The sequence below is a fragment of the Eulemur rufifrons genome, chromosome 10 (assembly GCF_041146395.1).
Source record: "Eulemur rufifrons isolate Redbay chromosome 10, OSU_ERuf_1, whole genome shotgun sequence".
Classification (NCBI taxonomy): Eukaryota; Metazoa; Chordata; class Mammalia; order Primates; family Lemuridae; genus Eulemur; species Eulemur rufifrons.
The window spans coordinates 31,897,006-32,161,542 of record NC_090992.1 but is presented as its reverse complement, the minus strand read 5'-3'; the positions used below and the strand labels follow the sequence as shown (position 1 = coordinate 32,161,542).

Sequence of the window (264,537 nt, the reverse complement as noted above, 5' to 3'; positions counted from 1 at the left end):
TGTGGGGGCGGCCAGGGCAGGGAAGGAGGGCAGAGAGCACCCAGGAATCCACACTGCTGGGCTCGCCCCCTCCCTCACTGGCTTGGTCCACGCTGCCTGGCCTGCCACCCCTTGGAAAGTGGTCCCCACCCAGCCTCTCCCTGCAAACGCCTGCTTGGCCATCTGATTAAGCTGGAGCTGTGGGTGCAGCATCTCTTCTCAACCCGGGCAGCGTCAGCCAGCCGACTCCTTGCTGGAGAGCCTGCAAACCCCAGCTGCTGCTGGGAAGGGATCCAGGAAACCGTCTGATGTAGCCCAGGATTTACAAGTGAGGGGACAGGGGGACAAATGCATCAGGGGTTGGGGAGAGGCTGGTCAACAGCCACAAAACTGCAGTGAGACAGGAATAAGTTCTGCTGCGTGGTAGGGTGACTGTAGCTAACAGTAATTTGCTGTATATTTCAAATATGATAAATGTTTGAGGTGATGAGTATTCTAATCACCCTAATTTGATCATTATTCAATGTATAAATGCATTGAAACAGCATATCGTCCTCCACAAATACGTACAGTTGTCATGTGTTAATTAAAAATAAAATAAAACTAAAAAAAATATGTTAAGACTACAGGTATGCATGAAAAACTGGTCCCACCAGACTTACCACTCTCCTGTTTCAGACAGTCAGGGGAACAGGGGAATGCAGTTGCCACAGTGTGGCTAAATTTCAGAAAACCTCCTGAGAGACCTTGCAAAGGAGACAGAGAAAATATGGCTGCCTGCCGGTGAGGTTGGACGAGGCGTGGCTGCTGTAACAAGCTCAAGGGTCACCGACCCCTCAAGGTTCCCATCATGCCTAGAGCAAAGGTCCACGGTGAGGGGTCCAAAAACGAGGAGGCGTGGGCCGGGAGGAGGCCGGGTCCTGACGGGCCGGTGTCGCAGGCCACTTGCAGGCTGAACTCAAGGTCAGTCTCATAAGCAGGTCAGGGAGGACGGTGGCCTGATCAAGTTCATATTCGGGGAGGAGCCCTGGGGTGACCATGTAAAGAGTGGCATAGGCTCAGTCTCCTGGAAAAGGTCAGGGGTGTCCACTGCACACACCAGCCCCCCTGCAGGTGACAGGGTCTCGAGCCTGTCTCTGACGTGTGGCTTCAGCTTCCGCACTAACTCATTGTAAGCCAAGTTTACTGCAGGCCGGGCACGCATACATCACTTTATTTAAATCCCACAACAGCCCCATAACGTAGGCATTATCATTTCTATTTCATAAGTGAAGAGGGGTGTATAAGTCATCCAAACCCCCTCCCTGTTTATGAGTGTCAGATTCAGGACTCGAGCCAGGACTCGTTGATTCCCCAGCCCAGAAGCATCACCTTTCTGATGCACAGGCTCCTGCCGTGACTGCAAGGACACGCAATGAGGAAGGACCGGGTGATCCGACACCGGAGCCTCTGGAGCCACTAGACACTGGCCAGCTGACCATTTAAGGAAGGCCGAGGAGAGGAGGGCTGGGGCAGAGGGGCACAGAGTGCAGGGGGACAGGAACTCTCTGACAACATGGCCACCAGGGAGGGTGTTTTCTCTGTGCACGTCTATTTAAAGTATCCACTTCCCATAACGTGTCCCATGCCCTTCCCTCACCAAAGCACGGTGTTTTGAGTATGAATTAGCATGTTTTCTTGGGCCCAAGATGAAAGGACAAGGATTCCTTTAGAGAGCAGCTCCGCCCAACGGGGAGGTTCGTGAGAATGAGACAGTGAACGGAAGCCATGCTCTAACCCGCACACGCCAACAGACGCAAGGAGAGGAGAGGAGAAGCTTTGTGGATTGAAACGAAGAGTTTGGTTTTGCGCATGCGAAGTTCAAGAGTCCTTTAACCATCCAAGCAGAAATGAGTGAAGGACTCTGGAGTTCGGGGGGGTTCCTAGTAGCTGAAGGTAAACATTTGGGAGTTGTCAGTGTGCAGAGGGTATTTAAAGTCACAAGATTGGATGAGATCTCCTACGGGAGGAGGTGGAGGATAGAATGTAGAGTATGTATCAGAAATGAGCCCTGCAAGCACACTGATTTTATTTATTTATTTATTTATTTTATTTTTTACTTTTTACAGGTGAGGTCTTGCTCTGTCACCCAGGCTGAAGTGCAGTGGCGCAACCATAGCTCACTGCAGCCTCGAATTTCTGGGCTCAAGCGATCCTCCTGCCTAAGCCTCCTGAGTAGCTGGGCTCCTATAACAATTTTTGTAGGAATAAGAAAGGAGGAGAAACCAGCAAAAGAGACTGAGGAGTGGCCAGTGGGAAGACATACATCAAGAGAGCATAGTGGTACAGAATTCAAGTGAAAAAAGAACAGGAGGTCAGGGGGTGGGAAAAAAAAAAAAAGGAAAAGAACAGGAGGTGACCAACTATGTCCAATGCTGCTAATAAGTGAGATGCGGACAGAGAGCTTACACTGCACATCTTGGTGGAGCAGTGGGGATAAAAGCTTGACTGGGGAATGTTCAAGAGTACATGGTAAAAGGAAAAGTGGAGGTGCAACCTATGTATCAATTCACAACCATCACCATCATCACTGTCACCAGCGAATATCTGTCGTTCCCTTGAAAAGTGCTTGGTGCTCAGGGATTGCAAACTCACATGTCTACAAGAGCCGGGCAGCTGATGGAGGTGGATGAAGCTGGCCAGGTGACAAGTGACAACTGAACCCAGCATCAGGGCTGGACCAACAGCAGGGAGAGGTGTAAGTGTGGGGCACAGAGGGCTCTTCCCCATCTAAGAAGCCGTGCTAGGCTCTGGGCAGTGAGGGACATTGCAAGACAGGCCCGGGTGACCAGACAGTCTGATTTGTCATGGAAACCAGAAATCCAGATTTGTAGGTGAAGTTTCCTAACTTTTAAATGTTTACAAACTAATTCAAAAAATCCTTCAAAGCACTGTGTGGGCCAGTACTACGGGGCAGACGAGCATGCCTGTGAACGCAATGCAGCCCGGGAGCCACTGGTTCGTCAGTTCAGGGGTAACATTGAATGTTTTTTCTCGAAAACCTTACAATCTGCTTGGAGTAATAATAACTTGAGTACTAGAATTCTAGGGAAAAACTTCAAGTATCCTCTTAGGGGTTGAATTATGTCCCCCCAAAAAAGAAATGTTGAAGTCCTGATCCCCAGAACCTCAGAAGGTGACTAGAGTTGCTGTACATGTAATTATTTAAGTCAAGATGAAGTCATGGTAGAGTATTGTAGGCCCCTAATCCAATATGACTGGTGTCCTTATTAAAATATACATATAATTATATATGCCACATGAAGAGGCAGACACACAAGAAGCACTCCATGTGACAATGAAGGCAGAGATAGAGACATGCAGCCAAAGAATACCAAGGATGGCCAGCAAACACCCAGAAGCTAGCAAGAGGCAAGGAAAGATTTGGCACCTTGATTTAGGACTTCTAGCCTCCAGAAATATAAGACAATAAACTTCTGTTGTTTTAAGCCACCCAGGTGGCGGTATTTTGTTAGGGCAGTCCTAGGAAATCGATACGGATCTCATGAGAGATGAGAGCATGTCATGGATTCAACACATTATTCAGTGAGCAGATGTTTATTGAGCACCTGCTATATCCAGGCCTGGATCTAAGTCGTGAGGACACAGCAGTGAACAAAAAAGACAAAGGTCTCTCCCTCATACAGCTTACCTTCTAGTGAGGGGAGAAAGATAAGAAACATAATAAATATGTAAATTATACAGTGTGTTAGATGGTGGAAAGTGTTATGAAAAAAAGAATGGGCCTGCCAGAGTACAGGGGCTGCAGTGTTCGAAAGGGCAGAGGAGAAGTTGTCAATGAGAACATGACAACTGAGCAAATCTGAAAGGACACAAGGGAGGGACCCAGAGACTAGCATGCCAGGAAAAGGGAAGAGCCAGTGCAAAGGCCCTGAGGCCAAGTGTGCCTGGCATGTTAGAGGAAGAGCAGAGAGAGCATGACTGGAGCAGAGTGAGAAGAAAGGGCAGGAAGAAGAGGACAGGCTCATGGGAGTAATTAAAGAGACAATAAAGAAGGGGCTATCTACAGACCTGTAGGCAGGGTTAAAGTAAACCAGCAGGTATGATGAGGCACCCCCGGGCTAGGAATTACAAGAAGCCACAACATCTCCAGGCCTGAAGCCACAAGAGGAGGGAATGGCGAGGGGAACCCAGCAAGACTGGGGGCAGCAAGGGCTGAGGGGCAGGAGCTGCGTCTTTGATAGAAGAGCATAGCCGTGGCCCAGCCAAGGCCATGACTGGAAAGGGAGCAGAGGAATAAATACCCCGTCTTCTCTCCTCCTATCTTCCCATCAACGGCTACAACTGGAAGCCAAAGAGGAAGAAAGAAGGCTTTGTTGGGGAAGCCTCCTGGGGCCACAGAGCAGGGTAGGGGAGAGTGGACAGTGGATTTCAAAGGACAACCGAAGACTACCGGGCACAGAGAGAGTGGCAGGCAATGAAGGCAGAGAGCTAACAGGGGCCTGGGCACGTGGCACTCACTAGACCATTTTAAGGATGGTGGCTTTCACTCCGAGTGAGATGGCAACCCTGGGAGAGTGTTGAGCAGGACAGCGATATGACTTATAATTCACAAGAGTCCCTCCAGCTGCTGTGTTGAAAGCAGACCAGGGGAGAGGACAGGAGCGTAGCGGGGAAACCAGCAAAGGCTGTCGCAGTGATGCAAGTGTGGGGGCTCAGAAACAGCTTTCTCTCTCAAAAGGACACTTCTCTCTCGGAAGCAAGTTTTTCTCTGACCTTCTCCTGTCCTCCTGCCTTTCAATCTCATTCTTCCCTGGGGCTACCCACAGAAACTAGAATCACTCTTCCCCAAGGCAGGTCATAAAAGCCAGAACCCCTTTTCCTAAAAGCGAGCCATTATGCCTAAAATTATTCTGTATAAAAACTGCCCATAGGGAAATTACCCGACCTACCTTGTTTGCTGTAGCTCATAAGACCCCCATTCCAGTGAGGGTCCTGCCCCACGCCCAGAAGCAAGGAATGCATGCTCAGAGAGGCCAGGAAGAATCCAGACAGACAAGCCCTGCTGGGTTTCCCCACTCGGTCCTTTTAATTAGATCACACCCTTTTTGTCCAATCACATTTCTACACGGCTGTTCATAGTTGGTTGAACCTAAGCATAAAAATGGAAAATTTCCCCTATATCTTTGGGTTTTCACCCTGAAGACTCCGTGTATACACATTAAATAAATTTGTACGCCTTTTCTCCTATTAGTCAATCTGCTTCTTGTCAGTGATTTTTCCAGCAAACTTTAGGGGTCCAAGGGCCTTGGTCCCCACACAAGCAAGAGAAGAGTATGGCTGGACCAGGGTGTCAACCTGCAGGAAAACAAAACTGAGGCAAACTGAATGTAAATAGAGAGCTTATTTGGGCCAAATTTGAGGACTGCGACCCATGAGCATAGATTCAAATTGCCCAGAAAATGAACAGCACTTAGAAATGAGTTTTTAAAGGAAAAGAAGAGGCAGTTCCTAAGTTGTTTACCAAGAATTTATATTAAAAATAATAGAAGCTACTGATTGGCTATCCACTGTTCTTTGCATCACAGATTTCAGGAACACGAAGATAGTGAATGAGGCAGCCAGTCAGGGACAAAATGCCTTTAAGCAATTGCGTCCCCCCGACCCCCAACGTGGGTGCTGGTGGAGGGCTGCGACTGGAATCCCTTATTCACGTCTCTGGGCCGGACTGCTCTGAGCTATTTTTCTTTTCTCAAGGGCAGTGTTCAATGAAATGAAATTCGGCCTGAGGATGCCTCCTCCTTGAGCCCTTATGTAACAAACTGTAACCTAACTCAGTAGCTGAACTAACTAAAAGCCCAACTTAGGAGTGTACTTTGGTGATAGGCGGCTGAGTCTCAGCCAATCACAGCAGCCAAGCTTCAGTCAGTCGCAGGGGCCGCCTGATCAGACCGTGCCCCGTGCCCCGGTGAGGCACCCGCCGAACCGTAACCAGTCACGCTGTCTCCTTACTCTCGGCTTCTGTCCCTAAATGCTGCCTGACCACACTACAGCCCCCAAGCTCCCCAAACCTGTTCGGGTCCTGGGGGCCCGCCTGATGTGTGAATAGCTCCTGGCTCAATTAAACGCCGTGAAGTTCAATTTGTCTGAAGTTTTTCTTTTAACAGTAGTGGCCGTGGAGGTGAGGAGAAGTAGTGAGCTTCCAGTTTATTTGGAAGACAGAGGCAGAATTGCCTGGTGCTTGAGATGTGGGGTACGAGAGAAGGCCTGAGCACTTGGAAGAAAGATTTTATATACAATACATATATATTAAAAATATATTCCTATATAAGATCATATTATACATTATAGTTTGTATTGTATATAATTATATATATTATAGTTACCTATATTATATATAGTTCCATATCTTTATATACAAACTTGCTCACTGCTTCACTCCTGACACTGGAACTACCTAGCACACGTTGTGAAAATGGCAACCCTGACTTTGCCTATTTAACTTGACTCGTCACTGGGCCTTTCCAGTAAGAAAGATGGGAGCTCTCCGTGCAGAAGAGAACCTTACCGAGGGGAGCCCAGGTGGCAGCCTGTGCAGGGTGAGGCAACCGCCGTGGGTGAAGCTGGCCCAGAAAGCTTTCCTCTTTCCCCTTGATAAAGGCAAAAAAGTTGTGTCCCAATGGTTTTAGCACGTGGTTTTCCAACACCTAGGAATATTTTCCTTTTTCCAGGTGGGAGTTGTCTCCTTCCTGGAATCTGAACAAGTTCAAAACAAACTGCTAAACAAAGTTCCTCTGCTCCATGGTTCTCAACTTGAATTCCTTGCGAGGTGTGAGCCAAGATTCTACTCCCCTGATGACTTCGCCAGCTGAGCCCCACAGAGAATCCCACCCAGGCTTCCTCTCGCACCTTCCCAGTGGCCACCGATTGTTGTGGACGTCCTCATGGGTGTGGCATTTTAAATCTATAGACCCCTTTATTCATGTCCTCATAATTATACAGGGAAAAGAAGACTGTTTTCCTGATAGAAGTTATTTGGGGCTTTTCAATGACCCAAGGTTGAATGGTCTCTCCTAAGAGCTGCATTGATCACCATCCAGCCGGACCAGTGAAAAGAATCCTAGACAAAGAATGGGGAGAGGGCCACGTGCAACCCCATTCCCAGTTACAGAGCCTATTGGTCTTGAGGGGCTTGGGCCTTCAGAAGATATTGGGAACATGCAGTCAGCTGGCAGACAGATGCTACATGAGTATACGAGCATCACGCAGTGTAGATGGCACACTGATTCCTGTCACTTCCTTGAACCAAAGAAAGCATCTTGCCCTGTCATTGAAAATGGTAGAGTTCCTGCAGCTGAATTAAGGCCAAGGGGGGAAAAGGTTCAGTGCAAAGCCGGAGACCTGCCATCATCTGCACTTCACACTGTGACGAGGTGAAATCACAGGAGACCATCAACCCGCACGGCTCACCACCAGACCCTGACTCATTCATAATGCAGTCACGCTCCTAAGAGCCAGCACCAGCTCATCAGTGGGGAATTGGGCTGAACAACTGCTGAGTAGGTTGAAGTGAGAATGAAATGCCTCTCCCAATAGCAAAAAGCAAAGCCTTTCCTGAAACTTCTGTCCTTTCCGTGAGACTCCATGGTCCCCACTTTCATAGAAAATATAGAAGGGGTTGCCATAAACGTAAAGGTTAGAGAGTGACCATTAAATAAAACTACTTTACAGTTAGGTGATTTCAGCGAATAAATCTAAAGACAGGGGACACAACGTTGAGGATCCAGGAAGCAAGGTTGACTTTGGTCAGAAAGAAACTTGCACAACCATTAAAACCTGATTCCATGACTTACAACAAGTACGCTGTGAATCATTAAGAAAAAAATATAATCGCTAAAGGATGGGAAGTGGGGTTGAAGGAATGTCAGGGGACTGGAAGGAAATGATTATAAACAATAGAGATCTTTATACCCACCCTGTTAGGTTTCAAGCTTGGCTAAAACTAACTTTCCAAGTAAAGAATTTTCAAACTAGAAGATCTTTTAGAAAGTATCCAGTCTAGAAACTAGAGAGTATTTAAAGCTATTCCTAGATCTAAAAAGACATTGCTTTTTAGTTCAGAATCAGTTTTAAAAGAAATATAACTTGGAGCTCAATAATTCACCACAATGATCACCTACTGCTTGTTGGTTTATTTATTTATGTTTTGGGTGCTCATGTGTGACAGCGTACTGCTTACTTTGAACCAGACACTAATCTGAGTGCTTTGCATATATTATCTCACTTTACCCTCACTTCTGTGAGGCAGGAACTACCATTGCCCCCTTTTTACAGGTAGAGAAACAGAGGCGCAGAGAGACGAAGTACTTGCCCCGCTGTGCGAGGCCGTCTGAGCAGGACACAGGAAGGGCTACCCTGTTGCAAGCAGAGGAGAGGACAGAGGTCTGCGGTCCTGCCACCGATCCTTCTCCCCGACGCACAGATGACCCTGCTTGAAAACCACTGATGAGAAACACAGAAAACAAACCGAATTGCTCAAGGTCACCATAGGGTAAAACGTGACGAAGATAAATATTTTAATACATACTGAGCTTTAAAGAAAGAAAGGAAAAACCCTGGGAGCCAGGGGAAAACGCAGGCAGCAAAGCCCTGCGGGCAGGTAGGGGCAGATGCCGTGTGGGCCCTGGGGCCCCTCAGAGCTGGGGGCTGATCTTTTGATGCCCCCAGATACTGGTGATGACCTTGGGCCTGTGTGAAGCCGGGCAGCTGGAAATTTGCTCCCTGTATAAAACCTGAAGCCTGGAAAGTTTGCTGTTGCATCAAAACTGAATTAAGACTTCTTCCACCGTCCAAGGATACCCTGAAGAAACTTCGCATCTGCCGAGGTCTTATGTGGAAAAATCAAACACTCAGGCCTGCACCTTGAGAAAGGCTAGAGTCTGAACTTATGCTGTGTCATGCAGAAATCCTACTCAGGGGAGACAGTGACAAAAACTGGTCCCTAGATATTGATTCCCTAAGGATACAACAGAAACAATGGCGAAACCACTCTCTAAGGATACTTTCACGGTGCAGAGCTCATGAGAAGCCCGTGTTTTTAAAACATTGACGAGCACGGTCATGTGCCACATAATGACATTTTGGCCAACGATGGACCACACATATGACAGTGGTCCCATCAGATTACAGTGGAGCTGAAAAATGCCTATCGCCTAGTAACATCCTGATGATCCTCACCCTGTGTACGCCTAGGCTAATGTGTGTGTTTGTGTCTTAGTTTTTAACAAAGAAAGTTTAAAAAGTAAATAAATAAAGCTTATAGAATAAGGATCTAAAGAAGGAAAAATATACATATATATTTAGAGATGGGGTCTTAGGGTCTCACTCTGTCTCCCAGGCAGGAGTGCAGTGGCATGATCATAGCTCACTGCAGCCTCGAACTCTTCTTGGGCTCAAGCGATCTTCCAGCCTCAGCCTCCCAAGTAGCTGGGATTATAGGCACACACCACCACCCCCAGCTAATTTTTTTCATTTTTTTTAGAGTTGAGATCTTGTTATGTTGCCCAGGCTGGTCTCAAACTCCTGGCCTTAAGCGATCTTCCCACCTCAGCCTCCCAAGTCACTGGAATTTACAGGCACAAGCCACCACACCCCACTAAGAAAGAAAATATTTTGTATATCCATACAACATGTTTATGTGTTCAGTGTCATTACAAAAGATTCAAAAAGTTAAAAAAAATTATAAGTTTATAAAGTAAAAAAGTTACAGTGAGCTAAGGTTAACTTATTATTGAAGAAAGAAAAATATTTTTTAATTTAGCATAGCCTAAGTATACAGGTGTACAGTGTTTATAATGTCTGCAATAGTATACAATAATGTTCTAAACCTTCACATTCACTCTCTCACTGACTTGCCCAGAGCAACTTCCAGTCTTGCAAGCTCCATTCATGCCAGATATGTTTAAATACACAAATACTTATCATTGTGTTACAGTTGCCTACAGTATTCAGTACAGTAACATTCTGTCTAGGTTTGTAGCCTGGAAGCAACAGGCTACACCATATAGCCTATGTCTGTAGTAGGCTATACCTTCTAGGTTTGTGTAAGTACACTCTGTGATGTTTGCACAATTACAAGATCTCCTAACAGTGCATTTCTCAGAAAGTACCCTCATCCTTAAGTAATGCATGACTATAGTTCAAAGTAGTTAATAGTTAAACAGATACAAATCTAACTAGGAACTTCAATACCAAGAGAAAAACCCAGAAGATACAACTAACTGGTGAATCAGCACTGCAAGAGTGTGAAATAAAAGAACTGGAAATGAAAGAGTTAGCATAAGCATGTTAAAGCATTAAAGGCGTAGATCTTATTAATATTAAGTGTTCTTATCACAACTTTAAAAAAAAAACAGAAAGAAAAGACAGACTAAATGTGAAGAAATGACTATTATACAGACAGCAAAATTCCAATCAGCAAAAATAGAAACAAAAAAAATGGAATTATAAAGAGAGCACAAGAAAACAGTATTAGATAACCATTTTTGTAAACATTTTTAAATGCACAAAACCATACTATTAACTATTTAGGAACATGTACATAATAAGATTATCAAAATGTGGACTGAGGCATACCCACAAATGTCAGAAGAGAGAGGCCTCTAAGGTGGCAGTAGGGAAATGGGATGAAGGAGGCAGGAAGGGACCTCGACTGTATCTGAAACCTGCTATTTCCTTTAAAAAAGTGTACACACCCACACACGCATACACAGAGCCACACAAACACATATGCATATCTAATATTTTTAAATGTCATTATGTAAAAACAAGTTTTGTCCCCTTCAAATGATCTAAGCTCTCCATAGCCACCTTGGCCAAACTCAATACCTTATCTACTTGATCAGAATGTCTGCTGGATGCTTTGAAGAGCTGGTTTTCCAGCTGCTGTTGCTGTAGAATTAGTTACTGGTACTGGAATCTCCTTACTTCCATGACAAGCTGGCTAGCTTTCCAAGTATGGATCAGAAGTCAGTTTTCTGGGGTGAGTTCACTCTCAATATACTGCCTATGTGGTCAGTAAAAGCTTCCGGGGTAACATATTTAATACCACACGGGGAGGGAACCAATGTGGAAGAGGACAGAGACCTCAGCAAATGCTGAGATCTTGTTCAGAAACCTGACACCAAATGAACATAGAAACAGTGACATCTAGTGGCCAAAAACCACCAGCATGGTGCAGAGGGATGATACCCAGGAGACTTCAGCACCCCTAGCGGCTGCTGGTGTCCAGGTTGTTTGGCTGTCATTCATCTGAGCTCAAAATCCACCCTGACTGTTGTGGTTCGAGGATGTCTGTAACCTGGACAGTGCTTTGGAGGCGCATAAGGAGCCAGTTCTCCTCTTCTCCCTCTTCCACCCCTCCCTGTTTCCTGGCTCACCTTCCCCTTCCGTTCCAGATGTGCCATCCCTGGTGCATTGGGTCCCACAGCCGATGAGGTGCAGGCCAGCAGATGACACTGTGGAAACAAGGAGAAAGTCATACTGCCACCTCACATGACACAAGGGATGCTGTTCTTCAGTGTGACAGTGTACCCCTAACCACTAAGCCAGCTAAAATGTGATAATTAAATTAACTTAGTGGTACCGAGTTATTGAAATTCAGGGCAGGGAGTAAGACACCGGAGCGCCAGTGTAAGCAACTGTTCTTTGGCAGCAGGTACATGCAAATCTACCCCTAAAGGCCAGGAGCCGAGAGGCCAAAGAGAGGCTGATGAATCCAGTTTCTCAGAAAGAAACTATGAACGGAACCTATGACCACGGTGGCCTTGAGACAGTGGGTCCCCACCTCTGCCCTCCAGAAAGTATTCTTTATGTAGCAAGCTTTTGTTGTAAAACATGCAGTTTGTCATGTCTGAGACCCGCTTGTGAAATTCGTGACCACTGGGGAGGTTAGATAAACACCTTTGTAAGGCGTTATCTGCACTGCGGGAACACATTGGTCATCACGGCGGTGAGGCTTCAAGATGGAGCCGCTCTTGCCATGCAACAGGCTGCTTTCCTGCACCAACCCATCCCACCGCAGAAAGGCCCCCGTGAAACCAGACCTGGCTCCATCAGCCACACTTCTGCAAACAGGGCTGCAGGTATGTTTCTAAGCACTCTAGCAACGGCCAACTTGGCAACTTGGAGATTATTCTAAGGAAATGCCGGCTAAGATGCAGAGGCGCATAAGAAAATTATAAAATCTGATACCCCTTCTACCGTCCAATGAAAATTGTCTCTCAAAGGTCACCACCAATAACAACAACAATAATAAGAGCTAATACATATTGACCACACACACACACACACACACACACACACACACGCACTGTGCCAGGCAGCAGTCTAAGGCCTTTACTTGTATTATTAGCTCATTTAAACTCATGACAATCCTATTAGGCAGGTGTTAATATTACACACATTTTACAGATGAGAAAACTGAGGCATAGAGATATAAATTAATGTGTCCAAAGTCACAAAACTGGTAAGCTAATGGAAGCACAAAATGCACTCACATGGTCGCAAACACCCTCTGGCCAGTCTGACTCCAGAACACTGCGAGCCACTTAGCTACGCTGCCTCCCAAAGGCCGTTCCTCAGTCGGCCCTGCTTCTCCTCCGTGAGGTCAACCTCCCCTTGGCTGGTTTCTTCCTCTCCGTGGGCTCCTCTGTCTCCTTTGCTATTAATACACTCTCTCTTCCTCTGCTCTATAAATGGAGGCATCTGTAGTGCTCTTCCCCTCCGACCCTATTTTTCATTCTTTCTACTCTTTCTCCCTTTCTTTGGGACCTCTTACCATTGGGACTCATTGGATTTAACGTCAGGATTCTGAGGTTCCAGACCCAAGGCCTTGTGTTCGGCCCCTTCCCTCCTGGGGTCCTCACTTTCCCCTGTGGTAACTCAAGGGGTGGTTTAGAGCTCTGCTGCTCACTTTGGCTGCCCACGAGCCCCACCTGGGGGGCTTTTACAATCATGGCTGCCCAGGCCCCACCCAGACCAGTCAGACAAGAGCCTCCGGGGCAGAGCACAGGGACCCACACTTGCCAGGCTCCCGGAATCTTTGACTCCCTGTGGATGGGTCCTCAGCTGTGGCCTCTCCTCTCCATACCCATCCCCTCCTTCAGTGCCACTTTGGCCTTCTCGCTGGCCTCCTGCCTCCAGGTGCCCCTGGTAAGGAATACCTCCCTCTAAGCCAGGTCTAGCCTCCTGGAAGAAAGTTCCAGTCCTACCACCTGCCACCCTTGCTCACAGGCAGTGTCTCCCCATTCTCCTCATTCTCTGTTAAGGACAGACCCCTGGCAGAGGCATTCCTGGGCGTCCACATCATGGCCCACCGAGCCTACTGCTAAACCTGTGCCCACCTGGTAACTTCCCTCCCAGTGACATGCATCATTCCTCAGGCATCACCTCACTCTCCTACCCGTGACCTCTTTCCTCCCTTTGCATCTGTTGGCATATTGTACATCATGCAAAGCTTAACTGAAATGTCACTCTGGACAGTAATCGTGAGCCCTGAGCTTCCCACGGCAAGTTGGGTGGAGTAGGCTGGCCAAATGTGGCTGATTTCCAGGTAGATAGGTCTGCTCCCCAGAACCAGCCCTTCCGGATTCAAGGCAGAGAAGAATCAAAAGTCCCTCTTTGGTTTCCTGGCCCTCGCTGACTTCACCCATTAAGCTTTCCACAGATGGGCCAGCATCGGCGAGTGATCTCCCCTCACCAAGCTGATAATCTGGCAGTCTCTGCGTGTGCACTTCCCCCAGTGGGGGCCCTTCCTGGGAAAAGGGGTGTCAGGATGCCAGCAACACAGCAGAACCCTGAGTGCCTAACAGCAGGGTCTCTCCCAAGGGGCAGCTGTAGTCACTCACTAGCGGAGGGGAACCACAGGGGCTCCGGCACTGGCGCTAGTGCCAGGACCTGTCCCCCTCCCAGACCTCTATCCCAGCCTGACCCCCCTTAACTGGGCTTGGAAGAGCATGAGAAAGTTGGGGGTTGGAGGCCAGCTAGAAAATTTCTAGAATGAATATGCTTTTGAAAGCATCAGTATGGCCATATAAGTTGTTTTAAAATTATCTTTACATTTATCAACATATTGTGGGTCTGCTTAACTGAATAATGCTATGTCCAAAACAAATTCACTCTGTTCTAAAGCATCCATGATGGAAATTCTCCAAACTTAGAAAGTTGAGTGTGGTTTCCTGGTTCCTTTCTTAAGTCCTCCTGCCTTGGGCTCGAAGTCCCATACCCTGGACAACACGCAGCCCATAAAGGAGCCGGGATCTACTTTGACACCCTGCACCTACCCTCTTTCTCACTCTGTGTCAGTAAGCTCTTTATTGGAAAAAGTGGGCTGAAAACTATGAAATCCTAATAATTTATAGTTTTTAAGCATACTTATAAACACAATTTATCTATATTGACATTTGCCCCTGTCTAGGCTTACTCTCTAAGCGCAAACACCTGTCTCTTTCTGTTATGATGTTTGTTGTCCTGACTTGGCACGTGGGTGCACATTATATTAGTGCTTCTTGCATACTTTCGTGTGCAAATGAATTGTCTGAAACCTTGTTAAATGCAAGTTCCATTTTGGTAGGTCTGGGATGGAGCTTTAAATTCTGTATTTCTAGCAATCTCCCAGGTGATGCTGAGGTTTCTGATATATGAACCCACTTTAAACAGAGAGTTTATAACATCTGTGCAAGGAGAGGTTTAGTGTAGAGACCAGAAGATCACTTAAACTACAAATAGAAAAATCACTCACTTATTCTTTCCACTCATGAAGCATCTACCCCTGCACAACATCACTCCCTGTGTACATCTGCATGGAGCCCAGCATTTTCTGGGAGATGTAAAATGTGTGTCAATTTCAATGGCATTTCTTGGCTTGGCTTGGCTTGGCTTTGTAACTGTAACTTCCTTGTCTTGAATTAATCTCCCTAGAGAAGAGAGGGGACCATCTCCCACCACAGTGGTGCTGATGCTGTGCCTCAACTTCCTTCTTTGCCTTATGGAAAACCCTGCAGCCTGAGGCTGCTATAAGCAGATAATTCCCAAAGCTTCTTCCCAAAGCTATGGTATAGAACATCAATGAGACGAAAGAGTTGCTTCTTTGAAAAGATCAGTAAAACTCATCCCAGCCCCAGGAGAGACTCTGCTTCCCAAGATGCAGAAGCAGCCACCTATGTTAGCGCCATCCTTCCCGGGCTGAGAGACCAAAGAACGTGGGCCAGCATAGCGTTGGGCGGGGACACTTTTCCAACAGTGTCCCTCCTCTCCTCCTACCAGATCCACGGGGGACCAAGGCCCTCTCAATGCACAATGCAGCCTTTGATATCCCGGCTGCAGCAGGAGGCCCAGGCAGGGTGGGAGGGGCGGCCCAGCCCTCAGGCCCACAGCTCCTGCACTGTCAGGCCCCTGCTGGGGAGCAGGGCTCTGCCCTGCCTCTCTGCAGATCACTCCATGCCTACCAGGCTGCAGCACATTCCTCGCATTCTAGGACTCAGATGCACAGTGGTTCTTGTGGGGGCGGCCAGGGCAGGGAAGGAGGGCAGAGAGCACCCAGGAATCCACACTGCTGGGCTCGCCTCCGCCCTCACTGGCTTGGTCCATGCTGCCTGGCCTGCCACCCCTTGGAAAGTGGTCCCCACCCAGCCTCTCCCTGCAAACGCCTGCTTGGCCATCTGATTAAGCTGGAGCTGTGGGTGCAGCATCTCATCTCAACCCGGGCAGCGTCAGGCAGCCGACTCCTCGCTGGAGAGCCTGCAAACCCCAGCTGCTGCTGGGAAGGGATCCAGGAAACCGTCTGATGTAGCCCAGCATTTGCAAGTGAGGGGACGGGGGACAAAATACGTTGAGGCTACAGACATGCACGAAATTTAGTCACACAAGACTGACCTCATTTGCTTTAAGATAAGCAGCAGAGCAGGGGAACGCAGCTGACGTAGGTGAGCTGAACTTTAGAAAGCCGCCCACGAGATCCCACAAATGCGATGCGAGGAGATGTGGGCTGAATACAAACAAGGTAAGACAGACTGATGACTGATCTAAAGCCCACTAATAAATTACTGAACACTTTCTTGGATGCTATTTTCTGAGAAATTTCTTAGTCTCAGCTCTCAGCCCATTCCAGGCCAAAATGTAATAAAATCTTGGATGAAGGCCCAAATTCACTCTTTTAAATCATATTGAATAAGCATCTACTCTGGACTGGGCACTAGTGATTCTGTTGAGTGTAAACAGAGCCCCTGGCCTCACGGAACCTACAATCCACCAGGGACTTACAGGTCAAATCATAGAGTCACAAATAGTTGTGCAGTGCGGGCTCCGACAGAGGGAAGTTGGTGCTATTGGAGCACGTACAATGGGAATTTCGCCTAGGTGGGGAAATCAAGGAAAGCCTCCTACAGAAGTGACTCTTAAGCTAATATCTGAAAGACGAGTAGGAGTTACATAGGCAAAGATGGGAGGGAAAAGAATTCCAGAGAGAGGACCCAGTGTGTCCCTCGGAGGCCTCGGGTCAGGAGAGAATGCGGCTAGTGTGAGGGACACCCGGCCAGGGAGGGCAGGGTGCAGGCCCGCATCTGCTAAAACGCAAGCTCCATGAGGGCAGGGAATTGTTATTGTTTTCCTCACTGCTGTATCCTCAGTGCCTGGAGCTGTGCCTGGCACATAGTAGGCACTCAGAAATATTGAATGAATGATCGACGAATGTATGAAGCTGGTAGAGAACACAGGAAAGAATGTGTGAGCAATAGATATTTTGCAGGTTTTTAGGCAATGGGATGCTGTGAACAGATTCCTCTGTTTTGTAAAGATTACGGTAGCAAAAAGACACGAGGGGCAGGAATCAATAAACAACGTAGCTAAGAAGAGAATTCCGTTTCTGGACAAAGGTAGCTCAATCTAAGCTGTGGTGCTGTAGACAGAGCGAGGTGGAGAGTACTGGGAGATGTTTGTGGGACGCGGTGAGGGATTCCTGGACATGAGCTGATCAAAGTCATCGGCGAGGAGGGGACAGAGGGATATAGGAAAACAGAATCAGAACTCGCCATTATCTCAAAAGGCTTGCAGGAAATGCCCCAGTAAGATAGAAAAACAAATGAAATAAATGTTATCTCACTTATTTACTCAAAATACACTCAGAAATGCAATGACACGAGTACAGGTGGGGAAAATGGCTGAAACACGAGTACAGGTGGGGAAAATGGCTGAAAACAACAGGTATAAGAAACACTTCAGGCTTTGAGACACCCTCAAGCTCCAAGCATGAATTCTGTGTAAATGAGGCTACTAAACATTAACGCAATTCAGGCCACATGAGGACACTTTCTGTGTTGAGAAAACAAGGGGACCAATCGTGCTGTACAGGTACTTTGGGCTGCTGATGGGACCCTGCCTTCAGCTCTAGGTGCTAGATAGTGAAATAAACATTTGCCAGCTGAAACTCACTGAGAAAAGGGCAGCTAGTAGCATAGCAAAGGACGTCGGTACATCAAGGAATACCCAAGTTGTAAGAGGACATGGTAGACACGAGAAAAATCTCAGAGGAAGTAACGGCATTTAAGTGCTTAAAGCCTCTCAAGAAACTGGGTGACTGTTCTTCTGTGGTCTCTGGGCACCCAGCTGAGGTGGCCATGGCAGGAACAAAGATTGCCACTTAGTCATAGAGTTTTCTAAAATGAATCTGTCCCCAAATGAAAGCCTTCAGCAAGTGTGAAGCCTCCCCTGGGGAAAGTAAACATGAAGGCAGGGATGGGAGAAGACAGGGTCAGGTCATGACTGGCCTGTGTTTCTCACGAGCATTTTAAGGAGGGCATCGGCCTGATTCTGTTTAAATTCTGGGAGGACCACTCCAGTGTTGAGGACAGCCTGGGGGACTGGGCTCACCGAGTGGTCAGGATTATCCACAGTACACACCAGTTCACACCCAGTTCACACCAGTTCACACCCAGGTGCTGGTACTTTGATTGGGGATTGCATTGAATCTACAGATCGATTTGGGGAGAACTGACATCTTGACAATAGCTAGTCTCCCAATTCATGCGCCCACTATGTCTCTCCATTTCATTAGGTCTCGCTGGATTTCTCTCATCAATGTTTTGTGTCTCATCAACATACAAATCTTGCATATATTTTCTTAGACTTATTTCTATGTATTTCATGTTTTGGGTGCTGTTGTCAATGGTATTGTTTGTCAATCCTTTAGGATTTCCTAAACAGATAATCATGTCATCTGCAAATAAAGACAATTTTTATTCCTTCCTTTCCAATCTGTATGCCATTTATTTCTTGTTCTTTTCTTCCACAAATTCTGAATAGGAATAATGAGAGTGGCTATCCTTGTCTTGTTCCTGATCTTAGGGACAAAGCGTTCAGGCTTTCAATATTCAGTATGATGTTAGCTATACATTTTCATCACTGACCTTTATGGGGTTAGAGAAGCTCCCTCTTACTCCTAGTTTCTTAAGAGATTCTAGTATGAATGGATATTGACTTTTGCTTAAATCCCTTTTCTGCATTTAAGGAGATAATTGTGAGGGTTTTTTTCCTTTCTTATCTGTTGATGTGGTGAGTTACAATAATTGATTTTCAAACGTTGAACCAACTTTGCATTTCTAGGATAAACCTGTTTGGTCTTTATGTGTTATCCTTTGAATATATTTCTGGATCTGATTTGCAACATTTTACCAAGGACTTTTGCATCTATGTCTTCCTCAAACGGGAGGATCCCTTGAGCCCAGGAGTTTGAGGTTGCTGTGAGCTAGGCTGACGCCACAGCACTCTAGCCCAGGCAACAGAGCGAGACTCTGTCTCCAAAAAAAAAAAGGACAAATTACTATATATTCAAACTTGTACTTATTCAGCAAACATGCATTGATCACCTGCCATATGCCAAGGATTATTCTAGGTAATAGGGATTCATCAGTAAACCAACAGATAAAATCCCTGCCTTCAGGGATCTTATAGCTTAATGAGAGGATAAAGACAGTGAAAATCACAAATAAATAAATAATGCAGTGAATTACAAGGTGCCACATACTATTAAAAAAAAATTAAAACTGCCAGAATAGAAGGGCTACAATTTTTATTAGTTCAGAGAGAGATGTGGTCACTGAGAAGGTGACAATTAAGCAAAGACTTAAGGACACAAGAGAGGGATCCACAAAGATCAGGAGACGAGCATGCCAGGAAAAAGAAAGAGCCAGTGCAAAGGCCCTGAAGCAGGAGTGTGACCTGCATACAGAGGAGGGCCAGAGTGGACAGTGTTGCTTGGAAAGAGTGAGCCAGGGTGAGTGGATTGATCAGAGTTGGACAGGAAACAGAGGGTACCTTTAAAAAGGAGTAATTGGAGAGTGTTTAAATAAAGACTATTTACAAAGCTATGGGCAAAGTTAAGGTAAAGCAGCAAGATCAGGCTCCTGCAAGCTGGCAATAGCTAGATGCTTTAGCACGGGCTGGCCGGAAGGGGCCAAAAGAGAGCGAGATTACGGGAACCTGGAGAGAGGTATTGCCGGAGAGGGCTGCTCCCTGGGGCTGTGGCCCTGGTAGAGGAACACAGCCGAGGCCACCACCAGGGTTGGCAGGGAAGGGACTAGGTGAGCAAATACCCTGACCTCTCTCAGCAGCCATCTCCCCATCCCACACCAGTGCCGCCATCGGCTGACCCTGACACCAAGGGCAGCGGGGCATGTTTGAAGACCCCTGTGCCCAGTGTCCTGGGGAGACAGCGGAATGAAGAAGGCTGGAGGGCAGATCTGGAGGGACAAATGGAGACTGTCCAGGACAGGAAGAGAAGTGGAAGCTGAGGCAGAGAGGTATGTGGGTTGTGAAGCCTGGTCAGCCATGTCCAGAACATTGGGTTTTACTCATGGTGACATGTGCGCCACTGCAGGGTCTCGGGCAGAAGGTTGGGCACAAAGAACATTCTGGCTGCTCTGTGGAAAGAGACTGCAGGTGGAGGAAGGGCAGGGTGGAGGCTACTGGCCCTGACTTGGACCATGGGGTAGCAGCAGAGGTCATAAGAAAAGCGTTCCAGTTCTAGATATATCCAGGTAGATTCAACAGGATTTCTGGACGGAATAGATACAGTCTCTCACCATGGAGCCTATGTCACGTGTCCTACCTTTTCTTGGAATTTTCGTAACAAATCCTACACTAGAACACAAATCTCAGGACTCCTAGTTCAGTGTGTTCCCACAAAACATGCCAACACAAATCAGTTCATGTTTTTAAGTTAGTTCCCTAGTGAGCAGGCTGGAATAGGAGTGTGTGTGTGTGTGTGTGTGTGTGTGTCTGCCAAGTTCATGATACAAGCCCAGGACTAACACTCCCTACCACTCCCAGGGAAAGGAATTTCTCCTGAGTTCAGCTTATTTTTCAGGGGAATTCAGATTTTAGGCATCTGACCCAGTAAACAAGACAGCTAGGGGAAGCCCTGCCATCCAGTGAGTCCTGCTCAGGTGTTCCTGGAGAAACACCTGCACCTGGGCACCAAGCGGCCTGTGTAAGGAGGCCTCCAGCAGCATCACTAGAAATAATGAGAAATGGAAGGAACGTCAATGTCCATCAATACAGAAGGGGACGGTTCAACAGTTAAAAAGAATGAAGTAGATCGTCACAGAGTCAAGGAAAGACCCCCAAGACATATGATTATGCAAAGAAGAAGGAGGAGGAGGAGGAGAATAAGAAGAAGAAACTGGCAGTACAATGCATACGGCATGATCCCATTTATGTAAAAAAAAAAAAAAATCCCAACCCTATGCGCGTGGGTGTGTAGAAAAAGCATCACCTCAGCCGGACGATGTCAATGCATTTATTCCCGCCACGAATGTGCACCAAGTGCCCTCTCCAGGCCGGCCCTGTGCTGTGGGGGCCAGCAGTGAGCAGAGCAGGCATCGTCCTGCCCTGTCCCGGCTGGGTAAGAGAGCAGACGTGGTACAGGGGGCAGAGGTAGCATAGGGGGTAAGGGGAAAAGGGCTACTATCTCTTTTTTAAAAACAACTCTGTGTTATCCAAAGTTTTTACAACAATAATTTATTCTTGAATGTGTCATTGCAAATATGTAAATAAACAAAAGAAGAAGGTGGAGGAAGAAGAGAAGAGGGAGGGGAAATTCATGGCTAAGGGGCAGAGTGTCAGAGGTGCTCGCGGACTGGGGTGGCTCCTAGGCTGGTGCTCCACTGGTTCCCCATCCCAAGCACATGTCCACAGGATCCTGGAAGGAAGAGGAAGAAAATCAAGTAATATCATATTTTCTGCAATAAGCATATTCCAGTAACTGAAGAGTCCATGTCTCCCATTGTCTCCGATGACCTGCACAGCGCACTGCTGGTAGCCGGTTATGGCTCCTGCGGGGAGCTGTCTGCATCATCCTCTGTGAATGTCATTGCCCCCAGACATGGTCTCTGCACTGTCTCCTCCCTGATCTTGTGTCTCCACCCGGCCCGTGTCCTCTGCAGAGAGCCCCTCTCCACTCTTATGTCTTGAAGATGCACTAGGCTCCCACACAGACTAACCAAGAGCACATGACAGGCAGCAACACGGATTACATAGAGGCACACACCTTCCAAGCTGATCCTTACCCTGCCCTTGGACTCGTCTTCTGCTCTGCACAGAAAAAGTGACAAGATAAACTATTGGCCAACTGGGTTCCAGTCTTTTTTTTTTTTTTTTTTTTTTTTTTGAGACAGAGTCTCGCTTTGTTGCCCGGGCTAGAGTGAGTGCCGTGGCATCAGCTTAGCTCACAGCAACCTCAGACTCCTGGGCTTCAGCGATCCTACTGCCTCAGCCTCCCGGGTAGCTGGGACTACAGGCATGCGCCACCATGCCCGGCTAATTTTTTCTATATATATTTTAGTTGGCCAGATAATTTCTTTCTATTTTTAGTAGAGACGGGGTCTCGCTCTTGCTCAGGCTGGTCTCGAACTCCTGACCTTGAGCGATCCACCCGCCTCGGCCTCCCAGAGTGCTAGGATTACAGGCGTGAGCCACCGCGCCCGGCCTGGGTTCCAGTCTTGTCCGCAATTCAATGTGCTCTTTCCCCTTAACAATAAATTGGTTCATTAGATTTGGAGTCAGAGTCCTCTGTTCAAATCCCGGCTCTGTCAGTTTCAAGCTATATACCCTTAGGCACACTTACTCTTATGTAAAAAAAAAACATTATTATTATTATTAAATGGGGATAATAAAAAGGCCTACCTAGCAGAATATCTGTGAGGATTAAAAGAGGATTTACCAGTGCTTGGGTGTTGCTATTTGTTGTGTGTACGGGAATGTGTCCCATCCTGCCAGTGTCGGGCACTGTCCGTGCGTCTGGAACGTGCTGGGCGGCGAGGAGGAAGAGGTGCCCAGGTGAGCAGGACAGAGATAAAATCTCAGTTCCGACCAGAAAGTCTACACGGAAATACATCCAGATAAAACCAGATCTGCCTGTCCTCCAAGATAATCAGAAAGATTCCTTTCAGTTGCCTTCAACCAAGAACAAACTGGCTGCATTTGTCTCCTCTTGTTCCTCAACTGACTGGCATTTTCCATAAATAAGTTTTGAAAGCTATTTACTTAGGAACAAAAAATGAAGTTATATACTCAATTATTTTCATCGTTATGATATTTGGCTTCAGAGTCTAACGGATCTATTTTAATGATAAGGCAAATATAGGTGTCTGTCTCATTCCTTTCCTGGATATATTTCTTGATAAATTCCAGTGGGTGACCTTGAGCAAACCAAACATTTCCCCCTCAGTCCCTCCCCCTCTTCCTTACCTGACACAGCTTTGAGTCTCTCTGGTATTCTGGGCTTGCTTCTTTGAAGACATTAGCCAAGGCCCTCGGGAAGAGCCATGGCCAGGTCTGCATGCAGGAGTCCAGGTGTTCGTGTCTCATCCGCAGCTGGAAGGCGCTGGCCCTTCCTCCTCTCACTCCCTGTCCCCTTGTAGTCCACGTTTACATGAGCCAGCGATTCAGGAGATGGTCCTAGGGCCACCCTTTGAAATCACACATGGGCCAGCGCCTCTGAAACATGACTACACTTCATCTCACTTGGACAGATTTCTCAAAATGCAGATTCCCAGACCTTGCCCTACCCAGTGAATCAGAATCTCTGGAGGTAGGAGCCCTGGAAATTTTATTCTATACTTCCTAGGTGATTCTTATTAGCCAAAATATTGGCAAACATTACCAGGGGGATGAGGGACAGGGTATAGGATTTGGGGTCTTCAATGCTGGAGTTTCCTTTCTTAATCTTCTGGTCCACACCAAAGTGCATTAAAAGCCTTGACCACCAGGGGGCAGCATGTGCAGGGCATTTGGGCAGCGGAGAAATAATCTGCAGTGACCTTTTTGATTTCTCACGCATGCAATGATGACAAATAACAACCTGTACAGAAGGCCCCTGTACAGAAGTCACCGCTTCAGTACAGCCTTGAATCACGCCTGCCAAGGAGCTGTCGGTCCACTTTTGTGCGAGCACCGTGTTGTCTAAGAGAAGCCCGGTGACGTCTCTAAAGCCTTAGTTCTAACCGTTGGCAACTACGGAGTTGCCCACGCATTCCAGGAGGGGGCAGACAGAAGCGGGATCACGCACAGCGGGTTTATCACTTAAAACTTGTAAGAGAACATGAACCAGGAGCCCACATCACACAGCACAGCCTTCACTCCCAAGCTTCACCTCCACCTTCAGCAACTCTGCCTACTAATAAAGTCCCAGATGCTTCCCACCTCTGCAGAGCCACATTCCTATAGAGGTTATACAAACAAGTGAAACAAACTCCTCACCCACACCCTCGCATGCACAGTCAGCGGACACGAGGCTGAGTGAGTAAGAACCGTGTAAATGCCACGGGCTAGTTCTCAATTCTTAAAGTGCACTTGAATACCAGACTACTACATCTCAAACCTTAAAGTGCAAACAAGCCAACTGGGAACTCTTGCTAAACTGCAGATTCTGATTCTGTAGGTCTGAGGCAGGGCCTGGGTTTCTGCACTTCCTAGCAAGCTCCAGGTGCCGTGGATGGTTGCTGGTCCGTGGACCACACTTTGGGTAGTAAGGCTGTAGTCTGCATCACCCTCTAGCTCCTGCCATTCCTCTCCAGGGATGGAAGCCCCAAGACGGCATGAGATGGGAGCAGTGGAACTGCCCAGCCCTCAGCTCCTTGCCTTTTATTGTGTGAGCGTCTCTCCCCAGTGAAAGTAACTCTAGAGTTTAAAGACATTGTTCATGCTTGGGCCCTAAAACAAGCCCATTGCTTAACCTCAACCCCACCTGAAGAAACAGTGATCATTCCATAGCTCCAGACTTCTAAATCATTCCAAGGATTTTTTTAACCAAATGAGATTTTTTTGAGACCCCAGCCCCTCAATGTGATGTGGGCCCCATGTATACAATACAATACTATTATTGTCTTGGAGCAGAGGAGGGTTTTTTGTGTTGTTGTTGTTTTTTTTTTTTTTTTTTTCTTCATTCCATTCCAGTAGTTTCCAGCCAGGGAAGATTTTGCCTCCTTAGGGACATGTGGCAATATCTGGAGACACTTTTGGTTGTCACAACTGGCTACTAGCTTCTTGTAGGTAGAGGCCAGAGATGCTACTAGTCAACCCACAATGCACAGGACAGAGCCCTACAACAGTGGATTATCCTGCCCAAAATGTCAGTGGCATCACTGTCGAGAAATCCTGCTATCTTCTCTCCAACTCATACTCATCAATATCCTTGGCAATTTGCTGAGTGACTTTTTTAAAAATATTTTCATAAATCAGGGTAAGAAAAAGATTTTAGGCAGCCACTCAAAACAGAAACCACCAACGTCTCGTGTTCCAATGGGCAGGAAAGTTTAGTGGCTGAGGGGACCCGTGACTGGGATTGAGTCTCAGTTCTGCCAGCAACAAGCTGACATGTTACTCAGAATCTCTCAGCTTTATTTCCCCAAACATCAAATGACTGTAAGCCCACAAGGGCAGGGACTGTCTCTCTTTGGGGCAGCAAAGTACATACATCCTCCTGGCGCATAGTAAGTGCTTGTGTATTTATCGAAGAAATGAATGGGGCGTGACTTACATGCAACATTTTTTTTTAATCTGATGGTGAATACTACTTCGTAAATCTTGATTAGAGGCTTGAATGTTAGGGATGATTGTTACTAGCTGTGGCTTATCTCGGCAGAGTCAGACTCGCACTCCGGGGTGTGTGGAGGACCCTGTACTACGTACGTCCCAATGCATCGTAGCGGGAAAGACCATGGCCTCTCACATCCGATGGCCTGGTTTCAAATCTTCACCCCACCGCTACATTTGACCTACTCTCTCTATGCCTCAGTTTCCTCATTTGAAAATGGGGGTAATAACAATTCCTATTTCACAGGGCTCATGAAAGAATTAAAATTAAATGAGCTAATATATTCAAAGCCCTTTGCACAGTGCCTGGCACAAAGCACACACTCAGTAAAAGAAGGCTTTATTATGCTTTTGGCCTCCCAATCAAAGGCACCTGATCACTTACCTCTCAGAAAAGAAGTAGAGACACTGGACTGAAATCAGAACCCGGCCCCAGAGACCAAACTCACCTGGCTCCTTTCTGCTGGGTGGAAAGTCAGGAGCTCACCCTTCTCACTCTCCACTCCACATGCACAAACAAGGGGTTTGGGAATAAATATTCCATGCTCTTCTGCATGCCCACTTAGTCATATTCAGAATATAGCCCCGACAACTAGATACCCTGCAATAAAGCCAAAGGACACTAATAAAGGTAGCAAAGATGAAATTGCTTGGAGAGCAAAGACACAAGTGAGGAGGGAAAACTACAGCCTTTGATTCAGTGATGAATTTTGCATAAAGGGCTGTATCTTACAGCGCCCCAGAGACCATACTGCCACACACTCTGCTTCCATTTTTTATGAGAAAATGGAAAATGGGGGAGGGGGGATCCAAACTGATATTAGGGGAGTATTCAGGGAAATAAGTTCAAGCATAGATCTTGATTTGAGCACATGAGCCCAAGCCATTTATATTTGATAGCACTGTAAAAGCTTGGAGCTGAAAAGAAGCATCTAGTCCAATCCCTTCATCTTCCGGATGAGCAAATGGAAGTGTCTGGGGTTCAAGGAGCAGGTCCCATACCATCAGCCCTGTAGTGGCCAACTTGGGAAGAGGTGCCGCAGGGCTTAGCCCTTCATCTGACTCTAGAAGGAAACTTGGAGTTCTTCTTTTCCAAGGACACGCTTCTCTCTGGGCTTGTGAAGTTCATTCATTCATTAAAGTGCCAGTTACTGAGCACTTACTATGTGCCAGGCGCCATTCTCGGTACTTGGGCTACAGAGAAGAACAGGACAGGTGCCTGTCCCTTGTACACTTACATTCGAGTAGGCAACACAGTCAATAAAGAAGTGCACAAATACATTATGCAACATAGCTTCGTACAGTGTTCTGACGGAAATCAAACAGCACATGGTGACAGAGAGCGACTGAAGGGGGAAGGACAACTAGGAAGGCCTCTCTGGGAAGCAACATTCGCCATAAGGGGCCAATCACATGAAATTCAGAGGGAAGAGGGTTCCGGTCAACAGGAAGAGCAACCGCAAACACCCTAGGCAGGCGTGGGCTACAGCGTGAACAGGAGGGACACCCGTGGCTGGAACAGAGGAGGCGACAGGGACATGCTGGGAGGGGGGTCAGTGGTGGGCAGAGGCAGATTGCTGCGGCCGCAGGGACCTTCCCCAGGTCCCCCTGGAAGGTAGAAATCGGACTGAGATCAGGAGGAGCCTCTAGGCATATAAGTCTTTGTGGTTCTGTGTCAGCCTTTCATCGTGGAGACCTTGTGTTGAGTCAGCAGATCGGCTACAGGAGGTGCCACGCAGGCCCCCAGACAGGCTGTACTCACACTCAGGACCTGGCAGGGGACAAGCTTCCAAAGGCCAAGGGAGTCCGCAGAGGCAGAGCCACCTGACGGCACTGAGATGGAGAGCGGTCCCTGCCTTCCCCTTAGAAGGGACTTTAACGAGCTTACTCAGTCATGGATCAGCCCTGCCAGCCCAGAGGAGGGGCCCGATAGAGTCTAAGGCTAATTTTGTAATCGTTATTATTAATATTTAATTAAACAAGAACTTATGAATACATTTTCCTTGTTTAAAAAAGAGAAATAAAAGAAAACATGATCCCTACAGCTAATGTCCCCTTAGACTCCTCTCCACTGATCCTATCATCCTGTCAGCCCCCACCTCTATCCTGCTGTTATTATCAGTTGGGTGACTATCCTTCCAGACCACTCCTTATGCCTTTACACACATAGCTCACCAAGCAGTAAGTCTGGAGTAGCTATCCAGTTTACTACATAAACACCCACCCCATTTGGCTAATTGCTGTGTTGCATTCCTTAGTATGACATGCCACCGTTCAGCTTTCTATGAATTGTAATGTAGACCATTTCCAATTCTTTTTGTCTCATGAGAAATGCCGAAATGAAGTCTCCTCCGTGTCCCCTTTGGTGAGTGTTCCTCTATGGTAGACAGAGGACTTTACTCTCAGATACAATTCACAAGTGGAAACTGAATTGACTGTAGGAACGTCTAAGCACCACCCTCATGATTTCAGCCAGTTCCCGACTTCTTTGGAACTCTGTGCAAGGAGGAACTTAGTTTCTGATGAACCCTAAGAACTCTTTCTTGCATCCTACCACTCTGTGATTTCAGGTATTAAATCCATGGGTTTCAATCACAGGTAGAGGGTCGATGGCTATAAGGTGTTGGCAGGAGGGCATCGCTGTGGGTTGCAACATGTCGAGGTCGCAGTGTGCCAGCCCCGGCCGTGGCACTCACCGTAAGGGTGTTCCTGGGGAAATGACTAGCACACACACAGCCATTGGCTTCTGCCTGCCCTTTCCCAGGCCTTTCCTGGATATCAGGGGAAATGATGTCACCTTCTGCAAATTCTGTGTGAATGCCTGAGGCTGAATCACTAATTTATAATGAGGTGAAGGAAAAGTAACTACAACTGCTTTACATATTCTTTAGTTTACAAAGCCCACAGTTCCTTGTGTCATTTCTGGAACAGCCCTGAGATATACTCCAAAAAGGGATAATTACAATACATAACAATGTGCAGTGAATACTGTTATTCATTACAGCTGAATAGATTGAGACAAAGATAATTAACTGATTGCCCAAGGTCGACAGCTAGGAAGTGAAGGCAAACATGGAACCCAGATGTTCTGATTCCTAATTCTTTTCTCTTGCACAGGACAACACCAGGCCTCCCCATTGCATGGCTGTGGAGACCCATTCGTAACCCTGACTGGGAGAGCCATGCGTCCTCAGCAGATGCTAAAGGACTGACTGCAAGACCATACTCAGAGACAGAATTTAGGTCTTAAAGAGGCAAGGGAATAAAGAGAGAAGAGAACCAACCTTGGGGGAAGAGGACATGGGAATTAATTAACTGAACACTGAGATAAGATGAATAAGTCCATGTTGTCTGAAAGGCTTTTACTTCACTGGTTAATTGAAGATACTATTCAGGACACTTTAGCCAGACTGATCATGGAAAGCCTTTCTAGAAAGTGGCAATTAAGCTAAGACCTAGAGGATGAGGCGGTTCCAGCTTTGCAAACAGAAGAGCAAAGCAGCTGTAGGGAAGAGTGACTATATGAAGTTCCTAAGGTGGACAAAGTCACTGGAAGGCCAGAGACGTTCCTCTGCTCGGGGAGCCGAGGGCTAGGGGCGAGTGGAGACGTGAGGTAAGTGAGCCCCTTGATGGCTGACCTGGGTCGTCAGTGTGAGAGGAGCTCCGAGCACTGACTCAGGAAGATGAGACTGGAGGAAGCTGGAGGGAACCACCAGCTTTACGCAAGGGAACAGCAGACAGGGACACTACAAGCAGGAGAACGGAAGGCAGAAAAGAAAATGCTGGTGAATAACGAGTAACACCCAGTCCCCTAACCTGTGGAATGGGGGAGCAGGATGGAGGGCTCCCTAATGCTCCTTTTAGACAGGTTCTACCAACAAGGAACTGAGCCCACAGAAGGTCAGCCCAGGAAATGGCAGGGCTGAGCCCAGCTCTCGGATCTCCCAGTTCCTACCCACGCTGGCTGCAGCCCAGCTCCTTCCTTCTGCTGGAAGAGAGACCATCAGGAAGGAGGCTCGGGCCGTGGCCGGATGTGAGGCGAGGCCTGGGAGAAACCCCACGGTGGGGCCATCTGCCTGGTGCTCCCCTGCAGCTTGTACTGCGGCCCCCAGCGCTCTGATCCCAAAGCCAGTCCCTTTGTTCCCCCAAGAATCTTCCCAGAGATGTTGGGAACCACTTTGATTTTTGTTTTGTTTTGTTTTGTTTTAACATTGCACCACAAAACAGTGTGAGGAACAAGAGAAAATTCATGGCCCCGTCGCAAAGCTGTTTCAGCCAGAAAACCAGGTCTGTGTCCTGCCAATTCCAGCTGGGTTTCAGAGCTCCCCCCCCCCCCCCCCGGGAGGAAAGGGAGGACAGACATGGAGATAGGGAGCACCGTGCAAAGCAACATCTCCCGGAGGGATGTTCTTTGTTCAAGGCCTGGGTCTCAGCACAAACCAGTGGTGCTCCTGGGGGAACAGGGTCCCCATACCAATCGAGAACACAGTCAGATCTTCTGCCCAACTCCAAACACAGGACACTCAGTAGATACTTAGAACCAAGAGGATTAGAGTGAAAAGAACCCTCAGCAACCATCTTGTCCAATGATCCATTTCTAAATATGGAGACTCAGTCCCAGAGAGGGTGACCTAACAAGTCAGTTATTTTACATGATACTTATTTTACATGATACATTATGTGTATTCTATATGTTCTATATAGTTTGAGTATTACATGTTACATATCACACATAAGCCCACATATATACATTACCCTAAAGAACGTATTGTATATATTTTTGTGCAATTTTCTTTTTTTATTTAATCACATACCATGAAAATCCTCCCCCACTACCATATGTAGATTGATCCCATGTTGTTAACAACTACCTATTATTTTTCAAAAATAAAAATAAAAGAAGTCACTCTTGTCAAGATATTCAAATAGCTAGGGATGGCAGGGAGAAACAAGAGTAGGATGAGGAGAGGGGCAGAGAGGAACGTAGGCTGGGGATGGGAGAAAGGCAACCGGAGAGGAAAAGTCAGGGGCCGGGGGATGCGTCGGTCAATAATGGCAATGAGGGGACAGAAAGTGAGGAGGGCTAGAGATGACCCCAGTTAGGGACAGGAAGTGGGAGCTCTTTGTGGAGGGGAAGCACAGGAAAGGCAACCCAGCAGCAGCCCGTGAGGGTGAGGCCACGGCCATGGGTGAAGTTGGCCCCCAAATCTTTCCTCTTTCCCCTCTAAGAAGTTGGAAAATGTGTCTCCCAATGGTTTTACCACATGGTTTTCCAACACCCAGGAGCATTTGCCAGTTTCCGAGTGGGACTTGTTTATCTCCATTCTGGAGTCTCAAAGTTCAAAACAAACTTCCAAACAAAGGGATCCTCTGCTCCGTGGCGCTCAGCTCCATTCTCCTGCAAGGACGGAGCCAACAACGCCGCTGTCCTGATGACTTTCCCAGCCGAGTCCACGGAGAATCCCACCCCCAGCTTCCTCCTGCGTCTTTCCCACTGCCTCCGATTGTTGTGGACATCCTCACGGGTATAACTTTTTTAGCTTCTTTTAACCCTTTTCTCCCTATCCTTATAAATCTGCAGGGAAAATAAGATTGTTTCCCCCACATAAGCTTTCTAAGCCTTTTAGAGTGGTCCAAGTTCCAGTGGTCTCTCCTAAGAGCTGATTTCATCAGCGTCCATCTGGATGCATTATTAAAAAGAACCCTAGGCAAGAAGAACTGGTCAATTAAGCTCTCCGAAGTTGGAAAATTCTGAGGCATATTTTCATGGCCACCACTCTATGGAAAAGCCCAATTAGTCTCCATAAGTAGAAAATGGCAGAATTTTCACTGACGGCGGTGCACTGAATGAGGGATGATGCTAATAATTAGCATACATCAGGTCTTTATTTGCCTTGCATTACACTAAGTATTTTAATACATACACCAATCCAAAAGGTAATACTGTCATTGTACCCATTTTACAGATGAAGAATTTGAGGCTTATGGAGGCTGAGTATCTTGCCCACGGCCATGCAGCTAGTAAGCCATGGGGCTGGGATTAAAAGTCAGCTAGGCTGGAAACAGCACTGGCTTTTTAGGGAAACTATTGAGTTTCCCTAATTCATGTTTTGCTTAGTTAATTGTCTCCCTGGTGCCCCCAAATTGGATGTGTGCTGCATGGGGGTATTGTCCTTGTCTGTCCTGCTCACCACTGTCCCCAGCAGCCAGCACAGGGCCAAGCACAAAGTAGACACTTGGTAAATAATTGCCGAGTGAAGGGATCAATGAATCAATATCATGCTTTTATTTGACTATGTCCTATAATCTGAAATTTTCTGAACATTGAGGCTTTGGGTGATAACTAAATATGTTCATGGGATAGTCCTATTAATTTTACATATCTAATTTACCTGAACTTTCTCCCAGAAAAATGCCTTTTTCTGGGCATTAGAATCTAGCAAGTTGCCTGCAACTTGGGGGTTGAATAAGGAATCTCAATCTAAAAACGTAGGGGTCTATAAAGTGATCTTTTGAAATAATTTAAATATTTAATCATTTAGTATGTTTTCAAAGCTGTTCTAGGTCTCTGCCCTTTTCAACAGCAAAGAGCTATCTGCGAATTACCTGGAATACTTGTTTAAAATGCTGAGTGAGGGAACCCAGAGCCCAGGAATCTGCATTTTTGCAGGTCCCTCAATTGCTTGTTACATATACAAAGCTTTGAGAACCGCTGTGAGGAGGTTAGGGCTATTTTTAATCCCATTCCATTGGACAAAAATCCTAGTAAGCTATCAAAATGTGTTTCAAGTCCATTGATCCTTCTATTTATCTAAAGATTCTTTAATCACTATCACAACTTGGGGTCATGAGCCATATCAATTCTTTCCACCGTATGTAAAATAGAAACATCATATTTATCTAAAAGGGGTAGCTCCCCAGTTTTAATAAGAGGGTGGCTACCTAACCTCACCCTGACATCTCAGGCTCCAGTGCACTAAGTCAGTCTCACACATGACCACGCTAAAGCGGGAAGATCTGGTCCCGTTCTGCCACAAGACGCTGGCCTGGACACTGTTTCCTTGTCTATAAGTTGAGGGTGTGAGTGTTCACAGCTTTTTGATTCTACACACGCTCTAGCTGGAGTCATTCTATAGGCAGGGCTCATGTGTCCTCCCAGTCTTGTTTTTCAGCACTCAAAAGCAATGCTTCTGTGACCATGAATTAGGTTCAGAAAGTCACAGGATAAGCAGTGACAAGAATGTAAAGAGCCCCACCCTACTAGATCAGTTGTGACCACAAATATCCAAAGTATCAATTTCTACAATACACTCCTATAAGAATTCATTACAAAAAAAAAAAAAATACTCTTGGGCAAGAATGAGTTGAACACGCAAACACCAGGGTGGACCTGTGAGGCTGGGTCTTGAGGCCACACACCTGCTGTTCCCAGCTGGAGCGTTTCAGGCGGGGGTGCCTAGGCGGTCTATTCTTAGGCCTGCGTAATATTAGATCCAGAACAGAGCTGGGTCATTCTGTCAGCAGGTATTTATTGATACCTCCTATGTGCCGGGCACTGTTCTAGGTACTAGGGGCCAGGAAGTGAACCCTGCTAACCGTCAAGACCCATTATTTCAGGGCGCTGACATCCTAGCAGGGAAGAGAGGCGATAAACAACTCTAACGGATGAGTCAGTGATGGGAGACATGAAAGTTAGGAGGCTGGAGGAATCCCCAGTGTCTAATCCACTTGTCCAGCCGCCACGTCCTGCAGCGAGGAAGACGAGGCAGAGACCGCAGTGACCCACCTGCTCAAGGCTAGATTGCACCGAGCTTGTCAGCAGCAGGGCTGGGGTGGAAACTGTCTTCCTGCAAAGCCAGTCTTGCCTTCACAGCCCCTCCCAGTGATGTTTCTTTCCCCATCATCGAGCCCTTAGACCCCAGTATCGAGGGAGGAAAAACAAGCGCTCAAGCACCCCCTTGCTGGTCCCAGGACATGGGGTCCGTGCAGACCCCACCACACCCCGGGACCAGGCAGAAGCCCAGCGGGGCGGGGCCTCGGACACGCGCCGGCGCGTCCAGCAGGTGGCAGCAGCGAGCAGCCGCGCCCCCCGCGCTGCCAACCCGCGAGCCCGCATCATGGATGTCGAGCTCTCCTATTTCGCTTTGCTCGCCTTGGAATTCGAGACCCCAGACGAGGACCAGGATTCATGAACCGGTCGCAGGGGCCGGGGCAGGGGCCTCTGGCTCCCGACGCTGGCCGAGAGGTGGGTCCCGGGGCGGGTCGCTGCTCCCGAGGCCGGGCGGGGACGCGCTGCCCCCGCCCTGCCTCCCTGTGGTCCACACCCCCTTTGGGCTCCGGAGCCGCTGGGCTGGAATAGTCCGGGGTGCGCGCGAGCAGGCGCTGCCAGCCCCGATCCGGCCCGGGATTCGGGGCTGAGGAGCAGGAGGACCGCGGAGCCGGTGTCCTCTCCCTCCTCCTCTTCCTCCTCCTCCTCCTCCTCCTTGCTCACACCTGCGCCTATTAGTCCAGTCGCCTTCAAGGCCAGTGGTGGCTACAGCCCAGACAGAGAGGGGACAGCAGCAGGAGAGAGCACCTGAGGATACAGAACTGGCACTGGACTGCCTTTTCACCCCCAGGTGATGAGTGCGGTTCTAAGAACGCAAGATTTAAAAAGCAACCCGGGCCTCCGTATTGAATGAAAGACCCAGTGCGAAGACATCACCATGAACACTAGCAGTAAGTGGATCCTCCTCTCCTTTGCCATGGGAACAGGGGTGGGGGCGGGAGGTGCAGGAGCCTGCGCTGCTGGGGCTGCCTGCAAGGAGGAAGGAAGCCTGGCATCTCTGGCCGGACAGATGACCCCCGGACTCCTCTTTTGTGCTTTTGGTGCTCCCTGGCAGAGGGACAGCTTTGGGATCTGGCTTTTCATGATCATGTTGCCAATATTTTATCCGCGGCGCCAGTTGCCTCTGCTGGGAAAGCTGCCTGTCTCCTTCTAGCAATGCCTGGGAAGGCCTAGGAAGCAGTCGTGTGGCCATTGTCTGGCTGTGGGGGCTCTGAGGAGACCTCCCTGCACACATCTGGAGCACCATGGAGGGCCCTGCTTGTCCCGGAGCAGGGGAGAGCAGGGCGGCTGGCCTGCAGGCGGGCAGGCAGGCCGGCTGGTGGGTGTGGGCAGGCAGTGGGATGGGAGACAGCAGTTTAATAAACAAATCATCATGAAGCCACCTTTGGATCTAGAGATTGTGAAAGATCCAGCTCCTGTGCCCGGCAGCCCCGTGGGCCCAGGGCTGATTCCTCCACATACCTACGGGGTGCTTAGCCATCCTTGAGAACAAGAGAAAAGGAGCAGCCCTTTGGCCAAGGGCTCTAACATGCCAGAGGCAACAACTGCTTGCAGAGCCAGGACCAGACATTTTGCTGCCAGGTTGGGCCTCAGCAAAATGCAGAGAATGCAGTCAGAAGTACAAGGAAGCACAGTCTGTTTCTCTTCTATCCAGTCCTTTTGACCACGGGCACCAGCAGGGGTGCCGCGGCCTGGGCAGTGCCCTGGGAGGCAGGTCAGGGTTCAAGTCTCACTCCCCCGCTCTCTTGCTAGCTTAGCTTGTCTAGGTCACTCCAGCATCAGGTGGGGCTGTGGAACCCGAGGGACCCCACAAACATACACTTCCTTGGGTCTGTGACTTGCTTATCACTCCCCTCTTTACATCTCAGACTGCTCATCTGTAAAATGATAGGGCTTGAACTAGAAACCCTTCTAATCTAAGAATCTACAAATTTTTTTCCAAAAAAGCTAGAGCTGAGCAGCAAGACCAGAAATATCAGGACCTTACTGAGGCTGTGTCCAGCCAAAACCCACTGTGTCCTCACCACTCCCCTCCCCTGCCCCCACACACACCGTTTCAAGGCCATTGGCATAGAGAAGAGAAAAAACAAAGCCAAAGCCACTGAGATGGAAATGAAATATATTTATTTACTATGTATTTGTATGACTCATCTCTCTGCTGTCTTCCTTTGTGTATTACATATCTATGCTAAGCAAGCGACCACGGCTGGACTCCCTCTGCCTCTTCCAGCCAAAGAATTTTGCCTCTTGGTTTGACAGGCTGGAATGGTGTTTTGGCTTCATTACCCAGCTGAGGAAAAGAGCAAAATCCTGTAGACCCTGTCACCTCGCAGGCCACATGTTTGCATTTGCATGTTTTCAGGAAAATAAAGATGTGAATTGCCTGTCACTTCTCACTATCTCTAGGAAAAAAAATGTATTTCTGGGAGTCCTTTCCCACTAAGTGACAGAAGAGGAAGACGGCTCATCTATTTTTCAAGGAACTAAGAAAGGAAACAAGCAACTGAATCTGTCCTTTTCTATCTCTGGAATCTGAAGGAAATCTTGTCCTGTTAGCAACACTGAGCATTCCTGAAAGAAGGAAACAGAGATTGTCTTTTTGTTTCTTTTAATAATGACCAATAGAGTTGGATACTGCAGAAGATTAGGTGAGAGTTGGCAAGTTGCCATTCCAGCCTCAGGGACTGCTTCTAAGTAGGGAGAGTGTGTACTTTGCAGGAGAGGTGGCAAATGGACACCGCAGAATGGCGCGGTGGCCTGGGGAGCCCGAGTCCCTCCTGAGAGGAGGTGCTTCTCTAAACGGGTGCCTGGGGACACTGGAGGAGACTGGAGCTTAGGGTTGGAGGCTGGACTCGGGCATCATTGAGGTTCCCCCCAACCCTGGGTCTGCCAGTGGAATAGACATCAGGCCTCACAAGGAGAAGAGGGACAGGTCATAGGGTCATAGGGACTGGGCACTGGTAGGGGGCAAAAATGCTCCCTTTGAGATGTGAAATTCTTAACTCGATTCTCATGCCTGAAATTGTCCCTCACAGGAACTCTCCCTTAGTTTTTCTTTCACTGCCATTTATTTGGTCCTTACTCTCCACCAGCCACCATGCTACACGCTTCCCTTCCTGATCCCACCAGACTCTCCCACCCAACCTGAGAGATGAGTATCATTGCTCCAATTTTATAGGGGAAAATTTGATAGATGATGTTCAGTGACTTCTTCAAGTCATGCAGTTAGTTGTCAGATTAGGAAAGGTACTTGGACATATAGCATATTTGACCGGGAGAGCAATTCCTAATCAGTGGTTCAGATGTCAACACTGAAGTGGCCAAAGCATGAGGTCACAGTCTGCCTCGGTGTACGCTGGGCATTGGTTCTCGGACCCCCATCTATACCAAAATCTGCACATGCTCAAGTCCGGCAGCCAGCCCTGCAGAACCCATCTCTATATGCAAATTCAGCCCTCCATATTTGAATTCCCTGAATACGGTAATTTCCATCCATGTTTAGTTGAAAAACAAATCCACATATGAATGGACCCACGCAGTTCAAACCCACGTTGTTTAAGGGTCAGCGGTATAAGAAACTCCCCAGCACTTCATCCGGAGAAGAGGGGCATGAGGCTGTGGTCTTTGGGCAGCATTGAGGGTTGATAGAGCTCGGGCCCTGGAATCAGATGGCTCCAGGTTCCAGTTGTGTTTTTGCACTTATTAGATGTGTGATCTCCAGCATGATTGTCTCATCTACAAAAATGGGAATGATGATATAGATGTACATGAGCTTAGAATGGAGGCCAAATGTGGAGTGTGGACCTTAGCTGTGGCCGTGGCTGGGATCATGTCAGTGATGGGATGGTCACGCTGTCTTGCTCACTGTGGTGGTCAGTGTGGCTGTTGTCATTGTTGGCTTTGGGACAGCAGCAAGCAGGTTATTCAACCTCTCAGACGTTACACCTTCGTCATGAATTGAGAAGCATACTGGAAGTGTGATTTTTGAGGATTAAGTGGGATTATGAGGAAATACTTTGTAAACATGTAAATTATTTTTATTAATAAAATCCCATTTCTCAGATGATAAAAACAGCAGAATGCTCAGTCAGTGACACCTCAGTGTGAATTTTAGTTTCATCAGAATTTTGTCTTCTGAAATCTAGTTGGGCTTTGGCACACCAAAAGCAGGAACCTGAGAGAAAGCGGTGATGTGGGAGATGACGGAGCGGGGCGGTAGGCAGACCTGGGTAGAGCACAGCATGTGGGGTCCGGGCCTCGGAGTCAATGAGGGAGGGGACAGAGGGCTCCTCGAGGAGGGGACAGACACCCAAGGCATGAGCAGCACACCCAAAGCTCAGGAAGGCCTGGCCTCATGTCGCTGCCTTCCCTTGGGTGAAGGACTTCGGAGGAAAGGAAGCAAACAGGCCAGTCCCTGCCTCTTTGCCTGCCATGGGGTGGCTCCACCATCCAGCCTTTCTTTACTCTGCGAGCTCCCAGCCTGATCCTGCCATTTCCCTCCTGGCCTACTGAGGCATCCCCTGACTGACCTCCCTTCACCCACCCCAGCCCCCTCCAGTCCTTCTCCATATCCACCCTCTGCATCACGCTCTGCTTTGTGGATCCCGTCCTCCTGGGATGAGAGAGGACACACCTCAGCCACCTGGCCCTGGCCTCACTCACCAGCCCCATCTCATCTACTCTGCACCATTCTCCCAGTCCTGGTCCCACTCCCCTCCTCCCACTTCCTCTGAGGATTCGCCCCCACCAACATGGCAAGCGTTGTTCCTTGCTCCTCCAATGCCCTTTCCCCACGAGCACGCTTCACCTGGGCCAACCTCCTCACCCTCCAGAGCTGCATCTCGAGTGCCCCTGAGGCATGCTCCCAGTGCACCCTGGGCCTGTCCCCTCAGAGCCTGGCCTCTGTCATTGCTCACCTCCACGCGATCACTGCACTGAAGCTCACCTCCCACCAGACAGCAAACTCTGTAAGAGCTGTGGCATATGGCCCCTGGCAGTGACATATTCTGGGGGGTTTCTTCATTCTGGATTGTCCTTGGGCTATTTTCCTAAGCCCACAGAGTGAGGAAGGAGTTGAACTGAGACCTCTTGCTCTCCCCCAGTCCCCAAGCCATGGGGTACCACCCATCTCTTAGGCAACGATAAGTCTTGGATTATTCCCTATCAGTGTCTCCCATTCCTGTGTTGGCCCCAGGAGTTCCAAAGCCAGGGGAGACTGGGTTTACCCCAGTGTGCTGGAGGTCCTGATCACCAGAGTTAGTTCTATTTCCCATAAAATGCCATGTTCATCGCTTGGATCCAAACTCCCAGAGCTCCCAAAAGCTATGGCTTGGTGAGCATCACATCCAGCATGAACAATGGTACTGGGTACCATTTTCCCTCATTTCAGAGGCCTCCTCCTGCCTTTCTGCCCCTTCGTTGGTCTTTATCATGGATGGCATGCTAACAAATCACTTTTTGGGGGTAGACTTTGTTCTGTGGAAGAGAGTATTGAGGGGTCATATAATCTGCACAAAGGTGTCATGGGATAAGCAGATCCCATCTGGGGTGCTGAGAACCTGAGCTTCGGGGTGTGGATTCCCGAGTTCAGACTCCAGATCTGTCATGTAGTCTTTCTTGGACAGATAGATCACGTCCCTGAGCCTGAATGTTACCATGTATGAAATGCCAGTGTGCAGGGTTCTCGTGAGGATTGAGTGAAATACCGTGAGAAACTCACCGGCACTGCGTCTGGGTGAATGGAGCTGAGTCTGAAGTTGAATTGGCCGTTGAGTAAAGCAAAGTTCTGGAATGATGGTATCATAAATAACAACCCTCGGATTGAAAATTAGCCTGTTCTGCTGGTATTGCCGCCTGGGCTGGGTTTGCTACATAGGAAAGCCACAGCCTTCAGGAAGATTATTAACCTGGCGTGGTGTATGCTTAGGTAGACAAGGGCAAGGCAGGGAGTTAGGATCCTAAGCGAGAGACAATTGCTCTCGTTCAGAAAAGGTCTGAAGGCCAGGATTTGTGTGGTCCTAAGAATAGAAATAAGGGAAAAGATCTTTGAGAAAATAAAGACTGCACGGCCTAGCCCCTGACTGTATTATAGGGTGAAGGAGAAAGGGAGGATTCTATCAGTCGGGGTCCTGGTGGGGAGCAGATGTGCAGTTTGGGGGGAACTAAATAAAGGACTCTTCACAGGTGTGTGAGAAGGGTACAGAGACCTAGAGACTCAGCCAGCTGAGGGGTAAGGGCTGCATGACAGGACCTGTGGCCCCTGGCTCCAGGGAGGCAGCCAGCCCAGTTGCCAGGAAGGAACCAGGGGCATAAATATCCTGACCCCGGCCTCCTCCCTCCCTGGGGTCTCCTACAGGTACTCCCCATTGGCCAAATCCAACCAGGAGCCAGAGGGCAAGAAAGGCAGTGGATAGGCCCATGACGTCAGCCTCCCAGGGCCCAGTGCAGGGTGGGGAGGGGACAGAATGGATCTAGAGCCATAGGGAGTTCAGAAGAGAAGACACCCAGCACAAGGGGCAGGCTGACTTTCCTCTGCTGATGCCACTGCCCATGTCAGGAACTCCAAGGATTCCTTAAGAACAGGATCCATTATGCACAAGAACACACTAGGATGCCCTCTGGAGAAATTCCAAATTTGCAAAACAAATTTGCAAACAAAGTGGTTAGTTACTTACCATGATAGAGATTGTTTTAAAACAGTGTTTCCCAAATGAATGAAGCAGTTGTTGACAAATGATAACTTGAGGCTACGGGGTGGAGTGGGAGGTGGAAGTTAGAGGAATAATGCAAGGAACAATTTTTAAATCATGCAAAATGAATATAACACATCTCTGAAAATCACAATGTGATTTCAAGAGCACTTGGATTACATAACGGAAGTGATATCAATTCTGAACTCCAACTTCCCTTTCTGGCAAAAGCTTTATCTTGCTGAGATAGCATCTGTTGTGAATGGTCAACAACTGGCTAGTACCCAACATTAGCCAGATACCATTGTAAAAGAACAGAAAACAACCAGAAGTATGTAAGCACCTTCAACTTTTTGGGTATTTTGCCAGTAAATTCTTCTCTTGTAGTTCTTAAGGGCACAGACTGCAGCTGGATTGCTGAGTTCAAATTCAATTCTAGTTCTGCCCTTTACTTGCTGTGTGTCCTTGGGTAAGTCATTTACCTTCTCTGTGCCTTAGCTCCTGATCTCTATGATAATGATGACAGGGAGGGCTAATAACAATGCCTCCCTCATAGAGTTATTATCAAGAATAAATAAGTTAGTTGTGATTTGCTTAAAACAGTGCATGGCACATAGCAAGGGTTTATAAACTATATAAAAATAAATAGTGTATATTATACTACTTTGCTAAGTCTACCATAACAAAGTGCTATAAACTGGGCAGCTTAAACAACAGGAATGTGTTGTCTCATAGCCCTGGAGGTTAAAAGTCCAAAATGAAGGTGTCAGCAGGATTCCTTCTGAAGGCTGAGGAAAGCATCTGCTCCACCTCTCTCCTTGGCCCAGAGACTTCTGTCTTTGACCTGCGTCTTTTAGCATGGTCCTTATCTGTGTACCTTTGTGTCCAAATTTCCCCGTTTGATAAGGACATCATTCGCTCCGGGGGAAGGCCCACCCTAATGACCTCATTTTAAATCGATTACCTCTGTAAATACTTTATCTCCAAATATGGTCACATTCTGAGGTGCTGAGGGTTAGGACTTCAACATATGAATTTGGAGGGGACACAATTCAATTCATAATATAGTGTTTGTCGAGGAAATGACTCCTCAGGGAGAAGAATTCCTTGTGGCTTGGTTTCCCCTGAATATCAGCCACTCCCCATGGGTGGCGCAGGAGGCTGACAACTGATTACTAAATACAAGTGTCACAGAGATTGTCTATCTGGTCTTGATGTTTAGACCCTAAGTTTACCCTTCCTGGACAGCAGGGGTAGGACCCTCTTCCTGAGCACCTAAAGATATGTGTTCACACATAGGAGGTCCCCATATGGGAGGACCCCAGGTAACTTAACGTGTCCACAGCCAGTCTGTTTGCCCAAAAAAAAAAAAAAAAAACCAACCCCACCCCACACTTATTCAAGCCATTAAGCGCAACTTGTAGTATTTCAATCGTGTAAGGAAATTTACAGTCATGGTATTGGTTTTCAATCTGCCTGGTTCCTGGGAATGTCCAACGTGGGAATAAGAATTGGATTGTTCATTTGTTCACTCAAAAAACATTTATTGAACACCAGCTCTGCACCAGGCATGATGCTGGAGAGAGACATGGCGTGGTCTTCACCGTCATGGCTCACACAGGTGGGCACAGTGTGCCTCCCGGTGGCCAGTGGAATGGGATATCTTTTATCTGCTCTGCACCAGATTTTTAATGAATTTGAATTATTTACCATCAGTGGAAAATTGGGACATCGAAATTGGGATTTCTAGCTTCTCTTAAAAACAAAACAAAACTGGAATATCTTGCAACCCTGGTGCCATTTTTCTCCGTGATGGCAGTCAATAGGGTTGCCTGCTTTGGGTGGGGCATGCACTCGTCTCTGGTTTGCCGCAGTCACCACCACTTCCTATTTAATTCCTCGAGGATTGTGTAACATTTTGATGTTACCTTGCCACTGTAGTCTCATAGAGGATCCATACAGCACGTAATATGGAGAAGTGTATCTTCACACAGAGATGTGGAAACTGCCACACCTCTGTTAATAATTACGGTAGAAAGTCTATCTAGGGTTAGCCATTGATTAACAGTGCCACGCTACTAAAGTCCTCTTCAAGGGAACAAAGCCCTGCTGCATGTCCTAGTTCCCCAGCAAGCCCATTCCCAGGAGGGTGATATCATATCCTGTTGGATCTAGTTGGGCAAATAATGGGGCAAACAACGCCCTCCCCCCTCCATCTCCTGGAGGTCATTTTTGTTTCCAGGGACCAGAGTAGTAGAGGGTGGGGCACAGAGCAAAGGAGAGCAATTCTGGATAAGTGATCCAGCTCTGGGTACCTTTTCTGGCGCAAAAGAAAGCATCCTGGGAGGCTTAACTGTCCCAGAGCTTGTTCTGACTTATAGGATACGTCTGGTCCAGTCGAGGACACCTCGTCAACAACGTGAGCTCTGTATCAATAAGGTCGGTTTAGAGAGCCACCCAGCTAAGAAGGGGTTGCTGAAAGGCCCCAGCAGTGATCCTATATGGCTACTCAAGACCTTCCCTCTGTCATTGTGGGGTGCTCCTGCTTGGAGTAAGTGGGTAACGCCAACATAATTTCTTCTGTTAGGGGGCAGATTCTTCCTCATTGCTCTGGAAGAAACCAGGGTAGCAAATAATTCATGGAGAGCAAAGCACAGAGCCTGGCACCTAGTAGGTACTCCAAAGATGTTTGATGAATTACTTCATTAATGAAAAGCCTGCTCTCCCGGGTCATCTTTCTGACCAGCTGCTAAAATGCTCACCTGCGTATTCCCAAGGCACTTCTAAGGCAACCTAAAATCTAACAAACTAACTCTCTTAGAAAAGCACCTGCTTTAACATTTATGGTCCCAGTTGATTGACAGACGCCCCATCTACCCAGTCACTGAGCCAGTGATTACAAAGTTGTCCTCTGGGAAATTTCCCTTTCCTCCACTCTCCTGTCTTCAGTCTGTCACCATATCTGGTCCTTCCTGCCTCCCAAGTCTGACTTGAAGTCTTCCCCTCTTCAACCACTGTCACTTCCCAATGTCCAGGACATCGGGCATGGCAGCCTTTGGAGGAAGAGGTTGGGGGAGAGGGGTTGATCTCAAGTTCAGAAAGAGGCAGCTGAGCAATGTGGGCTGCTGGAAAATGTGATTTCAGCTGCGTGCACAGGAGGAGGTCAGCACACTGCCCTGCAGAACCACAGTCAGGCTCTGTCTGAAGCTTTCTGTTCAGGGGGGACAGTGATCACCTGCAGCATGCCCGGGAAAGAGTGACCAGAATGGCAGAAGGACTTGAAACATGCTAGGGACAGGGCTTTGGAGGAGCAGCAGGAAGACACCGGAGTTGGCTCCACACATTGGTTTTGTGTCTGCCTGGGAGTGTGGATGGTCCCTCAGTGATTTCAGAGGATGCTGCTGGGCTTTGCCGGCTCCCTAGATGTCCAGGCCCTTTATCTAAGGATGTCAGCAGCCAGACAAGGGGGACTTACAGGCTCCACGATGCCACCTGTTGCTCCTGGGCTGTGGAGGCTGCTCGTGTGCTGGTGCTACAGCCCCACCCCCTCTCCTGGCAGAATCCCACTCTCCACCGCCTGTATCATTTCCAAAGCTGCTTTCTCACATGTGCTTAATTTTGTGCAAAGCACCGGTCTTTCTCCATGGGCTGTTATCTCTTGCCCTCACTGGCACCGGCAGGGCTAGTGAAACAACTGCCTCGCAACAGTCTAATGACACAGCTGGTCTATTTTAAGCACCTAAAGCTCACTCCACCAAGTGCCAATCTTCCCACTGCGAGCCTCGCTCAGCATGCAGGAGCAGGGGTGGCCCGAGGTCTATTCCTGCGTCTTGAGATACGGGAAACAGCCCAGGGATCCCGGCCCTGCCCGTCTGATGACGGTCTAAGGCAACCGTAAAATTAGATATTTTCACAGTCAGCATGAGTTGCTCTGGAAGGAGAATTGCCTGCGATGTCAGGATCATGTGGCTCAGGAACCTCAGGTGACCATAAATCCCCTTTCAAAGGACAGACACAGAGCCTGGGCCTGTTACACATCGAGAGAAGGGACCTGGGAGGCAGCATTTTAGAAGCAAAGAGACTCCTTAGCCTCAGACTAATGTTTTCTCCTCCTGTTCCTAATCAAGAGACATTCTCCTCAAACTATAACCTATCTGAGTGCGAATGTTTCACATATTTTATTTAATGCTTACAACAGTCCTACATGGGTCTTCCCTGAATTCTGTATCTAAGGACTAGCACCCGTGTTATACGTGCTCTCGCCGTTCTGCATAGAACTTACCACAGTCAGTAATCATTTTGTTCATTAGCTCATTGATTTTGTTTCCTTCTGTCTCTTATCCCCTTTTGACTATAAGCCACACGACAGCCCTGCGACAGATCCCGTCTTTTTTGTTCCCTGCTGGGCCGCCCAGAACAGCCCAGCGTGTGACGCAGAGTGATGCTCGCTTGCAACAGCGTTTCTTGAGCGCAAGCTGAGTGCCCCGCGTGCATTCCTGCTTACCCCTCACGAAAGTCCTGTGCGGGGGACACTAATGTTACCCGCGTTTTACAGAGGAGCAAACTGAGGCCCAGAGCAGAGACAGTTGGCTCCAAATCTGAAATTTAAGACGAGTGACAGAGCCTTGGGTGACTATGTGGAGTGAATATGTGAATGGATGAATTTAATGAGGAATATTCCAATATCCCCATTTTACATACAAGGAAAATGAGGTTCAAAGGTAAATCGCCTGGTGAGGTCACAGGAGCTGGGAAGCAGGGGAGCAGGTGTGTGAGCCACGTGGATCTGACCTTGGGACCTCCTTTTCCTCCTCCCTCCTGCTCCTTTTCACCATCTTCCCCTATTTTTACTATGCTGGGGTCACGGGGGAAAGCGTGGATTGGGGAGGCTGGCCTTGCAGTCGACGTCCGGCACTGTTCGCTCGGGCGATGAGGCGAGTCCCCACTCTGCATGGCAAAGACGTTCCAGACACCGCGGGATCGGGAATGCGCGCACACAGAGAGCCTGACCCCAGACTGCTTCCTTCCGGGGTCTCCGAGGGGCAGACGGGAGCACACACAACTGTGACGTGAGGGAAACCGAGACGGGAGCTGAGAGGGAAGGGAAGGCAGGTCAGGTTCCTTTGGAAGTCTGGAATGTTTTGTGGGGAAGGTTCCGTTCCACCTAGCCCTTCAGGGGGAGCAAAGTTTTGTTAGCTAGAGTAGACAGAAAAGAAGGGCATTCCAGGTGGGCTTACTCACTCCTTCTCTCAGGCAAGCATTCCTCCAACCCTTAAGCATGACTCCTGAGCCCCGAGCCTTTGGCTAGGAACTTGGGGGTCGGCGGCGGGGGGGAGGCTGAACTAAAAAGACACAAAGCATTTCAGACTGCAGGGAGGTCCAGCGTGTCTCACTGCACAGAGGAAGAGGAGGGGGACAGTGAGAAAAGGCTGGCAGTTGGTGAGAGCAGATCTTTAAGAGTTTCAGATGCCAGGTGAAGAGTGTGTGTTACAGTCTGGAGCCAATGAGGAGTCAGGAGTGGTGACCCAACCAGAGCTGTGCATTATTCAGGAAGATCTCCCCAGCAACACAGGCCTGGCGCATCAGAGAACCCAGAGGCAGTGGGAGGCAGGCCAGACGCAGTGGTGCAAGGGTGAGTGGCTGGGAGGGGTGTGAGGAGGATGAGCTGCGGTGATTCTGCAGCCCCACTGTGCACTATTGGCAGCATTTGTGCCACTGTGCCCACAGGTGAGCCTGGTATCTGACTCTGATTTCTGGGGCTGTGTGAACTGATACTTTGAAAACTAGGTTACCGACCAAGTCAAGAAGCCTAGATGGTGTATTTGATAATAGCTTGAGCTGTAGAGTCAGACTGTTGGGGTTCACATTCCAGCCTGACCCTTACCAGCTGTGCAGCCCTCAGTGAGTTGCTTATACCCACCCCCAAGCTGCAGTTGCCTCTCGACATTGGAATGACAGGTGAGCACAGAGTAAAAGAATGTGTGAAACATGCTTAGCACGGTGTCTGCCACATGGAAAACACTCAGTAATGATTAATAATGATAAAGTAATGAAATACATTTGAATGCACTATAATGGGAAAAACTCTTAAATATACAAATTAATCAACACATGCCATTGTTAGGATATAATCATCTTTTGATCCTTCCATTGGGAAAGAGGAACAGAGTTGTGTATTGATAACCCAGGCCTTTTTTAGCTAACATTGAAGGAGTACTTTATAACATGTCATATCCTATCCAAACACTTTCTGTATATTATCTCTTTTGATTCTAGACATGAGACAGGCACAAAATTACTGTTGGAGAAGACAGTCCTGATCGAGCAGGGAGCATGTCATACTAGACCAGGGATTGGCAAATTCTTCCCGTAAAGGGCCGGTTAGTAAATACTCTGGCCTTTCCAAGCCACAGTCTCTGTAGCGTGAAAGCAGCCATAGACAATGTACAAACAAATCGATGAGGCTATGTACCAATCAAACTTGATTTATAAATATAAAAGTGGAGGGTGATTTGGCCCATGGGACAGTTTGCTGACCCATATAATAGACAAGCTCTAAGGTCTCTTCCAACTTTGAGATTCCAATCAGAAACGATGACAAAGAAATGCCTAATTCTTCTAATTTAGGTTCACCTTTGTAATCACAAGGGGGTTTACTTCGAATATGATAGTGAAGATTACTGGAAAGATAGACACAGAAAGGACCAGAAAGCTTTCCATTCTTTGTGTTGGTTTCATGCTCGGCACACCCCATAATTCACACTCTGGTATTTTATGACTCTTCTCAAGTGGCCACTAAATGCCAGCCTGCACAGGCTGCCTTGGGATCTGTCAGGTAGACAGTTCTTGGGCTGCAGAGAATGATACTCAGACCTGAGACTTTCCCATTTGAGAGCGGAATATTGTTATATTTCATGCCAATGCTTCAATATCCAGAGCGAAGTCTCATTTCCCTTTGCTCCCCGTTCACATTTCCTACTCAAAGCCTACATTCCCTTGTAATTTAATATGATAACCAAGTGTCTGCCCAGCATGTTTTATCATCCCTCCTTCTGATTCTTTGCGAGAACTGCCCCCATCTCCTTGCAGTACTAATGAGCTGTCAATGTGGCGGTCTGCCCCTCCCCCAAAGGATGCACATGACCGAGGCTAGCCAACCAGAATATACTCTGAAATTTGATATGGAGATATTGGGAAGAAGTATTGATTCCATTGAGGTTGCTCAGCTAAGGAGAAGAGGGTCTGGGAATGCCAGTGGCCATTATTGTCCAACACTCAGGAAGAAGCTGTCTGAAAAATAGAGAAAGTCATGGCTCTGACCATATAGGAAAGCCCCTAATCCAGCCATAACTGAAGCTAGAGCTACCCCTAACCCCAGACCTCCTAGTTGTAAGAACCAACAAATTCCCTTTCTGCTGAAGCTAGTTTCTGTTGGCTTTCTGTAAAGTACAACTGAAAGGTTGCCAAGAAAGGCACTGTTTTAAAACCGTTCCTTTCACTTGGCAATTACCCCGTTTATCAAAATCCTAGCTGACTTTAGGCTAAAATACTCTTCCATCCAGCTACCTATCATCCACTCCTGAGGTTATTTTATTCCCTCTTCTGAAGTCCCTAGCCCTTGGTTTAAAACATTCTTATGGTTACAGATCATTTGCTATAAATCAACATAGTTCATCCATGTGCATTTCTTAGTGTACCTCTTAGATTATAAACTCCTCGTGGATAACAATCATGTGTCAATCAGTTATGGTGTATTTGTTCCCCACTTGCAAGCCACAGACCACTGAGGAGCCACAGGATTATTGCTAGAGCTTACAAATCCATGTGTGCACCTAACTTTAAGTGCATCACACCTGTCAAATACATGTGTTTGAGAAAATTCAATATGGCCAAAAGCTACCCAAAGTATTACTTAAATGCAATACTAATATAGACAGCCTAACAAATAGTTTTGATGTTAAAAAGGAATCCTCAAATGATTTGAATGTGATTACGTGGATGTATATAAGTGTAAAAAATGTTGAGCTGTATACCTAAGATTTGTGCACCTGACTCTATACAAGTTATGCCACAATAAAAAGTAAAAAATAAAATAAAAATAAGGAGTCCATATATTTGACAAGTCTCTCCTTCTCCAGTATAAGAGCCCTCTTACCTGAATACACTGATGATATATTATAGACCTTGAATAAACTAAAAGCTAAAATTATGCAGCTCCTAGGGGAAAAAAATAGAATATCTTGTGACCTTAAGGGACAGCAATGACTTCCTAGAACACTAAACTTGGTAAAAATGGGCAAGAATTCTAGCAGATACATCACATATACAAATGGCCAATAAACACATAAAAAGGAGCTCAACATCGTTAGTCATCGGGGAAATGCAAATTAAAACCACCTCTTTACGCCCACCCGAATGGCTAAAATTTCTCATACGTTTCTGGTGAGTATGCAGAATGGCACCACTTTGGAAAGCTGTTTGATAGTTTCATAAAAATTCAACAAACACCGACATATGATCTAGAAACACCTCTCCTAGATATTCACCCGTGAGAGATAAAACATATATCTGCAAAAAGATTTATGTGAGAATGTTCCTGGCAGCTTAATTTGTAATAGCCCAAAGCTGGAAGCAACCCAAATGCTCATCTATAGACAAATGGATAAACAAATCGTGTTACATTTACACAATGGGGTACAACTCAGCGATAAAAAGGAACAAATTATTGCTACGTGCCACAACACGATTGAATCTCAGATACATGCTTAGTAAAAGAAGCCAGACATAAAAGAGTGCATACTGTATGATTCCATTTATATGAAGTTCAAGAACAGGCAAAATTAATCTATGAGGATGGAAATCATAACAGAGTTTACCTTTGGGGGAGGAGTGAGTGATTGCAAAAGGTTGCAGCAAATTATCTAGAGTAATGGAAAAGCACCCCATCTTGATTAAGGTGTTGTTTATATGGGTTTATGTATTTGTCAAACTCATTGTATTTAAGATCTATATATTTAATTATTTGTAAATTGAACCCAATTTAAGTATATATGTGTGTGTATATCCTGTTTAATAGAGTACCCTTAACTAGGTTTGGAAACAGAAGAACTGACTTCAAATCTCAGCTCTCCTACTAACTCTGAAACTGTCATCAGTTCTGTGCTCCATCCTATCAGCCTTGCTTACCTTAAAGGGCTGTTTCAATGATAATAATACCTGAAAAAGTGTTTGGTAAACCACTAAGCATTGCGTATTCCAAGGGCATCCTCTCCAACTTGTTTTGTCCGAGTTTCTCCTTGGCTCTAATGTTGCAGTTACACTGGCCTCCCTGACCTCGCCATGTGCTTTCCAGCCTCACCTTTGCATATGCTGTTCGTCCACCTGGCTTGTTCTTGTCCCTGGTCTTCCATGGCTGGCTCCCTCCCATCCTCGCAGTCTCAGCTGAAATGCTTTACCTTTAGATTACCTATCCTGACCCCTTATTCATTTCCTTCATCCTATTTGTGTATTTACTTCTTGCGGATCTTTCCCATGCCATCATAAACTCCCAAAGGCTAGAAAACCTGACTAGTGCATCCCTAATCCTTAGCACATGGAAATATTACCTAGTAAATATTGACAAATAAATATTTGCACCAACAAACATGAGCTTTGATGCATGGACTTTGTAATCTATTCGTGCTGATTTGGCACTTTGTTCTTGGAGCCTGTTCTTCCCTGGGGCTTGGTGGGTGCCAAAAAGTGACCCCAGGATAAAGCTGGTGTCACTGTACTGTGCTCACTCAGGAAAAGCTTTTTTGTGTCAAGGATCTCAGGGAAGCCTTAGGACATCTTGTTCTTCGGAAGACTGGGACACTTTCTGTTGTTTATGGCAATGCTTTATGGCCCCTCTGTTGGGCTGGAACCTGGGGGTTCTGCATGTCTCTCCAGGCTGAGGGGAACCCGAGGCACAAACAGGCCGAGGTCCAGAGGCCGCCCTTGAGCCCAGAACAACTGGGCATCACCCACAGCTCATCTGCCCACAGAAGCTCTCTGAAGCCTTCTGTTTACAGCTGGAATGTGTCTGCTGACCCAGATTACTTTGGGTCTGCGACATCAGTTGTGGGAAATGCTCCTTAGCCAGTAGCAAAGTCCACTTGGGGGTAGGACTTAGAGAATGCTCTGGGGAAACCTGAGGGGCTTTGCGGTAGGTGAGAAGTCCACCCCTCCCCCATCTACTTCCTCCATAGCCAAAATTCTGCTTTCCCTCTGCTTGGCTGTCTCCATTGAAATCTGTGTTCTTTGCAACAGATAATGTCAATACGCCCTTTATGTGAGTGGGATTTGGGGCTTCTCTGTTTCTCATCTGAAAATCTGTCCTGTGCCAATGAGTTTGGGCCTCTGGCCCACATGTTAATTATTGTACCAGGGTTCCTGGAGTCGACTGGGGACAGAATGCCTCTTTGGCTAGAAGAGAGATATTCTGGTAGGATTTTTTTTTTTTTTTTGGAGTCATTAATGTAGCTTAGGCTGAGCAAGTGAAAACGCTTGTGTGCTTCTTTGATATTTGCTCCTTTCTTGTCTGAACGCCACACTTAGCTGGGGTTTGGAAACCAAATGTTAATGAATCTCTTGGGCTTTCTTGAATTTATATTGCAATAATCATTTTTGCTACTATTAGTGGCAGGAAAAAAAAACCAATATTTTAGGGTAAAGAATGGTAGAAAGGGATCTACTTGTGTGTGTGTGTGTGTGTGTGTGCATGTATTTAATATATGTGTGTGTGTGTGTGTGTGTGTGTATGGAAAAGAAATCTCGCTAAACTAGGAGTCAGAAGACTTGTGTTAGAGTCTGGGCACAGCTTTTCAATTCCCTAAGCCTCGGTTTGTTAATCAATGAAATAGGTGAAATGATCCTTACCTTACCTGATTCACATGGTTGGTGGCCACCAAAGGAGGCAATGAATGAGAAAGCCTTTAAGTTAGCCTCCGTTTTGCTAGTTATTAAGTAGATGCCTTCCTCCCTTGGCCAGACAGTGAAGCCAAAAAAGACTTGAATTGCCTTTTTTATTACTTTTGGTTGCTGGCTGTGTTTCTTTCAATCATTAAAATTTAATACAACTCTGCATAGAAATTGAGCACAAGGCAAACCCAGCGTTATTTGGGTTGTGGGTAAATGGGGCAAAGTGAAAAGAGTCCATTCATTGTGCGTCTAGTGTCTTCATGGACAACTGTCCTAATTTCAAATATTTCACCCCACTGTTGGGACATGCATCCGATCATGTGTTTCAGTATCTCACTCCAAAAGCATGGGCTCTATAATTAAATGATGACAAAAAGAAACATAGGACAGTGACCATAAGATAGAGGCTTTGCTTCTTCTCTTTGTGTCTGGAAAGGCGTGAGCAATCCAGACGAAAAAGAAAGAGCCTTTTCATCGTGCCCATCAGAGCAGGTGATTCATTTTGGCCGGCAGGACCAGAATTTCACCTTTCAGCTCCTTTTTAAACTCCCCGATGAATGGTGCCGTCACCAGGATTCGTCAGTGTCTAGATTGGGAAGAACATCCTGCACACCTCTCGTAGGCCTCACTTTTTACTAATGCCCTCGCTCAATACTCTGGACACTCTTCAGCTGCTCCTGCGACAGTTTCTACCGATGGCTAACCTGATCAGGGCCAGGGGGCGTGAGCCATGAGGACTTCTCCTTGCTGGAAGCTGTCTGCCTGGGAATGCGTTTTCCAGGACGTGTGACCAGCTGTGCTACAAGTACCTCTGGCGTGTCTGTTTTGGAGTGAGAATCTCCCTGTCTAGAGAGGGAACAGGATGCTTTGGAGGGAACAGGGATAAGGCCGGTGAGGCTGCTGGCAGGAGCCAGATCACACAGGGCCTTGCAGACCATGGCAAGGAGTCTGGCCTTCTCCCAAGAACAAAGTGAAGCCACTGAATGGTGCTAAGTGCCCCTGGAGGTGGTGGGAGTCAGGGTTAAGCATTATTGGATTTGCATTTTGAACGCATCACTGTGGCTACTGTGTATAGAATGAGCGGGAAGAGGAGGCCAGTTAGGGCCTGTTGGGATCCTGCGGCAGGAGACGAGGGGACAGGGACTGGGATGCATGGGGCAGGGCACTTTCTACTCCAGGGCCACTGCATGGTCCTGATACCCTGGTGGCTTTATACTACTTAAAATAATGATTTGGAGTCTCTATTAGTCAGCTAAAGCTGCCATATCAAAATACCACGTGCTAGGTGGATTAAACAACAGAAATTTGTTTTCTCACTATTCTGGAGGCTGGAAGTCCAAGATCAAGGCGTGGGCAGGACTGGTTTTCTGAGGACTCTCTCCTCGGCTCATGGATGGCCATCTTCTTGGGAGTTCACGTGGTCTTCCCTTTGTGTGTTCCTGTGTTCTAATCTCTTCTTATAAGGACACCAATCATATTGGACTGGAACCTACTCTATGACCTCATTTTAACTTAATTACCTCTCTAAAAACTCTAACTCCAAATATAGTCACATTCTGAGGTACTCGAGGTTAGGACTTCAACATATGAATTTGGGAGGTAGGGGGCAGGGGGCGGGGGTGGGAAGACAGGGTTCAGCCCATAACAGCGTCCTGCCTCAAATTTTCTCTTCCCCTAATTCCAAGACTGTCTTACCTGTCACTGGAGGTGTCTCTGCTTCCTTTATTGCTGCTTTGGGGGAAATGAGTCTTTCCCCAGGTGAGCCCTTCTAATTCGATCACACAAGTTGATCATTTTGATTCCCAACATACCTTTTTTAAATTCCCTATAAAGAATATTTAGATAACCTTTAGCATTTCTGTTATTTTAATTGCCCCCCATACACACACACACACACACACACATATGTGCGCACTCACACACACAGTAACTACATTGCATATACTAGAAGTTGCATAACCATGTGATAGATTTCATTTGGGTTTTGGGCTTCCACCAGAAAGGTGAACGTAACTATGTTGTGATTTCTATTACAGTGTGGTTTAGCCACAGAAATTTCCTGTACTGGTTACTTCTTAGGAACAAGTCTATTGCATTTACCTTCCTTGTGGGCTCAAGAAATACCTATTGTAGGAAACAGCCGTCAAGTTCATCCTGACCGAATATGTAACTCCTCAGCTCACCCCATGGGTGTACTCAAATGTTTGTTGTGTGTCCCCAAGAATACCCCAGGGTATAGGGACGGGAGCAGCATCCCTCCTCCAGTAATTTACAATCTGATAGAGAAATAAAACAAGTGCAAATATAACTATAAAACATATAGTTAAACTATGCTGTAGGTCAGTGGTTCTCAAAATGTGGTCCCCAGACCCACAGTGTTAACTTTATCCAGGAACTTGTTGGGTATGCAAATTCACAATCCTGACCCCGACCCACTGAATCAGAACCCCTGGGGGTGTGGCCCAGCGACCTGTGCTTGACAAGACATCCAGGGATTCCGGTGCATGCTCAAGTTTAAGAACTACTGTTTAGTCATAAGCAGTATATGCCATGAGATTTGAAAGAGAGCCCATATTTGGAGGAGGGTGAGGGGAGACATAGGAAATATTTCTAGAAGTATGTGGCATACGAGATAGGCCTTGAGGAGTGGGTAGGCTTTTGATATTTATATGTAGATGATCATATTTACTACAGTTGCCATCTGTATGTTTATATATTTCTTTCACAAAAGTAATTAACAGCCTGGACTCTTAACTCAAAAGATCTGCTAGCTGTCCCTTCCTTGCATTTTAACTGGCTCACTATGAATTGAAGCTTCCATCAACATATGCTCAGTTGTAGAACTGGTAATTATGGTTGGAGGACACGTTTCATTCCAAACATAGCTTCTGAACATAGCCTGAATTGGAGGTAGAGATTCTACCTCTATGTCCTTGAAACAAAATCAGCTTAAAGCATCCTTCAATCTCACAGTGGGAAGAGACCTTCAAGGTCATGTAGTCTAATAACCCAGGCAAATAACCTCTGAGCAGGCCTTGAAAGATGGATGGCGTTGGGACACCCAGCATAGACACACACCTCTTCTTTTAGCCCATGTAATGATTCTACAGCAAGAGTGGGCAAACCATGGCTCAAAGGTCAATTCTGACCCACTGCCTATCTTTGTAAATAAAGCTTTATTAGAACACAACCATGCCCATTCTAAATAAAGCTTTATTGGAACATAGCCATGTCTATGGCTGCTTTTGTACCACAATAGTGCAAATTTTTAAGCTCTTCCTTAAGACTTTGTATTAGTAAGAACTCTTAGAGTGCAAGTAACCAAAACCCAGTTTAAACTAGCTCGAGTTAAACTGGAATCCATTGGCTTCTGTCAAGAAGGAGGGACCACTGTAAGAACCGGTTTCCCTCAGTCCCAGGAACAGATAGGCAGAGTCACCAAGGCTGCAACAGACAAAGGAGTTTATTTTCTAGCCCAGGCTAGGGTCCAAGGCTCAGAGCACCAGCGCAGTGGTCTCTCCACGAGCCCGGACCTCGCCCTGGGGTGGAAACAAAGCTTTTATACTTATCAATGTTACATGTATCGGGCACACCCCCCCCCACCCCCCTTTTAGTTCATTTGTTCCCTCAAAAGTGGCCGATAGCTTTGGCTCCTGATTGGCCAGTTTCCAAGCCGGGGCTTTGGCTCCTAATTGGCCAGTTTCCAAGTCAGGGCTCTGGCTCCTGATTGGCCAGTTTCCAAGCCAGGGCCCTCAGGTGTTACCAGCGGCATTCCGGGGAGGGGGAGGGCCTGCGTTGGGGAAACCAAAACTTAGGCCTTTCCTAAGAGGTCCAGTCTGTCATGGAGTTACTCCTGTTTTCCTTCCTGCTCTACACCACATGTCAAGAAGGAGGACGGGAGCCAATAGATCGCAGTCAAGGGAAGGTCTGGCTGGAGTAACTGTTCACTTGAGATCCCACGTGTGGTTCCAAGTGGACTGTCTTCCGCATGTGTGCTGCCCCAGCTGTGTCTGCTGCACCTCCTGCCAAGAGCTTTCTCCCTGCTCACTCAGTCTGATTAACTCTCCTGCCTTCATCTTTATTTCATCCTACCCTGTCTGTTCTGCTAAGTGCAGACCTTCCTTCTGGTGTGGTGGCCTCTGCAGCCATCGCAGGAACACTACACTGGGAGTCAGAAATACTGAGCGCTGACGGAGTTACTGAATAGCAAAACTATGAGATGTGATGACAAGACACAGTGAAAACCAAAAAGCTCTCAACAAATACAAGGAGTTGCTTTTATTGTCTTAGAATCAAAGAATATTTAAGCTAGCAATGGCACTAAAGTTTATCTTATCTTAGCCTGGGTGACATAATGATCCATTAATGTGTTTCAGTTGGCTCACATAGGATTCTTTTTTATTTTTGTTTTTTAAATATTTGAGCCAAGATATAAAAACCGAGAGTTTTACTTTGAAATACAGATTTTCTGGTTTCACTGAGCACATGTCTCTACATGACAGGAATCAGTTGCTATTCTGACTGTACTTTTCTTATACTACCAGAAACTTCTCATCTGGTAGTGTGGATTTTTAAGATGGTCTGGACAAAAATGTCATTTTCTTATAGACAAGAGCTGTGCTGATCATTGTGTTTCATGATTCTGTTATGAATTTGTATGAAGTTCATTATTTTAAAAATGTTTTTTGCAAACCACCATGTGCTAGGTATTATGCTTGGCATTAGGACTAAAGAGATAAGGAAGCTCCATAGATATCATCCCTGCCCTCCCTGAGCTTAGAGCCTGGTGGAGGAGACAGACATTAAGCAAATAATCGCAACTAATTATATCAATGCATCGTGAAAAATGCAGTCAAGACAGAGGACCCAGGACTATGAGGACCAGTGACAAGAGGGTTTCCACTGTTGAAGGAAGTCAGTGAAGGGCCTTTGACCTGTGGGGCAGAGGGGATCCATCAAAAGATTTCTCAACTTAGCACTATTGACATCTTAGACTAGATAATTCTATGTTGAAGGGAGGAGGAACTGTCCTGTGCATTGAAGGATGTTTGGCAGCATCCCTGGCCTCTACCCACTAGATACCAACAGCACACACATACACACACGCCAGTTGTGACAACCAAAAACATCTCCAGGCATTGTCAGATGACCCCCAGCAAAGAGATGGGAGTTGGAGAGTTGTCCCTAGTTGAGAACTGGTAACCGCGAAAGAGGCCTGGTAGGAAGGCTGCTGCGGTCCAGGTGAGAGATAACGTGTGGCTGGGCTAGGGCTGGTGGAGACGGAGGGGGCAGGCTGAACCTTTACCTGTCTCCCTGCCAGTATAGCCGCCTGTGTTATTCATCTCCGCCTGATGGCAAATGGCTCTAGTAACAGACCAACAACAGCTCTGCCTGAAAGAAACGACAACTTTAAAAAAGAAAAACCATCTGTCAGGGCTGAGCGAATTAAGCATGTGTTTAATCTAGCTGTATTAGGACATTATTTCAATGCCAGTTGACTTTTTTAAACAGTTATGAAGGTTGGCAAACACATCAGAGAAAATATACTTTGTAATACTCAGAGAGATATTGGCACATTTTCTGATGACAGTACTTTTAGTACACATTGGTATCACATACCAAGATTTCTAACATTCTCATCTCAGTGCCAAAGAGTGTGTGGATCTTCTTCCTAGTCGTTAATCTGATGGTTCACGACCTTAGTGAGAAAAAGAATGTCTAGAAGAGCTTGTTTACGGACTCAGTCAGTCTGGGGTGAGACCCAGGAATGTGTATTTTAATAATCTTTGTCCCCTCTGGCGCCCACCTCAGGCGACTCTGAAGCAGGGGATGAGCTGACCACTTTGAGAAACACTCATGCCATGAAAAGCACCTTGAAGGAATTGGTTCCAATTCCTTTGCACCACTGACTCTGCTCCGTGACCTTTCCATCTCACCCCAACTCTGCTGGGCTCATTTGCTCATGTCCAGAGCTGCTCCAGCAAGCTTTCCCCAGCGGCTTGGATGCTCCCACAGGGCAGCATCCTTGGTTCTGCAGAGTACCCGCAGCAACAGGTGACAGGCACAACTAACACTGGCCTGAACAAGCTACCCGTGTTTATTTTACATAGCAGGAAGCCCAGAGAGGGCCAATTCCCAGGTGGGTTCGTTCAGAGGCCCAGTAGCATCATCAGGCACCCAGATTCCTTCCCTCTTAAGGGGCCTCCCTCGGAATCTGCTGTGAGCTCCACGGCTGCAGCTGCCACGTCACAGGTGGACAAGAACCTCCATCCAAGAGAACCTTCCCAGGACCCCTCCCCTTCCACAAGCCCTCCCTCCTGTCTCCTCCCCCGGGAGCATCTCACACGCCTTTGGCAAAGGAATGGGATTATTAGGATCAGTCTTCACTAGTCAAGATTCCTCCCGTAAGTCTAAGAAAAGTCACAAGCTTTCCGAAAAGACATGACGACTCAAGGGAAAGTAAACAAAAATTGGCTCCCCCTAGGGGAGAGGGGTTCTGTTCTCAGCAGAAGGGAGGAATGGCAGCTGGGAAGGCAACAGCTCTGTCTGCTGCAGGACTCTTCTTCCTCGCTCGTAGCACTCTTGCAACCACCCCCATTGGAGTGTGAGTCAAGTGAGGCAGAGATCGTGTCGCCCTGGGTCATCATGGTATCTTCAGTGAGATGCTAGGGATCGTGTTAGATACATGAAGTCCAGCATGAGGCGGCCCTGAAATATTTAATTTAAATTAATGGAAGATTATGATTTAGATGGAAAACTTAAGTAATCGGGAAATAAATTAGTTAGTTGCAAATGACAAAACCCCAACTCAAACAAGCTTGTATCTTTTTTTAAAAAAGGAAATGTTGTCTGGGCGCGGTGGCTCACACCTATAATCCTAGCACTCTGGGAGGCCCAGGCAGGAGGATTGCTTGAGCTCAGGAGTTCAAGACCAGCCTGAGCAAGAGTGAGACCCCCATCTGTACTAAAAATATAACAATAGCCAGGTGTCAGTCATGGCTCACACCTGTAGTTCCAGCTATTTGGGAGGCTGAGGCAGGACGATGGCTAGAGCCCAGGAGTTTGAGGTTGCTATGAGCTAGGCTGACACCATGGGAACCCTTGCTGGGGCAACGGAGCGAGACTCTGTCTCAAAAATAAACAAATAAATAAATAAATAAATCAAAAAGGAAATGTACTGTATTGGTTTGTATAATTAGGAAGTTCAGAAACTCCAGGCCCAGGAGTATCCACAGACTCAAGTGATGATTTAGAGATCTGTTCATTCTCGCTCTCCATGTCTAATGTGAGGAACAAGATGGCACCAAGAGCCTCGGGCTACCCCCTCCTGGCTTAGGAAGCCAGGTGGCTTCTCCAGGAGTTCCTGTAGAAAAACCCCGGGGGGGATTAGGCCTTGTGCCCACCAATCACACGGAAGGGTGTTTGGGGTTCTCTGCGTGGCCAGGCCTGGGCTACTTGCCCACCCTGTGCTGGGACAGGGTCAGCCCCACCCAAACCCCATGGAATGACTTCCCTACAGGAAAGAGAGGTTCTATTGTCAGAAGAAGCAGAGAGCAGATGCTGACCAGACAAAACAACAGATGTCCACTACATTTGTGGGTGAAAAAAAAAAAAAGCTGTTTGCAGGGCATTATACATAAACCAAACCGTAATTGAGAACTGCTTGCTGAGACTCATGGAGATTAAACATTTCTCCGCTGGCCCGCTGTACTATATGAATTCAGTTTGAAAGTTTGAATGATGCTTTGTTTCCTAAAGGAATTTTTGTCTGTTGATTTTTGGGGAGGATCTTTAAATTCTTTCATCTCAAAGCATGTCTCAAAATATTCTTTCTCTTTCCTCCTATTACCTGTTGGTCTTTTTCTTCTCTATTTTTCTTGGTTCCTTACCATGTCTTGACTTCTTAGTCCCACATATTATGTACTAACAACCTACAAAAAAATATAAAAATGCCATCTCTCCATGGTTCTTTTCCTCTCTCTCATCCCCTTCCCAATCAGGAATAATACATCGAAATCTTATCACCCCATGTATGGACCTCTCTGCTTCCTTTACCAAGTTCTATGTTAGATTGTAGCTACTTCGGGATATATTTTCTTCAGTCATTCATTGGACAAGTATGAATTGAGTGCCTACTTGTACCAGGTACTGGGACTAGCATTAGAGTTACAGTAAAAACAATCTCCCCTATCCCAGCCTGGAACTTCCTTTGAGGTACAAAGTGCATTTACTTTATCTTTACATCTTCACAATGTTTAGCTTCATCTTATTAGTAGCAGTAGTATTACCATTTTTATCATTATAATTATAGCAAGCTTTCATTTACCGCTCACCATATACCGGACAATGTACTAGGTGCTTTATGTATACTGTTTCTCATCCTTTCAAAAATCCCGAAAGGTAAATACTGTTGTCCATTGTACAGATGGAGCAACTAAGGCTCCGTGCCGTGAAGCACCTTGCTCCAGCTTACACAGCCTGTGAGAGGCAGAGCCTGAATTTGAACGGAGATCTGACAGATTCCATAGCCTGTTTTTCTCCGTATCTCACAGAAAATGCTCCGCACATGCCCAGGAGAACGTGGAAATTGGCGTCTGCTTTTCCGTAACGGTTGAAGTTCAGATCTGCCATCTTGCGTGCAGAATGTAGGGAGTGACTCTGAGTTGTGTTTTCTGTTGTGCGGATAAGCCCACAAGGCCCACGACTCATCCTGACTCCTTCTGTCATCACTGACAGACCCCCTTGAGGCTTCATCAGTCTGGCTCCATCTCACGCCCCCCTAATCTCAGATGCGTCTCTTGTGCCTCAGTTTCTTCACCAACAAAACTGGGAAGCTTGGTGTAGACCAGATGTCCAATAGAACAGTGTGATGAGGAAAACACTGTATTTCTGCTCTAATACAGCAGCCACTAGCTACCTGGGGCTGCTGAGTCCTGGAAATTGGCTAGTGTGACTGAGGAACTGAATTTTTATTTTAATTAATTTACGTAGTCACATGTGACTAGTGGCTGCCATATGGGACAGGACAAAGCTAGACAAATCTTTATCATTCTTTTGACCTCGAATCTTATCCATACCCTAGAGCTGTATTTTTTTAACTGTGTGGTACAGCCTATTACCAGACCCTGAAATCAATGTATGGGGGTACAAACAACATTTCTTAATGAAATGGCAAAAAGTAATGAAATGGGATGGGACGGAAAAAGAAAAGAACCTATCAGTACCTATCACAGCACTCAGGTTTTGATTGTGAAACTTTAGTTTCACGTATTTGTGCACTGAGTCATTATAAAAAAGTTAACCTCTTCCAGTGGCTTATGGTCAAAAAAAGTTTGAAAACTGTCTGCCTCTGAGTAATGTCACTGGGACCTAGAGAATGCCGTGCCTCTGTGTCACTCCCTTGTCCATCCTGGGGCTCTGCAGGACCTCGTTTCAGGAGTGTTCTTTTCTTCCAGATCCTACAGGCGTGTGGTGAGCATGTGATTTCACTCAGATGGTAATTGAAAGTGACTTCGTGATCATCTATCTGTCTGCATGCAGAGACCCCACACTGGTGACCCAGGGGCAGAATCCGGCCCTCACAGAGAGACCTTGACCTATTTGTGCATGAGGATAATCCCCTGGGGCCCACTAGCTTCTTCCCCTCCAGGAGAGTCAGTCGCTACAATTTGTCCCTCTAGCTCTATTTGCCATTTACGTTACCTGCCTGGCCCCGAAAGCATTTTGTGTTGCCCTGTATTTAATATGCATAGGCTATTCTATCTCAAAGGAGTCTGAGAGGGCACAAAGTGCAACCCTTTTACTCTATAAATGGGAAAATAAGAGCCCAGAGGTGGGGTGTGACCTGCCTGGAGCCTCACAAAAAGTGAATGGCAGAGAAGGAACCGGTCACTCACAAGGAAGAACCAGAGACTGGCAGAAACTGCAGGAAGAGAGAGGAGGGAGGAAGAAAAGCAGGGAGTGAAAGGGGGAAGGAGAAATGAAAAGCAGGGAGGGTGAGGAGGAAGGGGGAGAGGTGGAGTTGGAATGACAGTCCGGCCATCCTCACAGCCCTGGGGAGGGGCCTTGGCCGGCAGGTCGGATTTTCGTGGGACAGGCCCCTCAGGCAGTGATCACGTGGATGACCTCGGAGACCAGCAAGGGGAGCCCTGTAGACCTTTGAGCAGAAGCCTCCGGGAGGTCTCTGCCCTCTAAGAACTGAGGATGCTTAAAATGGTTTTGGGAACTCCCTGACTTGTGAGGCTGAGACCTCATTTTGGGCTGCCCTCAGGCAAAGTGTGCCCGATCTGAAACTGTGGCATCTTCCCGATGCTTCCTGCTGGTCCAGCAGTGGCCAGAATGGTGGAGACCCTGAGCAAGTTCCTGCCTTCTGGGACCCTCGGGGCTGCATCTGTAGAGATTGGAACGTAGGTGAGATGGGGTAGAAGGTGCCCTGGGGGCTGCCTAGGGGTGAAAGGGGATCGTGAGTGGTGGCACTTGAGGTCCTACCCCACTTTAGTCACAGTGGCTGAGTTCATCTGCCCGGATTATAGGCGGGATCCCAACTCCAATGCCCTCAAGCGCCTAGCAGTGCAGGAGAGAAGCCGACCAGGGGTAAGGCAAAAGGAAGAAATAGGAACCATGGATTTAAAACAAACTCCAAGCCACCCAAATAAAGCATGTCTGAGAGCCACATCCAACGCAAGCCTCCTCTGGTCTAGGGACTTTCCCTGAATGACTACAGTTGCCTCGTAGGTTTGCATTCCACGCATGGTTTGCAACAGAATCAGGATAACCTAGAGGCCATTTCATCATTTCATTTCAAGAAAGGGTTCATAGCTTTAAAAAAAAAATGTTAGGAAACCTCTAGACTAGATATTTTCTATATCCCCTCCGCTCTGATACTGAAAACCTGTAAGTCAAGGGACCCGGGTTGACAGCTGATATTCCTTGGATTTCCCCGCAATGTATCAGGGCTTGATGGCCTGCCAGAGCCTCAGGAAGCAAACATTGTATAAGTATTAAGACCTCTGGCTCTGAGGCCAACAGACTGAGTCACTCATAGCACAAAGACAATTGCTGGCTTCCTGAAGTTCCTCTATTTCCAACATGGTTTCCAGGGACCCAGACAAAACCCAAATAGTATTTTTCAGATAAGCTGTAGAGATGTTGGAAAGAGTGTTGCAAGACTCTGGTACAAGTCAACCCCATTCTCCCTGCTGCAATGCTTGTGCAGGTCCCCAAGGCCAGGTAGCTCCTAAGCAGGGCACAGACCAGGATGCATTGGGCAGAAGGAGGCCCAGGAATGCCCCACAGGGGAGGGAAAAAGGAGAGACACTTGAGCCTCTCTGAGACCTACTGAGGCCTGTCTGAACCCTGGCTCTAAAATCCACATGTGATGTAACTTTAGGCTAATTAACTATCCTGTGTCTCAAATTCCCATCAAAAATAGTGATCATGCGGTAGCTATCTCATGGAGGTGTGAGAATTAAATGAGACGCTATATAGTAAGCATGCACCTCCATGCCTGGCATATAGTAATTGCTCAATTAATGTTAGTTGTTTTGAGTTATTTTTACAGTCCCTTCGAGTCCCTGACTGCGGACTTTGTAAAGGTAGCAAGGGACCCAGTCAGCAGTGACAAGTGAGTTGGTGTTGGCTGACAGGAGCCCACTCCAAAGTGGAAAAATACCCAGGCTGGCAGACACCCTAGGGATTTTCCCTCTCTCCATCTGACCTTGTCTCTTCCTCAGCCATTCTCACACAGTGCTGCTATCTTATTCTTAAAACCCCCTGACCAAGCGTAGCCAGATGATATTCTTAAAATATTCACTGGCATTTCTTTCACCCAGTGCCTTTTGCCTTCCCTCTGTTCAATGAGCAGAGCCTCAGGGCCGGGATGGGCAGCAAAAAGCAGGCACAAAAGAGGTGGCTTCCTAGCTTTCCAATTTCAAAAGCCTGTGCCTTTAGAGGAACTGGAAGGATTGACTACCAAGCTAAATATTCCGGAGAAAGCGTTAGTTAGGGAGGGTAGAAAGGGCTCCTTTGCCCCCATCTAACAAGAATGATTGTTGTTATCAATCCCTTCTGCCCAGGGGCAGGGAGGGGAAAGGAACGAGAACACAGATATATTTGAGTCCTTAGGAAGAGGCTGCGTGCTGGCTCTCTGGGCTGAGTTCATGGACATAGGCACAGTCAATTGTGGAGGCGCGGGGGCGGGGAGAGACTGGCTGAAACTTCATTTTCGCTCATGGTGAGGTAGGATCCAAGTTGAATGATAAGAAATAAAGAGCTCCCCGTGTTGGGGACTGCCACTCAGGCCGCCTGGCTTGCGCGGCTCGCTGCAGAGAAGGCTCCCATAGATCTCACCCAAAGCCCGTCTGCCGCAGCCGGCGCGTGGCAGCTGGCCGTCAGACAAGAGCCGTCTGCCTGGCCAAGAGCGTGCGGTTCTGACACATGTCCTGACAGCACATTGCTGAAGAAGGCAGCAGGAGCCGTGTTGCCAGCAACATGCCATGACCACGGAACACGCTGATGAGGCCGGCGGAGAGAGGCTGCGGAGGAGGTTCTGCTGCGGCAAAGGGTTTCTGACATCCGCTCGGGGTGACGGACCGTGTTACTGACCCGCTGACCCGGGAAACTGTGGCCGGGCGGGGCCATGTGTGCAGGGACCCGGCGTTCCCAGAGGACTCGTACCTCTGCCCTGCTGCAGCTGCCGACACCTGCAGCGCCTGCCTCTCTCGGGGACCGGCACACACACCTGTCAGGCTGTACCTGCTCAGGCCAGAGACGCTGCTCCGCGCTGACAGCCCTGGCCTGGGAGCGGCACTCACGGCTTCTTCGTCCTCTGCCAGGGACGCTGACCTGCTCTCTCTCCTTCCTGGTCTGTTCTCTCGTCGCCTCTGATGGTTATTTTTAAATCTTTTCAAAATTATTTCTTCAGCCAGCTGGGTGATGGGTGATTACTGTTGGGGGAAGTTACATACCCCTCTTACCCCCTCGACCCCACTTCCTCCCCAAAGGTGGCCATTCTCTTGGCACTTTTGCACTGTAGGCAGTGAAGCTCAGTGGCGAGAGCTCAGCCTGCCTGGGTTCAGATTCTGCCTCTGCCATTTACCAACTGTGACCTGGGACAAGTGGCCCTAGGTCATTGAGTCTCAGTATCCTCCTCTGTAAACTAAGGGTGATAGTATCTCTCCTCTTGAGTTATGAAGACTCAGTGAGATGGCGTATGTAAATTGCTGACACAGAGGAGCCATTGTCTAAATATTGTCTATTGTCCTTCCAGACCTTGACTTGTGCACTTATGCCTCCTGTTTCTTCACACATGGCTTCAAATCCAAACCCTCTGTGTGCTTCTGCGTCTTGGTACACTCACCCCCTGCCCACCTACCTAAGACGAAACCTCAGCGTGACCTCCAGACTTTTGTGAACTCTCTCCCCACCTTTCTGTGATGCTCTGTCCCAGCCCAGCCTCTTGATTTGCCCTCTTTCATCCTGTCGTCCAAGAAGAGCTGCCCCCATGCACGGAGGGAAGCACAGTTGCTGTGTGAGCCTGGGTGAAGAGCTTCTGTCCTCTGAGCCTCTGTTTCTCCTCTGTTAAGGGAAACCACTGGACCAGTTGGCCATTCTTTTATTCATTCAGCAAGCAGGAAAGAATCAATGACACAAGGAGATGGCCACTTATTGTATTCCTGGCACTGAGGTGTAACGGTAAACAAGAAGGACATGCTCCCTGCCCTCGTGGAGCTCACAGTCTAGTGTGTGTTGACAGCCTCCCAGGCCCTTCTGCTCTAAAAGTCTGATTCCCGGTGTTCCCTCAGTGAACGCAGATGTAATGACACGATGAGATGACACACGCATGGCCTCCAGGGGTTACTAGAGGCAGCTCTTACAATCTCTCTATCAGAGTTTTCAGAAAACAAATCACTCGCTTATCTAAGTAAGCACACAACAAACACACATGACAGGTCCCCCTGGAAACAGCAGATGTGCCCAAAATACACCGCCCCAGGATAGCATAGATCACAGCCTTTCATCCCCACAACAGGAAACACCCAATTCACACATTCCTCTGCAGGATATATCAAAAGCATGCCAGCCACCCACCTCTGCAGCCCACACAAGCCATAAACAAAGAGCGCTCTGGAGACAGGGGGAGAAAGAAGAGGTTGCTTACGCTGGTGAGGAGTCTGCAGCCAAGGGGGTTTTTCTTGGCCGTCAGCAGGAACGGAAAACCAGGAAACCTTTGCTGAACTTATTCAAAATGGATTTGAGAAATGTTTGAGCAAAGCTCTGTGGCTAGCTGGTAGGAGTTATTTAGAAAGAATTCCTGCATTGCACTGGAGATGAGGATACACGGCTTCAGATCCTTTAATATCAATTGTTGCTGAGTGAGCCCAAGCAACGCACTGAGCACTTTTATATAATGCAGGTAATTTAATATTCACAAATGACTTAAGTTATTCTCACTCTACAGATAGGAAACTGAAGCTTGGAGGTCATGTGACTTGCTCAAGGTCACACAGCCAGTGAGTGGCAGGGCCTGCCTCCCGCATCCCTCCCTTACCCTTTCCAATGCGGGCATCCGGGGAGACACAGAGTCACGGGAACACGATGGGTGCCTCGCCCTGACTCAACTCTGAAATCAGACCCAGGGCCCCTGCTGTGACTTACAAGTTCCTCTCATATACAAGCCCACCTTAACCTTTCAGGCAGCTGCTTTCTACCTGTGAAATGCCTACTTGAGGCTCCCTTGGTATTTAGTGTGTCCCTGTGAACACACTCAGAGTATTCTGGGCTCTAATTGAGAAGCCGCAGTGGGAAGGCGGCTGCACCCTGCACCCTGGGCCCCCTGGCTGCTGCAGCTGGTTGCTGAACCGGTTGCTTCTCTGCTTGATGTTTCACCTTTCAGCCAGGAGCTCCACTGTTTTTATTACACTCCCAGACAATTACTCACAGTTGTTATGCTGTCTTCAAGTCAGCTTTGTCACTCTTTTAATTATACTGTAGCATAGCAGGGGTGGTCCTACCTCTTAAAGACTATTTTAAAGACACCCTATTAAAATGTGGGAAGATTTTTATCTGCAAGGTCAAGTGACTTTCAGGGGAGCGAAAAAAATCTGTGCAGGCAAACACATCAATAAAAAGAATGTAACTTAGGTCATATTGCTTGTAAGAGAGAAATCATGCCATTATCTGCTTTTAAAAGAGACTAATAAATCTGATAACATAAAACACAGCCCAGTTTAAAAGTAGGACCCGTTCATGGAGAGGGAGAGAGTTTGGAGGGAGAAAAAGAATCACAAAAGAGGACACATGAAGGCAGAATCATTTTTTAAGTGGAGGGACCCTTTGGAGTCATTTTGTCCAATCTCCTCAGTGACTAAGGAGGGACTTAGGGCCAGAGAAGTGGGATGATGTGCCCAACATTAGAAAACAAGCTAACAGCAGAGAGGGGATTGGAACCCAGATTACCTGCAGTGACACAGAGACAAAGAACAAGACCCAGAGAGAGAGGAAAAGTCAGGGGAGGAACTGGGTGCTGAATTAGTTTGCCAGTAGGTTCAACTTACCACGAGATCAATCAAGCCTCCCCTTCCAATGTGTCATTTTGCTCCAACAATTTTAAATTATCTCTGTAGCATTTGGGAAGAACTTTACTTACAAATTTAGTTGTGGAATTGAGACGTATTTTCTCTTAGAACTCTAAAGATTTGATATGCGTGTAAAAGAGGGCTTAATGTTTCAGACCCTTCATTTTTAATCTCAAAGGTATCGACCAGCTGGTTTTTTATCTTAAGGAATTATACTGATAGCCACTGCCAACTGATTTTCTTGCCTTTATTCTTGGAAAGATTAGGATTGTTCTGTCTTTCAGTGCCTGAAAAATTGTGATTTCCTTTAAGAAAAAAAGTCAGTATTTATTTCACTGCTCAGAATCCTGTGTATCCAGATCAAATTCAGGATGGGTGAGTGTGTGTATAATTGGCTCCGATGGCAAATTGTTTTTTTAAGTACAACTTTAAAACTCTTCCGGGATAACAATGAATCATTTTGGTCTGAGGTGGTATTCCTGAATTAATTTGTACATGTTATTTTTATAGGACTAGGATTTAACCAGGTTTAATTCCTTTCCCCCCCAGCCTGGTGTTCCATTTTTTAAATTAGCAGGCTGCACTGTTAAGTATGGTAGTCACTGGCCATGTGGAACTATTTACATGTAAATTTACATTAACTAAAATTAAATCAAATTAAAAATTCAATTCCTCAGTCACACTAGCCATATCTCAAGGGCCCGATACCCACCCATGGCTAGTGACCATTATGTCGGGCAGTGTAGATCTCAAACATGTCCATCATCTCAGAAAGTTCTAGTGGATGGCACTGCTTAAGGCTAGTAACTGGGAATGTCTCTCTGGGCACCCTTCATTGGCCAGATAACACCAAAAGAAGCTGGAGGTTTCCTGCATACGTTTTAGAAACCTGTCACATGATCCACAGGTCTACACATGGCCACTTCATGGATGATCTCACAAGTGAGCAAAGTGAAAGTCCGTTGAGGCTTAGGGCTGGTCTCCAACGTTGTTCTCAAGGCTAAAGTAGTTTCTAACATAAGAGGTCGTTCAAAAATTCACGTGGAAGTCAACTTGGAATTCAAAAGACGTGTGCACATAAGATAAATGTTATAAATCACGTGACTGAACCTTAGTATTTTCTGAGATAAAAATTAGTGGAAATTATGACCAGCAGAGAATGAACAGTCAAATTTGAGTTTTTCAGGGGAATTATAGATATACATCTACGCACACACAGAACAAGGTTAGATTAAGTTCCTGATTTAATTAGCCAAGGATATAAAACCTTACTGGAAATGAGGTGGCTTCCGGGGCAAGGGCAGGTGTGGCATATCTCAGCCTGGTTCCTCTCGGCCCCCGGAGTTCCTGCTGGCACTGTCTGGATAAGGGAAGGTCTTGCCACACCTCCAAGCTCAAATCTTGCTACACCGTTGCCCTTTTATAATCACATCTTACATCCACAATCTGGGAGAACTCACACCAGCGATACGTGAATTTCTGCTTATGGGACTGTTTATAAACATCAGGTATTCCCGGAGCTCAGGCCACACTCAGCATCGCCAATGCAGCACCCTCATCCTGAAGGGACACAGGAGGGTGTGGGCTGGGGGCCCCATTAGTATTTCTGCCCCATTTTCCTAATCCATACCTCTCACTCTGATTTTATGCTTTTTTTGCCTGGGTGGTTCAAAGACTAAGTTCAACTGAGGACCATGCTCACAAATTCATTTCCTCAGAAAATCAACTCAAATCAGAAAAAAAACTCAAATTGATCTTGAAAGTTGGTTATTGAACAAATAAGACAGGTTGAATTAGACGAGGTTGATGAAAACTCGTGCAGTGATTCTGGAAGGACTTTTGGATACTTCAGACGGTTCTCATCATTGATGGGGATGATTGTACGATTCGTTCTTACTTTATTTTCAGACTCACAGCTTTGTTTCTCTTGGCAATGATAGATCACCACACTGCTCACATGAACAAGATCTATATTTTTCTCACAAATTAGGGGAAGAGGGGAGAGTGAAATATTTTCCAGGGGACATTGAGCAAAAATCAGAAAAAGAAGGAAAGGGGATAGGACTAAAGAGAGTGTTTATGGACATTCTGGGGGGTGTGGAGGGATTGCTCCGAGCCGTGGAGAGGATGTGGTGGTCATGATACCAGCAAACATTTGTGGAGCACTTAATGCACTTTTTGAAATGTTTTACATGTATTAACCCATTTAATGAGTTAATCAATGATTTAGTTAACTAGCTAATTCATTTCATTTTTGTCTTGAATTTAAGACAGGAAAAAAAGAGTTGGATAATGGACATGAACTCCACGAAAGAAAGACTGTGAGAAGGATATTATTCTCCCACCCCAGGTGGCAAAGTTATCAGAAGCCACAGTTTCAGGGCTACGCAGCCAGCTCTCCGCCCTACAGCACACTTGTGAGCCAGGACACCTTCAGTGGGAGATAATCAGAAGTTCTGATTCCCTGTTTCTTGTCTTTAAAAGGAGGAAGGCAGATGAGATCAGCTATGGGGATCATAGACCTCCTTGAGAATATGAACAGAGCTGTAGGATAATATACGTAACACCAAATTTAATTAGAGAATTTAATTAGGTGGATCAGGTGGAATAGTCCAGGCTATGCAACAGTAAAAAAAAAAGTTTTAGAGACTATGGCAATAAAAATTTGTTCTTGCTCATGATAGACGTTCACCGTGGCTTAGCGTGGAATGCTGTTCCACGGCTCCTCCATCAGGGATCCAAGCTGACGCATCCTGCACACCATCTGGGGTGTCACTCACTGCTGGGTTACAGAAAAGACAGTATGGCAGATCACATGCTGCCTCCCACAGCTTCCAATTGGAAGAGCAGCACACAATTCCCATTCACATTTCACTGCCATCAAGGCACCATGTGCAATCCTCCATGTCCCTAGAAGAAAAGAATCAGATTTCAGTGAACAGACAAAACAACTACCACATTGGAGGAAGAACCCCTGAAGTAGGTGATCTCTAAATTCCTTTGTAGTTCAAGGTTGCTGTGAGCCCAGCTTAATTTAGAATATACTTATTCAGAGTTTAGCCAGGAAATCTACGTGTATAAATGATAGGAACCAATTCCCCTTCAACCAGGTGGTTATCTTTATAACCAGGACAAGAGTGAGCTTTCTCCTAGTAAAGTATGAGCAGACGTTTTTAGACTACAGCTTCAACTTTGAGTGAGAATTGAGGAAATGAGTAATTCTCTCCCCAGTGCCACTAGGGGCTGCCTATAAGAGAGAGGAGTAGGTTCCTCACTGGCAAAGTTGTATCGACAGCTTATCCGTAATGCAGTTGGACCAGACAGCTGTTAATATCCCTTTGAACCCTGAGATTTCCTGTCCTAGGCAGGTGCCTGCTATTATTAAATATCAGATGACCAGATTTTAGAATGGCCAAGCCAGGCATATGTCAGGGAAAGGATATCTAGAAAAGTAGCCATGAGGTAGTCTTAGCAAGAGAATGACAGGCACAGCAGGCTAGCAGAGCTCTCAAGCATGGTCAAATGCTGACTACCGAACTGCAGCTCCTGGGAATACCAGCCCCTCCATAAGCTCCACCCACCCATTCTTCTTAACTGTATACATGTGATATTTTCTCCATCTTATGGAAAGTGCTGTTGAAAGGAGCTCTAGGATGAGTCCCCATGTCAGCCTCCTTCCAGCCACAGTGTGTCCCTTCGTGCCTCCTTTATAGAAAGTCCACGCTGCCACTGACCACTCTCGCTGGATAGATGTGAAAGCTGAGGCCCAGAGAGGGGCTGTCACTTGCTTAACACAAAGGCCTGTGGGAGGCAGGAGCAGCCACCCTTTTCTTTGAGACCTATGACTCCAAGGCCCAAATGCCCTTTGACAAGTTTAGGGCCTGATTTTGATCCAAAGATCATCCAAGAAATGTTATTTCTGGATGGTTTACCTTGAAATACTCTACTTCCTCTTCACTCTGGAATTTGGCCTCTATTATTGCAAGGAAAGGCTATGCTCACTCAAAATCCTCTGCCTGACCGGGCACAGTGGCTCATGCTGTAATCCTAGCACTTTGGGAGGCTAAGGCAGGAGGCTCTCTTGCAGCCAGGAGTTTGAGACCAGCCTGAGCAACATTGCGAGACCCCCATCTCTACAAAAATGAAAAGACCTAGCCGGGCATGGTGGCACACACCTGTAGTCCCAGCTACTCAGGAGACTGAGGTGGGAGGACCGATCACTTGAGCCAACAAGTTCGGGGCTGCAGTGAGCTATGATCACACCACTGCACTCCAGTCTGGGCAACAAACACAGCAAGACCCTGTCTCTGGAAAAAAATAAAATAAAAACCTCTGCCTGCTTAAGGAGATTTATGGACTCACATCCTAATGCCTCTCACTAATGCTGCCTTAGCATGGCTCACTCAGCCTGATGATGAATTGAAGTTACTTTGCTAATCATTTCAACCCTTTATGCTTTTTTTAATGATATGTCTTACAGCAGACTTTTTAAAGAATTAGGGCCTGCTGGCTAATGATCTCTTTGTCCTTTTACAGTTCCCTATCAGCAGAATCCTTACAACCCCCGGGGCAGCTCCAACGTGATCCAGTGCTACCGCTGCGGAGACACCTGCAAGGGGGAAGTGGTTCGCGTGCACAACAACCACTTCCACATCCAGTGCTTCACCTGCCAAGGTAGGAAGCCCAGTTTCCCCACTCTCTTCTCAGATGCCTGACCACCCTCTCACCTCCAGGACACGCCACAGGGGTAGGGAGAACAAACACAGGCAGCTGAGATAGCTACAAAGGCCTAAGGAGACTTTCCTCGAGCCTCTTCTTAGCAGATTCTCCCTAAAGCAGTGTGGAGTGAAGGGGGAGCTTACAGTGAAGGTAGTGTTGGGACGTAGGGGACAGAGGGAGCCCGGTGACCTCAGAGGGGTAGGTGCTGACCCAGAAGGAAAAAGGCCATCCTGCAAGCTTGACTTAAACATCTGAAAAGACTCCTGGCTTGTGCCTATAAATTCATTTGAGAGCAAATGAAAGTGCAAGCCACTTTGGCTACAATTCGGCATGGTTCTGACATGAGCCCCCATTCTATGACAGTGTGACAATCCTCAAAAGTGACATTTAACAAGGAAGACAGAAGAGATATTTTGACTTTGGTAAGGTTTGTAATTTGGGAGCTACAACTTCCTAAAGAAGGCGGCTAACTGGCAGCAGGAAGGAAGGGGCACCCAGCCGAAAGGGCCGGGAGAGCCCCCGGGCCCAGGGCAGCACCCCCTTCCCCAGTGTCCCTGACACATACTTCTCCAGGCTCCACCTCTTGACCTCTTTTTGCAGGCTTCCCTGTTCCACCGAGCAGACATTCTGACATTGGATTGTCCTGTGGGTTTACAAAATATGTGACCCCAAATCCCTGATGATCTTACATTTGCCCTCATCAAGTTTGAAGGATACTTTGTGTTCGCTTTTCCCTGCGACTGCCTGTCAGATACTTATAGCCAGGTCTTCCCCGTGTCAAACTATTAATATATCTCAGGTCCTTAAATTGGGCCTCATCTGAAATGACTCCAACTGTGTTATCATCTGGAGTGTTCTCTTTGATCTATTCTAGTGTATCACTATCGTTCTTAAAGCGTGATGCCCAGAACAGAGCTCAGTTCTCAAGGTCTGGCAGATACAAAAGGTCTGCATTTCTGTTAACGTAACTGATATTGAATTGACTTCCTGAGGAGCCACTTCACACTGCTGACTTATACTGAATTTAAGGTCAATTGAAACCCCCAGATCTTTTCATATCGGTAACTGCCTCAGCCTCACGTATCTGAGATTGACTTCCCAGCCATCAAGACACTCCTGCACTTCCTTCCTCATGATCTAACTAGACTCTGCACAGAGCAAACAAATTACATATTCATATTCCCTAATTTGTTTATAGAAGCATATAAGAGATATGTTTTAATTTAGGTGATTTACATTTTATATTGAGATTTGGCAAACCCCTTTGGTACAAGTTGAAGTGCAAGAGTATCTTGGTGAGTGGCTATTTTTACATTCGCAGAAATTGAGACAGGACAAAGGGTAAAGACAATAAAATTGTTAGAAAGTGGTTTGGGATACAACTTTGCTTTTATATTCCTAAGAGAGTGTATCAGTTACCTTTTGCTTAAGCTAAAACTTAATAGGTTAAACCAGTCTTTTATTAAGCTCATGATTCTCCGGGGATGGGAGCGATGTTTCCAGTCTGAGCTGACTCTGCTTAGCTCTTCTGGCCTCATTACGATGCTATGCAGCCAGCTGGTGGGTCCACCGGCAGTGATTGGCAAGCTGCTGACCTGGGTGCCTCCACATGGCTCCTCAGCCCCCGGCAGGCTGGCTCGGGCTTGTTCATATGGTGGTGTCAGAGCTCCAAGTGCAAGGAGAGAGTAAGCTCCAGTAAGTAAGATCTTCTCCAGCCACCGCTTGCGTCACACTAAATAGTGGCCTGCTGTTGGCCAAAACAAGTCAAATGGCCAACCCAGACTCAAATCAGGGTCATGGAGAAGTAGACTTTGCCTTTTGTGGAGGGATCTGCAGCATCAGATTTCAAGGGCAGAGAAGAGAGTAATTTGGCCATTTGACAATCTACCATGGGGAGGTTATAGAATCTCTTTCAATGGAAATTTTAAGGGGGGGGGAAAAGGCCATTATTTTTCTGAATATGTTCAATGTCAGCTTGCTTAAAGGTAAAACAAATGAGAAGATTTTCATTTCCAGCAGTAACCAGGATAGAGATTAGTTACCCTAGATGGCCTTCTCATTTAAGGACTCTAAAATTTTTGTGAATTTCTTTTACAACTCTTTTAACATGCACCACTGTGCTGACATGAAAGGAAGTAATCTGCAGAGGTCAAAAACAAAAGAAAAGCAGAAATCCTGCTGTGACGACCAATGCCAGATTCCATCCTGATAGTTTTTGCTAAACCTTGGAGACCTTGAGCATTTTACCCCGATGTCTAAATAGATCATGGATATAAATTTTTTAAAAAATATAGTCAAGTAGAAAATTTAAAATGGTCCTCCATTTGGCAAATGGCAGAAGTAAATGATAATCCTCTTTGGAGGAACTTCACTTTACTCCAGACCTCAAAGGATTCCCTCAGATAATGTTATTAGGAAAATAAGTAACTCACACTCAAAACCACACAAATCATAATCGTATGAGAGCCAGCAGAAACAATGGAGAGTAGAATCAGAATCTCAAATACTTTGTATATTAGAATTTTCTGTCATGATATAATAACTATTAATACATTTGAACAAGTAAAAGAAGCTAGAAAATATGAGCAAAAAATAAACAACACATTATAAGGAGTAGCACAGAAGATTTGAAAAAGAAACAAATAAAATGTTTAGAAACAAAAATATATAATCTTTGAAATTAAAAACTCAATATATAAAGTAAATAGCAGATTAGATGTTGCTGAAGAGAGAATTAATAAACTGGAAAATTTAACCAAAAAAAGTTATACAGATATAGCCCAGAAATATAAGAATATAAGAATTCAACATTATATTGCAGATTAGTGCCATGTTATTTAGGCAAGAAAAGGAGATAAAAAGTATCCAAATTGAAAAGGAAGAAGTAAAACTACCTCTGTTCTCACATGACATGATCTTGTACAGCAAATTCTAAAGAGTTGCAATAAAAACTGTTAGAACCAACAAACAAGTTCATCAGGATTTCAGGATACAAGATCAATATACAAAAATTGATTGTATGTCTACATACTAGCAATAAACAATCTGAAAATGAACTTGAGAAAACAATTCCTTTTACAATACCATCAAAAATTACATAAGAATAAATTTAACAAAGGATGTGCAACACTTATACCCTGAAAACTGCAAAATACTAAAGAAGAACTAAATAAAAGGAAAGATCTTTTGTGTTCATAGGTCAGAAGATTTACTGTTGTTAAGATGGTAACTCTTCAGCTTGATGGACAGATTTAATGCTATCTTAGCTCAGGCTGCCATAACGAAATACCCATAGACTGGGTAGCTTAAACAACAGAAATTTATTTTCTCACAGTTCTGGAGACTGGAAAGTCCAAAATCAGGGTGCCAGCCTGGTTGGATATTGGTGAGGACTTTCATCCTGGCTGGCAGATGGCTGCCATTTTGCTGTCTCTTCACATGGCAGAGAGAGAGAAAGAAAGAGGGAAAGAGAGGAAAGAAGTTGGACTCTTTTTTTCACACATACATAAAAATTAACTGAAAAAGGATCAAAGACCTAAATGTAGAAGCTAAAACTGTAAAATTCTTAGGAAAAAATACAAGAATAAATCTTTGTGACCTTGAGTTGGGCAAAGCTTTCTTAGATGTGACACCAAAAGCACAAGCAACAAAGGGAACATATATAAATTAGACATCATCAAAATTTAACACTTTTGTGCTTCAAAATACACCATCAAGAATGTGAAATGACAGCCCACAGAATGGGAGAAAATATTGGCAAACCATATATCTGATAAAACACTGTGTCTAGGCTATGTAAAGAATTTTTACAACTTAGTAAAAAAAACAAATAATTTCAAAATGAGCTAAGGATCTGAATAGATATTTCTTCAGAGAACTTATACAAATGTCCAATAAGCACAAGGAAAAAATGCTCAATGTCATTTGTCATCAAAGAAATGCAAATCAAATCACAATGAGATACCATTTCATATCTGGTACAATAGCTATAATCAGAAAGACAGATAATACACATGTTGACAAGGATATGGAGACATTGGAACCCTTACACATTGCTAGTGGAAATGTAAAATGGTATAACAACTTTGGAGGACAGTCTGGCAGTTCCTGAAAAGGTTAAACATAGAATTATCATATAATCCAACAATTCCAATTTCCATTCCTAGTTATATGCTCAAGAGAAATTAGAACATATATTCACACAGAAATGTATACATGAATGTTCATAGTAGTAGTATTCATAATAGCCAGAAAGTGGAAAAAACTCAATTATCCATCAACCAATGAATGAATAAATAAAATGTGGTATATTCCTGTAGTGGGATAATATTCAGCAATAAAAAGGAATGAAATACTAATAAATGCTCTAACATGAATGAACCTTGAAAACATGTAGGAAAAAACAGTCACAAAAGGCTACATATTATGTGACTCCACATATATGAAATGTTCAGAATAGGCAAATACAGACAGACAAAAAGCAGATTAGTGGTAACCTAGGGCTAGGGGGGCTGGAGGAAGATGAGGAATGATTTCTAATGGATTTGTGGTTTGTTTTGGAAGTGATGAAAATGTTCAAGAATTAGATAGTGGTAATAGTTGCATATGTCAATATCATTCTTGGATGTAAATTTAAAAATCCTAGACAAAATATTAGCAAACCAAGTCCGAAAAGTATGAAATATGAAAAAGATAACATAACTGACCAAGGTGAGTTTATTCCAGGAGTGCAAAATTGGCTTAGTATTAGAAAACTGGCTAATATATTTCATTATAAAAATGTCAAAGAATAAAAATTGATTATTTTAATAGGGCAGAAAAAGTGCTAGATGAAATTTAAAATTTAACACCTATTTATACTTATTTATTTTTAAAGCTAGGAGGAATTGAAGAAAGCTGTAATAACTGATAAATGATGTCTACCAAAAAATATGAAGCAAACATTTTTAATGGTAAAATGTTAAAAGAATTCACGTTAAGATCAGAAACAAGATAAGGATGCTCACTGTCACAACTTCTATTCAACATTGGCCTGGAGGTCCTCGCCAATGCAGTAAGGTATGAAATAAAACTTATATGGTCTGGAAAGGAAAAAATAAATTTGCAATCATTTTGAGATGACATAATTGTATGCATAGAAAACCCAAAAGAATCTACAAATAATCTAGTCATGTTAATAAGAAAATTAGTTTATAATAATAAGGAAAGGAAAATAACTCATTGGTCACTTTTAGATAATGCTAGTGAAATAATTATTCTGAAACAAGTAATATAGGTAAAGAATCAAACCTTTAACCTGTCTCTGGTACAAACTGTACCGTACTTAAATGTAAGCAAAGGGGTGAGGAGGGAAAGTTTCTGTCTAAGGAAGAGACTTAAGAGGCATATCAACCAAATGCAATGCGTGGACCTTGAGAGATTCTGATTCAAACAACCAATCACTAAAAAGGAAATTAAAAAAAAAAGGATGGGATAATTGGGAAAATTTGGACACACTGATTAGATTATACCTTAGTAGGCATTACTTTCAACCGTTTTAGGTTATTGTGGTTAATTTTTCCAAATAGTTCTAATATTTTAGAGATCCATTCTGAAATACTAGTACCAAAAAGAAAATCAATAAGAGAGTTTCTCAAGGTTACTATATACAAAATAAATATAGAAAAATACATTTCTATTCACCATTAACAAGAGACCATTTACGTTAGCAAGAAAAAAATATTTAATTTAGAAATAAATCTCAATAAGTTGTATAAGCCCTTATGATAAAAATTATAAAATGTTTACATTTATAAAATATCACAAGAAAAACATATAAGACCTAAATAAATGAAAAAATAGACTAAGTTCTCTGATAGAAAAGCAGAAATATCGAAATGGTGACCGTTATACCCTAGTTGAACTATAGATTCCAGGCAAGCAATTCTAATAAATTCCATAAGGTTTTCCACTGAAATTAACAAATCAATTAAAACTGAATTGTTGGCAAAAGGCCAGGAATAATCAAAGCATTCCTAAAGAACTATAACAAAGCAAGGTGTCCTGTCCTACCAGATATCATCACTTCTTATTACAAGGTATTAAGACAATATGGTTGTATTAAGGATCAATAAATAGACCACTGGAACTGAAGATAGAACCAAAAACAAACCTTCATATGTATGGAAACAGTTTTTTGCAGATCAGTGGGGAAAGATTAGATTGCATGATAAGTCACTGACATGATTAATTATCCATGTGGGAGAAAATTGGATCCCTACTGTGTACCATTCCCTAAAGTTAATTCTAGGTGAATTAACAGCTTTGCTATGAAAGTCAACACATACAATTTTATAAGACAACACAGGAGGTACCTTTTTAGGATTTCAGGGCAGGGAAGAATTTCTGAAACATGACGCAGAAAGTGCAAGTCGCAGAGGAGCATATTGATAAATTCAACAACATAAAAACTGAGAAATTCAGTTCATCAGAAAACACCACAAGGGGAGTAAAAAGCAAGCCCCAAATTGCAGAAAATATTTATAATAAATAATAAAAAAGGATTAATTTCCAAAATATATAAAGCATTTCTAGAAGTCTAAAAGAAAAACAGCAAAATGGGCAAAAAGCATCAGCAAGCATTTTACAATAGAGAAAATACAAATGTCCTATATATTTGGAAAGCTTCTCAATTTCATTGAAAATCAGGGAAATGAAGTTTAAAACCACAAAAAGATATTTCACATCCATCATGTTGGCTAAACATGTCAGGTGTTACAAGTATTGCTGGTGATATGCGTCAGCAGGGACCACTGGTGGGAATGTGAACAGGAACAACTCTTTGGAAAACAGTGAGGCATTACTGCAGAAATACAACAGTGTTCATAGCAGCATTTTCATAAAAGAAAAAAACTACAAACCGCTCAAATGTCCTTCAACAGTGGAATAGATCAGCTGTGACGTATTCAGGCAACAGAATACAACACAGCGGGAAAATGAACTAACCTCAGTTACAGGCATTGAAATGGGTGAATCTCAAAAACATACTAGCAAAAGAATGAAGCCAAGTGCAGCATAAATGCAATATGATTCCGTCAATGCAAAGTACAAACCAGGCCAAACTGAACAATATATTGTTTATGGATGCATCATAGATAGTAAAACCATAAAGAAAAGCAAGCGAATGATAAACACAAAATCAGGGGCAGTGTTCTTAAGGAGAGGCAAACAGACTTCTAAGGAGCTGGTATCATTCTGTTTCACAAACCTGGTCGTGGACACACGGGAGTGTATTTTATTATTATTCTTTAAGCTGTACATATGTATTTTTTATATTTCTCTATGTATAATATATTTCACTATTAAAGGGTTTTAAATAATGAATTAGATCACCCTAGGGGGCCCTTCTGACTCTTTGACTTTGAAAGTTCATAAACTCCAGTCTCATTTGAAAAGTTGAAAATCCACAGAATTATATGACAGAATCCAGGACTCCCGGGATGTGTCCTCAACGAACCACCTAACCCCCTCGTTTTACAAATGAGCTCCAGAGAGGTGAGGTAACTTTTGCAAAGTCACCTGGCACCTGAGTGGTGGAATAGGACCGTGCACAGAGGTTCAGCAACCTGCAAAACAGCACATTTTCCACTGACACGTGCCAGAGCTGTGTGCGAGGCCTCCCTCCAGGCATTCTATTTACAGCGCGCATTCATGCCAGATTTGCTCAAAACAGATCTAACTTTGCATATTCTGTCCCATTGTCAAACCACATGATCTGCTTTTTTTTAATTGATAGATTTTGTTTGATTCGCAGAATAATGACTGGTCCGGGTGTGTTAATGCCACGCCAATTCCATACTGCAAACCCTCTCCGTGGCCTTTCCTGTTGTTTGAACATCTGGCTCGGCTCAGCCTTGGACACATCTGCCGCGCTGGCCCAGCCTGCCCTCCGTCCCCGTGCTCGCCAGTGTATTTCCAGGAACCCCCGAGTGTCTTGTCAACATTTACGTCCTTTCTACCAAAAACTTCCTCCTGTAACTCCTTGGGGGAAAAGGGAGGAACTGGTTGTTCCAAGTGTTCGTATGGCCTCCTAGATTTCTCCACTGGGTGAGGTGACTCTGGGGGTGGAGTTGGCAGGGGAGACAAAGCGGAGAGAAGAAGGGAAAAAACAGGAGCTGTTTCCAATGAGGTCGTAGGCCGTGACCAAACCGATTCCACAGCCATGAAGTCAATTGCTCCACCACCTGCACACCCCAGAATAGCCCGTGCTCTAGCTGTGCCTGCTCGCGAGACCAGGCATTGTTGGATGTGAATTTTCATGATGCTGATGGAAGATGATCCCTTCCTCCCTCCCACCCGCTCCTCCACCATCTTTTCTGCGGTGGCTTCAGGGGCCACAAGCAATACCTCACACTGAGTTTAAAATGTTTAGGCATAAAGCAAACCCTAAAGGAAGCTCTTCTAGACTCACAGCATGTCAGTTCTAGAAGCTCAGCCTCTTCATTTTGCATATAAGTGAACAGAGGCCCCAGAGAAGAGGGAGCCAAGGTTACCATCATCCAGAGACTTAGTGGCAGCGATGAGACCAGAGCCCAGGTGGTCCAATTCCCAGACCATTATGTCTCCCACTGTTTCGTGCAGTGACCTCTGGAACTGCCTCCTCCTTGCTCAGTCTGGCCCTTTAAGCCTCTGGCCCGCCCGCAAAGGTGAACAAACACACTTGCAAAATATCTCTGGCATTCACCTGGAAGTCTCTCCTATTTTTAACCTGGCTGCTTTGGCAGAACAACTTTCCCTGTTAAAGATGGGGCGTTGTCACCCAGTTCCAGGCTGTGGCTCCTCAGACTTAACAGGCTTAGAACTATCTTGTTGGTTTCCCCACCCTTGATCACTCTTGGGAAAGCTGACTCATCCTAACCAAGTCCTCAGGAAAGCAATATATAAAGCCAGAGTACCTGTTTATTAATGTAGACAAGAGCTGCAACTCTCAATTAGACTACTTCATGGTGGCCTGGCCAGCTCCTTGTCTCATAAAGGTGATCTAGGTGGAAAGTCAAACCATCAGACAGCAGCCTCAGCACAGGGGGAGGTGGTCACAGGATTTGAGTGGGCTCTGCAGTTGCCTTCCTTTGATGCTAACCAGCTTTCCTGGCTCACTCACCCTTGCTCCAGCTGACCAATGCACTCCCTGGTGACTGCAGCTCTGGTGGCCTTGAGAGCCAGTCATTCCCTCAGAAGACTCTGCCTCTTTCTGCTCTGCCCATTATGTGTTGATTTTCATAACTTAACTCCTTACAGGAAAATCTTATTTCCCATATTTCTTAGTCCTTCCGTGAGGGTGGATTCCACATGATTCAGTCATTCAGATTCCTATAAATCCACCCGTTCTTCTGTTATCTGTCCTACATTCAATTCCTCCCTATTATCTACGAGGATATTCCAAGGGACCTTATGAAATCATGTCACATCTCTATTCAAAAGCCATCAAGGCAGTTGATCATTTTTGCAGCCATGTAATAACGAATTATTATAATCTTCTCCACACTTTTGCATATGTTTGAGATTTTTTTTTTTAAAGTTTTTTAAACTAGGGAAAAAACTATCCATGGCTTCTCAATATCCTGCAAAGCCTAAACTTCTTCAGCTAGATTCAAGCCTTCCTCTAAATGATCCGAACACTCTTTTCCTGTATTACTTCCCTCCCTTCCCTACAAACACCACCCCTGCCCCAGCCTTCACACAAATATCACTTGCAACTTCCTACCTCTGTGCCGTGGTTCATTCTGTTCCTTCAGTGTTCAGCTCAGATGCCACCCCCTCCAGAAAGCCTCTCGTGATCCTTTCTGACTGGCAGGGCTTCCTTCTGTCCCCGCCCCTCAACTTACAGCCCTCTCTGCCTGCACCCCCCCATGGGCCCCCCACCACCTAGGGCATTTTCTCTGTATGCTCTTCTCTCTGCATGCAATTGTAACCCTTCAAAGTTCAGGGGGTGGATTTTATCGTTCCTGCCTGGGAACAGACTTACCCTTTACGGCCATGGCAAGCACAGATTCTAGACTTCACATCATCCATCCCGTTGCCATCCTAAGCTGTTCCAGGTTGGGATTTGGAGCATATGGTTCCCCACACCATTCTTCACCTGGCACAGAGTCACGCACACAGGAAGAACCCAGGAAACGTTTAACTGAATGATTCTATTATTACATTCATGATTCCACCAGCTGTGCAGCGTTGTGTGAACCACATGGCATTAAACGTTTCACTCACGTATTGAGAGGATTGCACGGCGTCCTGGTTCTCAGTCGGTGTGCATCAGAGTCAGCCTGGGAAGTGTGTTCAAATGCAGGTGCCTGAGCCCAGCCCCAGGGAGTCTGATTCAGGCCCAGGCATCTGCCTCTTAAGGGGCTCCCCGGGTGATTCTGATGCAAATGGACCACAGGCCATCCCTTAGGGAGTACTAGCCCCACAGGCCTGCGAGGTCTGATATGCCACCTGGCCACTCTGACAAGCCAGACACCAGCCTGTCCCCCGGCGAGAACCTTGTGCTTACAGACCCTCCCTGGACTCAACTTGCCCTTGTTTCCCTCCTTGTTGCCCCAAGTGTGTGGCTGTGGCCTGGCCCAGTCAGGCTTCTTCTTCAAGAACCAGGAGTACATCTGCACCCAGGACTACCAGCAACTCTACGGCACCCGCTGCGACAGCTGCCGGGACTTCATCACCGGCGAGGTCATCTCCGCCCTGGGCCGCACCTACCACCCCAAATGTTTCGTGTGCAGCTTGTGCAGGTGAGCGGGGGGCCAGCAGGGGCCAGGACCCTCTGCATGAGCCCCTAGAGAAGGGGAAGACATGGACTTTCCCAGGCAGTTCTGGGGTTACCAGGGCTCACTGGACACTTAGATTTCTAGAATCTCAGAGAGGTAGAAGGATCTGACAGGCCAGTGGTTTTCAAACCTTTTAGCAGCTGGATCTTTTTTGTAAAATGCAATCTGTTGTACAACACTAGTTGGTCCTGTGATAAAGACAGGATGAGGATCTGAACCCCCAAACTCAGCCTCCCAATTCCCCTGAAAAGCCCTCCAAAGGAACCACTGAGTACCCTGGTCTCTCAGAACTCTGCAAACCACAGATCTGGCCTGGCCTCCCACATCCTCATGTACAGGTGGTACAGGGACGTCTGTTCATAGCCTCCCTCCATCCACCCGGTATCACCTCGTGCTGGCAGAGTGACCCTGGCAAGGGCCCATCTCTGTAAGCTTCATTTTCTCCAGCAGTAAAATGGGAGTCAAAACCATTCCAACCTTGTTGGGTTTTCTTGAAGATCAATGAGATGATGCATGCAAAGATCTTAGCTCAGTGACCAGTACCTAAGTGTGTCTGTTTTTATTATTCTTTTCATCATCATAATGATAATCATCTAACCTCTCTCAGGACATCTCCAGGGATGGAGAGGTCCTCACTACCTCCTTCCTCCTGCCTCTGGCATCTCAATCACTTGTTAATTTAGCAAATGTACATTAAGACTCCACTGTATATATGCCAAGCACCACATTAAGGAGATGAAAAAAATGAAGAAAACCTCAGCCCTGCCCACAAATACGTTAAAATTTAATGGACAGCTCAGATTAAATCATAAGTAAAGCATGATTAGAGTGCATGTATATTTTTAATTGGGAAAGGAATTTATCGATTAATTATTCTCCCCATAAAGCAACCACTGGTTAGTTACCAGTTGGAGTAACTAATTAGAGTTTCTGATTGAGACTAATGACAGAGTGTGCAAGAAAATAGAATCTCCCCGCGGAATTCATTCATCCACCCATCTCTGAAAACCTAAGCCCTGGGTCCTGGGATCCCAGACCCATCGGAGATTAGCACAGAGGGTCCGTATGGCACAAGGTGAGTTTGTTGTCAAGCCCCATAGAGATGAGGTGACTCCCCAAGGTCATGACTTTTTACCACGAGTTAGTGGCTGGGCCATGAGGACATAGCTCCCTTGTCCCACATCGCTCACACAAGGGCAGTGGAGCCACAGGAAGCCGCTGTTAGGGCCATGCTCAGAGTCCATACAGCAGGTGTCCCACTGCAGGAGCAAGAGCAGCTCAACAGTGGGATCAGCGGTGCTGGGATTCTGTGTACGGTTTATGGTTTAGCCGGGGAGACAGAGCATCGCGAGCTCGAGAGCCCTGGGCTGTGGAAACCCAACAAATCCAGAGGGGCAGAGGAGGAGGTTCTTTATGGACTGACAAACTTCCCATTAGGACGGGGGATTCTCAGAAATGTCTGAATAGTAAACAGAAGAAATTTTGTAAGTTTGGGAGCTGAATGAGGTGGGATTTTTTTGTTTGTTTTTGGTTTTTTTGAGACAGAGTCTCACTCTGTCTCCCAAGGTAGAGTGCCATGTCATCAGCCTAGCTCACAGCAACCTCAAACTCCTGGGCCCAAGCGATCCTCCTGCCTCAGCCTCCCGAGTAGCTGAGACTACAGGAATACACCACCACGCCTGGCTAATTTTTTATTTTTAGTAGAGACAGGATCTTGCCCTTGTTCAGGCTGGTCTCGAACTCCTGACCTCAAGCAATCTTCCCGCCTCAGCTTCCCAGAGTGCTAGGATTACAGGCATGAGCCACCACACCCAGCCTGAATGAGTTCTTGACATATGGGGATAGGTTAAATTGGGATGTAAAAATCCTTCCAGGAATAGAGAACAAGTCTATGAGACGTTAGTAACCTCTTCCTCATAACAGCTGAGAAATTAAGCTCAGATAAGCATCATGATTTGCCCGTGTCTATATCATACAAATGGCCAACCGGGCTCAAGCTCTGGCCTCTGGGCCCCTGCTTGAGTGGTTTAGTCTGCCTGGAGCCGTGAACAGTGTTTGAATTTCCCTGGTGCTCTGGAAGTCAAGCTGCATGTGCCACCCACGTGCTTTGAGCGCATGTGTCATCAGGTCACCCATAGCCACAGAATCCCTCAGAAGAGGAGGGGTAGAATTTCTCCCTCGAACCCCTTGCAGGAAGCCTTTCCCCATCGGAGACAAGGTGACCTTCAGCGGTAAAGAATGCGTGTGCCAGACGTGCTCCCAGTCCATGGCCAGCAGTAAGCCCATCAAGATCCGCGGACCCAGCCGTAAGTTCTCCCCACGGGCCTCCCTGTTCGTGGGCACTGTCTACCCGGGCACCCCTGTCCCTGCACTGTCAACCACTCCCACAGGCCTGGAGGGGAGCGGGGGTGGGAGGTCCCGCCCTGGAAGACCCCTGAATCACGGACCAGTTGGCATTTGGCCCAGACTCATAAGCTTCACGAGCACAATGCGGGGAAGACAGGCTGCCGGCCATAAACAGTGCTGGCTGGTGCCACACATCGGCCTCCCGAGCGGGTCTCTTCTGGGATGAGCTGGGTCCTGATCTTATGTCTCAAGGACACCCCAGCAGAGCTGATCATGTGTTTTGTCACCAGTGGTTCTCAGTTTTTACAAACTCCACTAAGAAAGAATTTGCAGACATGTCTCACAAAAGAGGAAGTGTGGGGTACCCTGGGGGCAAACCACAGGAGCTGTGCTAGCGGTTCTTAGAGTGTCCATGGCCCGCTGCATCAGCGTCACTGTGGGACTTGTAAAAATGCAAATTTCTGGGCTCACCTTGGGCCTCTAGGGATGGAAGCTGGGAACCGACATTCTTAGTATGCCTCTGGGTGATTCATTTGCTGTTCCTAAGATTGAGAGCCACTGTCTAGGGATGTGCCCAGGGCTGGGGGGAGGGCATCTGCCATGCCACGGTGAACGTTATGTCCTATCACCAAACCCCAAATTTGGGGGAAAACCGAGGATGGAGAGTGTACCTTAGCACAGTCATTCTAATTTGTGGAATGTCCGTTCCACTCAAGCGTGCCTGGTAACAAGATGTCTAAATCACTGTTCCCAGACGCCCTTGTCAGCCTGCCGACTGTGTGCACCCTTCACACACACACATACACACACACACACACACACACACACAGAGCCGCAAGCCACGCCGGGCTCCAGTGTTCTTTCATGTTATACGACACTCTCACTGGCCTCGTGGAGAGAATCAATGAACACCCATTAGCCCCCTGCACTGCATCACTGGGCGGGTGTGGGGGGCTGTGGGCCACGGCACCCGCAGAGTCAGCATGCTGGGGCCGCATCCGCCCGAGGGGGAAGTGGAGAACACCCCGAGTCAGCAGGGCTCGGCTCCCAGGGGCTCCATTAGAGTCCGCCCAGCCGTGGAGAGCTGAGGAGAGAGACAGTGGAAAGCCTCCCTCGCCTGCCCGCCCTTCCTTTCAGCCGAGGGACCTGTTCCTGGAATGTGAGAGCCCCTCCTTCCCCGTCCTTGCTCATGCTCAAGAGCAGTTTGCTGCTCTGACCACGTTTCCATCTGAGCGTGGCTCAAAGCACACGCTGTTATCCTTCATAACTCCTTGAAAGCATCATCCGGAATGACAGAAAGACCAGGATGCTGGGATGCGGGACCACGACCCTGCCGCGGTGCTGCCAAGGGGCCCAGAGACCAGAGGGGCCGACACCACCGAGGCAGGAGAGAGGCAAGCCCGAGACAGGAGGCTGCTGATTTTCTGCATGCTGCAGAGCAGTCACGTAGCCGCCCCGAGACTCAGTTTACCCAGCTATGGAAGAGGGACTGAATTCTTACCTTCCCCGCAGGAGTGTTGTGGAAAGCAAATGTATTAGTACAGGAATCAAACTAACATAGAGTGTAGTGTGTAAAATGTTCTATAAATACAGAGAGAGTGAGGGATGATGTTAGCATGGAGGGTGAACATAGAAAGCACACCAAAAAAAGGACTGAGAATAAGATTCCTGAGTCTTGTTCTCTCGGTTGGGTTGTGTGTTACTTTGTGTGCTGGCGTCTCTGACAGGTAGGAGATTTCCGCTGCTGAATGTGGGAATCTCTCAGGTGAGCATGTTTTCGGGGAGAGGGTCCTAAATGTCTCCACCGTGATTTGGATGATTAGGAGGTAGAGGAAGGTGAGGAAAGTGGGAAAGTGAGTGGAGAAGAGCAAATGAGCACCAGAGCAGTTTCCAGGGGGCGCACCCAGGATTCTGGCTTATCTTGTCACTCACGAATTAAAGACATCAGTCCGTGGATCTGCAGTTCATATGTTTGATAGAGATATTTTTCTAAAGGTGGTCACTATTCATGCTGAAAATGCAAAGTGGCCTCCTGACTAGAGGGGTGTTGGAAGAGCTTCTGAGTTCCCAAGGGACAGAAGGAATCAAAGCCAGATTCAAGAGATTTCTAAGAAAAAGAAACAACATATTGTGGAAAAGGAAAAGAAGGATGAAATAGTTGGTCTTTTTTTTAAAGCTACAAGTGTGACATTTCATCCCTGGAGGGTAAAGATGTTCTGGAAAATCAGGAGCAATGTCTACTCAAAATTTGAGACCAAGAAGAAGACTCAGAAACTCTTGAGAGAAAATAATCCTGTTACTTACCACAGGAAGAGGAAATGTCCCCTCAAGACCTCTCGGAGAAGAATTAGCAACGGTAGCAGCATCAGCACCACTATCCCATCACCAGCAGCACCTCAACAGCCACCATCGTCATCACCGACACCAACTGACTGTTACTATTGCCAGGCCCTGCTCAGACCTCACTGAGAACAAACATCAGCAGTAGCAGCAGCACCACCACCATTATTGTCACCACCGTCGCCACCATCATGATGACCAACACCATTGCCATCACCACTGTCACCACCAACACGATCACCAACACCACTGCTGTCACCAGCATCAGCATCACCACTGCCACCACCACCAACACCACCATCACCACCACCGCCATCAACACTACCACCATTACCACCATCAACGCTACCACCATCACCACCACCGCCACCACCATTGCCACCATCAACACTACCACCATCACCATGACCACCATCGGCACCAATACCACCATTACTATCACTACCACCACCACCACCATCACCATCACCACCAATACCACCATCACCATTACCACCACCAACACCACCATCCCCATCACCACCACTGCTAACATTGAGTATTACTATTTTCAGGCACTGCACTAAGTATTCTATACATAATATCTCATCTAATCATTACAACAACTCTATGAGGGAGATAAGAGTCACTCTTTCATAAATGAGAAAACTGAGACTCAAAGAGCATAAACGACTTGCCCAAAGACACATGATGATAAGTAATGGAACTAGAGTGTGAGACCAGGCAGTCTGGCTCTGGAGCCTACTCCCTTAATGCCCTATACCAGAGACATGACTTGCTAATTGGGAAGGGCCCTGTCTTCCTGGATTAGTTGGCTAAAACGAGGTGGAGAGCTTGCTATGACAAAACCCACTCATTTTTGCTGATCTAAGTGGAACGAATGACACAGTCAAGAAAGACTAAAAATGACTGAGGTCTTTAGAGAGCTCAGTAATAAACTAGAGGATTTGGGAGGAACAGGTGGTGTCATCATACTTTCTGCCAGCTGAAGACTGTAATTTTGGAATAGAGAGGAACATAAGAGGAGTGGACAGCTGGCTCTGCAGAGACCAACTCAGGACAGGGTGTGGCTTTCCTGACCCTGATTATTACACTAGACCCACGGGCTCCCACATGGGCCACCTAAGGCTCCACCCGTAGTCAAGAGTGAAAGGAAGAACAATAGAGAGAAGAGGGTCCTGATAAATACAAAGCCAGTGCAATGGAGGAACAGCAGTATAACATGACAAGAAAAACCACGTGGAGAAGACATCTTAGAATTCTCAGGAAGAATCAGCAGGGCTCCCCCACAACAGGAATATGGCTTCTGCCTTCAGATCAGAGATGGGCAATACACAGCGTATGGGTTACAAACACGAGAATGTGAAATAACAATGACGACAGTCACTTATTGGGTACATACGTGCCAAGCATTGTGCTGAGGCCTTACAGGCCTGATTTTCATTAATCTTCACACCAGTGTTGTAAGGAAGAGGAAGCTCAGCTTAGGGGTCTCAACGCACAAGCAGAGAAGCTGGGGTTCTCCCCTTGGCCAGCTTCTCACCACTCATTCCAACCTCTCAGTCCAGCCTCTAACCACCACATTGTACTATCTCCTAAATATTAACTCAGGACTCTAAATTCATCTCAGATGTATCACTAGAACTTAGAAAGATAGGACTCATTACCAGAATGTGGCCACGAAAAGGTACAGCTATTAAATAAGTTTTATTGAAGAGGTGGAGAATTGTTGTCTACCTCTGTGGGATCCAGGAGCGAATTGGTCAGTGCATGACCATATCAAGCAAGGAAAAGTCAAATGTAAGGCATGAAGGAGAAGAAAGAAACTGTAGTTGTCTTTTATTATTTGAAGGAAGTGTTATACGGGAAAAGAGGTGGGTTATTCTCGGTGCATAAGAGTAGGGGCAGTCACAGGAGTCAGGTCCCAGCTCCATGCAAAGAAGACAGTCATGACAATCACACCTGTCCAAAGGCAGAGTGGACTTCCTCAAGAGGAAGTGAGCCACCCACCCCTGCAGGCCTTTAAACAGGAGATGGGTGCCCATCTGTCAAGAATGCTGTAAATTCCTGTACTGGGTGGGACATTTGGCCAAATGCTGTGAACTCTGAACCCCTACGGAATTATTAAGCCCTGTCCCGGAGGCCCACAGGGACACAGGTTCTGTATTTGTGTCCTATAAAGCTTGGCGAGACACCTGCATCCCCCAGGTTCCTCTACACTGAGCCTGAGCGAGATGCTTCAGAAGGCTGTCTGGCTGTAAAAGAGAAGTGGTACCTGACCTCTCTAAACTATTGCAGTCTGAAGCCTGTAATGACTGGGGAGGGGCTGCAGGGACATTTGTAGACTTCTCTGAGAAAAGAAAGGCAAAGAGTTAAATGCCAAAGCCCTTTATTCTCCCAGCCCCCATATGAAGGCCTGAGTCTTGAAACATTTTGCAGTTGGAGACCTTCCTGCCCCCAGCTTGTACTGAGGGATGTTAGAATCGAGCTCAACGGCCAGAAGGCGGGGTGGTGTGGGAACTGACTTGTCCAGACACTTCATCAGGGACCCAGGCCCTCCCCGCAGCCTGGACACACCACCCTTCCTAGATACGCAGACACATCATCTTCTCTGCCGGGGCTGGCTCCCAGATGGATGCGGGGGCTGTGCAGCCAGGACCCCCCAACTTGTGTGCCGTTTCTTTTCCCCTCATTACTCTGAAGTGTGCATTTGCCTTGCGGTGCCAACAGGGAGGTTCGCCCTCTGGTAAACTTTGCCCCATGACCCTTTCCTCCTCCAAAGTGGGCCATCCGGTCTGCTAGGCCTGAATTCCCAGCATCTCGCAAGTACCTTGGACGCTGCTCCACTTCCTGCCCCCACCCCCCCAGGCAGTATTGAGCAACAGGCAGAATGCTGGCTCGGCCACGCTCAGTCGGCCCCAGCACGCGTTCCAGGGTGATGATGACTGGGAGTGAGGGCACCTTCCTGGTTTGAGACAGTCTCATCAGACTCTTTAATCCCTGCTACCTGGGAGGGCAGATGTTTAGCACACTGGGGAGAGGGAAGGCTTGGTAAATCCATACTCATTCAGCAGATATGTTTGACTTCCTGCCATGTGCCGAGCACTGTGCTAGACAAGGGTATAGATTTGACCACAGAATATGGACACAACCCTTGCCATTGAGTATACAGCCTGAGGGTGAAAAAAAAATGTATACTTAGCCTGGCCGCAGGAGGAGTGCTTCTTATACTTTACTGTGCACAGAGATCTTGTTAAATTCGGTAGTTCTGGCGGGGGTCTCGATGCTGCACGCTGCAAGCTCCCAGGAGATGCTGACGCTGCAGATGCCAAGGTCACAGAGAGTGGCAGAGCTGAGGTAGCAACTTGAGGAGGACCAGAAGAAGTGCAGGGTCCCCTCTGGATGAACAGCGCGGTCTCGATGACAAGCAGGGAAGTCTTTCCTTCTCCCCCACACCAAGACCCCTTGTCAAGAGGCCAGGGCTCCAGCGGCCTTTTCTCTGGCCTGGTAGAGTCCCTGGGCAGCTGCTGGTGCCAGGGTGGGGGCAGCTGTGGGAACACTGGCCTTCAGCAAGGGGTTTCCTCGACTTCAGCCTGAAATGGCCGGGGTCAGAGCGGCGTCCTCTTGTCTCTGCAGACTGTGCTGGGTGCAAGGAGGAGATCAAGCATGGCCAGTCACTCCTGGCGCTGGACAAGCAGTGGCATGTCAGCTGCTTCAAATGCCAGACCTGCAGCGTCATCCTCACCGGGGAGTACATCAGCAAGTGAGTCTCCCCGCCTCTCTCCCACTGCCTGGGCCTCTGCATTCTGCAAGCCTGCCCCTTCCGGCCCTTGCCTGAATCTCCGCGTCATCTCCCTCCTTTCCATCCGCTACTCTGGCCACAGCGGCATCGCTCCCTGCAGCCTCTTTCCCCGCTGCGCCCCCCGGCGTTTCCTCCTTGCTCCTCATGCACCATCCTTCCCTGCCTTCTGCTCTCGGTGCCACTAGCAATCCCAAGCTTTCGCTCCTTCAGCTTAGCCAGCCCAGCAGGGAGAGAGGCCTCTTTCCAAAGAACTCCAGAAAAAGTCCCCAGGCTGCCTCTGATCTGGCCATTCTTGGGTCACATGCTCTTTCCTCACCAGTCACTGGCCACCCTAGAGCCAGAGAGCAGCCCACGGCAAGCTCGCGTGGAAAGGGGTGGCTTCCAAAGGCAAATCCAGGGACGGCACTGCCTCCCGCAGAAGGGGACGTGGGTGCTGGCTAAACAGCACTTGCCTTTGTCTGAGGTACAGGTGAAGGGCTGTGGATATTCAGAGAAAGGGAGGATCACTCCTAACTGGCAGGAGGTGGAGCCTGGAATCTGTGAGAGCTTCATGGAAGGTGGTGATATTTGGGTGGACCTTGAAGAAGAGGGTAAGATGTGAAAAGGCAGAGAAGGAGAGCTTGGCAGAGGGCCCGGCCTGGCAAGGGCAAGTAGGTGGGCAAATGCTAGACTCCTCCATCCTGTTTGGGAGCTCACGTGTGCGCACAGGTGAAGCAGGGTCCCAGGCTGCAGAGGTGAGCTGAGGTCAGATCACCGAGAGCTCTGAATGCCATGTTAGTAGGAGCTGGGCATTCCCCGCTGTACCTGCCAAGTAAGGAGTGCCCTTAGCAAGTCACCAGCCAGGAGTCCTTGAGTCTGGGAGCCTAAGTAAGAATTCTCTGGGCAACTTGGGGCTTGCTTAGAGCTCCTTTCAAGGAGGCCCAGCCCAGGTTGCCCACCACACCTGGCACCTCTACGATCTGGCTCTGGGCCCCTCACCTGGCTGCCAGCAGAGTGGCAGGGGCTCAGAGGCACTGGCTCTGGCATCAGATGCCCGGGGTAGAGGCCCAGCCCATGTGACCTTGGCAAGGGACTGAACTGCTCCAAACTTCAGTTTCCTTATTTATGAGAGTGAGACTTAGAAGACAACCTACTTTGTAGGGTTGTGTAAAGGCTCAGAGATCTATGCTTCTCACCTAATAAGTGCCCAGTAAATATTCATTTTACCATCTGCCTCTTTTTAGAATTGTGTGTATTTCAAATTCCCCAAGGCCTCACCAACCATGAATCCAAATGAGGTTATGTTGGCATTTATACCCAAATCCAGTTGGCTTGCTGTACTCACCTCCTGACAAATGACTTTCCCCCCTGCGGAGTTATCCTGGTTGAAAGGGTTGGGGAGAGGTGTCTCATGGGCTCACAAACAAGCCCCTGCCTTGTGGGCTCAGTCTGACCTCCAGAGCTTTGTCGGGCATCAGTCCTCACTGTGCTCTCCTTCAGAGCACACTGACTGCCCTGCGCCCAGGGCGGGCCCCAGCAGTCCAAGCGTGCCCGCAGCTGAGATGGAAGCATGGCATGCCTCTCCTTTAGGCCTCTCAGTGTCTGACCCAAGTTCTCTTCTACCCAAAAGTGGGGGAAACGTCTCTCTCTGTCCTCAGAGTTCAGACCTAATCCTCAGAGCCGGGTGGGGCCCAGAGGCTGTGCTGAGCTCTCCGATGCCACCAAATGTCTCTTCAGCGCTAGAGAACTGAGCACCAAATGTCCTCCTCCAAGACCCCTCTCAGCGATCATGGTGATTCCTCCAGCTGCCGTTTGCTGAGTATTCACGCTGGCCAGACAGAGTCCTGAGCCCTAGGATACACTGGACACATCTCCTTTAACCCTCATGACACTCTGGGTGACAAACCAGACCACCTGGGTTTGAATCCTGGCTCTGGGTCACCCTGGGTGACCTGGGGCAAGTGGCTTAACTGCTCTGTGCTTGGGTTTTCTCATCCACACAATGGGGATACTGATAGTTCTGCCCTCCTAGGGCTGCCGTAGGATTAAATGAAATAATCTGGGTAAAACATCATCAGAGGGGCTGGCACACACCAAGCAATAAGTGTCAGTGGCTACTGGTAGTAGCATAAGAATAATTAACAACAATCTCATCACTGTCTGATAAGTTATAAGCATTGGGTAAAAACAGAGCACACAGGAGGTGTTGGGGGGGATGTAGTCGGGGGAGGCTTCCTGTTATCTACCGAGCTGGGAGCACAGTCAGATGGTTCTTTCACTACAGGTGAAATGTGTGATTAAAGGAAGAGCCTCTAATCTTGGCCCAGTCCCCGTAGGGTACAGGTCCTGGAACTAATTGCCCTACAACACCCGCACTGATCCCCTCTAACCTCCTTGTCCTGTGTGAATATCCTCTTACAGGGATGGCGTTCCGTACTGCGAGTCCGACTACCACTCCCAGTTTGGCATTAAATGTGAGACTTGTGACCGATACATCAGCGGCAGGGTCTTGGAGGTGAGTGGGTACAAGTAACTGTGAAGATGTTTGAGCAGAGGGGCCTGTGACTCCAAAAAGTCATCACTGAGGAAGGAAAAAGTCACCCCACACCCTTTCGTCCATAGCCTCAACCTTCCATAGCCTTGACCAGCTTTGCTTGCTACCATGACCTTGAGCAGATAACCTTGCTGAGGTCTCTGGGCATCCCCAAAATGAGAAAGTGGACAAAATTATTCCCAGTTCATAAAATGCTGTGCTGGGAAAATCAGTTGCACCTTTGGATTCGGACCCAGACAGATTTCTGGAGAGTGACAATTATTTTCCTCCCAGCCCTGCCGGAGGATGGAAGCCTTTTTTTTATTTTTTTATTTTTTAAGTATTTGGTAATGTGCTGATTTAAGAACCAGCTTGTCTAGCAGCTTGCTCCCCAAGCCCTCCTTTGGCTGGTCCGTCACCATGGCAACAACTCTCCCCAGCCTGCGATGCACAGCTCGCTCTGCCAGTGACAGACAACCTGCAGCACCTTGCTGGGCGCCCGCCTGAGCCCCCTGTCCTCTGGCCTCCCTGGCCTTCCTTCCCATACTCCGTGGGCCTGGAGCTGTCTTCCCATATTTTGAGACCACCCCCCTTGAGGAATTAGAAACAGGAAAGCATTTGGTGAAAAGGAAACAATAACAGCCTAACAGTAGGAATAACTGGGTTCTAAAATTGACTCTATTTGCTAACTCTGCTCCCTTTGGGGTATCATTGCCCCTCTAGGCCTCGGTTTTTGCGTCAGGCAATAGCTGGAGGATGGCAGAGTGGATCGGCTATTGCAAACAGAATAGTGAAATCTGCCAAATCTGGCCAGTTGATTGTGGTTACCATGAGTGCTGTGTCGGGAAGGATTCTGCGGCCACATGTGGGCTCCGCAGGCGAGAATGTAGCAACCAGGAAGGACTCTCTCAGGAGACAGGTGAAGCAGATCCCTGAGAATAAGGAGGCCATCCCTGAGGAGCCCTGAGGTGGGAAGAGCTAGAGGAAGAATGAGGAAGAATTCAGCGAACAGAGGAAAAGGCCAATGAGGCTGAATTCTGTAAACTGAGGGTGCAGGAGGATGGAGTATATCACATAGGGCATTCATATAGGACTTGTAGACCATGCTTAGGAGTCTGGGTTTTATACTAAGTGCAGTGGAAAGCCGTCAGAGAGTTTTAAACCAGGGAGCAACATAATAAGATTTGTTTTAAAAAGATTTCTCTGGTTGCTATATGGAGAATCGTCTGCCAGGAGTCAGAGGGGATGGACAAATGCACGGAGCTGGGGAACTATGGAGCCTGCACAGGAACAGCGAGGAGCACAGTGCAGGGGGCAAGGCCTGAGCACCGGAAGGGCTGTTGGCCCAGGTTTCTGAGGTCCGGGCATAGCAGGGTGAGGAGCTTGCGTGTGGTTCGCTGGACAGTGGGCATGTGGAGAGCCTGGGCAGGAGTGCCCTGATTAGAGCTGCACCCCCGGGAGGAGAACGCAATGGTGAGCACAGGCTAATGCCGAAGGAAGGAAGCTGGAAGAGGAGACAGGAGAGGAGGCCACCGCACGGCCCAGGCGGGAAGGACTCACAGGGTCCAGTAGCAGGGGCAGGGCGGCCACCCTTGCAGAATTCCAGCTGCTCTGCAGCTGTGAGACAACTCGTAGACATGGGATTGAAGGAGAAGCAGCCAGAAATCATGCCAAAGTATCAAGCCTAGGTGACGGGAAGCTTGGTGTTGTCATCTGCAGAACTGGGGGTGGCGGGGAAAGAAGCTGAGCTGGCAGAAACATGACAAGTGATATCTGGGACGAGTTGTGGTTGAAATCCCAAGAAGGTTTCAAGAAGGCAGTCGTAGATATGGATCAGAGCTTAGGAACAAAGCTCAGGCCTGGAGGGCCAATCTCAGAAACACTAGGATTTGAATTGAAGTACCTTGGGATTTCCAAGGCAGAGAGAAGGGGGGGGGGGGCTGAACCAACCTTGGGCAGCAGCTGCTGGCAGGCAAAAGAGACTCAGAAAGAGACCCAGGACTTATCAGAGGAAGGTGTGGGAGGACAAGGTGGGGGGTGGTCATCGCCAGGGCAAAGCTTCAGAAAGATGGCGAGGTCAGCTGGAGTGTGGGTCACACTCTGCAGAGCAGGCGAGGACTTCGCGGGCGGAGAGCTAGCTGCCGGGTGTGGGAAGGGTTACCTTCAGAAGACTCGTTCGCCGGGCCTGCGGAACCGTGGGGAGGAGGCGTCCAGCATGCAGCGGTGAAGGGTCAGTGGGCCAGGAGATCACAACAGTAGACTTTTCTTTCAAGAAGGAAAGAACTTCGATTACACACAGGGCCGCAGATGGGAATTTGTTCGAGCATTTCCAAGCTGCTTTGAAATCCCGCCGGTGGTGGCTGCCTTCTCCCCGAGTGTGACTGCTGTTTGGCACTGTGATGGTCTCTTCCTCCTGGGCAGCTGTTGTGACTGGGTTTCAATTGATTCCATCTGTGTGAGGCTCCATTAGCATCTTGGACTTATTGATTTTTTTTTTTTCCTTAGAGCTAGAAGAGACTTTTAGCAACCAACTAATTCAACCTCCTCATTTTACAGATGAGAAAAGTGAGACCCAAGACATGCGGTGTTTTTCCAAAGTCACAGGCAGGATTCCTGGTAGAGACAGAGCTCCTATATCCCACACTGAGGTCCACAGCTCTCAGCCACTCAGGGGTCTCTGAGGTAGCATGATGTCAGGAAAAAGACATGGTTGCCACGAAACAGACTCGGATTCAGATTTTACCACGTCTAGCCGTGACACCTTAAGCAAGTTACTTCCTGAGTCTTAGTCTATACCTCCCAATAGAGAATGCCACTGCCCTGTTTTCCTGATGGAAATGTCAGTCAAGACTTTTTTGGTCGCAGGTACAGAAGTTACACTCAGATGATTCAGACTGAAAAGGAAATTTATCAGCACCTGTAATAAAAACCCAGGAGTCATTCTGGCGTCAGACACAGCTGGATCCAGTGCTTAAACAAACTCGTTTGGAATCTCTGGCCATCTTGGCTCCACTGTCTTCTGTGCTGGCTTTATTCTCAGGAAGGCTGTTTTTGTGATGGGGAGGCTGGACGCCAGTCGCTCCAGGCTTAGATCCTATCAGCCGGAGTCCCCAGTGGAAAGGGGGTGTCCCTTTTCTAATAGCTCAGCGAACATCCTGGGACTGACACTCACTGGACGATCTCAGGCCCTTCCCTGGACTGAGAGCTGTGCCACAGAGTTGGAACCTGCTTAGCGGTGGGGTCAGCACTATTGAACCCTCCCCATGGCCCCTTCCTCAGTGACAGAGCTCAACAAGCTGTCAGTCACACTCCTTCCTGTCTTGTCGCTGACCTCACCAAAGAGGACCACAAACCTGGGTTCCTGGGGGCTGCATTCCCCACCCTCGCCTGCCATTCCCAGTCCTCTCCAACAGGGGTACAACTCTGCCATTTTCCTTCACTATTTTCTTGACTTTGGTTTGTTAACAGACGAAATGGTTCATCTCATCTCGCTGACTTGCTTGTCCCTTACGCTGGGTGCGGGCTGCCCTAGCAGCCTCCCTTTTCTCCAGCTGTTTTCAACACCATCTAGGGCTGCGGGTGCCACAGTGGGCACGAAGCCTCTTCCAGCTGGGGCAGAGTGGTGGGACGTGACATTTAGGAAGATGCTAAGCTTCAGTCTTGCCAAGGAGCTATTGCCAGCCTGGAAAACAGGTCTATAATTGAAATGATAAAGAGACACAGAGTAGGAACAGGCTACTAATTAAACCTATTGTCCTTGTCATGGTGCGAGAGAATCAGTCCCACCACATTGCAGCTTGGGAAAATAGCAGGCTCCTTCCAAAGTTTGAACATATTTGCTTTGATGACAACAAGGACATTTTCTCATTGGTGGGAGCCCTATAAACAACCAAGGATGGGGGAAAAAAAGAGATATTGGAGATGTTTTTTCTTTTGTAAAAACTTATCTTTTCCACATTCTTGCTAAGTTTTTAGAATAGAGAGAGATTATCTCCAGAAGAGGCAAGCCTTCCTATTGTACAATTATAACTTTTGAATTGGAAGGAACCTGTGAGCATCAGACCAAGTGGTGGCTTGGAGAGGGGGCCTTTAACAGCCCCCCAATATCTATCAACTCCCCCCAGGTATTATCCTCCCTGCAGAAAACCCTGCCCTGACATGCAAAATGTTTCTTCAAAACAAGCCTCACCTTCCAGCCCAATTGCTGCGCTAAGCTCCTCCTATAGAGAAATTCTGGAACTGCCACGAAGGGCCCTTCTACGTCAAGTCCTCTTGGCGGGGATTTTCATGTCGGAATTGTCAGCATGGAGGCAAGTGCTGTGCTGGTGACTGGCCCTCATGGTCTCGCCCCAACACCGCTATTGGCTTCCAGTGACACCTTGAGGCACAACCTTCTCCAAGGCTGTGTCTTCCCCCTGTAGAAGGATTTGCAGCTGCAAGTCATTTCCATTTTTAGTTTATATAACGGTGGGGAAGGAAAGTGGGAACAGGGAAGGGGACTCACCAGAGCCACACTGCGGTGAGCTGGGGATGGGGCGGAGGCAACGCTCGTGGGGCTGGCCTGGGGGTCGGGGCTCTGCAATAGGTCCTGTTGTTGTCCACTGAGCCCTAAAACTCTGTCCTTCATGTGCCAGTCTCGCAGTGTTTGCCACGTACATGAACCTTGTATGATCGTCCTTCCCTAACACTTTAATTGTCTTCAGGTTGGCTCACTCACATAGAAGAAAACTTATACAACGTAATAGGAAAACCAGCACATACTTGCTGTGTTGCAGGGAACCCGAAAATATATAGAGTTCTAGTTAGCTTCTGTTGCTTGTGGAGGTTCTAGCCTCAGACCTGTTCTCGTTCTTAGAAAGGTAGATCAGTACATTTTGGATAGATATTAAAGGCACACGGGCACCAAACTGGTACTTTCTCCTTGATAAAATCAGAAGAATTGATAGAGGATTGAAAAGTTTGTATTTTTTGTTGTTGATTCCATGTTATTAAATCTCACGTTCATGTACCACTTAAAATTATTTCATGGACCACCAGTGGTGAGGGGTCCTCACTTGGGGAAATTCTGGGATGTCCTCAAAGCAAAACTGTTCCCTCATCTGGAAATGAGAAGGTGGGATTGGCCTCTGCAGGGCCCTTGCCACTGCCAGAATAGAAGAGCAGGGGTCCAGGGAAGTCCCCTGAACTGAACTGCCATCACAGACCCACGATGAGAATCACCAAGCTTCCTGGGTGGAATTTTAGGTGACTCTGACTCCCGTGGGTGGCCTCCAACCAACCTTGGGGCCATGAACATGCCAGCAGCACTGATATACCCAGGAAATGTTCAAACCCAACCTGTCCCACTGGACAGCAGCCCCAGCTCTGACCTCCTGTTTCATCTCTTGATTCCCATAGGCAGGAGGGAAGCATTACCACCCAACTTGTGCCAGATGTGTACGCTGCCACCAGATGTTCACTGAGGGAGAGGAGATGTATCTCACAGGTAAGCGAATCTAACCTTCTGTAAGGTGTTACCACCCACTCACGACTGGGAAGGAGATACATTCTCCTTCTGTTTCAGTGTTATCTTGGCTTTTGGCTTGTCCTCAAAATTGCAATTAGTCTGCCCCTCTCTGGGTGGATCAGGAAAGTTGCCGGTGTGGCTAATATGAAGTGACATGTAATCTGCCTTCTGTCCCTGTACGCCTCCACCCATTGCTCGGCTGGCGTCCTTCCCTGGCAGTGCTCTGAGCAGACTCCCCTGGCTCTGCCTGGGGCTGAGAGGCCGAGCTACATGGGGCCAAAGGGTCAGAGAAGCTCAGAGGAGGCCTGGGTTGCAGAGTGTCTACACCACCGCAGCCTCTATGCCATCTCCTTCTCCCCACTTCTCAGAGCATCACAGCAGGCTGCTTCTCAGTCTTCCCAGGGACTCACAGAATGCACAGAGGAATAAACGGGGCACCAATAGTTCCCAAAAAGCAAGCCAGTGCTTCTTTCCCCAGGGTTCAGCCCTCTTGCCCCAGAATTCTTGCTACAGTCTCCTAATGCATCTCCAGATCCCACTCAGTCATCTGTCCTCCTCCCAGTCCATCACCCCCGGGCATCATGGCACTCTTGGCACTGCCCCACTGAGAGGTTTTGAAGCCAACCCCCCCACCCCGGCCCACTGGTTTAGGTGCAAACACCAGCCTAGCATTTGAGATCTTCTCCCAGAGGTCTCAGACTTCCTTTCCAGCCTTGAACGTAGCCAACACTTAAGCTGCCAAAGCCAACTTTCAACCATTCATACATCCAGTCACCAACTACTTCCTGAGCCCCAGCACGTGCAGGCTCTGTGCCAGGGTCATGGTGAGGGCCAGCCGCAGCCCTGCAGTCCAGTGGGGGAGATGGGCATTCATCAGTAATCACACAAATGTGTGTCAGCCATGGTGAGTTTTAAGCAGGGGAGAAATACAGGGCTGTGAGAGCCCTTAGCAGGGTGGGAGAGGTGTCAGGGCAGGCTCTTGAGGAGAGGCCAGAGCTGAGATCTGAGGATGAGTGGTGTTAACTGGTGGTGTAGTCCATTCAGGCTGCTATAACCCAGACAGACTAAGATACTGTGGATGGGGCAGCTTATAAACAACAGAAATCTGTTTCTCACAGTTCTAAGGACGGGGAAGTTCAAGATCAAGGCGCCAGCAGATTTGGTGCCTGGTGAGGGCCCACTCACTCATAGGTGGCACCTTCTCACTGTGCTCTGCATGTTGGGATGGGTGAGGCAGCTCTCTGGGGCCTTTTTTATAAGGGCACTAATTCCATGGCCTAATCACCTCCCAAAAGGCCCCACCTCCTAACACCATCACCTTGGGAGTTAGGGTTTCATCATATGATTTTGGGGGCACATAAACATTCAGACTATAGCAACTGGACAAAGAGAGGGGCTGGGATGTGGCAGCCTGAGGGGACAGAGCCTGCAAGACTCCGAGGTATGTGAGGCTGAGAGGAGCCTGCGTGGCTGGGGTGCAGACAGAGGGGAGAGACGAGGCCGGGAAGTGGGCGGATGGGCCGGGCCTTGGGTTGAGTCTGTGTTTGGCCCTGAAATGAGCTCACTGCCCTTCTTGTCGTACAGCGCCCTCCTTTAGAAATCCTACCGTCTAAGCCCCAGTTCAGTCACTGCATGCTTCCTGGACACGAAGGTTTCCCAATCCGACCCCACCTACAATTTAACACACACCCTCCTTCCAGGATTCCCACAGCCCCGTTTGCCCCGGGACCCCTCCAGCTTGCTCAGGAGTTGCTGGCCTCCTCCCCGAGCCCCCTTGCTCCTGGCGTCGGCTCCTCAGCCCTGACACTGGCGCCGTGTGCACTCCACAGGTGATCGCTGTTGGCCGAGTCACTATGACTAGCTGTCCCTGGATGTTTGAACATCCTAGATGTTGTCGTGGGGACAAGTGAGGGCTCTTTCTCCAGCTTTCCCCAGAAGGTAGATCTAAGGCCAGGACAGTGGTTTCTTTACACCCCAAATGTGGTTCGTGAGATAGATTTTGCTCTTGTTTTAAATGTGCCTGCACCCAGGAAAAGGGAGAAGGTAAACTCTTTTTCTCCCCTTTTCTCCCCTCCTGTCTACACTAAATATCCCCCTGTTCTGAAGATCTGAGACAATAACACTGGAAACACAGGAGTTCAGTGGTACCGTTTTGAACAGTTCTCTGTTATCATTTGTATATTGAAAACCCACATGGCAGGAAATGTTTTGTAAAATCCTGGGCAAACCCTGCTCTGTCAAGGAAAGTATTGAAACAAATTATAAGTCCCACCAATAACAATGATATAATAAAAATAGTAATACTAGTAAAATGCCATAAGCTGGTATTTGTGGAGCATTTACTACGTGTGCCAAGTACCATACTAAGAGTTTTAAATGCAGTATCTCATTTTATCCTCACAACGACCCTGTGTGCTAAGAAGCATTAATATCCTCATTTTAGAGAAGAAGATTGACAGTTTAGAGAGGATATGTTAGCCAAGGTTAGCTAGCCTGTCTCGTCAGCATTTCTTTAAAGCAGGTTTCTTATATATCTGTTACCAGAATTCTTAAACTGTGGTTCATACTCAGCCTTCTGAATCCTATAAATCTCCTGCAATTGCTTGCCAAATTTTGCATGTAGTTGTGTTTCCCTAGGGAGAGGGTCTGTAGCTTTCATCAGATTTTCAGAGGTAACCGTGGTCCGAAATAAAGCGAAGAGCCTTACTTAGCTCGGTGATAATGCAAATCCTGCCTGGAGCCTTGAAGGCTTGTTTTGATAATTACACCAAACTCTTCTCTTGTGTAACTGAGTCTATTTTAGATCACTTTTTTTTTTTTTTTTTTTTTAGTTCAGAGGATACAAGGTCCTGGTATCAGGAGATGTGTGTTTCTGGCACAGCTGGGGAGGCCGTTGGTATTTAGCAAAGGCCACATTTTCCTCTGACAAGGAACTCAGAAAAGGCGCCCTCAGCTAAGAGATGCTCGAGTGAAGCATCTCCCATCATTACGGGCTGCGGCATGTCAGCCCTCAGTCATAATCCACACATCTGATCAAACCACCCTTCAAAAGGCACCATTGTAGTATTGGTTGCTGCAATTTCGTAGTTTAGCGTTATTACTTTAAATTGGATCTCTCTACTGACAGCTTAGGTTGTAGGAGTTATGCTTAAAAACTTTAAATCTTATGTTTCCCCATTCCTGCAACCTAATTTTAGGTTCTTCAAACATATCCTGTTACTGTACTAAATTGATATTTCCTAAAGTCTAACTCTACTAAGCATATTTCATTTTAAATAGAGTACATTTTAATTTTTGATGAGCTGCCTTTTTTTTTTTTTTTTTTTTTTAGATTTTAAGGGTTACCAAGCATCTTGAGTCATATAGAAAGTATTACAGTGTAGTAGCTTAAGGTTTGTGTTTCTAAAGTCTGTTTCCAGCTTCTCTTCTAAGGTCACCACAACCTCAAGCCGATGTGGCTATTTTCTCACCTGTCACATGTCATAGCTCCTTCAGCAGCCAATTTGTCCACATTGGTCAGAATTAGGTCCAGGGCAGCACATTCTCTGGTTGCTTCCTCTTATTTTCTGAGAAACAAAATTGCCTGCTGGGCAAGGCGAGAACTTGTCAGATACTCGGGTTTCGGCTCGATGAGATGTTTTATTAGTCTGGACTTTTTAGGTGATAGAAACCCAGCTCAAGCCACGTCAGGCAAAAGGGGATTGATGGGTTCACGGGACTGAGGGGCACCGAGGAGACACACAGCTCCGTGGGGGCTGCGACTCCAGGTGGGTCTTCTCTCTGCCTCTTTCTGTGTCTGCCTCGCACTCTCTTGCCCCGGACTGGCTGCCTCCACGTGGTGGGAAGGAGGGCCTGGCCATCCCCAGGCCCCGTCAGTCCAGAGAGGTGGCATGGCCCACTAGGCTCAGCAGAGACGTCCTGGGGAGACTCCAAGGACCTGTTGTCCATGCCCAGGCCAGGGTGGGGAGACAGACATGGACAAGCAGGCAAGATATCCAAGCTCCCTCAACCCCAATTTCCCATGTATAAGAGAGGGATGAGCTAGGCCCCACCTCACAAGGCTGCTGTGAGGATTAAATGAGCTAATCCATGGTAAAGGCGTAGCCCAGAGCCTGGCACTGCTGGCTCTGCCAGTCTGAGCTCGCGATGAACAGCCAGTAGTGTAGAAATGGCCATTCCCCATGCTGCAGTGCACTAATCAATGCTGGCTATTGTTAATATTAATAAATGTCAGTGATCATTATTATTTTTTATTTAAGTACTATTGTTATAAAGTATGTAGCATAAGGCGTGGCACAGACACTCTTTAAATGTTAGTTATAATAATAGCAATAACAATACTCAGTGCCTGACACATACTAAGTGCTTGTCCCGACTGTTATTATCGGCACTTAGTATTTCCCATGAATTACTAGGAACCTCGGCATTGCCATTGCCCTCCCTCATCCTGCCTGATATCCTCCATGGTAACCAGCCTCCTGGTAACTAAGCACTTCCCTCCCTCGACCTCTTTATTAAGCTTCAAGCCCACTTCATCATGTCAGCTCCAGGCAAACCGGTCTTTACCACTTCTCCTGAGGTGCCCTCGTCTCTGGGCACAAGCCCAAGCTCCCAGGAGGGCGTGCTGACAACCAAGCCAGGCTTCTGCTCAGTGACTCCACCGGCGCAGTCAGCCTGTCACTTGCTGCATTCCCCCGCCACCTGACCCTGGCCCCCACTCCCCTTCCCCTCAAGTCTCCTCTTTACCTAAATTAGGTCCTGGCACACAGGTGGTTTTCTTAGGTGGGGAGGAGATAATATTAATAAGAACAATAATAACTAACACACAGTGTTCCTAACATAGGCGGACGCTGTGCTAAGTGTTATACGTGGATTATATTAACTCATTAATCTGCCAACAAAACCTATGCAGAAGACACTCTTACCATCCCCATTTTACAGGTAGGGAAACCAAGGCACAGAGAGGTAACTGACTTACTCTAGGCGATGCGGCTAGTAAGTGATGTAACCAGGACTTGAACCTCTTAAGAATATTACATTAGGCCGGGCGCGGTGGCTCATGCCTGTAATCCTAGCACTCTGGGAGGCCGAGGCGGGTGGATCGCTCGAGGTCAGGAGTTTGAGACCAGCCTGAGCAAGAGCGAGACCCTGTCTCTACTAAAAATAGAAAGAAATTATCTGGCCAACTAAAAATATATATAGAAAAAATTAGCTGGGCATGGTGGCACATGCCTGTAGTCCCAGCTACTCAGGAGGCTGAGGCAGGAGGATCGTTTAAGCCCAGGAGTTTGAGGTTGCTGTGAGCTAGGCTGATGCCACGGCACTCTAGCCTGGGCAACAAAGTGAGACTCTGTCAAAAAAAAAAAAAAAAAATTACATTAAATGGTGCAGACGGTGCCCGATACGTGGTGAAGATTTCCTAAACCCCAAGATTATAATAATGATTACGTTGTTTTTATGTGGCAGATTCAAGAGAAATGCTCACTCTTCTCTCTCCTGATGAGCTTGGTATCCTTAGTGACAAAAAAGAACAGAGTGTCCTTGGTCTACAGAAACAGCTCGCCTGCTGGAGGGAGTGGAGTAGGGATTTGTTTTTTATTGAGGTCAAATTCATATAACATAAAATTAACCATTTTAAAGTGTACAGTTCAGTAGCTTGTGATGCATTCACAATGCTACGCAACCACCACTTCTCTCTAGTTCTAGAACGTTTTCATCACCCCGAAAGGAAACCCCACACCCATTAAGCAGTCACTCCCCGTTCTCCTCTACCCCTAACCCCTGGCAGCCACCAATCTGCTTTCTGTCTTATAGATTTACCAATGTTTTATATTTCATATGGCTGGAACCGTACAATACGTGTTCTTTTGCCACTGGCTTCTTGCCCTGAGCATAATGTTTTCTAGGTTCCTCCATGTCTTAGCATGTGTCCCTGGGTCATTCCTTTTTATGGCTGAATAATATTTCATTTATGAGTATTTCACATTTGTTTGTCTGGGTGAGGATTTTAAAGAAGTTCCAGCCAATCTATGCCACAAAGGCAGTGCTGTTGTCATAAAGGCAGAATTCGGAGAAGCCTCACCCTGCTTTGATCAAGAGAAATCCGAAGAAGAAACCTGCTGTAAGAGAACACCCTAGCTAGGACCAGGGGCCAGAAACTCAAATGCCACATTAATGAGTGAGAAAGTCCTGGAGTCAGACAGCAGGGTGAGTCCCCGGTGACCTGCGGTGTCTAAACACATTCAGATTCAGAATTGTTTAAAATCAACAGCTCTGACCAAACAGAACCCTCGGGTGGGCTACTTTCAGTCACCGCTGTGTGGTAACCCCTGGCTTGGCATTCCGAAAGACCATGGCCCTAGCTCTGGCTTTGGCATTAAAAAACAGAAAAGCATTAGCAAATTGAATTTCAAGGTCCAGCAGAGAGGTGGGTGGGTTCCCAAACATTAAATCAGCGCCAAATACCATAGGTGTGGCATGTGCTATAACCGGTCAGAGAGATAAGCCGGACTGCTGACTCAGCTAAGGATTAAACTTGGCCTTAATACCTGGCTGAGGGATTGTTTTGGAGATTCACATCTCTGTCTCTGAGTCTGCTGAAACAGAAATAGCTAATCCTTCACTTCCATAACCTTCCAGTAGGTTTTAACTGCAGAACCTGGAATTGTAGATGACAATCTCCGGGGGACAAGAGAGTGTGGCTCGTAGAACCAGGAATGAACAAGCAAAATAAATGTTGCATTCTTACAAAAAGAGTTCTGTCTTGTAAAATAGGTTTCTTTATCCGATGACATTCCAAGGAAACAAATTTGGAGTATTATTTGCTATTTAGCCCTGTGGTTCTTAAATTAAGTGGTAAAATCACCTGGGAAGCTAATTAAATCAATTACAGATTCCCAGGTCCCTCCTCCTTCAGAAAGCTGGCTTCCGTGGCTCTGCAGGGAGGACTGGGAATCTGCGTTTTACCAGGCTGCAAGACAGGTGGTCCATAGGTCACACTTTGACAAACCCCAATCTAGTGACTATTCTTACAGACTCCATCTGGAACTATAGCTGCCTGATCAGAGTCTAGATTGTATTACATGTCCAAATAGCTGAGCCCAGCTTAAAGAATCCAACTGGCCTAAGACAGAGTATCAGGTTTCTTTTGTTTATTTGTTCACTCAATGAGTATTTATTGAGAATCTGTAGTCTCTACAGATACATCTGTAAGTATGACATAGATGAATCCCTCTCCTCACAGGACTCTCATCACAGTTATTCTCATCATGATTATTGGTTTAGGGCAAATAATTATTTTCTCTGTGCAGAAAAGCCTATTAAGATGGAAACAAAATTTGTAAGAATTAGGAGGGATGGTAAATATCCTTTAGTGTAACTACCATGTGGTAAGTCTCCTCCATGATATCCCTGCTGAACATTTATCTACCCAATATATACTTGAATACTTCTAGAGACGGGGAGCTCACTATTAGATGAATGAGGACATTCAATTCTCAGATGTTAAATTTACCTTCCCTGGAAGTTCTGCCCCTTAGTCCTAGTTCTTCTGTATAGGACTTGCAAAATTAATTAACGCCTCTTCCCACAGACAGTCATTAAAATATTCAAAGCTGGTTTTCACCGTTTTGTTCAGTCTTCTCTCCTTCAGAGTGAAGACCCTGCCTTAGCACCTACTTTTGAATCCCCTTCCTATTCTGGTTACCATCCTCCTCTGGGTGAATTTCACCTTGGATCTTTAAAAAAAAACAAAAGAACTGCAGAGGTGGGATCCAACCCATCATGCATGCATTTCTGTATTAAACACACAGGGGCCAGGCACCGTTTCCAGCTCTGGGAATAAAGTCCACAGAAAGGAATAACCACCTTCTTCATTCTGATGTTATCTTTCCTTTAATGTCACAACGTTGAGCCATTGGCCAAGGGCATAAGCTCAGCAGACCATAATTTCATAGGGGCCTTCATGAACAAATCACCTTTTCTTACCTTCTTTTAAGTAAGTCTATTGCTAGCTACCAACTCACTCCTTTTTGACCCTCTTTTATTTAGGTGTACACTGCCAACTCCAAAACTTTGGATTTTTTTTCATTTCTAATTATATTTTCTTTTTCTGTTATGATTCTTTCTCTCCCCTTATTTCTTATATAAACATGCTTTTCTGTATGCAGAGTGCTGAAATAATGGCCATTTTGGGCCCAGTTTTATTTCAGAGCAGATACGTCAATGTCATAGAGCCAAAGCAAGAGAGACCACTTAGTCTGATGCCCTTTACACATTATCCCCCCATGAGAACTGCCCCCTCTACCTTTCCTAAGCCTCTTTCTCCTAAGCACATGACCTTCTCAGACCTCTGTGTCCACCTCATCCATTTCCTACAGTGACCTGTAACATGTGTTTCCTGCCAGAGCCACAGTCACAAACAACTCCTGGTAGATTCAGGAGCAACTCAGAGAGGAACCGGAAACGCTCTGTCTAATAACTCCCGGAAGCAAGGATCCCGCCCCAAAGCTCCGTAGTGGACACACCCTGTGATTGCTGGATCCAGCCACGGACCCAGAATCCCTCTACTGGGCTCTGGGAGTCATTGCATTTTAAACTCATGTTGAATAATTAAGATCACCCAAGAACGTCAGCAGACAAGAATGAAAGATTCCTACTCTGCAAGAGACAGAACTGGCCCTAGAATTAGAATCTTGGAGACGAAAATAATCAAGACCATCCAAATCCCATCTCGTTGATATTCAGAAGAAGAAACAGGGACCCAGAGAGAAGATGTTAAAGGAACAGGAACAAGAACCCAGGGCTACTTATTCCTAGTCTTTCTCCTGTCTTCCGGGGCTAATTACTTGATTTACACCACCCCCTGTCCCTTTGCTAGTATTCCAGTCCTAGGGGTTCCAGGCAACAAACCATAATGGAAAGTATATCCTAGAAACAAAGTCAGACAAACAAATGCCATCTGGGTGCTCAGGAATCTAGCCATTTGCTGGCTCCTTTCCTTTTAGGGCTGGTTACGAGAGGAATGGCTCCAGAGGGATAATATGTCCCTATTTTTCCTTCTAATCCAGGACACCTGTCCCTTCTTTGGGGAATGTGTAATATTTGGGGCTTCTTCTCAACATGTGACCAGCCACCTGTTGTTCATGCCTTTCCAAATTGGCCTTTTGTGTTTGGGGCTGGCCAACTGGACCCCCACCCACAGCGAAGTGCGGGCATTAGCCATATCCTAAATTTGAAGAGTCTGGAGTCTCTGAGGAATTAGCAGGTCAAAGCAGTGCTCTCAAGCAGAATATACACCATGACACCTCCTCCCCTTAATGGGATAGCTCTGATCAACTGTCATGAGTCTTTGAAGAGAAAGGAGGGCTGGAGTTCGCCACATGCTGTCATTTCCCTTCACCCCCCAACTCCATTCATTCATTTAACAAATATGTATTGACCACCTGCTATGTGTCACTCACTGCCACTCGTCCACTCGTCTATTCACCCCACAAACATGTATGGACCTCCGCTGGGAGCAAAGTCCCATGCTGGATGCTGTGGGAGACATAGCAATGAATAAAGCTCGGTCCCTGCCCAGAAGGAGCTCTTAATTTAGTTGGGATGATAATTCCATGAGCTACTGTGATTTAAGACCATATGTGTGGAGAGAGATACACAGAACCATGGATGACAGAGGAGAAAGAAGTCACCCCCAGCTGGCAGGTGAGAAAGTTTGCAAGAGGATGTCGTGTGAGACCTGGACCTTGAGGAATGGTAGGATTTGGAAATGCAGAAAAGGGTGTGGATAGTCAAGCTGGTGCACCAGCCGGTGCCAACTGGGAGCTGGGAAGGCCAAGGGGGTCCATCTGGCCAATGTGGAGGGTACATGTGCTGACCAGGGAGTAAATCAGGGTGGGGGATGGGGAGAGACTGTGAAAGCTGGTAGATTTCAAAGGTCTGAGCCTTTGTTATTTTCCTGGCCCCTTAGGTTCTGAGGTTTGGCACCCCATCTGCAAGCAGGCAGCCCGGGCAGAGAAGAAATTAAAGGTAAGCAAGCTGGTAGTGATCCCAGACCAGCACTCCTACATTGCTACCTTTTGCCATAGGTTGGGGGAGCCGTGCTTTAGTGCTGAGTCAGCATTCCTTGGTGTGCACACTCCCAAATGTGTGCCTGTGTCCTTGGATTTCATTCGTGGTAACACCTGCCTCATGGGGTTTTTGAGATTGTGACACTGGATGTGAAAGCACTTTGAAAACTGTAAAGCACTGTATTTGCATGAATTTTTTTAAGTGTTTCTGGGGCGAGGCTGTAACTGTACCATTGCTGATCAAGATGGCGGCCTCTCTGAGGCACTCACGCCATGGTCTTTCCCCAGCCTAAGGTCATTTATTAACAATAATAGTTAATATTGTCATAGTAATTGACAGTTTATGAAGCATCTTCGCAGCCACTGTCTGATTTGATTCCTTTAACCCTGTGAGGCAGATATGCGAGGAATTTTACCTTTGCCTTTGCCTGTGAGCAAACCAAGTCTCAAGAGGGGAGTGGTTTGGCTCAGTAACCCCGCCAGGCAGAAGCACGGCCGGGTCCCCAGGCACACACTGGCCCAGCTGAGGTCCTTGCATCCCTCTGAATTACTGTCCCCTGACAAATGGCAGGAAGCCCGTGAATCAAGATTCCTGATACTGCAGAGGGGATGGAACTGCCCAGGCTGCAGGGAGGGGCCCTTGATGCTGCCGGGGGACACCTGGGTTGTGTGTCAGGGGGTGGAGGGGGCAAGGAGAGGCACTTGATGTCTCCAAGTTGCCTTTACACTCTGCCCCTCGGAACTTCCAAGTTGGTCCCTTGCAACCGCCGCCTGAAAACACAAGTGCACAACTTGTGACAAGCTAATTACACAGGTCTCCTTCACTGCCTCATCCACTTACTATAAGTTTTGTGAAAGAGCTGGTCTGTTGATGTGTCATTATTTTTGAGCCCTGAATTTTTTTTCCCTGTTTTTTCCGAGTCCTCACCTATGTAAGTTATAAGAAGAACTAATTGTCCTTTTCTTCAATTTCCCTTCTTTTGGTGGCAACTTCAGTCCTCCTTCTGCAACCCCCGTGCTTGTTGCCATAGCCGTGTACACTTAGTGCCTTTCTTTAAATCAACTCACTACTTTTTACTTAACTAAGATTTTAAAATAAAACTTTATATCACCAAGTGGAAACCAGTAATACTTTCTATAAACAAAAGGAAACCATAAAATAAATTCAATGATAATGAAATACTCTTATGTAATAATTCTCACAAATAAATCTTAAAAATTCTAGCTAGACAACGTTGCCTGCACTCTCTTTGTTTAAAAAGGGAAATTAGCAATTGTTTAGAGAGTTGTTGGGATGAATTGGCGTCAAATTGAGACTGGCTCCTCCATCTAATCAAAATGATTGAACTAAAATGTTATCTTTTACGCTCTCACTCTGTCACTCAGTACTATCGAATGTTCCACCTGAATTCATCTTCGCAGACCCACCACTAGTTTGGGCAACACGGCTCCCTAGCCCCACATTGTAGGGGGAGAAACTGAGAGGGAATTCGGCAGTCCTGACGCTCCGCTTCTGCGTTTTACAGAGGAGGAATCCGAAATCCCTAAAACCACATATTTCAACCATGGTCCCTGATTCCCAGTCCCTTACTTTGTGACCACAGCATGGTGCCACTCTCGTAGATGCAGTAAGAGTGACATGACGCTGCTCTGCTACGGGGCTGTTAATCCATCATTGCCATTGTTCAGAGATAGGTTTTTTAAGTTTATCACTTCAGTGTGTGTCAGTTTGCAATGAATACACTATAAAGAATCAGCATAGTGTGCAACGACGTGAACCTACTTTTACATTTTGAATAAACAACCTAGCAAGGAATGAATACTAACCAATTTTGTTTATTTAAAGTCAATACATTATTGACTGTGATAACCCAAGATGAAAATTTTTCCGAGTAACTTCCTATTTAAAATGTTAGCTGCAAATATATAGAAAATAAATTCATATTCTGCCCAACAGCCTGAAGTCCTATGCAGTTTGGGTCTCATTCACACTCTGACATTGATTTAAAATGCAGAAAATAAAGAGAAAGTGCAGAAGTAGCCAGAGAATGCTTTAACAGTATTGCTAATGAAGAGCTGCATTCTGACACCCCTGTCTCTCCCTCCCCACCAACCCCAGGGTGCAGCTACTCACCCCTCCTGTCTCTGTCTCTCCCACAGCACAGACGAACATCTGAAACTTCCATCTCACCCCCTGGATCTAGCATTGGGTCACCCAACCGAGTCATCTGCGTATGTATCACTTTTCAGCCATGGAAGGGTGTCCCCAAACTGGTATCTGAAGAGTTTCTAAGGATGAAGGAGCTGTCAGGTTTTTGTCCAGCTGATATTTGATGTGCGCCTGTCATGTGCTAGGCTCTGTTGCAGGTCCTGAGGATACAGTGGGAGTGGGGTACAGAGAGCACATAGACCCTGCCTTCATGGAGCACACACTCTAGCAAACCCGGAGTCTCAGCGATGATACAGAGTTCCATAGAGCAAGAGACAGAAAGTGCAATGACAGCAAGAGCTCTCACTGAGTCTGTAAACAGCACAAGGTGACTCCTTTCCCGTTACTTAACTGAGACAAGGGCAAGATAAAAACCAGGGTCAGAGTGGTATTTGGAATAGGTGTTGGGTGGAATATCCATGTGGAGGTAGTGGTGTGTGATAAAAGAGGCAGAAAGGAGAAGGAAGTCACATGATATGGAAACATGGCTGTAAAGGATTTGCAAAGATAAAGAAGAGCTTTCTAATCATGTGCGAAGTCCAGGGATGGAAGAGACCACCTGCTTGTATCTGAGCTCCCATCTCCAAAGTTGTTCAAACACAGGGGGTTCATCATCTTCCTGGGATGGGGCAGAAGGGACAAGAGTTGAGTTACATGACCTCAGAGGTCCCTTGTGTATGTAATTTATTCTTCCGTTCAACAAACGTCTGCCGAGCATCTACTCTGTGCTTAGCACTGTGCTCTGCTCTGGGGAAATGGTGGTGAACTGCACAGACCCGATGCCTACCCTCATGACATCGCACACATACGCCATGAATAGTCAGCTGCAGTTATAAGTGCCAGGAAGAAAAAGCTCAGCATTCTCTGAGGATGCTGCACACGCACAGAGGGACCTGACAGTCTAGGACCGGTTGGGGAAGGCATCTCTGGGGAAGAAACATTTAAGCTCAAGCCTGGCGGATAAACAGAAGTAAGCTCCAGGAGACAGGGGAGGCAGAGCCAAGGAGGACCGAAATGAGCAGCAAACCCCCATCTGACTGATTCTGGACTGTCCAGCCTTCCACAAGTCGAAGGTGCCAAGAAGCCCAGCAATTGGAGGCAATGGTCTAGAGCAGGAAACCCACTCCTAACAAGGAGCTCTAGATACAGTCCCCAAACCAGCCAGTCCTGGGTGGGCCCTGACCACCATCGCTAGACAAATCCACATCCAGTTTCCTCTTTGATCCCTGCATAATGCCCATCGATGGGACTATTTCCTTTCCTTTCTTCCTCCGGTCAAATTAAAAAAGACTTAAGCAATATCATTGACTGCAACTTCAATATGGGTCAATACTACCACATGGCTGTCACAAAAGACAAGCTGCTCTGATCACAGGCCGTCCTCATAGAAGAACCCTGTCCGAGACCAGAGAGAGGACAGTGCCCCTGTACTGTGAATGGGGCCAGACCGCAGCAGGATCAGTGGGCTTAGTCTCCGGGCCTGCGCTGTGAGGGGGCTATTGACAAATGCGAGCAGGTCTCCAGAAGAGAGTTAGCGGGGACATGTGGGCTCAGGAAGTGGCTGCACTACGATGCCGTCACTCACTAGCTGGTGGCCTGGGCTCCTGAGGAGCCTCATTAGCCTTTGTGCAGGAAGTTAGGCCCTGATGTTGTTCACCTCGCAGTCCCCTGTGAGAGGCAGCTCCCCTGCAGAAGAGAGTGCTCAGTGGCACCTGGGGACCCCGTGCCCGTGCCTGCCCTTGGGGGCTCATGGGCTGAGATCAGCTGTTCCTCCATCCTGGCATAGCCACGCGCCTCCCCTCCCACCTTCTCTTCTTCTCACCCTTGAGGGGGCTTCACGCTCAGCTGCACCAGCGAATGATTGCACGTGTCACACGAGCCATGTTTTAAATCAGACCATCCCAAACGCAGCTTCCAAATTCAGCAAAAAAAACCATCCATCCACTTTGGGGACATGCAAAAACAAGATACTTTTCATAGATACTTGAGATTTTGTATTAAAACTAAAATTAAGATTATCAGTGAACCTGGAGCTGGCAGAGTCTTTCAAACTTTCAAACTTTGCTCCATCCCCCACTGATTTCCAGAATCATCTTCACGTGGTTTGACTTCAACCTGCCCCACGTTGTTCTTCTCCTTCCTTCCTGGCTAATTACTTTAGGACGGCCGTGATCAATCACTGTGCCTCCAGACCTGAGGCTCATTTAGAGCCCGTCAACAAAGTGGCCATGGGAAGAAATATAAATTTAGTATTTTTGCTGCCAAGATGAATAATTTTGGGTGGAGTTGAGTTTGTAAGACGCCAAGGTCAAGATCTAACATCCCAGGACACAAGGCAGCAGTTCCTGCAGCAAGTGGACTCTCCCGTAAGGTCCCTTTACCCGCACACCGCAGAATTGGTCCAGTCTGTAGCAGGCGGGCTCTGGCAGAAATCAGGCGGCACCCCTCAAAGAGTTCAACTGAGGAGGGTGTCATGGGGTGACCGTGTACAGAGGTGTGGGCAGGGTTAAGGGGACCCACAGGACACAGCGAGGGATCCGGGGACTACAACAGCACATTGTTACCACCCTGGGCCTAAAGAGACAAAGGAAGGGAACAACATTACGGAATCTGGTGAGAGCAGGAGGTGTGGGTGCACAGCCACCAGGTGGGAGTCAGGCCCACCCACAACCAGACAGGAAGGCTGCCAGGGGAGTAAGCGTGCCAGCCTTCTCTCCACTCATCCTCTAGGCTCTGCTGCTGCCTCCCATTGGCCAAACCCAATAGAAAGCCAGAGAGCAGGAGAGCCTGAGAGGCAGCCCGGGGGCACTCAGGGCACAGATCCGGGCAAGGCAGGGCGGACAGTGGGTCTAGGGGCAATGGAGGATGGGCAGCACAGTGTCCAGACAGCAGTAGGACGGGGCAGGGATGGAGTAATTAAAGGTCCCTGGGAAGTTTTTAAAGTAGCAAAGCTTATGAGGATTTTATGAATGCTGCTCTCTCTAAAGTAGTCTTGGCCCCGAGACGTCACCTGGCCCCTATGGCACTGGGAGACCATTATGAGGCCAACACATTCTTCTCGGATGCTCTATCCCGTGGCCTCTGTCGTAATTTACAGCACCCAGGGACCTTGCAAGACAGATCCTGGTCGATCATAAAAGAAACAAGGTCACAGAGGGAACAGCTGATAGACATGGCTATGGAAAGGACGTGGCTTCAGAAGCCATGAGATGTGGGCTGTCACATGCAAGGGGAAGCTGTCTTTTAATCCCTGCAGCTCTGGGGGGCTGAACTCAGGCAAAGTCAAGTCAAGTGGAAGTTGGAGGCTCCTTGCAGTTCAATGTGAGGAGCATTCTGGGTGCAGCCTCTGACAGCGTCAGACAGTGAACTCCTCTCGAGAAGCTGGAGGAGACCACTGGACAGGGCAGGCTCTCTGGGTTCAAATTCGGGTTTTTGCTACTTATCGGCTATGTGGCCTTGGGCAAGTCAATTGATTTCTCTGTGCCTCTGTTTCCTTATTCAAAACGAGGATGATGTTAATGCTTATACCAACTGTCCTATTACTGGTTGTGAGTTACGTGGATTAATGGAGTTAATCCCTGTAAGGGAGCCGGGACAGAGCCTGGCGTATAATAAGTGCTCACCAAATGTCCTACCATCACGATGACTTCTGTCTTCAGCATTTCATCTCCTTCTCCAAGGATGCTGTGCACTGGGGTGTCCTCACTGTGTGGGGTGGGAAGGCAGTCAGCACCCAGGCTGCGTAGTTCAGGCTGGATTCACACCTGCTAGCTAAGTGGTGCATGTTGCCGAGCCTTTTGAACCTCAGTTTCCTCATCTGGAAATATTATAGAAATGATATTGACACCTCTTCACAGAAGCGTGATGACATTTAGAGGAGATAATTCCTGTAAAGTGCAGGCCCTTGCAAATGATAACTGCTCAGTAAATGTCAGCCCTGTTGGAATGGGCGGCCTCTGAAACCATTCTTACTCTAAACTTCTACGATGTTTTGATTCGATCCTAATACATTGTTTTTAGTGGAAGCTGGAGAAGCTCGCTCCTTCTGTACCTTGTTTGTGTTTCCTCTCTCCTTTCCCTTTTCCCTCTCATCTTTCTACTCCTTTCCTGTCCATTTCCCTCTTCCCCAGGCTAAAGTGGATAATGAGATCCTTAATTACAAAGACCTGGCAGCTCTCCCCAAGGTTAAGTCCATCTACGAGGTACAACGCCCCGACCTCATTTCCTACGAGCCTCATTCCAGATACACGTCCGACGAGATGCTGGAGAGATGTGGCTATGGAGAGGTATCGCGTCTTGCCCTTCTCTCTGGGGCTGCTGTAGGAGAAGAGTCCTGCCGGGGTCCCCAGCCCTGTCCATCGCAGACGGCGTGGCCTCCACAGTGCTGGCCCCCAGTCTCTTCTAAACTGGGATTTATAGCCAACATTTTAAACTCAAGAGATTTCATCCAAAAATCTGGCTTTCCGGATTTTCTTGAAAAATCAGAGCTAGCAACATTCCGCCTGTATTTCCACCACCTGCAGATGGGTAGCAGTGCCCCCTGCAGACAGGACATGGGCCCCCCACTCTCCTCAGCCCCTACCGCTCCCCGTTAACCCCAGCAGTGAGGCTAAGAGCCTCTGACCACTTATTACTTCCTCCTTTAGTGCAGAAATTTTTCTCCTACTCAGCCCATGGTTGTCATCTGCTGCCGCCGGGCTCAATGGCCGTTTAGGTTTATAATCCCTGGTCAGGCACGTTCTCTGGTGCGTGCACCTGGCCTTGAGCCCCAGCGTGCAGGGGAAAAGACACTTTTATAAAGACTCAGTAGAGATGGCTTTCAAAATCATTAAGTGGTTGCTGAACAAGAGAAAGTGTTCTCTGGAGAAGGCGGAGCGGCCACCACGCTGGCGGTCCTGGCTGTCCTGGTGGTCCTGGCGGTCTGTAACCCAGGACATTTCTAACCCCATACCAGCCCCTGAGCTGAGATGATTTAGAGCAGAGGAGCTCTGGCCTGGTGGGCAGGGACCCAGGGTCTTGTCCCAGCTCCCCCCGAGGCAGCCCCGTGACCTCAGGCAAGTCCCTGCCTCTCTACGGGGTTGGGGTGCTGTTCGGGTGAAGGGCCAATGCTGAGATTATCTGGGTTCTGCCCCCAAAATGGGAGCAGGAACAAGGGATCGCGTGTTTGGTAGAAGTTGGCTCTCCTGAAGTTAGAAATGGCAAACCAGGGCCCACAGGCCACAGCCAGCCCCCTGATTTGATTTGATTCACTCACAAAGTATCTTTTTAAAATACCAACTAGTTGTCAACATGCAAACACTGGGAGACTTCACATAAGAATCCGCATTTCTGACTTGTGCTGTTAAACCCAGAGGCTGTGTTAAGGCAGGGCAGGCACTCCGGCACGGCGTGGTCTCTGAGCAGCCGCTGCCCCCTTCCACCGCGACATTGTGTCTCCAGCTGGCTGTGCCACCCACAGGTCAACTCCTCGTTGACAGCCACCCGGCCCTTGCCTGGCCCTACATTTGGGTTTCTGTCCTCGGCATTGTCCCCATGAACCACAGAGGAGTCATGAGCCAGTAGAGAGTCGGGGAAGGGTGGTGGAAATAGCTCTCAGCGAGCCGTGGAGAGGCCTGGGTCTGAGTCAAGACCTGCCACCTCCTCCCCGAGCGGCCCTGAGGGGCCCTGAGTGGCCCTGAGCCTTCACATTTCCCTCCTGGGCCTTGGTTTTTCCATCTGTAAAAGGAGGCGTATTCTCACGGCTTCCTACCTGCTGTCAGCAGACCGTGCCCGGGGAGGCTGCGGGCCCTCGCTCTACCGAACCATCTGACAATACTCTGCCTGTTCCTCTCACCCTCTCTCTCCTTTTGCTCCTTCCACGACTGCCTTCAAACTTCGCTTTTAAGTCGCTGGGAACGTTATCTCCCTACTCCCAGGTAACTATGCTGAGATAGAATTAAGTTGATATATAATTGTGTCCCTTTGTGCTGACCAAGAAGACCCCAGACTTCACCCCTCCCCAGCCCCGCGGGGTCTGAGCCCTTGGCTGCGGTGCGCTTCCCAACCAGGCAGTCACGGAGGGGCTTGGGGCATGCCCTGCAGGGAGCAGCACTGGCATAAAGGATGGGCGAACCCGATGTCCCCTTTCTACCCGGAGATGGGCTCCCCCGAGGCTCCTGGGGCTGCCAGTCAGGATTCCAGGGACTGGCCCCTGGGTTCCGTTCAAGGCCCTGCTGGTGATGGTGAAGCGCGGGAGACTCTCTGCCTCCTCTTGGGCTGTGCGTGTAGCTCAGGGAGGGAGTCTCTCTGTTCATGCCTCAGCCCCTAGAATCCCAGATTCCATGTCACGCCCCCACCTGCCCGCTAGACCTGTGGGCCACAGGCCCACCTAACTCACCTTGCTCACAGCGCACTTCCTCCCCCAGGACATCTACGAGAACCTGGACCTCCGGCAGAGACGGGCCTCCAGCCCGGGGTACATCGACTCCCCCACCTACAGCCAGCAGGGCATGTCCCCCACCTTCTCCCGCTCACCTCACCACTACTACCGCTCTGGTAAGGAAGGGGAAGCCCCAGAGGGAGAGGAAGAGCCAGGGGACAGTACGGTGACATGGTGTCCCTGGGCTGCAGAGCCTGCACAAGGCTTCCCCAGGACCCCCACCACTTCGTGGCCCTCCTGGGGCCTGTCACCACCTAGGTGAAGGGCTGGGCCTCTCTGAGTCCCCGCGGTGTCCCTGGCAGGGGTAGAGAAGGGGTATGTGGCACTGAGAAGCCGCAGGAAGGTGGGTGAGGAGCTGTCAGGAGAGGGGGTGGCGGGGAGCCCCGCGGCCCTGGCTGGGAGATGCCTCCATCCGCTTCCTGGGGCCTGGCCTTCCCCAAGGGCCCTGCCCAGCCCAGGCAGCCGGGCCCTGCACGGTTGCCCTGAGGGGAGGGGGAAGCAGGCTGGGATAGAGGAAACGAGCCGGCAAGGGCGGGGCCGGCCGAGGGACAAAGACACCTTCCCAGAGCTTGGTAGGGTGGATTCTTACCCCTGCGAAATCTGACTTTGGGGTCCAGCCAGGAGGCAAGGTCAAGCTTGTTTCTGCAGAGCAGTGCATGAGAGCACACGCTGCTTCCGGCCGGAGCCTGAGCACGCTGGAGCGCCCAGCCCACCCCCACCCCTGCTGTCATCACCTCACCGCTTCCTTAACTGCCACCGCGTTAATGCCTGTTTTCTCTGTGCCTCTGTTCTCTCTGGGGACCACTGCCTGCGTGCTCCAGGGCCCGAGAGTGGCCGGAGCTCTCCATACCATAGCCAGTTAGACGTGAGGTCCTCCACTCCGACCTCTTACCAGGCTCCCAAGCACTTTCACATCCCAGGTAGGCACTGCCAGCCCAGAATGCCTGGCGTGGGTGCATGCTCCATGGGGTCTCCAGTGCCTGAGCAGCCCACTCGATGCTGCACAGGCACCAAGGAGAAGCCAGCTCCTGGGGGACCCTCCCTAACCAGTCACCCACACTAATTCCACCCACCAGCCCCAACACCCCCAGGGGTGTTAGTCTACCCATTTGACAGGACCAGCCTTGATCAAGACGTTAAGGTAGCAGCCCAGGCAAGAAAAGGTGCAGGGAGCTAGTGTGAAATTCCTCGAATGCTCAAGCTGGTGAGAGTACAGCAGTGACACACAGTGGTGACGGTCACCAGCTGAGCATCAGAGCTCTTGGGGCGAATCCCAGTGCCGCTGCTCATAAGTGTATGACCTTGAGCCGGTTGTCTGGCTTCTCCAAGCCTCTGCTGTCCCAGCTGTACAGCCAGGCACTGTCATGGGCCCAGAGCTTATACCTGTGCTCAGCCCAGCGCGGACCCTGCCTTCATAGTACCTGGTATTTATGTTCTAACGTGGGCAGAGAGATAATAAACAAATAAGTAAAGGATCATTTCAGGTAATGATAGATTCTCTAAACACATAAAAGAGGGCACCATGAGAGATGACGAGGGTCGTGTGGTCAGGAAGGGCTTCTTGGAGGGGACATTAAACTGAAAGGTGAGAAGGAGCCAGCCTGGGAAGACCCCAGGCAAAGGCATCCGGGGCAGAGGGAGCAGCAGGTGCACTGTCGGCGTGACTGGAGGCGGTGCCAGGAGACGAGAGGAAGGCAGGCGCTGCGTGACTTGCAGGTGTGGTTCAGACAAGGGCTGAGTCAGGCAGAGCCAGGCCGGGACCGGTCTCCCAACCCTGCGCTCAGGTTTTCACTCCCCACTCACTTTCCCCCCAAGAGCTCATCCTGCTGTGTCATCTACACCTTTCTCAACTGCCCCAGAGGGGTCCCCTGCTGTCTGTTTTTGAGGGAGGGGGAGGGAGATGATGCTGAAATTTGGCTGCAGTCCTGGGGACTTTCACCTGGAGGTAGGACCCGGGGTGGAGGCAGTGGACGCCTTCCCGCATGGGTTCTGCTGAGCATGTGCCACCTGTGCCTGCACGCCCACCATCCAAGCCCCAGGCCCCTCCTCGGCACCATCTGAATCCATCTATTCCTCTCCCCTACCTTACTTGGAACCCGTTGGGCTGAGGTTGGAAGTTCAACTTTGGAAGAGGAAGTCCACCAGGGGAAAGATGGTGGCCCCTTGGAAAAAGTTGCTGACCATCTCTTTCTCCTGAAATCAACTGACCAAGTACTGTCTCCTTTTCTCCTCTCTCTCTCTCTGCCCAACCTCCCCCCACTCTGTCCCTTCTTGGTCTGTCTGGCAGCTGGAGACAGTAACATCTACCGGAAACCCCCGATCTACAAACGGCATGGTACGGTCAGAGGCAGATAGGGCTTGGCCACACAAGGAGAGGGGGGATGTTAACCATCTATGCCGATGGCTCTGCCCAGGCCACCAGGAGCCACTAACACAAGGCCACATCTTGGTCCTTCTTGTTGGCTGCCACCCGTCTCTCAGGGTGACACTGGGGAGGAGTTTGGTGTCATGTAAAGGTGTCAGTAAAGGCCTCATGTCCCCTAAATCCTTTCCCACCACCTTCCTAATCCCTCCTTACCTGCTGTCTGGTGTCCTAAATTCCACGATCAGAGAAACCCTTGTAAAATGTATGTACCCCTGGGAGCATCACACTTCACGGCATTAATAGTTAAAAATGCCCATTAGAATCACATCATATGCACACGGGTTCCTGGGCCCCACCCCAGACTTGCTGCATTAGAATTTTGTATTTGTAAGTTTCTCCAGGTGAGTCTGATCCTCAGCCCAGCTTGGGACCCACTGCTCCAAGCTGGTCTCAGTCACTGACTCCTGAGAGTGGATGGGTTCTTGGAGAGCAGATACAGATGAGAAAGGAGCAGAGAGTCACTTCATTCTTTCATTCCTTCCTTCATTTGGTGTTTCTCAAAGAATGGTCTACGGGCCACACGCACCTGAGAGACTTATTAAAAAGGCAGAGTCCCTAGCCCTGGCCCTGCCCCAGACTCACTTAATCAGAAATACTGGGTGTGAAGAATCTGCATTCTAACTGGCTTTGTCCCTGATTTCAGCCTGCACTCGGTATGAGACACACCAAATCCTCATCACCGACACCTCCCGTCCATTTTTGCAAAAAGCACTTATTAAGCCTTGGTTGAATAAGCACATCCCTTCCTTAGGGTGCAGAGGAGCAGCTGCCTCCCTGTGCGCCTCGCTTGCCCAGGGCTCTAGTGGATAACAGAGGGAGGCACAGAGCGGGCAGAGCTTGGAGAGGGGCAAAGCAGCCCTGAACCAGGATCTGAACTAACTAGCCAGTGGAGGGGGCTGTAAGAGTATAAATAGTGGCTCTGAGTGCTTAAGACCCTACAGTTTAGACAGACATGCTCAGTTTCAGAGGAGGCTGAGCAGGGAGCCAAGGTGAGCCTGTGAGCACGTGCACATGTACACGTAGCTGTGGAGGACACGCTACACACAGGCCCCCGAGTGGCCATAGAGAGGCACCAACCCCAACAAAGGTAGTTCAGCTCTATATCCAGGAGAAGCCCCCAGGGCCCAAGCTTCCCAGAACTTCATGGGATTTCCCAGGTGGGCTCTGCGGGGTAGCACCAAAGCAGATTCCAGAGGAGTGTGGGGTGGAGGTGGATTGCATGTGTAGGAGGGCAGATGGAAAGGCTGCATGCGATTGGCCAGGAGGGGCTGCTCAGAACCCAAGTCAAAGGGGAGAATTCGGCCGAGCATGGTGGCTCACGCCCGTAATCCTAGCACTCTGGGAGGCCGAGGCAGGAGGATCGCTTGAGGTCAGGAGTTCCAGACCAGCCTGGGCAAGAGTGAGACCCCATCTCTACTAAAAATAGAAAAATTAGCTGGGCATGGTGGTGCGTGCCTGTAGTCTCAGCTACTCGGGAGGCTGAGGCAGGAGGATCGCTTGAGCCCAGGAGTTTGAGGTTGCTGTGAGCTAGGCTGATGCCACTGCACTCTATCCAGGCAACACAGCAAGACCCTGTCCCAAAAAAAAAAAAAAAAAAAAGAGGAGAGAATTCGAAAGCTTTAAAAGCGATAAGCGAGTGCTGCCGGGGGAAAGTGCATAGCCTGGGGCTGGCTAAAGGTTGCTCCCATGACTCTCTGCTGCTCTGGCTCCACAGAGCATAGAGCTTGTCCCTAGAGCTTCCCTATAGCTGATCCTGAGACATAGTCGTGGAGCCACACTCATTTCCCCAGCCCCTCTCTGCCGTACCAGCCTGTCACCTGTCTTTGGGCCACTATAAGTCATTCATAAAGCATTTGTGTTTGCAATGAGTCTTTTGGTCACCCTTGTCATGGGCTTACTTCAGGTGGAAACTTGAAGCTGGGTGGCACCTGAGCCAGCAGCCCAATTCTGACACCTACAGATGAGGAAACTGAGGCAGAGATGGGCAGGATCTGCCCTGTGTTACACCTGAGCTAAGTGGCAGAACTAGGACCAGAACTCAGCATTGCTGACTTCCTGTCCAGTACACCTTCCTTCGGGCCATGCAGCCTCCCCAAACCAAATGTGGCATCTCAGGATATGAGGAGGTTGAGCTGACTCAGCACGCATCATGGCCCTGCCTGGCCATTCCCACCTAGATGTGGTTCAAATCCATAACAAGGCAGGCTTCTAAAGGGTTAGGAAGATGAGGGCTGGGGCTCACCTGAGACCTGTCAAGTCTTTCTCCAAGGAGCCACAGCCTTAGAGTTCACTCTGGAGCAGACCTAGGAATCCATGGAATGTGCTGGAAAGAGCCTTGGGCTGGAGTCTGGCCTAGTTCTGACGCTAACTTGCTGTGTGGTCTTGAGCAAGCCCTTCCCCTCTCTCGAGTTTAGATACCCAAATGTAAAATGAGGGGTTGGCCCCAGCGCTCCATGTCCCAGACCGTCCTACCAGAGACCCCTGACTTGGGCTGGAGCCTGGCAGAGACAGGGAAAGGGTGCACAGTCCCGGCCACGGCATCCTGCCCTCCTGAAGCATTCTCCTTGGGTCCTTTGCAGGTGATTTGTCTACGGCAACCAAGAGCAAAACAAGTGAAGACATCAGCCAGGCCTCCAAGTACAGTCCAGCCTACTCGCCAGACCCCTACTATGCTGCAGAGTCTGAGTACTGGACCTACCATGGGTCCCCCAAAGGTAGCATCCCCATGGGAGCCTGGGACCAGAGCCCTATCACCTGTGCCAGGGACGCAGCAGGTCAGGACAGACAGCACCCACTCCTTCACGTGACCATTCTGAATGAGAGTGTTTAGTGGGTACATAACTGAGGATGTTTAGTCATGCAACTGACGTGTACTGAGGGCCACCCATGGCCCTGGCGATACACTGGGGAGCAAAACAGATCAGGTCCTGGCCCTTGTGGAGGAGACAGAGGACCCAGCTGTGAGAGGGAGATGATACATAAGAGGTGGAAGGGATGAGGACAGCTGGCAAATGACAGAAGCGCCTCGGGTGCAGGGACTCAGCCGCCATAGGAAGGGAGACAGGAGGTAATTCAGCGGAGAGTGCAGAAACACGTGCAAAGACCCAAGGTGCGCGTGCGGGTTCCACGGGAGGAAAGGAGAGGCTGTCAGCTTAGCCTTGAGCTCAGAGAGGGGGAGAAGCAAGTGGGGGGCGCAGATCCCACAGGGCTTTGTGGGTTGAGGTGAGGGTTTTGGTTATTATCCTGCACAGTGGGATGCCACTGAAGGTAGTGACGTGATCACATTTGTGCTTTTGAGAGAGCACTTTGGCTGTGGGGTGAAAAATGGTTTGGAAGATGGAAAAAGAGAGGCTGTGGGGAGATGGAAGGTTCTTGTAGGCTCCCTGGCAAGGGATCCTAGTGATCCTCGGGGCCCCAGCCCACCCTATCAGACAACTCAAGCTGTTCCTTTCAAGTAGGGGGAGGGATTTTCATCAAAACACTTTGATTGAACACTCGTTGTTACGAATTGAATGTCCATTCTGAGTAAAGCTTCATGGAAGCTCAGAGGTGGCTCTTTCGTTACCCTCAAAGAATTCCCCATTTGGACAAGAAAGTAATTCACAAATATAACTACATCTATAGTCGCCCGTGATTAGCACCCACGGGAGACGGTAAGTGTCCAGAGGCTGCACAGGCATGAGAGACCACTCCCAGCGGGTGTGGGAGGTATCTTAGATGAGACTATTTCAACCGCAAAAAAAAAGGAAAAGGAAAAACTACCTCCAAATGCCTCAGGCCAGGGCAGCTGAGTGGGGAGCACAAGGGGAAGCTGAACCCGTCTGTCCCTTGGCAGTGCCCCGAGCCAGAAGGTTCTCGTCTGGAGAGGAGGACGACTTTGACCGCAGCATGCACAAGGTGAGCAGGTCACACCACTGACCAAGATGCCTACAGGGTAACCACTGAGGGTTTTCTCATTTGCAAGTGACAGAAACCAAATTTGAACTCACCTATGACAGAAAAACAAATGCATAGCTTTGCATAACTGAAAAGTTAAACGGTAGGATTAGTTTCGGGTTGACTAGGTCTAACTGTTCAAAAAAAAGAAAATGCCACCAGGAAGGTGTCTCTCTCTTCTCTTGTGGAGCTTCTCTCTGCTTTGGCTTCATGCTCTCTCTCTGTCATGGTGAGTGGGTGCCAGCAACCCTCTCCGATGTTGCTGGTGGCAATGTGAAATGGTCCAGCCACCATGGAAAACTGTTGGGCAGTTCCACAAAAAGTTAAACATAAGATTACCCCATGACCCAGCAATTCTTCTAGATAGATCCCAAAAGAATTGAAAACAAAGACCCAAATACATGCACGCCCACGTTCAGAGCAGCACTACTCACGATAGCCAAAAGGTGGACGCAACCCAAATGCCCATCAGCTCATGAACAGATAATCAAACTGCTGTGTATCCGTACACTGGAACGTTACTGAGCCGTAGAACGAAATGAAGTGATGACACGGGCCGCACCATGGATGAACATCGGAAACATGCTGAGTGAGAGAAGCTGGACACAAATCCCACATGCTGCATGATCCTACTTACATGAAATATCCAGAACAGGCAAATCCATACACAACAGAGATTGGTGGTTACCGGGGGTTGGGGGAGAGGGGGGTGGGGAGGGACTGATTAATAGCTTTAGGGTCTCCTTTATTACCCATCGTTATGGGGTGATAACGATGTTTTGGAGCAAGACAGAGGTGGTAACTGCACAACATTGTGAATGTACTAAATGCCTCTGAATTGTTTCCTTTCAAATGGTTAATTTGCAGTTACATGATTTTCCCCTCAATTAAAAAAAGATGGCAGTCTGCCCATCATTGAACCAATCACCGTGGCTGGGACAGTGGATCCTGTCACTGGCCAGGCCTGCTTTTTGGTGCCCACCACCGAGCCCCACTCAGACCACAGGACGACTTGTGGAAGGCAGATGCAGTCCCAAAGGGAAATGTGGGTGCCACGAGGCGGGAGGGGTGCTGGAAAGGCAGAAATGGCAGAGGTTTGCCACAGAGGGTCCAGTCGCTCTGCCTTTCCCAAGCCTGTTCCATCTCCTTGTCCTTTCTTGTCCCTCTAACTTTATCTTGCTCTTCCCCCGCCCCCAGCTCCAGAGCGGAATTGGCCGGCTGATTCTGAAGGAGGAGATGAAGGCCCGGTCGAGCTCCTACGCGGACCCCTGGACCCCTCCCCGGAGTTCCACCAGCAGCCGGGAGGCCCTGCACACAGCTGGCTACGAGATGACCCTCAATGGCTGTAAGCACTGCTCCCGAAGCCCAGCGGGCCGGGCCTTTCCTGGCGACTGCCTGACATTCGTTGGCTGTTCGCTCTGAGCCAGGCCTCCTTGAAGCACAGTCCACAGCAGCCCTTATCACTCTCACATGTGACAGATGGGGAACTAAGGCATGGCAGCCTTTGGTAACCTGCCCAAGATCACTCCGTTTCTTAGTGATGGAGCTCGCTTAATCAGATCCCCTGCCTGTCTGTATAAACAAAGTTCTGTTGGAACACAGCCAGCCCAAACTCAATCCCGCGGGCTAACAAAGGAATCGAGAATCGGGAAAGTCTGGCCCTGGTGGTTAACCCCAGAGCCTCCCACTTCCCTCCATTTCCGGTGCCCCCCTCTGGGTCTAGAATACAGATTTGGCAAGGGGCTGTGTGGGCCACCTCAGAAGACCATGCTGTGCCCTGAGCAGTCACTCCTACTCCTTTGGGCCATCTGAAGCTGTGACTTCCCATCAGATTCGGCGTAAAGAAAAATGTCTTCTAATAGTCTGCATGGCTCAAAGATATAGGGGACAGCCTCCTGAGGTAGTGAGCCTGCCACCACTTGGAGGTATACAAGCAGAGGCTTTGTTCAAACACTTTGCCTTGAAAGTCTCTCATTGCAAACTCCTCTCTGTTCCTGAACACACACATGCTCTCTCTGCCTCTTCCTTTTCTTACCTCTGTGGGATTCAGTCCTGCCAGGAAATCCCATCTCAGATTAATACTTGATGGATAATAGAAGGTATCATTTATTGTACTTCTGTGTACCAGACATTTGTGGATGCGTTATCACTGCTGGTCCTCACAAAGACCCCAGTGGGTCTTATTATTATAGAGGGATTATTATCGCCCACTTTATAGATGAGAGAACTGAGGTTAAGCCACTTGCCCAAAGTCAGAAAGCCACTAGGTGACTTAGCCAGGATCAGACCTGAGTCAGAGCGACCACAAGGCCATGACCTTTTCCCTCTTCACCATACTGCACCTTGGCACTTGTTGAGAGTGAAGATGATGGTGGTAGTGGTGGCGGTAAAGCCAGTTCTATGGCATATTCTATATGTGTCAGTCACTATGCTGAGTATCTTACTGTAGGATGTCACACAATCTTCACAATAACCCTATAAAGGAAACACTATCACTCCCCATTTTACAGGTGAGAAAACCAAAGCGCGATTAGGTAAACTGTCTGAAGTTAGATATTCACTAGCGGCAGAGCCAGGATGAACTGATCAGCCTGGTTCCCTGCCTGACAGCTGGGGGCGTTGTTTTCAGCCCCTGGCTCTGGGCTCTGTGCAGAGCACCCGTGCTGCTCAAAATTCAACTCCTTCAACTGCATCTGTCCGACGAATATCACAGAGCACCTGTTCTGCCTCAGGTGCGGGGCTAGGAGCCAGGTGGGGGAGGGAGATGAGGTGCGGATGCGACAATGGGAAACGAGGTGCCAAAGGAGCCCCCTTCTTCCCACCAGCCAGGGTGGCTGGGAGTGGAAGCCACGTCTCTTTGTCCTTGTGAACTGTCTCCACCATGTCTGTCTGTCCCCCTGAGCGCTGGTCTCGGCTTTTCTCTCTTGCAGCCCCCCGGTCGCACTACCTGGCTGACAGCGGTACGTTCTGCCTGGCCTGCCTTCGCCCATCGAGTCCTGGGAGGGCCGGAGCTGAGTCGGCTGCAGCTCACCATGGCTCTGATGACCATGTTGTGACATGGATGTCCCTGCACAGTCCCAATCTCAAATAATCCACCCCATTGTATTTCTCAGGCTGTGGGCTTCTGTGTGGGGTTCTAGAACCGGGATTGCCATGCCCAGCAGGTCCCAGAGAGAAAGAAAGAGCACACACCTCCTCCACCCACCTGGGCGCCTTCCTGTCTGGGTGCTGAGCTTGACGCCAATTCCAGGGCCTTTGTCCAGAGCCACCCTGTGGCCAGGACACAGAGGTCTGTCACAGGAAGATAGATGTGTGCAGACCAGGGCCAGAGAGCATGTGAGTGGGTGTCTTGGGTGGGCCTAGAATTCTGCCAGGGTGAGGTGCTGCTCAGACAGTCAAGCTGAAAATCTGGAGAGCATCAGGAAGAGGGGGTGGCCTCTGGCTCCCACCCCTTCCCACTGGGTTGGGCCATTTGTAGCCATTTGGTGACCTTGAGTAGAGGGACGCGTGGCTTGAGGCTCCTGGTAACAGCCCTGGCTCCTTCTTTTCAGATCCCCTCATCTCCAAATCTGCCTCGCTCCCTGCCTACAGAAGAAATGGGCTGCACCGGGTAAGAGAGGCCGTGCTGGGGGACATCACCCCCCAGGATGCTAACGCGTCCACCGTTAGCTCATTGTTGGGGGGAAGCCGGGCAAAGGCCTTGGCTAGAGGTGGGTTAGCTGAAATAAACAACGACAGTGACTTGCTCCTCTCTCTTGAGATGCCTGCCTGAAAAGAGGCCCCATGGCAGGGGCTGGGGAACAACTAATACTTATCGGGCAATGACTCTGTGCCAGGGACTGAGCTAAGCACGTTACATGCGCTACCTCATTTAGCCTTCACAACCTGGGCAGGTAGTTACTATTATTAGCCCTACTTTGTGCATAAAGAAATGGAAGCACAGGGAGGCTTGGTGACTTGCCGGAGCTCTCCCAGCCAGCAAGTGGTGGCGTCAGGATTCGAGCCCAGGCCAGCTGACCCCAGAGCCCACGCCTGACTGCCGTGCTCCACCAGCCTCTAACATGGCTCATCTCTGAGCTCTCTGATGCCCAGGACGTAAAACCCGCATGGAGGCAGTGAGTTGGTCTGAAGGCTGAAAGGAAATAAAAACATGTCTTGCTCACAGTAGGACAGCTGTGCAGCAGGATAGTGATGGGGCCAAGGGGAGGGACATTTAGATAGATGTTGATTTACTGAGCATCTACTAAGTGCCAGGCACTGTCCCAGATGCTGGGGATCCTGCAGTGAATGAAGTCACTGCTCCTGTGGAGATCACATTCTAGCTGAGAGATAGACATAAACAAGATAACGTGTGATAGGAAGTCAGGTGGTGAGAAGTGCTGGGCTGGAAAATAGTGGGGGAGAGAGAGAAGAAAGGCCTGCAAGAGCCACTCAGATAGAGGGAAGCACAGTGCCCAAGTCCTTGGGTGAAGAGGGCACAATGGGCCTGAACCAGCGAGGCCAGGGCGGAGTGAGTAAAGATGTGGAGCCAGACGGGAGTGACACTAGGGCCTTGCACACTGGTTAAGGACTTGAAGGTGTGCTGCCTGATCCAACTCAGACTGACAGTGGGATCCCTCTGGCTGTCATGCGGAACAGAGACTACATGGGGACCAAGTGGAAGCCATTGGCCCAAAAATAGGGAGCTGTTTTAGTGTAGAGCACCCAAAAGGGATCGGAGGACCCCTGGAGAGCCATGGCTGGTGTTAATAGTCCCCATCTGCTGAGAAACACACAGACCCTGTCCTTAACACACTCAAGGTCTAGACGTCCATTCATTCAACAGATATTTATCAAAAGCCTTTTCCGGGCCGGGCGTGGTGGCTCACGCCTGTAATCCTAGCACTCTGGGAGGCCGAGGTGGGCGGATCGTTTGAGCTCAGGAGTTCGAGACCAGCCTGAGCAAGAGCGAGACCCCATCTCTACTAAAAATAGAAAGAAATTATATGGACAGCTAAAATATATATATAGAAAAAATTAGCCGGGCATGGTGGTGCATGCCTGTAGTCCCAGCTACTCGGGAGGCTGAAACAGGAGGATCACTTAAGCCCAGGAGTTTGAGGTTGCTGTGAGCTAGGCTGACGCCACGGCACTCACTCTAGCCTGGGCAACAGAGTGAGACTCTGTCTCAAAAAAAAAAAAAAAAAAAAAAGCCTTTTCTGTATGCGAGGTACCACTCTGGGTGCTTGCAATACACCAGTGACTAGAGCAGCCCAGAGACCCCCACACCTCAGAGCTTATATTCTTATACAGAGAGACAGAAAGTAAGTAATAAATGGCAAACAAGTCAAATGACATGGAACTTTAGAAGGCAGAGCTAAGGGAAAGGAAAATAGACGAGCAGGATAAGGAGGGCGGAGAGTTTGTGGAAGGGACTACCTGCAATTTCCAATAGAGTTGTCAGGGAAGATTTCATAGGAAAAGGGGTATTTGAGCAATGAAAGCAAGCATGGGGTGAAATTCACCAAATTAATAGACGTATCTTGAGTGCCTACTACGTGCCGGGAATCGGCACAAGCATACAGCCGTGAGTTAAGCTTCCCTAACTTAAGGAGGCTGCTGAGAGGGCCTGGGTCCAAGCAGCCCTGGCCATTTTCTGGAGATGGTGGGTGCTTCAGGGTGGCAGAGACGAGCTCCTCTCAGGCCAGATCTGGCTCTGTTTCCCCTGCAGACGCCCAGCGCGGACCTCTTCCACTACGACAGCATGAACGCAGTCAACTGGGGCATGCGAGGTGAGTGCTGGCCCTGCAGCGCTCTGCAGGGAGAGGGCTTTTCCCAGGACTTCCCAGGATGTAGCACTTAGAACTGCTTGACCTTCAGCTAACGTTGCTGCAGATTCTGTCCCCACACTGGGCTACGCCCAAACCCCAAGTTCCAGCTCCCCTGTACTTCCCACTCCCTCCCTTTTCCCCTGCTTGTCCCTCTTCCTCTCAAGTCCCAGCCTGGGGTGATCTCCAGGCCACCTGTCCCATCTGCGTTCCCAGAGCCATCGTAGAACACCATTCTCCCTGGACTGCAGAGCTAGTTTCCTGCCAGCCCCAGTGAGGGGAAACACTCAGAGCCAAATGCACACTGTTCCCAGGAAAACTTCCATGAGCTTCATGTTCTCTCCAGCGACGCTCTCACACCAGCCTCCACCGGCTCCTACGAGCAGGCTCCGGCAGGAGGGGTCCCACATCAAAACCTCGGAGGGTTCCCCCAGAAGATGTGGGCTCTCAGCCATGTGCTTCACAATCTCAGATTCTTCTTATTTCTACTCTAAATATCTCAAAAGCCATTTTTCCCCAAAACCATCTCAAGATCAGCCCAACTCCTACCTCCAGTCATCCACTGTGCTCATACCAGCCTAGACTATGCTCCAGAGTGAATCCAGCAAGGACGGGGCCTCTGCATGGTCAGGGGGAGGAGGTGGTGGAGGCCAGACCCCCTGGGAAACTGCGACAGGCCAGGGAGTGATGCAACACAAAGACTGATGGGTTCCGTTCTGCGTGTCTCTTTTGTCTCTGCAGAGTACAAGGTAAAGGACATGCATAGACCCCTGGGGTCTACAGGATTCAGGGAGCCACAACACTGTGGACCAGCAGGAGGATGACAGCACTGTCTATACAGGGAAGGGAACATAAATAACCACAAGGGTCCCAAGACTAACATTTCCTGCCCCTCCCTGGCCCACTTTCCCTGAATCCTGCCCCAGGTCTCTTGCCTACTGAAATCAGACCATTTCCCTGGGCCTCAAAGACTCTCTGGCCACTCATCAGTCACCAAATATTAGATACTTACATTCAGAAGGTTTTGTGCCCATATTAATGCCAAATGCCACCACCCTTATTCCTAGCAGTATTAGGGGACTTTCTGGGCCTTGCCTTTTGGGAGAAGGTGCCTTAAGGATGCTGGGCAACCCCAAGGCGGGCAGTCTCAGCCCTTTCCCCAGATTCAATGTCTGGCCCAGACAGGAAATAGAGCTGAAAGGAACAAGCCCACCCCCTTGCCCATGCTAGAAACATCCCCTTCCTTTCTCCTTAGATCTACCCTTATGAGCTGCTGCTAGTGACCACAAGGGGAAGAAACCGACTGCCCAAGGATGTGGATCGGACCCGTTTGGAGGTAAGTCTAGAAAACTGAGCAGGAGCCTTGGGTTTGGAGAGATTTCAGAGGCTGACTTGTCTAGCCCAGCTCGGGAGGGGCGGGCAGAGTGAATGGCGCTAAGGTCATGCAGCTTGTTGCAAAAGCAGAGCTTGAACCCAGACTGCTCTGTGCTATTGTGTGCTGCCACCTCTTCAATCAGTCAGCATCTGTGTGTGTGACAGCGACAGCGTGTCCTCACCTGGGGCTGACGCCCCTGCAGACCTAGGAGAAGTGCTGGATTCGGTTCACAGTCTCAGGACTGTCCGTAAAACGAGTGCTGGTGGTGGGGGAGGCGAGGGGAGCAGCGCTGTGCAGAAGGTGAAAGCATAAATCAGTGCAGGTTCAAACTCTGCTTCTGCCACCCCCAGGTGGGCAGCTTTAACCAAGCGACAGCCTCACTGAGCCTTGGTTTCCTCCTCTGTAAAATCGGGGTGATTGGAGTGCTCCCCTCAAGTCGCTAGGAGAAGCGAGTGAGCCAACACACGTGGGGCCCCTAGCGTGGAGTCTGGCAGTGCGCTCAGGATGAAGTACCCGGTGACTGTTAGATCACTGTTACTCAGGGAAGGCCACTAAGGCCTGGGGCAGGTGACACAGGCTTGCAGGAAGAGGAAGGATGTGGATGGACTTTGAAGGCGGGTGGGGTCTGGATGGGTGAGGACAAAGAAAGGTGCATCATGGGTGGTGGGAACAGTATGAATAAAGGCACAGAGGTGGGCCTGAGGATGGCATTGGGCATTCAAGCTGTCCCATCCACGTGGCATGGAGTTCCAGTCCCTGATCCCCTCTGATCCAGGGCCCATTCTACCCTTTACAGCCCAGTGCCTCTCCCTAGAATGCCCTTCCCATCTCGCCAGCCTGCTTGCTCCTCAGGGGCCCGCACTAGTGATCCCTGCACCCCAGAGCCCCCCCCCCTCCTTTAGCCTGTGTCCAGAGTGTGGCCAGGCACCCCCATATTCCTCTGTGTCAGATCACTGACATATCCATTTCCTCTGCCAGAGCCTGAGCTCCTTAGGGGCAAAGATTATCTGTCCTCTTCCACGGGGCCTGGGCTGGGAGAGGTGTCAGAGGTGTTTGTGGCATCGAATGCAGGCTTCTAAAAGGGGAGGCTCAGTGCCCCTCGGGAAGAGTACATGAGCCACCCTTGATGTGATGGTGAAGAACTTGTCCCAGGATAGAGGGTTGGGGCAGAAGGCGAGGAATGCAAGTGGGCCGGGAAGCTCTGTGCGTCCTTCCAGCTCTCACGCGCTGGGGTAGCAGGCTCCAAAACAGGATGGTTCTCGCCACATTCATAACGAGGGCCTCCTCCTTTCCCTTCCTCAAAGTGAGAGTGTCTGCCGGTGCTGAAGGGGACAGCTCCCAGCACAGCTCAGCAGAGCTGGCTTTAAGGGATGGAAACACTCTGGTAGCATCAGAATCACCCAGGGAGCTTTTAAAAACCTCACACAGGAGCCCCGCCCTCAACCAATTAAATCACCATCTGAGGAAGGAGCTCTGGCATCAGTATTTTTTTAAAGCTCCCAGGAATGTCTAAAATGTAGCCTGAGCAGAGACCACTGGGCTAGAAGACACTGTCCTAGGCCCCTGCACCAGTTCGGGGAAGGAACTAAAGAAGGAAGACTTTGACCCTGAGCTCAGGGAGTTCAGAGTATAGACAGCCATTCATCCAACAAATATTGATTGAAAGTTTATTCTGTGTGTCAGGTACTGTTCTGGGTGCTTGCAGTATAGCAGTGAACAAAACAGAGACCCCTGCCCTCTTGCAACTTGCATCTTGTATGAGGAGCCAGATGCTAAATGACACAAATAAAAGTAAATGATGCTGTGCGTTAGAAGGTAATAAGGGCTAAGGAAAACAGCAAAAGGAGAGCCGAGTAAGAGGGGTTGGGAGCCAGAGGGCGGGGTGAGGTGCAGTTTTAAATGGGGGATCAAAGTCGGTCTCGTTGAGTATGTGACATTTGAGCAAAGGCTCGAAGTAGGTGAGGGAGTTATTTTATGAGAAAGAAGAATATTCTGGGCAGAGGAAAGAGCCAGTGCCGGGGCCCTAACACGGGAGTGGGCCTGGTGTGTTTGGGGACAGCAGGAGGTGAGTGTGGCTAGGGTCACATGAAGGCAGCAAAGATGAAGAGGAGGTGATGAAGGCAGAGGAGATGGGGCCAGATGCTAGGTGACGGGCACGTGCACAGATCCCTGGACAGTGCGAGCACCAGGCGAGCGAGCACTTCTGCGTGCCGGCCCCACGCTGAGCACGTGACCCGAGTCCTCTCATCCGCCTCGCTGTATCTGTGATGCAGGGGTTAGGATGCCCCCGTTTTCCAGAAGAGGCAGTTGAGGCTCAGGAGAGACTAAGTAACTTGTCCCACATCACACAGTCATGTCTCCCTGGCTCTAAAACCTTCCTGCTTAAACACCTTTCTGTGACAAATGACCAAGGGACAGGGCTGGCATAGGGGCCCTGAGAACCCCAGAAAGAAAGGAGGCTCCAGCCGGCCCTCGGGGGAGGAGGGGAGAGAGGCCTGGTCTCCTTTGTGTCCTACTTGTGGACACTTGACTTGAGGTTGAGGCTACGACTCCTGTGTATCGAGCCTCATAACAGATGTTTTTGAACACAGCAGAGAAACCCAACTAGAGAATCGGTAGTAACCGCCACCTCCAACACGGAAAGGACAAGTGATTCTACAGCACAGCTTCCCTGGGTCGTTACTACGGAAGGAGCGGAGAGCTCCCTCCTATCCAGGTTATCTCCAGCACCCACTTGGGTAAAACCAATATGACCAAGTTAACCGCCTAAAAAGAGGAGAGGGCACTCGGGGGGCCTAACAACCAAATGTGATGTGTGGGTGCTGCTTGGATCCTTTTTCAGACAAACCGACTGCAAAAGGACATCTTTAAGACAGAGGAATTTTACAATGCAGAGGTATTAGGGAATTCTGAGGAGTTGCTGTTAATTTTTCTTAGGTTTTCTCGGGCCTTGTGGTCAATGAGAAAATACTCGGTATGTTTTGAGATACACACTGAAGTAAATAGGAAAGAATTGACACAATGTGTAGGCTTTGCTGTAAAATATTTCAGCAAAGAAAATAAATGAAGCAAATGTGGCAAACTCCTGATAAGTATTGAATCTGAATAATGGACATGTGCACCGTACTATTTTCTCTCTTTTGTGTATTTTTTCAATATTTCATAATAGACTCATTGATGAATTTTTTCAATGGGGTTGACCAAGAGGGGCGGTGAGAATACAGGTATTGGGATCAGAAGGCCAACTTTGGCCTCCCTCTTCCCTCTCTCCCTCCCACTCTCCCTCTTGGGCAAGTATGTCATTTTAATTCTCTGAGTTTGGGTTTCCTTCTCTCTCAATTGGATAAAAAATAATTCCTGGTTTTCAGAGTGGTTAGAAAGATGAAATAAGAAAAATGAGGGTGAAACGGCAGTTTTGAACTATTGAGCATAGTACACAACACAAGGAATTTTTAGTGTTATCCAATACCGTTAAGTATGGAAAAATCAACTCAAAGTCACCAGCGGCCAATGATATCTAACAAAAAATTATCAAAGTTACCTTTGCTTGAAATTCTGAATGTGTAGCTAAAATATGAGTTCAGAGTGGCAAGAGGCCAGAGAACTGGCTAATTATCATGCGACTGTGTACATAATCCTCGTCGAATCTCCTTCAACACTCAATTAGCTGATATAATTGCTACCAACAGGTCAGCCCCGTGAATCCAGCAGTCTGCAGGTTGGCTATCTGCCATACAGTTCTCCTTTTAAACTTAATTTTCAATTTCGTTTTGAAAAACTTCAGCCCTGGAGAAAAGTTGCAAGAACCATAGAATGAACATCCGTCCACCCTTCACTACATGCAACTAATTGTTAACATCTTGCCACAATTTAAGTGCCATATATTTCCAACTCTAAAGCCTTTTGACAATGTATCACACTTTTAAGGCTGCTTAGAAGGGAGGAAAGGAAGGAGGGCAGAAAGGGGGCGAGCCCTGCCATGGAATGCAGAGCAGTGTTGGAACGCATGGCACGCTTGTTTTCGTGGAGGAAGGAGATGAAAGGATATTTCAGTAGTCGAGCAATAATGCCCGGTAATTTTTTGTCACTGACTGGCCTGATGAACAGCCTTCCTGATCATTTGTAAAACTATTAATAAGAGGAAATAAACCTTAAAATTTTGGATATGCCTCCCTTTTCTCCCAAAGTGGACTGAAATAGCATTAGTCCATGCACACTGGGCGCAAATGCATGGAGTAAGGCGTGCAGAAAAGTAAGGTCAGCCAGAGTGCACCAAGGGCTGTTTAGGTGGAGCGCAAGTCGCACCCAAGTCATGGGCAGGGGAGGCCTCTCCAGCCAGATCAGCTCCAGAGGCCCCGCCAGGGAAACATTCAGCCATTCAACAAACATTCATCGCACGCTGCCTGGGTCGGACACTGTGCCAGGCACAGGGCGCCCAGAGGGAACATGCAATGCCTGTTCCCACCCACAGTCTACCCCTCACACCCTCATGCTGTTCTCTCTCTGTCCCCCCCATCTCCTCAGCGCCACCTGTCCCAGGAAGAGTTCTACCAAGTCTTCGGCATGACCATCTCCGAGTTCGACCGGCTGGCCCTCTGGAAGAGGAATGAACTGAAGAAGCAAGCCCGCCTGTTCTAGGCAGAGGCTCTATAAATATATATGCATTTATATAAAGCTATATGTAAAGTCTCTATACTGAAGCTCGGTATAACCCTCTCTGTGTAACGGACACACTGCCTGCCGGGAGACGCGCTTTTCTGCACCGTCAGGCGAGCCCACGTCATCCAGATATTTTTATGCTCCTTACTTTCTCTTTTCTAAGTGCTGTGGGATCTGGGAAGGGATTTGAGGGGACTCCATCCTTTTACGGGGGACCCTTTTTATACTGAAACACCTGTCCTAACTTGAGTCCCCCAAGGTCCAACTCTCTTTCCTAAAGAAGGTGCCTGAAGAAGTCTCTCTTCTCTCTGCTTCTGGGCCCTTTTCCCAAGTCTCTAGGGCTGACGCTGGCCATGTGCTTGTCACACTTTATTGGCCCCAGAGGGGCCCTCCCATGGGAAGATCCGTGGTGATCTTCCAAAATCACTGAGCGCCTTTGAGAGCCCGAAAAGAACTTTCTCAACACCCCCAATTAGGAGCCCAGTGCTCCCTGGGGGGCGATGCAGTTAGAAGTATGAGCCTCAGACTTACTCACGACACCAGTAAACAGACGTGGATAGGGCCTAGGCCTCTCCTCAGCTCTTCCGCCCTCCTCTGCCCTGCACCATAACCTCTCCCTTGTCCAAATCTAGGACTCACCATTAGGAAAAGAAAAAAGGCACTTCTCTTCCCTCCACCACTTCCAATCGGCCCCTTTGCCTGCCTGCACCGGAAGAACCAGACGAAGGGAGCGGGAGACAGAGCAGGGCCCTGTTAGGGTCGGAGCTGCAGGACCTCTGGGACGCTCCTCTCTCCCTCACTGCTCCCAGCACCTCCTGACCCTGCCCCCTTGCAAGGAGAGGCCCGTCAGTGCAGCCTGTATTCTTCAGCCTTATTACAATCTATGTGCCTGACAACTCAACACTCCACAGGGCTCCCCCACCGTAGCTCCAACCGAACAACCAGACAGACGGCTCTAACCACCCCTTTAGAGGTAAACTAGGCCATGTCCCAAAGAAAGGTTCTTGGGCTACATCTCTGGTCCCTGGGCTGGCAGAGCACCCATTCTGGACCCCCACCAATCCTCGGCTCCTGCTGCAAACTGGCCAGGTTTCATGGGGGAAAGTTCTGGAAGAGTGGCTGAGATTCTGAGATTCCAAAAGGAAATGCTGGCCAACACCGCTCAAGGTCATCTTGGATTTCCCAGTGGCTGCCTTTCCTGCCTCCTTGCCTTCTGGAACAGGGGTGAAACCTTAACTTTCTCTCTTCTGCTCTCCAAACTTCCAACTCTGAGTTAGTGTTTTGTGGGGGCTGGTTCCTTCTTGGAGATGCCTTGAGTCCAATCACTTTGAGGCCATGGAGGAAGGATGAAGAAGTGGAAATGACAATTATGATTCTCAAGAGGCTGGTGACGTGACGTGGCAAATGTAGAACTGACTTAAATCCCGCAAACCCTCACTGAGCACCTGCTGAATACTGAGCACTGGATGGGGGAGGGGGAGGGGAGCACTGGGATGAATCCACGGGGGCTCTGGTCTCGGGGACATGCCCACTGATAGTGGGTATCATGAGGCATGTACCCAAGCATAGTGGATGTAAGGCAGAAAGTGACCGGAGAAGGCACGAGAAAGTGTGGTGACGTTAATGAAAAGGCGTGTGCAGTCGGAGCAGATGAAGGAAAGCTTTCTGGAAGAGATTGCATCTGAGCAAAATTCAGGAAGGAGCTTTGTAAACTGGGAGGAGACTCAAAGTTGAAAGGGTGAGAGGTGAGGGGCCAGAAGGGAAGTCTGACGTGTTCTCATTTACAATGTCAGCTCTCCCTGCACTTTCTCCTTTTGGCCAATGTCTTCCGACTTTCCCTGATCCTTTAGAAATGTCCCCAGCCAGACGCAATCCTTGAAACTGCCTCATTATCACTAGTTGAGAACTTGGCGAGATTGGAGGGCTTTTGTTATTGTTGTTGGATATTTTTGTTTCCCATAAAAGCACATCATTTCAACCCAAACCTGTGTCCTTCTGTTGTTTCTAGCGTGAGTGGCAATGACTGACATGGGAAGAGGCTGAACCTTGCACGTTTTTCAAAATGAAAGCACTAAGTGAGCAGCCACTCCTTTGGCCTCAGCTTCTCCTGGGGTCAAATGAGAAAGTTCGACACAGTAAGCATCACTCAGATTGTTTTCTGCGTGATGCAGGGTCCCTCATGGTGGTAGAGGATGTTCCAACAAAAAATAAGTTTCTGAGATCAAAAATAATAGTAACAATAATAGTTCCTCATTATTAAGCACCAACAATGTGCCAAGTTCTGTGTGAGGACTTGACACGCACCATGTCAGTTAAGCCTCTGTAACAACCCAGGAGGGAGCCATTATTAATATCTGCATCTCACAGATGAGCAAACAGCCTTCAAGAGGACATATAATTATCCCTGGTAGAGCCAGGAGTCAATCCCAGCCTGTCTGACTCGGAGAGACCAGTTCATCACTCTTAGCAGGCAGGCTCCTTTCAGCTGTAGGTGCACAGCACCTGATTACAAGTGGCTAAGCAATGAGAATGCTTGCTGTCTTGCACAACCAGAAGTCCAAGGTGCAGAGTTGGTACACTCAGCATCTCAGGTTCTTGGCATCTCTGCATTCCACCATCCTGGGCATGTTGGCTTTTGTCCTCAGCCAACATGTCCCCTCATGTTTACAAGAGGCTGCTGCAGCTCCAGCCATCATGTCCTCACACAAGCACATCAGAAAACAGGAAAAAAATTTCCCTTTGCATGTCTATTGCAGTCAGGACAACTTTTGCAGAAGTCCTCTGCAGACTTCTACTCAGATCCCACGGGCCAGGACTAGGGAATGTGTCCACATCCCTGCTGCAATGCAAGCTGGGAAATTGAGGATTTGGCGTGTTCAGCCTGGACAGTAGGAGGCAGGCCCCCTGCCAACAAGGAAGAAGAGAGCCGGGCAGAAGGGCAATGGCATCTAGGTGAGTGAGTCAGTGCCTCCGCCACAACCACTGTGCCATGAATGAACACATTGCGTCCCTTCCCTTGTAGACTCATCATGCACATTGCCAAAAGTCCTGGGAAGTCCTGCCATACCTTTGTTTAATGCAATATTTCATAAATGATTATAATTTGACATAAACTCTGTTTAAGAAATGCTGGACTTACTATATTTCAGCTATTCTAGGATGTACACTTTTTTCACGTTTGACGTCTCTGAAGATGAGATGTGGCTTAAAATTAAAAGGAGCTCCTTCCCTGACCTCTCATTCTATAAGTCTGCAACAAGAACCAATTCTGTCATCCCCCGTAGCAGCCCCTCCAGACAGGAGGCTCCAATGTACAAAAGGATACTCAAGACTGTGCCTTGGTTCCCTGCCTGCACATGCACCTGACACATACTTACTTATTGCATCGGCTGCCAGTCAGGGGCACTGAGGATACGAGAGTGTGGAAGGCAAGCACGAGGTCTCCTCGTGTACTCTGGTCTAGAGGAGAAGCAAATTATAAATAAGTCAACAGAAAAAGACAATGCACACAAAGGTAACAAATACTGAGAAAGGAACTTACTTCCTATGCCTCCTGAAGCACGAAAACCAAGTGCCCAGGCAAAGGTGGGGCTGGGAGCATTATAGGCACAAGGGACAGTGTATGCAAAGGCCCTGGGGTGGACAAGAGCTTGGCTTACTTGAGGAACAAAGAATATCAGTGAGGAAGGAGGGGAGCGAGGGAAGAATGAGACTAGAAGACATGGAGGACAAGCAAGGGCTGGAACACGCAGAGGGTCTAGAAGGACGGCTCTCATCCACGCAGGCTGTGTGGAGACTGCCTGGCTTGTTCTGTGGTTGCTGACATGCTGGGTGTAGGGAGAATTGCTCTAAGCCTTGTCGCTTGCAGTGTTGTTCCCAGCCAGGAGCATCAGCATCACCCAGGAACTTGTGCGAAATGCAGATCAGAACAAGAAGCCAGCTCTTCTGTGCCTGGAGCCCCTGTCCTCGCCAGGCACCCGGCGCAGAAACACGGACACCGGCTGTGGAAGGTGTCAGCAGCTGCAGCTGGCCTCTGAACACAGCCAAATGTGGAGGAGAAGGGTTGATACTTGCACCATTAGCAAAATTCAACGGGGAAAAGCCCTGCTAAAATTAATAGCAATTACTATCACAGAATTACGGCAACTTCAGTAATGCCCCGTGTGAAATTAAGTTTTAAATGTATCATTGCACATCAGACTTGGAGTTGCTAAAAGTCTTCACCCTGGAGTGAGACCCGAGATCAGTGAAACAGAGGCTGTGCGGCTGAGGTGTGCCCTGGCCTGCTCCAGCGTGACTGTCACAGAGACGCAGACGAGGGAAACCAAAGCCAGGACTAACCACCCGTGAATAGTCCTCAGGGCAAATTAGGGCCGAGTGTGTGGATAAACCAGGTTAAAAAACAACGCGACATTTATGCCCAGGACCAGAAGCGTTTCCTTCTCAGCGGAGAACTCTCCCAGTGTGCCTCCGAGTGCAGCCGCTCAAACACCACCTGCACCAGGTGTGTCAAATGATTTATTTGCTGAATGCTATTTGCATCGTGTTTTTCTTTCAACTGACTCATATCTGATGCTTCTATCTTAATATCCGTGAAAGTATGGCTTATATGTTTTTAATCCAAATTCACATAAATTCATAAGTCTTCAAAGATGTTGGTCTGTGCAACATCTAAACTTAACTTGTCTCACAGTTTCACCAATTGTCTGAATGTCACACTTTGGGAACATTGTTCTGTTTGATGGAAGTGGGAGGAGAGAGGGTGACTCCTATTCCCTCAGTGTTCCCATGAAGACTGGTTTGGGGGAAGCCAAAGGGAAGCAACACGAAGATGCTGCAGACAGAAGAAAACACGCGATTCTCTGACAATCAGGCTGGGTTTGGTCAGCGCCGCTGCAGCACCTCGACCTTGGGCTTCCAAGCCTCCAGAACTGTGAGAAAATAAATTTCTGTTGTTTCAGCCACGTGGTCCGTGGCATTCTTTAGTTTAGAAAACTAACACGCCAGGTGAAACTAGACTTGCAAAATAGAACTAGCATCACTTAGTTGATAGCATGATGTACTTCAGGTGCAGCAGGGGCCGCAGGGCAGGTGTGCGTTTGCTCAGAAGCGCCCTCGTTCTCAGATATGCTGTTTAGCTGGACTATGAGCGCCCTCTTCCGTCCATTTCTGGAACTGCAGAAGACAGGCACATCTTTCTCACCTGGAGTCTCCAGGTGTAAGGGCTTCAGGCCAGGAGCTATGTGGTCTTCTTTGCCACAGATTGAGAGAGACCAAAGTAGCAACAGCTGTGTTTGCATTCCTGGATACACGCTTGGTTTAACGCCAGCTGAACCCCTTCAACTGCCCAGTTACCCTTTGAGCTTCTGGGTTAAAGCTGGCTGGTGTTGTGATTCTGTCGCTTGCCACCAAAGGAGTCATGAAAAATACCCTGGCTCCCAGAGTGAATTAATATTGATGGAGGGGTTGCAAATGTGTTCCTTTGCTGTCCGAGTGAGGTTGAGTGACCAGAGTTTAAACTGTGCAGGTATCTGCCCCCGTCAGAGCCTGCAATGGGACATGGAAATCACTAGGGAACAGGTGTGAAGGGGTAAACGCCTGCCCCAGTCGGTCATTGAAAAGCACTTGTAGGGCCCAGACCAAGAGCCTTCTGGTTTTCCAAAGCCCACGTGGATAAAGAATTCCTTGTCATACACCAACTGTGACTGCCTTCCTAACACACAGCGTCTTTCCCACCTGGGTCAGGACAAATTGTCCATCTGGCCCAAGCAGTTTGTCCTTCTTACAAAATAACAGCACTGCTTAAGTTTTTCAAATATGCATACGACATGCCGCTCCTTAGCAGACTGTGGAAATCAGGAGCTGGAAGCCCGGCGTCCTCCCACACAGGAGCATCGGGCGTTCCTGCAGGGAAGGAGGAACCTGGCAGAATCTGTCCCATTTCCTGTGGTTGGATTTGTATCAAACTCCCTGCAGGGGGCAGCCTGGGTATGTGGCCGCGATCTCAGGATTCCTTAATATTTTTCCGTAAGCATCTGACAAGTCCTTCAGAGGAAACCCACACTAATTACATAATTACTAACCCTTCTGATGATGGGTCAGGCACTGTGCTGAGCACTTTTAATCTCATTTAATCCTCTGGATACTACCTTTATCCTCATTTTACAGATAAGTAAATTGAATGAACCCTTGATAAATAATTCATCCCAGTTTTCACAGCCGTATGTGGCAAAGCCCGAACCTGAACTCTGAGATGTCTCACCCGAAGCCCATGCACTTGGTCACTGTACAACAGCTACCTCCCTGACTGAAGTGCCAGCTGGCACTTGGAGAATGCTTACTATTAATACGTGCAGGCATGGCGCCTGTCACCACACACACAGTCGCACTGAAGCCTCACAGCCACCACGAGGGGGAGGTGTTTGTAGCCCTGATTTTTAGATGAGGAATTGGAGGTTCAGAGAGGTTGGAGAGCATGCCCTTGGCTGTGCAGAGGCACGACTGGGTATCAAACTTGGGTCTACCTCATTGATCGAGTCTTGTTCTTCACCAACGTGTCCCACAAATTGAACAAAGCAGCTCAGGTGACGTCGAGTCTCGAGCCCTGGATGCCAGTGCTCCTGGTTCTGCCTCTAAGGCTGGCATTGTGTGATTTCAGACAAGATTTCTTCCTCTTTCTTGGCCTCAGTTTCCCCATCTGACAAATGAGGGGACTGGACTGGCTAATGTGTCAGGCTCCTTTCAGCTCTAAAGTTTTTCTAGTTCCAGGTTATAAAGCCAACTTTGGGCCTCTGCACCCTGGCGTCAGCCTGCGGTACAGATGTGAAGTTGGGGCATGCGGCCAGCCCTTCAGCAGAGCTAGTCCATATGCAGCGTTAGGGGTTGGGTGTCCACCTCGGCCCTCCGCGCAGGGGCTCCCAGCAGGACAGACCCTCCAGAAGTCTTCACGGGTTCATAATTTCCCGCAAGGTCCCACATGTGCAGCCTGTCCGGCCAGATCAAGCCCACAGGGGTATTTAGTTGGTTCTTGCAATGTTTTAAAACAATTGCAATTGATTTTTAAATAGAGGTTTTACACTAAAATCTGGATTTCTGGGTTCTGCTGGAAGATCTGGCCATTCGAGACCCAAGTTCACTGGTTACTGGCCCTTCAGGGGGGCAAGAGAGCTCTGCTTTGCCACAACCTCCATGGCCCCATTCCCTGCCTGGCCCTGCAGGTGCTTCCACTTGTGAGCCTTGCTTAAGGAGCCTAGGTGCTCTTTTCCCGGGGAAGGACCCAAAGGGAGGAGGCAGGATGCATGCAACATTTGGGCATAAAAACAAAAGCTCCTTCTCCTGCAGACACAACCAGTGGGTTTGGCTCAGGGAAGCTGAGCCCTGTGGGCTGGGTGCAGGTAGGAGCCCCGGAACCTGGAGCAGAAACCTGAAGGTGCTCAGGGAGGAGGAGTTTTCATCCATCCATGAAACTCTGTCTCTTTCTGCCAGAAACTACCACTCAGATCTCTATCTGCTTTCCGGGGGCCCCGGGTGCACTAGCAGGCTTGTGTCATTTCCCTGGATAGAGGCTATAATGGTGACATTGTGCTGGGTGGAACAAGAGAGGTTTTCTTCTGGCAGCCAGCTTTGGGCAGACACCCGAGCAGGGGGCTCTGGGGCTTCGCCTGCACAAAGGAGCATGGGCGAGGGGCCCTGAGCCAAGGAGAAGCTGCACGTCCACGGCAGCACACACGGGGCTGGGAAGCACAAAAGCATTTCTCGCAGAATGCCTCGTTGCAATTTCCTTTCCCTCTGTCAATAAATAAGCAAATAAAACAATCCCAGAGAAGAAATGGAACCCCCAGGACACATGCATTAATAGAAGCCAATAATGGCAGGACTTCCTGGTCCTTGAGCATTTATTCACTGACTCACTCCACAAATATGTATTACAACTTACTAGGTATTGGGCCCTGTGCTAGGCTGTAGGGATCTAGCAGTGGGTAAGACACAGCAGCCATCTGCACAGCATTTGCAATGGGGCGGGAGGTGGCAGGGATGGGTAAGGAGAGAAGCAAATAGGAAATTATACGCTGATGACCCGGTGGCAGAACTGAGATTCACACAGTGACAATTCAATTCAAGAACCCAGATCTGAGCACCCATCTGTTGTCTTTCTTGCTCTTCCCAGAGTGCCCCGAGATCACTGTAGTCTCAGTAGAAACCACCCAGACCACCACAATAAGGAATCTGGACTCTCCACTGAGGGCGAAGAGAATCGTGAAATATTTTTAAGGGGGAAGTGACATGGTCTGACAGGGATCATGGAACGGTCACTCTGGGGGCCATGGTGGAAGCAGACCCTGGAGGCAAGGTGACGGGTCAGAAGGCTAGAGTCTGTTTCTCTCCCCAGGACGAAGAGCTCTGAGCCTCCCGATTTTTCTTTCCCAGGGTTTCCCAGTTCCACCTGATAAGCTAAGAAGGAGACGGGGGAGTATCTTTTGTTTTCACAAGATCAGGAGCAAAAGGGAGTTGAAAGCTTTCTTCCTGGTATTGTTCACAGGACCGAACTTGCTATCTTTTTACAGAGCCGGAGCTCTCCACACAGAATTCTTTAGGAAAGCACCAGGCAAACCTGGAAAACTTGGTATTGAGGAAGAAGGAAAGAACAGATATGGGCAGCACCTACAAATCTTTGCCAGAGAGTTGTACTCAAAGAGAATGGGAAGAAGAAAAGAAACGCAGACATCAACAGCCTCCCTTCCCATCCACCTGATAGCTCACACTCCAGCCAACACAAACTGCTTTGTAGACACATCCTGCCGTTTTCTATCTCTCTGTCTTTGCTCTCACTGTTTTCTTTGCCCATAATGTTATCTCCTCATTGCCTGTTCAAACCTTATGCAGCCCAGTTGCCACCTCGTCCAAATGTCTATTTTCCAGTACTGTCTCCATGATCAGTGAGAAACTCTTGCTTTGTCTTCATGGACGCCAGGAGAACTTTATTTCTCCTCCAGTACTTCTCATATAATAATTTGTATTAAAATTATTTTATACATATCTATACCCTCTACTGGAGTGTAGATTCCTTGAGGATGGGAATCATTCCTACTTAGCATTTGTTCTCCCAGTAGGAACTTGTACAGAGTGCAATTAATGTTGCCTAAGTGAACTGATGGACAGTAGGGATAGTTTTTATGATGAATATAGGCCTCACTAAAGGAAAAGTGCAGAAAAAATATACAGTTATCTCTTGTCCAAAACCCACAAATAACTTTCTCATCGAGGTTATTTAGTTATTCTGACAGCAACCAAGCTGTAGTCAATTAGCCAACATTGCCACCTAGTGGACATTATGGGTAGTTATCACACCTTCTTCACAACTTCTTTTTGTTAATTCTCAGAACTGCACAAGGCCAGGCACCAGAGGCTCAGGCCTACAATCCTAGCCCTTCGGGAGACCAAGGTGGAAGGATCACTTGAGGTCAGGAGTTTGAGACCAGCTTGAGAAAGAGAAAGACCTACTCCCTACAAAAAATCAGCTAGGTGTAGTGGCATGCACCTGTAATCCCAGTTACTTGGGAGACTGAAGCAGGAGGATCCCTTGAGCACAGGAGTTTAAGGTTGCAATGCGCTATAAAGGCTCCACTGCACTCTAGCCTGGGGGACAGAGTGGCACTCCATGTAAAAAAAAACAAAACAAAACAAAGAAAACTATACAGACTATGTTCTTCCATTTTTATATTTTTCCCAGACCACAGTTCAGTTAATTCCACTCCATAAATTATTCCATGGGCACATATAAATTCTCCTTACCCTTTTTTACTTATTTGTCCCAATTCTCTGAATATACTTCCAAAGTCCTTGAAATTTTCTGAAAGTTCTCTAAAAGAATTTCTAAGAAATCCTCCATCTGTTTTTGCAATAATAATGTTTCATAATTTTTTTCAATTATTTCAAATGAAATATGATTTTGAAAGAATTGGTGAGCCAGCCTGGGAACTTAGCTACAATTTAGAGCCTTGTTTCCAAGTGTTGCAGAGTTCAAACAGTGAACTTTTGGAATTTAATCCACTTGTAAATCGTTGGTTGGCTGCTTTAGAATTTAAACTGAACTTTTCCAATTGGAAAAGGGGGGAGGAACAAAGGACCAGGAAAATAATAATGGCTCACATGTCCATAGCTGTTTATCGTTTATAAGGTGGGTTTGTATCATCATTTCATTTGCCCTACCAACAGCCCTGTGAGGTCAGTATGAGGTTTCCCACAGCACAGATGAGTAAGCAAGCCTCACAGACAGAAAGTTAGATACTTAGTAAGCAGGAGAGCAGAAGCTCATATACGAGTTTTCCGACTCAAATCCCATGGTTTTTCACTACACCTTGTTTCATCTAAGGGCACAAAGACACACACACACACACACACACACACTAAACAAATCACCAATGCAATGTTTTGAAGACAGTGTTAATTTCAACCTTCCCATAAAAACAATGGAAAAAAATATTCCCAGCCCAGAAAAGCACAAGATGCTTTGTCCCAGGCCCTTTCTTGCACAAGGTGTTCTCAATGCCAGAATGTTCTAAGTCAAGGAGTGGCCCACTCAAAACTGAAAACCATGGCCTCACCCATGTTGGGGAGGAAGGGTGTCCAGGAGGACAATTTAGCCTGGACTTCATGAAGGGTGTTAAATTCAGACATTTGATATTGTCTATAAATGAGTGAGACCTATTTTCACAGCAATACACTCACAGTAGGAAGAAGTTGTTCAAACAACTTTAAACTTAAATCCCATTACTGGACCACACCGGTCATAGCAATGTTTTTCTACATCCTGTAATTATCTTGGGAAGAGCGCACTTACACTGCACTGTATTTTATATACTAAAAGTGTTCATTTCCCCAATTTTTATCACCCCGTTTTGGCATGTTTTCACGTTTTAACATACGGGGAACCTCAAAAGTTGGAAGTGTCCCAAGCTACTGCCCACTTTCAGGAATTCTCTCTTTCTCCTTTTCCCAAGTGGTTTTCTTTTTGAATATCTTTGTTGATGATTATTATTTCACTCCACTTGCACGGTATTATTGACATGGCACCAGCACAGCCCCGGTCCAGCGTCTGGCGCTGGAAGGAGCTCAGGGAAAGCCCGGCGAATGGAGACGATAAACCCAAAGCCAGGAAACGGGTGGCAGCTGCGGGGAGAGAGGGTCTAATGGCTTTGGGGGAAATCCTAGCAGTCCGAGCTGGAGTGGGCCAAGCGGCGCGACAGTGAGCCCACCGATCGCCAGCCGCGGGCAAAGCTGAACACGGCCTCGGCCCGGCGTGGGTGGGCGGCGCGGGCCCGGGAACGAAAGTGCGGACGGGGAAGTGGGTGCTCCAGGAGGGCCGCGGAGGGCGTGCGGAAGGCAGGGCGTGGCGCGGGCGTGTGCGGGACACTGGACGCCGGCCGGCGGCCCAGGGGGCGAGGCGCGCTCGGGTCTATTCCGGGCGCGGCGCGGAGGGGCGGGGGCGGGCGCGCCGGGCGAGCATCCTGTCGGGGGGAGGGGACGCGCCGGCGGCGCTGGCCGTGGGGCCGGCCTGAGAGCGCAGCGCCCGCCGCCGCCAGCCGCGCCGGAGCCCCGCGCCCCGCGGCCCTGCGCCCCGGGATCCGAGCGGCGCCATGGACCGAGGCCGGGGTAAGAGGGGCCGCCGCGCCCGCACTTGCTGCTGCGGGGCCGGGAGGGAGACCCGGGAGATCTAAGGCCGGAGAGGAGGAGGAGGCACAGAGGTGGGCGGTGGGAAGGGGCGCCGGGTGCGGGGACTAGAAGACGCGATGCTGTGTGCACAGGTGTCTCCTGCTGCCGGACAGCCCGGCGCGTGCCCGTCCCTCGTGTCCTGGGGCTGAGTCGCCTCCTGTGTGTGGAACTGGAGTTTTCATACACTCCGATTCGTAACTTCATAAAAGATCCCCCTCCGCATAACGGAGGACAGCGAGCTCCTCGCACCCCGTTCCGCGCAGTGGGGGCAAAATAAGGTTTCCAGGTTACTGTCCCCAGACATGCGACCTGTGAAGCCCCTGCGGCGCGCGCCTGGCCCGGAGACCGAAGCTGGCAGCTGCCTCGGGCATTGGAGGAGCGCTGGGAGCAGGCGCGGCGGGAGGGGCGGGCTGGCTCTGTTAGTGATCAGCTGTGACCTTGGCCCAGTCCCTTCTTCTCTCTGGGCTAGTGACAAAGTTGCACTAGTCGCTAGATGGTCTCCCAGGACCTTGCTGCTCGGCTCTTTTTGAGGGATGAGTGTTTTGGTAGAAGTTTCACAGAAGCGGAAGGGACTTTCGGACACTGGGATTGATGTGAGCAGAGAGAAGGGCGCTCCTAGGGGGCAGCGCGCATCTTAAGTAAAGGCTTAGATGTTACAATGGGCATGTCCATGTCTGTAAAGAAATGGCCTGCTCGACATGCCGGCGATGTCAAGGGCCGAAATCCGAATGCCGGGGTCCTAATCTCCAAAGAGATCACGGGTGTGAAGGCACTTGGTAAACTGCTGAGTGGTGTGCCAACATGAGAAGCGTTGTTGTTAATACTGGAAATTCCTCCCCCTCACCGTAATAATCTTAGCCGTTTTCCCCATCTGCCCATTTGCTGTGCTTGGCCGCCCCCCAGGGGCGACGGAGAAGGAGTGAGCAGGGACATGGAAGAATTGGGAGGCAGGGATGAGCTCAGTGAGCAGGTGGGGGTAGACCCCTCTCACTCCTATCACAGGTAGAGCCAGGCTCAACAAGCTCAGAGGGCCAGAGGGGACCCCAGGCTTCCAGTTCAACCTCCCCACCTGCCCCTCCCAACACAAAATACTGCATCCACCTTCTCCTTTAGGGGCCCAGGAGGGCAGGCAGGAAATGGAGGAGGCTTCTGTTTGGTCCTGTGGGAACTGATGCTGTAGTAAAGCGATTCTCACCTGTTAACTGACTTACGGGCATGTGTGCAAAGAGTGTACACACCCCTCAGAGAGGAAAAACAGAAAAAGAGAAGAGGCACCTCTCATGTCCCTCAGTCCTGCTGTCCCCACCTCACACATCTAAAGCAAAGAGGACCATCCCCTACCCTCTCACCCCCTGGCAGTTGTCAAATACCACCCTGGCTGGTCCCCAGTACACAAATCCATACCTAGGCCTATCCAGACTTTTGGGAAGTAGACTGTCCTCTTAAGACAGAGGGTGACAATAATTCACTTAAATGCTTGATAACCACTGCCTCCACTTCTGAAGGCCACCTCCAGAGCACTCCTCCTAGGAAGCTGGACTTCCCAGGAAATCTCTGAATGCTCAGAACATTCGAGGGCTCTGGCCCTCTCCCCTGCGGCATGCTTTTCTAGCCTGCTTTCTTCCTTCACGGTTCTCGTCACAATTCTGGAGAGTTAGTTACCTGCCTACCTGTTTAGTGTCCACCTCCCCTGGCTGGAAAGAAGCTTCAGGAAGGCAGGGAGTGGATCTAGTGTGATCAGTCTTCTGGCACAGTGCCTGGGACATAGTAGGAGCTCACTAGCAGTGCTTTAATTAGCAATATATAGCACATGTTATAGTGCACTGCGAGCTGATTAATTGTGCTGTTGTTTTTTTAAAAAGAGAAAACTACTAAATCCTCACGTCAGAACAGTTCTTTGTGACTTGCAAAGGCCATCTCAAAATGCAAGTACAGTGTTCATGTGGCTGAGGCACGTAAGACCAGTTTATCTGTCTAGACCCTCAGTTTTCTATCCTGATAAATAATTGCAAACACGCCTGTTTTATGAATTAGAGTACAAAATCTGTATGTGTGTTTAAGATAAAACATGAGACTTCAAAAATTATTCCAACAGACCTTTCTTGTTGTGCCCTGTGCCCAGGTAGGTTTGCATCCTCTTCTGTTGTCAGGGAAGGTTTAAGAAGCACAGGTCTCATTTCAACCTCATACCTGCCACGTGAGGGGTGGGATTGTCACGCCCAGTGGACTGGCGAGGAAACCGCGCTTCAGTATTAATAATAATAATTGAAATCAAGTCCTTCCCATGTGCCAGTCTCCATCCTCAGTGTTTTACAGAACAGCCCATGAGAAGGGGGCTATGAGTTCCATCAGGGTTCTGTCGTTAATGTCACCTCACAGGAAAGCAGGCTCAACAGGTGTATTAGTCAGCGAGGGCTGCCATAACAGAACACCACAGACTGGGTGGCTTAAAAACAGAAATTTATTTTCTCACAGTTCTGGATGGCTCAAAGTCCAAGATCAAAATGCTGTCAGGGTTAGTTTCTGGTGAGGCCTCTCTTCCTGGCTTGTCAGGTCGTCTTCTCTCTGTGTCCTCACATGGCCTCTTCTCTGTGCACACACAGAGCAAGATCTCTAGTGTCCCTTCCTCTTCTTATAAGGATACCAGCCCTATCGGATTAGGGCCACACCCTTTCGACCTCATTGAACCTTCATTACCTCCCTAAAGGCTCTATCTCCAAACACAGTCACTTGGGTCAGGGCTTCAACAGATGGATTCGGCGGGGGACACAAGTCAGGGTTAGGTCACTGACATTAATTCTCGCAGTCATTCCCCATGTGAGACACAGAGGTGGGGTTTGAACCCGGCTCTGTCTACATCAAAGTCCTGATCTTAAGCTTGTTGTAGACTGCCTTTTTGGTGGCAGGTGACCCGCCCAAGCCCCAGAGCAGAGCCTAGATGCCAAATCTGCCTGCGCCAGGCCCTGGGCACCTCCGTCGCACCTAAGTGTCACTGTTCAGATGCTCCATGGCAATGGCAGCATAAAAGTTTGGCATCAAAGTCAAATGACTCGAGAATGGAAACAAAGTTGGGAGGTAGGATTTCTCGCCCAACAGGATATGCATCTTCCCACGAGGCAAAAAGGATTCATGTGACACAGAAACCATTTCTATTATAATGGAATTCCTTCCAGCAGGATTTCCCGATTCGTGAATCCCATGCAAAGAGAATCAGTCTTTGGTGATGGTAACACACAGGTAAACCCCATGACTGTAGACACCACCTTCTACAGGACAATTAACTTTCTATCCTCAGATGAAGGTAAATTATAGATACTGATAGTACCTATTCTTGGGGCTGTTGTAAATATTAAATGCATTTTAAGTGCCTCAAATATACCTAGCATATGGGATCCACCCAGTAAATCTGGCTATTGTAATAATGACAATCTTTTTGTTAACAGACTCATCATAATAAAACTGCTTCATAGAATGTCACTTGTTCCCTCCACAAGCTGGTCCAACTCTGATGATACTTTCTGAGTCCCTGCTCTGTTTTAAGTACTGAGTCAGACAGCTTTGCGTACCACCGGGACAGAGAACGTGTCATAATCTTGTCTGTCTCCTGGAGTTTCTTTATGTTGCTTGTCCTGGCAAATCCCTCTCTGACCTTCAGTAACTGGACCATTGTCCAAATGACTTGTCTGAGTGACCGATACATGTACTAATACATAAGATGATGTGTCCATTTTCTCTTATACGTTCTATCTGTGCAAGCCTACTGGCTGTAGTAATGTCATCTTGATTTTGCTTTTGTGAACTATCCATTCTTCTTGAATCATTTTTTCTTTAAAGTCTTTGGGCTAAATTTCCTCTGATTTTTAAAATTTGCCTTCTTAATGTCCAAGATTACGTCTGCTTTCCCTGGTTTGTGTGAAGTGATTGATTTCCCCAAGGTTCCTTTCCTTTCTACTTCACAGCTAGTGCTTTTCCAACTACTGCAGTTGAATCCAGCCCAAGATGGGAGTTTCTTTTGCTGCATTCCCTGCTCATGGGGTGATCATATGGTCTACTGGGCAACTCGAGAAACAATCTGATGCTCTGTTTTTCATTGAATGAGATGTTTATTGCTCACGAGATGATGGACGAGCTCATGCTGAGTGTGTCTTGCCTCCGTTGGACCAGCTTTGAGATCCGGATGGGGAAGGCCACATGTTCCCTCCAGCTTCCACGGGCCAAACAAACTCTTCCTCTGGTGACACCACCCACTTTCTGTCCCCAAGGCTGTGAGTTCTTATGCAGACATACCTCCTCCCTGACATCCAAGTTCATTCCCTGCTCCTTCTACTAGTAATGGTCTTTTGAAAAGAACACTTGTCCGTATTCTAATCATCTTTTCCATCCAGACCTGTTCCAGGAGGTCATCTTTGTCAGCCTGGGGACTCAGTGGAGCTGAGTGGTTCAGAGAATGGACAGAGTTTGAGTTTTGACTGCAATTTTCTAGCTGTATGACCTTGGGCAGGTTACTTAATTTCTCTGAACTTGAATGTTTTCATTTAGAACGTCATGGGAAAAGGCAATGGATATTGTCTAGTATGTGTATTTCAGCCACATTCTGCAGTGGGTATAACAGTCATGTGGGGCCATAGGACCTAACCTTTCTCTGTCCCTGCAGAGGCTTCTGCCGGTCACCGGGCACTGCCTCCTTGCTGTCTGGCCTCTCCATTCTCATCAGGGCTTTGTCTCTCCCTCAAATATCAGTTTCAACCCCCCCTTTTCACATGGGTGACACCCTGCCAAGTAAGTTCCTCCCTCCCCACCCTCTGCCAAGAACCTATCATTACTCCATTCTCGTCTTTGGTCCAGAAAAACAATCCTGTTTTTGGATACCATCAGCTTCTCATACCCTTCTTACTCTTCAAAAAAAAGGAAAAAAACAAAAAACTTGCCACTGAACAAAAAAGTGAACCCATCTGTGTGCCCACCCCTTGAACATTTTCCCCCTTCCTTTCCTGGGAAAACTTCTCAAATAAATCCTCGGCACTCATAGCCTCCTGCTTCTTCCCACATGCTCCTTCCACTTCCTGCAGCCTCCGACCACACCCTCTGCTGAGAGCCCCTCTGAAGGCTCTCCAAGTGGCTTCCACTTCCATTGGACCAAAGTCCAATCTTTCACCTCTTCCAAGTCTCAGCTCCTGGACTTCTCTGTAGCTCTGTTGACCCCCTACTTTTTTCTAATGTAGTCTCTCCTATTTTGCACAGATGGTTATATAACCACCCCATCCCTCCAGAAGCCTTTTCTGCTCTCTCTCTCTGCTTCCATCCCACTGTTGTAGGTGCTCAAAGCCTCTGGGCCTCTCTGGCCCCAAGACAAGTTACCCAGCTAAGTAGTGCCCTCAGTCTGTAAAGCAGGAATAATGACACCCAGAGTTGGGAGACTGAATTGTGAGAATATTTGCCCAGCTCCTAGTGCCTGGCCCATAGCAGGTGCTTACTGATGATTTCCCATCTTTTCCCACTTGCTGTATCTTCTCACTTGCTCTGTCTCTGTCTTCTTGCTCTACCTTCTTTAATGTCTCTTGCCCCTCTCCCCTGAGCTCCCCACCACCTCAGCCCTCTGTCTACATTCATTCCTCCAGAGAGCCAAATCCCTCTGTGAGGGTGACTCTCAGATGTCCATCATCAGCGACGAGCTGGGCTCCGTTCCTACATTACCTCCCACCTGTAGTACATTTCCATTCAGAGGTCAGCTCAAGCTCAAAGCGACCCAGTCTTGAACTCATCTTATTCACCACCAAATCAGATGGCCCTTCCTGTTTCTCTTTTTATGGTAACAACTCAACCACGTGAGGAGTTAGTGAAGGAAATGGGGGTGTTTGTGAAGAAGACTAAATTTGAAGGGGGGACAGGGGATCAGTTCTCAAACTAGCTGTCCTGTTTAAGAAGTAATAGAAAGTCTCCCTGGACGGCTGTGCAATAGGTGAAACAGAGCCCAGTTGGGGCTTGATCAAAGAGAAGCATACAAATTAAAAGAATGTTGGCCAGATGCAGTGGCTTATGCCTATAATCCTAGCACTCTGGGAGGCTCAGGCAGGAGGATTGCTTGAGCTCAGAAGTTCAAGACCAGCCTGAGCAAGAGTGAGACCCCATCTCTACTAAAAATAGAAAAATTAGCCAGGCAACATGGTGCACACCTGTAGTCCCAGCTACTCGAGAGGCTGAGGCAAGAGGATCACTTAAGCCCAGAAGTTTGAGGTTGCGGTGAACTATGATGATGCCACTGGACTCTACCCACGGTGACAGAGTAAGACTGTGTCTCCAAAAAAAAATGAAAAGAATGTTAAATGATAGAATAGGAGTTGCCCATGGACATGATGAAGCAGAGGTTGAGTGTCCACAGGTCAGGGAAGCTAATGAATGGCTCCTATGGGGACCACATTAATATGCAGGTTAGGGGTTATTGTCATCTAACATTCAAGAGGTTTCCATAGGCATGACATTTTTGCACCAGGACTTCTCAGAGTGTATACTTCAACCTAAAGCATCCTCTTTTATTTAGATGTACACTATACGATGGAATTTGGGGAGAAGAGGCCTCTGCGGTTAAGGATAGTTATCTAAACCTGTTGATCTGATCCTGCTTAAACCCTTCAGTGGTTTTGCATTGTTTGTAAGATATCAACTACTGTCCTCATGGTGGCCTCCAGGCCTACCCTCTCTGCGCTCTGCCCACTTCACCGGCTCACTTTGGTCCCCTGCCTACCTCTTGTCCTGGGCACTCCTCATGTTGGCCTTGCTCCTTCCAAACTTGAATATTTTGTGCCTTCACCTGGTTCGCCCCTACCCATCCTTGGCTCTCTGTTCAAATATTCCTTCCTCCAGGCACCATTTCCCAACCTCCCGAGCTACACTCCCCACTGTAGATGCTCACAGCACCCAGTACTTCGCATTGGTTGCCATTTTCACTATCACAATGAACTGTGGGGTTGAATTAGCTGTTGATGTGAGCTCTGTGAGAGCAGGGCCCTTCTTTCCTCGCTCACTGCACCTAGTGTAATGCTTGGCACATAGTAGGTGCTCAATAAATGTCTGTTGAGATGAGTAAGTGAAAGCGAGAGTACACAGTTCACAGAATGGACGCTGGATATGGCCACTCGTAGCTCCAGGATTCTCAACTTCAGTGATTCTCATTTTAGGAATAGAAACATAGTCTTCATAATTATCTGTTATGTCCATTGCCTTCATCCTCTATGCAATCAAATCCCAAGTCCTGTTGACCGTTACTGGGAAATGGCCCCTAGATAGCTGCTGCTTCTATATCCTGTCGCCTCCGATAGGAGCTTCCTGTTTCTACTCTTGCCTTCTGCAGCCTGCCTTGAGGACCACTCCCTGTGTGTCTAAAACAGTGGGTCTCAAATCCAGCCAGGCTCACAGTGGAGCCTTCTGAAATTACAACCCCGAAGATCTGATCAGTGAGTCTGGAAGGAGGTTGGGAAATCTTGCACTTTTTGCAAAGCCCCCAGGTGATTCTCATGTTCTCACAGGGGTGACAACCACCCTTCTCACCCACTGCTTTTGTCCTGACCCTTCACCCTGCTCGAGCCCCTTCCAGGATTCCCTGATGCTTATTCTAGTTCTGCCTTTTACACTTTTCAACTAAGTGAGATTTTAGAGTCAGAGCCTATTACCCGAATTAGCTTTCTGAAAGCATGAAATGTCTCATTTTATCTTTTAAATGCCATGCACATTTTTATTATAGTCCCTAATATACTTCATCTCCTTACCCCCAAATATCTTTGTGAAAAGTGGACCTCCAGAGATGTGTTATGTATGTCTCAGCCTCTCCTTCCCCACCTCTACCCTGCCCTCCACCACGGACTCCCAGATTTTGTGAACTCCAACCTCCAATAAATGTCCCAGCACACAGTGCCAGAGTGAAAATGTATCCGGACATGGGAGCAGAATTCCCACGTCCTGGCCCCGGCTCAGACACTTGCTGCTGTGATGTGAGAACATATATTTTCAAACAGTTTTTAACTTTTAGGAGCATCTTGACGTTCACCAGTTGTATTCATTTCAGCTTAGCACCGGGGACATTGAGCATCCACAGAGTGCTCCGTGCAGACACCAGGCACCCTCTCTCCATGGTGACCCTACAGGGTCTCACTTAGCCGTCGTGCCCTGGGGGGTTGCTGTGGACAAGAAGGAACCTGTGTAATAGGGAAATTCATCAGACAGAATTGACCACTAAAGCCTTTTCTCTGGGGACCCTTCTAGCCCTGAGTTTCTCTTCTGTGGCTTCTCCTAACCCTGTGAGCAGTGGAAACATTTTCCCTACTGGGCAGATGCAAAAACCGAGGTTCCAAAAGATGACTCTGCTATTCCCGCTTCCTGAAAGAGACCAGCTCAGCATCATCTCCCTGTGGAAACTTCCTGCCACATCCCCTCTTCCAGCTCCCCTCTGACTTTGGGTTACCACCGCCCTACTCAGTCTGAGCTTGTAGAAGATTTTACTGCACTTACTGAAATGTCTCTCCTACATATCTATGAATCCTGAGGTCTGGGACTGTCTTCTGCATGGCAGTCCCAGTGTCTAACACACAGCAAAGGCTTAATAGTTATAGTCAAATGCTACTCAATACTCACCACTCACCAGGACTCAGCAGATACTGTCGTTATCCCCATTTTACGGATGAAGAAACTGAGGCTTAGAAAAATCTATTTATTTCCCCAGCCTGACTTGCCTTCCAACCTAAGTTCTTTACCATTGCTCTCCGCTGCTTCTCTGTGAGTGTTGGTGGGTTATCCCCAAGTTAGTTACACGAGGGGCTTGCTAGGTAAGCCACGGATACTAGGTAAAGATTTCAAGGTGGGGACAAGCAGAGTTCTGAGAGGAAGGGGAGGAAAAGGAGAGCTGAGCAATTCCAGGGGACAGCCAGACAGCCCGCATGTGGTTTTATTTGTTACCCTTCACGCTTCCCGCAGTGGCCCTCGGAGTTCTGGTATTAAGAATGCAAGAAGCTCTCGTCCTCCTGGGATTAACCAAGCAAGAGGCTGGCCCCAGAGGGCCCAGGCAGGGTTTGTCCTCCATCTGAAATTTCATTCGGGGAATCCCAGCCACACCCCGAGTGGGGGTGGAGGTGCAGAGCTGGCCTGGTGTGATTGTTCTCCCTGGCACAGCTGTCGGGCCGCAGCAGGGGCAGAATGTGGCACCGCATTGCAGTCATACCAGGTCTGGGGAATTTACGGACAGCCCGCCTCACAGCAGGCGTGCTGAGGGCTTTTTATAGCCCTCTAAGAACCCAGAGGAAAACTGATCTCCTGAGAGAGAGCAGTGGAGCCCGTGTCTTTCTCAGGCAGCCTTCCATCAGCCGTGCAGTCCCCAAGTGCCCACGGTTCAATTTAGGGCGAGAGTCACAGCTAAGCGAGCAGCGACGCACACTCGCTGTAGGGAGATGGGGATCCCAGCCCAGGTCCCGGAATCCCCACCTTGGGCTTCAGCTACTTCACCATTAAGATCAAACTATTATGGCGCAGAGACTTCAGCCAGTGGGCCGAATCTGGCCCGCCACTGTTTTTGTAAATAAAGTTTTGTTGGAACACAGCCACACCCCCCATGTATTGTTTGTGGCCACTTTCTCACTATAAGGGCAGATTGGAGACAGAGGCCATATGTGGCCTGCAAAACCCAAACTATGAACTGTCTGGTCCCTTACAGAGAAAGTGTGCCAACCCCTGGGTCAGGCTCGGAGCCCTGTGGTAAGAAGGATTCTGAGGGTGTGTCCAGACTGAGCGATGAAGCACTGCCTTTAAGCCGTACAAGAGCGTGTATTCAAGAGTAATATTCGGAGGACCCCAGAATGCCATTTACCAGTGTTTTTCCAAACTGCTTTTGGCATCAGAAACCTTTTGCAACCAAAACCTTAAGCAATAGAGCTGCTCTGGTGAAGCAGGAATGAGAACACCGAGCGCGGCCCCCTCCATCCCTCCGGCTCCCAAGGCAGCACCTGGGGAGGCTGCCCAGATCCCACGGGCGTCATCAGAAGGGCATTTGAAAACCACCTGTCTAATCCTATGCCCTTCATTTTGCAACTGGGGAAACTGAAGCTCGGGGGCAACATCTTGCCTAAGGTGACATGATGGCCTCCCAACAGGACCACTCACGTGATTACGAGGCATCGGCAGAGCACAGACATAGCTCTGCTGGGGAGGCAGCCTGTCCCTTGGCTTGCGGGGCCTCAGGGCCACCACTGGTGCGTGGGCAGCTGTGAAGTGCCCCTGCCGGCCCTGCAGCCCGCGGCGTGCAGGGCTGGGACTTGGCCAGGGCACATTGCTGACACCTGCCCACGCCTCCCCATGGCTTAGTTCCAATGTTTGGGAGCCTTTTTGTCTGAGAGCACCACAGCCAAAAGAAGAAAATAAAAATTAAATTGAAGCATATTTTTTTTAAAATTTCATTGATACAAAGACACTTTTTTTAAAACTCAGAATATATCTTACAACTGGCATATTAATTTATTCATTTCATTCTTTTTAAAAAAAAAAAAAGAGCTGTTATTCAATAGATAAAAACATCTCCAAATCAGTGGCATCTTAGAATAGAGAAATTATGATAATTTATACTAAAGCTTTCTTTTGAAGATGGAATCAGATTTATTCATTTGTAGAATAAATATTTATTCTTCCTGCCCGTTCTTGTTGAAGGGTTTACTGAAAGCAGATCCCGCTGATATGAAACCAAGGGGGATTTTTTTTAGCTCCACTTGCACCAAGAAGAAAACTGCTCTCCTGGGCATGTGCCAGGAAGCCGGAGAGCCTGATGGCTTTTCCTCACCTCCAGCCAGCAACCAGGTGTAGCCCTGAGAGGTTTCAGAGGGGAAGCTCGGGGTCCCTGTGCCCCTGAATCTCCTAACGTGGCAGAGAAAGCGAAACTTGGTCACTGATGCCTGGAACATGAGGTCATAGCTAGTCAGTGTCCATCAAAGAGAATATATAAAAGACCACAGGGTCCAAGGGCCACTTCCAAGGAACCCTGCGGGGATGGCCCTGCGGGTGGAGAAAGTGGTGAAGAGGAAAGAGGAAGGCCCCGAGTGTGCTCCGCAAGCAAAGGAGGGCAGTGTGCCTAGAGCGCAGAAGAGCAGGTAGAAGTTAAACGGAGCTTCACCATTCTTCCAGAGCGTCGGGCCTTGTTCTCCAGGTCCACAGCTGGGTGTGTCCCAGGCTCTTAGAGGCCGTGTGGCGTGTAATCTGTAACTAATAATAGAGGCGGACAGGCAGGAGCTGAGGGTGCTGGCTGTGGTGTCGAATTGCCTGGGTTTGAATTCTGGCTCTCTTCCTTTCACTTAACCTCCTGAGTTTCAGTTTCTTCAACCAAAAATGGAGATAACCATCTCCTACCTACCTAGGAGTGATCAGTGCTTTCACGCAGGGAAAGCACTCGGCACATGGGAAGCATTCGATTTTTTAAAAAAGAAAGCGAATGCCTAAAATTCAGGTTTGTAAACGATCGCCTTTCTTAATAAAATAGAGAGGAATCCGAGTTCTCTCTCCAATGCTTTCACTCTCGCTCCTTGCCTGCCCACCCTGGGAAGGGCTGGGATTACAGAGAAATTGGGACCAAGCCACAGGGAGTGCACGGGGCACGTGGCGATCTTTCATCATCTGTGTCGCAAAGGGAAACTGGTGTTGTGGGCCCCGGGGAGCGGTTGATGAGTTGTGAGCAGGAAGAGGTTGTGTGTTGCAATTTGGGAAAATTATTAAAGCCAGCAGCGAGCTCACCCTGGATTGCAGAAGGAGAGATTGGAAAGAGGTGGCCAGTTAGGAGCTGCAGCAAATACCTCGGGTGAGCAGCAGGCTGTGAGATTAACTCACCTTGATGGTTAAGAGCAGACATATAAAACTCTCCATTCTCAAATAGGGTTAATTGTACAGCATTGTCAGTCTAATGGGGAAGCAAAGGAGGTATTTGGGCACTTCACAACTCAAAACATCCACTTCCACAACCTTCAATCAACATTTTCTTGGATCCCCAACTTTAACTCTGGAGGCAGGAATCACCCCAAGGGTCTCCCAAAGCCTGCCCAACACAGCCTCCTAGGGGTGGATTCCTGGCGGCCAGCCCAGAACCAAATCCAGGGTTAGCTCAGGGAGGCTTTGGCAGGTGAGGAGGAAGGAAGGGAGGGAAGACTTTCTACCTGGACGGACAGTCGGGGTGGTCATTCTGAGATCCCACCCGGAATATTTAGTCTAGGCCCTGGCTGATGCCCCTGTGATCACTAACAGCAGCAACATCAGCAATAACAAACCCTTATGGCATGATTCATGTGTGCCCGGTGCAATGCGTAGCGTTCTTCGTATACATCTCCCTTGCTCCTTGCCACAACTCTCTGAGGTGAGTGCTCTAATTGTCTCTGTCCTACAGAAAACCGAGGCTTGGTGAGGTGCTGTCACCTGCTGGGGTCCCTGGGCAAGGCAAGACAAGGCACATCCCAGGTTTGATTCTGGGTGTTTCTCACCCCAGTTCAGAGTGTCACAACTACCCGCTGTCTTGACTCATCCCCAGCCTTCCTGCCCAGAGGCCATCCCACCTGGATTCCATCCCTCTTGGATGGGACGTCTCTGTCTGCCTCTCTTTGTTCAGATTGCTGGAGAGTTCTTTTATACAGCGAACCTAATATTGTGGTCTTAGAACTGCCACCCAGGTCCAGGCCTGCTCCCCAAACCCCCAGGTCCCCCGAGAGCATGTCTGCTCCACCTGCCTCTCCCCCACCCGCCCAGGAGCCCTTCTGTTATTGGAGACAGTTGTCATAGGCAGGATTCATGGGGCCCCTCTAGACTGGCTCTGTCCTGGGAATCCCAGGCTGCCAGTTAGTCCCTCCCTGGTGCGCCTGCTGGGCACTGGGCGGCTGGGCGAAAGCTAAGTCAGGCACCATCGCCACCCTCACGGACCCGCAGTTTGGTGGAGAGGGACATCGATCAAGTCGTCTGCTCTGCAGCATAGAACAAGGTAACGTCACCTGTCCAGCAAGGCAGGACCAGCCTCCTGGAGAAAGTGGCATCTAAACCAACTCTCAAAGGATAAGTGAGCCCTGTCTGCGGAGGGAGGAGATTTTAGATAATAATCATAGTCGATTTGTCACGTGTCAAGAACTGTTCTAAGCACTTTATGTAATACCTCACTGGATCCTCAGGACAGCCCTGTAAGGCATAGATATTATTATTATCCCAATTTTGCAGATGAGGAAACAGACACAGAGAAGGTAAGTAACTTGCCTGAGGTCACACAGCTACTAGGAGGCAGGAGTTGGAGGAGAACAGGTCATGCAGAGGAAACACCATGAACAAACAGTACTGGGATGGGGGCTCAGATATTGAAAATAGGTCAGAAATAGTAAAAAATAATTTTTAAAAAGCTCTATTGAGCAAAGCCAAGCCCAATACACCGTAGCTTCCTATTAGTATAGCCTGTGGTACCTGTTGACGATTTTCTGGTTCCCTGATCACACGGAGGTTTCTGTGAGCTGATCGCCCACCTAATCCTTTGCCTGTCTGAAGGAGGTGCTGCTCAGTCGCATCTCCTGAATTCTGGATGAGCTCTGTCGTTTGATTGGGGTGGGGGGTGGGAGGATAGCACGTTTACTGTTAATCACAATTTACCAGTTTACAAAACTTCAGCTGACAGAGCGCTCTCACTTCCCGCCAGCACAGTCAGACTTGAGTCTCACAACAGGCCCGCGAGGTAGGCAGGGAAGTTATGGTCACCCCACTTTGATGTAGAGGAAATTGAGGCTCAGAGACATGCAGCAACTTGCCCAAGGCCACACAGCCAGTAAGTATGGAGCTGGGCCTTGAGCCCCAGTATTCTGGCTGCAGTGCCTGTGTTTTCTCCATTGCTCCAAAACACTATGCACAGTGGGACGCCAGAAAGCTTCCAAGCCTGGCACTTGTGGCCTCTGGCAAGTTTAAGCTCTCTAGGCCTCTGTTTCCTATCAATAAAACTGGGATAAGAGGAGTTCCTACCATATAGAGTTGCTACACAGATTAACTGAGGTAATAGGCACAAAGTATACAGAGAATATTCCCACAATGGAATAGCATATAACAGTCAAAATGAATGAACATGGTGACTGGCAGCAATATGGATAAATCTTTGCAGCATAATATTAAAGAAAAAGTCACAAAAGGTTACTTATAGCATCACACCCTTTTAATAAAATTTAAAACAACCAACAATTTAAAATACGTCTTTTCAGAAGTACATCTAGTCACAATAAAACTACATACAGGGGAAAGCAAAGGCGTGATGAACACAGTATTTAGGAAGATAGTTAGCTTGGGCAGGAGGGTGGATCATACAGTTAAATGTAAGCTGTTGTCAGAATCCTTTTGTTCAGAATGGTAGGTTTGTGGGTGCTTACTACATTATCAAAAATAACTCATTATGTAAATAAATAACAAAAAGTGAGACACACATGTGCCAGTGATGAAAGTATCTTATGAACCAAGGATTAGGATTAATCCAATCTTTGTCCACCTATTCTTCCAAAAAGAAATAAAAGTGTTAGGCACAGTACGCAGCATATAGGAAGTGTTCAATAAATGGTGGCTGTCATTCTTGGACACCATTACTATCTACATAATCCAGATACCCCTAGTTGAAAGCTTTGATGTTTGCCAAAGGAGGGTGTGAGATGGGTCTTGAAACTCAGACTTCTCAGAAGCAGAAAGCCCAGCTCTGTGCAGACCTCGGGCTGGACGCCGTCCTGGTGAATGAACACTAGTGGGGAATGGTCATGAGGCACTCACTGCTGGGTCCAGCACACTTTGGGGGTGTGGGACCCCAGTGCAAAGGAGAAGTCCAAAGGTATTACAGTGCAGCAGTTGAAAGCTCAGGCTCTAGAGTCAGGTCCAGGTTTGAATCACAGCCCGCTAGCTGTGGACCTTTAGACAAATGGCTGTGCCTCTCTGCACCCAACCTGGTTCATGAGTAAAATGGCGGGTAAAACAGAACCTGCCTCACGGGGCCATTATGATTGCACATCACTTAAGAGCCGGAATATCCTACCTGCTTTTACCATCGCGCACTCCAGACCACTCCCGCTCCTCCTCCCGCGAGCCTTTGGTGAAGGAGATGGTGCAGGCTGCCCAACGTGGAAACAGCTGCCATCTTGGGAGCCGGAGGTGGTGGGGGGATGAGTGTGTGTGTCACAGTTTTCCACTTCCTCCTGGAACCATTTCCTTTGTGAGCTAAACAGGGAGGAATCCGCAGACAAAGGAACAATTCTGGGAGAGCCCCAGCCCACAGCCCACCAAGTTAATTTGCTCGGAAGCCTGTGGCTCACCCCCACCCCTCCTCCCCTCCTGTGTGGTCTGGAAATGGCTGGATGAGAGGAAGCTACAGCTTCCCTTGAGGCCCAGAGCTGAGCAACAAGGTGTCCCAAGCAAGCATTCTCCTGGTGGAGGACAGGGGACGGGAACCCGGGTAGAGCTGCTGCAACGATGCCCATTGAAGGTGCGGGGCTTCCCTGAGCCTGTCACCCTGGCCTGACTCCTGAGTAGCGTGTCACCCAGAACACCCCCATGACCTGCTTTCCTGTGACCTACGACCTGCCTGACCTCTTGCCTCCCTGTAGGAGCAGGTCAGAGGACCGTGCTAGTCCACCATCTCTAATGACAATCCCACGGCTCACAAACCCTTGCCCAGCCATCGCCCGTTTCCCCCTCAGGCAAAGCTGTGGGTGGGTTTCTAAACCCTTCCTTACAGAAAAGGAACATGAGGCCTGGAGGGGTTAAATAGCTCACCCTAAGCCACACACCAGCAAGTGGGAGGAGTCAGAGCCCCAACCAAGTCCCAATTCTTCCCGCCACCCCTGCCACCTCCCGTCTTCATGAATGTCTCTGTGTTCCTCGCCCGTGGAGTCCAACTTGTGCTATTCTCTCCAGCATAAAAGGATATTCAGTTTCCTGCAACCGCTGTAATTAACACACACAAAAGTCTTCCAAGGTGACCTCACTGCCCCTTGCCGTCCCGCACTATATTTAGCTCCTGGAAAGCATGAAGACCGAGGCATTGGCCTTGCAGCTGGGTTTTCTTTTCTGCTCCTTTGTCATTCTTTCCCAGCCCGCCTGCACCACGGGCTTCCCTACATATGCTGGGACAACAGGAAGTGTTTGTTTTAGTCATAAACAATGCGAGTCCAACCAGCGCTGTCCCCTCCGACGTTCTGCCCACTGTTTGGCCTTCACTTGGACTCAGAGAGAAGCGCTTGTAAATTCAAAGGAAGGAAGGGGGACGTCCCGGTGGCCCCAGGTGGCCCCAGAGTTGCAGCAACTTGGAAGAGACCGTGGGCGAGAGAAGGAGAGATTTCTGAACCCATGAGGGGAAGGGGCCATTCTGCCAGCCTCACCTGTGGAGCCGGTGGCCTCTCTGCAGAGTTAACCCCGAGCTGGACGCAGACAGATGCAGCATCCTGAAGGAAAACTGTGGGAGGCATAACAACGAGCTCCTCCGGGATCCTCACCATCCTGCAATCCTCAGTTTCCACACCTGTAAAATGGGGCTCACCCACCTTATTGCAAGAATTAATTTATGTAAATAACAGATGCAAGTCTCTCAAAGCAGGGCGTGCCTTCTAGCAGTAATGGGAGAGTAATGTAGGTGGCTGACATTTGCCAAGTGCTTGCTGTGTGCCGGACACTGTGCCAGGCACATTTGCACGTACCAGCTCCCATTCCCACTGACGAGGTAGATACGCTCGCATGTCACCCATGAGGCACGGGGCAGTCCTGTCAGTGTCCCAGTGGTGCACAGCTGGGAAATGGGAGAACAGGACTTAAAACTCAGGTGGTTTAGGTTGCTCAGAATCTGTTAGTTATCATTATTTCCCAATTTATATGTTAGAATTAAAATCCACCAACTGGGCCAGGTGCGGTGGTTCACACCTGTAATCCTAGCACGATGGGAGGCCGAGGTGGGAGGACTGCTTGAGGTCAGGAGTTCGAGACCAGCCTGAGTGAGACCCCCCCATCTCTACTAAAAATAGAAAAAAATTAGCCGGGCAACTAAAAATAGAAACAAACAAATTAGCCAGGCATGGTGTCATGCACCTGTAGTCCTAGCTACTCGGGAGGCTGAGGCAGGAGGATTGCTTGAGCCCAGGAGTTTGAGGTTGCTGTGAGCTAGGCTGACGCCACGGCACTCTAGCCCGGGCAACAGAGCGAGACTGAGTCTCAAAAAAAAAAAAAAAAAAAAAAATCCACCAACTGCAAAATGTACATCACTAGGTCAATTGGCAGCTGTGTCCATGTGAGGGATACAAGTCCAACAAAATAGAGTATCTGGGAGCTTGGCCAAGTGAGAAATCAGGCTTCTGCTTCCTTTTGTAGTCAGGACTTTTTGTGGCCTGTTTTTTTGTTTTTTGGGTTGTTTTTTTTTTTTTCTTTTTTTTCAAGCATCACTTTACTATGTTGAGCCACTATAAGGACAGACCTGGTTTTAAAATCACATTAATTAGCTGTTAGACTTTATAAGCTCTTCAGAAAAAAACAATGTGCTCCAAGAATTGATTTGTTCCACAAATACTTAAGCACTTAGTCTGTGTCAGGCTCTTAGCAAAAGCTGGCACTGTTCTTGCCCTCAAGGAGCACAGGCTCAAGTCAGGAAAACTGACATTAATCAAAAAATGTACGTGTAAATATAAAACCTTACTGTGTGAGGTGCCACAGGGAGAGATACGTGGTGTACAATGGCATAAGTTAGGGGGAGTGAGCGTGGCCGAGAGGACAAGGAAGGTAGCCCTGAGGAAGTCGTGACTGGGTTGAGAGCTGAAAAGGGCATGACTGCTTGGCACAGGAAAGGAGTTTGGACAGGCAGAGGGAACAGCCTATGCAAAGTTCCTGGGTTAAGAGGCTAAGGAACAGAGCGTGAGGGCAGCCTGGAGGGAGGTCCCTCTGGAAGAGCCTTCAGGGTTTGAAGATCACAGGAAAGGCTCCTCCTCCTTTCCTTCCCCCCACCCAAACATTGAGCTCACATCTAATAAGCAGACTGTTTTCCTTTCCAAGATGACTTGCCTCCGCTCCATTATAATGGCTCATATCCCATTAATATGCTAGCTCGTTAAAATGTAGCGTAGAAAGTCATCTCTAAAATCATGATCAAAAAATTTTTAAGTAATGCACTGGTTCTTTCTCCAGAACAGAAGCCTTTATGAGATAGAAATTGGGTCATTTTACTGTTTGCAAATAAGAAAGGAAATTTGAGTAAACCAAAAGAAAAATTGTAGGCCCTTCTTAAAACCACACTCTGAGAATTCTTCTTATTTTCCATTTTTAAATAGTGCTAGTTGCATTTTCTCTGACTTGGAAAATGGAGAATGGAGAAGGATGAGTTATCTCTGTGATCTCTGTAAAGAGACTTGTCAAAGGGTGAGGTAGGGAAAAGAGAAACTTCTTATTGCTTTGCATTTAATGAAATTGTAACTTACAAGCTGTTTCCAAGCATTTTTGTAAATTCCGGAATCTGAAAGGTGCACAGGAATGAGATCATGCGTCAAAATGCCCAGCACCAGACCCAGCCTGATAGGAGCCAATACAGCATTTATTATCCCTGCAGGTTTGCTGAAATTTAATTATTCACTTTTCTTTTGTCATGGAAATTACACTCATCACCTTTGAGATCTCTAAATAAATCCGACCTCCTGTGAGCTAGTGTCCTTACTGGCTGTGATAAGTACCTTTGCCTTGAAGATTTCACTCAGCCTACATCAGGGATATCACATCCTGGGAGCAAGTGACAGTGCCTTTTGCTGACAGCTTAATTTCTGCCATATAACATCTTATTTTTATTTCAGTTAGGTGAGGAGGGTGGAGGAGCAGAGAGAAAATTGATCTTAGTCTTAGTTGGGTACTCACCAGGAACAATAAGCACTTAGTGGTCTAATCTTAGATATATTTTTAAATAAGTTTCCAAATTTATTTGAAAAACTTCTTTTGCAACCCAGAGAATAAATATCCCCCATCTTGGGTTTCTGTGCTTGTCAGTCACACTTAAAAGATTGTAGACTTATAAACAATGGTTAGTCCATTTCTCCCTGTTGTGTTTTTGGTTTTTGTTGTGGTTTTGGTTTTTTTTTTTTTTTTTTGTCGTTTGAATTCACCATACCTCCGTAAGACTCAACTAAACCAAACAAGATCAATGAAATTTATTCGTGGTTCTAAATAAACTTTAGACATAAATACAGTCCTGTCCTGAGGCCCTAGTGTGCCCTCAGAAAGCACAGATGCCCTGGACCAGGAACAAAGACAAGAGGAGGGCTGGTTAGGAATTGGGGAATGAGATCTTTCCTAACTGGGGATGACAGGGACGGGATTCCTGCATTACCGCCCCTCCATCTACAAGATGTTGTCTCCTCACCTGGTGTGGAGAGATCCTTGGGATGTGAACATTCCCAGGGAAGGGGCTCCACCAGCTCCTAATGCCACAACCATCCCAAGTTCAGTGTCAGGGCCAGAGCCATGGACAGTCCACATGGCGAGGCTTGCAGAGTTCCATGATGTCCCCTTGTCTCCATGGCCCCCTCCCTTCTGCCTACGCTGCTGCTGGAACTCAGAAGGGCAGTCACGCATGAGTGAAGGGAGCAGCCATCGAGTGCCTGAGCACCGTGCACATCAGTTCATTTCGTCTTCATCATCCATGACCTTGTGAAGCAACTGCCTTCATCACCCCCACTGTTTGCGGATGAAGAATTGGAAGCTTAGGAAAGTTAAGAAATTTCCCCAGGGGCCGATAGCTCTAAAAATAACAAAGATGGAAGGAGAGCCCCGATTGTCCACAGCCTGTGCTCTTAGCCACTCTTCCATAATTCCTCTTAAGCATCAAGCTTTGTGTAAATTTTGTGTGAATTTAACACTAGACACTTTTTTTCCCCAACCGATTGTGTGACCATAGCTAAGTCAAATAATCTCTTTGACCCTCACTTTCCACATCTTTAATATGAGAAAATTAGACTAAGTCATCTAAGTATTGTATTCATTGAATAAGTGTTCAGTGGGCATCTACTATGTACTGAGATATAGCCCTCATTCTCACAGAGATGGCTACAACAACTATGGCAAACCTGTCCCTAATGCTATCTGATCGATACTTTGCAGTCTGCATCATTCTGGGGAGTATTAGGACATAGCAACATTGACAGCAGCAATATGCACTGTGGTTATCATTTAGTGAGTGTTGTTCCAGGCACAGTGCCACGCCAAGTGCTTCATAAACATGACCATACCTGGTCCTCCTGGCCCATGAGGTTGGGATACTATTATTCTCATTTTGCATATGACAAAGCCAGGGCTCAGCGTTTTCTAACCTGCCCATCATTGCACAGTTCAGAAGTGGTAGCACAAGAATCCCAACACTCGTGGGTCTGACCCCAAAGCCCTAACCACTGTGCATGCTATTCTAAGCAAGAATTCATGGTTCTAGCTATTTATTATATAACCTTCTGAAGCAGCTTTTATTCCCACCTTGACTCTAAGTTATTTCAGAAGATGTCAATTGATAATTTTTTAAGGAATATGAGAGGTTTTCCCACATTTTTTATGTTCATAGATGTTCCCTGTAGTATGTTCTCTTTGGTGCAGTATTTTGTAAAAATTGAAACTTGGACTCCTTGGGATCACCTGGAGTACTCGTTAAAATGCAGATTCCTGGATTCTAGTTCAGGCCTACATGCTGAGTCAGACCCTCTAGAAAGGTCGAGCAGTGTGTACTTGCAACAAACTCACTGGGAGAGTCTTTTCTTGCTAAAGTTTGAGGCTGCTGTCCTGGGAGGTAGGTGTGAGCCTTGGCAGAATCATTTGTCATATGCGTTATGCCCACATGACTTCTCCCCAGTTTAAATTCTCTGATGTTTTAAATACCTGTGGTTTGAATTCTCTAGCATTAAAGACGAAACTGCCATGGGAAGGTACTTCTGTATTCATTGTGATTGAAAGCTAGCTTCTCGGGGTGAGCTCTGTATTGTTCTGGAAGAGCTGAACACTGGCTGGAAGGTTTCCTGGATCCATGACGTATATCGGGTTCTCTCTGGGATGAGATCCCTGCTGTTAAGTCAGGTATTTGCCTGCAATGGCTTGGTTTTCCTCTATGAGGACTTCACAGTTAGGTCTCTGAAGTTCAAGTAAGCCCAGTGAGGAGAGGGCCATGGAGCAGGAACTTCAGCCCCACAGTCAGGGTCTCCCACCCATGGGGGAAGGGATCCCCAGTGAAGTCCTGGCCCAGAGCCCTCAGCCGGAGGGCCTTGAGAGGAAGCCCAGCATCCACGCCTGCCCACCTTCTCCCAGCCACGGCCTGGCCTCCCAGCCTCTGCTGTGCAGAGCAGAGCTGCGGTCTTCTGATGGCAGATTCAGGTGAAGGGTTGGACAGCCTGGGTTCCAGGCCTGACTCTGCTGCTTACTAGCTGAGTAACTTCACTGAGACCCCATTTTCCCCTTTGCAGGGCACCCGAGGATCAAATGAGATAATGCGCGTTAACTGCCCAGCACGGGGGAACTGCGCCACAGCTCCGGGGAAAGGGTCTTGCAAGGTCACGGCCAGCTGGGCTTTGCCCGTGGCTCCAGCTCCCTCTGCCCCTGCTGCCCGCCAGTTCCTTTCAGGTTGCAAAACCCCCACACCTGGCAGCCCCTCACTCTCCATCTGCTTCTCCCAGATTCACTCAGCCCTTTCCTTCTCCTTTGGTCTGTTTGGACTTTGGTGATCACATCTCAGTCAAATGAAAAGCACTTAGAAGTCAAGATTCCATGTTAAGAAGCCCATCAAAGATAGGAAAGAAGCAAAAAAAGATATTACAAAGCTTGAGTACTAAAGCAATGGTCCCCAACCTTTTTGGCATCAGGGACCGGTTTCATGGAAGACAATTTTTCCACGGATTAGGGGTGGGGGAATGGTTTCGGGACAATTGAAGCTCATTACAGTTACTGTGCAGTCAAACCTCTCTGCTAATGATAATCTGTATTTGCACCTGCTCCCCAGCGCTAGCATCACCACCTCAGCTCCACCTCGGATCATCAGGCATTAGATTATCATAAGAAGCGGGCAGCCTAGATCCCTGGCATGCACAGTTTACAGTAGGGCTCGTGCTCTATGATAATCTAATGCCACCGCTGATCTGACAGGAGGCGGAGCTCAGGTGGTGATGCCAGTGATGGGGAGCAGCTGTAAATACAGGTGAAGCTTCCTAGCCCGCTGCTCACCTCCTACTCAGCTCCGGTCTGTGGCTGGGATTGGGGACCACAGTACTAAAGCTCAGGTTTTTTTTGAACACACCGGTAAGAAAAAAAAAAAAAATTAAGCTCAGGTTTTTAAATGCAGAGCATTCACTCAGAACCTAGTTGTTCTTACTTTAGAAACAACTGTAACAAACCTTAACTTAGAAGCAGTATAGCATTTAGAAGCCAGAATGCTACCACACATAGGCGCTTACTGATAGCAACAAGAAATTATTGGAACCTCACAGCAAAAAGAAAGAGAACAGAGGAAAGAAAGAAACGAAGGGAGGGGAAAGAAGGGAGGGAGGGAAGAAAAAAGAAAGGAAAGAGGGGACAGAGGACAGGAAAGGGAGGGAAGAGAAACAGATTTAAAAAACCCAAAAAGCTTAGCAATCTGGACTCATTCATTGCAGGGCAGCAGATCTCAAGGTGTCCCTGGGGATGGAGGGGCGACTGGGGGGGTCCCGAAGATGCTTTCAGGGTTATAAGGTCAAAACTACTTTTATACAGTACTAATACATTATACCTTTTTTGCTCCCCTCTCCACGCGTGTACAGTGGGGTTTTCCAGGCACACCCTGTGATGCAGTGGGAGCTCTGAAGGCTAGGGGGATGCGTATCTGTGTGTTCTTGTGTTGTAAGGATTTCTCAGTTTTAGTTGTTAATACAGCAAGTATTGATCGATACGACCCACATAAGACAAAAGTTCTTTGGGGTCCTCAATAATTTTTAAAAGTAGAGACCAAAACCTTTCAGAACGACTGGGGTAGGGATCAACAGCCCCGTGCACCCCAGAGCCCTGACATCCCCGTTTCAGGTATGAATGATCAGGGCCGCAGTCCCAAGGGAGCTCGCACGCTGCCCGGCAGGGCCTGCCTTGTTGCGTTTGCCACGGCCTCCCTCATGAGTAATTGCCCGTGAGCGTGTCCCCCTGGGAGAGAGAGAACGCCCGCTGGGACCGTCTCATCCATTTCTTCTAATTCCCCCAAGTGGCCAGCCTGGCACATAGTTAGTGCTCGGGAAATGTTTTGGAATGAGTTAACTGATGTTTGGTGTGTGAATGGAGGATGCCAGAGAGGTTGGTGATTCTATTTGAAAAGATTTCCTTGGAAACAGCTGAAGTTTAGCTAAAATGATTTTAAATGATTTACTGCTTTCATGAGAGAAACCTGCCCATCCAGCACCCTCGCTTATGAGGCACGGCGGGGGCTCAGGCCGGGGGCAACAGGGTCTCCAGGCACCTTTCACCTGGGCTGTCGAGGTGAGCAGCGCCCCCTGGAGTTGTGCGACTCAGCAGCTCTGGGCATCACACAGACTTGGCATCCGCCTGGCTCCACCTCTTTCGTGCTGTGCAGCCATCTGGTAGCTTCCCTCAGCCTCGGTGCCGTCTTCTGGAACATGGGCGTCTCAGCAGGGCTGCTCACAGGTGTGTGGGGGGATTAGATGGGCAACTGCGCGGAGAGCCCCTCCTTTGGTGCCCGGCACAGAGAGTGCTCGAGATGGTGGCTGTCCTTATCAGCCTTCCGCTCGCTCGTTCTCAATGAGTTTGGGGCGACAAAGGAACGCCCCAGAGAGACCGCATCATCACGTCTTCCCAAGGGCCACCGTCCACATGTAAGATTTCTATTTAAAAGAAAGTCCTAGTGTGGTCAGCTGCCCCAGACTAGATGAGAAGGAAGCAGAGATTCTCAGCCCCGAGCCCCGAGCCTCGCAGCCTGCTGAGGGAGGCAGACACGCAGACGCCCGCACAGAGCCGTGGGGTGGATTCTACAGTGACAGCAAGAACGGCTGGCTTGCGGTGAGCACGTTCTCTGTGCCCGGCGAGGCACTTTACATGCGTGGCATAATTAATCCTCACGGCAGCCCCACGAGGCAGGTGCTACTATCCCTCCTTTACACAGGAGGAAGCTGAGTCACTGACAGGTAAAGGAGCTTGCGGGAGGTCCCTCGGCAAATGTATGACGGAGCCTGAATCTGAACGCAGATGCTCCGGCTCCGTGGCAGGTTCCCTTGCCACAGCCCGACGCTGTGGCCCCTCTGACACAGTCAGATCCTGCAGCTACAGGCCAGAGGCTCCCCATTTCCTCAGGGGGGCCCAGGGTGGGGAGAAGCACATGGAGTTAGGGGTCATGGCCAGAGCTAAAGTCCTGGCTCTTCTGCTTGCCTCTGTGTAACGTCAGGTAAGTTACCCACCTTCTCTGAGCCTTAGTTTCTTCATCTAAAACATAGGGGTGATCATTGGACCTGCCTCAAAACTCACTGGTTGGATCAAGTAAAATACCTCGTGACAACATAGTTCTGTGCTGAACAGGGTGAAGGAAGCAGATTCAGTCTGGGCTCTGCCAGCCGAGCCACCCTGAAGTTATTTAAGCTCCCTGAGCCTTACTTTCATCCTCCATAAAATGGAGATAATAAAATGCTTGATGTGAGATTTAAATGAGACAATAAAATGTAAAAGGGCTTAGCACAGCCTATAATAGTAGTTCGACACAGGTTAGCTTTTATTGTCGTGCACAAGTGCCGGTGGGTTGCGGAGCAGGATGATGCTACTACGTGGTGAGGCTGGTCTTCCATCCTGAGGCAGACCGAGTCCCCAGTCACTTCACAGGGCAGGGAGACATCGATGACATCATGGTCTTGGCATGCTCTTGTCCTTGAAGGACTCTGTGCTCTAGGATCTTGCAGCTCAGTGTGGTCCCAGACCAGCCTCTGGGAGCTTGTCAGAAATGCAGGCTCGCAGGTCCCACCCCGCACCTTGTGAATCAGAATTTGCATTTTGACAAGATCCCCAGGTAATTCCCGTATACACTCAGGTTTGAGAAGCGCCGGTATAACACAGAGAGAGAGAATGGCAGTGACAGCCTTAGGCGTGGGGTGGGAAGGGTTAATGCTTAGTTTGGCTCTGGCCAAGGCACCGGAAACAGAAGGTTCCAGAGATTGAAGCACATGAACTGATGGGACAGGAAGGCTCCCTTTCCTGCCTGTGTCCTGGTGGCCAGGGGCTTTGGCCTGAGACTGCGCTGAGCCTCGAGCTGCAGCGAGGAAAGACCTCAAAGCAGAGGGAGGCCTGGGACAAAGGGAGGCCTAAGAACCCCTGCTCAGGGCTGCCTGTGCTCAGAGCTACCAGCGTGAGCCCAAGGAGGTCCAGTTCTCCGGCTGAGGCCACCTGGGTCTGAGGCAGAGTGGGGAGACCCAGAGGAGCCCCACAGAGTCCACTGAGCAGGGCCCTCCCAAGGGAGCTGGGTGGCCGGCGCTGGGCCAGCTGAGAGCCCGTGTCTGCCCTCTGGCCCCTGCTGCCCTCTCCCCTGGGTGGGGGAGGCCAGGCTCCCGGACGCAGAGCTGTGACTGTGCTCTGTCCTCCTCCCTCCCCAGTGCTGGAGCAGCTGCTCCCAGAGCTCACTGGGCTGCTCAGCCTTCTGGACCACGAGTACCTCAGTGACACCACGCTGGAGAAGAAGATGGCTGTGGCCTCCATCCTGCAGAGCCTGCAGCCCCTCCCAGGTCAGCCGCCAGCAGCCTGCCCGCAGGAGCTCCACTTGCACGGGACGGCCAAGCCTCCCTTCACCTCCCCAGGAACATTCAGGAATCCAGAGTCCACTCGGGCCCCACTTCTCCACGGCCCTGGCTGTGTGCTTCATGTCCCTCCGTCCGCAGCCCTCCACACGCTCGCACACACACCACGCAGGATGTACAGCACACACCACACTCGCACACACAACCTGCTCACGCACACCCACCACACCTGGCACGTGACACACAGCACATCACACACACTGACATGCGCCTCCCACGCACATAGCACACAGCACACATAAACACTCACACGCACTCCGACATACGCCAGGCAGACATGCATCGCACACACCGCCTCTGGTGCGCACTCACACACACGTTCGTCTTTGAGCCTTGCCCTCCCCACCCGCATCCCCTTCAGGCCCCTCTCCCAGCCCCCACCCCGCCGTCACTGTCACTGTGTGCGGGGCAGCAGGCCCTCCTCCCCTGCCCAGCCCGGGGTCTGCAGCCCGAGGCTGTGGACGGGATGGTGAGTGCTGGGTAAACTTTACTGAGCTGTGCCCTCTCCAGCAGCGCTCAGGGAAGTCCCCACAGGGAACTCTCTGAGCCTCACTTCCCAGTGAGAGAACAGAGCTGGTGTCACCTGCTGCCCTCACAGGGGACAGCAGTGTTCCAGCTGTGCTCGTTGGAGTCCCTGTTGCTTGGAAGCCCTAGCATCTGTTTTCTATTCTGGGCTTCTGGGCACCCTTTTGCTTGGAGAAGGGCATCCTCGGTAGCAATGTAGAAACAAAAACGAAGTTTGAAAACCAGTGAAACAATTTAGGATGTGCACATGCTTCTCAGACCACGTGCTGTGTCCTGTGTGGGCTGGAAGTCCGAGTGGGATGCGGGGAGACCTGGTCCCTCCCCTCCTCACTGCTGCTGTGTCCTCCTCCTCCCCCACAGCAAAGGAGGTCTCCTACCTGTATGTGAACACAGCGGACCTCCACTCTGGGCCCAGCTTCGTGGAGTCCCTCTTTGAAGAATTTGGTAAGCGATCCTCCCCCGACCTCAGCTACAAAGCCATCTCTCTCTCTGTGTTTGTGGAAGTGTCCCCAGCCTGGGCTAGGCCTGGCTCTAACATCACGTCACTGAGTCACATTGGGCATGTCCTTTGGCCTCTCTGGCCCTGCCAGCTCTGAAATTCTAATCAAAAACTGCGTAGTTACAGGAAAGCATCCCAGAGAGCTGGGGAATGGCAGGGTTGAACATGCAGGCCAAAGGAGGCAAGGCGTATAGAGTGTTGTCGCACCTGCCATGCCCAGGTGAGTGGCCACCTGGGACACTGGGCTGAGCAGTGTAGCAGCTCAGCAGAAAACGAGAGCTGCCTTGAGCACCAGGGGCTGCCGTGGGCACAGGAGCGGCTGAGCAGATGCATGCAGGGTGGCTGTCATCCTCGCCCTGTGCTGAGGAAGACAGTCCTGTTCAACACAGGGAGAAAGCTGGGGCCTAGGGGAGGGAGTCTCAGGATCACTGTGCCTTTACAACATAGCTCTCAAAGATTTCCAAAGCACCGTAACAAATATATCTTATTTGATCCTCTCAGTAACCCTGCAAGACAGAGTCGGCAGGGATGACTGTGGCCTGTTTACAGATGAGAAGTTCCAGGGGGATAAGCCCCCTAACGGAGGAGGCGGTAGAGCCAGGCCTCACATGCAGCCGTCTTCCCCCTTGCTGTGCTCATCGTTGGCTATCTCTGCCCCATGGTCTGACTCTCTGCAGACTGTGACCTGAGTGACCTTCGGGACATGCCGGAGGACGATGGGGAGCCCCGCAAAGGAGCCAGCCCTGAGCCAGCCAAGAGCCCATCTCCGAGAAGTGTGAGTCGTGGCCTGGGTCCTCCCACCCTCAGGCCCTCTGTTCCTTTAGGGGACAAGAGACGCTCTCTCCTTGACACTGGGGTTCCTCGTGGCTGTGCAGGACCCTGTTTTCTCTCTTGGGTGGGGGTTAAGGGCAGAAACAGCACCGTGTGGACATTTCAATGGCCTATGATGTGCTCACTGTGTTTGTGCTGAGCAGGGAGAATGTGGGGACCTGATCTGTCCCCTCTGGCCCAAAGGATATCATCAGCCCAACCTCTGATTGCATAATACAGGCCGGGTGATGGGAAAAGCTCTGGACCTAGAATCGGGTGGCCTATGCCCTCCATACAACCGTGCTGTGTGGCCTTGGGCAAATCACTTCCCTTCTCTGAGCCTGAGTTTTTCACCTACAAAATGAAAGATTGGACCAGATCTAGGGTGTTCGACCTTGGGGCCATGGGTTTAGAGAAAGGGGCCCATAATCACAAGAAGCTTTGTCTGTCATCTGCATGATTCATTATCATCACCACCATCAACAGTAACAACTATGTCCTTTACACGCTGATAGCATGAAATGAAGTTGGCACAATTATTGTCCCCATTTTACAGATACGGAAGCTGAGGCTTAGAGAGAGTAAGTGAGATGCTCAATGTCCTACAACTAGTAAGTGACAGAACTTAGCTATGAAGCTGGGGTTCCCCTGGCCCAGCGCCTAAGCTCTTAGCTTCGGACGATACTGTTTCACTACATAATCGGTCTTACCCTTAACTTGTCGGACTGCGCCTCATCTGTATGTAGTGTGGTTGCAGAGTATTGCAGAAGCCCCTGTAGTTTTTGATAATTCTGCACGTGTTCAATCAAAGTATCGAACCGTTTGGCCGTCCACAAAACTTTTAGACATTGCAGAGGAACCCTGATGCTTGCAAAATTGGGTAAGAAGCACAGCACAAATAAATATGCTCCCAAGTTTTGCCAGCTTTGTGGCTGTTAAAAGTTACAGCTTCACATTCAGACTGCCTCCGGCCTTCTGGGAGCTCTTGCCTCCTCTCCCCCAGCCCCCTCCCTCCCGCTCACTGCTCCCCTCTGTCTGCCTCCCTCGCAGTCCCGGGCTCCCATGCCTCCTTTGTCCCCCTCACAGGCAGCTGACCTGCCTCCGCCACTCCCCAACAAGCCTCCGCCAGAGGACTACTATGAGGAGGCTCTTCCTCTGGGACCAGGCAAGTCCCCTGAGTACATCAGCTCCCACAGTAAGTTCTGGTCCCCGTGGAGGGCGGGGACTTCTTCTTCTCCCTGAGAAGCCAATTCGAAGCTCCTCTGTGTCCTGGGAGAGCTGGAGCTCCAAGCTGGGCACCCCCCAGCCATGTCACCCCTTGCTAAGAAGGAGCTGCCCTGGGCACCTGGCCTCTTCGGTGACAGCCTGGGTGGACCAATGGGTGTGGCCGTTATAGTCTCAGTTCTATGTAGCCTTGAATGACCCCCTTCCCCTCTCTGGATCCATTTAAGCGTCCATTTCTGCACCCTTAAGACAAGAAAGAGAAGCTAGATACACCCGTATACATGTGCTAGGATGCAGGCGCACAGATGACCGGCGCTACACCGCTCCCAGCACTGCTCCTAAGCCACGTCTCCTCCCTAGCAGGTGGTGACATAGTGTGTTTGCGCAGGATCACATCTTACAGGCGGATTTGGTTATCCAGTCAACACACAGGATAAAAAAGCACATGGTCTAAACCAGAGGCCTCCAGAGTAGAGTGTGGGCACCCCCGGGGTTCAAAAGATGTAGGCAGAAATATTAGAAGCTTGCTTTATACTTAGTTCAACACATCTTTTTAAAATTTCTATGTGAATGTTTTGTAGCATTTATAATCTGATAATAGCATATTTGCAAATAGTTTATATATATAATTTATGCCCAAATAAATATATGTATATATTTTTACTAACAGGTGGGCATAATAAAATAATTTAGTGGGCACTGGTACAAATTACCATTGAAAATCTCTTAAATAGGCCATAAAGGAGAGTCCTTGATCGTTTAATCAGCTTCCTCTAGGGTTGCAACGCATGGATGTTCCTTTGACGATCAGATGAAGTCACCTGCTTGGAAACAGGGACTTAGCATTACGTACAAGAAACAATGTTACAGTTTTTGGATGATCCAGCATCACTGGTTGAATTTGTATAAGATAATGCTTGTGTGATGCTACCCTGTCGTTCAGTGCACAGTGGAATATTCTCCGACCAGCAAAAAATTTAAAAAATAGGGGGCAGGAGAAAGAAAATAAATAAATAAGTAAAATTTAAAAGTAGATCTGTCAGTGCTTGCTGATCAGAAATGAATCCAAGATACAGTAGTCATTTTTAAAAATGAAACACAGAATACTGTATATAACATGATTCCATTTTGTTTTTTTATAAACAAGGGAAACATACACACACTCACACACATATGCATTCGGTTTAACAATTTTTCTAGGATGTATAAGAAACTGTTGGCCGGGCGCGGTGGCTCACGCCTGTAATCCTAGCACTCTGGGAGGCCGAGGCGGGTGGATTGCTCAAGGTCAGGAGTTCGAGACCAGCCTGAGCGAGACCCCGTCTCTACTAAAAAAAATAGAAAGACATTATATGGACAACTAAAAATCTATATAGAAAAAATTAGCCGGGCATGGTGGCGCATGCCTGTAGTCCCAGCTACTCGGGAGGCTGAGGCAGTAGGATCGCTTAAGCCGAGGAGTCTGAGGTTGCTGTGAGCTAAGCTGACGCCACGGCACTCACTCCAGCCTGGGCAACAAAGTGAGACTCTGTCTCAAAAAAAAAAAAAAAAGAAACTGTTAACAGGATTTTCCTGTGGGAAATGAGTAGAAATACGGGTGAAGGGGACATATTTTTTCCTTCATACTCTTTAGTACTACCACTGCTTGTGCTTTTTGTTATGGGTGCATATTTTTTTATTGTGGTAAAATACACATAAGATTGACCATTTCCACCATTTCAAAGTATCCAACCAGTGGCATTTAGTACATTCGCAGTATCCGACTACCATCACTACTGCCTAGTTCCTACACGTTTTCATCACCCGAAAAGGAAACCCCATACCTATTAAACAGTCACTCCCCGTTTCTCACCACCCCTGCACCCCCAGCCCCTGCCAGCCACCAATCTGCTTTGTGTCAATACGGATTTGCCAATTCTGGATATTTCGTATAAATGGAATCATTCAATATGTGGCCTTTTGTGACTGGCTTCTTTCACTTAGCGTAATGTTTTTAAGCTTTATCCGTGTTATAGCATGTATCAGAACTTCTTTCCTTTTTATGGCTGCGTAATATTCCATTGTTTGGATATACCGCCTCATGTCTACGCGTTCATCAGCCGATGGACGCTGGGCTTGTTTCCACCGTCTGGCTAAGGTGGGGCGGGACCTCTGCAGCATCGACAGTCTCGGGCTCTGTGTCGTTGCAAGCGTGTGTGGGTGTGGAGCAGGCAGCTTTATTTTATCCACCCAAGGACAGGGAGTGAAGTACTGCGGGCTTCAAATCGCAGGTCGAGCCTGTTGGCTAGATGCGGCTCTTCTGCCTCCCAGAGAGCTCACTTCCCTCTCAGACAGGGCAGAGAAGCAGCCGGAGTCCTGGGGCAGGAGGGAAGGGAGGGTCTCAGGAAGGGCCGTGGACCGTATCCAGGGAGAGCGCCAAGTCCAACAGGGAGTATCCTTCCTCTTGCACACAGCGTCTAGCCCTGCCAGGTGTCTGACGCTTCGCCCTGTGTCCCCCACCCCTCACCCCCATACCTCTGGCCCTGACACCCCCGGGCCCACCTTACAGGGGATGTCCAGCATCTGAGGCATCAGGGCGCTTGCTGGAAAGGAGGGCTCTGAGCCTCGTTGGGAGCGAGGACCGGGTGTCCCAGTCACCGGGAATTTCGGTGCTGCCGTCCTCAGGAAACAGATGGACAGGAGGGCCTGGGAGCCCAGGGCAGCACTCTGAAGAGCAGTGCAGTGTGAGAGTGAGCTGGACTGGGGGAAGGAAGGCTTCCTGGAGGAGGGGACGTGCATCCATGCCCTGAGCTGAAGCCCTCCGTTCTGATCCGGGCCCTGTCTCCAGCAAACCACACCGGGCTTGTTGCCCCATCTGTAGAATGGGGCTGACTCCTACCTCCCTGCCTCGTGGGAATCAAAGGAGATGTCATAATAAGAACTGGCCTTTGTCTAGCACATTGTTTGTGCCAAGCACTGAGCTGAGAGTTGAAATGCATTGTGTCACTTAGCCAAGGTGGGAATTGTCCCTGTCACTTCACAGGTCAGAATCTGAAATTCAGAGACTCTTCTCTGCATGGTCACTCAGTAAATGGTAAAGATAGGACTTGAACTCAACTCTGATTGACCCCAAATCACATGCCCTTAACTCCAGGGACTGTCTGCATCAAAATAACCTTCTTTATTTTTAAAAATAAATTTGTTGACTAAATTTGTTCTAATTCATTGGAGTTCACTATATTTTCTATTTTTATGCCTGTTTAGAATTTTCCTATTAAATAGCTGTGGTTTTTTGAATGCAGACTCCTCATCCCAGCCCACTCCAGTGAATCAGAATCTCCGGGGTACAGCCAGGGGTCTGCCTTTTAAAACAACTGTGGGTGATTCTGATGCAGAATACAGTTTGAGATACCCCCCAACCGCCAGCCTATGCTGTCCTGCCCCAGCCCCGAACAGGAATGTGCTGGGAGAACTCTGCATGGGTAGCTGTCATTGTCACTGTTATGTGCACTATTACTGCCTCCTCCAGTCCAGCTCTTGCTTTGTAGTCCCAGATGTTTAGAAGGAGAGTCGTCTGACCAGGAGAAGGAGTGGATGCATTAGGAAGTGAGAGGAAGGGCTGGGGTGGAAGGAGATGAGGCGAAGGCAGAGCAGGCAGGGAGGTCTGAGCCCAGGCAGCTGCGCCACTCCCTGCATGCAGGAATCCGAGCTGTGACCAACACACACACACACACACACACACACACACACTTTGGGCTGACCACTGGCTGCCCAAGAAACTCAGAGGAATGATCTTTGAGCTGGGTGTTGATGGATGAACAGGAGTTTTCTGATAGAAGATAAGAGGGCAGAAGGAATAGCATGAATGCAAGCCTGGAGGTATGGGAGGGCCCAGCAGGGCAGCTGTTGGAGACAGGGGCACGGAGGGCTTGCAGGGAGGTAGAGCAGATGAGATGCAGTGGGGAGGCCTCACGCCCTGGCCAGGAGCTACCCAGAGCCCCCTCGCTCTTCCCTGAGGAGGGGCATCTCCAGCCCTGGCTTCTGCAGTCTGCCCGCATCTCTCCAAAGTGCAGCTCTTTCCAACAACCCCACAGATGGCTGCAGCCCAGCCCACTCGATTGTGGATGGCTACTATGAGGACGCAGACAGCAGCTACCCCGCGACCAGGATGAATGGCGAGCTGAAGAGCTCCTGTAAGTACCGGGCAGGCATCGGGCAAGTTGGGTCCTCATGAAGAACAGGCCTGGCCCTGGGGAGGCACGTGCCCACCAGCCCCTCACCCAGACCATGGTCCCCACAGAGGCCCCAAAGCCCTTGTTTTGGGTGACCCCAGCCTTCAGTGGGAGCCCCAGATCTAGCCCTTGCCTTGGCTCTTGGTGACTGATCTTAGGTGAGTCACTTCTCTTTGAGCCTCAGGTTTCCTTATCTATAAAATAGGGACCTGCCGGGTTGCTGTGAGGATCACCTGAGCCTATAGAAGTGAAGACAACAGTGTAATGACAATAATGGAAGTTTAGTGAGCACATATTGGGTGCTAGACACTTAGCTAAACACTCTCCGTGCACTGGTCTTCAAATAGCCAAATGAAGTAGGTGCTATTATTTATTACGACCACTTCACCGATGAGGACACTGAAGCTCCAAGAAATGAAATAACCAAGATCGCAAAGCAAGTGCTGTGTGTGTAAAACACAGTGCAAATGTGGGCCTTTGGTCATTACCAGTGTCATCCCGGTCCCAGGCCCCAGAGCAGGAATGCCTGCAGAGGGGTGAGAAGGTGCTTTCCTGGGGATGGCACGGTGACGGGCCCTTTCCCGTGGCAGACAATGACTCTGACGCCATGAGCAGCTCCTACGAGTCCTACGATGAGGAGGAGGAGGAAGGGAAGAGCCCTCGGCCCCGGCACCAGTGGCCCTCGGAGGAGGCCTCCATGCACCTGGTGAGGGAATGCAGGATATGTGCCTTCCTGCTGCGGAAGAAGCGCTTCGGGCAGTGGGCCAAGCAGCTGACCGTCATCAAGGAGGACCAGCTCCTGGTGAGTGGCGGGCAGCCAAGCCTCTTGGCCTCACATGGGCTTGCGTGCGCATGTGCCTGTGTGTGCCTGCGGATGTGTCTGCCTCGGGCACACCTAGCCTGGCTTCGTGCACAGAAGCTCAGAGCTTCCCAGATCAGGGCTCTGCTGACTCGAGGAGAATTTAAACACACACGCACGCTCACACAGTTTATTGAGCACATATTGGGTGCCAGACACTTAGCTAAACACTCTTCGTGTCTTGGTCTTCAAATAGCCAAATGAAGACCTGACAGCCATAAAGACCTAATAGAGGCTTTACCAAGTTTTTGCTTTGCCAAAGAAGAATTTTTTATCAATTTAAAACAATGTCTGTTGTTTTTTTATTATGCAAGGAGATGTGCTTATTTATAAAACTAGAGAAAAACAAAATGAAAAGTGATTTTAAAAAGAAGACTACCCATAATCCCATTGACCAAGGGATGACCATAGCTACATTTCAGTGAACACATTTTCACCCTCATTTTCATACATTTGTCTTTTATAAAACTGATCCTCTATGGCACTTGTTATTATATAACTTGCTTTTTTTAAAGAAGTTTTTTTTAATTCATCATCTTTCATCACTATCATTTCATAAAAGAAAATGTATCTTTAACTCCAAATTAGGAGGATGAACATAATTGCAGAAAATATAATAGCTCTTCCCCCACAAAAAATCTGTTGGCAAGCCTTTCCCAACACAGATGCATTTGAAACTGACCTTTTCTCACCCTGGGGCAGTGAAAAGCCCATCCCAGGCCAACACGAGTCCAGGGGAACCTCTTTCCACTCCTTATGCCTTCTGTACTTTTCTTGACATATTGCAGTGGCTAGCACCTCCAGCACAACATAAACGGAAGTGGTGAGAGCAGCCATCCTTGTCCCAGTCCAGATCTCAAAAGGAAAGTTCTTAAAATCCACCATTAAGGCTGATGTTCCCTGTGGGTTGTTTGTAGGTATTCCTTATTGTCACTTTAAGGAAGTCCCCTCTATTTCTTGGTTTACTAAGAGTTTATATCACAAGTGGGTGCTGAATGTTATCAAATACTTTTTCTGCCTCTATTGAGATATGTGATTTTTCTCCTTTTTTCTGCTACAATTATGAATTATATGGTTGATTTTTGAATGTTAAATTACCCTTGGCCCAGAGCGGTGGCTCACACCTGTAATCCTAGCACTCTGGGAGGCCGAGGCAGGTCGATCATTTGAGCTCAGGAGTTCGAGACCAGCCTGAGCAAAAGCAAGACCCCATCTCTACTAAAAATACAAAGAAATTATAGGGACAGCTAAAAATATATATAGAAAAATTAGCCGGGCATTGTGGCACATGCCTGTAGTCCCAGCTACTTGGGAGGCTGAGACAGGAGGATTGCTTGAGCCCAGGAGTTTGAGATTGCTGTGAGGTAGGCTGATGCCACGGCACTCTAGCCCAGGCAACAGAGTGACACTCTGTCTCAAAAATAAATAAATAAATAAATAAATACATAAAAATTACCCTTGTATTCCCAGAATAAACCCCACTTGGTCTTGATGTGGTTTGCTTAAAATACTTGCTAGATTTTAAGATTTTTGCAAATATATTATGAGAGGAATTAGCCTACAAGTTTCCTTTTTTGCAATGTCATTGTCAGGTTCTGGTATCAAGGTAATGCTGGCCTCATAATAAGAATCAGAGTGAGAATCATTATTGATAAACTATTGACTTCCCAAGGCCAACCCTCCATGTCAGCTAGAATTCTCTCTCCCACATTCCTGCCAGGTAGCCTTTTAACTGGCTTCCTCCCAAGCCAGCTCATTTCTTCTCTGGTTCTCTAGGTTACAATGGTCTTCCTAATATTGTACTGCAGTCTGCCTCTTCCCAAATAGGTAACTGTGCCTGAAGATTGCCCAAAGATGCCCCATCTCAGGTTTCTCTTCCAGGGTGAACCACCCAGGCCCTTCAGCTGTCCTCACCCAGTGCCAGGGCTGGGCTGGGTGCAGGAGGCCTCCATGGAGGTGGTCGTGCTTCCCCTGAGCCTTTGTGCTGGGTGTCTCCCTCCTCCACCCTCCACTCCAGAAACCCTGACCTCTTCTCTCGCTGTCCAGTGTTACAAAAGCTCCAAAGACCAGCAGCCACATCTGAGGTTGGCGCTAGACAACTGCAATGTCATCTATGTGCCCAAGGACAGCCGGCACAAGAGGCATGAGCTGCGCTTCTCCCAGGGGGCTACCGAGGTCTTGGTGCTGGCGCTGCAGAGCCAGGAGCAGGCTGAGGAGTGGCTGAAGGTGCGTGGGCCTCCCCCTTCCTGCCTCCCTTCCCTCCCTTCCCTCCGCTCTTCCTCAGTGGGGCTGGCTCCTGTCCCTGGAAGAACCAGACCTTGCTCAGTGCCTGAGCCCAAGTGCCCTACACATGGCTGGGGCCTACGTGTGAAAATGGGCTGAGACACCTCCAAGAGACAGGCCTCATGCTGAGGCCTCTGTTCCTCCCAGCTACTCGAAGCCCCTTGCTAACTTCCCTACCGTGGGCTTGCTCAGCCTGCACTCGTGTACCTCCTGGCACGGGAGCTTAATGTCTACAAAGGAGGCTGATTTTATCATTACACAAGCTAATTCTTAAAAAAAGAAGAAAAGAAAAGGAAAGGAAAAACCCTTCCTTGCCTGGAAACACCACCTGTGGCCCAGCTTCTGTGTCTGTACAGCTACACAGCATAATGACAGTTTCCATGTATTGAGCGCTTACTTTGGGTTGCACAATGTGCTAAGAGTTTTACATACATGACCTTATTTATTCTTCAAAATGGGACGATTATTGTTCCCATTTTATAGATGAGGAAACTGAGGCACGGTTTTGAGAACTTATGTAACTTGCAGAAGGTCATACAACCAAGTAGTCAGGGCCAGGATTTGAAGCTAAGAAGTAAATCTACTCCAAAGGCCATACACAGGATGGCATAGTAATGACAAGGGAGGACTTTGTGGCCCCCAGACTTAGGTGCATGTGTCAGGCCTAAGCAGCTGTGTGATCTTCTGCAAGTGACTCCACCTGTCTGTGCCTCAGTTTTCTCACCTGTAACATGATCCTTGTAACAACTGTAGAGAGCACTGGCGTAGAGCCCGCCAGGTAGTAGGTGTTTAGTAAGTGACAGTGACTACCGTGGTGATGACGGTGATTCCAGCCCCCAGTCCCTTGCAGTACACCCTCCATCCCTGCAGCCACCTCTGCTTCCGTTCTCTCTCCTCCTCCGGCTTCCTGCTGGGACAATGAAACAAACAGCTCCCTCCCCCCTTCCTTCCCGTGATAACCAGCTATCCCGCTGGAACGTGTGGTGTTTCCCATTACCGCCTTTGTCTCCAGGGGGAAGGAGGGGACAGAACCCGCCTGCTGGGGGAACCTCTACCCTCCAGGCCCTGATGGGTCAGAAGGAGGAGCTGGAAGTAAAGATGGGAGTTTAGAGACCCGCCTTGACACCCGATCCTGGGGGGCTGTTGGCCCAGAGGTGTGGAGCTGGCAGGCACACTGGTGGCATTTGGGTTTTGGCTCTGCTGCCACCTAACAGGTGGCTTCCCCTCCCTGAGCCTCGTCATTCTAATCTGTAACTTGGGGATCACAAGGCTGCCATGGACACAGAATGGGATAATCCTCATAAAGCCACCCAACAGGTGAGCGACAAACAGTACCTGCTCTTATTTCATGATCCGCATGCTTCCTGCGGTGTGGCCCTGGGTGAGCGAGTGAACGCTCGCCTGTGAGTCTCAGCTGCCACACACTGACGTGGAGCTGCTACCCCACTGCCCTGCAGGTTGCTGTAAGGGGCCTCGCTGTCACAGAAGCAGGTCCCTCACCCCTGTGAGGCGTTATGGTTCACACCACCCAAGGAGGTAAGCAGAGGACCAGTATTAGTCCCAGGCTGCAGATGTGGAAACTGAGGCCCAGAGCAAGGAGGTGGCTTTCCAAAGACCCAACAACTGATTAGCAAAGGAGCCAGCTCTAGAAGCGAAGCCTCTTGGTTCCCAGCCCTGCACGTTTGCAATCCAAGGGACAGATGCAGGAGAAAGTTTTTTCCAACCCTGACGTGCCCCACACATGTGCAGGTGGCTATGTCAGCCCCTCTCTTCCCCCCAGTGTCCCCGACCCCTCTGTTCAATGGCCTGACCATACAGACCCCATTCTTCCTCTGCTGCCACAGCCCGCCCCCCTGCCCATCCACTCACAACCTGCGTCCTCTCCACAGGTCATCCGAGAGGTGAGCAAGCCAGTCGGGGGAGCCGAGGGGGTGGAGGCTCCCAGATCCCCAATCCTCCTGTGCAAGCTGGACCTGGACAAGGTACATCTGTTTCCGCTGGGTCTCCTCTGGGTCAGGCAGTGGGCGCTTGACACAAGCTCGACCCCACGGGCATTCCCAGGCTGGGATGAAGCCAGGCACCTGCCAATAGTGCTGTATAAACTGTGGGTGCCCAGCACAGAGCTGGTACAACAGTAGGCGCTCAACAAATGTCTCCTGAATTTGAGTACATGGATAAATGAGTGCCCACGTCCGGGGTGCAGTACAAGCCAGAGGAGGAAGTGACTCTCCCTGCCGGGACAGGAGGAGGTCACACTTGAACTGTGCCATGAAACATAGGTCGAAATGTGTCCATTGGAAAAGGAGGGAAGCAGGCATCAGTCGGCTGGTCAGGCCGTGGGCAAATGCGTACTAGTGGTTACCCTTTGCCAGGTGCTGTGGGTAACAAAGAGCCTCAGACCAAATCCTTGGGGACACCGCAGTCTGGGGGGACGTTTATGACCCACATACCTGAGTCTTGCATGGTACAATAAAGGCAGCATTTATAGACTGTGACCGTGTGCCCGGCATTGTTCTAAATGCTTTACCTCGATTAACTGAGGTCATTTCTGCAGCAACTCTTTGAGCAGGCACATTTTCAGAGGAGAAAGCTGAGGCACAGAGAGATTGACCCAAAGTCACATAGCAGATGAGAAACACGGGCGGGGTGTGTGGACGCCTGCTCCACAAGCCCCTGGTGAGCGCCCGCTGCACGCCAGGCACGGGCTAGACACCGGAGTGCAGCTCATGCACAAACAGCTGCAGCCCCTGCCCGCACAGCACCTCCAGCCCGGTGGGGAAGCGGACGTGAGTCCAGTAATCACACGGACCTATAAATGCTGAGCTGCGTGAGTGCAAGGAGTTGTACCAGGTGGCCTGGGAGTGTGTGTCAGCGGCCTGCTCCTGTCTCAGAGTCCGGGAAGACTTCCCTGAGGAAGTGACATTTCGGATGAGGATGAAAACATTAGCAAGGAAGTGGGGGGCAAAGGCACTGCAAGCAGAGAGAACAGACACCGGAGCAGGAGGGAGCGCGGAGTTGACAGCGGCCAGCGTGGCTAAGCTCAGAGAGAACAGGGAGCGCGGCAGCCTGTTGGGTCCTGGAGCGCTAGCGAGGGAGACAGGGAGCTCATGCTGGCTGGAGGGCCAGACTTAGGGGACTTAGGGAACACGGGCACCCGTGTTGAGCCTTAAAGCATGGGCAAAATTTCACTGGGGCAGAAGTGGCCTGAGGGAAGGGGACTCAGAAGCAAAGGGATAGGCAGAGTCACTAGGAGTGGAGGGGGACACTCTCGTGCCAGGTGGATACTGGAGAAGTTCAACGCTATCATCCAGCATTTGCCGTGAGTGGGGCCAGAGGAAAGCAATGCTGACGGTGTCAGGGTGTGTGTGAGTGTGAGTGTGTACACACAGTTGTAGGTGCATGCCGTGGAGCAGTCTGAAGGACATGGCAAGCTTGTAGGGTCGAGCTTTCCTGTGGCTGAGTGTCCGGGGGGAGGGCAACTAAAATGTTCAGGGTGGTCTTTTTGGTGCGGAGTGGGGCTGGGGCTGCTTCTCCATGGGATCCTGTGACTGCAGTGTTGTCATCGTCGTTGAGTTTATTCCAAAGTGCTCACAGTATTTCTTTGTATTTGCTGTCTGTCTTGATGAAAACTTGCCACCCGTACACCGTTGCAGAGCAAATAGAACCGTAACTTCTGTTTCACACTTTACAGAGGCGATCATTTACACTTTTGACAGTTCTAGCCAATCTCTGACAGGTGCCATTTTTCCAGCCCTTTGGAAGTTGAGGGGCGCACACGGCCTCTCCTGTTCTCCCTGACGCTAGCACTGTGCTTGTGGAGAAGCGTCCCTGAGCCTGGCTTGGGGGGACCTTAGCAGGAAGGGTTTAGGGGCCTCAGAGCTCTGTAACTTCTCCTTCTTAAGTGGGTGGGTGCCATTTTAATCCTGTCCCAAGTCTAACTGGCACACTTAGCTTCCTGAAGCAAGGTGGCAGCACAAGACACAGGTGTTAGAAATGACACAGTCTGTTGGCCTCGTTGTTTCTCCTGGGCTGGCTGGCTGGTGCATCACGGCAGCCCCCTGGAGTGGGTGTCATTCAGGTGAGAAAACCAAGCTTTGGGAAGATGGAAGGATTTTCCCACATTGCCACAGCTAATAAGTGGTAGGAAAGTCATAATTTCTTCGAGGATTGGTCTGACTACTCCGCTCCACCTCCCATGGTACCTAGTAGGCACTTAACTGGCCTTGTAGGAATGAATGTTCCAGAGTTGGTGTAATGAATAAAACTAATTTGGGCTGGCAGTGCCACTGTTAACACTGGGTGTGCGTGTTTGTGTGTGTGAGGCTCACGCATGCGTCCTCACCATCGTCTCCTCCGAGCTAGGATCATAGGGGACCCCTGTTGGCCACCAGCTCCTGTTGTGACTGCTTTGAAAATGTCTGCCAGCGCATCCCTTTTTCTCCGTCCTCACTGTCATCTTGGTTCATGCCCTTACTGAGTCTCATTGTGACCAGGATGACACTCTGTTAGTGGCTCTTTTGCTTCCAGTTTTGTCCATCCCCACTATGCCGCTGGAGGGAACTTCCTACACAAGGCTAGATTATATAATACCAGTCCAGCTCCCTGTCACCTGCCAAATACAGTGCAAACTCCTAAGACATTTATCTCAATGTAGCACGGTATCAGGCACACAATAGTTGCTGACAAATACTCGGTAGCTAATTATCATGTACATGGGCAGTTGGGAGGGGGGACTAAACCAATAAAGGGGTACTCCTGAGCGTGTCCTCTGATGTGGGGCTGTCTGTGTCCCCTTCCAGAGGCTGTCCCAAGAGAAGCAGACCTCAGATTCCGACAGCCTGGGCATGGGCGACAACTGTTCTACCCTTGGCCGCCGGGAGGATGGTAGGAGCCTCGGTGGGGGCTGGGGGGAGGTTCAGGCTAGAGAACGCTGGAGCTGGGAGGGGCCCTGCCCACAGGTACAGGGTGGCAGAGCAGGTCCTCACCACTCTGGAGACCTGGCTAAGGCGACCCTGCCTGTCATACCTGGAGCTGCAGGCCAAAAGGGCCTCCAGGAAGGCCTAGGGATGGGTGGGACTGGGGCCAGGGGTTCCCTCCCACCCCTGACTCATCTCTCCGGCCACAGGCAAGGGGAAGAAGAGCAGCCTGGCAGAGCTGAAGGGCTCCATGAGCAGGGCTGCGGGCCGCAAGATCACCCGCATCATCAGCTTCTCCAAGAGGAAGGCGCTGGCCGATGACCTGCAGACATCCTCCACGGAGGAGGAGGTTCCGTGCTGTGGTGGGTACGGGGCGTGGGAGGAGGGGAGTCCAGGTCCTGCGGAGGGACGCAGGCTGCTGGGCTGAAGCCAGGAGAACGTCCATGCCTCACCCACCCGGCCCCCAGGGCAGGGAAGAGAATGCAGCCTACTGGGTGCCTAAACCTCATTCTGCCAACACTCCAACAATCCCTGCCTTCCCATCTCTTCTCTCCCCTGATGCCCTGACGCTCAGCAAAAGGAAAAGCCACCTGACCCCCATATATCTGTGCTCCCGGTGACCTTACCCCAAATCCCTGCTCATTTCTGGGCCTCAGTTTCCCAGTTTCTTCCACAACAGTGAGAGGAGAGTGTATGTAATTTCCCAGCATAAAACATGCCAAATGTGAAATTCCCAGTCTTCTAAGGAAAGTTCTTGAATAAAAATATTTAAGTACTTTTTATTATAAATGCATTCAGTGTGAGTTAAATGTGAGTTGAAGGGGGAAAACATACTGTTTTGCTCGTGTAAATGCAGTGTTCCATACACCGGAATCCACGGGAAGTCACGTATGATACTTTGGATATGCAGTAATACTCTACTAGCCCTGAAAAACTATTGTAAAAGAACATGGCCATAAAGAAATATTTTGTAATCAGTGAATCAGAGCGTGTTATGCTAAAAAAAAAATAATAAATTTAAATCTCAAATGTTTAGAGGGAATTCTAAACCTGTGGGTCATCAGCTGTGCAGCGGTGCCTTGCTCAATTTTAGAATTCTTTGTCCTGGAGAGACGTTTTTGTCCCCACACGCTGCCACTAGGTGTCAGCATCATCCATCATTTTCCGTCTTTCAGTAACAGTTTTGATTTTGAGGGGAGAAAAGGCAAGAGAGAATTGTCTTTCATACGTTGTATATAGCAGTTCCTGCCCTCCTCATCAAGCGTGGTGCGGTCCAAAGGTAGCGCAGAGATGTACCACTGTCATTATCGGTCCCCATTTCACGGCTAGGAAACTGACACTCAGAGAGAAGAGCATGCCTGAGGTCACAGGTGGGGAGAGTGAGACGACAGGGCCCCAGGCCTTCTTTCCAGCTGTGGTGCAAAGGTTGTCCAGGCACCCTGTCCCCGGGGTGGAGATTGGCGCACCCAGCTTTGCGCCCCCCACTTGGGTGTCCCAGGGCGGGCTGTGGGGAGGTCACGCCGCTGGTGTCCCCTCCCAGGCTACCTGAACGTGCTGGTGAACCAGGGCTGGAAGGAACGCTGGTGCCGCCTGAAGTGCAACACTCTGTATTTCCACAAGGACCGCACGGACCTGCGGACCCACGTGAACGCCATCGCCCTCCGCGGCTGTGAGGTGGCCCCGGGCTTCGGGCCCCGACACCCGTTCGCCTTCAGGATCCTGCGCAACCGGCAGGAGGTGGCCATCCTGGAGGTGAGCGGAGGGAATCCCGGCAGTCCTCGGTGGCGGGACTCTGGCCCGCGTCTTGTTTTGGTTTGGGGCTCGGTACTGACACGACGAGGCTGACCCAGAAGCAGCGCAAGCCCAGCTGCCCTCAAGGGACCCAGGGAGGCTTCCCAGACGACATACAGGACACCCACTTAAATTTGGATTTCAGGTAAACAACGAATAATATTTTTAATACAAGTATATCCCGTGCAATATTTGGGACATACCAAATATTGGTAAAAAATTATTCGTTATTTACCTGAAATCCAAATTTAGCAGAGTATTCTGTATTTTCATTGACTAAGTCTGGCAGCCCCAGAACCAAGATTTGCATATTCTCCCTGACTTTAAAATCCCAAGGCTGAAAGGCACCTGGTCTGGTCCAACCCGATCTGATTGTGGAATCCTCTCTAAACCCTTCTCACCGGACAGCCTCCTCTGAGGGCGTCCTCCTCAGGTAAACCACTGCCCCTCCCAGCAAGCGACTCAGACTTCTAGGAAGATTTCCCCCATATGGAGTTAAAATCATTAAGATCTATGAAGGCAGTAACCATGCCTGTTGTGAATACTTTCGTTTTTCGAGAGCTCTGCTCGATGTCCAACACATACTGTGGGCTCAAGGAATATTTGTAGAATATTTGTGATTTCATTTCACTCGTTCATTGTCCTTCTTACCCATTGACACCCACCCTCCTCTCTGAGGTCACGCAGAATACGTGGGCTCTCTCTTCCACATGGCAACCCTTTGGCAATTTAGAATTTAAGATGTCCACACTGGATGAAAACTTGGGAAACGTAAAAAACTACCTTCCCCCATTACAGATAAGGAAACTGAGGCCAGGGCAGCCAAGTGCTTTGTCCAGGGCTCCGGGAAGGGTCCACGGTCTCTTGGTCTTGTCCTCGAACTAAGACCCAGCCTCTTGGTCTCGTTCTCTGCCCAGTACCCACTGCCTCTCTCAGTTCTTAAATTTCAAGAAATATTGCTTCTGTAACATTCAGCATTTGTGTGCTAATTTGATTTTATAATAATGCCCTTTAAATGAGAATTAACATAAGTATGTGTTTAGTTGACCTGCAACTTTTTGGAGGTTTTCCTATATACAGTATTATAATTATTTGAGAATTAATAACAAAAGAAAAAAATTGATTATGTGAGAAATAGCCTCCTCTAATAAAAAGTAAATATTTTTTAAAAATTTTCGAAAACACCCAAATGTTGGTTTTACATCCAAGAGGTTGTGAAGGCTCAGGGTAGATAGTGAGGGTCTGCTATCTCAGAGAGGTGGTCAGGGAGGGCCTCTCTGAGGAGGTGGTGTTTGAGCAGAAGCCTCAATAGAGAGAAGGCAGGGCCCCTAGCATTTCTGGATGTGTGTTCTAGTCTTACTCCTCTTTGATCCCTAAGTGCTGGGAACATGATAGGTACTTGCAAATATTTCTAGGTTTGGCTGAAGCGCACAGGTCGCTGGGAGCCCTGGCAGTACCAAAGTGAACTCTGCCTTTGCCCCCTCTCCCTCAGGCAAGCTGTTCAGAAGACATGGGCCGCTGGCTTGGGCTGCTGCTGGTGGAGATGGGCTCCAAAGTCACTCCTGAGGCTCTGCACTACGACTACGTGGACGTGGAGACCTTAACCAGCATCGTCAGTGCGGGGCGTAACTCCTTCCTGTAAGGGTTGCCGCCCGCCGGCCACACCCGCCCGGGGCCTTCCCTGTCTCAGCTCCCCCTCAGAGGCTGGGTCCAGCTTTCCACACTGGGAGGAAAGGGAGGAGGAGCTGAGGCAGACTCTGCTTCCCTGGGAAGCTGGAACCGGTGCCGCTTCTTCCAGGAAGGACAAGGGAGCTCGCTGTAGCCCAGGGTCAGGGCAAGCTGTGGATGGAATGAGCAAAAGAAGCCCTGGAGTAGTGCCCTGGGCTCCGCCCTCACACCATGGGACCTCGGGCTCTCACGCCCTTGAGCATGGCCGTGTGGTTAGTGCATGAAGTTCAGCATTAGAAGAGCCAGTTTCGAGTCCCAGCTGTGTCACCACCACCTGTGGGAGCTAGTGCTGGTTGCTTGCCATCTTGGGTCCTCTGTTTACTGACTCATAGGGTAGTGGTGACGAATTAACCTGCCTTCCGTTCATTGTGGGAATCACACTGGTTCTGCCTGTGAAGCCCTAACACAGCACATGGCACGTTGCCTGCCATGTTGCTATTGCTAATCTTCTGACCTGCATTAACAGCTGTTGCCGGAATCAAACGAGAGTGTAGACAGGGAACCACTGTAAGCCGCAAAGTGTCATCATCATCATCATTACTGTACTTTTATTTTCTAGATATGCAAGATCCTGCCAGAATCAGTGGCCTGAGCCCCGAGTCTATGATGATGTTCCTTACGAAAAGATGCAGGTATGGTCCATCGGGCTGCCCAGGAATGTGGCAAAGGCCACTTACTTAGCTCTCCTTCACTGCTCCTTTTATCTTCCACCTCAAAGAGATGATGTTCATTTAACTAGCAGCAGCCAGAAGGGGAGCCCCTTCTTATCACAGATGGTGGCTCAGGACGAGAAGTCCCTGGCACAAGAGGCTGGGCAGTGCAGTGCAGAGAGCCCCCGACCCGGAGGAAGGAGGGCTCCGTAGACTGCCAAGCACTGCGGACACGTGAGGCATCGTCTCCAGTTTGAGCAAGGCGCTTGGGCTCCTCTCTGTTTGTTGCTCTGGGACCTGATGCTGGTGATTCCACGGTGCCCAGGGCAGATGCTGACTATGGGGCTGCCCCAAAGGCCTTCCCCTGGTGGCATTCACAGTCTGGGCTTCAGCTCCCAGGACAGTCTCCCTGTTTTGCTTGCTAAACCAAGTAGATGCCAGCTGATTCATTCACAGTGAGGCTTCTGTAGCCACATGACCTGGAATGCTCACGGCAGCATGCGCTGTGCCGTCCCCTCCCTTAGGAAGCCACAGGAGAGCCACGCTCTGATCAGATGCTGGCCGGAGGGTCAGGCCTCACAGCTAGCGGGGAGAGACAGAAGCAAGCTGCCGGACAGCACACGCGTCTGTCGGCCAGGATCCCTGCCTCGGACGGTGCCGGGTGACACTCTGAATTCTCACCTGCGGGACTCCCTTTTCTAGAAACTTCTCCAGCCATCCTTCTTCTGTTCATATGGTCTTTCTTCAGACTCAGATGAACCAGTGGATGCAGCTTGAAGTTTTTCTTAGTTGCAGAGTTTAGTAGCAAGCCCCCTTAGCACTTAAGGACGTGAACGTTGGAATCAGACTCAGGGCTGAGGCTGTTACCTCGGGCTTCACTTCTCTAGTCCTCATTTCCTGGCTCCAAATGGATACGATAAAACCTACCTTCTAGGACTATTGCAAGAATTAAGTGAAATATTTTATGTAAAAAAATTTAGCACGGTGTCTGCACATTAGAAGGTCCAAGAGTAAATATTACTGTTGTAAACAACATCATTGGTTTTTACAGTATTATCACATTCCACCCATGGTTTCCTGAGCTTTGACTGGATTTTGAGTGTTCCTAATATACTCTTCATGCATAAATGCATAGTCAATCTATTAAGTTATAGCACTTCTACCAATGACTGATCTCATCCATGGCATTTTTTTTCCCTGTGGAAAGACTATATTAGCAATTCAGAAAATTATAAGGGTACTTCCAAATGATGTGAGGACTAAAATATCTGTGATAAATCAAACCTGGTCTTTTGACACTTTATAATTTTCCCTTCTCAGCAGGTACTCCAGTTTAGGGCTGCCTTCTGCTTCTCCCCTACCCCACAACCCCTCACCAGGAAGGTGCGAAGTTCAAGTGATACACTGCTAGTGAAAGTGTTTTATAAACTGTTGAGTGCTACACAACAATTATAAAGGCCAAGATCTCTGAGCAAAGAGTGCTTATACCAAGCAAGGACCAGAACGCGCCCCTGCATTACCCCTGCAGTACCCTTGCATTGATGAGTCTGAGCCTGCCTGCACTTGACCTTCTTTCTCCATCTCCCGCACAGGACGAGGAGCCCGAGCGCCCCACTGGGGCCCAGGTGAAGCGCCACGCCTCCTCCTGCAGTGAGAAGTCCCACCGTGTGGACCCGCAGGTCAAAGTCAAGCGTCATGCCTCCAGTGAGTTCTGTGTGGGCCTGCCCTGCTGAGCAGGGGGAAAGAGAGGGAAGCAGTCTATTGGAAGGGGTCTCAGAATCAGTTTCCTCCAGGGGTCGGGTGGGTAAATAAATGACTGAAGTGAGACACAAGAAAATACTCTACCCTAACACACAAGCACAATGATAAAGGGCAGCTAGCATGTGGCCTCAGAGGGAATATGACAGGGACTTGGGGGGACCGTAGGAAACTGGAGCACTCAGGTCCCAACTGTAGGGGTAGCTTCTGCTCAGCTCCAGCCGATGGTCCCCCCACAGCTCTGTCAGTCCCCCAGTGACAGATTTGACAATTATTCAAAAGAGGCCAGAAATGTAAACATTTTGTGAAACCTACTTATTTTTTAATATCAACCACTACTTTTTAAAAAAATTAACATCAAATGAGGCCAAAGAGAAAGAGAAATTGTCCACCAGCTGTATCAGTTTCAGAGCTAACAATTTGTGATTTCTGATTTGGGGTAACAAACACCCTGGACCCAGCTCCCCTCTGTGTCCCAGCCCTAGCTCTACCTAGCACCCCGCAGGGTCTCTGTGAATTGCCTGATTGCCACATGGCACGGTGATGACTAAGGTGCCAGATAACTGTGCTGTAAGTTCTGTTTGGTTTCCAACGCTAATCTCTGCTCCTGTGTGATTTATCTCTACCAGCAAGCCAGCTTCCTGTAGGACGGCATGTTCCAAGGGTTCTTCCTTTGTTGCTTTACATTTCTAATCCCCAGCATCTGAACAATGTCAAGTTCTGTTCTTTGCTCTCTGAAGATCTATTTTTTAAAATACTTTTTTTTATATGATAGCTTCATTTCACTAGTATAGATAATCCCTTTCTAGGGGTCAGGAAATCTGTATTCCATCCTCCCTTGACCACTAAATTACTATATAACTTCGGAAAAAGTCCTTTCTCCTCCCTGGGTCTGAGTTTTCTCTCTAAACAATTAGAGGGTTGCTGCATAACATTCTTTATTTTCTACTCTCATAGGCCCTAGAAATACGGGGCATGTAAGGATTAAAGAAATCACAAAATGTAAAAAACAAAAATGCTAACAACAAAGACAAAAAAAAGTAGATCCTCCCTTGAAATCAAATCTTATATGAAAGTCCAGTTTATAAAAGAAGTATAAAAGTGGAGCTACTGCCAGACATGGTGGCTCATGCTTTTTAATACCAGCTGCTCAGGAGGCTGAGGCAGGAGGATTGCTTGAGGCTAGGAATTTGAGACCAGCCTGGGCAACATAAACAGACCTTGTCTCTAACAAAAAAGTTTTTTAAATTAGCCAGGCATGGTGTCACATGCCTGTAGTCCCAGCTACTTATGGGAGGAGGGTTGTGATAAAAAGTAGAGATTCTCTGGTTGAGGCCCACTTGGCCTCCCCGCGCCCATAGAGTGGACTGTTAGCCATCACTGTGAAGCCATAGGGTTCCTTGAAGGGCAGTAGGAAAACGCAATGGAAAATCACTGATGTAGTCCAACAACATTGTTTTTCAGATGAAGAAACTGAAGAATACAAAAAGTTCATTTGGGCTGCTATAACAAGATACCATAGTGACTTGTAAACAATAGAAATTTACTTCTCATAGTTAGAGAGCCTGGGAAGTCCAAGATCAAGGTGCCAACAGATTTGGTATCTGGCAAGGACCCATTTCCTGGTTCACTGATGTCTATCCTTTTGCTCTCTGGGGTATCTCCTGTAAGGGTACTAATCCCATTCACAAGGGCTCTACCCTCATGACCTTATCACCTACCACAGGCCCCACCTCCAAATAACATCACATTAGGGGTTAGGTTTCAACATGTGAATTTGGGAGGGATATAAACATTCAGTCTTTAGCAAAAAAGTCTTGCCCAAGATCATGTATTAATTACTTATTGCTACATAAAAAATTACCCAAAACTTAGCAGCTGAAAACAATGCACATGTGTTATGTTACACAGTTTCTGTGGGTGAGGAACCCTGAGCAGCTTAGTTAGGCAGTATTGGCTTGGGGTGTCTCGTGAAGTGCAGTCAAGATGTCAGTTTGTCATCGGAAGTCACCTAAACACTTGACAGACTGGAGGATCCACTCCTAAGATGGCTCACTTGCATGCCTGGCAAGTTTGTGCTGGTGTTTGGGAGGAAGGACCACGAGGACCTCTCCATAGGGTTGCCTGTCTTCATGGTGTAACAGCTGGCTTCCCCCAGCGCAAGTGACCCAAGAGGGAGCAGCAAGGCAGATACTGCAAGATATTTTATGACATAGCTTTAGAAGTCACACTCTGTCATTTCTGCAATATCCTAATGGTTACATAGGAGGGGACTACAAAAGGCCAGGAATATCAAGACACAAGAATCATGGAGGCCAAGCAGACTGCTGAGAAAACTGGTGGTCTGAGAAGCTCCATGACCCACTCCCTAGCAAAACAACCATAACTGGTGAAAATTATTAAAATAAACAATCATTTAAAGTCTCTGGAAATTGTCCTAAGGACATATAGCAAATGAAGAAACATTTATTCTAGAAAACTTACAAAATCTCAGTAAGAACAGTGGGAGTTTATCCCCTACCCCCAATTTGGTGTGAAAGAATCTCCACTCCAGGCAGTTGTGGACAAGAAAACGGGGCTCCCGCTTCCCCCAGCTCCCAATCAAGGGCCATGGTATCTCCTCAGGAAGGGCAAGCCACCAGCACTTTTCATCATGTCTAGCTCCACGTTGCAGAGGCTAAATTCCAGATGAGTGCAGCCAAGAGGTAGGGAGCTCTTGTCCTCTCCCAGTTCATAGGGAAGAGGCTTTGCCTCAGGTGGGGCAGGCCAAGAATACCAGAACTCTGATCGCCTCACCCCAGCTCACTCGTAGGGCAGAGGTTCTATACTGGCAGAAGCAAGCAGAGAAAATGAGAGGTAACTGCCCCCACCCAGCACCCTGCTCATAAAGCAGGAGTGTCACGCCAAGCAAAACAGGATGTCTTAATCTGTTTTGTGCCACTATAACAGAATACCTGAGACTCAGTAATTTAAACAGAAATTTAGTGGTTCACAGTTCTAGAAGCTGAGAAGTCCAAGATCAAGGTGCACGTATCTGACAAGGACCTTCTTGCTGCATCATCACATTGAAGAAAGCAGAAGGAAAAAGAGGCAAAAGGGGGCTCAACTTGCCCTTTTATAATGGGATAATCCCACCCATGAAGGCAGAGCCCTCATGGCCTAATCACCTATCAAAGGTCCCACCTTTTGATACCATTACAATGGCAATTAAATATCTAATATTTCAAATATCTAAATATTTGAATAAATAATGCCTGAAAACTTGCCAAATTTATTGAGGAACATTAATTTATACATCCACAAAGCTCAGTGGAGTCCAAGTAAGATATAAACAAAAGATACATCATGCTGACACCAAAGACTAGGAGAAAATTGAAGGCAGAAGAGAAAATCAACCCATCACTTACAAGAGAACCCCAATAAGATTAACGGCTAACTTTTCCTCTGTAACAATGGAGGCCAGAAGGCAGTGGGATAACATATTCAAAACACTGAAAGAAAATAACTGTGTCAACCAAGATCCTACATCCAGCAAAGGTATCTTGCAAAAAATTAAGGTAAAATGAGGACATTCCCAGATAAACAAAAACTGAGAAAGTGTGTTGCTAGCAGATCCAACTTACAAAAAATGCAAAAGGAAGCTCTTCAGGCTGAAAGCAAGTGTGACCTCAGACAGTAATTTGAATTCACACAAAAAACCAAACAACACTGGTAAACATTTTGTCTCCTTTATTTTCTAACTGAGTTGAAAAAGTATTAATAATTATATGAAGCTATTTATTTGCATTTTGTTGGGCCTATAGTGTATAGAAAGGCAAAAATTTGACAAGAATAGCACAAAGGAAGTGGGTAGGAGTAAGAAAATGACACCAGATGGTAAATAAAAAGATTAATATAACTATAAATATAGAGTTGCTCTCCTTTCTTCTCTCAGATTCTTTAACAAACATAAAATTATATAAAATAATTTCCTTTTCCTTCCCCACATCTCTGCAGGTGCCAATCAATACAAGTATGGCAAGAATCGGGCTGAGGAGGATGCCCGGAGGTACCTGGTAGAAAAAGAGAAGCTGGAGAAAGAGAAAGAGACAATTCGGACAGAGCTGATGGCACTGCGGCAGGAGAAGAGGGAACTGAAGGAAGCCATTCGGAGCAGCCCAGGTACCTACGTGGGTGTGGTCCTGAGCACCCATGGGTGTCTCAGCCTTGGGCACAGTAGGAGGAGATCTTTTGCACAGGTCACCTGGTTTCCTAACCAGGAGAGGTCGGCTTCTCCTCCCCTTCCTCCTCCTCCTCTTCCTCCTCTTCATCAGCATCATAATTCCTTCTAATTAAAGGAAGTGCCATCAATTTAATAACTGTTTTGGAGTAAGGGGATGAAAAAGCATCACAATAATGTGTACACTTAATGTAGTAAGATGCATTCTGACTTAAGAAATGTGAAAAACAAAGTGTACCTTAGAATCAGGGAAATAAGAAAGATCATTTTGAACCCCACCTTCGTTCATTCACAGATATGTATGAGACATTGGTCCAGGTGCTGGGAGTGATGGACAGTGACACTTTCCCAGGATCCTCTTCAGAATCCAGGCACCTCGGCAGGCCCTGCTTGCTCTGGGCTCCTCCACACCCCATTTTCTTCTGTGTTTCCTTTGAATTCTCTAACTGCATTTTGCCAAACTTTCAGCCTAAGGTTTCTCCACTTGCTGGAGGGAACAAAAGTCCTGTCCTTATACAATATGTCCAAGCTCATGTAGCCCTATAAGAATCTGATGGAACTATGGACTCTTTTCTAAGAAGAAACACCACAGTTCACAATGTTGCAACAATTTCAGGAGCTCATGTTCCTGTCTGTTCAGCCCATCCATAGATTGCCTAAGACTCCAGGAGCCTCGAATTGAGAACTTCCGGTTTAAAAACTAAGACCTGTTCTGTGTGGCCAAGAACCAGAATCAAGCAGAGGAAGGCAGTCTGGTTTCATTATAAAGAATTTTCTAAAGGTCAAAACCAGGATTTGGAGCAGACTGACTATCCTCCTTGTCCTGCTCAGTTTTTTTTTTTTTCTATAGCACTATCACTTTGTAACATACCAGATTATTATTTTTTATTTATTGTCACACACACATATACACACATGAACATAAGCTCCATAAGGGTAAGGATCTTTGCCTATTTTGTTCAATGAACTATCTCATGGGCCTAGGACAGTGCCTGATACACAGCATAGTAAGCACTCAATACATATTTACTGAACAAATGAATCTAAAGAATTCATTCATTCATTCATTACTGGAAAACCCTCCAATGTGGTCTCCCTTGGGGCAAAGAATGGAACTAATTTTTAAGCCTGGTAAGACCCAACACTCAGCACTAAAAAGATACTAATATAGGTTTGTTGGATTAAACTGAATAAGCAGCAAAATCTTACTAGAAACTGATCTGTGTAAAGCCCTGTGTTATAACTCTTGTTTACAAGTAACAAACCCAAGGCAAACTGGCATAGAAATGAAAAGAAGAAAAATGTCACTGGAAAATTGAAAGATTGGGTATAGTGAGGTCCAGGGACTTAAAAGATGTCCCCAGGAGCTAAGCTTATTTCTCTTACTCTTGCTTCTGCCCCCTTACTTTGGTTTCCTTCTACCCCTTGTGGAGGCACAGTGGCCGCACAGCTCTCGCCCTCATCAATCCTCTCAGCTACCCCAGGGGAGAGCTTCTCTTCCCAAGGATGGCCACAGAAGCCTCAGGATTCACTCTGATTGTCCAACCTTGACCCCTAATACAATCACTGTGACCAGCAGATGAGTTGTGATTACAGGCCAGGCCTAAGTTATGTGCCAAACCCTTGAATTAGGAGTGAAGTCAGCCTCACCCAAATTATGTGGAATGAGAGGGAAAAGCTGGTGCCCCAGTGAGAAATCAGGGTGCTATTTCCAGAAGATGTGGAGATGGGGACCAGGCAGGTAAAGACCACACCCACCCAGCATGGAGCTGGAAACCCAGGCCCAAAGTCATTCTCTTAACCAGGACTGAGGAGCTGGGAAGGCCCTCTGTAAGAGGCAGACGAAGGCCCAAGGCCCTGCCAGACTCCCTGATGCTTCGGGTCAGGTTCAGCGGTTTCTCATCAGTGTCTCTGGACTCAGGAGCAAAGTTAAAGGCTCTGGAGGAAGCCGTGGCCACCCTGGAAGCCCAGTGTCGGGTGAAGGAGGAGCGCCGGATCGACCTGGAGCTGAGGCTGGTGGCTGTGAAGGAGCGATTGCAGCAGTCCCTGGCAGGGGGCCCGGCCCTGGGGCTGTCCATGAGTGGCAAGAACAAGAGTGGGGTGAGTCCACTGCCTTCTACGCCAGGGGCAGCTGCTCCCCAATCCCTTCACACACTACAGATCTCTCCATCGTGACCATTCTTTGGGGTAGGGGTCATGCTCACTTACAGATGAGAAAACTGAGGTCCAAAGATGTGGGGGGACATGCCACCAGTGGCACAGCTAGGAAGAGGACTCTTGAAGCAAGTTGTCTTGGTTCTCTGGCCTGTTGTCCTCTCCATAGCAGCACCACAATTTGACTTTTTATCCTGAAGGTGATCTTCGAAATGGCCTTGGAGTTATTGATGATAATAATAGCTACCATATGCTGAATAACAAAACATGTGTTGATCGATTACCATAAACAGGTACAGCATCTTAAGCTCACACAATCTTCATGGCAGTCCTATGAGGTAGTATTACGTGTATCATTGACAGACAAGGAAACTGAGGTTCAGCAACCCTGCAAGGAAGGTACTCGCCTCTAGTGGGACTTTCTCGGAGGAAACTTCCCTAACCTCATCTGTATCATGGTTTCTCAACCTCAGCACTACTTCAATGTTGGGCCAATAATTCTGTTTTAGAGGGGACTGTTCTGTTCGAAGAATGGTTAGCAGCACCCTAGCCTCTAACCCACTGGTTGCCAGTAGCACCCTACCCCCAGTTATGACAGTCAAAAATATCTCCAGAAATTTCCAGAAATGTCCCCTCGGAGAGCAAAATTGGCCCTAGTTGGAAACCACTGGTCTAAATTACCAACAATTCCCTGTTATTCTTCCTCATAGCACTTAACCACAATTTGTGTGTCTGTGTTTGTGTATATATATGTGTGTCCTTACTTGCCCAATTTCTATCTCCTCCACTAGATTGTATTTTTATTAAGAATTGGGCTATATCTGTTTTGTTTATTATTAAATCCCTGCCCTTTACAGAGTCTGAAAAATAGTAGGAGTGCAGTAAGTGTTTGTCGAATGAATAAATGTTGTGCCTGCTTTCAGGCACGGAAGTTAAGACTCAAAGAGATGAAATAACTTGTCTAACCAGTATGACTTGTCAGTGGGAGATGCATCATTATTGTCCCAGGTTGCACTGCCTGCCTCTCCGTGAGACATCCCCAGCCTCATTTTATGGATGAAGAACAGGAAGGCCAGGGACAAAACAACCTCCCAGAGTGACAAAGTGCTCGTGGATGAGCTAGAACTTGTTTATTCATCCCAGCTGCTTGCTCCCACCAGTGTGCCCTGATGTTCCCATTCCAGAGCACTTTTCCCTCCATTTTTGATTTTTTTGACATCCTTTGGAGATAAAGAGAAGACTTCTCTAAATTCCTTGCAGGCTTAGCTGTTAAGATGTCACACTTAAGAAACTACATCCATTCTCAACACGGACAAAGCAGAGCAAAACAACAACAACAACAACAACAAACAACCACATCCTACATCCAATTAGGTACCAAGCAATTACCTGGAAAATGTCAGGAATGAGGCAGTGTGGAAATGAGAAGGAATACGGGAGAGAAGCTGAGCAGGGCTGTGGGGCTGGAATCCTGGCTCTCCCACTTGTCAGCCATGGGACCTGCCACAACAACTTGACCTTCCTCATTTCCTCACCTGTAAATTGGGATGGCTAATAATGGCGCCTACTTCATGGGCTTGTTGAAAAGCTAAACGAGCTAATCCACGCAATGCCTGGTACATAGTGAGGGTCCAGTAATTTTAGTTGTCATTACCTTTATCCCAAGGCCCTAAGTATCTTCTTCCTCTCACTTTGTCCAATGCTGTCATGTCTGCCTAGTGCCTTCTATTTTAAAGTGTCCTCATTCTTTTGAGGACAGGTTGCTGGGTGCAGGTAGCCGGCACCAGACCTCACCTATGTAACTATTTCTTGCCATCAACAGGATACTGCAAATAAACTCCCGAACAATGTTCCAGAGCAAGCTCTCCCTGTCAACTGTGTTTCTGAGCTGAGGAAGAGGAGCCCATCCATTGTAGCCGCCAACCAAGGCAGGGTGCTGCAGAAAGCCAAGGTACGGCAATAGTTCAGCTCATCACAAGTCAGAGATCTGGAAGCCCCCTTTATATGGAACCTCACCCAAAACCAAAAAAAAATCAGCTAGTGAGAAAGGCAGAGAATTGCCAATACACTTCTATGATAAAACTCATAAACTTTCCTCAGAGAGGACGATCCTCAGATCTCATTCAGAATCTATTCACTGTTAATACATATTTCTAACAAGCTCAGTCATCTGGTTTCTGAACCACAATGTGTTCTGAGACAGGAGAGGTTCCATCGCATAGGTGAGGAAACTGAAGATCGAGGTGATGGGACGTGCCCAGGGTTATGCAAGGCATCCCTGCAAGGGCAGGATGCAAACCTGCCTGGTCCAATTCTAAGTCCAGGGCTCACTACAGGATGCTGGTCCACAGTCCCTTCTGTGTGACTCTCAGGGTCAACTGTGTTTCAGAACTTTTTGGATTTTATAAAGGTAATGTGGTACATATTTATGATGAAAAACCCCAAGTTCTCAGGTGGCACCCTGTAAGCAAACATGTTAATTCTACAGCCAGGCGTGAATATTCACACCACATGAAATAAATGAAGATTATAAACAGCCTCACATCAGTTCAGGTCAGGTTTTGCCACCAGATGAGTTTGTACCAAAACACTTGAGAAATATTTTGGTTTCAGACCTTTCTGGATTTCAGAATTGCAGATAAGAAAGTGTGGACCTGTCTTAGTCTATTATCCGTGACTTGTAACAGAATACCTGAAACTGGGTAATTTATAAAGAGAAAGAATTTATTTCTTAGAGTTATGGAGGCTGAAAAGTCTAAGGTTGAAGGGTACATCTGGTGAGAGCCTTCTTGCTGGTGGGGACTCTGCAGAGTCTGGAGGTGGCCCAGGGCATCACATGGCGAGAGAACTGAGCATGCCAGCTCAGGTCTCTTTTCCTCGTCTCATAAAGCCATCAGTCCCACTCCCATGATAACCCATTAATCCAAGAATGGATTAATCCATTCATGAGGGCAGAGCCCCCAGGACCCAATCACCTCTTAAAGGCCCCACCTCTCAATACTATCACATTGGGGATTAAATTTCAACATGAGTTTTGGAGGAAACAAACATTCAGACCATAGCAGGACCTGAAAACAAATGCCCAGCACATCAGAGATGCTCAATAAGCCTCTGCTGAAGTTGACACTGAGACCTGTCTGGCAGTAGCACAGAATGTCTGAAAAACTGGTGGGAACTTTGAACAGGGTAAAGGGACAGAAGGTGACAGGGGCAGAGGTGGCTGTTTTAATCACAGTGGCAGCAAAGACCCTTTCGAGGAGGGATCACATAAGCAGAGGCCTGAATGGAGCTTGAGGGAGTTACCCATGTGGGGGCCTGAGGGAACGATGATCCAGGCAGAGAGAAAAGCAAGTGCCAGGTCCCTGAAGTGGGAAAAAGCTTGACATGTTTGAAGAACATCAAGAAGGTCCACATGATTCCAGCGAAGGGAACAAAGCGTAAGCATTAAGAGAGAAAATCAGACAAGTAAGCGGCTAGGGGCCAGATCATCTACACCAGCAGTCAGCAACTTTTTCTAGAAAGGCCAGATTTTAATTATTTTAGGCTTTGTGGACCATGTGGTCTGTTCCACAGCCACTCAACTCTGCCATCGTAGCACAAAGGAAGCCATACACAATATGTAAACAAATGAGGAATAAGCCTGTGTCCCAATAAAACTTTATTTATGGGCACTGAAATTTGAATGTCATATAGTTTTAACATGTCGTGAAATCTTCTTCGTCTTTTGACTTTTTTCAAACATTTGAATATGTGAAAACCATTCTTAGCTGATAGGTTATACAAAAACAGGCAACAGGCCGGATTTGGCCCATGGGCTGTAGTTTGCCAGTCCTTTATCTAAAGCCTTGCAGGCCACTGAAGGAAATATGGATTTTGTTCTAACATAATGGAAAGTCATTGGAAAGTTTTGAGCTAAGAGTCTTGGAATACGAATTACAGTTTTAAAAGACCATTCTGGCTATTGTTTTGAGAATGGATGAGGGGACAAGAGAGACTAGCATGGAAAAGTGACTTAGGGCCACAGAAAGAGAGAGGGGACGAGGATCGGAGGGGTCTCTAACTTGGCCAGTGGAGATCATCATATAACTAGGTACTGTGAAACGTGTTTATCCAAGTCACACCAGAACAAATTCAACAAACTGGTTTGTTTTGCCTTTCTGTACTTTAGGAATGGGAAATGAAGAAGACCTAGAAATAGAATGAGGATTTCATTCCAAAGAAAATATCAGCTTGTCCACCTAAGGCGGAAATGCTTTTATCACAAGGAGATGCCAGGAGAAGACTGGAAGTCGCCCCCGCTCTCTGGAGCACCCAAAAGACCAGCGTTTATTGTCTGCATGATTTTAGGGGATATGGGGAGGGAAGAAGTAGAAGCGAATAGGAAAACAGAGGGCATCCTTATGACTTTACAAAGGGTGGAAATGTGGGTGGAGGGAGACAGAAGGCTGCACAGTTGTAAAGGTTTTGTTAGATGTCTTAGCATTCCCTTCTGAAGAAATGAAAGCACATGTGAATAAGCCATTCCATCCCATTCCCAGTCCTTAGAGCAAAGGAAGGCAGTGTTGAAACACCAGTGGTGTAGTGTAAAGACACAAGACTCGATCATCTGATCACTTTGTGCCAACTGGATTCATGCTGGGCATTACTGACAACCTCTGGGCAAGGCAAATGGGCTGAACAATCAATAACATTATCCCTGCCTGCATAAATGTGAACAAAAGCTATAGAGAACATGCGAATTGTACAATCATTCCTCATTTGCTTTAGAGCTAGACAGAGTGCAGCTACTAGAATCTTCTACATCTGAATGTTTTAAAATCAGATCTGAGTATGCAGAAGCCAGAAGTTCAGTAGCTGACATATTTTAAGCTCACAGTTGTACTCAATAACAGGAGCATGGAGTTCTAATGTCCACAGGATGTCGTAGACATTGTGGGGTGGGGTCATTTCTGGCAATCGAGTCCTTTACCTATTTTATATGACACTGAGGTAAACAGGAAGACACTATGTCTTTATCCTAATGAAGTCATCATCTTGCAATCAGAAGCCCACTGGTCTGCTCTTCCATATCTGGTATAAAGTAAAACTATCAGGGAAAACCAAGAGGATGGTGACTTATTTCCACCACATGGGTGCTAAGCCTTTTACAAACACTTGATACTTTTATAGGGCAAGGACCTCAAGTCCCGGGCAGTACCCTTACTGTGCTACTCACTATTGTCTCTACACTGTAGGCACTTTATGGGGCTGTCTTCAACACATTTCCCTCCAATAAAGATAAAAACCATTTAACTCTTAAGAGCTCAAAGCTTAGCTCAGGGGAGGAGAGAAGGGAAATCCCACAATTACCTTTGGACACTTTGCTGGAGGCTTTCTGTATTTTACCCCACCTAAGGCTTTCCATACTTTAGCCTCACTCAAATCTCACCACCCCCTGAGGTGGCCGGAGACCTGACAAGTGGTCACCCAGCTAATCAGTGGCAAAGCATAGGACTTAGGGGTCATGAGCCTAGATCCAGATAAGGCTGGGTTTGAGCCCTGCCTCTGCTGCTGACCAGCTGGGTGACCTTAGAAGTCACAAGACCTCTTCTGACTCTGGGCTCTCCTCATCTGTGAAAACGGGGTTAACAATTGTTACTTTCCTCCCAAGACGGCTGGGAGGATTCAATGAGATAATACATAAGAAGCATCTTGCATAGTGTCCAAGAAACAGGAAATGCTTAGTCAATAGTGGCTCTTATTATTAGATAAGAAATATCTGACTCAAAAGCCTGTGTTCTTTCCACCAAGGAAGAAATGACTTTTACGTGGTAATGACAGCCACCAAAAGCAAAAAGGCGACCAATCCATAACTGATAGTTTTCATCTAAATTCCACTTCAGTGTCTTCAGAGACAAAGGAGCTCGCATACTCTGCACCGTCAATGTTCTTTTTTAAAATGTGGATTCTGGAATGGCCCCCAACACTCCAACTATTTCCTCAGTGTCTGTCATACTCATTCTTATGCAGTTATTTTGGGGTTAAGTGTCTTTTCCCACCAAAAGATCTTGGACTTTTGAAAGGAGGGAGCCTAATAATTAATAATTAATATTTATCCAACACTTACCATCTGTCAGGCACTGTATTAGCCAGGGCCAGCTTCATAGGCATGCAACCTGTGCATTCACACAGGTCCCTAACGCTTAGAAGGAACGTGCATTTGGTTTAGTGCTCTACTGTTGCCTTAATAATTTTTGAAGAAGGGGTTCTGCATTATCCTTTTGCTCTTTAAATTATGTAGCCAGTCCTGGTGCTAACTAATCACTTTTCTGGGTGATTTAGTCTTCACTAAAACCCTGTGATATAGGTTGTATTATCCCAGTTTTCACAGTTCCAAAAATGGAAGCCCAGAGAGGTCAGGTAACCTGCACAAGCTCACATAGTTAGGAAGTGGTGGAGCCAGCACTTGAACACAAGTCTGGCCCTAGAACCCTTACTCTTCATTCCAAAGCTCTAGTTCATCCATGTGTCCCCTTCCCCTTGCACTACAGCATTCAGAAGCACATTAGGACTTAAACAGATGAACGGATGGAAGTATGCGTGCAGCACACTTGGTATAGGTTGGGCAGCTAGGAGAAATGTAAGCAAAATGGCTAAGTGTATCCAGTTTTTGTTCTTGCTTGTTAAGATGCCTTGTTTGGTTGTATTCTTTCAAAATACAGGTCACAGGTCCAAGGTGGACCTGAAGCTCCATCCTTCCCAACACTGCCAAATGTTTGGTATGTCAGAATTCTAGTGTCACTGGATCCTCAGTGGGGGACCTTGCATAGATTCACCAACCTCTCTGAGCCTCAATTTTCCCATATGTAAAAGGGGATCATAATACCTCCCTAAGCCATGTCACCCTTCTCATAAGGCCAAAAGAAAATATAAGGTGTATCTGGGCCTCTGATGCAAATACTCCAGCTCTGTCCTCATGGAACTCACAGACAAGCCAAAAAGAAAAATCTCACACAATACAAGTCAGTCATGTCATAGTGAGACCAAGTGCTCAAGAATACTTCTTGTCACTTTAAAGTGTTTTTGTTTTCGTTTTGTTTTTTCCTGGGGGGCTATCCAGTAACTAAGCCTACAATTCCAAGTCCCCTGGACCACAATCACCAGTCCATCCTCACACCCTGTCAGCTTTCCATCCTAAATCTCTAAAATTCATCCACATCTTCCTGTCTTCACTGATACCATCCAACTTCATTCATTCATTCAACAAATACTTACTGAGCGCCTACTATACTAGATGTCAGAAATCAGCTGTGAACAAGTCAGACATCTCATGAAGCTCACACCCTAGTTGGGGAAACAAAAAGAAAGCAAAACAAAATACTAAGAAACAAAAAGGGTGCTGGACACAGCTACTTTGGATTGGTGGTTATGAAGTTCTCTCTATTGAGGTGATCCCAGGACAGAGCACCACCTCTCTCTTGCCTGGGCCATTACAACATATTGTCTTCCCTACCTCTTAACACCTTGTAAGCTCCTCCATACAGCAAAGTGACTCTTTAAACATGTAAAGGCTAGCTGGCAAGATGGCAAGCCCCTGTGTTCCCAGCTACTTGGTAGGCTGAGGCAGGAGGATCACTTGAGCCCAGCAGTTTGAGGTTGCAGTGAGCTATAATGACGCCACTGCACTGTAGCCCAGGGAACAGGCCAAGAACCTGTCTCAAAAAAAAATAAAATATAACATAAACACATAAAAATTGTGATGTGTTCCTACTGCAATCAGAATAAAACTAAATTTCACTCAGCAAAAAAAATTTGAACACCTACATTAAGGCACTGCTCAATAGGAAAGGACAAAAATACTTGTCTTAATGAAGATTGTATTTTAGTGAGAGGAAACGAGACGATAACACCATTAAAAAAGTTAAGTCAGAAAAAAAGGGCATTGTAGGAAAAAATAGGAAAGAGTGATGGGTAACGGTTCAGGATGCAATGTCTTAAATTGTTCACGTGCTCTGGCTTCACCTAACTACAAGTCCTATGTTACCATGTATTTCAGTCCCTTACATGCAATACGCTTTCCTCTTCTCGGGGCCATTGCAGGTGATGTTTTCCTCTGCCTGAGTTCTTTCTTCCTTGTTTCAGCTCAAAAAACTCCTTCCTTTGGTAAAACATCCCACACTCGGCCATATTTGTATTCTAGGCTCCCGCAGCACCATGCTTCTCGCCTTTAAACACCACTCATATTTTGACTTTGTATCTCCCTGGCATTTATTGTTTACAACGTCATGTAAACTCCACGAGTGCACAGGCATGACCAGCTTTGTTCCCCGTGAACCCCGCGCCTACTTAAGACAGGGCCGGGTCCTACCCGCCCAACACGCTGAGAACCGGAAGTGTTGCGTTCGAGCCGGAGGACCGGATGAGGGAACTGCCGCACACAGGAAAACCGGAAATAAACCGTTCCTGTCCGGAAGCCCTGAGAGGGAAACGCCTGCAAAGGCTGCCGGGAAGCGTGGTTTCTAAGTGGGCGCGTCTTTTCGCTTGGAGTAATTGCGCGTGCGCTGCCTCCGTCAGCCCGAATCGGGAACATGGCCGTGCGGTCGCTGTGGGCGGTCCGGCGGCGGGGGCAGCGCCTCCTGGCCTGGAGCACAGCGTGGGAGAGCAGGTAAGCATTGCAGGCAGGGGGCTCGGGGGCGGGAGGCCTATGAGGGACGACCTGGCTGGCGGGGTGTTTGTGGGCTGGAGGGTGAGACTTGGGCAGGCGAGAGGACGCACCGAGTCTCTCGGCCTCTGCGACCGAGCGCGCTCACGGCTCCATTCTACAGATGGGGAAACTGAGGCCCACTGCGGCGCCTTTTTCCCAGGTCGAGAAAGGTGGGAAGATCCAAGGTCATGTCCTGGGCGGTGGCAAGTCTCTTAAGCCCCACGCATCGATTGAATTGGGGATGCACCTATTTCCCCGCCTTTTCTCCCCTTTGGTATCTGCGGGTTCTTTCTCCCGACTCCGTGAGACCCCACGCCTGGCCCATCTCCTTTATCTGGGCATTATTTTACCTGTTGGTAAGAGGAGGGCGTTGGACTTGATTTCTTCTTACAGCCCTTCCCTGTGCCTTGGGGTAGACTGCGAAGTTCCAGTTGCTGCTTTTATCCATGGGCGACTTTTATTGGTCGCTTACCATGCCATGCCGACTGCAAAACTATGGGTAGTTCTTTTTATCATTCCCTGTTTACTCTTTGAGGAGACTGAGGTTTAGAAAAGTCGAGTAACTTTTCCAAACTTAAAAATACTTGGGAAGTGGTAGAATCAGTCAGAGCTCCAGAATCTGCGCTTTTATTTAATGAGAGATGTTAATTATTTCCCATAGACTATTTCTTCCTAGGAAAAGAGAATAAAAAAAATCACTGAGTTGGACCTCCAGATTGTAAATGAAGCTGCGGGGTTGGAGGGTGGGAGCTGGCTTTTTTATCTTAACACACCAGACCCAACACTCCTCCCTAGCACTTAGGTGAGGGGTTGAATTCAGAGTTTGGGGTTTGGTTAGGTTTGGTTTGGTTTGGGTTTTTTCCCAAGTCTTTGGACAGTTTGTTGGTGATATAGGGAAATGACCAGAGGAAAAATGGTTCCTTCTGATAGATTCCCCCCGACTCCAGTTCTGAAACAGCAGGAATTTGGGATTGGCTGTAAATCCCCTCTTTTTCTCCGTCTGAGTTCTGACTATTTTCTCTTTTAACTGGCCCTGAGAATTTTTTTTTTTTTCCTAATTTTTGTAGAGACAGGATCTTGCTATGTTGCCCAGTCTGGTCTCAAACTCCTGGCATCAAGCAATCCTCCCACCTTGGCCTCCCAAAGAGGCCCTGAAAATATTTTGACCTGCTTTCAGTTGGGTAAATGTGGTTTTTTTAGAGGGAAGGAGATATCTGACCCTGTGTAATTTGCCAAGATCTGTGGTGACCGTATTTTCTGAACCAAAAATTTGGAACCTTGTATAATCAGACACTAGATCATAATAATTAAGTTCAAGACCAGCCCAGAAAGTGTAGAAGATAAAAGTCCTCTTGTCTACACCTTTAAATTAGCTGTTTGCTCTGCCAGAATGCCCTTCTTTTTTAAAGAAAACTCCTTTACCTACTTTAAATCTTTACTCCGCTGTCACTTCAATGACCACTCTCCAATATGTGGCAGTTTGTATAAATAAGCTAGCTATTTGTTTTAAGGAGCTCCTGTACTCACTGGTTGATTTTCCTGATAATTTTACTTGAAATCAAATTATGAGGACCCAAGATGTGTAATGGAGACTTCCTTGAACTAGGGGTCAAAACTGCCGCAGTTCAAGATCTATAACCTAGCCCCTAGCCTAAATTTCTCCGTGTGTAAACTGAACTAAATATCAAATATTTGAGCTATACAGAATTTTAGATTGCATAACTAGTGAATATAAGATCTATAAGTATTTCATTGACTTGATTTTACATTCAGGTGAGTTCCCAACTCAGAATTTCTCTTTCTTAGCACAGATTCTCATACCTAAAAGCCATAATATACCTTGTAGTCAAGAAGGCTTAAAATTTTAAGCTTCACTCCAATTTGATAAGGTCCCTTTACTGGACTTAATTTTTCCCATCTGTAAAATGAAAGATTGAATCAGAACTATATGACTTTGTGTTTTTTAATTCCCGCTTCTGATATTGCCCCTCTGGTTCTGGGTATTAGCACTTGGTTTCCTCTTTGCTGACTTTTGTGTATATACTTATGGCTGTTTCTACTGCTTGATGCTCAGTATCCTGAGTCAGCAGAATGCTAGCTATGTGATCTTGAGAAAGTCATTAAGTCTTAAGCCTCTCAGTGTCAGTTTTCTCATCTATAAAATAGAGATAATAGTAGTATTTATTTCACATGTTAGATGAAAAGATGATTCAGGTAAAACTGTCTGTTACGTAGTAAGGGCTTCGCAAATGTTCATTAGTTACTGTAACTGAAAACACTTTCTCTAGAGAGTCAGTCTGGGAACCTTATGGTCTCTAAATTTTGTTATAATTTTGGGCTTTTATGATGTCATTTCTTGATTATGTGCAACCTCATTCCCACTTTAGGGGCTGGCTACTTCCATTCAGCACTGCCACCCAGAGAACTGCTGGTGAGGACTGCAGTTCCGAGGACCCCCCTGATGAGCTTGGGCCCTCCCTTGCCGAACGAGCCTTAAGGATAAAAGCTGTTAAACTGGAGAAGGAAGTCCAAGATTTAACAGTGAGTAAATTTTATATCATCTGTTCTCCATATCCTCTCTCTCTGGTTTAAATGTCCAAGTAAAGTTTTGTGTGTCCATTTTTAAAATGAAGTTTCCTCTAATTGGCTCTTTATGCACCCGTCACCCCTCTTCCACTCTCTTGCTCAGTATACTAGACAGAAAAAATCTTTGTAGTGGTTCAAAAAGGCCACTGGCTAAGGAGAATCATCTCTTTCCAGTTCCCTGTTGTGCCACAGCACTTAGATATCTGATGTTTTGGCAGTCTAAAGGAGGTATAGTGCCTGGCCTGGAGGAGACAATAAACGTTCATTGAACATGTGAGTCACTGACTGTTATTCTTTACTGATCTGACCACACCTGGCATACTGGACTCAGTCCTGGGCTGACGGACACACTTGGGGGGAGATAGATGCACCAGAGTAATCCCAAAGCAAGACCATCCAGAACGGTAAGAAGGCTGGAAAGCATGTCTTGGAGAGCAACTGAAGGAACCAGGAATTGTAAGAATGAAAGAGAAGAGGACTAAAGGGGCTAAAACAACTGCCTTCAAATAGATGACATACTTTTAAAACTTATTCTCACTTGTCCTAGAGTTCAATGCAATGAAAGAAAGGTAGAGGTTGGCAGTATTAGCTGAATGTGGGAAGAAAAAGGGTTTTTCTCAAGATAATGAGCTTGAAAATTGTTTTGTTCAAACTGGGAGGCTAAATGACTGACTTATCAGGGCTGCTAAAGAGTAGGTTTCTGCTTTGGCTGAGGATTTGGAGTGGCCAATCTAAGATTTCTACAACTCCTAGTTTGTTATATAAAAACCTATCACAGGCCGGGCGCGGTGGCTCACGCCTGTAATCCTAGCACTCTGGGAGGCCGAGGCGGGTGGATTGCTCAAGGTCAGGAGTTCGAGACCAGCCTGAGCGAGACCCCGTCTCTACTAAAAATAGAAAGACATTATATGGACAACTAAAAATCTATATAGAAAAAATTAGCCGGGCATAGTGGCGCATGCCTGTAGTCCCAGCTACTCGGGAGGCTGAGGCAGTAGGATCGCTTAAGCCGAGGAGTCTGAGGTTGCTGTGAGCTAAGCTGACGCCACGGCACTCACTCTAGCCTGGGCAACAAAGTGAGACTCTGTCTCAACAAAAAAAAAAAAAAATAAAAATAAAAAATAAAATAAAAAAAATAAAATAAAATAAAAACCTATCACGGCTTGGCCGGGCGCGGTGGCTCACGCCTGTAATCCTAGCACTCTGGGAGGCCGAGGCGGGTGGATCGCTCGAGGTCAGGAGTTCGAGACCAGCCTGAGCAAGAGTGAGACCCCATCTCTACTAAAAAATAGAAAGAAATTATATGGACAACTAAAATATATATATACAAAAAAATTAGCCAGGCATGGTGGCTCATGCCTGTAGTCCCAGCTACTCGGGAGGCTGAGGCAGTAGGATCGCTTAAGCCCAGGAGTTTGAGGTTGCTGTGAGCTAGGCTGTCGCCACGGCACTCACTCTAGCCCGGGCAACAGAGAGAGACTCTGTCTCAAAAAAAAAAAAAAAAAAAAAAAAACCTATCACGGCTGGGCATGGTGGCTCATGCCTATAATCCTAGCACTCTGGGAGGCCAAGGTGGGAGGATCGCTTGAGCTCAGGGGCTTGAGACCAGCCTGAGCAATAGCAAGACCCCATCTCTACTAAAAATAGAAAAATTAGCGGGGCATTGTGGCACACACCTGTAGTCCTAGCTATTCCAGAGGCTGAGGCAAGAGGATCACTTGAGCCCAGGAGTTTGTGGTTGCAGTGAGTTATGAGGACACCACTGCCCTCTACCCTGAGCAGCAGAGCAAGACTCTGAATCAAAAAAAAAAAAAAAAACTATCACAAGGATGAAATTTGTAAAGTAAGCAAAAACATTCTTTTTTTACCAATAAGCATTATCTTTTTTCATTCTTTTGACTTTGCTTTTGATGTTCAGGTGAGATACCAGAGAGCTGTAGCCGACTGTGAAAACATAAAGAGGCGAACCCAGAGATGTGTGGAAGATGCCAAGATATTTGGTGAGACATTTATTCACAATAAAAATGTCTTTCAGCGTAGGGACACTTACTAGTAGTCCCGCAAACTGAGCATAGTGCAAGCACATCTGGGTCTTTAACTGATCCCTCCCCTGCCCTTCCACCATCCCCCAGGCTTTCTGTGTTGCTAATCAGGAATGGTGTCAAGTCAACTATTTGCTAAAATAATGCTGGCCTTTATATTGATCAAACCTTTGTTTATTTTCCAAACATGTAAGTATTACAGTTAACATTCTAGTGCTTATTCAAACAATTCTGTTTAGCTCATTATTGAACAAGTGAATCATTGAGATATTAGAGGAAAATCCAAAGAACAAACATGTAGGCAATCAGGAATGCTGAAATATGCCTAATGGAAGAAAACTTGATCTATATCCATAGGGCAATAATCAACTGTATCTCCACCAGACAGTTTGCACTACTATGGACAAGAGTCATTTGCTTGCTGTTAGTACTCTACAACTTACTGAGTTATAAAGCACCTCAAAGACAAAGGCTCAGACCCCAAAGTCAGATTACCATGAAGGCTGTGCTGGACTCCATCTATTTTTTCATGAAAGACATTTAATAATCTTTTTGGTCCATTTCAAAGTCTGTTTCAGAAAAATTTCCCTTAACACACCACATCTTGTTCTACAGGTGTCCATGACACTGTTAGTTGAGTCACAGGGATTCAAGGTTAAAGGGCAAATCTGTGACTACTTCCTGTACTTACAGCTTACTATGGAGCATTGTACTTTCCCCACAGATAGAACGAAAAAGCTTCCTGGGCACTTGGATGTTATCCGGTCCATTCTTCTGTATCATGCTCCTTCCTGTTCCCTTTTACCTGCTATTTGTACACAGAATTCACTTCTTTCCTGTCCTCTCTCCCGTGCTTTGGCATAACCTGCTTTTCACTCAGTGCTGTGTATTAAGGCTTCAAGTGTACTGACCTCCAAATTGTATTCCTGATCTTTTGTCCAAGTTTTAGTCTCTTATTTCCAATCTTATAGCAGGGCTCACCAAACTACAGCTTGCCATCAGTCCATAAATACAGTTTTCGATTGCATCATAAAAAATTCATGGAAATTTGTTTTCTCTTGTTACATAATCATCTACATAAGATCCTTGATTTTTCCTTTTTTCTCATGAAGCCTAAATACTTAATGTATGTCCTTTTACAGAAAAGTTCGCTGAGCTCTGAGCTACAGGGAATCTCTGTAGCAAATAGACCAGTTGTGATAACGGGGTAAACTTCCTGCTATATTGCCTGCTTGAGGAGAGCACAGTGGGTGAGCTTAAGCATAAGTCAAGCTTTGAGTTAGGAGCCAGCTTGTATCAGTTTATGCGAGTACATAATAGGATTCCTGAGAACAAATACGTAGTAACTAAACTCAAAAGAATTTGTTAGTTAATCTTATTTATTTATTTATTATTAACTTACAGAGCAAAATGTGCCTAGCAAAAGATGCCACGTAAGTCATTTGCTTAGGTCATTTCCTCCTAGTGGCCAGAAATACTTAGAAAATTGAAGATGATTGGGTGAGCATGGAAATAGAAGAAAAGTCAAATGCTTTTAAGGGATATAGCATGACAATTACCTGACCTTCCAGGGATAGTTTTGTCTCAGTAATCCACCATCTCTTAAACAGGTCACAAAGACCCATTTTTCTTTTCTACGAGATTATACAGTCAGTCACCAACCATCTATTAAGGTAACAAAATAATTAGAATGGAATCAGATGGAACCCCTCATTATACAGACAAGAGAACCTATGCTTCTATTTACTTAAATTCATACAACTTCACTGACTAAAAGCTAGGTCTCTTCTTAACCTGGCAATGTACAAGTCAGCCCAGAAGTTTACTGCTGTCAAAATTTATTCTAGTATTGTCTTCCTTTGAATAGCCATGGGGTGCCTTTGCTATTCCTGATTGATCTTTATCAGAACAGAACTTGTTTTACTCTTGAGTAGAAGTCTAATCTTATCAGCATACTTTTCAAGCCTTTAGCTAATCTCATTTACAGCTGATCTGTTAACAGCCATTAATGTATTCTATGGCTGCCATCCCTAATGGAGGGTGGCAAGAGGGGCTATCTTGTGAAAATTTGATCACGCAAAGCCTGGTTCCCTGGAAATACCTCCTGTTTACACTCTTCCTCTCTGTTGCCTCCTTTCCTATACCAGATCCGACCATATCATACCCAAATCACTTCAATTGGCTCTTAGTTCTTTCTTTGCCCCCGATTCATTTGCCCCCCAGTACTCCAAATTCATTATATATGCTGTCTAATTTGAATCACATTTCTATTTGTTTTCCTCAAGAAGCTATAATGGATCTCTGTCCCCCTCAAATTGACAATAGAATTCCTACCTCTATCAGTGTTTCCCTCCCATCCAGGCAGTAAGTCTGGGAAATCAGATCAGTAAAGTCCTTGCCTCTCACCAGCCCCCAGAGCTGTCTGATGATGGTATTCCTTATCCTCATTTCTGTAAGAAAAATCCAGTTCTAGAATTGGGAGTAATGGGATTTCTCAACAATTGAGTTTACATTTGCCTTATAACAGTTCGTGGGACTCAGAAGATCAGACAAGTTTTGTGGCCCATCTGCAGCAGCTTGATAGTAGACTTGCCTCATCTGTGGATGTGTCTCACATTCCTGTCCTATTAAGCTGGTCCTCAAGAATAAACCAGTCTTGACACCGCTTCGCATAATGTGGTCAACTTGCTTTTTTAATTGTTGCAAAGTCTCTCCCCATGAAATATTAATATCTTGTCTCTGTTGAGGATGTATGACTTAGCATAACTGAGATAGGCAGGAATTTTCAAAATGCTCGTAACTCAATACTAAAGGTGAATAGCAACAAAAATTCAAGATGCATAAAAATACTTGTTTTAAAAGGACAGATTTTTGAGCCTATTGTATAGTCTTACCTAGTTCTTGAGTTCTACCCATCTCTTCTATTTCTTGGTGGGATACCTAGTCATATTTGCCTTCCGAGAGAGACACTAACTTGTCAGTTGGGTCGGGGTGGTAATCAGTGATGATATCTGAGTCCTGTGTGGCACCCTGTCCACTTTCTGGGCTACCCAGTATACCAGCCACCTCACCAGGCCGTCCCCCAAGGGAAGAGTGATTTCCTCACAAACAATAAAAAATACCTGGTTTCTCTGCAGGAATCCAGAGTTTCTGTAAGGACTTGGTGGAGGTGGCAGACATCCTGGAGAAGACTACAGAGTGCATTTCTGAAGAATCAGAGCCTGGGGACCAGAAGCTCACTTTGGAGAAGGTCTTCCGAGGGTTGTCACTTTTAGAAGCAAAGCTGAAAAGTGTGTTTGCCAAACATGGCTTGGAGAAGCTAACACCCATTGGTGACAAATATGATCCTCATCAGCATGAACTCATCTGTCATGTGCCGGCTGGTGTTGGGGTGCAGCCTGGCACCGTGGCGTTAGTAAGGCAAGACGGCTATAAACTTCACGGCCGTACCATTAGGCTTGCCCAGGTAGAAGTGGCAGTGGAGTCTCAGAGAAGACTTTGAACAGGCCATCGTCAGGAACTGAATATTCTCCCAGAGGGCAGTCACCTGCGTTTCTTTTATTTATTAAACTAGGTTTGTATTGTACATGAAGTACTTCATGTGATATGCTTTGAATTTAGTCATATTGGCTTTATTTATAAGATATTCTATTGATTTAATGTGACCTGTTGGGTCTCATCAGAAGTCTTGCCATTGGGCATTTGAACAATGTCACAAGTGTTCCTGTGGCCTTTGTCAAAATATGTTTAGGAAAATTATTTTTAAATTGGTACTCTGATGACTTTGAATCCAAATTCCTTTTTAACTGTATTTTCAACTAAATATTCCTTTCTAGTGGTCCCTATAACGGGAATTGTGTAACATCTTGTATTTTGTGGAAAAAGGAGACAGTGGGGATTGGTTCATCCTTTGCGTACTTAGATGATAAAGCTTTATGGTTGTAAAAATCGTTTGGGTTGAGTTTTATACACATAGATTTTCAAGACTTCTCCTTTTTCTTTTATTATTTTTCTTTTAGCCATCTCTTGTCCTTGTAGACCCTACTAGGTAGGCTTCATGCTCATATCATTGTCTCAAACTCAGCCCTTTCAGATTCCCATTTGCAGGGGCCTAACCATGCAGGCAAGACTTAGAAGACAGGGACCTGTCAAGAAATTCAAGATACCCAGATCCCTTTCAAGCAAGGATGGCCAAGAAACCTTGTGCTTTCTTTGCTCTGAGTTATCTTTAAATTCTTTTCAGCCTCTCTAGGTATATAATCATTTCAGGCAGGCTGAGGCAGCAGTGACCCAAATGGGTCTATTACGTTTACTCACAACATCTCATTCCACCAGCCCGCCCTTCTCTGCCCCTTTGTCAGATTTGCCTTATGATCCTGTATTGGATTATAAGGAAGAGTTATCAGAACAAAACTGTTAGGTTCCCACAGTTTCTCATTTAGTTATGCTAAAAGTTTTTTTTTTAAGTTTACTCATCCTCTTTATTATTATTTGTAATATAAGTATTCTCCACTCTTAGCAAATCCTTCCCCCCCCATCCCGTGCCCTTTTTTTTTTAATTCCACAGATATGTGGTCTTGCTGTGTTGCCCAGGCTAGCCTTGAATTCCTGGGCTCAAGTGGTCCTCCCACCTCAGCCCCGCTAGAAGCTGGGACTACAGGCATGTGCCACCACAGCCTGTGGAAAAAATTGTTTTTTAATTGGTACTCACAAATTACTACCTCTCTTACGTTGACAAGCTTTATTTCCTAGTTTTTGTATCTGTCTTAGGTCACATTTGTATAAACATTTAGCTTTCCTTTTATGTATTAATCTTATACAGTTAATGGACCTATATGTTTATTTTTTCCAGTCTTGCTTATAGCTGATGTTCTGTAAAATATTTGTCTAATAAATGACTTAATGAATGATACATCAGTCAGACTTTAGAAAGGAAGTCAATTATGGATAGTTCAATGTTGGAGGAAGCCTTAATGATCTAAACATATCCTTTCTGCTTCTGAAGTATGAAAATCTAGTCTTTTTAGGACTGGACCCAAAGGGGAAAAAACCTCTCAGATTTCAGTGAGAACTTGAATGAAGAACAACTAGATATTAACTTCAATCATTTAGGATTACTAGACATGCAAGTAAGTCCCCAGTAGACAATGAGATGTTGTCAGATGTCCAGATTGCATAGGTTTAGATTTCAGTCAGTTACCCATAAAATAAATCCACTTTCACTGGAACTCTGATCTCATTCAGTGGCGTGGTAAAAGTTATCCTCTTAGACATGGATAATTCTAAGAGACTAAACAAACGTGTCAATAAAGCCATCCCCCTGTGGGCCCCCCATCTCTCATCAGATTTAGACACTTAAAAAACAAGTAACTATGCACTTTTAAAATAGTGGTAAGATTTTAAAACCAGGCCCTCTTTTGGCATCCCACTAAAGTGCATACTGTAAATTTAATGAGCAAATTTCACAATAGGAAATTGTCCTTTTTTTGCCTTCATTTCTGAGATTGACAGATGACAACAAGAAAATGAGCCAATTATAATTGCGTGTTTTTGATCGCTCGCTATCATTACCAATGAATTAGAGTTAGCCATAATTTTACGTATGGAATGTTATGATTACCTGAACAGTTTTCTAATACTCTGTTGCACTTCCTGTTTTTTGCAGGTAGATTAATTTTGGGTTCTTTTATTCAGTAGTTTTGCAGACTTAAAAGTGTAAATTTAGAATTAGAAGATTAAGCTAAAATAGTAAGAATCTCAAGTTGAAGGGCCTGAGGGAGCCAGAGCAGCATACTAGAGCATAGGCTTGCTTGGTCAGCATTGACTTGAACATAAACCCCAGTTCAGTCACCTGTGTGACTTTGGGCACCTGTCATTTCACCCTCCTGAGCCTGTTTCCTTATTTGTAAAAGGGTTATAATACTCACATGATATTGTGAATATTGAATGAAATGTGTTAATTGCCTATTGCAGTAGGACTTCAGATATTTATTTTTATTTTATTATGCATATTATTTTTCCTACCTTTTTATAGCTGTTTAAAGTCTAGGTAAAGGGAAAGACTGGTTAAGTAATGATTACAAAAAGCTTGTAAGCTAATCATTCGCAGTGACTTATTTTCCTTCCAGTTTCTGGGGGCTTTTATTAACCACACCACAAGAAAGCCACATTTTCAGGCTGAACAAGCAAGAAAATTGTGTCAGTGTTCTTAATTGTTTCCGTCTTAATGGTAAAGTGAAAAACATTGGCTTACAGATGATCTGTAAGGAAGCTTTGGCTCACTTGAAGGGAAGCTCTTGGTGTTTTAGTACTTGGATTCTACAAATCTTTTACTGACTTTTCTTACTACTATAAAAGAATCAGTCGATTTAAAATTGATATAAGTTATTTGGTGCTCTCATTCATGGCAAAGGATTTGATAAATGAAAATTTTTTCAAACACTAAAGCAAAATCAAATAGGAAAAACTCAAAAGGAAAGGTAATATTCAGAACAACTTTAATAAAATCCAAATTGAAATAACTGCAGTTCAGGTGTGTGGAGTCTTTGCCTAACTCATATTGTATATGGTGTGTTATAAGATCACTTCAGTGACTGCTGACCCACCTTGTTGATGCTCCGGAGAGGTACCCTGAGATCTCACAGCAGCACAGCCAAGTGGATGCAGTATAGGCTTTCCACACACTGCCTCAGTGTTGAAGTCTTGTCTGTTTTTCTATCTCCTTGACTTGCTTCTTTCTGATTCCTGTTTCTTAGATCTGCACTACTACTTCTGCCTCCCTTTCTGGCATTGCCTTGTTTTCTTGAGTTTGCTTCTTGGTTCTAATTGTCTTATCTGCTTTGACTACTGCACTTGTACTGCTGGACTCCTGACCATCCTCCTAACCAGATTACTGGCATGTGGCCTTGTTCTGGCCTTCAGCTTCTTGTCCTGCCCAACTTTTTTTTTAAAGACAGGGTCTCACTATGTTGCCCAGGCTGGTCTCAAACTGAGCTCAAGCCATCCTCATGCTTCAGCCTCCTGAGTAGCTGGGATTACTGGCACCAGCCACCACACCAATCCTCTTTCCCAACTTCTTCCTTCCTGGCCTTTGTCTTTACCCCTGCTTCTCAGCTGGCCTCCATATACCCAGCCTCCTGGCTAAATGGCCCTCTGGAGCCAGCCTTTCCTGGAATTTGGCCTTGCATTTTCCTCAATCTCCAATCCTGTTTGTACACCCTGGCTCCACAAATTATTGTTTCCCCTATTCCCAGTGCTAGTCGATAAATATATTCTTATTCCTACCCACTCAAATTTTGTCCACGCTCTTAAGTTCACTGTGGAGGTTTTAAAACATGGCTCCAGAATTCCTTGACACCTATATTGAGTGGTAAGGGCCTATGTCCATTCTCCTTGAATCTTCTTGGAGCTCTTTGATTGCTTGACCAGTAGAATACAGTGGAAGTGGCACTGCCTATTTCTAGACCCAAACCTTTAAAAACTGGCAGCCCCATTTCCTGTCTTGGGATGCTCACCCTTGGAACCTAACCATCATGCTACCAGGAAGCTGAAGTCACCTTGGAGTGGAACTGAGGGCCCTGGCTGAGCTTTTAGCTGAGCCAGCACCTTATTGCCAGCCAGTAAGCCATCTTGAAAGTGGATCCTCCCACCCCCCAGTGGAGCAGCCCCAAATGACACCACATGGAACAGATGAGCTGATCTCACCGGAGCCCTGCCCAAAGTGCAGATTTGTGGGCAAAATGGACTATTGCTACTTTAAGCCACTAACTTGGAGTGGTTTGTCACACAGCAGCAGATAACTAATTCAGTCACCCCACCTCATTCCCAGTGTCTGGTGGCACCTCTGTACCACCAGCATTGTGCCTTCCTGCTTTTCCCCTCATCAGCTCTTTAGAACTCGTCTTACAATTTTGATGAGCTCACACATTGTCAATGGGATGCTAGAAGAAAACAGCTCTAGATTCAAGAATTACAAAGGCCCCTAAAATTACAAGAAAACTAGAGTCAAGAAGCTGAATTTCAGGCATTAGCATGCTCAGCCCCCGTGCCACGTGATAACCCTGTGCCACCTCAGGACTCTGTTGAGAGTGCCCACCAGCAAGAAGGCTTTCACCAGACGCAGCCCCAATTCTTTTTCTTCATAAATTATTTTTTCTTTCCCCCCCCCCCAGCTCTGAGATTGGCAGAGAATCTTCAAAAATTAAAAGATGAACTTTTTTTTAGGCAAGCATGAAAATGAGGTTTATTGAGGAGAGAAAGGATTATAGGGCAAGAGCAAGATATAGAGCATGATACATACGCCACGGATGATGACGGGACCCACCGTTGCAGCAAAGGGAGAGCAAAAGGCAAAAAAAAAAAAAAAAAAAAAAAAAAAAAAAAGATGAATTTTAATGTTAATATGATTTGCCCTACATAAAAACTACAAGAATCAGAATAAGTACGTAAGAGAACTTGGCACAAAGTCATCAATGAATGCTTGTTTCAAAACCTTTTCAGGGAATAACTTGAATCTCTGGAAATGAACTTAAAAGGTGTTGCATTCTGACACAAATATTACCAAAAAAAAAAAATTTTAAGATTATAAGAAATGCTTGTTTATTCTTCTACCACTTTACTAGTAGTAATGCAGTTTGGCCCTATTAAATTAAGACTCACAAAGCTGACTTAGAACCCCAGCCGTGAACTCCTTTACCTTTCTATGAATCCCTTCAGTTTCTTCCCTTAGCCATAATCTGACTGAATAAATATGGATTTTCTTTATTCTGAAACGCATCCCCCTAAATTTATTTTCTGCCAGAGGAAATCTGTTTTTCACAGCGCTGCTCTTATTTTCTTAGAGGATGTAAATGGGAGCTTATCCCGTCCTTCTTACCTTTTTTCCTTTCTGAAAAGAGATTGGATGAAATCCTTGTTTTTTAAGAAGAAGGCAGATATTAACTATATGAAAACTGCCCGCGAAAATAGCAGTATCAAAGCATACGGATTTGTTTCAGCGTGCACTGCAGAGCTAGTAACTCAGAGGCTGGGCATAAACCGAGGTCTTCAAAGCTTCAGTTCTGTCCCCATCCATCTCCCTGCAGCAGGGCCCTGGTCCTGATGCTGAGAACTCGCGGCGCGCACACCTGCGCCGGAGCGAGGATGAGCCAACCAATGAGGAGCCCGCATCCAGGAGGCGGGACGGGGAGGCTGCCAATGATAGAGCCTGCCCCGAGAGAGCTGTAGCTAATGAGGGCCTCGTACTGTAGAGGGACGGCTGCTCGGCCAATGAGAGGCTGGAACCTGCGAGGCTGGGAAGGCGGGACGGCCAGTGGGGCGCCGGGGCGGGGCGGGGCGCCGAGCGCCAACCCGCGGGCGCCCGATCCCCGGCGTGCTGCCCGGCTCGCCGCCCGCCATGGCCCGCGATGCTGCGCTCCTCGCCGTGCTGGCCGCGCTCCTCGCCGCCGCCGCTGCAGGCGGAGACGCCCCGCCCGGCAAAATCGGTGCGGGAAGGACGCGGGGCGGGGGAGGGGGGAGGGTTGCTTAGCTGGGGAGGGCTGGACGGGAAAAGGGTGCTTAGCCGGCAGCAGCTGGGTGGGGGCAGGGAGGGCAGCCGGGTGAGGGGGGTTCCTCGGGAGAGGAGCTGGGTGGAGGAGAGGCAGGGCCAGGGGCAGGGATGGGCGAAGGAGGGGACCGCAGTAGGGCCGGTGCTGATGGGGAAGGTGGCATGGACATGGGAAGAGGGCCATCTGGAACGGAAAAGAGGCCTGAGCAGGACTGGCCGCTGATCTCACCGGAAGGTCCGAGGTTACTGAGCATCTGCCCTGGACCCGGCTCTTTGCTAGGCGCCTGGATGACATAGGACAGGGGCTGGACGATGGCATTCACAAAGGTTTATTGAGGGCTGTCTGTGTAGCAGAGTGCTCCGGTTCCTGCTTGGAGGAGAGACCTCACAGTACAGGGAAGTCCGTGCTGAGCTGAGAAAGTACCGTGTGTACAGAGGAAGGGCACTTCACTCCAGTCTTGGTGGCCCAGGGAGGACTTCCTGGAAGTAACATCTAAGCCAAAACTGTGGGGACGTAGGAGACAGTGTTTGCAGAGACAGAACAGTAGATCTGCTGGAAATTTACTGACTGAGTGGGGAACTTTTAATAGCAGTCATTTGATTTTTTTATTTGTGTGGTTCTCCCAATACTTTATTTTGAAAATTTTCAAATGTGCAGCAAAGTTGAAAAAATTTTACAGTGATCATCCGTATACCCACCACCTACCTTCTGCCATTAACTGCTAGTATACTTGCTTTATCACATACCTAACACACACCTGTCTATCCATCCATGAATCCATCCTACATTTTGATACATTTCAAAATAAATTGCAGACATCAGGACACTCTGCTAAATACTTCAGTGTGCGTATCATTGACTAGAGTTCCATGTGTGTTTTTAGTTGCTTTTTCCCCCCCCTCTTAACAATTGTCATTTTAACTCTGCATGACTTGTAAAGATTTTCAAGTCCCTCACACATAAAATTCCCACAGGCAGAGATGCTGGGCTTCTGGGGTGGGAGGACAGAGTTCTTACTTCACTAGGCCAACCTTCATGCACCCTTTTGGCAAGAGTGCCTTGGGACATCTCATGGGAGCACCACAGACTTACAGGGGCCAGTGCAGTGCTAAAGCTTTGTGTGTTACAAAACCATAGCCCAGGCCATAAAGGGTTAAGGCAGACTGAAGCATGCCAGAAATCAGTTTGGGACTGAGAGTGTGGAGTTTTCTGAGGAAAGCGAATCCTGAGGGCTAGAGTGGCTAGAGAGGACCGCATGGAGAAAGTGGATTTTGAGCCAGGCTGTGGAGGGTAGGGAGGAGTTAGGCAGGCAGTATCCTGGGGTGCAGGGCACTCCCCTTTTTCTTGGAAACAGGCAGAAGGACGGGACATTTCTCACTGACCAATGGGGAAGGATCAGGACCTCCTCCCAGCAGAACAGCTGCATTGTGGCAACACACTCTGCCTGGCCCCTTCCAACTGGCCCTGCCCACCTCACCCAAGAGTCATCCAGAGCAAGACGCTTGGCAACACCAAACTGCCCTTTAGCTTTCCTGATTTTCCTCAGTCCTCTGACAGGAGCCTCTGTCTGCCCTTGGTGGTCCAGACTCTATGCCCAACAAGATTGAGAAGCTTCCTGTTAGGATGTCTTAATTCTTGAGCTCCCACATGATGAAATCTGAATGCTTTGGTGTGGCATCAGTACCCTTTAAACCCACCCATATAATTCCACAAGCTGCCCTGTTCGTGCTGTTCTCTGCAGAGCATGTATTTCTGCTCACTAGCAAAGCTGATTGTCCTCCAGCAGCCCGGATCAAATGTTATTCCCCCTGTGAAGCCTGTGCCCCTGCACCCTCTGGGGCTGAATTCATTGCCTCCTCCCTAGGGCTCCCTGGAACCCTGTAGTTGCACTTTGTCACTAGTTGTCATAGCTAATCGTACATCAGTCTGTATGCCCACTCCATGCTAGGCTCCTGGGGGACAGAAGCCCTGTTTAATTCATCTTTGTGCCCCAGCACATCTTACCATAAACCAGAGAGTAGGTGTCAGTTGTGTGGGTTGAATGAGCTGATTCACAATAAGGTGATGTCTTCTGCTTCCTGATAGCTCTTGGGCAGCTTCTAGGCTTTGGAATATCGGTTTCTCTAGAAAAATGGGTAATTCGGGACTCTTCAAATGGAGGCAAGCACAGTGTCTAAAAAAAAGGGTAAGGGCACTCTTGAAAGTGCCTGTGTAAATACTGAGAAAGAGGAAGTGGTTTATTCTTTCAGCATGCAACAAATACTTCATGAACTCTAGTGCCTGCCAGCATTTGGGAACGTAGTGACTGTGCTCTCTCTGTGTCCTTAAACAGAACATTAAATACAATGTGGTGGCTCATAGCTGGCCTGTAATCCTAGCAATCTGGGAGGCCAAGGTGGGAGGATTGCTTGAGCTCAGGAGTTCAACTAGCCTGAGCAAGAGTGAGACCCTGTCTCTACTAAAAATAGAAAATTCAGCCAGGCGTGGTACACGCCTATAGTCCCAGCTACTCGGGAGGCTGAGGCAGGAGGATCACTTGAGCCCAGGAGTTTGAGGTTGCAGTGAGCTATGATGGTGCCACTGCACTCTACCAGGGTGACAGAGCAAGACTCCGTATATAAATTAATTAATTAACTAATGAATTAATAAGGCTTGAGGTAAGCACAGTGTGCTGAGGGAATATACAGGAGGGACACCTGACTCATCTCAGGTGGGTCAGGCAAGCCAAGCTACAGGTGCGGCACAGGGTGACGACACTCCTGAGCTCAAGCAGAGGCATGTGTCCTCAATAAAGGAAGTCTAGACAGACAAAAAGGTGAGTATTGCAAGGGTAGAGCAGGGAGTGGAGTAAGTAAAGGGAGCCCAGATCCTAAAGAGTCTGGTATTGTCTGAGGATTGCCTGTCGCTTCTTAACAGGAGCTGCAGGTCCTAGGGTCCAATGTGGGTCCAGGAAGGACAAATTACACCAGATTTATCTCATTTTCTTTTTGGATAGGGTTACTGGACTGTCAGATGAGAGGAAAGCAGTGTTTCAGATACATTGTGGGTAAGGTGGTAGTCCAGTTCAGTAGCTTCATAGCTGGCTTACTGTTCTCTCACAGGGCTATTTAATGATTAATATCTGTCTAAGCAGTGATTCCTGGTAGCACCTCCCAGCCTTGTCCCGTGAAATGTTTTTATCAGTGATTTGGATGAGAATACTGATGCCATGTAAACCAAATTTGCAAATAACAGGAAGGCGGGAGTGTAGTAAAGACAGTGGATGATAAGACCCAAAGAAAGACCTCAACAAACAAACTTTGTAACAAGAGTCCAAACTGGAAGAGTGCCCTATAAGGTAATGAGCAACCCATCTCAGGGTGCATTCCTGTCTTGGTAAACACAGGCATAGAAATGATTTAAATGTCAGGTGGTAGGATGGTTTAGACCAGGGGTTAGCAAACTTTTTGTAAAGGGCCAGAGAGTGAATATTTTAGACTTTGCAAGCCATACAGTACAGCTGCAGCTACTCGATTCTGCATGAAAGCAGCCATAGACAATAAGTAAAAGAAAGGACGGGGCTGAGTTCCAATAAGACTTTTGTTTGCAAAAACAGGCATCTGCCTGGATTTGGCCTGCAAGCAGTAGTGTGCCAATCCCTGGATTAAGGAGTGGTTTCCAAACACCGATCCACCATACAGAACTGCTCAGTAGCTGTTTTTATCAATTCATAGTGAAATAAGAAAATTTGGGACAATGTAGTGGGTTTTGTATAAAACTAAATTTATCCTATTTAAATAGTCATCCTGGATTTTGAAATTTTTTGCTGCTATAATATCTTTTTCTTTATAAAATGAAGGTTATAGTGGGTGGCAGTTTTCAGGTTTGTCTTTGCCTATTATTAATAGCTCTACTGACAACTCAGTCTGCAATTTCTTTTTTGAAATGTTAAAAGCCTGTGAAATGCAAGCACCTGGAAACCACCAGGGCAGGAGGATGCAAAGGTGATATGCAGCCTCTCACTCCCATACTCTGTTTCTCTCCATCCCTGCCTCCTGGGCTGCTGACAGCGGTGGTCGGGGCTGGAATCGGGGGCTCTGCTGTGGCCCATTTCCTCCAGCAGCACTTTGGACCCCGGGTGCAGATCGACGTGTACGAGAAAGGGACTGTTGGCGGCCGCCTGGCCACCATCTCAGTGAACAAGCAGCACTACGAGAGCGGAGCCGCCTCCTTCCACTCCCTGAGCCTGCACATGCAGGACTTCGTCAAGCTCCTGGGTGAGTGTGCAGTCCTGGGGCTCCAGCACCCAGTGCCCCGGGGCTGGTGGCAGCATCTGCCTAGACCAGCAAGTCCAGAAGGTCATGCAGCCCAATCTCCTCATTTTACAGATCGAGCAGCTGAGACCAGAGAGGGGAAGGAACTTGCCTGAGGTTACACAGTGAGTTAGTTGCAGAGCCGGGATTAGAACTCAGGTTTGACTCCCAGGCCAGTTTCTTTCCCTTTCAATTTGCTGCCTCTTAATAATCATGACCATTATCAGTTGCCATAGGCTGGTGCCAGATACCTGGCACCCTTCTAGGTGGTGGTAGGCATTACTTCCAGTCTTCTCTACCAGCCTGCACGGTGAATGTGAGGTCTCCCCCTGAGGAAACTGAGGCTCAGAAAATTTATATACCTCAGCTAAAGCCATGCAACTAATAAGCAAGAGAGCTGGGATTCAAATCGGGCAGCATTTGTCAGAACCACAAATACACATACTGTTTGATACAGAAGTTGCACTTCTCAGAAGTGATCCTACAGGTGGTCTTGCAGATATACAAAGTGGCACACATACAAGGTTACGGCATTGTTCGTAATAGCAAAAGGTTGAAAATACCCTATCTGCCCACCCACTGGGAGCTGGGGTCCAATAAATTATTGCATAGATATACAGTATTTATTCAGCAGCCAGAATAGGGAAGTGCTTTGTGCCCAGCTGTAGTATACTCCAAGACGCAGTATGTTACTAAGGTGCAGAGCAGCGTATATAGTATGTGGGAGTTGGGGAAGGAATAAATCACAGCAGCTATATCCGTATCTAGAAGTCCATCAGTCCATCGCTCTGCAAGTTGTAGAGTGCAGGAGGGCTGTAAGGAGCTGTGACGATTTCTATGTGATCTTGGTGCCTAGAGCTGCCATCTCAAAGCAAGTCCTGTGGCTCTCAGCCCCTAGACATTCTGGGATGACATCTGAATTTCCCTCACTTGTGGCTGAGTAGATCCCTGTTGAAAAAAATGTGAAATGGTACATTATTTTTGTTTTCATTTTTTCGTTGACTAGGAAGGCTAAACCTTTTCCCAGTGCATCTGTTTACTGTTTATAAACAAGCAACACACATCAACAAACCGTAGTATTTGTATTTCCTTTAACGGAGCCGGTCCACTGGCATCAGGAAGGCCCCGAATCTTTGAAGGGGACCCCAGGGCCTCCTCCTCCTCATCTCCGCAGGGCTGAGGCAGCGGCGCGAGGTGGTGGGCAGGAGCGCCATCTTCGGCGGGGAGCACTTCGTGCTGGAGGAGACCGACTGGTACCTGCTGAACCTGTTCCGCCTCTGGTGGCACTACGGCATCAGCTTCCTGAGGCTGCAGATGTGGGTGGAGGAGGTCATGGAGAAGTTCATGAGGTAGGGCTGGCGGACCGTGGGAAGGGTGTTCTGGAGGGGAGAGGAGAAGGCGGGGAAGGAAGCAGCTTGCCGGCGCGTTGAGAAAAAGGGAAAGGTCCCTGCTGGGTGTGAGAGCCCAGCATAATTTGGTGCAGGCTGAGAGCAAGCCCCTAGCATGAGGAATGGCCCTACTGGGTGCAGGGATGGTCTCCCTCGTGTTGTCACGCCAGCATGCGTTCTCCTTCCGTCTGCTACACTGATAAAAGCGTGGGTTTCAAACACAGTCACCTGCAAGGCCGACCCAGGATATGAACCAGGGAAACAGCAGGTGGAAGAGAACAGGGGATGGGTGGCCTGCAGAACAAGGCCCCGTGTGAAGGAGGCAGCCAGCATTCCCCTGCAGTCAACTGCGGCCAGCCCTGTGCAGTGCCCACCTCACGTGGACAGATCTTCCGGTTTTGCAAAAGCTGGAAATCCAGGGTGATACGTGAAATCTCCCAGCTTTTCAGCATTTGTAGCCGATTCATCTTGAAACCAAGTTAAACATGCCTGGGGGCCACGTTTACAAACTTCGCTGTCCTCCAGCTTTTCCATCAAGAATAAATGGAGGCCGGGCGCGGTGGCTCACGCCTGTAATCCTAGCACTCTGGGAGGCCGAGGTAGAAGAATTGTTCAAGGTCAGGAGTTCAAGACCAACCTGAGCAAGAGTGAGACCCCATCTCTAATAAAGATAGAAAGAAATTAGCTGGACAACTAAAAATATACGGAAAAAATTAGCCAGGCATGGTGATGCATTCCTATAGTCGCAGCTACTCGAGAGGCTGAGGCAGGAGGATCACTTGAGCCCACGAGTTTGAGGTTGCTGTGAGCTAGGCTGACGCCACGGCACTCTAGCCTGGGCAACAGAGTGAGACTCTGTGTCAAAAAAAAAAAAAGAACAAATGGGTCCCAGCCCCTCCCCATCACCTTGGGTTTCAGGTATGAAGGACACGTGGTCTATTCTCACTCTGTCACTCACTCACCAAGCTGTCACTCGCCTTTCCCCCGGTTCCGAAGGTGCTCGCTGCTTCTGGCCCAGGAGCAGAGGCTGCTCCTCGGGCCCCATGGTCGTCTGCCTCCCTTAAGTGTCAGACGTGCAGCATGGCCTGCGCCCCCCTTCCTGGTTCCTGGCACTTCACTCCCTTTCCAATTCTATAACTCTGCTGTTGAGGGCACGTCTTATATTCTCCAGATGTCCCCCAAAGCTTATGTCCTTACCCCTGTTTCTTCTTTGATACTTTCTCCTTCGTCAATTTTATCCAGACCTGTAACGTTGACTTCTGCCTTTTGTGGGAGATAACTTCCTCCTTGTCAGCTCTAGTGTCCCCTTCAGTTGACACCCACGTGTCTGTCTGCTTTCTGGACACCTCGCTCTGGTGTCCCACTGATACAAAACTCCAGATGTTTACAAAGCAGCCCCAGAATAGATAATATTTCAAAGGCCAGCCAGTCCGCTAATCTACTAGTCTATGCGAGTCCCTGAGATTAGGCGAGCAGGAGAGGGACAAGACGTGAGCTTGAGAGTGGGTGGGAGCCCCATCAGATCAAGCCAGAGGCGAGGACAGGCTGGGCTAGCAGAGGGGGAGACAGCACTGGCGTGAGGCTGCTGCCGTCAGGGCCAACGTGGTCCTAGAAGCCAGAGCAGAGCCAGCGCTGTTGGAGAGGGGGCTGTGCCAGCAGGGTTGGGCCATGGCCCACTGCTGCCTGGCAGGCCCAGCTGGCTGAAGAAGGCGCTATGGACTATGACCTCAGGCAGGCAGTGGCTCAGAGAGGTGACAGAGTTGTCATTCTGCAGCCATGATGTGAACCAGGTCTAGTGGGATTCCTTACTCTACACTGTCCCTTTAGGTGGGACAGGCCCACCACAGCCAGAGAACAGGCCACGGGGAACATAACCAGCCTCCTTTCCTGCCCTTCCATATGTAGCGGAGGTGACGGGTTCCTGTGGGCCACCCAGGCACAGGGACCCAGTGGCAGGTGGTCAGCCGAAAGCCTTTCTGCACCAGGACTGCAGCTCTGTGTGTCTCCTAGGATCTATAAGTACCAGGCCCACGGTTTTGCTTTCTCGGGCGTGGAGGAGCTGCTCTACTCACTGGGGGAATCTGCCTTTGTCAACATGACCCAGCGCTCTGTGACCGAGTCCCTGCTCCAGGTGGGCGTCACGCAGCGCTTTATCGACGACGTTGTCTCTGCCGTCCTGCGGGCCAGCTATGGCCAGTCAGCAGCAATGCCTGCCTTTGCCGGTGAGCATCCAGCCCTCGACTGCCCACCTGCCCTTCCTCTGCCCACTATGCCCAGAATGGGCTGGGGGCCCTGTGACAACCTCACCTTTGTCCGGCTCATTGCAGTTGCCGAGGCGCTTTGCTGCCCCATTCCCACTTGATTCTGGCATTGTCGTCCGGGTTAGCAGGGGATGGTCTTCACTCCACTTCGCAGACAGTGAGAGCAAGGCTTGGATCAGAGGTGTAGGGTGTTTCTGCCACTCCTGATGGCCTCGTAATCCCTTATATGTGCGTAAATGTTAGAGTTGAGGTGGCTACTTTGCTGTCCACGCTTTGGTTTTAAGAACTGCCCCACCGAGGCCCCTGAGCCCCTGGGTGTTCATCTGCTCAAGCACCTAGTCTCCCCAGCTCACTACTGGGGCAGGCGGGCCTGTGTACAGCCCACCAGCCTCCAGCACAGGCTGTAAGAGCAGAGAATGTGGACTTCACGAGAGCAGGAGTCTTTGTCGGGTGTTCACTGATGTCTCCCAAACACTTAGAACGGTGCCTGCATCATGCCAGCCACTCTGCACATTCTTGTTAGATAGATGCATGGAAAGGCGCTCCACCCCCACCCTGCCCCGTGCCCGGGATGCTATCCGTCTGGCCCCTGACACTCTGGCTCCTTCCCAGCCTTCAGGTCCCGCTCAGTGTCCCCTCAGTGTGGCTTCTCTGCTCACTCTTCCATTGTCTTGTGTGTCTCCTTCATGGCATACCACACAATTACCCATTCAAAGTGTGTAATTTAGTGGTTTTTAGTATACTCACAGAATTGTGCAACCATCACCACGATCAACTTTAAGACATTTTCTCACCCCACAAAGAAACCCCATGCCCTCTATCCATCACCCCCAGTCTTCCAGCCCTGGACAGCCACACATCTACTTTCTGTTTCTGTGGGTTGCCCATTCTGGGCATTCTGTATCAGATAGAATCATGCAGTGCTTGGTCTCTTGGAGCTGACTCTCACTGACCACTGTGTTTTCACCTCCCAGCATGGTGACCTTTGTTGTATTGTATGTTTGCTGTCTGTGCCCACGTAGAATAGTGCTGGACTCCCCAGCCCACTGCCTGGTGGTTCTGAGAACCCACCGGCCCCCTTCCCGCTTTGCCCAGGAGCCATGTCACTTGCTGGGGCCCAAGGCAGCCTGTGGTCTGTGGAGGGAGGCAACAAGCTGGTTTGTTCCGGTTTGCTGAAGCTCACCAAGGCCAATGTCATCCATGCCACCGTGACCTCCGTGACCCTGCACAGCACAGGTGAGTGGACAGACCAGGAGGCATGGCCACGCACGCTATTGCTAACCAGCTGACGCTTCTACTCTGTTCCTCAACCTTGGTCTGTGTTGTGCTGCGGAGTAGTAACAAAAAAGCAATGGGAGGAAGCCCCAGCCCTGCCAAGGAACACTAGGGGGTGCTGTTGTCTCAATTCAAATGTCAGAGCCAGCAAGCTGAGCCGCCCATCAATCTAGCCTTTTTCCAGCAGCCTTGCTCAGGCTCCCCCAGCCAGTCAGTGGCAGAACCAGAGAAGAATTTGGGTCTCCTGACTCCCAGTCCAGTGCTCGCCCTGCGACTGCACCAGCACAGAAAGACCGGGACCCGCCAGCTACACAGCCCAGCTGCACCCTTGGCGCCAGGGTCTCCTTGTACCCTCAATGCTGGGCACCAGGGGGGAGCTCAGTGGGTAGAAGCCAAGGAGTAAGTTGACTTTTTTGCTCCCTTTTTTCTCCTTCCAGAAGGGAAAGCCCTGTACCAGGTGGAGTATGAGAATGAGGTAGGCAACAGCTCAGACTTATATGACATCGTGGTCATCGCCACCCCCCTGCACTTGGACAACAGCAGCAGCAACTTCACCTTTGAAGGATTCAACCCACCCATTGATAACATCCAGGGCTCGTTCCAGCCCAGCGTGGTCTCCTTGGTCCATGGCTACCTCAACTCTTCCTACTTCGGTTTCCCGGACCCTAAGCTTTTCCCCTTTGCCAGCGTCCTTACCACAGATTTCCCCAGCTTCTTCTCCACTCTGGACAACATCTGTCCCGTCAACATCTCGGCCAACTTCCGGCGGAAGCAGCCCCAGGAGGCAGCTGTTTGGCGAGTCCAGTCCCCCAAGCCCCTCTTTCGGACCCAGCTGAAGACCCTCTTCCGTTCCTATTACTCAGTGCAGACAGCTGAGTGGCAGGCCCATCCCCTGTACGGCTCCCGCCCCACCCTCCCAAGGTTCGCGCTCCACGACCAACTCTTCTACCTCAACGCTCTCGAGTGGGCAGCCAGCTCTGTGGAGGTGATGGCCGTAGCTGCCAAGAATGTGGCCTTGCTGGCTTATAACCGCTGGTACCAGGACATAGACAAGATCGACCAAAAGGATTTGATGCACAAGGTCAAGACTGAACTGTGAGGGCTCTGGGGAGAGCCCAGGAACTCCCACCCCGCACTGAAGATGGCTCACACCCCGCAGCCCAGGATTGAATGAGCCAAGCTCGCCCACCAAGCCTCTCTCTCTGACCCCTCGGTACCGAGCGTCTTCTCCCTCTGGTGTCTGCCTATCTCGAGGATCCTCATGGTGGTTGCTTCTTTTTTTTTAAGGGGGACAGTAAGAAAAGGGAAGGGAATTCAAGCCAGTATATTTGTTTTATTTATTTTTCTTAAGAAATAAAAGTCCATCTACTCAGGCTGCTGCTGACTTGGTTTTCTAACTAGGAACTAGGACGGCTGTGGGAGGGATTATAAGGCAGAGGACTTTGAGTCTAATTTTTTTACTATATTTTACCACCTCCCAAAATGGACAACCAGTGGAGGCAGCCTAAAAGAAAATGTTTACAACCAGATGGTTGTAAATAAAGTAAAAGGGAAAATCAGAAAACCTCAGAATGATTATAGCTCCTGTTTGCTGTGGGCTTGCTAGATGTGTGGCAGCTAGTTCAGAACTTACTAGACACCATTTCCAAGCCTCTCAACAATACTGCATTTGGAGGAGGTGACTGTGGTAGGACCCAAGGAAGATGTGTGCCTCAACAGAGCCATCAGTATAGCTTCAAGCTTCCCGGCAACCAGAGGGAAAAGAGAAACATATCAGGCTATAGGAGCAGGGAACCTTCTCCTTGGCACCTGGAGGAATTGACCATTCTCTTCCTCATGCAAGGGTTGAGGAATAATACAATGGATTTGTCTTGCAAAGAAGGCAAGTCCACAGGCGTATAGAACAGTCCTATCTCACCCCCAAACATTCACTCCAACAGAAGGAAAAGAAAGAAGGTATGGATGGAGTTCAAAGATTAATCTGGTGCTTTCTCCTGTGACACTAGCTTGAAAGGAGAGGAAGATTATGCTTTGCTTTGCTTTTTCTACGAACCTTTAAAGGTCAGTAGTTTTAGAAAAGAAGTAAAAGCCCTTTTCATTCCTTTGGACCTATTCCTTTCTGCAAAAGAGGAGAACAGAGGAACTAAGTCCAAGGCGCCCAGCATGTGTGGTGCATGGACCGACCACCACATTTGGATCTGGGGAAGGGAAGGGGGCTTGAGAAAGATGTAGATGCCCAAGTCCCACCCAGACTTGTGAAACAGTCCTTAGAGGAGGGACGTGGATACCAGGAGGAAACAACACTGCCAAATGATGCTAATATTATAGCCTTCCTAACAGGAACCCAGAGGTCATCCAGCCAACTTCCCTGTCTTTGTAGAGAAGGAGATAAAAGACCAAAGTGAGGAAATAGCTTGTTCAAGGTCTCCTGGTGAGCTCATAGAACAGCTCAAATCTGGAGCTTCTTAAAATTGAGTTCAGCATGGGCAAAATTCCCTTCCAGTTGGTGGAGGCCCAAACTGGCTCTGAGGTTGTTTTTACTATACCAGGGGGATAGTAATGGCAATGAAAGAGATGGAGTATTGAAAGTTCATGTAGCATACACTTGTTGGTTACTATAGACATTATGAAACTGACACATCAGTAAGAAGGCTTTTGGTTCAAGTAGAAAACCAAACTCACATGGACTTAAGCAATAAAAGGTTTTTGCTGTTTATTATAACTTAAAAGTCTAGGTGTAGAGCACTTTGCAGTCTCCAGTTCCATTACTTCTCTAGTGGTCAAAGATGGCTGCCAACAGCTCCCAGGGTAAGAATGTCTTTTCCCATAACCACTGAACCAAATTCTGGGCTCTGGGCCCATTGGACCACCCATGAACCAATTCCTGTGGCCAAGGGAATGCCACATGCTGATTGGGTTGGGACTCGGATACCAGGCCAATAACCATGCCACAGGGGATGAGATTAGGCTGGCTGGCTTAGAACAGTCAGGTCCTGTCCCTGGAGCAGAGATGGTCTCATCCAAACTTCAGGGTCAGAGAAGGGTATTGGAAAGAAAACCACAATGTCAGCCCCATCTCATGTCCAGTGAAATCAAAGTGTGTAACGGCATCTTTTGATGCCCTGTGTTTGAAATGAAAATGGCAATGGGTTATCATGCTGTAATTGATAGTTGGTATTGGACCAGAGGACCAAGGACAATACAAAGCTTATCCCAGATAACCACCCTAAGGAGGATCTATGCACAGAAGATGCAAACCATGGCAGTTACACTTGATCCTCGGTCCTGGGTTAGGGCTTTATCTCCGTGTCCAAGCATGACTGCAGTGGAGCTGCCCACATCCTTCAGAAACTTCCTTTACCTGGGTAGGCAGGCCCAAACAGCCCAGAACCAAAGCCAGGCAAAATGCCCACGCTGCCTGCTTCCCCAAGCCCAAACCTGGGAGTTGGATCTCACCATCTCCCTTCCTTGCAGGCAGGGAGGAAAGGACAGAGATTCCAGAAAGGAGTGTAAGAACCAGCAGAAGCCTTTGCCCCAGGGCCCACCCCAGCCTTCTCAGGCCTGGGAAGCACCAAGTGGCCACAGCCCCCTGGGAGAAGATTTGCAAAGACAGAGGGAGCCCTATAATCTGCTAAATAAAACAGGACAGGGCTACACTTGTCCTCAGTTGTCCTGGATGCGGTGTAGTGTATGTTAAACCCTCTTCACAGGAACTCCACCTCCTACAGCAAGTGACCCAGGCAACATTTCAGCACTGGGTGGGTTGGGGCTGGCGTGGCGGCTGTGGAGGGTAGAATGGGGGCAGGGGCGTAAGGAATGCCTTGCTGCCGCCCTCCTATGACGGAGCACTAGAGGGAGCCAGGGGGCAGATCTCGGGCTCCCACCCACCCCCACCCCATCCACTCCTCCCCACCCCACCATCCTGAGCGCCTTGCTGCTGCCTCCAAACCAGGGGGCTGGGAGGGGCCAGCTGTGATTCAGGCTATGCCAGTGGCCAGCCCAGGCTCAGGCGGCCAAGCTTCTAAGTTGAAAAATAGTTAAACTGAGCAAGACTCTGGAGATCGCTAAATCCTATCTGCTCATTTCACAGATGAGGGTCGTAAAGCCCAGAAAGAGGAAAAGGCATCACCCTTATAAAACTAACCGGCCTTTACTAGGTGTCTATGTGTTTCTGACGCTCCAGCAGAAGTGGGACAGCCCCTTCTCACCATGGTGAGGGGATCCCCCACCCGACCCCTGTGCCCCAGGGCACCTGGGGTCTCCTGAGACTAGGAGGAACCTTCCTGCAGCTCCAGTCTTCTCACACCCTCACCCCACTAAAAAGCCTTGGAGGCCGTCAGCCTTTCCTGTGGGGTTGAAGTCTTGAGACCCAGAGAGCAGGCTGCGGGGGCCTCAGAGAGGAGCCACCCGAGGGTGGAGAGTGGCTGCTGCGGGGAGTTGCACGGGCTGGCACAGGAAGTCACTTTCCATTTGTCTGGAACCAGGCCGAAGCTTCCTGGGGTAATTTTAACCAGTATCCATTCTAGACTGATACCAAAAAAGGTAAGTTAGCATCCCAGACAAACACATACCTAACCATTGGCCTTTCATGAATTAGACCCTTAAAACATTCAGCGCTAAAGCTGCTTTAAGCACTAAAGTTAGAGCAGCCAGTAAAGGATTCCTATGCTGGACTGTTGGCTCTTTCATTGCAATTGACTCTAAAGTGCCAGCTATTCTTACCCTCAGAAAATAGCCCGAGCCCCTCAGCTGTCTTGGGGTAGGGAGGGTATTTTTAGACCCTAGAACAGCTGATTTGGGATTTGGTGCAGGGGTTAGAGGGCCCAGGGGGAGGATTGAATTGCTAGGGGTTCACGGGGGATGTGGGGAGTTAGTATTTAGGGTCCAAGAGTCAGCGTGGGCTTTAGAACAAGTTAGTCCATGCTGCTATTTTTGATCAGCACAGCGTCTTGATATAAGCCGGTGGTTCTCAAAGTGTGGTCGCCAGACCAGCAGCATCAGCATCACCTGGGAGCCACCATATCAGAAGTGCAAAGAAGCCATTGCATAAAAATGCAAAGTCTCAGCCCCCGCCTGAATCAGAACCTCTAGGTGTGGGGCCAGACGTGTGTGTTTTAGCAAGCCTGCGTGATCCTGACGCTCGCTAAAGTTCAGGGATCACTGATAGCAACAAACTGTCTAACCGGACCCCCCGTGGGCAGGGCTGGATGAAACAATGATCTACACTGATCCCTCTCAACTCTTGAGTGTTCAAACCCAGTGAAGCTCAGCCCAGAAGTACATACTCACATGAAAAATTAAGGGGTTCGCCGGCCTAGGTTAAAAACTCCTGCTCTTTGGCAACCTGGAGGCCCTACTTTGGGTCTAGGTCTGATCTGCAGAGAATCTCAGAACTGAAAGAGACCTTATAGATCATCTGCTCCAACCAGAGCAGCCTCCACAGTGTCCGCAAGAGGCCCAGCTTCAGCCCAACACTTGCAGAAGCAAGGAGATCCCCACCTGGAAAGACCTTGTTTCCAATGACCTTTGACTTAATCGGATAGAGTTAGCTCTTGTCAACTCCTATATTGGTTTATACCAACCAAGCTACAATAACATGGCTCAAATATACGCTGATAATCCCAAATTAAAGGAAGAATGTGACTGTCCTAAAAGGTAGAAATGAATGCAGTATGTTTTTTATAGCCTATCTCAGTGTTGGAGAACTGTGAGTGATGGAAAATTCTCCTTTATATTGACTTGAAATCTACCTCCCAGGGACCTCCTACCTACCCCGACCCTGGTTTGGGCTTTGGAGCCACAAGGAGCAAACCCAAAGTCTTGCTTTCAAAAGACAGCGTTTACTTTTCACAGGCCTTGCTGGGCGCGGGGGTGCGGGGAGGGTGGTCTCCGGCTGCCGGCTGGCTCCCCCGGGCGGCTCAGAAGATGCAGGTGCAGCCCACGGCGATGGTCTCCATGACCGCTCGCTGGCGGCAGGGCCCCGGGCGCGGCGGCGGCGGGCAGAGGCGGCGGCGCACGGGCACCTGGCTGAACACAGGCACGCTCACCATGCTGCGGTCCTCCTGCATGGTGAAGGGGTTCACGCAGCCCAGACACAGGCACCGCGCCTCCGGCAGGTCTGCGGGGACGCGGCTGGGGTCGTGGTTGATGCTGCGGGGAGCAGGAGAGAGCGCAGGGCAGAAGGTGGTCGGGAAAGAGCCAATCGGCAGCCCGTCCCCACGCCCCCGCCTTTCCTAACCCGGGTTTTGACGCCCCAGCAAGACTGCGCGGTCTGGAGGAAGGAAGGACAGCAATCAGCTCCGTCCTCCAGGTCAGGAAACTGAAGATGGGAGCAGGCAAGTCACGTGCCCCCAGGTTATCCAGGTTCAAGGGTACCCGTCAGTCACCCTGTCATACAGTAGATGACACCCATCTGTCATACAGTAGATGCCTATCCCAGGACTAAGTCGTGTTGTGGGGATCACAGAGAAGTCCAAGGTCCCCTCCGCCTCCACCCCCCACTTGTTTACATTTTTGTTAAACTTAATCCATGGAAATAATGTGAGCACACTGGTGCCCAATTTCCACTTGGAAGAGTCAGGAGGCCTGGATTCGATTCTGACCTCATCTCCATTCATCCAGGCACTTTTTACAGGCTCACCACGTGAGCGGGTCTGTCCTAGGCTTTAGGGTCACTGATGCACAAAGCAGACGTGTTCTCTCACGGAGCCTGGCACACAGGGACTTGCTTTGCCGCCTTTCCCTCTCTGTCCCTCAGTGTCCTCCTCTGCTAAATGTTGGGGGAGGAAGTGGGTGACCCAGACCCGTGGACATGCAGCATCCGCACCACCTCGTTCCACTTGGGAGCTTGTTAGCTCAAGAACCCTCGGGATGAGAACTGCATTTTCACAGGCTCCCACGGGCACCGTAAAGTAAGTGTGCAAAGCCCGGCTCTGGAGACTCTGCCGACTCGGCTGACCCTCCCAGTGGCCACGTTCCAGAGCTGCGCTGCGCGATGCAGTAGCCACTAGCCACGTGTGTCAACTTAAATTTAAACTAATCAAAATTAGTTCCTAAGTCACACCGGCCGCATTTCGAGTGCTCAGTAACCACATGAGGCTAGTGGCTACTATCCTGTGCTGTACATCATCACAGAAAGTTCCAGTCAACAGTGCTATTCTAGAGTCTCAGGGTGTTAAGTTGTGTGGCTGAAAAACCTTCAGCCTGGGTTTGTGAATGAGGACCTTCAGGGCCAGCCATTTCTTCACCATTCATTCAACATATATTTATTTGGCCCCTTCTGTGTGCCAGGTGCTGAGCCAGGAAGTGGACAAGGCAGGGACAGTGTTAGTGTCATCAGGGACAGCAGGTCTGGATTCCCGAATCAGAGCCTGCACCGCAACCTCGTCATGTGGAAATATACGAAATGCCACTTTCTGGGCCTCCCCCCTGGAGATGTCAGCTGGGTGCGGCGTGGGAATCCTTAGGTGACTCTGATGCAGGGACTGGGAAGGTCCTGGTCTAGTGTGGGAGACAGACGTGAGCATGGCCGGGAAATGCTACAACTGAGAAGAGTGTTTGAGCCACCACGGAGCTGGAGGAAGTGACATTTGGGGAAGGGCTTGCAGGCACTTCAGCTGGGGCTTGAAGAAAGGTAAGAGCAGTGCTCCACATGTCACCTAACTGCAGCCTACGAAGCAGGTACTGCTACCACCTCTGTTGACATCGAGCAAACAGAACCTCAGAAAGGCGGATCAACTTGCCAAAAGCCACACAGCTTGGAAGGGGCAGAGCCAGGATTCAAACCCAGGCACCCAGACCTCTGAATCCAAGGTCTGAACAGTTACCATGACCCCACCCCCCAAAAGACAGCTAGCCACTGCTGCCAGCCCAGCCTACCTGTAGCCCCAGGGAGACAGGCTCCTCTTGTTAGATAGCCACAGCTGCAAGTTGACCTCACACTTCTTCTTGGCCAGCTCAGAGCTGTTTCTCAGCTGGGCCACCATCTCCTCGAGGTTCCTCTCATATTCCTCCATGCGGGCATAGGGTTTCATCCTTGACACCAGGTCCAGCGGCACCTGATGAGGCCCAGGGGCCAGAGGCCCCGCCCGTCCTTGCCCCTTCCTCTTGCCTTTGGGGCTCCTGGGCTGGCCCAGCCCCAGGAAGATGGAGATGGTAAGAAGGAGCAGCTGGGGAGGAAGGCCACAGGTCACAGGTGGGAGCACTGAGCCTCAGAGTCCCTTGGGGGTCTCCCAGGCTCAGGTGTGACCCCTCTCTCCCTGCCCAACTGAGCTCTGCCCCGCTCAAATCACTCCCTGCTTCCTCTCTCACTTGTGCCCCAGTCTCTGGCCTTCTCTCCATCTCTTACTGTCACTGTGCTCTTTCCTGCCACAGGGGCTTTGCACAGGCCTCTCCCTGCAGGCTGCGCCTCTTCTCTTCCCCTCCTAAACACTTTCCCACCCCTCGTGTGTTGGCTGTAGTGTCACTTCCTTAGGGATACCTCTGGGCTCTCCTGGGCTCTGATAACCCACATGCCTCTGGCATGACAGCAATTTGACAGTTTGTATGTGTGATTCTTTTATATGTCTGTCCCCCACTCAGCACAGAGGACACGTGTCAGTTTCCACACGCTGCCTTGTCCCCGTGTCTGTGGTGCCAGGCACTTAGGCATTCAGTGAACACTTGCTGAGTGAATGGATGGCTATGCCCATCCCCACCCTTCTGTAGCTTACAGTCTGGGAAGGGAAACAAACGGTGAACAAGAAAACAAACACCTAAGTCTCGCTAGTGACACGTGCAATCATGGCCCCATGCAGGGTATAGCTAGAGAAAAGTAGGGCCTCCTGCTTAGCCTGTGCCTGGGCAGTGGCCCAGGAAGCTTCTCTGAAGAGGGGACATGTCAAGTAAGGCTTGAAGGACGACAGGGTGGCAGACATGGGCAGATGGTGTCTAAAAGTCTTATAGGTGGGGGAAACAGTAAAAGAGGAGGTCTGAGTTGGTTTAGAGTGGGTGGGGGGAAGAGGGCATGCAATGAAGTTGGGGAGTTGGGATGGTCACAGGCTGAGGACACCCTGCCCATGACACCCACACTGCCTTCCTCCCCTGAGCCTCCCCTCCTCCAGCCCTGACCCCCTGCCTGCCCGTCCACCCAATATTGTCCGTTCCTTCCACTTCTCCCTCCCCAGAAGCAAAGTATCAGCGAAGCCTCAGGCTCACACAGAAGAGGACTCGGCCCAGCAGAACCCAGACTTCTCAGGAAGCCAGGGAGAAGAGGCCCAGAGCCTGCACGGGGGACAGAGCTAGACAGACGGAGGACCCTCTAAGGAATTTTGTCTCCCACTGACTCTAGGCAGGCTCTGTGCCAGCCCCAGACCTGCCCCAGCTGCCTCCCCCGCAGCCCCGTGGCCTGTGCCTGCTTTATCCAGGCTACCCCGCAAGTCTTGACCCCGGGAGACAAGTTCCAGCACAGCCCCTCCTGGCAGAGCCACTTCTTGGCACAGCATCCACAACAGAGATTCAAGTCGCTAAATTCTTCCTTTTTGGTCTTAGACTCTGGGGCAGAAAAATGTGTCTCTTACAATAGGCTCTGTCATCTGAACTTCTCTTGCAGCATTGTTAAAGTCTGGCTCTCCACCCGGAGCAACCCAGAACGGAGTCCAAGTCCCCCTCCCTCGCTTTCCAGATGGGAAACAGAGAAACAGAGGGACTTGCCCAAGGTCTCACAGCCCAGATCTCAGGAGCCAGGTCTCGTTGGAGAAACCCCCGCCGACGAGTTTGCCAGCATCGCCCCAGATGCCTCTGGCCTGAAAGGGCCTCAGTGTGTCCGGCCTGAGCCCAGCTCAAGAGCTGAGCTGCTAGGCATGGCTGCAGGCTCTGAGACTAGTCTCTGTTTCTCTCTAGTCCTGGGGGAGAGGACAGAGGGAGAACTCGCCTCCGCAGATTCCAAGCCAAACAGAGGCAGCCATTAATCAATAGGAAAGAAATACTGAAATACTCAGGCTCTAAAAGGGGCTGGGGGAGGGCTGGGGAAGCGCCACGTACCAGGTTGTGTGGCCAGTCCATCCGCTCGGCGTCGAGGTCGGCCTGCAGCTGCTGCCCGCCTGGAACCCCAGATGCCACCGCCGCCGCCGAGAGAATGGCAGCAACAGGACGGAGCGAAGCAATTATAGCTCGACTGGGGGCTGCTGGGGGAGTGGGTGGGTGGGCTCGTCATCAGCTGGGAGCCTTGGGCCCCCAGCTGGCTGGGCCTAGCGCAGTGGCAGGCAGTGAGGGACGTGGGGGCAGGCCAGGAGCCGGGCTGAGGTGCCCAGGGGCTGTTGACCGAGGGACAATGCCCTGTGTGTCTGGTGGGGCTCTGGGCCGGTGGCACCTCCGCCTGTGGCCTGCGGCCGGCCGCCGGGCCAGCACCCACAGGGCCAGCTAAGACAATCAGCTTCGTTTGCTTTAGGGATGGCAAGAGGGTGAGGGTGGAGGAGGGATGGGCTGTCGGTTGGTCAGGAGAGCAAATGTTCTGGGAGTGTGCTGGCCAGCGGCAGGGCACAGGCCCCATCTCCCAGGGAAACAGCCCCAGGCACTCCAGCCTCTGCCAGCCTCAGGTGAGCGCCATAGCCCGAGGAGACCACAGTCCCACCCTCTAGTTCACAGGCAGGGAAACTGAGGCCCGACTGAGGAAGGGACTCATCCCGTATTATGCAGTGATTTAGAAGTGACAGAGCTGGGGTTCATGCCGGTCTCTGTCCATGGCTCTCTCCACCGCCCCATGCTGTTTTTCTTGGGATGCTTTCTGTGTAATTCCAGCCTGCTGTGAACATGTTTCTGAATTGGTGGGCCCTCACTCGGGCCGACTTGCGGATCTGTGAGGACCTCACGGCCAATTGCTCTGGCCTTTCTCCCAGGGAGGTCTCCCTGCCCGTGTGTGGCAGCTTGTGACCTTCCTTGTCTCTCAGCCTCAGTCCCTTCTCTGTAAAATGGGAGTTGTATCCAGGAATAGACAGTGGCCTGGCCCATTCCTCCCTGAAATCTTTCTGAGCCTCAGTTCCCACATCTCTAGATTGGGAATAATCATAGCATCCACCTCTTGAGGCCACTATAAGGAGTAAAGGAAATAACCCATGTCAAATAGCCAGCACAGTGCCTGGCCATAGTAAGTGCTCAATAAACACTTAGCTGTTTATTATAAAACTTATTATAAAATAATTTTATCATTATTGCTATAAACATTAGCTGTTCTAATTAGCGTTAGAGCTAGCACGGTTCTCAATACTCAACCCACTCTCCTTTCTACCCTCTCAGGCCCCACTCCTGGCTGCTAAGAGAGCTCTAGGCCTCTAAGACTCAGACCATGACCTCATGAGGTCAGGTCACCCCCAGGGTCCACGGGTCCTGGAATCACATGCTAAACTGACCGGCTCCTCTGGCCAATGTCTCTCACCTGGAGTGAACAGCCCAGCCGGATGGGAGCGAATCCACGCGGGGAGGCAGGTGTGGGGGAAGGGGTGTGAGGACAGAGGAGGGCGCCGTGTGCAGACGTCCAGGACTGCCCTGTCTTACCGAGGGCCAGTCTTGGCCATTTACAGGAATCGGCCCAGTGGAAGAACGCAGGGCGAGAGGCGCTCCCAAATGTCACAAGATTAATCTGTCCAGGGCAGGTTTCCACAACATAACTGAGAAGCTGGCTAGGGCTTGAGTGCATCGAGAGATACCACCATATTTGGTCAAATACTAGACAGGGCTCCATTCTATCGCTGGAAACTCCAGAGGGAGGGGGACTCTGAAAATACCTCCTCAGGCAACAAGGGCCCCCGCCCCACCCCCCAGGCTGTCCCAGCCCCTCTGCCAGGCGTGGGGGCAGCCTGGGTGTGCTCCGCGCTGGCTCTCTGCTACCCCTCTGTTGCTGGCGCAGCGGGGTCCGACAGACAGGCCGCTGGGGTGACCCCTCGCACAGCCATGGAAAGGTGGGGGAATTGGTAGATGGGGACTGGGGGATGAGGGATTCCTCTGCCTCTGAGGACCCCTGAAACCACCACACTTTCCTTACCTGCTGGCAATACACACCCCTCGCTTCTGCCTCCCAAAGCTGGGACTGATCAGCCTCACTACATCCTAGCTGCAGTGCTTGTTAATTTACGTTCCAGGGTCCCAGCCCAGCGGCTCTGAAGTAGCAGGCCCAGGAATCTGCATCTGGAGAGCCCAGTCTGGAAGCTACAAGGGCCCTCACCCATCACCTGGCCCCCTCCTCCCACCCATTTTACTACAGGGAGACCAAGGCCTGGGAGGGAGGGGCCTTACCCAGCCTCACACCGCATGTTTGTGCCAGAGCTGGGAGCAGAACTCAATCTCCTAATTCTTATGCATTGCTCTTCCCCCAAACTGTACAAACAGCTCCAGACAAGACTGATTGCAGGTCTGGCAGGGGCCAAGGAGCCAGGCCAGTCCTTGTGGGGACCCCAGGTCCCTCACAACGGGGAGGGAGCTGCGGGGTTCCCAGGCAAATACTGTAGGGAATCAGGCACGGGCCCAGTGACTGTCATTCGGTTTCCCATTCCTGGGCCATCTCAGGCCAGGAAGGAGGCCCCTTCCTCCACCCTCGGCTTCTAGAAACCGCCGAAGGTTCATCTGCCCTTAGGGATGTCCTGACTGTGAACCCAGGCAGGCTGTGGGACCCAACCCCAGGGGCCAGTGCCAGGCCAGAGAGGGAGGTGTAGGACCTTGGGCTTCAGGGGGTCCTTACGCGTGAGGCTGGGCGGTGGGTGGTCATGGTCGCTCAGAGCCTTCAGCTTCCCGCCCCGCCAGAAGTGCTGCACTCACCCACTTGCCACCAGGTGGCGCCACCAGAAAGCCAGACAGCCCCTAAGAGCTCACAAGCCCCGATGGAATTTCCCTGCCAGCCACCCCTTGTCCCTGGAGTGGGCCTTGGGGCTGAAAATGAGGGGTGGGGCCAGTGGGTAGGGGCCCTGCACCTGCCTTCCCAAGCGACCCTATTGTTGGGGACCAGCGCCCAGGACACCTTCCACATCAGAGAGGAACAGCACAGCAGGTCGGGATGGCCGAGTGATTCCTTTCACTTTGAGCACCTACTGTGTGCTAGGCCCTAGGCATTTGGCTCCCGGACACTGTAATTCTCAGAAAATAACAATTAGTAGCAATCACAGCTACCGCTTAAGAGCCTTTTACTGACTCCCTGGCACTGTGCTAGATCGTGTGCCCTGTGCCATTAAACCCTCCCGACAACCTGTGGTGAGGTCCTCGTTTTATCCCGAATTTACAGATGAGGAAACTGAGGCTCGGAGCACTTAGTCACTTGCCCAAAGTCACAGAGGATTCAAAGCAAATTAGTCTGACTCCTGCACGTGCTGCTCCCTGCATGGGGTGAGCGGGGGCAGTGCAGCCAGGAGAGGAGGGGGAGGTCCAGCAGGTCAGCTGGTCAGAGGAGGGTCGGGGATGGCCTCAGCGTCACCCTGCCGTCCTCAACCTGGACCCTGCAGCTCACTAAGCCCAAGCCCAAACTAGAGTCCTCAGGGGTGTCCGAGAGCTCCCAGGCCATGGGTGCGGCACCCAGCAGCTTTCCTGGTGGGTGCTAGGCATTCACCAAATATCGGATACATTGACTCGCATCAGCTGGAATACAGGGTGGTAATTCTGGGATGGAGAGTAGGAGGCCGGGACAGTGGGCACCCAGAGGGGCAGGTGCAGCTCAGGGGATAAGAGCCCAGGCTCCACAGGTTGGCAGACCTGAGTTTCAATCCTGCCCCTACCCCTTCACAGCTGTGCAACCTTGGGAAAGTTACTTGACTTCTCTGAGCCTTAGTTTCTTCTGCACAGTGAAGATCGTAATAACTTGGCTGTCAATGGATAGTTGTGAGGATCAAATGAGATAGTACACGTTGGCAACAGTAAGTGCTCAATTGATGGTAGCTGCAGTTGTCATTCCTATTGTTAAAACAAGTTTTGAGATAAGCCTTCAAGGATGCTTCTGGAGTGTTCCTAGGTAGGAAGGGCTTTGTGAGGTGGGAACAAGGCTGGAAGCAGCAGAGGCCCCTGTTTCCAGTGGGCCCACCCTAGAGCCTCACCAAGGCCTGGAGGACCTGAGAGATTGACCTAAAACCTTGTCCAAGTGGACTCTATAATGTCAGAGAAGCAGGAGGAGGCTAGCGGGCACCTTTGCTGGCTGTGGTCAGGAGGGCGCAGCCCCCACAGGAGGTCCTGGCTCCCCTGCTGTGTGGCCCTTCCCTCCCTCCCGTGTAGGAGTCCTTCTCCCAGGCCCATATTTGCACAAATGCCTGCCTCACTGCTCACTCCAGAGCCCCAGCCAAGAGGGGCTATTTTAAGCTCCCTGGATGGGAACATTGTTGGTGGAAACAGCCCCAGCCAGCAAGCTCCCAGTTCTCAAAAAAGGGAAAGGCCTGGATAAATGGGCGGCCCCTGGGACCTGCAGAGGGGACGCCCCATCAGCATGACCCTCTGCCCAGGCACCAGTGCCTCCTCCCCACGGGGGCAAGTCAAGGAAACTCGAGTTGGGGTGGGGCTTTAAGAGGTGGTCTTATTCGCTGGCAACTAGGTGGCCTTGGCATTCCACCCAGCATCCAGCCTTGAAATGCCAAGTTTGTGTTTCGGGGTTGCAGATCGACTCCACACTGCACCTAGTCTCTTGTTAGCACTCACCATCCATGTGCCATCGGAGGCGGGGGTATCTCATCCAGCCCCGACTAATGTGGGCACCGTTCTAAAGTGTCTTTGCTGGATACTTGTAGTCTGGGATGCCGTTTCTCTCTGAAGATGCACATTCCACTTTTTAAAGCTCTAGTTGTTGAAAATAATGATTGTAATTGCAAAAGTTTTCTTTTGTATTATGCAGAAGTCCCCCTGCTGTGGGGAAAAGACTGCAGACGTCAGGCACTGTGCTCGGACACTTGAGCTGCCCCTTATCTCTTGGCCATGTCTACCTTCCCCAGCTTTGATGAGCCCCAGTTTCCTCAAAGGATTATTAAGATGCATTAATCATAAAAATCATTGTTTGCCTAGCACATAATAGAACTTGATATTTGGCAAGTTTAGGCTGGGTTTTTTTGTTTTTGTTTTTGTTTTTTTGGACTTTGGTTTGGTCTTGTGTATGCCTGTGTTCATTGCATGGTGTTTACTTTGGTGGGGAGGGGGGGCGCTATTTTTGCTTTTTGATTAGAAACAACCAGTCTAGACCAATATTTAAAGCACAGACTTTGAACCAGAGTAACCTGAATCCCAGCCCTGCCAGACAGCAGCTGGGTCACCCTGGGCAAGTGACCTAACCTCCCTGAGCCTACATCCTTGAGAGGGAGGTGGGGAGTTTAGCAAGATAATGCATAAAGTGCCTGGCACACAGTAGGTGCTCAATGAATGGCCCTGCTGTTATTTTATGGTATACATTGTTCTTAGCTCTGCCCAATCAGGTGGCGCAGAATAATTCTAGTCAGCTCACTTCTAGCACTTTCTAACTGCCAGAGAGTCCTAGCCATGCAATGGACTGCCCTGGAAGAGAGGGAGCTCCCCATCCGCCGAGGTGCTTCCACCGAGGCCAGGGGACTAGATGGGAGATTCCAGAAGAGGAAGGGGCTGGGCTTCTTGAGATTTCAAAGTTCCCTTCCAGCCTTGAGACATCAGAATCTTATGTCCAGGCCTCAGGCCCCCTTGTGGGGCTGCCCTGCCTGCCTTGACTGGCCCAGACCTGGGGCAGGAAGGAGCCCAAGGGCGCCTGCGGGAACGTGAAGTAAACAGCCTGTCCCTGCAGCAGATGGAGGCGCCGGGCCCTGTCCCCAAGAGTACCCTCCCCTCGGTCCCAGGGGATGTTTACATTCTGTTCAGAGTTTACAGGACGTCTGGATTTACAAGATCCAGAATTCTGACTTTTCCCCCTAAAGCCGTCAGCCCCTCCCCCTGCCGGGTGGCTCTGTGTCTATTTTGGGTGGGAGGCCCCACCCTGCAGCAGAAGCAGGAAAAGGGTATAGCGTGAGAAATGTCTCTGCAGACCCCCAGAGCCTGCGCCCCGGTGGGGGAAGCAGCCATGCTGTGGGGATGTGAGGAGGAGAGGGTGGCATCTCCCTGCTGGGGCCGGCAGAGGAGTCCTGGGAGCGGGCTGGCCGAGGGCACAGGGCCGTCCTTTGCAGTCTGGGTTCAAAGACCTGGTCCCCTGAGCATTCAGCTAAAAACCGATGGTCCCTATCCAACCTACCTTGCATAGTGGCTTCTGTCACTGGCTCAGAGAGAGCTTTTCTTACTGTGGTTGTTTTGGTGTATATCTATATGGCTGTGAATTTCAGGATGACGTCTTGTGCGTGTGTGTTTCATTTTGTAATTGTTTTAAAGAGCCATCAGGTGAGAGCTGCTTACAAGCCACGAACATGCCTCACTCACACATGTGCCTCTCAGCACCTGGCTCGGGGAACCAGGGGCCAGCTGTGACCAGGGCAGGACTAGCCTGAGAGCTACCAACAACCCACCACTCAGGGGACAGGCAGGAACTCTGAGACACATCACATCACCCTTCGGCAAGGCGCCTTGATGGCCATAGCCAAGGACTCTGTCCTTTGTCCTCCTGCAGCCCAGAAAACTCACAGGCTCTTAGGGCTACAGTGAGTCTCAACCCTGGCCTCCCTGCAGAAGGTCACCCCTGTGGCCTGGACCTGCTGGGAGGCGATGTTGGGAGGCTTCCCCAGCTGCTAGTTTAAACATCTTGCCTAGGTTGCTCTGTGAGTTTCTGTGAGCTGCGACCTCAGTGTATTAGCTGTGTATTAGCTATGGCCAATGTAGAGCCTTTGAGAGTCCCTGATGAGGGTTCATTCATTTCAATTAACGAATACATATCGAGCACCTACTATGTGCCAGGCACTGTTGTAGGCACTGGGGATATAGCAGTGAACAGCTAAAACAGTTCCTGAGGTTCTAATGGAGGGTGGTGGAGATGACGATATTGATACTTTAGGACCAGCCTACAGCTCAGGGACTCTGGCCGGGCCCCTCTTCTCTCAGTCCCGTGCACCTCCTGCAGCCATGGGAACAGCTGGACCTTCTGGGAAGTCCATGACCTCCGCCTCACAGGGCATGTGGAGGAAGGTACAATGTCTCCAGAATGTGAAATCTTGCCAAATTTCCATTGGAAGGTCAGTTCTCATAAATACTGTGAGGAAAGAGAAAGAAATGGCTAGTGTGGAATCTGACCATTTCCAGAGTCTGGTTCCCAGGAAGAAGGTCGAGTATGGCTCTAAGGCTAGAAGGCAGCCTCAAGGTTTCTGTCTCTGACAGACGGAATGGTCCAGCGAGGGGACCCAGGCCGATGCTGATGATAATTGTCTGGTGGCAAAACTGACAGCCCATACGTGTGGGCAGCACTCTACAGTTTGAAAGATGCTTTTGCGTCTATGACCGTAGTTACTCCTTATATCAACCCATTGTGGATACAAAAATTTTACAGAAGAGGAAATTGAGGCTGAGGGAAGGGAAATAGCCTGCCGTGGCCATACAGTGAGGAGAAAAGGGACAGAGCTTGGGGTGGAAGGCTGGGCCCCCATGGTTGCTTTTGACCACCAGCTACCCTGCCCTTGCCCCTCCCCTTTGCCTGTGGCTTAGGGAAAGGTGACGAACTCGGGAACAGCAGTGGGTAGAGGTGGGCCCCTTGGCATTGGGCAGTGGACACAGCACTGAAGGCCTCCAAATCATTTCTACCGCGGTCAGCTGTGCTCCATGGACAAATCTACACTGGAGGAAAATGTGTCCGGTGAGAGGGCTCCATGCCAGAGGGACAAGTTTTCTGAGTCAGCTCTGGAGAGAATTCAGGGGTCAGGCTGACCCTGACCCCCCTCTCCCCAGCAGTGTGCTCTTTGGAAAAACTAGGATTGTTTGGCCCTTCCATCTGGCTGTCACGTGGCTGTGTTCATGAATTCTTGTCTTCCATACTGGGATTCCCTTGTATTCTGTCCCATTGTCTCGACCACAGAGCCAGCTCTCACCCTGGCATTCCAGAATCACTTACTAATCCTCCCAGTTTTTTCAACCATTTCTTCGACTCTCAAGCTCAACAGGGCCATTTTGCTGGCTTCTCAATGATACTCCTGTTAAATGCTTCTCAGTCTCTTATTGGTTGTTTTGAATGTCTACCTCCTTTCCTCTGTTGACTGCAAATTGGCTCTTTGAGACTATACAGAGCAAAGCTGCTCCCTCTGCCCCTGTAAGCAGTAACAGTCAGGGAAGGCCAAGGCATCGTAACAAGCATCCCCCAGATCTAGGAAGCTTAGCTCAGTACAGGTGTCCTTATCACCTGTGTTACGTGTCCTGTGCCGGCGGGCAGGGCATGGCATGCTCTGCTCATCAGCATCACTCAGGGACACAGTGAAGGAAGCCACATCACAATTCTTGCTTCCTCAAGCACCACAACAGGGTCAGAGGTCTGTAGACAGGAGGACTGCAGAGGTCAAAAATGGGTTCTGCAGTATCAACTCCAACCACGGAGCTCCTTTGGGCAAATTCTTTCATCTCTTTATTTGTCAATTTCTCATCTGCAAAATGAAGATAATGAGAAAGAATGTATCTCACAGATTTACTGCAAGGTTAACCGAAAGCGGGGGTGTGAGCCTCTAACACAGAGTCTGGCTCGTAAAATGAACTCAATAAATGTCAGCGACTGTGATGTCAGCATAACAGTATGTTGACTTCATAGTGGCTACCACCTCGAGACAGAGCAACCCTGGAGCTGTCTGCTGTTCCTCATGTTAGCCAGTCTGAATTTCTTCAAAGGGTTGTCTCTTCTTTTTTCACTAGTCGTTTTTAGATTATTTTCTGTGCACTTTATCTCATCGGCAAGGCCCTTAGGGGTTCAAACCTGAGGCAGAAGAAGGTTTATCTATGTGTCCTGCCAACCCTAAACTAGATTTATCCAGTTCAACTTTCATTACCACGTTCTTTAGAGGGGCCCAAAGGAGGAAGATCCAATTTGGAAAAGTCCTCGCTCAAGATAAAACTCAATGGTAGAGAGATGCAGAAATCAAACAGTAGAGTATCAGAACTGAAGGGACTTTTAGGACAAGATCCATTATCTCCTCTCTTTTACAGATGGACAAACAGAAGTCCAGAAAGGGAAAGAGATAGATACAATGTCACACAGCAACGGAGTGTCAGAGTTGGACAAAACCCACCGTCCTTTAATCCCAGTCTTGGGGCTTTCCGTGCCCCACGTACGGGGACCACATTCTTCACCATCGGGAGAGGGGAGGAGGGATCTCCTTGGGTTTATGGTTTGTCCTCGTTTTGCAGAGTCGTTCTCCAGCGGAATTGTAAAGTTAAGAGCCTTATAAACATTACCTTATTAAGGCTTCTTGGAAACCCAAGGTCATAGCTCCTCTGGGTCATGGGACATGAGTCGAGCATCCAGTGAACAAACACAGGGTAATGTTACATTTTTCACTTCGTTAATGAAACCTGGCTTCTAATTATAGGATTTGTTTAACAGTTTGCGAAGGCCTGGAGTCAGCCTGCAGTCCTGAGGCCTGGCTGAGCAGTACCAGGCAGGGACACATGGCAGGGCGGGGGCTCCCCCACCAAAGGGAAGACGGACAAGCAGAGCGAACCTAAGCCGAGGCCCCGAGGGGGACATTAAAGTAATTTTCCCTAATCCCACTGAGTTGCTCCCAGTTGGGAATCATCTCTAATAGCTTCCCTCCGTTGCCATAACCCTTTCTTCCGCGGGTGGTAAATATGAATGTGTTTTATGGCGAGCAGGTGAAATAATCCTCCTATTACTCTCGCTGTCCTTTGCAAATTGAATCCCTCTGCAATAGCAGTCATTATTAGCGGCCCCGCTTCCTGTCCTGGGAGAAAGTAGGCCAGGCGCCTGGCTCCCTCTCCTGTCCCTACATATAGCTGAGCTCAGCATCTAAGGAGGCAAGGGGGAGGGGGTCGGAGGGCGTGGAGGGAGAATGGGATCGCTACGAAGATGAAAGGCCGCCCACCCTCTTGCAGCCGAGCTGGGCTACAGGGGCCTTGCCAAGCCTCTGCCACACCAAGATGTTTGAGGTCCAGCCCATCCACCGTATGGTCACATGCCCCTCTTCCCGCAGGGCTTCACTGTAAGCTCAGCATGGTTTCCTTTAGTGGCTGAGTCCCGAGTCTCCCAAACCTCACAGCACCTCCATTCCTGAGCTGGCACGTGCACATGTGCACACAGCCCTCCAGGTGCCCTGGGCAACCCGGCTCTCTACATCCCCAAAGCTAGCTCAGTGGTTTCCAAAGTAGGGTGTGCTTTGAGGCTTAGGGAGACTATTAGGGACTTCTATTTTTACTTCTATCTTTTCTTTTCTTTTTTTTTTTTTTTTTTTTTTGAGACAGAGTCTCACTCTATTGCCCAGGCTAGAGTGCCGTGGCATCAGCCTAACTCACAGCAACCTCAAGCTCCTGAGCTCAAGCGATCCTCCTGTCTCAGCCTCCCGAGTAGCTGGGACTACAGGCATGCACCACCATGCCCGGCTAATTTTTCTATATATATTTTTAGTTGTCCATATAATTTCTTTCTATTTTTAGTAGAGATGGGGTGTCGCTCTTGCTCAGGCTGGTCTCGAACTCCTGAGCTCAAACAATCCACCTGGCTCGGCCTCCCAGAGTGCTAGGATTACAGGCGTGAGCCACCGCGCTCAGCCTATCTTTTCTAATTTCTATTTTTTAACTTGTGTTAAAGGAATGTATTAGTATAATAGCACTTTATAGAATTTACAAATAAAGATTAATTTTTAAAACTAACTTAAAAAATTATTTTTTTATTTAGTGTTAGGGGTTTATGATCAAAAAGGCTTAGGACCCCTGGGCCAGGCTTCTGACCTCAAAGCCCCTTAATTCCGGGCAGGATGGTCCAGGCCTGCCAGGACCGGGAAGGGCAGGGAGAGAGCCACTCAGTGTTGGAGGTGCTGAGAACGTTAGCCATGGGGTGTCACCAAGTCACTACCTGTGATGTCCAAAGTCTCTTTTCTTTAGTAACCAGATAAAATAGCTTCAGCTCCCAAGCCACACATTCAGAGAGAGCAGGGAATTCTTGGTGATTTCTTGAGTTTTAGGGGTTCTAAGTTTCTCCTGAATTAGTCCTCAGCACGGCCTGCTTTTCTGCAGCACTGGCTCCTACTGAGGCTCCTACCAGGCTCCTGAGCTGCCTCTGCTCACCCACCCCTTCCCCTCCAGGCACCCCTCCTTCATCTCCCAAGTGCCACTCCTTGGAATGCAAGACTGGAAAGGTGGCAGGCTTGTCACTGAGCTGCCAGTGGAGGAAGGCGACTGACAAGTGTGCTCAGCTTCACCATTGGCCATCGACTCTGCGAGCCTTAAGGTCATGGTGATGACCCCAGGAATTTCTCGTTGACCTTGTCTCTCCTCAGGCTCCAGGTTCCTACTGGTCCCCAGGCCTCGCCCTCAAACGACGTCCTCCTTTCTCCCCGTGGCCTGCCCTCTTCCCCCATCTCTCTCCCAGGCTGCCTGGAGGAGCTCAAAATCTCTGTGACACGGGCCTCTCATCCACTGCAGGTGGGAGTGTGTATTGGTTACAGCCCCTGGGGAGAGGGGAACAGGGGACTGGAGCAATCTCGATCAGAATCGCAAATGCCTAAGGACTTTTATCCAACAACTGCTCTTCTAGGCCTCTGTCTGACAGAGGCTCCCCCATGCGGAAGTGATGGGTACCAGGACAGGCTTTGTGGCATTGTTGGTAATAGCGAAGGACTGGAAACCCCCAAAGTGCTCATCCGTTCAGGACTGGTTCCATGAATCCCGGCACGTGTGTATGGTGGAACTCCATCCGGCCATTCGAGAAGGAGGCAGCCGTCTAGACGATGCCATGCTCCAGTAGCTGACATCTGTTATTGAGCTCGTGAAGTGAGGTGCATAAGAATGTAAACAGGACACTCCTATGTACAAAAAAAAATGCAGGGGCCGTATATATGCATACGTGTGGGTGAATTTGCTTGCGTTCATACAGATTCTCTGGAAGTCTATACAAAAAGTTTTTAACAGTGATTTTCTCTGGGGAGGAGGAGAATTGGGTACCACATCCTCACTGCACACCATTTGTACCTTTTTGCCCATGAAAATGTACAGACATTATCTATTCAAATAATAAGTGCTGTTTTTAAATGAAAACACAAATGCCTGTTACTGTATGATGTGGATCATTTCAATCCCTCTCTGTCTCTCCCTCTGGAGGCTGGGCCCAAAAGGCCACACCTTCATGAGTCCACGAGGTCACCTAGAAGTGAACCATGTCTTACCTCTCGGAGGCTGAAGTAGCCACAGCCTCTATGTGTGTGTGTGTGAAAGAGAGAGAGACAGAAATTGTTTTCTCTGTTCCCTCCTCAGCAGCAAGTTATCTAACCCCTTTATTGTACAACTGCAAAAACTGAGGCCCAATCATTCACCCAGTGTCACCCAATAAGTTATCCTCTGAATGGTTCTGAATCCCGCCACGGAACTTTTACTCATGCTGTTCTCCTTTGCTTCAAATGCCCTTCCCTGCCATTCTCACTCTTCCTGTCTTAGTGTATGACTCCCAAGAAGCTTCCTAGATCTCCCAGTAAGAAACGGGCTCTCAGTATGCCCTATGCATCTCTGTGGCACTGTACAAACTCATAACCAGCTCTCTACCTACCTGTCTTCCCCAACAGAGGGCGGGAGTTCCCTGAGAACAAGGAGCTGGTCTTCTTCATCTCTGCCCCCCCCCCCCCAGTCTAGTGTGTGAAGCCCAGAATAGGAGTTTAATGTTTAATACCTCAATGTATAAATGAATAAATGTATGAATGCATTAATTCTTCTATTCTGAAATTCTTTTGTGTTTCACCGAAGACCTCTCATACCATTTAACACTGTCTTCCTTATATTAGGTCATTAAATATGAAATGTCTGATTTTGGTTTTTTTTTTTTTTTTTTGGAGACAGAGTCTCACTCTTTTGCCCTGGCTAGAGTGCTGTGGCATCAGCCAGCTCACAGCAACCTCAAACTCCTAGGCTTAAGCAATCCTTCTGCCTTAGCCTCCCAAGTAGCTGGGACTACAGGCATGTGCCACCATGCCCAGCTAATTTTTTCTATATATTTTGTTGTCCAGATAATTTCTTTCTATTTTTTAGTAGAGATGGGGTCTCGCTCTTGCTCAGGCTGGTCTCGAACTCCTGCCCTCGAGCGATCCTCCTGCCTTGGCCTCCCGGAGGGCTAGGATTATAGGCGTGAGCCACCACGCCCGGCCGTTATTTACATTTTTAAAAGGGAATTTATTTGAGAATCATAAAAACATGACAGAACACTTCATAAGCGACTTTATGCAATAAAATAGGCAATAATAACATATATATTTTTGCAAGCATAAATATTCAGGTATACTGACCACAGTGACATGAGCAGGTGAACCATATTTATAAAGAAATAGGTCAAAAACCAAAATGTATAAATGCATACCACTATGTTGGTGTTTGTGTGTACCCAGCTTTATAACTGGGGTCATCTGAGATACCATGATGAACAACCCAAGTCTTTGGACAAGATCAGCCAAACACCACAGTGGGTCACCACTGCATATGCAATCACCCAGAGTGGAGATCTAAAAAAACTTTATCTTTCACAAATGCAGATGTGACAAAAAGGACATCTCTTCATTTACTGAGGAAGTTTCAATGCTTTTGTATACACACAAAAGGCTCACACACAAAGTCAGCGTTGCAATGATGCACTTTTGTGGAGCCAAATTTGCAAAAAATGCATAAAACAAATTAGAACTCTAAAAGTCTTCACACAACTTATACTTCCAGTATTGGAAATGATTCAGATATGAAATACATAGCACAATGAATTGTAAAAAGTAATGCTGGCAATTTAAAATGGTGAGAAAAAAATGAAAAAAGAAAAAAACTAAAAAACTGAAAAGAAAATTAGACATATGAAAAAGTGTATTACAGGGATAGATTAATTCTGGGCAATTGCCCGGAGGTGGTCCGTAAGACCTGGCCAACTTTCTCAATCATTAAGTATATTTTGAAGTTTTGCATCACAATGAATAGCTTTTAGGACATGGCTCTCCTTGGAGAACACTTCTTTTCATTTCAAAATTTTTATGGGAGTACAAACGTTTGGGTTACATCTATCGCATTTGTACCACCCAGGTCAGAACTACAAGTATGCCCCTCCCAGACGATGTGTACCACACCCATTAGGTGTGAATTTACCCATCCCCTCCTCCCCCCTCCCACCTGCTCCATCCCCAATGACACATTCATGTTCTAGATGGCGCTGCTCTTTTTGAAGTTCTGTGATTTGGTATACACCAACATGAGCACTTCCTGTTAAATTTTCCCATCTTCTGTGCCACATTTCTACGTTGCCTTGGGCACTCAGAAATTCATTTCACATGCACTCACATACAGACCACAAATTTGGCAGAAACAGTACTGGTTATTGAATGGCAACACTGTTGTGTGTCTTCTTATCCTACCACGCACATAATTATTTTTGAACCAGTCGGTCATTCACTGGCTTCTTCAGGCAAATGTGGCTTTTATCCATTAATAGCTCCTGGAATGTCATCAGCTGAAAGGAAAGCCGACACAGGCAAACGATGCATTTTTAAACTGAAGTTTTCATCAGCGCCATGTCACATGGCCAATTCACTCATCTGAATTTTCTGCCAAATGTATTGGGTTATCTGGAAAAAATAAACTTTGTTGATGACACCTTGAAATTCACTTTTAGAAGCCTCAATCACACCTAATTCCAAATCTATCATGGTGGTTGGGGGATTCAGCTGAAATCCATTTTCTCCTGTGAAGTTCACCAAATCTTCAGTCTGGGTGTGGTGGCTCATGCCTGTAATCCTAGCACTCTGGGAGCCTGAGGCGGAAGGATTGCTTGAGCCCAGGAGTCCAAGACCAGCCTGAGCAAGAGCTAGACTCCATCTCTGGTAGAAATAGAAAAATTAGCTGGGCATCATGGCACACACCTGTAGTCGTGAGGCTGAGGCAGGAGGATTGCTCGAGCCCTGGAGTTTGAGATTGCAGTGAGCTATGATGACGCCATCGCACTCTACCTGGGGCAACAGAGCAAGACTCTGTCTCAAAAAAAATAAAAATATAAAAGTTCACCAAATCTTCAAATAAGCATTTATAAAGTGCTTCACTTTTCCTAGTCATTAATTAATACATAAAAGAGCAGATAAGTTCTAGACTCTTAGGATCCAACAGGGATTGTATATAGTAGATATGAAACACTGGGGACAGTTTTGAAAGTGCCATCCATCAGCCAAAGGGAAGTATGTGCTAGTTTTTCTGTGTTAGATTTAGTGGTAAATATAAGAAATTTATCTTCTTTGACTGTCAAATCTCTAATCAAGAATAGTTCACCATGAATGTGTTCTGTAACACTGCAGGAACCTCAGTATCAGCAAGTGTCTTTGGTTTAGAGGGTCTCTGAACTTGTCAAATTCTTTTTATTCTCTGACGAGGGCACTTTTTTTTTTAAGGGAAAGGGAAGGGAAGGGAGAGGGCACTTTTTTGAAGGCAAGCAAGGTGCTGTGCGAAGGAGCAGAATTTGGCAGGAGAGATTTCTTGCATTTTTCATCTGTGTTTTCACTTCTATGATCTTTAAACACTCGTTGCACTTGTACTTACAGAGTGGTCGTGGTCTACAAATTTTGTGAGTATACGCTGTCCATTTCAAAGTCTCATTATTGTTCAGCCATCACAATTGTGATTTTTTGCATTTGCAGCACCAATAATAATTAGATTTTAAACTTTTATCCTTCGCCATTTATAGCCTCGTACACTTATCACAGCCTTTCTGTGAAGAGACAATCTCACAGATCTCTTCTACTATGTTGTAAGGAATACAGTGAGAAGGAATACTATTCAACTTCCCCAATAGCAAACCTGTCTTAGTCAGGGTTCTCCAGAGAGACAGAACCAATAGGATATGCACATAGATATATGAGAAGGGATTTATTAGGGGAATTGACTCACACAATTATGGTGGCTGGGAAATCCTAGGAGAGGCCATTTGCAAGCTGAAGACCCTGGGATGCTCAGGTCAAAAACCTCAGGACCATGATGTAAGTTCTGGAGTCCAAACAGATGAGCCTGGAGTTCTGATTGATGTCCAGGCCACAGAAGAAAAGTCCAACCCAGATCTCAGACAGATCAAATTCACCTTCTGTGTGTGTTCTCTCCAGGCCCCCAGCCGACCAGATGGTGTTGCCAACATTCAGGGCAGATCGTCCCCACCTGATCACTCAGACTCACACACCAATCTCCTCTGAAAACACCCTCACAGACAGGCACAAAATAAAACTTGACCACGTTTCTTAATCCAGTCAAGTTGACACCTAAAATTAAGTCTGCAAATTGCCCCCTCACGAGCTTGGCACCCATACTCATCTCCTTAAACCAGACTTAATTTCCAAATAAAGACAATAGCAAGGTAATAATTCCACCCACTATGATGCAACTGTCCTGTGATTGTGATTTTCAGGATTTTAGATGTTAGAGATTTTAGACTTTAGGGATTTAGACTTTAAGGATTTTGATCTTTCAGGATTTCAACATTCAGGATTATGGCATTCAGGATTGTGTCTTTCAGGATTATGATCCAAAGCCCAGTGAACTAAGTCTGTATTAGACGTTGATGGATGCATTAAATTTTCAATTTTCCACACTTGGCACATGTAACTTCTAACACAAAGTAAGTGTCAAGCTCTTGCTGTATGCCTTTTTAAAAGTGATAACTGCCTTTTCTTCTGATAGTGAAAAACAATAATGCCCAATAGAAATTTAACAAAATACAGAAAATAATAATGAAGTAAGCCCAAATCACCCAAATTCCTACCGCCCAGAGATAACCTCTGTGCTTATTTTGTTGAACATTCTTTCACACATCAAGCAGTGTATTTTGGCACGCGTGCAATCGCACGCACACTCACATGTGTTACTGGGGTGTTCCCCAGCACGGTTCAGGGTGCAATGATTGTGGCCCAGTTCTTGCTACTCTCACACTCACCCCTCCCCCAACACACACACACACACACACACCATTTTACTTAAATGGCATATAGCACATATCTTCTTCTATACATATATCGTTTATTTTAAACCTCAATAGTAAATCATGGATAGCTTTCTATGGCATGCTGTTTTTGAGAAATTGGTTTGGTTATGAGGCAAGTAGTTATAAGCATTTCATCACTGATTGTCTATGTACTCACCTCCCAGATTCAAACTCCACCGACTAAATAAAAGTTTTATGTTCAGCAAAGAGAACATATGAAGCTTAATGTTTAACTCGGGGGTTAGGGCTCTTTCCAATACATAATTATGTCCCAGCGGATCACCCCTCAGCTGTGCTTTTTGGGTAGAATTGGTATGAAGTCAGGCCTAGAGGTTAGGGACAGGTTGGGAGTGAGAACAGGAAGCGAGAGACAAGTGCATAGGCTCTTGGGGCTAGAAGAGACTTGCCAAGTTGTCATCCAGCCTCTACTTGCATTCCTTTAGTGACAGGGAACTCACCACTTTACCAAGACAGCCCATTAGCCAACTTTATCCTGGGGTAGCTCCACTGACTTAACCCTTTCCTACATGGATCTAGACTCTGTCTTCCTGACGGTTCCAATTGTACCAATTCGAGCTCTTCCTTGGTCACCCTGTAGAAAAGCAGAGACAGCTGTCCCAGGCCCACAAGTCCTCTGTCTCCAGTTCCCCTCACCCTTCTGAACACACCCTCTGAGGACACAGAATCATCAGTTCAAACACTCTCTTACCCAGCGCCCACAGGGAGCTCCCGCCCCCTCCCGAGAAGCCTGCCGCACACGTACTAAGCTGGGGTCTATTGGCCTGTTTCCTCTGGGAACGGAGGGGATTTGAAGGCAGCTTCTCCACAGTCTGGAAAGAAAAGCCACTTCTTCACACAGCAGTTCATGAACGCAAAGTACTCATAACTTCCGAGAGATAGTATAGGCAGGAAATAGAAATGGCTTCCAAAATGTTTGAGATAGACTGGTGGAGACGGCGTCACGATGGCTGTCAGTTAGGTTTCTAGGATTATTGTGGTGCCAGGACACCTCTCTTCTGACGTCCTTGGACCTGTCTCCAGGTCTCTTCAGTTCCTTGCCTTGACCTCTCGCAGGCGGCTCTCTGCTGCCCAAGGCTGCTGACTCACAGGCGCAGCCCGCTCCGGCCCTCAGCCAGGCGCGGAGGTCTTGGGCAATATGGGAATGGTGGGTCTCTCCACTGCTGTGTCTTCTGTTTTTCTTCCTGTCTTGATGAAGAGCTCTCTGATGTTTATACAGAACTTAGTAGCAGAACTAAGTATAACTAAAGTTGCACGATCTCCAGAGTGGACTTTACATAAATTCAATGGTTCTGTTGGGCTTTCTCTTTACTTTGGGATCTGTCGAACTGGGCCACCGTGCAGGGGTGGGGAGTGGGGGTCACAAGCCTTCCCTGCCCGACCCTGTCGTACCTGCACCCAGGGCTGTGCCTGTGAGTGGTGCCACCTTCCTGGTTCAGGGGGAAGGGGACGATGTGAACGAGTCTGCCTGTGTCAGGCCCTTTCTTCGTAACACAGATCGACACCTGACACTGACCGAGCTTACTGGGGGGCCGGCGCTGGGCTAAACCCTCCACACGCACGAGCGTCGTCTTCCTTCACCTTCCAGCAGGTGTGGGAGGCGGGTGTTGTTATTCGCCCCACTCTGCAGAGGACAGAAGTGAGCCAGTGTCACAAGAGTTAGTTCACAGAATGACCCCGAGGCCCCGCGATGGGGGCGGCAGGGGTGGAGCTGAGCCCAGTGACGCCAGGGTCTTGCTAACACCATCCGTCCCCAGGACGCACGTGCCACCCCGCCAGCCTTCACAGCAACGCTGCAAGGCAGGTATTATTCTCCCCATTTTACACAGGAGGAACGTGGGGCTCAAAGTGGCAGTTAAATAACCTGCCCAGACCTCGTAGCCAGGAGGTGGCACAGGCGGGACAAGCCCACAGGCCTCCCAGCTCCAAGAGAATTCCGTCCTCGGAGGTGGAACAAGGAATTTTTTATCCTCCTATTGGACTGGGAGCCTCTTAAGGTCAGGGACTGTGTCCGATTTGGCACCCCCTCCCCTGGACCCCCAACTGGCCCCACACAGGACGTCACGAGGCCCGGTGTGCTGGGAGGATCCCGGTGCCAGGGGCAGGTAGACCACGGTATCCCGCCCAAGGAGGAGAGACGGAGAGCAGTCTCCATCCAGGCTGGGGGTCTGGGGAACCGAATGAGACCACAGGCACAGACCGTGGGGTCCAGGCGGCCTGGCTGCGGAAGGGAAGCTCTGTGCGATGGGGGGCAGGGACGGGCCGCAGCCCTCGGAGCAGGGCACGGCTGGCCGTTGGGAGGAGCCCTCCTCAGGCTTCAGCGTGGCCGCTCCCAGGCAGGCTGGTGGCTGCTGCCTCATTCACAGGGCCCCTCCGCATGTCCTTTCTGGCCCCCCTTCACAGGCACTGTAGGAAGCCTGGGGACACAGACCCTCTGGGAGCATCTCGCTCTCGTGGAAGAGCTAGCCAGCAAGAAAGCAGACCGGCAAACACGACAGATAGGGGAGCTTGTGCAGTCCTGAGGGGGACGCCAGCGGGCGGTGTGGCCGAGGACACGGGGTGGCCAGGGGAAGGCTCTCCCGACCCAGCGGGAAGCAAGAGCTGGGAAGGAGCCCACGAAAAGCTCTGGGCAGAGGCCACTTTGGGCAGTGAGAACTGCAAGTGCAAAGGCCCTGAGGTGTGAGAAGCACCAAGGAACCTATAGGAGGCCAAAGCGGCCAAAGCACAAAGAGAAAGAGGGACCATGGCAAGAGACAGGCATTTCTCAGGACCAGGACGGCAGGGGGAAGAGAGCCCCTGGGTGTCCAAATTCCAGCCTCTGCCCCGTGGCAAGGTCGCCATGACACTGGGCCTCCTTCCCACAATGGTAGGGGTGGCTTCCGGGGGTCCTCACTTTCCTTCCCCCTGGACTCCTATCGCCACCATTCCCATCACCCGCTGGATTCCAGGAGCCGCCAGTGGTGTCTTCCCCGGTGGGGGTTCCCAGAAAGCCTCAGAACGCCCACTGCAGTCCTGGGACACAGGGGCTGGAGTAGGGGAAGGAAATTCTCACACAGCTTTCTCCCAGGAGTTTGCTGCGTTCCCAGGCTGACAACTGGCAACCCTCAGGACTCTGTCCCCCACCCCCTCCCTCCTCCTCCTCCTCCTCCTCCTCCTTGCCTGGCCTCCCTCTCTCCCCTGCCCCCCTTCTCGGGCTTAATGACTTCCACATGGGCCTCTGGCGGCTGGAGCCAAGCCTCCCAGCATTGTCTGAAATCTCCAAATTTAGAAGAAATATGAAAATTGTCAACCACTCCTTCCTTAGGGGGTAAAAGCAACATTCGGCACGAGGGCAGGTCAAGGCGCGGCCGTCACGTGGTGGGCGCCCAGGCCAATGGGGGCCCTGGGAGGACGCGGCACCCGCCTCGCCCCGGCACCGGGCTGGCCCTTCAGCTCATATAAGGTAAAAGGCAGAGCGGCCTCTGTGGCCGGGGAGCCGCGGGCAAGGGGCTGAGGGGAGGGGGGCCCAGTGCCAGCCACTTAAAAATGCCCCGTGGCAGTGAGGGGCACCAGAGGCCGGGTCAAGTTAGTTGAGAAGCAGTGACACCCCCAACCACTCCCCAGACATGCTGGCCCCCATCTCCAGGCCCCAAGGAGCCACACCTGGACCCGGCCCCAGGAAAGGTAAGCGCCCGCTGCAGACCCGGGATCCGTGAGTGGGGGCCTCTGCGGCCCCGCCCTGGTGGGGGGCTGCGTCTGGGGGTCTTGTCCTTGCTCTCTGCCTAACTGGCTCTGTGCCCTTCGCCTCTCTGGGTCTCAGTTTCACCATCTGCACAAGGGCTGGACGAGATGATCTCTAAGCGTCCACCCAGCCCTGACCCCCGATGGCTTATGGCACTCCTTGCTGCTGTGGTGACATGGGGGGACGCAGGGGCAGAGGGAGTGGACAGAACTCATGTCCTGCCGGCCCAAGCTCCTGCACCATGCCCGAGTCGGGGCCAGTCTACCTGGCTCCCATGAGACGGGGCTTCTTGTTGTCTGAGGCTTTGATTTCGCAGCTCCAAGAGCCTGGGGCTCCTGGCAAGGAAAACTGTTTTCAAATAATGGTTTCAAGAAACAAAGCTGGGGGAGAAGCAATGTGAGCTCAGGCTCTGGCAGGCGGGAGAGAGCCGGGAAGGCCGGGTGCTGGCTGTGCCTGGAGCAGAGGGAAGCCATGCTGGTGGAGTTGGGGGACCCGGGTTCTAGTCCCAGCTCTGCTCTCCATGCCTGGCCATGTGGCCTTGGGCCTTGGGCCTTGGGAGGGCAGGCATCCTCCTCTCTCTGGGCCACAGTTTCCCCATCTGTGTAAAGAGGCCCTGGACAAAACAGCATGTGGTTTCTGAGTTGTTTGCACCCAAGGGGCAGCTGGTGTTAAGAAGTTTCCCTAAAGCCCAACAGGTGAAGCCCATGGGAGCTTTTGGAGAGAGAGCCTGAAGCGATGGCAGTAGCTGAAGGGTCTGTGACGGCGGGCTTGGCCAGGGGTGTGCCCTGCGGCCTCGGATGAGCTTGGCCCTGACAACCCAGCCCCTGCTGAAAAGGGGGCTGATCTCTGGACTCAGTGACACAGGAGTACAGGACATCGGAGTGGGATAGGGACAGGAAAGGTGGCAGAGGGCTTCAGGAATGTGAAGTGGTGGGGCCAGAGGACCCAGAGGAAGGCAGGAGACTCGTGATGGGCACTGTGGGAGGCAGGGCTGGGTAGGGGCAGGGGCTTAGGATTGGAACTCGAGGACATACAGGCAGCATCCGATCAGGCTCCAATGAACTCACTCTCGCCACACCCAGGGCCCAGAATAGACCACAGTCCTCCAGCGCCAGCCTGCCCAGCACCCTGACCTTCCCGCTTCTGGTCACACAGCCCCAAGGCCATAGTGGTCGAGAACAGGTGCAGAATCCTACTGCCTGGGTCCAATTCTGCCTTGTTTACTTACTGAACAAGTGACTCTGGGAAAGTCACCTGCCATCTTTGAGCCTCGGCTTCCTCCTCTGACAGATGGGTACAGTTCTGACCTCACAGGGTTGTCATAAGAAGTGACGGACAGATGCACAAAAGAGCAGGAGAAATGGGGCTGGTGCTACATTGCAGTTGGACCCTGCACCTCTTATAGGGCAAGACGACCTCAGGGAGAAGTGGGAATAAGACCCA

The 264,537-nt window shown here is 48.5% G+C and overlaps 5 protein-coding genes across 11 annotated transcripts; 4 read left to right on the top strand and 1 right to left on the bottom strand.

The window, feature by feature from the left end:
* Window positions 1-33,209: 33,209 nt before the first annotated feature.
* ABLIM3 (actin binding LIM protein family member 3) lies at window positions 33,210-137,166 on the top strand. 6 transcript variants are annotated; one of them, XM_069483944.1, is made up of 24 exons: window positions 33,210-33,370; window positions 33,744-33,843; window positions 70,695-70,832; window positions 81,457-81,640; window positions 83,870-83,982; window positions 89,999-90,125; window positions 92,565-92,658; window positions 98,074-98,161; window positions 108,153-108,211; window positions 110,413-110,484; window positions 114,592-114,747; window positions 116,347-116,376; window positions 116,866-116,995; window positions 117,701-117,799; window positions 119,167-119,214; window positions 121,884-122,018; window positions 123,140-123,201; window positions 124,438-124,585; window positions 126,171-126,200; window positions 126,792-126,850; window positions 128,951-129,011; window positions 129,789-129,796; window positions 130,303-130,383; window positions 134,947-137,166. In XM_069483944.1, the coding sequence occupies exons 2-24, from the start codon at window positions 33,831-33,833 to the stop codon at window positions 135,058-135,060; spliced, it is 2,049 nt and encodes a 682-aa protein (XP_069340045.1). In that variant the 5' UTR covers window positions 33,210-33,370; window positions 33,744-33,830; the 3' UTR covers window positions 135,061-137,166. The 6 variants fall into 6 exon arrangements, with proteins under 6 accessions (XP_069340045.1, XP_069340046.1, XP_069340047.1 ...); XM_069483945.1 differs by lacking the exon at window positions 117,701-117,799; XM_069483946.1 differs by lacking the exons at window positions 117,701-117,799; window positions 119,167-119,214.
* Window positions 137,167-146,689: 9,523 nt separating this feature from the next.
* Window positions 146,690-204,952, top strand: AFAP1L1 (actin filament associated protein 1 like 1). The gene is made up of 19 exons (XM_069484384.1): window positions 146,690-146,733; window positions 172,401-172,529; window positions 173,487-173,570; window positions 174,303-174,400; window positions 175,522-175,630; window positions 179,733-179,831; window positions 180,461-180,672; window positions 182,776-182,955; window positions 184,902-184,994; window positions 187,812-187,896; window positions 188,138-188,290; window positions 189,469-189,680; window positions 191,212-191,357; window positions 192,007-192,079; window positions 193,690-193,801; window positions 197,852-198,016; window positions 199,996-200,174; window positions 202,051-202,179; window positions 204,397-204,952. The coding sequence occupies exons 1-19, from the start codon at window positions 146,718-146,720 to the stop codon at window positions 204,418-204,420; spliced, it is 2,298 nt and encodes a 765-aa protein (XP_069340485.1). The 5' UTR covers window positions 146,690-146,717; the 3' UTR covers window positions 204,421-204,952.
* Window positions 204,953-208,783: 3,831 nt separating this feature from the next.
* On the top strand, window positions 208,784-217,100 carry GRPEL2 (GrpE like 2, mitochondrial). Its single transcript, XM_069484382.1, has 4 exons — window positions 208,784-208,872; window positions 211,299-211,452; window positions 213,416-213,497; window positions 216,677-217,100. Exons 1-4 carry the CDS (start codon window positions 208,796-208,798, stop codon window positions 217,039-217,041), a joined length of 678 nt encoding a protein of 225 aa, XP_069340483.1. The 5' UTR covers window positions 208,784-208,795; the 3' UTR covers window positions 217,042-217,100.
* A 5,809-nt stretch (window positions 217,101-222,909) lies between these two features.
* PCYOX1L (prenylcysteine oxidase 1 like) lies at window positions 222,910-234,402 on the top strand. The gene is made up of 6 exons (XM_069484381.1): window positions 222,910-223,021; window positions 227,134-227,340; window positions 228,551-228,725; window positions 230,775-230,986; window positions 232,121-232,261; window positions 232,738-234,402. Exons 1-6 carry the CDS (start codon window positions 222,934-222,936, stop codon window positions 233,397-233,399), a joined length of 1,485 nt encoding a protein of 494 aa, XP_069340482.1. The 5' UTR covers window positions 222,910-222,933; the 3' UTR covers window positions 233,400-234,402.
* A 3,718-nt stretch (window positions 234,403-238,120) lies between these two features.
* On the bottom strand, window positions 238,121-260,204 carry IL17B (interleukin 17B). Of its 2 annotated transcripts, none has more exons than XM_069484380.1 (3): window positions 260,119-260,204; window positions 240,179-240,468; window positions 238,121-238,450 (listed from the first exon to the last, which is right to left on the bottom strand). In XM_069484380.1, the coding sequence occupies exons 2-3, from the start codon at window positions 240,331-240,333 to the stop codon at window positions 238,219-238,221; spliced, it is 387 nt and encodes a 128-aa protein (XP_069340481.1). In that variant the 5' UTR covers window positions 240,334-240,468; window positions 260,119-260,204; the 3' UTR covers window positions 238,121-238,218. The 2 variants fall into 2 exon arrangements, with proteins under 2 accessions (XP_069340481.1, XP_069340480.1); XM_069484379.1 differs by lacking the exon at window positions 260,119-260,204 and adding an exon at window positions 242,321-242,416.
* Window positions 260,205-264,537: the final 4,333 nt, after the last annotated feature.

Excerpts from the sequence above, each read along its gene's own strand:
- ABLIM3 (XM_069483944.1), top strand. Across the intron at positions 114,748-116,346 it reads AGAGATGTGGCTATGGAGAG|TCGCTGGGAACGTTATCTCC; the intron begins GTATCGCGTCTT and ends TTCGCTTTTAAG. Across the intron at positions 130,384-134,946 it reads TGGATCGGACCCGTTTGGAG|CGCCACCTGTCCCAGGAAGA; the intron begins GTAAGTCTAGAA and ends CCATCTCCTCAG.
- PCYOX1L (XM_069484381.1), top strand. The coding sequence starts at position 222,934 with ATGGCCCGCGATGCTGCGCTCCTCGCCGTGCTGGCCGCGCTCCTCGCC. Across the intron at positions 228,726-230,774 it reads GTCATGGAGAAGTTCATGAG|GATCTATAAGTACCAGGCCC; the intron begins GTAGGGCTGGCG and ends TGTGTCTCCTAG. Across the intron at positions 230,987-232,120 it reads AGCAATGCCTGCCTTTGCCG|GAGCCATGTCACTTGCTGGG; the intron begins GTGAGCATCCAG and ends CGCTTTGCCCAG.
- GRPEL2 (XM_069484382.1), top strand. The coding sequence starts at position 208,796 with ATGGCCGTGCGGTCGCTGTGGGCGGTCCGGCGGCGGGGGCAGCGCCTC. Across the intron at positions 208,873-211,298 it reads AGCACAGCGTGGGAGAGCAG|GGGCTGGCTACTTCCATTCA; the intron begins GTAAGCATTGCA and ends TTCCCACTTTAG. Across the intron at positions 213,498-216,676 it reads GGAAGATGCCAAGATATTTG|GAATCCAGAGTTTCTGTAAG; the intron begins GTGAGACATTTA and ends GTTTCTCTGCAG.
- IL17B (XM_069484379.1), bottom strand. The coding sequence starts at position 242,341 with ATGGACTGGCCACACAACCTG. Across the intron at positions 240,469-242,320 it reads TGGACTGGCCACACAACCTG|CTGCTCCTTCTTACCATCTC; the intron begins GTACGTGGCGCT and ends CTTCCTCCCCAG. Across the intron at positions 238,451-240,178 it reads CTGTCTCCCTGGGGCTACAG|CATCAACCACGACCCCAGCC; the intron begins GTAGGCTGGGCT and ends TGCTCCCCGCAG.
- AFAP1L1 (XM_069484384.1), top strand. Across the intron at positions 187,897-188,137 it reads CCTTGGCCGCCGGGAGGATG|GCAAGGGGAAGAAGAGCAGC; the intron begins GTAGGAGCCTCG and ends CTCCGGCCACAG. Across the intron at positions 191,358-192,006 it reads GCGGGGCGTAACTCCTTCCT|ATATGCAAGATCCTGCCAGA; the intron begins GTAAGGGTTGCC and ends TTTATTTTCTAG.